This window comes from Ictidomys tridecemlineatus, chromosome 9 (assembly GCF_052094955.1).
Source record: "Ictidomys tridecemlineatus isolate mIctTri1 chromosome 9, mIctTri1.hap1, whole genome shotgun sequence".
NCBI lineage: Eukaryota > Metazoa > Chordata > Mammalia > Rodentia > Sciuridae > Ictidomys > Ictidomys tridecemlineatus.
Window position 1 is genome coordinate 123871596 of NC_135485.1, and position 288358 is coordinate 124159953.

A 288358-nucleotide genomic window follows, 5' to 3' on the forward strand; every position below is an offset into this window, starting at 1 on the left:
CCTTAGAAGGGTATGATACACAGGACTACAAAAACCCAAGGGTAAGGGTTTGAGTCCTGCCATGGTGAGCCACAAAGACTCACAGAGGTAGAAGCTGAAGGCAAGAGGTTAATCTGAGATGCTCTCTGGAGACACAGGCAGAGGTGGATTTGTTTGGTGAAGGAATACTCCTGCCCACAGTTCATCAGATTAACTATCTCTGTCAGAGACGTGCCACTCACTCTCTTTACAAAGTCTTGCAGGGTCATTACCCAGGTTTGTAGGTTGCAGTCTCTCCTTTGCTGTGCATATGACCATACAAAATTTCCCACTAGGTTTTCTAACTGCTGACTTTCTAACAATCAGCCTATTGGGGACAATTTATTAACTCTTTATGAAGCCATTTCTGGTTTTATTTCCATTACTCACATGAGCACTGTTCAGTGGAAATACAGAGCAGAAGCTGGGTGTAGTGGTGCACTCCTGCAATCCCAGCAATTCTGGAGGCTAAGTCAGGAGAATCAAAGGTTCAAGGCCAGCCTCAGCAACTTAGTGAGATCTTGTCTGAAAATAAAAAATAAAAAAGGGCTGGGGATGCAGCTAAGTGGTAGAGCACTCCTGGGTTCAGTTGCCAGTACTGCAATAAATAAAATAAAAGGTCTGGGGATAAAACTCAGTGGTAGAGCACTTGCCTAGCATAGGCAAGGCCTGGATTCAACACCCGCTATCCCTCACCATCCTCTCCCCAAAGAAATATAGTGCAAGCCACATGAGATTTTGTAATACTTTCTGATTTTTCTCATTGGCAATGAAATTTTACAAACAGCCACATTTCAAATTCTCACCACAGCACATGCCCAGAGCTCTGGAACCTTTCAAATAGGCTTTGCTAATCCACGTAGTAACCTTTCCAGGTTGCTAACAACAAGTCAATTTGTATATAGGGGAGCTAGCTGAGGTATGCTGGTTCCAGAACTCATTCTTGATTACAGCCTGATCATGTCTTTACTTGTAGGTTATTGTTATGAATGAATTCGGATTTCGCATTGGTTCTTTTAAAAAGGGCTCTCTTGAAAATAAATCTTGACTTCAGATTTAAGTAAACTGAACTTATTTTAAGACAGGATCCTTGATGGGCAAGGGCAGGAAATAACAGCATGTGAAATTCCTTATACAAAGGTGTCGCGGGCCGGGTTGTAACTCAGTAATATGGCATTGTGTGCTGAGTGTGCATAGGCACTGGATATGATTGCCGGAATGGGGGGGGGGGAATATTGATTTATAAGAAAACCTCACTGCCTAGGTACAAATGTCTGCTTTAGCTTACAATCAGCCTCAACAAATGACGGTGAGGTGGTGATTCAAGGGTCAATGTGCACTGAAAGTGGAATTCTGTTCTCTATTCTAGAGCTTCCTGTTGGACTAACAGAGTCTCTCCAGGTCTGCATGACAGCTCTCTTGACTGTCTCCCTCCATGTTTTCTCAGGTGCCCTTCTCTGATAAGCTTGTTCTACTCCTAACTCTATTTCACCGATCAATTCCTGGAGAATCCCAGAGCAGCACAGGCCTGACAGCCCCAGAACCTCAGTGACAAAATGCAGAGCATTTCTTACCCTATATGGGTTCACAGGCCGCTGGCATCTGTTGGAATCTTAGCTGGGTACTCAGGTGTCTGTGGTCCGCCATTCTGCATATCTTGTCTGGGTTGTCTCACAGGTTTGGGACCTGGCTGGCCCACAGGCTGGTTGAGATGGGTCACCTGGGACAAATGGCTTTCCTTCACATAATGTCCTTTCTAGTAGGCTTACTTCAGCTTCCTTGAATGGTGGTGACAGGTTTCCTAGTTCACAAGCTGAAGCAAGCAAGGCCTCTCGAGGTCTAGACGTGGAAATCATACTGTCATATTCCAATGGACAAAACAAATCCAAAGGCGAGCCAGCTTCATGGGAGTAGGAAACCACTTCCTTCCTTCCTTCCTTTTTGTTTGTTTCCAGTGCTAGGGTTGGAAACCAGGGTCTCATGAACACTAGGCAAAGGCTCTGTGGTCACAGAGCTGCATATCAGTCCGTACTATCATTTTTATTTTTAAAATTTTATTTATTTATTTTTATGGTGCTGGGGATTGAACCCAGAACCTCACACATTACCTTTCAAATAAAAACGTTAAAATACTCATAAAATTTGGAGACCAATACAATAACTACTTATGAACCCACCAAACTATTTTAATAAATCTTAATATTCCATTATATGAAGAACTAAACCTGGGCTGGGGCTGGGGCTCAGAGGTAGCACACTTGCCTGGCATGTGTGAGGCGCTGAGTTCGATTCTCAGCACCACATATAAATAAATAAAATAAAGGTCTATAAACAACTAAAAATTTATTTAAAAAAAAAAGAAGAAGAAGAAGAAAAAGAAGGAAGAACTAAACCTACGGTGGTGCAAGCCTATGATCCGGGTTTGGGAGGCTGAGGTAGGAAGATGAAGAGTTTAAAGTCAACTTCAGTAAAAGTGAGGTTCTAAGCAACTCAGTGAGACCTTGTCTCTAAATAAAATACAAAAATAAGGCTGGAGATGTGGCTCAGTAGTCAAGTGCCCCTGAGTTCAATCCCCTTGTGAGGATGGCCTTTGGCCTGAGCCTAAGCAACTCCATTTTAAAAACTCCAGTTTAAAACCTGTAGTCTCACCTGGTTACTCCCCTCTCCCTGATAAACAGAGTGAAGCCCCTGGGAGGCTGTCCTCGCCTGATAAGAGGGAAAGGTGAGAAGATCAGGGTGGAGACCACCAGACCAGATGTTTCTGATCCCAGGGTAAAGGATGCACTGAGAAATCCAGTGGTAGCTGATAAGGATTGGAAGAGGAGTCAAAAGCCCCCTTATTTAGGATAAATAATAGAGCAAATGACCAGGGATTCAGCCAGCCGAAACTGGAGAGCCTGATGAGGACCTGGCATCCCATCACTTGTCATTGTTCCTGATCCTCTGCATGATCCTCACTGCTCTCAAACTCTACAGCCTCATCTGGACCCTGGTGAGAGCCACAGCTTCCTCCCTTCAACCCTCTCCTCAACTGGTCATCCACTCCAGGAAAAGCCTGCCTTGGTTCCGGACCTGGTCACCGTGGTCTGAGTGAGTGTGCATCTGTGGACTTGAAACCTAAGGCTTCAGACTTTTGATCAGACTTTTGAACTTAACATGCAGAGGGAATGTCTGTCATTAGCCTGTCCTGATTCAGTGTGTTTTGCAGTGCTTAGAATTCATCTAGAATTGTTTGCTGTGAATTGATTATGTCTATTGCAGTGCCCAGCATTAAGGATAGTCATTTTCTTGATTAAGAACCTGTAGAGTGAAATTGTATTGGGTAATTTGAGTGAATAAAGCATTGAAGGGGGCAGAAGCCCGTGGACATTATTTCTCCCCTTGACTGCATACGTTGCAATTTTGCCCCCTTGTGACACCCGGGTATCAACACACACACACACACACACACACACACACACACACACACACACACTGTCTCTCTCTCTCTCTCTCTCTCTCACACACACACACACACACTTATACTCCTTAGCTATCCAGAAGGTAGAGGCAGAAGGATTGAAATTTCAAGGTCTGGGCAACTTAGGAGACCCTGTCCCAAAATGAAAAATAAAAAGTGATGGGGATGTAGCTCAGTGTATGGAAGGACCTAGAATCAAACCTCCCCTCACCCAAATCACCAAAATGTGGAACGTACTGTACTTTTAAATCCACTGTACGTCTCTGTCCATCCTTATTTTATCTTCTTTGAGGTCTTTAGCTATACTTTTAAAAATTTTTTTTTCTTTTATTTGGATTATTAGCGGCACAGAAAAGTATTTTGAGGCAGAATCCTGACAGTCGTATCTTGCAGGTTAAGCCCTAAAAGAGCACATGGTTTTATAAACGTCTACCAATTAGCTGTAACATTTTAATTCCAGACAGTCACTTTTTATTTAGGTTAAAGGACTTAATATTCATGCCTTCTGGTGATTCAGCAGGAAAAAGTAAAGAAATTATATTTTTTGAGTCATTAAACAAATATTTATTGTGCTTCTTCTTGCCAAACACCGTATCATGTACATGTTTATGTAGCATATTCTCTTTTATGTAAATTGTTATACACCATTTTGCTTCAGGTTCTGTCAATATATCTAAAGTGAGAAGCCAAGAATATAATATTTTCATTTATAATAAGGGCTTTTTTTCAATATCTCATATATATATATATATATATATATATTTTCTTTTTTAAAATTATTTTGTAGTTGTTGATGGACCTTTGTTGTATTCATTTTTTTGTACGTGGTGCTGAAAATTGGACCCAGGGCCTCACATATGCAAAGAAGCACTCTACCACTGAGCCACAACACAACCCCAGCCTTCCAAGTTTCTTATCATTTCCCTTCTATGGGTTGGCTCTTGTGTCACTTGGGAGGGTAAGGATGTTTTGGCATGTCTGTTTAGTTGCTGGCTGGCCACACCTTTGGTTTTCTTTTCTATGACTGATTGTTATTGCTTGTAACTGCCACCTGGTTTTCTACTTCTCTATGAAAACTTCAGAATGCAATCCTTTCCCGGGTTTATTCTTTTGTGTTTTCTAGTAAGCTGATTATTATGCTTTTTGTTTTAATAGCTTTATTGAAATACAATTCACGTACCATGAAATTCATTCTCTAGTGTATTTAGCTTAAAATAAAATTTATCCCTTAGTATACAAAGTTGTGCAACCATCATCACTTCCGATTTTAGAATATTTTCGTCACCTTGGAAAGAAGCCCTGTACCCACAGCCATCATCCCACCCCCCCATTTCTGGCAACCATTAATTACTTTCTGTCTCTATGAACTAGCCTAATCTGGACACTGGACAGAAATAGAATCATACATCATAGGAATCCTTTGTCTCTGGTCTCTTTCACTTAGCACAGTGTTTTCAGGGTTCACCTATGTTGTGCATGTATCAGTAGTTCATTTTTATGGCTGACTAATACTCCATTTTATGAATAGGCCACGTTTTGTTTATCCATCCACCAATTGATGAATATTTGGTTGCATCTACTTTTTGGCTATTATAAAAATGCCAAAAACATTCATGTACAAGGTTTTTTTTTGTATTTTCATTTCTCTTGGATATATAACTAGATTAGAATTGCTGCATAACACAGTAACTATAACTTTTACTTTTTGAGGAACTGCTGAATTGTTCCAAACTGACTGTACCATTTAAATTCCCCAGTCACAGTCATAAATGAGAGTTCCAATTTCTCCGCATCTTCATCATCACTTGTTATGGTCTTTTTCTTCTAGCCATTCTAGTAAGTGTGAAGTTGTAGCTCATATGATTTTGATTTACATTTCCCTAATGATTAATGAAGTTGAACATCTTTTTATGTTCTCATTGACCATTTGACTAATTGAGTTTTTAAAAAAAATGTTGCTAGATGAGTACAGTGGCACACACCTTTAATCTCAGATCCTCAGGAGGTTGAAGCAGGAGGATTGCAAGTTCAAGGCCAGCCTGGGCACTTGGCAACACACCTCTCCAAATAAAAGCTTCTAAAAAGGGCTGGGAATGTATTTCAGTGGTAAAGTACTCCTGGTTTTAATCCCCTGGGCTGACAAAAAAAAAAAAAAAAAAAAGAAAGAAAGAAAAAGAAAAAGATAGGGGCCATCAAATTATTCCTTTATTTCCCAGATTTTATTTTATTTATTTATTTTTTGGTACTGAAGATCCAACTCAGGGGTGCTTGATCACCTGAACTTTATCCCCAATTATTATTATTTTATTTATTTTATGTGGTGCTGAGGATGGAACCCAGGGCCTCATACATGCTAGGTGAGCATTCTACCGCTGAGCTAGAACCCCAGTCCCCCCAATTCTTTTTATTTTTATTTTGAGACCGGGTCTAACTAAGTTGCTGAAGCTGGCCTTGAACTCTCAGCCTCCCATATTGCTGGGATTACAGGTGTGTGTCACAGTGCCCAGCATTATTACTCATCCTTGAAGGTCAAGTGACAGATCATGTTTTCACTTAAAGTGAATCCCAAACACTTAAAACAACACTAACATCCATAATCTCCCCCCCCCCCCGTTTAATTTCCAATTGTCCAGGTGTCTATTTATTTAACTGTTTATGCAGTGTGATAAAATTTTAACTTGTGGGACTGGGGTTGTGGCTCAGTGGTAGAGTGCTTGCCTCACACATGTGAGGCACACTGGGTTCTATCCTTAGCACCACATAAAGATAAATAAACAAAATAAAGACATTGTGTCCATCTGTAACTAAAAAAGTAAAAAAAAAAAAAAAGTTTAAAAAAATAAATAAAAATTAAAAAAAAATTTCATCTTGTGGATTTGACCTCAATTCTTCAAAATCAATTGTGGTTCTCAGTTGCTTAAAAATGGAAAGATTTGCTCAGGCTGCAGCAACCACTATTGAGAAGGCAAAGAACAGCACTTGGATATGGCAGGCAATTCTGTTTCCAGTGACCCTCTTTCCCTTTTCTTTTTGTCTCTTACATGCTGAACATTGGGAGTTCTCACAGTCTTTCAAAAATAGAGCAGGAGGCTGAAGAGAAAGGCCCATTCATCCCACGTAGGAGTTTCCTAAGGTTTCATGTCCAGGCAATGCTTCTTCCTGCTGCTTAGGTATCTTTTTGTGAAGATTCCAGAATCTATTCCTCTATGTCAAGTATACATATGCATGCCCAGAGAACCTTAGATGTGGATTATTTAAGCACACACATTAATTTTTGTTACACAGTTCTTTCCAGCTTTAAAAACAAGGAGGGAGAGGGCCAAAGCCAAGTTCTTCAAATGAGAGCTTCTGACTCCTGACACTTGGCCAGGTCATCTCTCTACATATTTGGTTGGAGGCCTTAAACACATTTCTTCCTGCCCTTCCAGGGACTGTAGCCTTTTCCTAATCCTCAATTAACTGGAAAACCTTGAGATATTATTATTATTATTCTTAGTTGTAGATGGACATGATACCTTTATTTATTTATTTTTATGTGGTGCTGAGGATCGAACCCAAAGCCTCACATGTGCTAGGCAAGTGCTGTACCGCTGAGCCCCAGCCCCAGTCCCTATTATTATTATTTTAAATTATTAACTTATGGGGGGGCTGGGGTTGCAGCTCAGTGGTAGAGCTCTTTCCTAGCATGTAGCACTGGGTTCGATCCTCAGCATTACATAAAAATAAATTTTAAAAAAAGTATTGTGTCTATCTGCAATTTAAAAATAAATAAATAAACCCACAAAGCTTTATTTTTTTGGTGTGTGTGTATGTGTACTGGGGACTGAATCTAGGGGCGCTCTACTGAGCTACATCTCCACGCCCCCCTTTTCTTTTCCTTCCTTCCTTCTTTTTCTTTATTTTTTTAAATTTTTTTTTCTTTCTGATTTTTTGACTACTGGGTCTCACTGAATTGCCTAGTCTAGGTCTGGAATTTGCAATCCTCCTGCCTCAGCCTCTGGAGTCGCTGGAATTCCAGGCGCTTGCCACTGTGTTTAATCTTAGAGATTTGGTGCAAAACTGAGCTGGAGGTGTGAGCTCCCTTGCCCCCACACCCATGGCCTCCCCGTCATCCACAGAATACTTTTGTTACAACTGATGAGCCTGCACCAACTGAATCTGTCCGGCAAAGTAGTTCATTCTGTACATTCTCTGGGTTTGGGCAAAAGGACAACGACGTGTACTTTCACTGCCTTAAAAGTCCTCTGAACCTCAGCAAGACAGAGTTTGAAGTGTGAGAGGAGGAAAAGTGTCTATCGCCGACGCTGGGCTCAGCTCCTAGCCAAGTTGGTCCCGAAGTGCAGCAGCAGCTCCCAGCTGTCCTATCTCCCCGGCTCCGGGACAGTTCCTCCTCCTTTTGTCTCAGTGTCAAGCAAATGGGTTTCCTGTTGACAGCGGAATGTTGTGGAAGGGCAGGAAGAGGCCAGGCCTCCTCCTCTTCCCAACTCCCGAGCCCGTTTCAGTATTCCGCTCGGGTCTGTTTGGGTCGAGGGGGCGTTTGCCGCGTGCGGCGGGAGGGCGGCCCTAGAGGCCAGTAACCCCTCCCCAAGGGGGCGAGGCTCGGCGCGCGCCCGCCCGATCCCGGCTGGAACTCCGCGGGGCGGGGAAGGGAAGAGGAAGGGGGAAGAGAGTGGGAGAGGGAGGGAGGAGGCCGCCGGTGTGCGGCGAGGAGGCGGGGAACTCGGCTCGGCCCGCGCCGGGCAGCTCCCCCTCCGGCTGCAGGTGGAGTTCGCGGAGGTGGCGGTTCCCTCAGCCGCCGCCCCCACCTCCTCTCCGGGGGCCGCTTTCCTGCCCAGAGGGCGCCGGCCAGGGGCACCCGGTGCCAGCGGACCGGGCGCCGGGGCCGCTGCTCGCCCGCCGTCCCCGGCTGCGCCTCCGCGTCTCGCCCATGGCTGAGGGCCGGCGGCGGGAGGACGAGGAGGAAGAGCTGCGCGAGCGCCGCGAGGTTGGGGGCCCGCGCCGGGCCCGGGGCCGTGCGCTCTCGGGCCACCCGGCCGCAGGTGAGAGACGCGGGGACGCGGGGCGCGGGGCTGGACGGCGGGGACCGGCGCTCGAGGGCCACTCGGGTCCTGTCCCGGACGGCTGCGCTGCCCTCACCCGCCTGGGTGGGAGCGGCACCTTTTAACTCTCGGACGCGAGAGGGAGGGCGAGTGGCCTATCCATCCACATCCTCCTCCTGGGGCTGAGCCGGGGCACATTTAAACCGGTCTCTACCTGCTACTGCTCTTGGAGCCCAAGCTCCAAAATTTCCGTGCCAACGAAGTCCACGAGCTGCTGGCTCGTTTTGTGGCCTGAGTGATTACTTATCTCTGGGTGAGTCAGAGGCCAGAGGAGGACTCACTGGGTCTGGCCCTCTCGGTGGACCACGACCTCTCCCGGGGGCTTCGCCAGCGCCACCTCTACGAGGTCAGACCACGTGCTCGTTCTGAGTCAGGTCTTGTTGCGGTGCCCCTTGAACTTCGGACCTCGGGCCCCCACCCTCCCCCACCGCGAGCTCTCCAGTTTTCTGCAGGACCTGCTTTGGAGTTATCTGCTTTGGAGTTACCCACCCCGCAGTAAAGAGAAATCCGAGTGTGGCACTCCTAAAGGCAATTCATTTGGACAGAGGATCCCCTCTGGGCTTAGAATTTCTTTCATGGACTTGTGTTTTGGGGTGTACAAAAGCGGCACGGGTCAAGTAGTTTGGCGCTTAAGTGGAAGAGAGAATAAGTATGGATCCACACCCCTTCCCTCTTCCTGGGGCGGCTTTTCAATCAAACATAATGAAGAGGAAATTCTTTGGTCTTTGGTTCCAACTGGGTAACCAGAGTTATCTGAGAAGTAGAGGGAAGAGCAAACTTGGGGGAATGACTACAAAGGAGGGAGGGAAAGGGAGGAAAAGAGGGAAAGAGGAGGGAAAGAGTCAGACAAGGATTCCTTGGGAGCCTCTTTGGAAAGTGGAGTCTGAAGTGTACTCCCAGCAGAGAAGCGCCTCAAGGTGGCTTCCTTAACCAGCCAGAGAAACTGGTCAACTGAAGAAGCCAATGGGCCTGTGGGAGAAAATGGAGGGTAGGAAATGGGATGAAAGGAAAGAACTTGAGCAGAACATGAAGAAGTGGTCCATTGGATGCCCTGGGGAGAATCTTGGAAACTTAACAATAATTCCTTATGTCCCTTACTTGGACCTTTCATCAAAATAAGGCATTTGATGGTCTACAGGAACACCAATTGTTTTGAAAATGATCGATAGTTTTGTTCAGTGTAAACCCAAATCTGGTGAAATAAATGAGTAATTACTGGATATAACTAAATATTTCTTTAAGGGTACAACGAAAACACGACAAAAATGCACCTCCATTGAATTACTTATTTCATCAGTGTAGGCTTATCTTGGATTTCTATTACCTTTAGCAAAACCTTCATTCTTTTCAGGAACTGTAAGGTGGAGGAGAGCTGTATTGGAATTCAAACTAGAAACATCCAGATATGTGTTTATCATTTAGTTGCAATGTGTGTATTTATTCCAAGGCTGGTGGAAATGCCTTTTTGTAACTTTTTGTCAGTTCCATAATTTCCCCAAGGCTGGCTTCTTTGATAATGTTTTGCTAAGACAGGAGGTTGTATACTTTTTGCTCTCTTATATTGGTGTTTGCAGTTTTCTTACCACTTCTATGCCCTTTATTCACAGGAGGGCTGAGAGGACAGCATTATTCTGGAGTAGGGGGTGGATAAAACTTGTAGTTTTGGATTTATTTCTTTAGAGATAAATTATTTAATAGTTTACATTTCTTTACAAACTGTACTTCTCTCTCCCTTCATTAGTTAACATGCTTTTCTCAACACTATTGCATTCCTTACCAAGCTTGGGCATATGTGAACTATGCCTGTGCTAGATGTTTCTTTCCTCCAAGTAAGAATTTGAACTGATCCAGAGGCTTAATGTTTGCTCTGCTTCTTTCACTTTTCCTGCTCTCAAAGCTTCTTCCACCTCCCATAATGCTTTATTTTATTTTTTTGTGGTATGGAAAATAAAACCCAGGGGCACTCAACTGCTGAGCCACATACTCAGCCCTTTTTACTTGTTTTATTTTTGAGATGGACTTGCTGAGTTGCTGAGGCTGTCCTTGAACTTGTGATCCTTCTGCCTCAGTTTCTGGAATCACTGGGTTTACAGGTCTGTAATACTGCACCTGGCCTCCCATTGCTTTCTTTTATTCTTTTGGTACCAGAGATTGAACCCAAGAGCACTTAACCACTGATATATATATTGTTTTTAGTTCTGGTTGGACACAATACCTTTATTTAATTATTTATTTTTATTCGGTGCTGAGGATTGAACCCAGCACCTGCACATGCTAGGTGAGTGCTGTACTGCTGAGCCACAACCCCAGTCCCCCCCATCCCTTTTTAAAAAAAAAAAAATATTTTTTTAGTTGTAGTTGGACACAATACCTCTATTTTGTTTATTTATTTTTATGTGGTGCTGAGGATCGAACCCAGGGCCCCACATGTGCTAGGCGCTCTAGCCACAATCCCAGCCTCCGCCATCCCTCACTGAATTGCTTAGGGCCTCACTAAGTTGATTATAGGCATGTGCCAAAGCTCTCCCATTGCTTTATAAGCTAAAAATTTCCTTTGATCTCACATAACTTGATACCATAGACCTGGGGTATGTGAACTTGAGGGAGCCTATGAACTCATCCTCAGCCTGCTAAATTATGTGTGGTTGTAGAAATGCATGTGTTTATTTTTGCAAAACACATACGGAAGAGCATATAAAGCTGGTAAATTATAAAGTAAAAACACTTGTAACCTTTGCTGTGGTAAGATTTAGAATATTATCAGTTCCTTGGAAGCAGACTCCCATCATTCCCAGACAGTCTCTTTCCTCCCCTACAGAGTAATCACTGTTTTCTGTTTTTTTCCCTCTTGTTGGGCTGGGCATGGAATGCCGGCCTGTATGGATGCTAGGCAAGCACTCCAGGACCAGGTTACATTCCCAGCCTTATATTTTATTTTATTTTTTAATCATTGTGACTGGTATCTCCTTTATATGGTTTTGCTTCAGACATATGCACCCTAATTAATATAGTTTTACTTATTTTACAATTTCACAAAGTTGAATCATCCTGTATGGATTCTTTAGTACCATGTTTTTTTTTTGGTGTTGTTGTTTTGAGTTGACCATCATTTTTATTAACCCAGCAGAGCATAAATGTCTGTTTCCACAGCTAAGAGCTCCAGGTTGGGTCTGATCACATACAGTCATTGTAGGGATCCTTGGGAGATAAAGTGTTTTTTAAATGCTGTTAAGAAAATTGGATTTGGGTAGTCATTATTTTTTAAATCTAAGGTGATAATATGATGTATTTGTTTCATTTTCCTGGCTTTATTTATTTATCATTTATTTATTTTTTTGGATGCAGGGGATACTCCGTCCCAGGGCCTCGTACATGCTGAGCCTGCACCCTACATAAGCCATATCCCCAGCCCTATTTTCCCAGCATTTAAAGTAATAAAATATCCCAATTGAAATTTTGCAGAATTGCAAGCACTGCCAGATGTTGAGGGTCAGTCAGTTCAGTGAAGGCTAATTCTGTACTAATTCATGATTCATGAAATTAATGCATGAGCAGATAGATATAGGAAAGGTAAGTGGGGAGCAGAGAGTACAGCATTGCTGGAGTTTCATGTACTATTATTGCTAAGCTGTCCTGAATCTGGTACCATGTGAAATATTTACTGTTGATGGAGGGGTGTACTGAATTCTTGGTATTGTCTTTTAATCCATTGAGCGTCAACCACAAATAAGGTAGAGAGGATGTGGGTATACTAATGAACAGATTGCTGACCCCCATCCCTAGAGTCTCTGACTCAGTTGGTTTGGGGTGGGGCCCAAGAATTTTTATTTTTAACATGTTCTCTGGTGGTATTGATGCTGCTGGTTCAGAAGGGCAATGCTCTTAGTAAACCCTTTGTAAATTAAGAGAAATCACACTCCAGCATTGAATCTTAAATCCTAAAAAAATAGTTCCTCCAGATAATTTGTCCTTTTGAACAGATCAGTTGAAAAACAATGAGATAAGCACAGAGATCACCACCAATGAGCTCATAGGGCTTAGTTCCCATTGTGGGTTTTCCCAGCTTAAAGGATTGTATGATTGATTTATGTGGGTTGGCCTTTATAATCAACTTGTTCTTGATTTTCTTCTTTGTGTTATTGATTGAATGTTCTTTATCTCTATCTTAAGTTTGGTGTTAGCACTGTATTAGTGCTGGTTTATATTAGCCAAGGGAAGAAGTGGAGGGTCGGGGGAAGTGGAAGTTAGGCAATCAACTTTTTCCACTTTTCTGGGGATTGTCCTAGGTTTTCAAATTGAAGTCTCTGGCCAGGCATGGTAATGTACACCTGTAACCCCAGCTGCTTGGGAGGCTGAGGAAGAGGTTCACAACTTCCAGGCCAGCCGAGGGAGCTTAGCCAGATCCTGTTTCAAAAATAAAAAAATTTCAAAAGGACTGGGGAGGTTGCTCAGTGGTGAGCACTTGCCTAGCCCTGGGTTCCATCCTCAGTGCCACTCACAGAAGAACACGGAAGAAGATGATGCCTCTGGAACCTGGAATAGTTTCTCTCCAAGGATCTCAGAAGATTCAAGAGATTCTCAGAGAACTTCAGAGAAGCTAGAATCCCCAGAAGACCACAGCCCTCCCAACATCTGACTGCAGCCTAGGGAGTTGCATTTTGGAATTCTGACTTCCAGAATTCTACAGTAATTGACGTGGGTGCTGATCAGTGGCAAAGCAGCTGCTTAGCATTCAGGAGGCCCCAGCATTGAAAAAACAAAAGACAGAACAACCCTATCCCAGGAAATTCCTCCGTCTCAGACAGATCAGGGTTTATAGTCACCCTACCCACACAGCTTGCGGGGAAGAAGGAAGAGAAGGGAGGATAAAGTCTACTGATGAGGTTGTTTATACTTACATCACTGGTTCAGACTGAGTGTCTTTTTTTTTTTCTCATTAACATTGTCTGATTTATTTTGCTGTGTGTAGCTGAAGTTTTTCTGTTGTGTTTTGTTTTTGTTTTTAGTTGCAGATGGATACAGTACTATTTTCTTATTTTTATATTGGTGCCAAGGATTGAACTCAGTACCTCACATGTGCTAGGCAAGTACTCTATCATTGAGCTACAACCTAGCCCTGGTTTTTTTTTTTTAATTGTATAACTATACCATGCTTTGTGTAATTTTATTCTGGGGTACTAGGGATTGAACCCAGGGGCACTTTACCACTGAGCTATATCCCCAGCCCTTTTTAGTTTTTTGAGACAGAGCCTTGCTAAATTTCTGAGGCTGGTCTTGAACTTTTGATCCTCTTGTCTCAGCTTCCTGTCTCTGGGATTATAGGCATACACCACCATGCCTGGCTATTAATTTTTATTGATTTGTTAGAATTCTTTATTTAATGAGGAGTCTCAACTTTTGTTGATTATGTATATCACAGATATCTTGCACACTTTGTCTTATTTTTTCATTTTCTTTTTTAAAAATATTTTTTAGTTGTCAATGGATCTTATTTATTTATTTATTTATATGTGGTGCCGAGGATTGAACCCAGGGCCTCTCACATGCCAGTCAAGCACCCTGCCACTGAGCCACAACTCTAGCCCCACATTTCTTTATGGTTTCTTTTGACATGACATTTCCTCTTTTCAATATAGATGAAGTTATGAGTCTTTTTCCTTACAATTTGTGTCCTTCCCACCTCCCCTTTCCAGTTAAGAGTGGTATTCCTACTACTATAAGGTCATGAAAATATTTTCCTCTACCTCTTTTATTGTTGCCCCCAAATTTGTAACTTTCCATGGGGACATATAGCCATAGCTTTCCTCAGATTCTCAAGCAGGTTTGAGAACCTCTTTCTTACTTACAACATCTTATACTGTTTCTTTAGTGGGCAGGTACACAAAATTATGGGCCTTTCCTCAAACAACTGGAAGAATGGTGGGTGTATAAGAGGGCCTAATGCATCCTAAACAAATTTTCTGTGTGTGGGGGGGGGTGTGGTCGAGGATTGAACCCAGTGGAAATAGACCGCTGAGCCACATCCCTAGCCCTATTTTGAATTTTATTTAGAGATAGAGTCTCACTGGGTTGCTCAGTGCCTCACCCTTGCTGAGGCTGGCTTTGAACCCACCATACTCCTGCCTTGGCCTCCTGAGCCGCTGGGATTACAGGTGTGCACCGCTGCGCCCAGCTAGGGTTTTTTGTTTGTTTGTTTGGCAGAGCTAGGGATCTTGGCCTCCTGAGTGCCAGGTAGTACCCCTACTACTGAGCTAACATCCCCAACTTTCCTTTTTAAATTTTGATTTGTTTCTAATAAACCCTGGAAGGAATGATTTCCAGATGGTCCCTGACTTAATAATATTTTACTTTTATAATGGTATGAAAGTGATAGGCCTTCAGTAGAGATCATATTGGAAATTTTGAATTTGGACCTTTCCTGGGCTGGTCATGTGTGGTAGGAGCCTCTTTGCAGCCTAGCATGGGGCAGCCCAGCTCCCAGCCAGCCTCAGAACACGATGGAAACAACCCACGTTCCAAGGTTTGCTGTGTGGCTGAGCTGGGAAGTTTGGTAAATGAGGTATGTTAAGTGCATTTTCGACTTAAGATATTTTGAAAGGTTTATCTGGACATAACCCCTTGTAAATCAAGGATCATCTAGAACTGTCATCATCGGGTGTACTGTAAGTAAAATACCTTGAATATCATCAGAATGAGGTCACAGAATCCTTGTGTTCACTGTGAGCCAGGTATTGTTTATCTGTTCTCCTCTGTGAGGTGGATGTTATTTTTCTTATTATATTGAAAAACTGAGGCTCAAAAATATTTAAGCAGTTTGCCCCAAGCTCTCTCAACTAGTCAGTGGTAGAATGGGTGTTTGAATCCAGATCAATTTAAAGTAAAAGTCAGTGTTTTTCTGAGTTATCACACTGACTGATAATAAAAGTCATTTACTATTATGTGCCACATGTTCATGCCAGCAGGCTGCTTGCTATATTTTAGAAATTCTTTACATTTATCAAGTGCTTTTCTGTTTAGAAAGGGCTTTCATAACTTCATTTAATTTGATTCTTTCAACAACTTGAGAGGGAAGAGGGTAAGTTTTATCCTTCTCTTTTATTTTTTTTGGTAATGGTGGGGGTTGAACTATAATGCCCATTTGAAAGATGAGTAAACTGAGACTTAGAAATGTTAGAAGACTTCTTCTAAAGTTACACAACTAGGTAGAGCTAAAACTCAGTTACCTATATTGTACATCACAAATCACAAGGCAGTGTCTTTTCATTGATTCATATAGCATGCCAGGCTGTATTTTCCCCAGAGCTGGTGGCTCCGTTTTAAACCACTGTTCTTCTGTGCCACTAGCACAGAAAATTTTTTAAATTTATTATTTTTTAATTTCTAGAATTCCATAGTTGTCTAACTTATTTTGAGAAAGTTATTTCAAGTCCCAGAGAATATTTACACACTGTTTAAAAATCTGCACTGCACAGCTACTTGAGGAGGCTTGAGGCAAGAGTGTCACTTGAGTCTAGGAGTTCAAAGCCAGCCCGAGCAACACTGTCTCAAAAACAAACAAAAAACCCCACCTGCACTTACCAAATTCTTTAAGAAGACCTATTTATCTCCATCAATACAATTCATGCAGAAATTTCTGGGAATTAAAAAAAAAAGATACATATGATCAGTCTGTTGCTTTTAAAGAACGGAACACTGTAGAGTTAGGGACAGTTAGACTAGTACAATTTAAAGAGTGTAAGTAAGAATAAGTGGTCCAAGGTTACTTTCCAATGGAGTTAGCCTAAGATAGTTAGACTTTCTTGGCTCATTTCTTGGCTTCTTGCTAACTATGTGACCTTAAATTATCTAACTCTCTGCTGTACTGAGGATTGAAGCCAGGCGCGTTCTACCTCTGAGCTGTATCTCCAGCCCTTTTTATTTATTATTTGGAGACTTAAGTTACCAGGGCTGGCCTTGAACTTACATCCTTCCTGCCTTAGCCAGCCTCCTGAGTTGCTGGGATTACAGATATGTGTCACCTGGCCTAGCAGAATACTTTTCTTCCTTCCTTCCTGCTTCCCTCCCTCCCTTCCTTTTTCTTCTTTCTCTCTCTTTCTCTCTCTTTATCTTCCTTCTTCCTTCTTACCTTTCTTCCCCCTCCTACAATGTATTAGCCAGCCTTCCATTAATGTGACACAATACCTGGGATAATTCATATATAAAGAGGAAAGATTTATTTTGGTTCCTGGTTTCAGAGGTTTCCATCCATGGTTGCTTGACCCTGTGGCAAGATAGTACCTCCCGGCTGGGACTCAGTGGCCAAGGAAGCTGCCCTCCACAGGTTGGCCAGAAGCCAAGAAAGAAGGAAGGCGCTGTGGTCTCCATCCTCTTTGAACACGCCCCTAGGGACCTATGTTCCTTCCACTCGACCCTGCCTCCTAAAGGGTCCACCACCTCCACACACTTCTGGTGGTGCCACAGGCTGTTCAACACATGGACATTCTGGAAACCCTGAAAATGCAAACCGTAGCACCCCAGGGAGAAGGATGGATGTGTAGTTCACTAGCCGCCCTGGGCCATAGAGTTACCTTGAGGATGGAAACCAAGTGCAGAGGGGGCGGAGCAGAACAGAGTGAACTCTCCACTGCCTGGGCCTTCCTGTATTGGAGGGAAAAGACCCTCTTGTTAAAGTCGCTGTTAGCTTAAGCCTCTCTAATTGCCATCCCATGGCAGTTCCTGAGAGATTCCAACTGGATCTTACTGTCTCCCTTCCCTTCTACTAAGCTGAAATGTACTGTTTGAAAATGAGGTTCACTAAATAATAATTTGACCTTGGACAAGACACTTTGGTTTTACGAGCCGTTCTCCTGTATTTTTTGTTGCATCTTTGAATGGAGATTATTGGTTCTCTGGTTCCTCTAGAGGTTCATTATGGGGAACATGTTTGTAAACTTACGGTTTATGTGTGTGATGTGTAGTTTTGGAAGGAGGTCATGGTTATCCTTGGACACTGAAGGGTACCAAAACGGAACACTGTGGAATCTGAAAGCGTTTTTCTGCTTTTGTTATTTTGCCTAGTGCCAGCTTAGTCGAGAACACCTAGAAGCTGTGAAGGGAGGTGATTTTTGTCCCTTCTCTGAGGCAGTGAAGCAGGAGCTTGTAAATAGAAGCCAGGCCTGGTGCTCCGAGTCCAGAGTTCATCTGTTCTCAGTACGGCCGCCTTGATTTTATTGGAACTTTGTTTCCAGGAGATACTTTAATCCAAGTATCACTGCACTGGAAGATAGTGAAATGCTTTTCTCTGAGTCCTGATTAAGAACAATGGGCACAGAAAATGTTTGCACAAGAAGTAAAAAAATAGTTTTTCTGGCAATAAATATCACCATTTCCAAACAGTCCTGGAAGCTAGTACAGAGGTGTTCCCGGGGCACTGGAAGACCCCCAGTGTGGGCCGCTGGTGGCAGTACTCCCTTTTTATCTTGCCACCACACTGCTTGTTTCTTCATTTCTTCCCAAGGACTTGTTGAGACCCCTTAGCTCACACCAGCTCAGAGGACATTACTGAAGCTGACTGGAGAGTAAAGTTAAATCTGCTTTCCTCAGTCCAGGTGTAACTATTGCCATGGACTGGGGTGTGGTCTGTAGGTGGGGCCTGCAAATTTTCAAAATGTGCAGACATGTTTTTGAATGTTACTTTTAACTAGATGCTTAATAATGTAAAATGTCTCAATGTCACAGATATCTCCCACCCTGTTCTGTTTCTTCTTCATAGAAAATTTCTTGAGGTATTCCATTTTAGAACATGGTTGTATTTCTCATGTTTCTGTAGCAATGGGAAATCTGAGCAGTGCTTTTAAACTTTATAATGCCAAGTTACCTGAGGTCTTGCTAAAATGAAGATCCTGGTTTAGCAGATTTTAGGTAGACCCTGAGACCCTGCATTTCTTTTTATTTATTTAATTTTTTTTAAAAATTATTTTTTTACAGGGATTGAACCCAGGGGTGCTTTGCCACTGAACCACACATATCCTCAGCTTTTTTTATATTTTATTTGGAGACAGGGTCTTACTGAGTTGCTTAGGGCCTTGCTAAGTTGCTGAGTCTGGCCTTGAACTTGTGATACTCCTGCCTCAGTCTCTGAGTTGGGTTAACAGGCATGCATCACTGTGCTCATCATTTTTTCTTTATTTTTGAGATGGGGTGGGCAGTGTTTCTCTGTGTTGCTCAGGCTAATCTTGAATTCCTGTGCTCAAGCCATCTTCCTGCCTCAGCCTTCCAAGTAGCTAGAAGTACAGGTTCTATAGGTTCTTTTTGCATTAAGCAGAGAGATTTTGCATTTCTAACAAGCTCTAGGTGATGCTGCTGCTCGTGGACCCTGAAACACACTTTGAGTAATAAGCCCATGGGGCCAGGATTCTCAATTCTGACAGGACATGAGAATCAACTGGGAAGCTTCAAAAAGACATAAGTTCATGATCCTACACTCAGATTGCCTGATTAATTACTTCCAGAATACTTGGTAAGAACTGGATTTTTTGAAGTCTGTGGGAGGTGAGAACTGTTGAGTCTAGTTGAAGAACATGATGGTGAGTGTTTTCAATGTAATTTTTTATCTTTTGGATGGTTACATTTTCCCATCATAAGTAATTCATGTTGTGATGCCTTTAGTCAAACAGAATAAACAGAATCAACCATGCATTTTTTCCTTTATTAGCCTTAGTGAAGTATGATTGATAAATAAAAGTTGTATGTATTCAAGGTGTACAATGTTTTCACATACTTAGACATTGTGAAATTACTATTACAATCAAGCTAATTAATATATCTACATCTCACTTAGTTACTTTTTTTTTTTTTGTGATGCTGGAATCAAACCCAATACCAAGAGCATGTAAGCGTTTTCTTTTTTTCCATATCTTTGTTAACATTTATCTTTTGACTTTTGATCCTAACAGGTGTGAGAGATGATATCTCACTGAGGTTTTGATTTGCAAAACCTAATGACTAGTGAATGATGTTGAAAATCTTTCCATAGACCTGTTGGCCATTTATGTGTATTCTTTGGAAAAATGTCTGTTCAGCTCCCTTGCCTATTTTAAGATCTAGTTTTTTTTTTTTTTTTTTGCTGTTATGAATTCTTTTTTTGGATATTAATCTCTTATCAAATATTAATCTCTTATATGGTTTGCAAATATTTTCTCCAGTTTCATGGGCTTCCTTTTCATTTGATTATTTCCTTTTCATTTCATTATTGATTATTTTGCTGTGCAGAAACTTGAGTCCTATTATGAATTTTATACATGGATTTTATTCCATCCTTGCTATTGTATAGTCTCCAGGTTTCACATGATGAATGGTGTAGTGAACTGTCACTGAAGTAACTAAAATTCACACAGCATGTATTAGTTATAAACTTTTAGCTTGCAAGAAATAGAGGCTTGTTCTGCTGGCCTCAGCTGATGGAGACTTATTGTAAGGAAACACAGGGAGTAGAAAGACACAGGATGTAGTTTCAGAAGTTATTTGGACATAAGAGTAAGTCTAGGAAACTGACAGCATGTAGCTACACCAGGAACATTCTTTTGTCAGTAGGATTGACTCTCTTGTGCCTAATATTAGTGACACCACCATTTTTATGGAGTCAGATTATGTCTATTTTCATGTCTTATTAAGGTCCTGAATAATGGGCTGTCTTTGTTGCAGTTTCTCTCCCCAAGAATAAAAGTTCTAAGAAGGTTGGCCAGGGCCGGGTGTGGTTCCACATGACTGTAACCCTAGCAACTTGGGAGGTTGAGACAGGAGGATACTGAGTTCAAAGTCAGCCTCACCAAGTGCTCAGCAACTCAGTGAGATCCTATCTCTAAATAAAATACAAAATAGGGCTGGGGATGTGGCTCAGTGGTCCAGTGCCCCTCAGTTCAATCCCTGTTGTGTAGTTCCCCCCCCCCCCCGCCCCCGCCAAAAATAAGGTTGGCCAGCCATGGTCCTGCACAGGATGCCCCTTTGGGCAGGGTTCTCATGCTCATTGACTTCAGAGGTCTGGCAGACTTATAGATAGCTGTCTGTTCAGATCTATCCCCTGTCCCTTTGCTGGGGTGGCAGATCTTGTACCTACATGGCCACCTGCTTGAGAGAAGTACCTACAGTTCTGTCAGATGGGGTGTTGGGCCTGGAATACACTGGGGGTTCCTAGGATGGAGAGAGGGTCAAGTTGACAGGCTACAGGCAGGACCTGTACATTTTCAGCCATGTGAATTCCATGGGGTAGAGACTCAGTTTGTTCATTGTTAATCCCCACAGCTCAGAACAACTCTTGGCATGTACTTTCAATACTTAGCCTGCAAATAGAATAGGCTTGACTTTTAAAAAAAATACTGTAATGTAGCCTTTATTTTTGCTTTGATTACATTCTATTCTAACCTGGATGCTATGTATAAAAGGTTGAAAAGTAAATTCCTACTCTGCCCATGGCTCACCCTGTTGAGAAGAAAGAATATGCTCTCTCAGGATAGCACTTAACATTTTACTTTTATGTGAGTTCCAAAGGTTTTAGATGTTTGCCACTTGGTGCCATCAATACAGACGTGCTGGGTTTGGGGCTGCCTGGTACTAGGTGAATGTCAAGTCCAGCGCTTGGAGCCTTTGCAACAGCTTCCCTTGGAGATGTTCTTGCCTGTGACTGCAAAGCATTTCCATGGGGCCTCAACTCCTGAGCTCAGGCTCTTTCCCAGCCACCGCATGCCAGGGTGGCAGGCGCTGCTGGGAAGGATGGGGTGGACGCAGCCCACTGCATGGGTTCCCCAACTCCCCTTCCAGCAGCCCCAGCAGTACAGGCACAGAGGCTCTTCCCCCTTGAGTCTCCGTGGAATTGCATTTTATTTTATTTTTTTTATATTTATTTTTCAGTTTTTGGTGGACACAACATCTTTATCTTATTTTTATGTGGTGATGAGGATTGAACTCAGTGCACCGCGCATGCCAGGCGAGCACGTCACCACTTGAGCCACATCCCCAGCCCAGAATTGCATCTTAAAGTTGAAATGTGGGGCTGAGGTTGTGGCTCAGCGGTAGAGTCCTCGCCTGGCACCTGAGAGGCCCTGGGTTCGATCCTCAGCACCATATAAAAATAAATAAATAAATAAATAAATAAAGATAAAGTTGAAATGTGTATTTGGATATTTAGCCAAAAAAAAAAAAAGCAGTCAATTTTTACATAAGGAGGGAGACACTGGGAAGAGTGGTCATTAAGATTGATTGCAGCAGCCTCCATTTTCCAAATGCCCTGAATTGTGCAGGAGCGTGAATGTGTTTCTGAGGTGGCGCACACCTGTAGTTGCAGCTGCTTGGGAGCCTGAGGCGGGGGCATCTCTTGAACCTAGGAATCACAGACCAATCTGGGCAAGAAAGAAAAGAATTTTCTGAGGACCAGTTCCCCAGGTTAGTGACGCGTGGGATGTAGGGCATAAATGTGAGTTATAAGTACAGTGTTGCTAACATCGCATGTGACAGCGTCTCCAGGAAAGGGGCAGCGATACTGAACATTTAGTGTCAAACCTGAATTATATTGTCATTACTGTTGAATAGAATGATGAGCACTTATAATGTTTAGAACAAATCTTTCAGTTGCTCCTTGAATGCAGGGATTTTTGTAAACCTTATTAATGTAATTTGGTACTGATCACCTCATAGGATTCCAGTGAATGTTTAATGAAGATAATGAAGAATTGGATTTGGAAATATTTTCTTCTAGTTTATCTTCAGCTTATCTTTTTATTCTATTTAACAGTGTCTTTAGTGCTTTGAACATTTTTAAAATAGCCGGTTTAAAGTATTTATCTAGCAAGTCCAGTGTCTGGGCTTCCAGAAGGACAATTTATATAGATTACTTCTTTCTTGTGGGGGCACTGCCTCTTGTTTCTTTGCATACCTCATGAATTTTTGTTGAAAATCAGACATTTTGAATATTAACATGTGGCTAATCAGACAAAATCAGATGGTTCTCCCTTCCTAGGGTTTGTTATCGCTGTTTGTTATAGTGATAGTCATTTACTACGTGTTAACTTTTCTAAACTAGTTTTGTAAAGTCTGTATTCTCTGTCATGTGTGATACTGAAGTTTGTTTCATTTGTTTAGTGGGTAGCCAGTGATGAGACAAATGTTTTCCTTCAATGTCTAGAACTAAAAGGAACCTCCCATCTTTGCAGATGAGCTCTGCTGTAGGTGGCCTTGCTGTAGGTGGCCTTGCTGTAGGTGGCCTTGCTGTAGGTGGCCTGGTGGTCAGCGAGGTGAGAGCTGAGGGCCTTCTCAGGTCTTCTCTGAGTCAGGGCCTATTCTGGGAAGGCAGTTGGCCTTCCGGATTCACAGGAATATATGGGGACTTTCAAAACTCTTATTCCCCAAAGCATTTTGCTCACTAGCCTTCCTACCAGCTTTTTGGATTAGTCTTTTACTTACCAACTGTTATTCTCATGTAACAGCAATTAATGTATTTATTTGTTGGTTGGTAAATATTTTCAGCAAATACCCTCCAGCTCTCCACTTTAGCCCTGAGAGAGTACAGTCTTTTTGCTGGACTTCTTGGGAGCCAACCGACAGGTCAGAACAAATGATTACAATTCTTTGTGAATGAAGTTTGTTGTGCTTTCTCTAGTTTACACCAGCACTGGGAATGCCATTTTGTATGTCTGTGTGTGGGATGCTGGGGATCAAACGGGGCTTCAGCGCTTGCTAGGGAAGCTCTCTACCCAAGAGCTGCAGCCCCAGCTCCAGGATGAAGTTTGTTTTTTTTTAGTTGTTGGTAGACCTTTATTTTATTTAATTATTTAAACCCAGTGCCTCACACATGAGGCAAGCACTCTACCACTCTACCACTGACCCACCAGGCTGATATTTTTAAGGTTACTGCTGATCAGGGGAAGGGGAAAGGAATCAAGGAAATTTCAAATGACACAAAGCTCACTATTTTCATTAAAATCCAGCTAGTTTTTCTTGATTATTTTATTATTGCTGTAGACTTTTGGTTTATTTCTAGAGTTCTAAAAACAGTCAATTTCTGCCAGTTTATTTATTTATTTTTTAATTTTTGGTACCAGCAATTGAACCAGGGGATTGGGGGTGCTTAACCACTGAGCCACATCCCAGGCCCCCCCCCCGCTTTTTTTTTTTTTTTGCTATTGAAGTTTATTTAACAAAAAGTTTAATATGAAAATGTACATGACCCAATTTTCAAGTCATAGTTAAACAGGGCTTCTGGAAGGAGGACACAGATTTCTCTGCTGAACAGCCATTATTTATACTCGTTCTAAGGCTTCTAACATGATGATATTGTTTCCTCATATTACCACCATTCCAATATCGTTCTGTTGTCCACTAGTTGCCATCTTCACACATTCATCTATTACAAGATTCATGAAGGGATCAAATCCCCGCAGTATTCCTTGAACATGTCTGCCACCGTTTAATTTCAATGATAACTTCTTGTCCATAAATCTTTTCAGCTCGGGAGGGTGAGCTTTGCTCATATAGTCTACTCTGCAGGCTCAGAGATGCTTTTCCCAGCCCTTTTTTATATTTTATCTAGAGACAGGGTCTTGCTAAGTAGCTGAGGCTGGCTTTGAACTTGCGATCCTGAATTTGATCCCCAGCAAGAAACAAAACAAAAAACCCACTAACAGAACAACACCATGAGAAGTCATCATCTCCTGCGGGACTAGTATAGTATTTGTGGCTCATTATGGTATTTTTAAAAACCTATTTTCCCCTAAGATGAGTTACTGTAATGATTATTGCAAATACTGTCCTATTGATAAAAGAAATGATTGATAAGCTGTTCAAGGAAATGATGGTAGGAATGGAGTATATAATTGTGTTTCCTCTGAAGATCATTTTTCAAAATACTGCTAATTTATCATTTGCTGATATGTTTGGTTTTATGATATTTACTTGTTTTCCTGAAAGCTATATAATCATTCAAGAAGCAAATTCTCATTTAAAACCAAATTGTTTAACATAATGAGAGCCTACCCTTAGCATTCTCTGCTTTATTTTTCCTTTGTGTTTCATTTTCATCTGTGACACAACAGAACCTGATCTAGAGGATTGGATTCAAAAGACATACATTTTTTTTTTTTTTTTAAATTTGGAGATAGGGTCTCACTGAGTTGCTTAGAGCCTCGCTTTTGCCGAGGCTGGCTTTGAACTCGGGATCCTCCTGTCACGGCCTCCTGAGCTGCTGGGATTACAGGCACGGGCCACCATGCCCAGCTAAGACATTAATTCTAAATGCTTAGCCTCCCATTATATGGCCAGCTAAATGGCCTTGATTTCATCTCTCATATTCTCCACTGACAGTGTGAAGGACTTAGACTCAGGTCACATCCCATGCTGTTTATAAATAAAGCTTTATTGAAACACAGCCATACTCATTCATTAACATCATGTCTATAATTACTTTTGTTCTGCCTCAGCAGAGTAGTTGCAACAGTCTATTTGGCAGTAGGTCTAAAATACTTCCTCTCAGTCCTTTTCCAGGAAAAGTTTGCTGACTCTTTGCAATGAGGTTTCGGGTTCAAAATTCTTCATTCTAGGTTTGGGGATTGAGAGTCGACTATTATTTTTTTCTGTTGGGTTGCTTCTTAGTAAATCATCAGAAAACTTCAACTTGAAGAAGGGAAACAGCACTAAATTACATATTCTTATTTGTTAGACAGCTGTCATATTTTGACATCAGTGCTGTGGTTACAACTTCTAGAGCTCAGTGTCTTATTCAACTGGTGAGCTATTTCTTGGCTGCAGGATCAGTCCCTAACTGAGAAGAGGAGCAGTGGACAAAAAAGCCATGTGCCAGTATTTAAAACTTATGCTCAGAAGTCTCGTAGGTCAGTTCTACCCATGTTTCTTTGGCTTACCTGATGTCAATGGCTCAGGGGGGTAGTATTCTTCAGGTACCCTGAAAGTTACTTGGTACCTTGAGTGGATGGTTAGCCCTTTTACATGGCCATGTTGAGAATTGAGCTTTAGAGGAAGCAGACAATGAAAAAGTGAGTATTATCTCTGTTATGGTTTGGATGTGAGGTGTTCCCCAAAACTTCACATGTGAAACAATGCACGAAGATTTTGGAGAGAAATAATTGGTTATATATAGCCTTAGCCTGATCAGTGAATTAATCCCTGGTAGGATTAACTGGGTGGTAAGGAGGCTGGTGGGGTGTGGCTAGAGGAAGTGGTTCACTGGGGGTGTGGCTTTGGGGTTTAGATTTTGTATCTGGAGAGTGGAGACTCTCTGTTTCCTGATTGCTGTGATGTTCAGCCTCACCATGAGCCCCAAGGAATGGAGCCTGCTGTCTATGGATGGAGACCTGGGAGGCTGGGGAATAAACTTTTCTCCTTTACAATTGTTCTGGGTGAGTCCTTTAGTCACAGCAGCGAAATCACTGACTAAACAATCTCCCACAGCCACCTTTTAAAGATGTGCTAGTTTGAGAAGTTTGAAACTCTTGGCAAAACCTTGGTTTTGGAATTCCTTGTGTGTTGTTCTTTATGACTCCCCTACAGCCAATAAATTGGCCAGTGAGCTTTTGGGATATATTCTAATTTTTTCAACTTGTTTACTTAATGCTCAATGTAAGAATACAGTATGTTTTGGGATTTCTTTTTTGCAGAGTCTTGATGTCTGTAACTTTAATTTCCCACTCTAAACTGGTTCTCTGTCTCACTGAATGATACCAAGCCAGAGACCTGGTGAAGGCACAGCTTTCTCCTACACTGTGACCAGATTCTGTTGAACCTGCCTTCTGCAGAGCTCAACCCTGTCCTGTTCTCTCCATTTTTGTTGCCACCATCGCGGTCCAGGCATCTTTTGTCATTTTCTGACTCCTAACTTACTTCTCTAATCCATTCCTGGACCACCACTCAACTGAATTTTCTAAAATGCAAACTAATCATGCCATGTGTACCTGCTGCTTTTTCATTGTCTGCTTCCTCTAAAGCTCAAATTCTCAACATGGCCATGTTTATTCCCTTTATATTTTTCTGAGTGTTTCCAGTTTTGTCCTGTTGAGCTTATTTTCATGTCTGTAAAAATATAATCCAGAAATGTCTTTCTAGAGCATTATTTTATGGCTCAATATTTGGTAGGTATTTATTTCTTGCTTGTAAAGACTCAAAAGACTTAGTAGCAGGTAGTTGAGCAAAGCTGATTGTGATAGTCTGATTGTGATAGTCCAGTCTATTGAGCTTCCATCCTGATGCTCAATAGATTGGTCCTTCTTGGGAGGGTTTGGCTAAGCCTGATGGTAGCTGCTGGGCTCTAAAGAAAGCTAGGTTGGGGCTGGGGATGTGGCTCAAGCGGTAGCGCGCTCGCCTTGCATGCGTGCGGCCCGGGTTCGATCCTCAGCACCACATACCAACAAAGATGTTGTGTCCGCCGAGAACTAAAAAAAATAAATATTAAAAATTCTCTCTCACTCTCTCTTTAAAAAAAAAAAAAAAAAAAAGAAAGCTAGGTTGTTGGGCATAGTGGTCTATAATCCTGTAATCCTAGAGACTCTGGAGTCTGAGGCAGGAGGCCAGCCTTGGCAACTTATAGGGAGACCCTCAGCAATTAGTGAGACCTTGACTCAAATAAATAAATAAGGATGGAAGGAGGAAGGGAGGAAGGAAGGGATTGGGAATGTAGCTCAGTGCTAAAGTAACCCTGGGTTTAATCCCCAGTACCCTCTCTCTCCCACTGAAAAAGCAAGACAAATACAAAGCTACGTTAACATGGTTTTAGTTTTACTTTCTCAGCTGGGGATATAGCTCAGTTGGTAGAGTGCTTGCCTGGCATGCAGAAGGCCAGGGGTTCAATCCTTAGCACCACCAAAAGAAAAGTTTTACTTTCTCTGTAACATGTTTTTAGAAGTTTAAACTATGTCCATTTCAGAACTAGTTGTTCATTGGTCTGGGTTAGACTCTGGACAAAAAATGTGAACCACAGTGCATTTTCCTCTTGCTTGTGGTCCTGTCTCTCAGAGGCCTTTTATGTTAGCCCTCTGTTTCAGATTTAAAAATCACTCCATGGATCTCCTAGGGGGACAAGAGATTTCTCTAAAATCCAAATACTTGCCTTTGAAGATGCTCCAGTAATTTTAATTTTTAAGGCCAAATGTTTTCATTATTTAAAATTCATTGACACAAAATTTCTTTGATCAACCAACTACTATCCTCCTCTTTTTTTTTTTTTTTAAATCTAGCCTAGTATTATGGAGTATAAAATAAAATTAATCCTGAATTCTGAAGCTTTGCAATTGTTGCAGTCAATTATATGATAGCTTTCTGTTATCATTAACTTTAAAAAGCAAGTTTAATTTAAAAAATAATAGGCAATGTTTAAATATTAAACCTTTAGAAAGAATCAGGGGTATATTGACCAAATCTTTCAGCATGAAGTGAGACATTGAGGAATACACAATCATATGATGGATTTAAACTTTCTATGATTAAGGGTTTCTGTGACATTTTGATTTTCTTTTAATAAGCATAATTTAGGAAAAGGTTTGTTTTTTAACTTTTTTCCCCTCCCCCAAGTGAAAAGTTATCTGATTTCCTGCTTCTTAAGGAAGTAGCATAGAACAGGCTGCTTTGTCATTACTTATATTGGTCTGGGGGTTCTGTGAATATGGTGGTTCTTGAATATCTTGGAAATTCAAGGAAAAGTCTTGTGAAAGTGCATGAGTGCTTTTGTGGAGTGGGTTGTTCAGGTGGGTGTGGAGAGGAAGGCCCGTAATTCAAACAGGTTCTCATTTCTCTCCCTCTGTTCTCTCTTCTGAATGTGACTGCCCAGCCAACATATCTACTTTGATAGGCCTCTGAAATCTAATGTCCATATTAGTTTCCTATTGCTGTTAAAACAACTTAACTACAAATTTAGTGGCTTAAAACAACATGGATTTATTATCCTACAGTTCTGGAGGTCAGTGTCTCTGGGCTTTCTGGGTGGGTGGGCAGGGTTCCGTTCCATCTTACAGACCTGAGAGTGAATCCATGTTTTAGCTTCTAGAAGCCAGCGGTATTCCTTGGCTCATGGTCCCTTGCTTCATCTTCAAAGCAAACGTCTGCACTCCTCTCTTCTTCCTTCTGCATCCGTGTATCTTCTGCATAGTCTCATGAGTGTCTCTGACTCCAGTCCTCCTGCTTAGCTCTAGGAAGAAGCCTTTGTGGTTACATTGGGCCCCATAATCCAGGATCGTCTCCCCTCATAAGATACTCACTTGATCATACTTAACTAAAACCCTTTTACTGTGTACAGTAACACCCACAAATTCTGGGGATTAGGACAGGAAATCTTTAAGGGGGCCATTTTCCAGCCTGGCAAATCTCTTCCTCCTGAGTCTTTCCTCATTTCGTTTAATGGCACTGCTGTGATTAAGTGAGTTACGTGGGAGTCATTCTTGAAATAATTTCTCTTTATTTTTCCCGTCCTCTTATCTCATCATACCCACTCCCACCAACACACCTCCTCCATGGAGTCGTATCCCAATCTGATCAAAATGTTCTCTTGCTGCTGCTCCCCAACAGTATCTAGATGTATTCTTACCAATTTCCACCAGAAGCACCCTGCGCCCACCCTCTTCCTTTCCCTCTTGGGTGTTCAGAGTTAATTATAGTACAGGGCCCTGTGGCACCCAAGGGGCTACGGGATCAGATGGCAAGTTACTTCATTTCCACCACGGGGAGATGGGAAGCAAAGGCTTGTATGGTCGTAGACACTGTGGAGAGAATTTGGGTTGGCTGAGCATAATTATCCAGAAAGGCAATTAGGATTTCCATTAAAGATTTCAATCCCTTTTGTTCTTCTGATAGAAAATGTTTCTTCTCAATTATTGATAAGAGAATAAAATTAATTGAATCTGGTTATTTTGAGTGACTTCTCGCCTCCTTTTCCTGGAGAAGGAACACATTTTAAAAAGCTCTTACGTGGCTGATTTCTGGTACGCAGATTCACTATGCTTAGTCCGATTTGGTGAGGAGACGGAGGCAGCCTTCGAATAAAACAAAGCACATGAAAAGATGAAGTACCCACTGTTGAGATAATGTCGAAATAGAGCTTCCACCGTCTATTATCCCGATTCCTTTTTCTGTAATGTCCCACATTTTTGAGTGACTTCACAGCTTAGAGAAATAAAGGAGGGGAAAAGGGCCATTCCTTGAAATAGTCTATTTGTTATAAAGAGAAGATCTGGAAATAACTAAATGTACAAGTTTTTCCTACTTTTAGGGAAAAAAATCGCTTATTGGATTTTTAGCAGCTTTTAATTGTTAAAATTCCTCTTTAATTAAAAGTTTTCAAGACATGAGGCAGTGGAAAGCATGTGAAGATGATATATTTCAAGAAGTAAAGAATTCTGCAAATTGAAATTGATTTTTTTTTTTAAACAGAGAGAGTGAGTGAGAGAGAGAGAGTGAGAGAATTTTAATATTTATTATTTAGTTTTTGGCAGACACAACATCTTTGTTTGTATGTGGTGCTGAGGATCGAACCCGGGCCGCACGCATGCCAGGCGAGTGCGCTACCGCTTGAGCCACATCCCCAGCCCGAAATTGATTTTTTTTAAAGACAGTAATTCTACATTGAGCACCAGTCTCCCCGCCCCAAGTAGTATAAAGATGTCCCCATTTACTTCTTCATCATTTGGTCAGTTTTGGTGTCATTGACTAAATTAATTAGTACAAAAATAGTAAGCACTGACATTTTAGTTTTATGAATTCAAATGTTCATTGATTATTTTTCCTTCAGTAAAGTATTAACATTTGCTATATCTTGTATTTTAGGCCAGATTTCCATTTGTGTTTTAGCAATTGGAACAGAAAATATATAACTAGTATGACCCTTATTTTGAAATACAATCACAATGGGCCTGGGTGGTGGCTCAGCCGCAGAGCACTTGCCTAGCATGGTGAGGCACTGGGTTCAATCCCCAGCCCCACATAAAAATAAACAAATAAAATAAAGATATTGTGTCCATCTACAACCAAAAAAGTATATATTTAAAAAAATACAATCACAAGTATTATTAAGGATATCTTCAGAGAGCCCTGAATGCGTGACACACAAGTTATTTAATTTTAGCAGGAGATAAACTTCCCTGTTTATTTTTATAAAAAATAGTTTTAATGAGGCATATTTCATATGCCATATTATTTATGTGATAAGTGGCTGCTGCTCCCCACAGTATCTAGATGTATTCTTACCAGTCTGGGGATTGAATCCAGGGCCTCACACATGCCAGGCAAGTGGTCTACCACCCAGCTCCATCCCAGCTCTAATTAAAGAAAACATTTCCTATGGTGCTTTTAATGTTTTTCAGATACTTACTGCTTCCTTTCCTAAGCAGTGGACAGAAATAAGTGTGTTGTGGTGTATTCTGTTGTAGAGGATGAGGCCTGGAGGTGGAATATTGAGAATATTGCTCTGGATAAGAAGGAGGAAACCAAGAAGGCAGGTGTCTTAGTGAAGAAATAGAGGGTAAAGACCTTGGGCGTGGGCTTTTCTCTTATCACTTTGGTAAGTGGGGCCTTTATGCACAGGTGGGACAGAGAAGGAATGTGGAGACAAAAACCAGTGCTTGGCCTCACGGAGACTTCCCGATGTTCAGGATACAGCAGTGTCTGAGTGTTTTGCTCAGCTCCACCTCAGTGCCTGGTGTGTGATTGTCTCTGCTGCTTTGCAGACTCTGCTCCCACCTAACTGCACTCTCCACCATGGCAGCCCCCTCCTGGCCTCTCTGCACCACATGAGCCGGGTGCAGGATTCTTTGCTCTTCTGTCTTACATTCTTCCCCTGCTCTCAGTGGCTTCTCATCTCACTGAGAATAAAATTCAGAGGTCTTCCTGAGGCTTAGGCTCTGCAGGACCTGGCCCCTGCCCCTTTTCATTGTTAAAACATAGTTGTAGTGAGATATGATTCACCTGGTCTGAGTTCCAACCTCTTGCACTTGCTCCCAGCATTCTAGCCGCCTGGACCTCCCTGTTCCCCGCCACACATGCTAGCATGCTCCCCCACCCTATCAGAGGTGGAGTCCTGCTCCCTGTTCCTGTGGCCTGCCTTTTCAGTTTCACTCTTCTCTATCAGGCTTTCTTGTACATAACCTGAGAGCATGTGCTTCTTTTTATTTTTTCCTCTCTCACTCCACATTTTCCCATTGGTGTATTATAATTATATATAATAGTCATACCTGCACACCACATAACAATATAATTTGGCCAACATCATTCCCCAAAACTTGAAAATCTGTTTCTTTTACATTTTGTGCCGCCTCCCTCTCCCCTGGAATCTGTGTCCCTGGAGGGCGGGCTGGGTGTGTTCTAGGTACTCCTGTATCTTGGTGCCTTGACTGGTGCCTGTTCCTAGTGGGCACCTGACCCTGGTGCATGCGCAGTACATTCTGTAGGACTCACATTCTGACCTCCCTGGGGTTGGGGTGTTGTGTGTCAAGTACTGAATGCATCTCTTGGGTGAGACCCTGGGCTAACTGCTCCAGTGCCTGGGGCAGCTGTTAGGGCAGGTTTCCATCCCTGGTCCAGCCAACCAGTAGTGGCCAGAACACTGTAAGGTTCTATTTCTCTTGATATCCCTTTCTTTCCACTTGGAGGCTGGTCCCTCCAAAGTATGAAGTTTCCATTCTTGGTTCATGAGAAAAATTTGGGTGGATATTATGCTGTAGAATGGTTGCTTCCCATTTTGAGCTAAGAACCTAGAGGAGTGATAGGAAGGGGTATTTGGTTTTCTTGACCTTCTTTATGCCCTCTTTGCTGCGTGGCCGTGGCTCATATCCTTTTGTGCGTTCTCTGCCTAGTTGTGCTTCTTTGGTTCTCAAAAAAAAAAAAAAAAAAAAGATACTGGGTGTTGAACCCAGTATCAGTGCTTTACCACTGAACTATATTCCTAGCCCTTTACAATTTTTTAAAAGATTTTATTTTTAAATTTTGAGATAGTTTTCCTAAGTTGCTGAGGGTCTCACTACATTGCCTAGGCTGGATTTGAACTTGTGATCCTTCTGCCTCAGCCTCCTGAGTTGCTGGGATTACAGGTGTGCGCCGCGATGCCCAGCTGTTCTCTTGTTCTTGCTCGGTCTATCTTTCCCTTCAGCTTTCCTTTCTTGCTCCTCATTTCTTGTGTTCCCTGGGCTCCCTGTCTCATTCCAGTGCTTGCTTAGCTTTTGTTCTGACCTATGAGAAGCCTCTCCGTTTGCCTGCTTTGAGTGATCTTTCTCTCCTATTTTCCTTATGGCTGGAGAGGAGTGAGGAAGAGAACTATGCTGGAACATCCTTTCCTCCTTTCATCCTTCTATTTAATTAATATTTGAAAACCTCTGTGGGGCTGGGGGTGTAGCTCAGTGGTAGAGAGCTTGCCTAGCCCATTTGAGGCACTGGGTTCGATCCTCAGCACCACATATAAATAAATAAATAAATAAATAAATAAAGTATTGTGCCCATCAACAACTAAAAAAATGATACAAATAAATTTTTATAAAAAAAAAAACTATTTTGTGTAAGACTTACGTCAGGTCTGGGTTATCTCAGTAAGCAAAGTACCCAGGTTCACATAGTGTGTTTTGGGGATACAAGCAAGTTAATTGGATATTTATTATTCATTCATTCATTCAGTGAGTGTTTACTGAGACTGGGATACAATGGTGGATAAAAACAAAAATTCTTCCTCTTGCACACCTTACATTTTGGTAAGACAGACATGCGTTCAGTAGAGAACCACACACACCAATGTGAGATCACAGGTGTGTTGAGCACATTAGGGGCTGGCTCTGATCAGGAGAGCCAGGGATAGCTTTGAGAAAATAATGGGTGAATTAAGAATCTGAAGGCACAGGAAGAATAATTAGGCAAGGGCTACAGGGGAGAGGGAAGAGAAGATGTCAGAGTCTGAGGCTGAGAGGGTACTTAGAGCATTTGAGGACAAGTAAGCAGAGAACAGGAGAGCCATGCCCCACGGGGCAGGAGAACAGGCTGGGGTCAGACCTCGCAGGGCTTTGTAGACTGTGAGGATTTCATCCTTATTCTGTGAGCAACAGGATACCTTTGAAGGGCTATAAGCAGGGAGAAAAGGGGAGAAAGAGACAAAAAGTATTTTTATTTTTAAAACCCTGGTCTGAATGCTGTGGGGAATAAATGGAGTTGGGTGGAGCTTTAGGCATGAGAAGGACACAGGGTGCCAGTCAGAGGCCCTGGTGGCCGTCTAGATGCAAGGTGAGCTTCAGGATTGGCAAGGATTTTAAGTTTCCCTGTCGCCCTCGATTCCTATTAACTGTATTTATTTGTAAAAAAAAATGCTTTTGAAAATTGACTTCCTACAAAAAACATGGATGTAATAAGTCAAACGAGAAATACAGGATGAGTTGATGACTTGAAGGTATATGAATGGAATAATAGCAGAAAATCAAAGATAAAAATAATGAGCAGTCAAGTACAAAACTTAGCCCTGCATTCTTGGTGGCCTAAACACACAAGGGGATAGGGCAGGCCATGTGATTGTTTATAAAATGCCGATCATGCATCATAATCTTTTCTTCATTCTAAGCGTTTAAAGTACTTTATTATAGGAGTGATATTAACAACCTGGATGGGTCCAGGTTGTTGACATCCAATACCACCAGAGATTTATCTAATTTTAATAGAAGTTCACATTGGTATTCACTTATTTATTTATTTGGTACTGGGGATTGAACCCAGGGGCACTTAACCACCAAGCCAATCTCCAGCACACACCCCTGCTTTTTTTTTTTTTTAAATTTAGAGGCAGGGTTTCCCTGAGTTGCTTAGAGCCTCGATAAATTGCTGAGGCTGGCTCTGAACTCATGATCTTCCTTCCTCAGCCTCCTGAGCTCCTGGGATTACAGGCGTGTGCCACCACGACTGGCCACATTGATTTTTTTTTTAAATATTATTTTAGTTGTCAGTGGACACTCATTTTGCTTATTTATATTCCATGCTGAGACTCGAACCCAGTGCCTCACACGTGCTAGGCAAGCGCTCTACCATTGAGCCGTAGCCCCAGCCCCACAGTGGTATTTTAAAAAGCAAAAAATTCAGAAGCATTCAGAGCTGGGCTACATATATGTGTTTACGTTAGGCCCCTTGTTAAAGGTTGAGGGGAAGACGGGGGTCAGAAAGAGAAGCATAGGGGGCTGAGGTTGTGGATCAGTGGTAGAGCGCTCGCCTCACATGTGTAAGGCCCTGGGTTCGATCCTGTACATCACATACAAATAAATGAAAATAAGTGTATTTGTCCAACTACAACTAAAAAATAAATATTAAAAAAAAAAAAGAAAGAGGAGCATAGGAAGGTGGCGGAGGGGAGAAACGAGCCCAGGTGAGAAGCAGGTGTGGGCAGGAAACAGGTCCTTGTTATAAGTCCTTGAAACTTTGCCTTTGCCATCCCAAATACTCTTGCGATCCCTGCCTTTCTAATAGCTTTTTAATTTGTATGCACAATTGTTTTTTCCCATGGAGTGCATCCTTCCTGTCACATAAGACACGTAAGTCAGGGACAAAGAAACCGTGCCCAGGAGTGGTAGCCTTGTTTGTTAGCCATTCACATTCCAGCCACGAATACACACTTACAGAACCAAGAACCTTAAAAACAGTCCTTCAAAGTGATTCCCAGCAACTCTCTTATGGGTTGTCTGCCCTGTCCACCCCACCTGTCCGCCCCAGCCCACCCCACCCCAGCAGCTTCAGCTCTTCTCTTTATCCTTCTGGCATAGCATTAGGCCCAAAGGCCCAGGAGGGGCCCAGAAGGGCCAGGCAGACGAGTCCAGCAGGGAAGAAGTTCGATAAGTCCAAATGGTTGGCACCCAGCATTTCAGCTCTTGAGACAGAGTCACTAATCCACGTTCGGTGGTAGCTGACATTGGTGTAGACCCCAGGAAGAAGTTTGCCACATTGCATTCCCCAGCTCACCACTCCTATCTGGATCCACACACCATCGATGTTGCAGGACAGAGGCCCTCCGGAGTCGCCCTAGGAGAGAGAGAGGTCATGAGTACCGTGCAGGGCGTGCAGAGGAGAGCAGTCACAGGGATGGAGAGTTCTGTGGAACTGGGCCTTGAGGCCGATGGAACTCTCTGGAAGCTGGACTTCCACTGCTTTGGAGAAGGATCACGGGAATTCTAGAATCACTAAATTGGCCGGGAACTAAGCAAAATATGTTGATAATTTCAAAATATTTGTCTGGCAGATGAATCCAAGTAAGATTCATGTGATGTGTTTTTGGCGCATCAGGCTTTGAACTCACAATGCTACATGTATCCAGGGGAATGAACCACCCTGATCTTTCTGTTCTTAGGTTCTTACTGCTCTTTCTTTGTGTTAAAATAATTCTTTCTTACATGAAGTAATAGTGGCTGTTAGTATGTCTCTATCTTTTTTTTTCTTTTTTTGTAACAGTTTTGAGATAGGAGTCATATAACCACACATTCATGCGTGGAAAGTGCGATATCAAGAGCCGGATGCAGTGGCACGCTCCTGTAATTCTAGGAACTCGAGAGGCTGAGATAGGATTATTACAAGTTGGAGACCAGACTCAGCAACTTGGTGAGACCCTGTCTCAAAAATTAAAATGGGCTTGGGAGGTAGCTCAGTGGTAGAGCACCCCTGGGTTAAATTCCCAGTACCAAAAATAAAAAATAAAAGTGTACCTTTGGGTGGTTTTTTAACATACTTAGGATGTTGTACAACCATTGCCACCACCCACATTGGAACATTCTCCTCATCCCCAAAGGAGACCCTGTACCTATTAGTTCTCAGCTCATTTCTTCCCAGCCCTCTCAGTCCAAGGCCAACTGGTAATCTATTTTTTGCCCCCATTCCTTTTTATCGCTGAATAATGTTCCATTATATTAACATATCATAGTTTGTTCATTCATCAGCTGATGGACACCTGGGGGTTTCCACCCCTTGGCTATTATAAATAATACTGCTGTGAAATTAATGCACAGATAATTATTATAGGGACATGTTTTCATTTCTCCTGGGTGTTTGCATAGGAGTGGAACCTTGAGTCATATGGTAATTAATCTTTGGAGGAATTGCTGGTTTTCCAAAGAAGCTGCCTCATTTTACATCCTGAGCAAAGTCTATGAAGCTTCCACTTTTTCTTTCTTTCTTTTTTTTTTTTTTGTAGTTGGACACAATACCTTTATTTTATTTTATTTATGTTTATGTGGTGCTGAGGATCAAACCCAGGGCCTCACATGTGCTGGGCGAGCGCTCTACCACTGAGCCACAACTCCAGCCCCAGATTCCGCTTTTCTACATCCTTGTCAGCTTTTGTTATTATCTGTCTTTATTTTAGCCATCCTTGGGGGTGTGAATCAGTATCTCATTATGGTTAGGATTTGCTTTTCCCTGATGGTCACTGATATTAAGCCTTCTTCATGTGCTTACTGACTATTTGTATATCTTATGAGAAATATCTATTCTATTTTAAAAATTATATTGTCTTTATTATCATGATGTGCTTTCAATGTATTCTAGATGCAGATTTCTTATCAAACATATGATTTTGAAATTTCCTCCCACTTCAAGGGTTACCTTTCTACTTCCTTGATAGTGTCCCTTGAAGCACAGAAGTTCTGAATTTTTTAAAATTTATTTTTTAGTTGTTTATTTTATTTATTTATTTATTTTTATTTTTATGTGGTGCTGAGGATTGAACCCAGGGCCTTGCATGTGCCAGGCTAGTGCTCTACCAGTGAGCCACAACCCCAGCCCCAGAAGTTCCGAATTTTGGAGAACTCTATTTTTCTTTTGTTGCTTAATGCATATTTAAGAAAATGTTGCCTAATCAAGCTCATAAAGATTTACCCATATTATTTTTTCTGAAAGTGTTATTGTTTTAAATCCAGCCAGGAACAGTGGTGCAAACCTGTAATCCCGGTGATTTGGAGGCTGAGGCAAAGAATCGCAAGTTCCAGACCAACCTGGGCAATTTAGGGAGATCCTGTCACAAAATAAAAGCTAGAAAAGGGATGGGGATGTGGCTCAGTGGTAGAACACCTCTGGGTTCAATCCCCAGTACTGCAAAAAAAAAAAAAAGTGTTATGTTTTAATTTTTATAGGTCATAGATTCATTTTGGATTAATTTTTGTATATATGAGGCAGGGGTCCAACTTTATTCTTGTCCCAGCACCATTTGTTGAAATTACTGTTCTTTGCTCATGAATTGTTCTTTGACTAAAATTAATTGATCATACATAGAAGGGTTTATTTCTGAACTCTCAGTTCTGCCCTGTTCATCTGTATGTCTAGCCTTATGCCAGTCCTGTTCTTGTCTACTGTTGCTTTGTGGTAAATCTTGCAATCAGAAAGTGTGCATCTTCCAGCTTTGTTATTCTTTTGTCAAGATTACTTGGCCCTCTTGAATCTCCATGTGAATTTTAGGATCTGCTTATGAAATTCTGCAAAGAAACCAGCTGAGTGTTTTTTGTTGTTGTTGTTTTGAGAGACAAAGAGAGAGAATTTTTTAGTATTTATTTTTTAGTTTTCAGTGGTCACAACATCTTTATTTTTTTTATTTTTATGTGGTGCTGAGGATCATACCCAGCCCCCCACCCCCCCAGCACATGCCAGGTGATTGCGCTACCACTTGAGCCACATCCCCACATATGATTTTGAAATTTCCTTTTCAAAAGGGTTTTGATAGTGATTGTGTTGAATTTAAGTCTTTTGTTCACTGAACACAGAATGTCTTTTCATTGATGTCTTTGATTTTTCCTTCCTCCCTTTCCTTTTTTTTTTTTTTTAATAATATGACGGGTTGAAGCCACGTTCCCATGTATTCTAGGCAAGCACTTATTTATTTATTTATTTGGTATCGGGGATTAAACTCAGGGGCACTTAACCACTGAGCCACATCCCCAGCCCTTCTTTGTACTTTATATTTAGAGACAGGGTCTCTCTGAGTTGCTTAGGACCTCGCTAAGTTGCTGAGACTGGCTTTGAAGTTGAAATCCTCCTTTCTCAGCCTCCCAAGCCTCTGGGAATTTATGATTATCCTGTGCCACCATGCCGGGTTTGGGTCTTTAATATTTTTCCAATAATACTTTTGTAGTTTAGAGTATAAGTTTTCTACTTCTGTTACATGTTTTTCCTTAGTGTTTGATTTGTTTAATTCTTTTGGTGCTGGGGTTTGAACCTCAGGCCTGTGCATGCTAAGCACAAGCTTGACAACTGAGCTTTACCCACAGCTATAGTATAAAACGAGTTAGAAAATATTCCTTCCTCTAACTCTTCCTTTAAAGAGTTTCTTCTTGGGGCTGGGGATGTGGCTCAAGCCGTACGTAGCGCGCTTGCCTGGCGTGCGTGCGGCCCGGGTTCGATCCTCAGCACCACATACCAACAAAGATGTTGTGTCCGCCAAGAACTAAGAAAAAATAAATAAATATTAAAAATTCTCTCTCTCTCTCTGTCCCCCTCTCTCTGTCACTCTCTCTTAAAAAAAAAAAAAAAAGAGTTTCTTCTTTAAATATTGAGTAGAATTTACCAGTGAAACCATCTGAGCCTGAGCTTTTTTTGTTTATTTGTTTTAAATGACTAATGCTGTCTCCTTACTTATCCTCAGTCTATTTAGATCATTTATTTCTTCTTGAATTAGTTATGGTAGTTTGCATGTTTCTATAAATTTGGCCATATCATCCTAGTGTTCAAGTTTATTGTCATACCATTATTCATATTATTATCTTACAATTCTTTTTATTTTTGGTAATAATGTTCCCCATTACTTACCTATTTATTTTGGTACGAGGGATTGAACCCAAGGGCACTTTACCACTGAGCCACATCCCCAGCCCTTCTTATTTTTTATTTTGAGACAGTGTCTTTCTTACTAAGTTGCTGAAGCTGGTCTTGAACTTGCAATCCTCCTGCTTCAGCCTCCCTGGTCTCTGGGATTATAGAAGTGTACCACATGCCAGCTCCCCCTGTTTATTCCAAACTTTAATATTTGTGTAAAAAATATTTCCTGGGCTGGGGATGTGGCTCAAGCGGTAGCGCGCTCGCCTGGCATGCGTGCGGCCCGGGTTCGATCCTCAGCACCACATATAAACAAAGATGTTGTGTCCGCCGAAAACTAAAAAATAAATATTAAAAAAAATTCTCTCTCTCTGTATCTCTCTTTCTCTTTAAAAAAATATTTAAAAAATATTTCCTAATTTCCTTTGTGATTCATTTTTTTGACCCATTGATTATTTAGGAGGGTGTTAATTTCCTCCTATTTAGAATTTTCTGTATTTCTCTGTTAAACAGAAACCTACAGTCTTAGGGAATCAGAGGGCAAAGTTCAAAGCTGTCACAGCAGTTGGAAAGTGAAGGAAGAAATACCAGGAAGGAGAGAGCCACAGAGGGAGTCCCAAATGCAAACTGTGCTCCAATCTGTGGCTGACTCCTGGACTATGTATACACACAGGTGGGATTGCGAGCAGCTCAGCTAAAGAACTGCTTCTGCCCGTCAGAGGAGAGACAGGCTAGCTATTGGGGTTAGCCAAGTTAACTGCCTGTTAAAACAGGAAATCTGCTTTCTTAGGAGGCGCATCCAAATTCACATTCTCCACAGCGTATCACCGACAATGTCCAGAATACAATCCAAAATGACTAGATAGTACAACAAGAAAACAGCAACAAAAAGACAAAGGAAAATATTTCCCATGATAAACTGGAAACTGTTATTCAAGAGAAAAAGCAATCACTGGAAAATGACCATGAGATAACTCCGATTTTGGAATAGGCAAAGATTTAAAATAGCTACTTTAATCTCAGCAGCTGGAGAGGCTGAGGCAGGAGGCTCGAGGCTTGAGAGTTCAAAACTAGCCTCAGCAACAGTGAGGCACTAAGCAACTCAGTGAGACCTTATTTCTAAATAAAATACAAAGTAGGGCTGAGGATGTGGCTTAGTGGTCGAGTGTCCTGAGTTCAATCCCCAGCACACCCCCAGAATGACATATTTAAGGTATATGATGAAATGTTATTAAAAAATGATTGCATGTCCATCTTAATATATTAAAATTGATAGGTCTGTAGAAGTCTAACCACTGGTGTATATCAGTAAGTCTTATCGTTAAAGAGATTAAATGTATGGATGTAAGTAAGTGTTCATACAAGTAGCACAAGAATCACTGTCAGAACCCTCATCTGGCTCTAATTTACCGTTTACAGGCAGGAAAACTTGGATCCTAAGATTTCTTTAAAAAAAATTTTTTTTAGTTGTAGAAGGATATAATACAAGGGTATTTATTTATCTTTTTTAATCTATTTATCTGTTATTTATTTATTTATCTTATTTGTTTATTTTTATGTGACACTGAAGATCGAACCCAGTGCCTCACACGTGTGAGGCAAGGACTCTACCACCCAGCTACAACCCCAGCCCCCAAATTAAGATCTCTTTTAGTCAGCATTTTTGTTGCTTCGATCAAAAGACCTATCAAGAATAACATAAAAAAGGAAAAGTTTATTTCGGCTCATGGTTTCCGAGGTCTCAGTCCATAGATGGCTGCCTCCACAGTTGTGGGCCTAAGGTGAGGCAGAGCGTCATGGCAGAGAGGCATGGTGGAGGAAGTCAGCTCAGAGATGGTGACAGAGAGCAGAGAAAGAGGGCTCTGCTCAAGAGGGACAAAATATAAACCTCAAGGATTGGCCCCCAGGGACCCACCTCCTCTAGCATGTCCTGCCTGCCTACAGGTGCCACTCAGTACCTGTCAGCAAATTAACGCACTGATTTGGTTAAGACTTTCATACCCAGTCATTTCACCTCTGAACTTTCTTGCATCGTCTCTTGTGAGATTTTTGGCAACACCACATATGTAAACCACAATACTAACCACGCAGCTATCCTTATTTTTTTTCACATCACCAGCACATATCTTGTCTTCCTCAAGGAATGGCTCCGATCCTGGGATGAAAATGCCAACGGGGTTAAAGAGTCGTTCACAAGCCTGGTAGTTAAAAATGGGTATTTCAACTTCCTGGAGAGTAGAAGGGTAAGAATCTGCAGAGGAAAATAAGAATGAAAGATTAAGGTCACCTGGATCAGTTCAGGGGCCACACTCTGTCATGAGTGCAGAAGTCTCTCAGGGTCCAACCATATTTGCTTATGGAAGGATCCTTTGGTACAGTTAAATCACCACACCTGGCTACCACTTTAAAGAATACCAGATTCTCTCCAAACTTCAAGTCAGGGTTACTGACTTCTGACGGAGAGAGGTCATTATGTGTTTCCGTTGTTAGTATCTGCTCTTCCAGCTATAGCTGGACTCTAGGCAGGATACAAGAGTAAATACAACGAAAGCGTAAATGTCAAAAGGTATTTTATTTGAAGACTTGTAGATAATATCATTGGCTTGATCTGATTTAATTTTAAAAATTTATTATGGTGAGGTTATGTTTAGAATGCGAATGTTCTGGAATACGTACATAGGGTAAATATAAAACCACCCCTTGCTCTACCCATTCTCACCTGATTCTTCCTCAGTTTTTCCCCATCCAGTCACCCAGCAAGAGGCTGGAAGTGTCAGTGGCCTTGTGATATTGGGCAGGCAGATGGGCAGGATGAGAGGAGTGAAGGTGACCCTGGAGGACAGCTTCAGCAAGGCAATGTCTGCAGTGGTGGTGTTGTGTTTGGGATGGATGACGATTCGGGACACATAGTACTCCTTGCCCCCCTGGGAGTTCTGTACCTTGTTGGATCCCAGCCACACGCTGTAAAAGGAAACCCAGGACCTAAGGCGGGAAGGAAGAGGAGATTTAAGTGAGCATGCTTATGGCCTCCCTGGGGCAGAACAAGCTGCCCACATCCAGCACGACTTCTTCATGTAAGAAAGAGGGGTAGCTTGTGGCACACGCCTGTGACCCCAGCAACTCAGGAGGCCAAGGCAGGAAGATCGCCAGTTCATAGCAACTTAGCAAGATCCTGTCTCAGAATAAAAAAATAAAAAGGGCTGGGGATGTGGCTCAGTGATCAGGCCCTTGGGTTCAATCCCTGGTACAAAACAAGAAAAAAAAAAAATCAAGAAAAAGAGAGACAGAGGCGGGTGGCTGAGTGGGAATTCCCCAGGGCACCTCCATCCCGGACTGGGGGTGGCCTGTGGCCTCCTCTCTCCTTCCTCCCCTCCCTGTGCTCTGGCCACAGCTTCGTCCTGCATGTTCTCCCCTGTCTCCCACTTCCCCTTCCACTTCTCAAGGTTTCGGCCATCACCTAGGTACTTAGTAGTCGTTGCTCCTTAGGGCCAGTTTTGATTGCTGCTCTGACCACTGTACATCCATCTCTACAGAAAATTTTAAGGCAAAATGTAACCCAACTTATAATGATTAAAAATGTCGGGCAGTTTAACAAAATGAACAAAATAAATAAATTTTAAAAGTTTCCTGCTCCACCACTATCAGATTACATTATTTATTTGGAGGTGGTCACTTTCAGCTTTTTAAGCCCTTTTTAATTTCCCTCATATTTTCAAGAAAAATGGCGCTATGCTCTTTCTCAAAAATTCCCTTCTAGTTCTGGATACCGAGTTCCTGATGTGGCAAGTGAGGATGGAGCTTGTTTTTTTTTTTTTTTTGGTACCAGGGATTGAACTGAGGGACACTTAAACATCGGGCCACACTCCAGCCCTTTTTAAATGTTTTATTTAGATACAGGATGTCACTGAGTTGCTTAGGGCCTCAGTCGTGCTGAGGTTGTCTTTAAACTCAAAATCCTCCTGCCTCAGCCTCCCGAGCTGCTGAGATGGTAGGCGTGCGCCACTGTGCCGGGCAGTTGGAGCTTTCTTAACACCATTGTCCATGTGCTGTCTTCATCTTTGTTTCCCTGTGTCTTCTTAACTAATGTCATCCTGAGTTTTTGTTAGGTCAGTATATAATGTGTATGTTCCCACAACTGTGTCGGCATTATTATTGTTATTATTATCATTATTATTATCGGTACTAGGAATTGAACCCAGGGGCCTTAACCACTGAGTCACATCCCCAGCCATTTTTATACAATATTTAGAGACAGGGTCTCACCTAGTTGCTTAGGGCTTCGCTAAGTTGGCTGAGGCTGGCTTTGAACTTGTGATCCTCCTGCCTCAGCCTCCCTTGTGGCTGGGATTACACCCCCGGCTTACATCAGCATTATTCTCTGTGGGTCACACTGGGTCCTGTGATTGTATTTCTTGTAAAATCTTTTGCTTCTCCTGGAGTTAATGTTTCTCACTGTGTTTTCTCAGTTCTTTTATATACCCATCACTAATTCCTCATTCTTTCCCCAAACTGTCTCCCAAAAGTTTAAGTCTCCACCCAATTTTTTCGGACCTATCAGGCCTTTTAGGGACTGTCTTTTGGAGCCCTCTGCCCTGCTGTTCCCATCTAGGCCACTGTACAGCTGTCATCTTGGCTCTTTCCTTTATTCTTTGTGATTTTCTTGGAGAGTCTCTTCTGTGCTCTTTCTCCTTTGTCTGGGTCCCATGTTTTCTTGTTCTTCTTTCTCCATTTATTTTGGTGAAACGCAGTCTACTGTAACTTCCTGGTGAACTGTGTGTGGGAGGTAACATTTTTGCTGCTTTGCGTATTCGAAACGTCTTAGTTCACAGTTTGTATAGGGGTAGAATTTTAGGTTGGAAATCATTTTCCCTCAGCATTTTGAAGTCATTCCTCCATTTTCTTTGAGCTTTCACTGATATTGAAAAGTTCTATTATTTTGACTTCTGTGCCTGTTAGTCATCTTTGTCCCAAAGCTTTGTGGCTTCAAACAACAAACATTTTACCTGACAGATTCTGTGGGTTGGAAGTCAGGTGTGACTCAGTGGGCTGCCTCTGACTCTGGGACTATCGTGGGGCTGTGGTTGGGGGGGTCTGCAGTCATCTCAGTGCTGGATGGGGGAGCACCCCGTTTCCAGGGTCACTGATGTTGGCTTTGGGCCTTGGCTGGCTGTCGGCTAGGGATACCGCTTCCACGTGGGCCACTTGCTTCCCTCACATGGTGGCTCCAAGACAGAACTCAGATTGTGTTTGTGATCCAAGAAAATTCAAGACCCAATCTCCTGATTGATATTTAGGAAGTGATTTGATGAAAACTTAGAAAAGTGTCTAATACAGTGCTGTCTCCGTCACTTCTTTTTCTACCTCCATGCCCCGTCCCCACAGGCTCCTAGTTCTGGAGTCCAGAGTGACCTCTGGTTTCTTTCTGCCCTGCTCTTCTCACCACTTTCATTGGTCTATTGGTTCATCATGAAATCATTCAGATACTGATGGACGCCCTGCCGGGGCTGGCTACCAAGAGGAACTCACGATTTTATACAGTGTGCTGCTGTCAGGACCCAGCTCTCACTGATGAGGGACCCTCCACAGACGTGGTTGCCGGAAAAGCGCAGGCTGGCCTGCCATGGCCAATGCCCCCCAGCAGCATCCTGGCCACCCACGATGCGGCTTTCATGAGAAGGTCGACCACACACTACAGAGAGAAGAGAAAGGGCACTGTGGATATCTTGGAGTCCTTTCCTGTGGTCCCCATCTTACCATCTGCAAACTCCCATGTCCCTGAATGTCCCTAGACTTAATGCTCAATCCTATTCCAGTTTCAAACCCCACAGTCTTTTGCGGGGTGGAGGAGTACCAGGGATTGAACTCAGGGGCCCTCGACCACTCAGTCACATCCCCAGCCCTGTTTTGTGTTTTATTTAGAGACAGGGTCTCACTGAGTTGCTTAGTGCCTTGCTTTTGCTGAGGGTGGCTTTGAACTTTGATCTTCCTGCCTCAGCCTCCCAAACCTCTGGGATTACAGGCCTGCAACACCATGCCCAGCACCAAATCCCACAGTCTTGAGTAGAAACCACTCACCTGATTGCAGACCTTTCTTTTTGTGAAAAGAGCCTGGGCAAGACCCTAAGGAAGATATGCTGTATCATTAATATTATAATAATACTTCTTATGTCTAGATCCACTGAACAGAGCAGCGTCCCTTCCATTTAAACTTTCCAGATTGATGTTCAAGGCTAAAATTAATAAATATCTACCCATTATTTGGAATTTTGATAATTCCATACTTACCTGCCTTTTTATTTATTCTTTTTTTATATTTATTTTTTAGTTGGACACAATACCTTTATTTCACTTATTTATTTTTATGTGGTGCTGAGGATAGAACCCAGGGTCTTGCAAATGCCAGGCGAGCGCTCTACCACTGAGCCACAACCTCAGCTCATTATTTATTCTTTAGTTGTCAGTGGACTTACTTATTTTTATGTGGTGCTGAGAATTGAACCCAGTGCCTCATACATGCTAGGTGAGCGCTCTACCACTGAACCACAACCCCAGCCCCTGTCTTTTCCTTTTTACCAGCTGTGATTTATTAATTTATTTATTTTTATGATTTAAGGTCATCATCAGGGATATCAGTATTTTAGATTGTAAATACAATGGTGCCCTCAGATGCTTTTGAGATTTATAAGCTGTTTCCCTTTGAGCTGGTTCTTTGTCTGAATTGACTTTGCTGTTACCTCTCAGCTTCTCTCAGCATGTCTTTTTAAATCAATGTGAGGCTGGCACGGTGGGGCAGGCTTCGAATCTCAGTGATTGGGGAGGCTGAGGGCAGGAGGATCACGAGTTCTAGCTTCCACCACTTAGTGAGCCCCTGCCTCAAAAAATAGCGTCAGGGTACAGCACCCCTGGGTTCAATCCCCAGTATCACAAAAAGAAAGAAAAAAAAGTCACTGTGGGCCAGAAAAATAAATGAACCACATACGTCAGAAGCCCTTTTTGTTTCCTCTGTTTGAAGTGCAGTTTACCTGGACCCTCTTTGCTTAGCTCTGTTCTTTGGTCTGTCTGTCTCTCTCTGTCTTTCTCATAGTGAGGGGATTGAATCTAGGCCCTGGGACATGCTCAGCAAGCACTCTGGCACTGAGCTACCTGCCAGCCTCCTTCAGGTGTTTGCTCAGATACCCCTGGTGAGGCTGAGGCTGCTCCGACTGCCCTGTTTAGTATTACAACACACCTCCTGCCCCTGAACTTTAGATGCCCTTTCCTGCCATAGTACTTATTAACTTCTAATATGTCTTATAATTTACATGTGTAATGAGTGCGTTGATTATAAGTCTCATGAAGACAGGGATCTTTGTTTTGTCATTGCTGTATCCAGCCAGGAGCATTAGCACAGTGCAGGGCATAGGAACCTCCGGGGACTTTCTCGGGTCACGCTGTTCATGAGTAGCTTCCCCTCGGTGGAGTCATATTATTCTATATGATACCTTCCTCTCCCTCTCCACGGCACCCCACGAGCTCACCCAGCAGAAGGAGCAGCAGGACTGTGGGGCCAGCAGGGTGCATGGCTCTGCTTAGGAGCTGCACTTTCTGCTTCCTGGACTCAGGCTCCTAGCAGAGGCCAGCTGCAGGGGCAGCCAGGGGCAGGACTGGCTTCTCTTAGGTGGGTTCCTGTGCTCCACCACCTTCTCTCCTCTGGTCTCTACCCCCAGCCTGATTCTGAAGGGACCAGAGACTTCAGATGAGCAGCTGCAGACCCAGGGAAGGAGCTGAGGCCTGTGGCGCCCCCTGCTGTTCTGGGGGAGTGGGGTGACTAGTTTCTGCCTATTGATGGGGATGGAAGGTGGGAGGGGATGTGTGTAGCCGCAGGTTGAGAACCCTGTCTCTGGCAATGAGATGGAAGGTCGACAAGATTCTCCAACAGCAAGAAATGGAAAAGAGGAAATTCACCCCGAATCTGGTTCACTTTTTTCTCTTTTGTGTTTATGTCCATTAAAGTTTCATATATAGAATAGACTACAAGTTTCTTGGAAAAGAAGACTCTGAGGCAGATCTGTGTGCAGGATATTTATTGGCGAGCGGTCTCAGGATCAGTAGCCCTGCAGGGACAGGGAGGAGGGAGCACAGGATGGGGTAGAGCGAGAGTTGAACAGTGATGCGTTTGGCACAGAGGCCTCGGCCCATCTGCATTGCCCTTCAGAGATGTCCTGGGCAGAATTAAGGATGAGCTCTTGGACCTCTGCCTCACTGGATGCAGATAGCCTCCCAGAAAGGGGTCATTACTTGGGGTGAGGTGACTCTCTTGGTGGCTCTTGCTGTAAGACTTAGCTGTGAACTCTCTGCAGCTGGCAGAATAAGTGCTTGGGTTCTGCAGGGGGCCCTGGATGACACCCCACAGCATCTGCAGAATTCTTCCTGTGCCTTTTATGTTTTCTGGACCAATCATGGAGGCAGAAGTCAAGGAACCATTAAAGTGTTATTGCTCTTTTGTAGCTTAAAATGTTGGGAGGCCTGAAAGAATAATAGCACATCACAAAATCTGGCTATTTTGGTAAGGATAATTCGGTTCCAGGCAACAGAGACCCACTGAAGCTAGCTTAAATCAAGAGGAGATATTTTTTAAAGACAGTGTTTTGGGCTAAATTATGTCTCCCCCGAAATTCATGTTGACATCCTGCCCCCCAGTACTCAGAATGTGACTATATTTGGAGATAAAGGCCTTTAAAGAGGTGATGAGGTTAGATTGAAGTCAGTGGGTGGCCCTAATCCATCATGGGCGGTGTGCTGACAGGAGCGGGAAATCAGGATACCTGCATGTCCAGAGGGAGAAGATGACACTCACAAGTCAAGGAGCCCAGAACAAATTAGTCTCTCCTGGCCCCAAGAAGGAACCAGCCCTGCTGGCACCTTGAACTTGGAGTTCACGCTTCTAGAACTGTGGGAAAATGAATTTCTGTTGGGTCCAGCACTCGCTGTGTGGTGCTTTGTTACAGCAGCCCTAGCTACCTAAGGCAGACATCTGTGGAACAGTAAGAAGAGTGTAACAAGGGCATCAGGCAATCCCAGGATGGACCTGGAGACCGAAGTGGAAAGGGAGCTCTGGATTCATGAAAACATGAGAGCTCATAGCAGGAGTTCAGGATCTTCCTTCCAATTCTCTGCCATTAATATGGCTCAACCACTTCTCTCATGATTTCTTGCTATTCCTCATAAACTGCCCAAGTTTTTCCTTATTTTTCAACTCGAATTCCCAAGAAGCCTTATTTGGTATGGATTATCTTTTTTTTGGGTGGGGGAGGTACTGGGGATTGAACCCAATGGCATTCTACCACTGAACTACATCTCCAGACCCCTTTTATTAATTTTTATTTTGAGGTAGGGTCTTGCTAAGTTGCTGAGGTCATCACTAAGTTGCAGAGGCTGGCCTTGAACTTGGAATCCTCCTGCCTCAGCCTCCTGAGCCACTGGGACTTCAGGAATGTGCCCCTGGGCTCAGTTTAGATTATCTGCTCTTATTCATTGCTATGGGTTGGCTTTGGGATGAGAGTCCTTATGTGGGAAGAGGGAGGGATGGGAATACAGAAGCATGCCCAGCTAAGTAACAGGAGCTATTGTGGCAGGGCAGACACCAGGCTTACTGTATTTCAGTATAGTAGCATAAAGATGTTTACTTCTTCTTTTTTTTCTTTTAAAAGAGAGAGAGAGAATTTTTAATATTTATTTTTTAGTTTTCGGTGGACACATCATCTTTGTATGTGGTGCTGAGGATGGAACCCGGGCCACATGAATGCCAGGCAAGTGCGCTACCCTTGAGCCACATACCCAGCCCAAGATGTTTACCTCTTTATTTAAATAAATTCACTTTCAGAAGTGAACACTTGAAGAAAGTCAGTTCTCCATTTACTTGTTTAATGACTGCCAAATTGAGTATTTTTTAGACAAGTTTATATTTTTTAGATCCATTTGTCTTCACTTGTGTGCTTGATAGGAATGAAACTACTACTACTGTTGCATTTGATAGTTTCTATGTTTTTAATGGTTTTTGTTTGACACACCCTAATTTTATTTTATTCACTCTGGTTTTAGGTCATTCGCTGTTGATTTGTCATTTTAGGATAACTCTCAGTGCTTTTCACTTTAATTTCTTTTTCTGATAGTAATGTTACTATTTGCAATTTTCTCTTGTTCATTTCATGGAAGAAAAACCTTTTCTTGTCCATATCACAGCCACCTGTGTGGATGTTCCAATTAATTCATGATACTCGCAGGCAGTTTTAACTGCTGATTCACTTAAGTATAGCTTTAAAACCAGTAAGACCTCTATTTCAGATTTGCCTCCAGAAAAGGTAGCTTGTTATTTTCCAGAGAGTCTAAAACTCTGGACAGATTTTTTTAAGTTTTAATTTTTTGGTACTGGCCAGGGGCACTTTGCCACCGAGCTACATCCCTAGACCCTTACCTTAACCCTTTTTATTTTTATATGGGGTCTTGCTTAATTGCTGAGGCTGTCCTCAAACTTGCATCAGCCTCCTCAGTCACTGGGATTACAGGTGTGCATCATCAAGATTGGCTTTTTTTTTTTTTTTAAATTCCTTCACTTGTCACAGGAACAAAAATTTGACTAGACACTCTACAGTCTTGTGGTTGTCCCAGGTCTTTGGACTTTCATATCATTGGACAAATCTCAAGTACCAACTTTGAATTTTTGTGGGATCGCTTACAGAATAATCTCTCTTTTTGCGGTACTAGGGGTTGAACCCAGGGCCTCGTGCTTGCTAGGCAGGCACTGTACCACTGAGCTACATCCCCAGTTCCAAATGTCTTCTTTTTTCTCTTTAGTTTAAATGTTTTTTAAAAATATAATTTGGTACTGGTGTCTGTTCAGTTTTATTGAAAATAAGCGTAGCTGATGAGAGAAGAGTTCCAGCTCCTAAATGTGGCTGGACTGGTAGGATCAGAAAAGGTTCCCTTGCAGCCGCTCTTGAAGTGATCAGTGCAGAGAGTGATGATCAATAGTTGAAGACCCAAGATACAGGGCGGTGGAGGGCTGGGGCTGTTCCCATCTGAACCCTCAATCTTGGTGTCACTCCAGGTGGGAGCTGACCTGTCCCACCTGGGGCCGCCCAGAACAGAGCACACAGAACCCCCCATGAAGCATTCTTATTCTGGCCAAAAGAAAGTGAAACCCGACTCTCTAGCTACTTTCACTTATGGAAAATTCAGGGGATAAAAGAACAAGTTAAAATTACAACACAAGGAAGTAAATGGTCAAATCCAGGATGTGGGTTTTGTAAAGCACCTGACCTAGTTTCTGTAATAAGTAACCCTGTGAAGAGGCAAAGGGAGAGAGGCTGCTCCAGGTTACAAGAAACTTCAGAGGTATAAGTGTGTGCGGCCCTTGTTTGGATCCAAATTCAACAGACCAACTCTAAAAAGACCTTTGGGTACAAGCAAGGACATTTGATAATGAACTGAGTGTTAAATGGAATGAGGTTAATCTTGGTAGGTGTAATAATGGCCTTGGATTATGAAAGGATTTTTTTCTTCTTTTTTTTTTTTTGGTTCCAGGGATTGATCCCAGGGGTGCTTAACCCCTGAGCCACACCCCCAGCCCTTTTAAAATTTTTGAGACAGAGTTTTGCTAAGTCGCTTAGGGCCTTGCTAGGTTGCTGAGGCTGGCTTTGAACTCGTGATCCTCCTGCCTCAGCCCTCCAAGCTGCTGGGATTACAGGTGTGCACCACTGCGCCCTGCTGAATGTTTTCTTAATTTGACGCAGCAATCAAGAAAAACACAGCCTGGCATTTTACTTCTCCCTTGTTTCTTCTAAAATTAGCCTGGGAGTTGGAAGCAGGAGAGTGGGTGCCTCTGTCATCACGCTGGCTCCAGGTCTAGAGTCTCTGTCTCCAGCCCATTACCCTGTGTTATCATTAGTGGTCTCTTTGGGCTGGTGAGTGGTGCACACCTGTAATCCCAGGTACCCAGGAGGCTGAGGCAGGAGGATTGCAAGTTTGAGTCTAGCCTCGGCAATTTGGCGAGGTCCTCAGCAACTTAGTGAGACCCTGTTTCAAAATAAAAAGTAGATAGGGCTGAGGATGTGGCTCAGTGGTTAAAGGCCTCTGGATTTAATTCCCAGTACCAAAAACCCAAAGAAACAAAAAAAGGATTGTTATAAAAGTTAAATGAGATATAGAGCTAGTATGTAGCATGGGTTTGGCCTATTTAAGCATGCAGTCATAAATGGTAGCTGCTGTTTTAATTTTTGTTATTGAACTGGCATCACAGCTTGACTTCTTAATTGGATTCTGGGTAAACTTCCCTTGGTGAGGGCTTAGGTTGATGTCGATGGTGCCTACGGAGCAGGGTTTCTCAACCTTGGCATTGCTGGCATTTGGGGCCAGGTGATTCCTTGCTGTGAGGTGTCTGTCCTGCTCACTGTAGGATGATAAGCAGCAAAATAAATCACAAAATCACCAGGGAGTCAAGAACAGCTGATTTAGAACAAGGTGCCACTTTAGGAATTCCCTCTTCTCTTGAGCACCCTAAGGATAAAACAGGGCAGCAGTAGATCTTGCAAGTTTTGTAGCTCTTTATCTGCATTTCCAGGAAGGGCAAATGGATTCTTTGCTACTTTTCTAATTCAGCTGATCAGATGGCAGGGGGGGGAGGGGTGTTGCTGTGCTGGGGATTGAACCCAGGGATGCTCTACCACAGAGTTGTAGATGGACAGCATGCCTTTATTTTATTTGTGGGTTTTTATGCTTTTGTTTTTGAACTTAGGTGCACTCAACTACTGAGCCACACCCCCAATCCTATTTTGTATTTTATTTAGAGACAGGGTCTCACTGAGGTGCTTAGTACCAGTGCTGAAGCTGGCTTTGAACTCAGTATCCTCCTGTCTCAGGCTCTCAAGCCGCTGGGATTACAGGTGTGCGCCATCCTGCCTGGTTCATTTGTGTGATGCTGAGGATTGAGCCCAGTGTTTCACATGTTCGAGGCAAGCGTGCTGCCACTGAGCTACAGTCCAGCCTATCCCCAGCCCTTTTGAATTTTGAAACAGTGACTTGTTAAGTTGCTGAGACTGTCTGGCTTTGAACTTGTGATTCTCCTACTTCTGCCTCCTAAGTTCTGGAGTTACAGGCATGTGCCACCACGCTCCTGTCAAATCAATCTATTATATTGGAATATTATGTTATATTGAAATATAAGTCCCCTTATAAAACCATCTGTGAAGAATGATTTCTTTAGTACATATGTGTCATACTCTGACTTTGCCTTTTTTTGGTTCCTTGTAGCAAAGGTACATATGTTGTCTACTAAAAAGGTTCAGTCTGATCTTGGACAAGAAATTTTTAGTCAGGCTTTAGGTTCATCAACCAGTAAGTCATAGAACTAGTCCATAGATGTAGCCTCTGTTAACCCCAGGACCAAGCCTTGACCAGCCCTCCCCTCTCCCTGGCTCTTTGCCTTATCAGCCAGTCTGTAGGTTTCCCCGGACTGGGAATGATCCTCCTGCATTCCCGGCTGCACACCATCAGTACCCATTCCCTTTTAGCAGCGATTGGTCTTGTTCTTTGGGTCTCTAAAGGAAAAAATATTTCCCTTTCCTTGTTTTTTCCCCCTGCTTCTTATACTAGCAGATCTTCCAGATGGTTTTGACGGTTGACTTTGAATCGTCTAAAGCTCTTGTTTTGTTCATACAGAAGACCTGATTGGATGCTTTCTGTTTGCAAGGTTCTGTAGTAGATACTGTTAGAAGGTCAGGAAGACAATAGGACCCTTCTTTCATTTTTCAAGGCTATTCTTACCTACTTAAAAGAAGCAAAGCTTTGTGCACCCAAATAACTACCTACAGAAGTGAGGCATCCCATAAGAGGTAGAATAACTAGAACCAAAGGGCAGATATTATTTTGTAAGAAGGAACCTTGAATAGAGCTTTCCAGCAGTGAATGAAAGTCATTTGCTATAATGGGCAGTGTCATTGTATCATTTTTGGAGTCATAGTTCTGGATCAATCTGTTAAATCAAATAGCTGTATGATTTTAAGAGAGTTGCTTAACCTCCCTGAATTTCAGTTGTATTCATTTGTAAATGTGGGATAAGTAACAACCTTCTTGAGTTGTTAAAACTGAAGGAGACAATATTTAAAGTGAACAGACTAGTGCCTGATACAGAGGAGTCACAAGTAAGTTCCTGCTGTAGTTAAGAGATGAGAGGAAGATGTCCTGTCTCCCAGAGAATCCACTTGGGCAGGTCTTACAAAGCCTGCCTCAGCTCATTTCAGTCTTGCCATTGGGCCCTTATCTTTTTAGCTTCTGGAATTCAGGGCTTATCAAAGCACCCAATTACATCAGGCTCAAGAGACTGACCCACTACATCTTAAGAGACGTGCATTTAAACCTCAGTGTTTATTTGCCCTGAGAGCTGTTCGTTTCCATTATTTAGAGTCTTCATTTTTCTCAGCCAGCACAACCACCTTAATGATGAGTAGGGAAGCCAAATTATTAAGTAGGTGTTGTTTTAAAGAGGTTTAAAATTAGAACCAATGGAAAGGGTAATCTCCAGGAACATTTTATTTACTAGAATGAAATATTGTTAGTTCTATTTTTATTTGGTACTGGGCTTGAACCCAGGGCACTTTACCATTGAGCTACTAAAAAATTTCTACTTTTGGGGCAGGGTCTCTCTAAATGGCTCCGGGCCTCACAAAGTTGCTGAGGTTGGCTTTGAACTTGTGTTCCTCCTGCTTCAGCTCTCCAAGTTATTGGTGGGGTTCTTTTTTTTTTTTTTGTCTTTTTGGAACTGAACCCAGGGCTTGGTGAATGCAAGGCAGACGCTTTGCCACTGAGCTACATCCCAACCCTCTCCAAATTATTGGGATTATAGGTATGCACTACCGTGGCAGGCTCTGTTAGTTCTTGTTAAAACAAAACAAACAAACAAACAAGCAAAATGGATAAAAGAGCATTTTTCTATAACAGAGCATGTTTTTATAAGACAAACTTGTGTTTACATCACAGCTTAGGGTCTGGTGAACCCATATGGTTCTCTGACTTCCCTTCTTAGATTTCATGCTGACAGTCCCCCTCTTCTCCTCTTCCTCCCTTCTTTTGTTTTTGGTACTGGGGATCAAACTCAGGGGTGCTCTATCATTGACCAATATTAGCCCCTCTCCTTTTAAAAGTGTTTTACCATTTTGAAACAGAGCTTCACCGAGTTGCTGAGGCTGACCTTGAACTTGTGAACCTCCTGTGGCAGCCTTCCAGGTGGCTGGGTTTACAGACGTACACCACTGCACCTGGCTCCATTCCTCTTCTTAATAACCATTTCACTTCAGTGTGCCACACTGTTGATTAGACTCTAGCTGTCTCAGGTATGATCTCATTCCTAGGATGCATCTTAGATTATTCCCAGAGCTCAAGTTCAGCTCATTCCTATAATACATCAGGTGTGTATTTATGGAAATCTTTTTTTTTCCCCTAAAGGTAACTATTTCATTCCATCTCACCCATTCATATGTTCATTTTACTGAAGTTTCAGTTTTACAGGCTCCTGCTGGGCAAGAGGTGGGACGGTGCTGAGCAGCGACGCTGGTTCCCATTCTCCCATTCCCAGCCGTGAGCAGCCAGCTTTCCACTGCTGCTGTATTAACAAGGACAAGGATCATCTACTGGGACTGTTAAAAAGCAATCTTGGGCTGTGGTTGTGGCTCAGTGGTAGAGCTCTTGCTTAGTGCATGTGAGGCACGGGGTTTGATCCTCAGTACCACATTAAAACAAAACAAAAACAAAACCTATATAAAATAAAGTTATTAAAAAAAAAAAAGTAAACTTACTCCTGGATCTGGGAGCAGTATCAGCTCATCTGTGCCTTCCAGCTCTTTATCTTGTGATTCCATGGCCTCCGTATGTCTCCTTGTACTGTTTTAGCTCTCCTGTCTAGATCTATGAGCTTTGTCCACACCTTTTTCCCTTTTCCATTTATTTAGCATCCACGTGTCTAGTGAGTTTCTCTTTTCTTTGGCTGAAGCATCTTCTACAATGTCAAGTGTGCCTGTCTTGCAATTCTGTAGTGTTGTCATCGAAGAGAAGTTCTGATGAGATTTTACTTACACAGTGTCCTTTTGAGGATAAAATGTTATCATTCTTTTTGATTTGTGTGTAACTTGTACATTCAGAGTTTATTTTATTTTATTTTTTAATTCTTACCATTTTCTTTATGTGTTGGAAAGCTTTCCCATGGCCCAGATTTATTTTACTTATGGAGTTACCTTAAATTTGTGGTTATCAATGAAAATGGATTTCTAATTTTTTTTTTTTTTGTACCAGGGATTGAACCCAGAGGTACTTAACCACTGAGCCACATCCCCAGCCCTTTTTTATGTTTTATTTAGAGACAGAGTCTTGCTGAGTTGCTTAGGGCCTTACTGAGTTGCTGAGGCTGGCTTTGAACTCAAGATCCTCCTGCCCTAGGCTCCCAAGCTACTGAGATTATAGGCGTGTGCCACGGCGCCCAGCTTGAAAGTGGTTTTGTTGGTATTTAGTCAGTGCTGAGGAAGGGATGCCCACTTCGCTGTCGATCTTTCTTGCCAGAACTCCTTCCAATTATTTTTTACTATTTGTGAGTAATACAGAGCACCCTGTTACGATTTAGCCAGGATTTTATAAAATCTGTAAATGAACTCAGCCTTAGCCAGTGTCATATCCAATGTTCTTAGCCATGCTTTGTGTACCAGAGGCTTAGGAAAAGAGTAATAAGGGGGAACACGAAACCTGTTCTTAAGCTGCCCTTGTGATATGGCAAATTGGCCGTCCCTCTCATGAACACCGTCCCTCACCCCACACCCAGGCAGCACTTTCAGTGGTGGGGTTGATGGGAGACTCTGAAGGAATTCTCCCTTACCTGCCTCCATTTAAACTACTCCATGCCCCGTGGAGCCCGTGACCACTGAACAGTCACCTTCACCTCCCAGCTTCTCAGGCCAGAGCCTTCCCTCACTGTTCCTGTGGAAGGCACCCTTTATGGGAGTCCCCAGTGACTTTAACCTCCTGATATTCAGACCTCATTGATCCACCTTGAAAGAAAGAGAGTAGAACAGAATAGAATAGAATAGAATAGAATAGAATAGAATAGAATAGAATAGAAAAGAAAATAATAGGAGGTAATGAGGCATCAGGTTTGAGATTCAGTTATTAAAAGCCTGGCTTCCATCTGGGTCTCTCCCTGTCTTGGATTGCTCCCTCCAGGGAAGCCTGTTGCTCCTGGGCAGTTCTAGGGGCAGTTCTGCAGAGAGGCTTCTGGGAATGGATGCTCTGCGTGTGGGTGTGACTGACAGCATCTGCCCTATGACAGACCCTGAGCCAGAAGCTCAGTCCCCAAGGTGTGTAAGTTTTGGAGCCATTGTTATGCAGCAGTAGATTGCTGATCCATTCATGGCTTGGGGGCCAGGAGCCTGGCCTGTTTGACTTAAAACCTTCTGATCTTCCAAGTCCCCCTTTTTCTTTGGAACCCAGTCTAGTCCCAGGTTCGATGGTTTTCTTGTTTCTTTTTTTCTTTTTTTTTAAAATTTTTTAATATTTATTTTTCAGTTTTCAGTGGACACAACATCTTTGTTTGTATGTGGTGCTGAGGATCGAACCCTGGCCGCACGCATGCCAGGCGAGTGCGCTACTGCTTGAGCCACATCCCCAGCCCTGGATGGTTTTCATCTTGGGTTCAGCTAAGGGTTAACTAACCTGAGACCACAGCATCTTTGTCTACTGAACTTGGAGAATGATTGTACCAAGTAACTTCCGGATTCCTTGTAGGACTAGAATTCTGTGTTTCTATATTTCTTTCTAGACTGTGTCTTCAGTTTCTTAAAAAGAATGAATATGAGGCCGGGCACGGTGGCATACACCTGTAATCCCAGCAGCTTGGGAGGCTGAGGCAGGAGGATCGCGAGTTCAAAGCCAGCCTCAGCAAAAGTGAAGTGCTAAGCAACTCAGTGAGACTCTGTCTCTAAATAAAATACAAAATAGGGCTGGGGGAGTGGCTCAGTGGTTGAGTGCCCCGAGTTCAGTCCTTGTTAACTCCCCTCCCCGAGAAAAAGAATGACTGTGAGAACTAAAATCATTAGACTTAACCAACTTGTTTTGTTTTTAATTGACAGTAATAATTATACATCTTTATGGGGTACAGTGTGATGTTTCAGGACATCTATATAGTACAAAACAATCCACTTGGGATTTTTCTGTCATTCATCATCTCAAGCATTCACTCTGGGATCTGCCTTTCCCAGCTGACCTTGGGGGGAGAGGGCAGCAAGCAGATTAGGCTTATGGGGTCACAGATTAGCATCCAGCTTCAAGATCCTCAGCTTCTAAACTTCCCTTTTCTCCCTCCTGTCCATACTGGCCTCACCAAGTAAGGTGACCCCAGGAGATTCAAAGGTGGAAGCATAACAGGAAGGAGCCCAGAGAGACCCAGACTGGGGGTAGCCAAAAGCTCAGTGAGCGAGATGACTGATTTCTCAATCCAAGATTTATAGAAACTGATGTTTGTGTAGACTCCGGGCTCTTTGGTTTTGGATGCAGTTGGATCCCGAGCTCACCACTCCCACTCGAACCCAGAAATCTTCCCAGAAATCTTTGACTTCACACATCAGAGGGTCTCCTCGACTACCCTTAGAGAGAAAAAAATTGGCTAGGCTGCTCAGGCGATGGTGGGAAGGAAACTAGGGAGGCTGAGGCACGAGGATCACAAATTTGAGGCCAGCCTGAGTAACTTAGCAAGGCCCTGCCTCAAAATAAAAAATAAAAAGGGCTGGGACTGTATCAGTGGTTTATCAGGGACTGTGGAGTTTAGGCTTGTCCAGGCACTGCTGGGCTCCCCCAGGGGCTCTGGAGATGCTGGCATGGAACAAGCATCCTGGGGAAGGCAGGTCTGTGGCAGGTGTCTAGGGGCTGGATTCTTACTACACATTGATCCATCTGCTCCGCTGGGAGCTTGGAGCAGATCATGGCTTCACTGTTAAGGGGCTTCACTTCCCGCATTAAGCTTTCATTTTGATAGTAGGCATTGCAGGTCTGGAGATCAATGAGGGGCACTCTCAGCTCCTTCAGTGTGTATAAGATGGTTTGATATCTGCAGGGCCCCAAAAAGTCAAAGCCGTCTTAAAGAATTAGAAAGCAGCTCTCGGCTCTGGATACAGATTTCATGCCTGTGATTTTCTGATAGCTCTGATCTCAAATATTCTGCCCCTGTGTTAGACAGCATCCTGACTTTTGGGTTTGGGAAACAGCCTGCAAAGCTGAGCTGCCTGGCTCTGAACGAGGCTGTGGTCAGTTGACTCCTGTTCAGATGGCCCAAATTAGTGATCTTATGATTCAGAAAAACACAAAACAACGAATGTTGCAGAATTAAGTTGTCTTTCTTTGCAGCTGGGCCTGTAATCCCAGTGGCTTGGGAGGCTGAAGCAAAAGATTGTGAGTTCAAAGCCAGCCTCAGCAACTTAGTGAGGCCTTAAGCAACTCATTGAGACCCTGTCTCTAAATAAAATATAAAAAGGGCTGGGGATGTGGCTCAGTGGCTAAGTGATCCTGGATTCAACCCCTCTGTACCTGCCCCCCCCCAAAAAAAGTGTCTTTAGAATATAGTTTTATTCTTACATAGAAATAAAGGGTAGCCATGATATACTACACAGACTCTAGACTATCTGCAAAGAATCTAGCCTGTGGACACGTAGACGAAGCTGTGCTTTACCCCGAGCATTCCGGAACTGGTCTCTGTCTCCTCCCTACCCCTCTGGAGATCCACCCAGGTGCTGCAGGAGAACTCTGTCACTTCTCTCAGACTGAGCAGACTGTCTTCATTCTCTCTCCATTGCCCTGTTCTTTTTGCTTTGCACACAGCGTGACCGCTCAACAAGAATAAAAGCAGGAATCGATCAGCAAAGAAATCATAGCAGAAGCGACATGAAGGAGGCTTAGGATCCGGAGAAACCTAGAGCCGGCATTAGGTGTGGCTGGGTAGGATGGAGACCTGGGCGGGCGGGAGTGGGAGGCCCAAGGGCATCTCCTCAGCCTTACACTGGTACTAGCTCCCGAGTAGCCCCACCCTGTCACCCCAGCCGGAGTCCACGTTCAGCGGAGGGCAGTCAGATGAGAAGATGACAGGGCCCAAGGCAACTGGGCAGGCACGATGGTACTGGACACGTCCCCCTGGAAGTCAGGGTGGGGGATGATCCGGGACACAGGTATTATCCTCTCTTTGGGGTCTGGGTGACCAGAGATCTGGAGCGAGCCCATCAAGACATTATATTCTCTGGTGTCCTTTGACCTGGGAGGAAGAGGAACAGAAGAGCATCGTGGGTTTCGTAGGGTGTCACAGCCAAGCCCACTGTTCTCTGGTCCTATGTAAGCATTCATTCCTTCCACAAGTGACATGCCCTCACGGGGCTTTGGTCCTAAGGAGTGTGCACAGTTGAAGGGGAGAAGAGAAAAGAGAGACATAACAAATAAGTGAACAAGTACCATTCAGAATTTGAGGTTGTGATCAGTGCTACAAAGACAACAAACAGGATTTCAAAACAGAGTGTAGGAGGTGGGAAGAGTCCTTGGATCTGGTGGTCAGGGAAGGTTATTTTGAAGAAACCACTTTTTAACTGAGGCTCAAAATGTTGGCGTCAGCATGAGAAGAGCTACAAGATAAAGCATTGCAGATGCAGGGAATAGAGTATGCAAAGGCTGAGAGCATGAGGAAGAGCTCGGCAGTTTCTAGAAACTGAAAAGCTGGAATACAGGGGATGCGATTGGAAAAGTGGGCAGGCAGACACTGGGTGGTTTGTGGCTTGGAGGCCACAAGGAGGGGGTGACATGGTCTCACTTCCAACATTAAAAATATCACTCTTTGTGTCCATGAGAGTAGCAGAGCTTACACTGTTGCCGCGGTCCAGGGACAGCTATGTCAGGCTCACAGTACATTTTGGAAGTGAAACTGGAAGGACTGATTGGACACATTGGATGGGGAGAGTGAGGGAAAATAAGTGTTTCTTTTTTCTGATTTTCTTTTTGCATTTCCGGGGATGGAGTCCAGGGCCGTACTAATTGAACCACACTACCAGCCCTAAAATATCAGTATTTCTTTTTTTATATAGAACTTTATTTATTTATTTGATGTGGTGTTGAGGATGGACCCAGTGCCTCACACGTGCTAGGCCAGCACTCTACCACTCAGCCACAACCCCCAGCCCAGAGATATCAATATTTCTCATTTGAGCAACTGGTCATGTTGTTAATTGGGAGAGACAGAAAAAATAGATTTGGGGATAATGGCAGTGGTAAAATGGCAGTTTCGTTTTGACCGTGTTAACCTTTGAGACATCCCAAAGCAAATGTGTCAGGACTAGGGTGTGGGGCTAGAAATTTGGGTGTAAACAGAACTTATGTGACATTTAGTCACAGGAACTGGTAAGTTCACCCAGGGAGCTTGAAGAGGGCTGCGGAGGTGTGCATGGAGATCTGGGTGTGCTGTAAGGCCCGGGACCTCCTGGGGAATGCCTCCTGGGGGGAGGTTTAGATCTCTCAGACCCTCATCGCTGTCAAGAGTGAAATCACCCACAGTCTGCGAGTAGTTGCTCTGAGTTGAGCGCTAGGGGGAAACACGTGGACCACTGACAAGGCACCCCATGCTGCACTGCAGTGTAAGGTGAACCCCTCCTCTGCCTCGCCCAGGAGCTCAGCCACCTGGCTTTCCTGCCAGGTCCCTGGGAAGGCCAGCACTCACCGGAAGCAGCTCGCCATGGTCAGCACCCATTTCTGCGAGATGAGGGAGGCCGAGCAGATGTCAAGAAAGCCCTGGCGGACGCTGACCTGCCAGGGCCACTGCCCTATGTTGGCCTCCAGGCCTGAGAAGATGCCCGATGGGACAGCAGGCCGCCCATGTATTGCCAACAAAGGGAGAAAGGCCTGCGGTGTTCATTGTGCAGCCCTGACCCTGCCTGCTCATTGCCCAGCCAGTGTCCTTGGCACGGGTTCCTCCCCCTCAGTCCACGCAGGCAGGATGCCCCTGACTGGCGCCTTACTTGACTGCAGGAACTCCCATTCCTGCTTATCTGCACTGGGGGGAGAGAAGGGGGAACTGGGCTATGGAGGGCTCCCAGCGCAGGTCCTGTGCACTCTTCCTGGGGCATAAGCCCATGTCCCTGCTTGGGACTTAGCTCAGGCCCAGCAGAAGGAGCAGCAGGACTGCAGGGCCAGCAGGACACATGTCTCCCTCAGGAGCAGCACTTCCTGTTTCCTGGGCTCAGGCTGCCAGGCAGAGGCCAGCTGGGGGGCAGCCAGGGCAGGACCGGCTTCTCCTAGATGGGCTCTGGTGCCCTGCCCCTCTGGTCTTCACCCCCAGCCTGATTCTAGGGACTTGTGAAGAGCAGACCGAGGGGAGGAGCTGGGGCCTGAGGTGCCCCCTGCTGTCCTGGGAGAGCCAGGAGGCTGGGCTTGCTGCCAGTGTGGGGGATGGGAAGGGGGCAGGTGGGGGGTCTTGCACTGGCAGGAGGAGGCCTTGTTCAGTGCAGAGTGTCCCTCAGCTCTGGCCACCCTCTTGCTTCTCGGGGACCTGCTCTCGTTGCTTTGGTTCACTTCTACCCTGACCAGGGGTGAACCCACTCTGCACCAGCCCCTGAGCTTGGGTCACAAAGGGCTGTGCAGACCCACTGCCCCAGGTTCTGGGCCTGCGCGTGCATACAGCACTCCAGAGTGAATAGGAAATAAGCCAGTTGGCTAGCTGACCAGTGTTTCTGCTGCCTGTCTTTCCCTTTTGGCCCTCTGTCTACCTGGTGTAACCTGTTCTTTGCTTTCCTCAGTCAGCAGATACTTATTAGGTCTTTACTGTGTGTAAGATACTGTGCCAGATGAGGAACAGCGTGTATGTAGAATCATGCATGGTGGGGGCTTCCTGTCCCCAGGGAGTTGACAGTCTAGTGGGAGAGGTGGATTATGGGAATAACTCGGGAGGTTCTTATTTATAATTTACATCCTATTTATTAAAGGGAGACAGGGGACTAAGGTATTTAGTGTTAGTGCCAACCTAGTGCCAAGCAAAGGTTGGTTGTTATTTTTTTTGTACCAGGGATTGAACTTTGGGGTACTCGACCACTGAGCCACATCCCCAGCCCATTTTGTATATTATTTAGAGATAGTTGCTTAGAGCCTCAATAAGTTTCTGAGGTTGTCTTTGAACTCACAATCCTTCTACCTCAGCCTCCTGAGCCACTGGGATTACAGGCGTGTTCCACTATGCCCAGCTTGGTTGCTATTTTTAATAACATCCTCATGACGATGACGAAGAAAGAGTTATAGAGAGTCTTGACTCTTCCAGGCGCAGTGCTTGGCACAGGAGAAAATCATGAGAAAAATAAAGATGAACGGGGTTAGAAGGCCTGTAGAAATAAAGGGGAAGATTATAGTTCCAACAATCCAGAGTGGGAGTGTAATATTATAATCATTGGAAGCCTTCTTGAGGCTGAGGTCAAAAAAAAGAAGGATTGCTACATCTGATCTGATAATAACAAGCATTCTTTTTAGTCAGGAGATAGGTTTTCCCCTCTTCGGCAATAAATTCAATGAGTGTGTCACAACATTATAAAAAGCACATTGGTTAACATAATGAACAGTTTTGGAGACTAGAAGAAGCTGTTTTTATATTGCCTCTCAGCAAACGCTGACACCACCATCTTGAATCCTGACCAAGGCGTTCCTGTGAGGAGATAGACTGAGTTAATTGAAGTGTTTATATTTCTTGTTTCGTAACTTGAAACAGAAGTGGAATCTGAGAAGATGCCTTCGCCCTACTTCAGACACCGCCGTTTCCAGCTCTGCTCTGGTGAGGGGCAGGCCCTTTGGCCTTCTTGACATTTCGTGTAAACCAAGGCACCTCACTCTGCGTCCAGGGGAGCCCATCTCCGCGCGTGGAGGCCACAGAGTATCAAAATCAGAAATCAGAGGGCTCAACAAGTCTCATCAAGGGAGTGGAAAAGGCCTCAGAATAGAAAGCAGAAATAATCTTGGCCGTCGTTCCCAGGAATTAGAGTTTTTAGTGTATGATTTTTGTAGAGTCTATTACAAACATTAGAGGGAAAGACGGTTTAAAATCTCTTTACAAGCTGTCCTTTTGGTTTACAAAATGAGTGACTCTCTATTCTTAATTCTGTTGCCTAATTTAAAAATGATTCTTGGGCTGTGGCTGTGGCTCAGTGGTAGAGTGCTCGCCTAGCATGCACGAGGTGTTGGGTTCGATCCTCAGCACCACATAAATGTAAAGATATTGCGTCCACCTAAAACTTAAAAATAAATATATTTTTAAAAAAGATTCTAAATAGTTTAACATGTAGTCACAGAAACCTGATGGTATTTTATATTTGCATACTGTTTCCATCTATACAGCCACAATGGCTCTGTTGAGGAAAGCATGTTTTCGTTTCCATTTTATGGATAAGGAAACGGAGGTCCTTGGAGGTTAAGTGACTTAACTAATTATATAATACCATGCAGTAGCAGAGCTGAATGTCACTTCTATTTCCAGTCTTGTAATCGGATTCAAACCCAGATCCTCTGACTTATCAGCCAGTAATTTTTCCTGTCCTGCTACAGCAGCCTTCAAGAGTAGAGCTCATTCAGTCATGTGGCTTTTTTTTGTTTTTGTTTTTGCCTGTGCCAGGGACTGTTCTAGAATAGATATGTGATAGCATAGGGGACAAAAAAAAAAAAACAAAAAAAAAACCCAGTCTGGATCTTTGGTTCTGTCCCTCTTTTCAGGGGTGGGTCATTTTGAGAGTTTAGCTTGCTCAGAAGCTGTTGTAGCTGACATTTGGCAAGATCAACAGTGGGGCCTGATGCGGTGGTGCATGCCTGTAATCCCAGGAGCTCAGCAAGTTGAGGGAGGAAGATTGCAAGTTCAAAGCCAGCCTCAGCAACTTAGCAAGGCCATAAGCAAAATAAAATTTAAAAAGGACTGGGGATGTAGTTCAGTGGTAAAGCGCCCCTGGATTCAATCCCCAGTGCCCCACTCCCTCATAAAAGATGAGTCATTAAAATAGAACAATTCTTCTTGAATTAGAACTTGAATCACTGCAAAGTGAATCTAGGTTGCTGTCGATTTCTTTTTAGGTGGCAAGGCTCACTGTAGAATTTATTCTATGTACAGAATTTTTAAAATTATATAAGTAACAAATCTGGCATGGTTTGGGGAGGCTAGATGGTTTACAGGAAATGTATTTGTACTGTGACTATGCTCTTAATGGTTAAAAAAAAAGAAGATTATCAACCATTCCCTTTTAATGGTGGATATAGAAAAAAATTTCAGGTAGATAAAATGTGTATAGTAAAAATTTTCTATGTAAAAAAATTTGGTACAACTTTCTGTATAGTATTGCTTCTCAGCTGGCGTAGTCTAATCAAGTTATAGGTCAATAAAGTTGTTAAATTTTATTAAAAAGAAAAAGGCCCCATCCTTATGGAGCTTACACTCTAGTTGTCAGATCATGACCAGTGCTTTGGAGAGAAAGAAAACAGGTGAGGATCCAGGCGCAGTTGCACCTGTAATCCCCGCGGCTCAGGAGGCTGAGGTGGGAGGATTGGATGTTCAAATCCAGCCTCAGCAGCTTAGTGAGGCACTAAGCAACTCAGTGAGATGTTGTCTCTAAATAAAAAAATACTTCCCCAAAAAAATAATAATCAAAAAGACTGGGGGTGTGGCTCAGTGATTGAGTGCCCCTGGGTTTAATCCCCACTAACCAACGAAAAGAAGGAAGGAAGGAAGGAAGGAAGGAAGGAAGGAAACAAGGAAGGAAACGAAGGAAACGAAGAAAGAAAGAAATAGAACAGCAGGGGAGGAATACAGGAGTGAGGGCATATGTGTTCATAGCGTGGTCAGGGATGGCATTGTTGGTGATTTCTGAGCAGGGACCCCAGGTAAGAGAAGAAAGGAGCCAGGTGGATAATAGATGGAAGAGGAGTTGAAGCACAGAGAACAGCAGTGCAGAGCCCGGAAGCCCGTGTGTCTGGGAACACTGTCGCTAGAGCAGAGAAAGTGAGGGCCTCCTGCCTCAGGGAGTGGGTTCCGGCTGTGTAGACTCTCATAGGCTGTTGGGAGGGTTGGTTCTTATTCTTAGTGGAGAGGGGAGATTTTACCTGACTTTAATGTTTTAAATGCATCACTCTGGCTGCTGGGATAATAATGTTCAGGGGAGAATCAGGGAAACCAGCAGAAAACGATTGCAATAATCCAGACAGGAGGTGATGGTGCGTTTGGATCAGGGCTATAGGAAAGTGGTAAGAAGGGGCAGGTTCTGGTTGCGTTTCTGAAGTTGGGGCCCACAGATCCTGGATCAGCTGTGGGTATGAGAGGAAGAAGAGTCAAGGATGATTCCAGGGCTTTTGGCCCAAGCCCTAGGGAGAGTGGAAATGCCATTTCTGAGATGGGGCACAGTGTAGGAGGGGCAGGTTTCTGGAGGTAGATGAGTTCACTGATAGGCATGTCAAGGTAGGAGTCCAGCTGTACATGTCCGCTAGGCAGTTGAATATATGAATCTGGAATTCAAGAGGTTAGTCTAAACCAGGGCTGGTAGGGGCCTTCAGTGTGTCAGAGTACTTAATGCTCTGAGACAAGGAAAAGTGAGCGAAGGAGGGAGTATAGTTAGAGTCCCCTGGTGCTGGACACCCTGCTGCACCCTGGTAATCCCAGCCACTCAGGAGACTGAGGCAGGAGGATTGCAAGTTGCAGGCCAGCCTGGGCAACTTAGCAAGACCCTGTCTCAAAGTAAGAAATAGAAAGGGCCATGATTGTTGCTTAGTGATAGAGCACCCCAGGGTTTAATCTTCAGTTTAAATAAATAGCTCACTGTGAGTGCTGAGAATCGACCCGATTGCATTTTAGATGAGATACACATGAATCAATAGGAGAATGAGAAGGTGGCTTTGAAGTGGGCTAAGAACAGACACAAGTGTTCTGGAAGCCAGGGAGAGAAGGTGTTTCCAGGAGGAGGGAGGGGTCAGCTGGCAGATGCTGCAGAAGACTGAGAACGGGCTGTTGGATGAGCACCGTGGAGTTAGGGGGGAGGTGATAATTGGAGAGGAATCAGAGAGGAAAAGGAGTTTTATTGAAGAGGGAACTAGAGAAACAGCGGGCTGAAGTATGGATGGCACAGTTTTTTGTTCTCCTTCTTCATGTTTGTGTGGTGCTAATGGATTATCTGGCAGAGGTGGAAATGAATGAGGAAGAACAAAAGCAGGACTGGTCCTGAAGTGGCCTCCTTGAGCCAGGGGACTGAGCCTGTGTCACCACTGGGGGGTGAGAGTACTAAGACCTGAGCACAGATCCTTCGTACTGGGGAGCACAGACACTGGCCCGTAGGTGACGTGGGTGGAAGTCCCCTACTCCTTGTTTCCTCAGTGACATGTGGAAGGATTCCTTTGAGAGGGAGGGTGGGAATGGAGGTGTAGAGGAAGGAGATGGTGTGAGCTGGTCATGTGGAGATGAATGGACTAGGGACGTAACAGTTGACCCCTGGGCAGCAGAAAGGGTCCCCTTGAACTTGAAGTGATACTGGCATTGCAGTGTTCAGCAGCGCGGGTGGCGCATGGAGAGGGCGGAGGGTTGGCTCCAGGCGGGGTGAGGTGCTCTGCAGTAGATATGATGGAGGGGGACAGGGAGGGAGCAATTGTAGTAAGTCCTGAACTTAAACTGGAAAGGTGCTTGCTTAAAATTCAGATCATGGAGAGGGTACAGTTACTGGTGATAACAAGCCCAGAAAGACCATGGAAATAGCATCTGAGACTTGGTGAAAGATTGTTTAATCCCAGGCAGAGAAAAAAACAAAAAACAGATTTTGGTGAACCAGCTTTGAGGGTCAGGGGAGGGAGGGGAATGGGGCATCTCAGGAGCCCGCAGCCTGTGTCACCTGCACCCTCCCACGGGCACTTCAGACTGCAGCAGATCCATCAGTCAGGAGGTTTTGTTGACTGATCTTCAACTGGCAATTTCCCCAGCCAAACGGTCCTGTTTTTTCAGCCACAGTTTCCCATTAGTTTCCCAGAGACACACCGGGAGGCTGTGTCAGGCCTTCGCACATCCCACCAGAGCCCCTCGTCCTCTGCAGGAGAGAGGGGGAGAAACCTAAGAGTTAATCGTTATTATTAAAATATTAACAGGCCTGACTCCTGCTGCTGCTGCTGCCTGCTGGGTGTAATATTCAGTTGGATTTTTTTTTCCTTTACAAAATTACTGAGGAAATTTAAACAGTAAAGAAATGGATGAAGTAACATAGAAAGCACCCCCGCCCAGCCCTGCAGGGGTTGATGGTGAACATCATTCCATACTGCTCTCTTCCTTTTTTCCTTTTTGTTTGTTCATTTTTGTAGGGTCCAAATACACCTATCTGGAGATAGATACACATATATTTTTTACATCATAGAAAAAGAAGTGAAAATATTCTTTGTTGCATTCTGTATTCAACTTAATTTTCCCATCAAAGTCCTGTGCTGGTCAATGCAGACCTGATGACTTGACTTCAGAAGCAGCTGCGTAACCTCCCATGCACAGAAGTAGCAGAACTTTGTATGTCCATGTTGATGGATTCTTAAGTTTTCTTTATTTGTTGCTATTAAAATTATGTAAATATATATGTGCATAATTTTTAATACATTAATTTTGGGATATATTTGCACACACATCAACATAATTTTAATATGTGACTATGTATATGCACATATATATTGCTAAAAAATATATTCTTTAACCCTCATGTATGGATGCAATTGTTTTAACATGGATTGCTTGGTCATGGAATTAGTAAAGAAAAGACTGCACTTTGTGTCTGATTTCTGTTTCCAAATAATCCTAAAGAGATGGCATCAATTTACTGTGATACCCGGGCACCACCGTGGCACATGCCTATAATTCCAGTGGCTTGGGAAGCTAAGACAGAAGGATCATGAGTTCAAAGTCAGCCTCAGCAACTCGGCAAGCTGCTGTCTCTTAATAAAATATTTAAAAGGGGTTGGGGATGTGGCTCGGTGGTTAAGTGCCTCTGGGTTCAATTCCTGGTACCAAAACCCAAAATTTACAGTGACAGAGAATATCCTTTTTCTCCCCTTCTCATTCACACTGATCTCTGCCCCTTCCCCCTCCGTCCTGGCCAATCTGAGAGGATGTATAGGAAGAAAATATTATACCCAAAGCATGCAGCACTAGCTTGGGGGAAATAACCAGAACTGGAGGATAAAAAAAATAGGAAGATATTTCATTCTTATTTCTTATAAAGAGAATGGAATGCTAATGCTTCTCCAGATGTTAAGACTTGGATTAAACAGAGATAGACTTATCTAATTCCTTCCTTAAAGAAGGTAATGAGGGCAGGGACAAAGAGTAATGAAGTCATCAAAATAATAAAAGAGGGCAAGTCTGATTTGTTCTTGAAAATGTCGTTTTCAAATCTAGATTTTTTGTTTTTGTTTTTGTTTTTTTCCCCAGCAAATTTGCAGAGATTGCAAGTTCTGTGATAAGCCTTTTTGAAGTATTGACATCATTTTTTTTTAAATTTATTTTTCGGTACTGGGGTTTGAACCGAGGGGCGCTTAACCATTGAGTCACACCCCCAGCCCTTTTTTTTAAATATATATATATATTTTAGTTGTCATTGGACACAATACCTTTATTTTATTTACTTTCATGTTGTACTGAGGATCGAATCCAAGGTCTCCTGTGTGCTAGGCGAGAGCTCTCCTGCTGAGCCACAACCCCAGCCCCTCCCCAGCCCTTTTTTTTAATATTGTATTTAGAGACAGGTTCTTGCTAAGTTGCTCAGGGCCTCGCTAATTGCTGAGGCTGCTTTGAACTCGGTGTCCTCCTACCTCAGCCTCCCAAATTGCTGGGACTTCAGGCTTGCACCTCCACGCTGGACTCTTTCTTTTATTTAACTGAGAACATATTTTAAAATATTGTGACTTGTATAGAGATACTGAATGTTTGCCGAGATAAGGACAGTCTCTGAATATATGTGTGAGTATGTATGTTTTGGATACCTTTGTTGTGAATTTGTACTTGTCAGCCCAGTAATTGCATACCCTCGAGTGCGTTGTAGTTGAGCATTCATGTAAGTACACATCTGTTTGAATCTCACAACAGTCTTGCAGTATGCACTTAAATGTTTCTGAGACTCACTTTATGTCTTTGAGTAGAAGATGATGGAAAGTTAACAGATGGCCAACCAGGATATTGAGTTGACAAGGGAAAAACTTAATTTAGTTACTTTAGTTCCTGAACAACAACAACAAATTGGAATCTGAATAAATTCACTTTAGGAAAATATTGGGAGTATGTGTCCTCTGAAGTGTTTTGTTTTTGCAGGGGGCTACCAGGCAGGGAGGAGGCTAACAGAAGAATTATAGGCATTTAACCTAGTAGTTGGTGGACCTCAGAGTTAAACCCCCGTCTTTGGTTTCAAAATCCATGGTCTTTTCACTTCTCCAAGACTCTGTTTTTGGTTGACCTTTGTCATTGGAAGAATTTTTTAATGCTCAAAGCAGTTTTTCCTAATAATCTTAGCTCTGAAAATGCTACTGACTGGATTATGCATGTCTGAACATGTAAAAATATTTTCTTGTTAAATTAAGTTTGATCTTATACTTGATGTTCCTTGCTGTTTGGGGAGAACTTTAAAGCAAAGATCAGAAATCAATGACATGAATTCTTCCTAATTAGAGAACTCTCCATTCCGTGCTAACTAAAAATGTATTGGTAGGTTTTCTGATCAGCTGTGCTTCATTCTAAGCTGTAAATTCCTGCACATAATGGGTAAAAACACCGTCCATCTTAGAAATGACTTTTTTCAGACTCTTATTAGCTGATGATTAGTTAAAATAAAAATGAGGAAATTAAGTAAACATTTTAAAATACGGTCTAAATGGTTAACGGGAAGTAAAGAAAAATGGCAATTTCTGATGTTTGGAAACAGGGTGATTATTATTTGCTTTTTTTTTTTTGCTTGCAAATAGAGCTATTAGGAATATGTGTTTGTGGAAGTCTCAGTACTGAATACAAGGACATGAGAGCAGTCATAGTGTTTGCTTTTTCCATAAGTACCAGGTAGCTTTAATGAGCTGTTAGAAAATTACCCCACTTGTGCAGAACTCCACATTAATTTCTTAACAGTAAACATTCTTACGTAATATAGTGACATTAAAAGCAGCACTTCCAAGATTTGCTTCTACTATGTTATTTAATTCATATGAAATAAACATATCTGTTTATGCATTAAGGCTATAGTTATTAAAACAAAATGGAAGGGCTAATGAAGGGAGGGATTATCTGCAGATGGGCCCAAGGGATCTTTTTAGGGTGATGGGAATATTCTAAAATGATTGTAGTGATGATTGCAAAACTGAAAAATTATTGAAAACCATTACATTATATGCTCCACACAGGCGAATCTTATATCGAGGAGCTTATGCAGCAGAGAAGCTTAAAAAATCAAAGAAATGAATTGAAAAGCAGGTTCCCACAGCCGACCCCAGAACTCACAGAAAATCTGAGTTATTGATGAAATAGGGAAGTGGTCAAAGAGCTTACCCTCTTTTACTTTTCCTTCAGGGTTTACAAGGAAATTCTACCAAAACCTTTAGGAAATAGATCATTCCAATGCTATTTTAAACTGTTCCAGAACACAGAAGATGAAGGAAAGTTTCTACGTTCCTTTTAACTAAGGGGAAATAATATTGATGTTGAAACAAGGAAAAGATATTTCTCCTAAAGAAAACCATGTCCACTTTTGCTTGTGAATATTGAAACAAAAATCTTAGAAAAATTATAAAATAGAATCAAGTATCACATTTGAAAAGTAACGTCTAAAGCAGCAACAATAGCTCAATGCTAAAGAGTCCGGGCTCTGGATCTGGGCTGCTGGTTTGGAATCCCAGCACCATTACTTCCAAGCTCTTTAACCTTGGGCAAGTTATTGAACTTTCTCAACAGTAAGATGAAGCAGCGAATAAGAGAATTGACTTTGTCGGGTTCCTGTGAAGGCTGAGGGAGTAAAGCACTCAATAAATGTTAAACATCGTAATAATTGCATAGTTCATAAAAAATGATGGATGTGTCACATTTACTTTGTCATTCTGATTGTTGACCATTTGGATTTGCCATTGTAAAGAACAGTACAATAAATATCTGCATAGAAATTTTCCTCATCCTCCTATTTCCTAAAGGCAGCTTTTAAAAGCTGAATTTTGGAGAAAAAGCTATAGACTTTTTAAAGGCCCAAATTAATCTCCAGAAAGAGCTGTACTCATTCCCATTACAGATAATAATGTCTCCGTCACCATATTGAACATGTTGAAGAAAATGTTAAAGGGATTCACAGAGAGCTGGATGGGGTCAGGGTGGTATTCCATCCCAAGATGAGGGAACAATCCCTGTTCACTATAAGAAGCCAGAACATGGGTGGGGGTTGTGACTCAGTGGCAGAGTGCTTGCCGAGCATGTGTGAGGCACTGGGTTCGATCCTCAGCATCACATAAAAATAAATAAATAAAATAAAGATCTATTAACAACTAAAAAAAAAAAAAAAAGCCATAATGTAAAACTTCTATCTGGGAGGTACTTTTCAAAAAAGTCTGGGCCTTTAACCCAGTTTCAGACAATATATCCAGGATCCTAACAGTCAAAACCCATCCTTACCCTTGCTTCTACATACATATTTGCCCAAAGCTTTCAATCAGCAGCTGATACCCACTGATACTCCAAAGAACAGGCAGCTGGAAACGAGATCAAGATCTCTGCCCACTGAAAGGTCTGGAACTGGGTCCAAGGGGTTGCTGAGGTTCCATCACTTTTTTAAAGTAAAACTGAAAAAAATGAGAGCATATCACATATAGAACTATCACCAGCTGGCCGGACTAGCTATATGAGCTAGGTTCAAAGGAGCTGGCTGTATCAGTAACGAAGAAAACAAAGAAACCACTCAGCATGAGAACGTAAGTTACTAAGGCAGGATGGCTTGGTGACCTAAGGGTCCCCTCCAGCACTGGAAGGAGCAAGAGAGCAAGCCCCCGATTCTTTTTATTTTTATAGGGGGGACACACAAAGGAGGTTTGATGGAATGTTCCATCAAAATTACGCAGGGGAATCAGATTTCATCCCCATTAGGCAACGCTCAGGTAGGCCTTGAAGCAGGCTTGGTTCCGAGCGAGGATAAAGGCCACTGGCCTTACACAGCTTTCGCGTGGGTCCCAGACCAATATCCCCACCACTCAAGGGGCATGGGCCAAGCTCAGCCCAGGGCAACGGGTGGCTCCGCATATACAACATTTTGAGAAATAAAATATTTATTTTTATTATCTAAGAAAATGCAATTTGATAAACCAAAAATAGAATTTAGTAATTTTATATTAAATAATTCATCTGTATAAAAGATAGATATACAACCTTGATTTAGAATGGTACCCGAAATGCATGAAAGCCAGAGGAATAGAGATGTTCTCAGTGACCCCTCTCGATATAGACTGGAATTGGGTTTTCCTTCTCTTATCAAATATTAAATGATGTTAAACGTATTTATCTTATAGCTTTAACTATTTGATCGAGTATTTCCCCAAAAAACATAACCTAAAAAATAATCTACCAAATCAAATGCCACCATTGAAACTTTATTTTTCAAATTCTTGTTTCCCCAGATGATAATATAAATTCATATGTCTTTCCAGTCCTTCTCTTTATTCTCCAGTTAACTTCATCTTAGTCTTTAAGCTCTGGGAAGTGAGAATGACCCAATTCTCAGAGAAAGATTCATAAGCCTGCACTGACCAGTACAAATCCATCCAAGTGAATTTGAATTTTTTAAAATGTATTGGGTTTTTTTTTCAATATTTTTTAGATGTTGACAGACCTTTATTTTATTCATTTATTTATATGCGGTGCTGAGAATCGAACCCAGTGCCTCCTCACGCATGCTAGGCAAGCGCTCTACCACTGAGCCACAACCACAGCCCGTGTATTGGTTCTTTTTAGTTATACATGACCTCAGAGTCCATTTGGATATAATTATACAAGGATGGAATGTTTCTTACTCAGTGTTTCATTCATTCTTACACTGAGTAAGATACAATCATCATCTTCATGATGATTGATTCGCCGTGTTGTTTTCACATATGTACATGGGGAAACCATCAGATGCATTCTACTATCTGTGAATTTGAATTGAGATGTGTCACATTTACTTTGATCTTTTACAGAGAACAGGTATGGCTCTCCTCAGAATATCTAGAAACCCTGGGCATAGTCACCATTAGAAGTCTGGAAGGTAGAAAGGATTCTCTGAGTTTGTTCTCTGCAAGGTATTGACACTGCGAGGGAGGAGCCTCTTTACCTTTAGCAGAATTGATTTGTCAATCTTGTCAAACAACACTTTCTCCCTTAAAAAAAAAATTAATGAGGAACTGAGTCTCATTACCATTCAATCAAGACCTGAACAAATTAATATGAATGTGCTAGTGGTTTTTAAAGGCTATAAGTCAGAAAGATCAGCAGTGATCAAGCTCCTTAGCAATGTAATTTTTTTTTTTTTTTTTTGTATCTCTTTGGACTTTGTGCATCAGAGATTACTCCTGTTTACATGTCAAGTTTGTTGTGGCTGTTTCAGAGAGAGCCCCACCCAGTGACACCAGATTAATGTTTCAGTACAGTACTGGAAACCTGTTTTCTGTGTAGGTAATTATTTTAAATTGATAGTGCAACCGAGAGACTGCTGTAGTTCTTTTTTTTTTTAGAAGAAAAGGAAAAGGTTTTTTTTTTATTATTATTAATTGTTCAAAACATTACAAAGCTCTTGACATTATATTTCATACATTTGATTCAAGCAGATTATGAACTCCCATTTTTACCCCCATACATATTGCTGTAGTTCTGACGTGCGTTAGCTTCGTAGGTTCTTCCAGAACATTCCTGTCACATGACATGTACACTTAAGTATAGTCAGGCCCTGTACACTCCACTCTCAGTTTTAATCATCTTTGTTTTATTCACACAGTAATTCTGAGAAGAAGTCACCCCCATGATCCTCAGATACTGAACAAAACAACCTAGAATCAAGTGCGAGCTTCTTCCTTTCCTGACCTGGTTGCAGGTTGTCTTTTCCTGAGGTTCAACGGGAATGCTGAGCTTTCCTCTTACACCCTAGCAAGGTTCTGTAGTCTTCTGAAGTCGAAGGTATCATTCCCCAAGCTCATGTCTCATCTACCAGGTTTTCTAAACAAAGAAAACCTCTCAAGTAGTGTTCCGTTGTGTATTTCTGAGATTGAAAAGATTCTGCAGTGTCACAGTAAGATGGCTGGCCTGCTTACTGTAGGTCCTTAAAGCTGAAATTAGCTTTTCTTTCCTGGTGATTAAATTCGTGAGTTAACAGTCATTTTACTAAGCCACAAAAATCATTCAGCCTCCCTTCCAACAGTCATTGGTTTCCTTGGACAAATATATACATAAAGCTTTGGAAATTGAGTTCCATGAGTCTTTAAGGTCCACCGAGTTTTTCACTCCTGGAGATGGAGGTGATGTTTGAAGATGAGCCTCCTGTTTGAAAATGAGCCTTCCTGCCCCAGCTAGGGTTTGAAGGTCCTGTTCATGGTGTGTCTACTTGCTAGCTGTAGTTCTCACACCACACTACTCAATCTTCCCTGAGCTTGAAGAATGGCCGTGTTCCTCAAGACCTGGGAAAATTAAATAAATGCAGTTTTTTGAGCATCCAGCTTCCCGCCCCACCAGTCGTTGGCATGCTTTGACTTAGGCTGTAGCCTTGCAAATACATAGTACAGTTCTAAGTGTTCCCAAAGTAATAGCATCTATAATTATCTGTGTTATAAGGGATCTTCATATTCATTATCTGGGTTAACTCCTTGTCCATTTATGACTTAATTTCTACTGGTAGGCAACGATATAATAGCAGTATATAAAACAGTTAAGAACTTCACGTTGGGGCCAGGCATGTAGCTCAGTGGTAGAGTGCTTGTCCAGCATGCACAACTCCCTGGGTTCCATCCTCAGCTCCACCAGAAAAAAGAAGAAAGAAAAGAAAGAACAAACTTCATGTTACCAGTGACGTCTTTTGCTTGTCAGAGACAAGAATCACTTATGTTTACCTCCATGTTTGGGTTGATGGTCTGTGACATCAGCTTATACAATTACAATTTGACTCCCACAGTTTAACCCATTTTGACCCATCGTTCCAGATATGAAACACCTATAGCAACTTAAATATAGCATATAATATAGAATATAATTATAGAATATAATCATGTAACTATGGTTGTAATAATTATAACATTACTTAATATAATAACATATAAGCTCTAAATTATGATTTCCAACCTATCTTAAAGCACCTGCCTCAACTTTGTTGAAATATTTGTAGAATTGAAAACCTGGGACTTAATGAGTTAACGATATTTACAGAGGGAAACAGCAAGAGATTTTTTTTTCATTTTTACAGTGTAAAAATTTTTCAGTTGTTATCTATATTGTACTTTGAATTTGATCATAACAGTACCCTCACTTTGGATATTAAATGAGTGTTCTTATAAATATCTGAACATAGATTATTCAGAAAGTATACATGTTATTGATTGCAGCTTTATTCGCTCTAAGTTAATTAGTATCGTAAAGATTGAATGGGGGGCTGGGGATGTGGCTCAAGCGGTAGCGCGCTCGCCTGGCATGTGTGCGGCCCGGGTTCGATCCTCAGCACCACATACAAAGATGTTGTGTCTGCCAAATACTAAAAAATAAATATTAAAAAAAAATTCTCTCTCCCACTCTCTCTTTAAAAAAAAAAAAAAAAAGATTGAAGGGAGGAACCAGTGAGGAATCTTTTCTTTTTTTTTTTTAAATATGTATTTATTTTTTAGTTTTTTGGTAGAGACAACATCTTTGTTGGTATGTGGTGCTGAGGATCGAACCCGGGCCGCACGCATGCCAGGCGAGCGCGCTACCGCTTGAGCCACATCCCCAGCCCGAGGAATCTTTTCTTATTGTGCTGTTTTCTGGGAAATAGAAGAAAAGTTGGGGGATTGTCTAAATCTTTTTATAGTTTATGTAATTAAATTACCTACCCCGTGTAATTATCAGTGTACTCTGTCATCCCAAGTTATTGGGAAGTTTCCTCTGCTTATTCTATTTGCCCTCTTGATCCATCTTGTTCAGTTGGCCTATCAGTGCCAAATCTATGTTCAGCTCTCCACCTGTACCAGGGAGATTTTCTTACATAGCATTTTATTGCAAGATCATTTATCTTTTCTATTTCCCATGTATCATATTTAGAGATATAAACTCTTACAACTCTACTTAAATATAACTCCTTTATTGTAGAAGCTCTCATACCAGAGGCTTTAGGTGTTAAAATATTATTATTAATTTGCCAATCAATTGTCACTCATGGGCATAAAGAATCATGTTAAGTCTTATAAAAGCTGTTCTAAACACATCGTCTCCTTTGTATTCCATTGCGGTTTTTCCTTTTTATAAGCAAAACTTCTTATGAACAGAAATGTGATCCCTTTACTTTCTTTCACTAGTTTTATAGATACACCGGGCACGTGCTATTGAGAGAGAGAGAGAGAGAGAGAGAGAGAGAGAGAGAGAGAGGATTTTCTAAAAAATATTTATTTATGTTTTTAAGTTTTCGGCGGGCACAACATCTTTGTTTATGGTGCTGAGGATCGAACCCAGGCCGCATGCATGCCAGACGCACGCGCTACCGCTTGAGCCACATCCCCAGCCCTGGGAACGTACTGTTCTAAAAAGCCATTTGGAGTCTAGGGTTGGAGCCACACTGAGCTGGATTCCAGTCCCAGATGTTCGCTTCACTGCTTTTGACCTTGGACAAGTTACTTACGCTCTTTCCATTTAAAACTGGGCATAATTGGGACTGGGGTTGTGGCTCAGCAGGAAAGTGCTCGCCTAGCACATGCAAGGCCCTGGGTTCCATCCTCAGCACCACATATAAATAATAAAATAAAGGTATTGTGTCCAACTACAAAGAAAAATATTTAAAAAATAGGCATAATTGCAGGGCTGTGGCAGCTGGAGTTAATGTACATGGCAGCAGAGTGAACTCAGTGAACGACTCTGATTATTACTCTTACTTTCAGTTTGGCTAGATCTGCTTGGTCAGACCAAGATATAAATTCATAAATAATTTTCTTAAAAAAAACCAGAAGCCCACTTTTTAAAATGTTGTACCTTGGAAATCTGGACTTCTGACATTTTTATATCATACCAAATTGTATCATTCAAAAGCATATTTATTTGAGCTCTGATTCTCATGCTCTTAATACTTCTACTATAAATATCAAGATGAATACTTCAGCCATTCACTCATGTAATCAGGATTATTAGTTTTAGCAACTTATTTTTGGTAAATGGCTTTATTAGAAACCATTCATACACAATAGAACGCGCCCATTTATTTTATTTGTGTATATATTTTAATTTTACATGTATACATGATTTTATTTTGGAGATGCTGATATTAAATCCAGGGCCTTCCAAATGCTAACTAAGCATACCCCCGGAACTTACCCATTTAAAATGTATAATTTAGTAGTTTTTAGCCTATTCACTATAGTGCATCTATCACCGTACTCAATTTTAGAATATATTCATCACCCCATAAAGCTTGAGTTCTTTATCCCTTAATCCTAACCTGTCATGCCCCTGCCCTAGACATCCTTTCGTTTGTTTTCTGTCTCTATAGATTTGTCTACTGCAGACATTTCATATCAGTGGAATCATAAAATAAATGGTTTCTTGTGACTGACTTATTTAACATAAGATTTTCAAGGTTCGTCCATGGGTAGCATGTATCAATACTTCATTTCTTTTTATTGCTGAATAATATTCCAATGTATAGTTATGCTACATTTTATCTGTCACCAGTTGATGAATTTGGGGTTGGTTTCCACTTTTCTGAATATTTTGAGTAGGACTGCCATGAACATTTGTGATCAGGATTTTGTGAGGACATTTTCACTTTTACATTTCATTTTGTGTGGACATTTTCATATGACCCAGAATAGAATTTCTGGGTCTCATGGTAACTGTAACATTCAACCTTTTGAGAATTGCAAGGACTATTCTCCAAAGCAGCTGCACCATTTTACCTTCTTGCTAGCTGCCGATGGGAGTTGCAATTTCTTCACATCCTTGGCAGCACTTATTATTATCTGCCTTTTTTACGTGATAGCCATCCTCGGGGGTATAATGTGGTATTTCATTATCTCAGCAGCTCTTAGAGTTGAATATAGAATTATATTGCTATGCTTTGGTGATACCAGGTCACGTAGGATGATTGAGAAGTTAAGCCTCACATTCTACCTATTAAGTACCTAGAGAACAGGACTTGCCTAGACTTTTTCTTCTGTTCCCATGATCTCTATTTCATTTTCTCCTGATCTGCAGTTTTTGGTTTCCATCAGTTCTCTTGAACTTATCAGCTCTTCCCCAGCAATTCCTGTCCTCAGATATTAGGACAGAGTACACAAATCAGTAATAGCTTTTCATCTTTTTTTCTTTGTCCATCTGTCTCCTTGAGAAAGATTTCCCTAACAAAAAATTAGAGCATGTACCTAAAATAGATTTTCTTTTGGACACTTACCTACTAAAGTCTCAGGGTGGATTATTTCCTGTTTCCTCTGCCATCTCTTCAAGTCTATATCTCTATTCTATTATGTCTAATACTGTGCCAAGTTAGAATTTCAGGAGATGAAACAAATGAATGAATGTTGTGGACCTTCCAAATCTATTCCCCATAGACCTTAATATTTATATTTTCTATCCCTTTGTGTTTTTGACTTGTGTTTTTTATAAAATTCTGTCAACTTATTTTTTAGATGAATTTTTATCTATGTCTACTCTGTTATTCAGTATGTCTGCTTCATCTTTTTTTGGGGGGGGCGGATCCTGGGGATTGAACTCAGGGGCACTCAACCACTAAGCCACATCTCCAGCTCTATTTTGTATTTTATTTAGAGACAGGGTCTCACTGAGTTAGTTGCTGAGTGTCTTGCTGAATTGCTGAGACTGGCTTAGAACTTGCAATGCTCCTGCTTCAGCCTCCCTGGTTGCTGGCATTACAGGCATGCACCACCTCACCTGACTGCTTGATCTTTTTTCTGCAACTTATCTTAAAGGGGAAGCCTTGACTGGCTGCTAGGTGTAATTGGTGGTGTGGGATGCTGAATAGTTAGATGAGGTTTTCAGAATACAGCCCTTTAATTGTCATCCTTGTTTTATTCTTTGACTCAGAGGGAGCCCTCCTCTCTCAGGATGAGAATTTATGCTTAATCTCTGATGTCTTACACTCTGGTTTCAACTTTCTTGGGATGTCTTGTTCATTGATGGCTCCCACTTGTATTTTTTAGTGTTCTTATGGCCCCACTCATATTTTAATTTTATTTTTTGTCATTTCACATTTTACAGGGAGGGATATTGGATGTGACTACTTATTCAGCCATCTTGAATGAGTTAAGTAAACATTTCCAAGTATTAAAAACTTTAGACAAATTTATCAGAGTTTGTATGAGCAAGGAAAGGATTCATGAATTGGGCATCACTCCAAACTGGTGAGATCCTCCCACCAGTGTGGGTGGGCAGGCAGAATTATTTATAAACAGAAAAAAGGAAATGACATACCAAAATAGCCCAATCGGCTACCAGTTTGCCTTATTTGGACATGTTTTGGCAGTTTTCAGCCTGTGATTGGCTGAAAGCTCAGCTCTTTATTTTACACATACCATCTGCTTTTTCATTCACAGGGATACTAGTTAGAATATTTTAAATATTTTCTCTCTTGTTCCCTAAATTCAGCCTGTGATTGGCTGAAAGCTCAGCTACTCCAACGTGTAGTTTGCCTGCTTTATTGAATTGAGTTATAGATCTCTACTTATAGAAGCAGCTTCAGGCTGAAGTTAATCTAAGTTAACATGTGTTTTTTTTTTTTTTTTTTTTTTTACTTAGACACCTCAAACTTAAATATACAAATATTTTGTTCCCCCACCCCACCCCCACATTGCTTCTGCCTCTTGCTTCGTTCCTCACCTCAGTTAATGGCAGTGTGTTCTGTGCACCATATCCTTCCTCACTTTCTCCCTCAACATTATACTGCCCTTTCCTGACCCTGTTCTGTGTCTCTCCAGTCAGCCCTCCCACTCTCATTACCTCTTACTCTTGCCCCAGTCAGGCTTTTAAGCTGGATATACTGTTGTAGGTGGTCTTTCTGCTTCCATTTTCACCCCTACTCCCCCGTCCATCCTACCAGGTTCTTTTTTTTCCATGGACTACAGGAAAATACAAATGCTATGGAATAGGTGGCATTCACGAATGGCACCAGTATGATCCTGAATTAATTCTGTATCATCTCCCAGTGTGTTTTCTTCACACTCTAAGCTCTAACTCCATTATTATCCGACACTTCCCTTGATTTGTACTTTCATACTTTTGTATGTGTGGTTCTTCTAATTGCATACATGCTTCACCCTGTCTTTACTTCTCATGTTTTATCAGCCTAAACTTATGCTCAGGTCAAACTCTTGTCTCCTCTGGGAAATCTTTGAAGGTTTCTTAGTCACAATTAAACTGTCCTTAGGATATCGTATTTCATAACTCCTGGATATTCATTTATTTAATGGTCACCATCTGATGATTTACTAGTTATCCTGTAACTTCCAAGTAATTAGGACATCAACCCATAGAGATGTTTGTTTTTTAGTACACTTTTTAAAATTAAAATTAAAATGCATTTTACTTGTACAAGTCAGTGGGTTGTAGTATGTCGTTTCCATACTTGTATGTACCGTAGTTTGATTATATCCACTCTCCTGTTTTTATTCCTGTTGCAAGACAGGTGTCTCAGTACAAGGAATTGGTGAAACTTGAGTGAAAGTTAAAAATGCAGCTATAAAGATATGCCCAGGATTGGGGTGAAATTGTTATTTAAGAGAGGTTCGAAAATTTGTCCAGGCATTTCAGTTATTTAACACTGACAATTCTTACTGTACTTACAACATCAGCTCCCAGTGTTAGAGTTCTTCTGCATTTTTGTACTGGCAGTATGCATTAGAAATGGTTTGCTTTGGTGTCTCAACACAGACTGTGCATTTGTTGAAAGTATATTGTGTTGTATTCTAACTGTGTATAACACCTTACTCTGATTTCTGACAATGTAGAATAGGTCCATGTTTCATCTCTGTATTGGTGATGCAATGATCACTGTTTCTTATACTTTTTTTTTTCTTTTCTTTTTGGTACTGGGGATTGAACCCAGGAGTGCTTTACCACTGAGCTACATCCCCAACCTTTTTTATTTTGAAACTGAGTCTCACTAAGTTGCAGAGGCTCCAGGTTGGTGATACTCCTGCCTTAGCCTCCAGAGTTGCTGGGATTGCAGATGTGTGCTACTGTGCCTGGCTCTCAGACCTATTTTTTAATTGCTTATGGTACTTGGGTTAATCTGTGACCTATGCAAACAAACTATTTTAACATATGTCAGTAAGTCTGGGTGTGAAACTCTTCTTAGGTGGCCATGACTAGCAAACTTGAGACATCTAGAAGTATGATTTGCATAAATGACACAAAGCTGTCCCAGAGCCATTCTTGCATATGACTTGGGTATCTTATAGTTCTTCTTCCTGATTTCCTAATGTCTGTGTGTTTTAACTATCTTTATTAAGAGTGGAATTTGTAATAAGAGGATGATTAACTGTGTATAAAAATTTTTCAGATTGGTATCTCATAAAGATATAATATTTTCTTAGGTCTCTTGATTCTTTTTTTTTTTTTTAAAGTTTATTGTAAGGGAATGTAGTCTTTAGTGAGGCTTTGGAGCCTCTAAGACCACTTCCTACTCCAGCTACATAAAACATTTTTCATGGGAGATGATTGGTGGGTTTCAGATGATTGAAGAAAAGGTTAGGAACTACTACTGCTTTTTGTTATTGTTGTTGTTGTTGTTGTTTTTGGTACCAGGGATTGAACTCAGGGACACTAAGGCACATCCCCATCCTAGTTTATACTTTATTTAGAGACAGGGTCTCACTGAGTTGCTAAATCGCTGAAGCTGGCTTTGAACTAGAGATCCTCCTGTCTCAGCTTCCCCAGCTGCTAGGATTACAGGTGTGTGCCACCATGCCTAGATTAGAGCAAGTATTTTTCTAATGTGGTTTCTACTCTGTTTTCAATACTGAGTTGAGGGGGTGGTTGTATGGTAGTTGGGGGCAAGTGAGGCCATCTGCTTAAATTCTTCTGCAAAAAATAATATATATATATATATATATATATATATATATATATATTCTAAGGGTATAGGGATTATTTTCAACACAATTTAATTTTTTATTACATGTCTTAATTTTATATGGATTATGACTAAAATGCTACCTTCCTATCATCAGGTACTTTTATCTATACTGAGCTCATAAATTTAATGTTCGTAAAGTAAGATTATTGATAACACTAGGTGGTGAATTGGAGCTCTCCTTCCAGCTTAGACATCTTCTCGTTAGAAGCCCAAGTCAAACACTTCTGTGTTCTTAGGAATTTATGAGGAGGTGTTTGTGGAAATGAAGAAAATCTCAGACACAGTGGGAAGAAGTTGAGACCCTGGATTCAGTCCCTAAACCGCACACTGTCTGATATGAAATAAAAGCGTGGCTTATGGCGAGAAGTATTTCTATACATTTACCCTGGAGCTCATTGAATGAGTGGGAAGTCCAGTCTTCTGAAGTAATGGAAGTCCGTGACTTTGGAGTTCTTCAGATGCATGTTTGAAAATTCATATTCCTGACCGGTGCAATGGTGCACACCTGTAAACTCGGCTACTGAGGATGCTGAGGCAGGAGGGTCGCAGGTTCTGGGCCAATCTGGGTAACTTAGCAAGACCCTGTTTCGACATTAAAAGGGTAAGGGATGTAGCATAGTAGGAGAGCACCCCTTGGGCTCAATTCTCATTATGGGGTGGGGCTCATTCCTTTTTATTTAACTAGCTTCTCTGACACTTGGCTTTCTCATCAATAAAATGGAAAGGAGTTACATCATGGGACTCCTGAGAAGGTTGAGCAAGACTGTTAGGAATGGCTCTGACATGCTAAACCTTCAAGGAAGAGTAGCTGTCATTGCAACGCTGATAACTTGGTTTTCATTTCATCCCAATGGTTTTTTGTGACCTGGGAGCCATAGAAGTAAACCCTTCTGTAGTTTCCTATGCTTCTTTAAAAAAAAAAAAAAAGTTGCAGATGGACACAATGCCTTTGTTTTATTTATTTATTTTTATATGGTGCTGAGGATCTGACCCAGTGCCTCACACGTGCTAAGCAAGTGCTCCACCATTGAGCCTCAGCCCCAGCCCTCCTTGCTTCTTTATGATGAATGCAATGCTCCTCTCTCTTTAAACAGTCTGTTTTTCATGAGATGAAGGTTATGTTGTTTTGATGCTGCAGTCATTTGTTTTGAGAGGAGAGGAGTATCACTGTGATGCCCAGGCTGGTCTCAAACCCCTGAGCTCAAGCGATCCTCCAGTCTCTGCCTCCTGAATGCTGGGATGACAGGTTCATGCCACCACACACCTGGCTCCTAATTGTGCAATACCGAAGCAGCACTTCAAAATGCTTTCTGGAGCCTTTGTGTAGTGGTGCACAGTCTTTTCGGTGAATTAATTACACCCTACAACACAAACAGGAAAGAAACCAAAACAACCCAAAGGCTTTTTAGTTCAGCTGGTTTCCAGTTTGCAGAGGTGTGGAGAAGACTCAGGACTAGTATATTCAACACCAGATACTTGTGTTTTACCTACTCCTTTTAAGGTGCCAGGTGGTACAAGTCATATTAAGATCCTAAAGCCTTATAAAGGTCCTTATGATAGTGGGTGCGACAGAATGTAAAGAGAATTATAATGTGACTGGTGCCAATAGTTGCTAAGCATTGAATGTATGGGGACAGGTATTATTTCTGCCTGTGGGAGATCTGATAAGGCTTCTAAACAAAGGTGGTAGATACCTTTTCTGCACTCTACAATTCTATGAGTGAAAAAGAATCAGGGTTGGCTATGGTGGCACATGCCTGTAATCCCTGCAACTTGGAGCCTGAGGCAAGGGGATGGTGAATTTGAGGTCAGCCTCAGCAACTTAGCAAGGCCCTAAGCAATTCAGTGAGACCCTGTCTCAAAGTAAAAAATAAAAAGGGCTTGGACATAGCTCAGAGGTAGAAGGCCCGTGGGGTCAACCCCACCCAGTACCACAAAAGAAAATCATAAATCGGAACTGAGCATTTACTTGGGACCTTTTACACAGTGAAGAATACAGAGACAGCTGGGCATTCTGCCTGTTGTCTCTGTATTCTTTTGAAGGTGGCTGTGTGGCAGAGAGCTAATGAAGTGGAGAGGAAGGAGATGGGCAGGGTTGAGCGTCCAAGAAGCCATGTGTTGTACAGAGACTGCACACCCTGTCCCTAGGTGATGGTTTGGCAAGGTCCAGATGTCGCTCTACCTTCCCGTGATTAAAAGAAAAGTATGTTTTCATCAGTCTGTATTAGAGATCAAGACTGCCCCACTGTGGATGAAAATCTCAGTTGGAAGATCCAGATCAGAAAAACCATTGGATTTTTGGCAGGTTCGCAGAGCTGATTGTCCTTAGCCAGAGCCAGGTGCCCGGTGCTGGAAAGCCCCGTGTTTCTGGCTTCTCTGCAGGTGAAGGAGTCTCAGCCATGATGGTTTCTGGTTCTTGTCCATTTTTGCAGAGTTAGCTATGCAAAGGCAGAACTATGTTATGAGATCCGTGTCATAATCAGAACTGAGGAAGAGGGGACAGTAAAAACAGGCCTCTGGCCTTCTCTCCCTCTCTCTTTGTGGTACTGGGGATTGGATCTAGTCTCTCAGATATGGTAGGCAAGCCCCCTATCACTGAGCTGTATCCCAGCCTGTCTTTTGCCCTTTAAATAGAGAGGGGAGAAAAAAAATTCTATTTTCACCCTAATGGCTGCAAAAGCAACCTGTGGTTAGAGATGTTGTCCATGCTTTGGCACCTGAAATAGCAATGTTAAATTTTTTTTCTGGATTCTTGTGAGGGGAATTCAGACTCTACTGAAATATGGTTTTAGTGATTTCATAATTAGTTAAAATATTTGTGTGTGATCTATTTAGTTCCTTTATACCGCTCACTTATCCTATTCAGGAAATTCATGTGGGGGTTCTGGAGCCTTAAAAACAACTGAGGGCTTATTACCTACAGGATGAACTAGTGATGGGAAAGGTCTTAGGGCTTCAGAGAATGGGAGGGATAGAGATCTCAGGTTGGCAGCTTTTCCTCCTAAAGAACTGGGTCTATCTGTCTTAGTTTTATTTATTTATTTATTTTATCATTCTGCTTGCTTTTGGGGCTTATTTAACACTTCTGCCAGTTGTAAAATGAAAAGCAGATTTATTGATTTTTCATAGTAGCCAGTGGTGCAAAAGGACTGGAAAGGAAAGGAAAGAAGGAGAAAGAGGCTAGAACCATTTAGTATGGGAGGATTTACTCATAAATAGAGTACATTCCTATCCTATCCTCTTGAACACTAAGAAAGCAGGGAAAAAAATCCTCAGATTTAAAAAGTCCACAATGGACAAAGAATAATTGACTTTTAGCTAGTTCTACCTCCAATATTCATGACTATTCTGTATCCTGACCTTCTCATAATAGTGAACATTTATTGAGCACCTATTATTGTTGGCAAATGTACTGTGCTTTATATGCATTTGTTCATTGAGTCCTCAGTTTGATGAAATGGGTACTGCTTTTGTCCCTCCTTTACAGATGTGGATATCGAGGCCTACAGAAGCTAAATATTTTTCAATGAGGTCATTCAGGTAATAAATAAGTTGTGAATTATGCACTCCAGCTTGTCTGACCTAGAATTTCTGCTTTTAAAGTCTACCTAGGGGCTGGGGGTGTAGCTGAGTGATAGAGTGCTTGTCCTGCATGTTTGAGACACAGGATTCGAGCCTGTGTCTCTCCATAAATACAAAACAAAATATATGCCCACAGTCCAGAGCCAAGAATGGTGGTGCTCACCTGTAATCCTAGCTGCTTGGGAGGCTAATGGAGGAGGATCATTGGAGACTGTGTGTTTGTGGCCAGCCTGGGAAACGTGGCGCGACCTTGTCTCAAAAACAAAATTTTTAAAAAGCTACCTAGATGGTCATATTGAATATGTCTTATCTTCCCACGTGGACATGACCCAGTGAAAGATAGCTGGAAGCACTAATGCCTTTGTGGAATCTGTCATTGTAAGAGACACCCATTTACCTAAACAATGTTAAATCAAAGATAAGGGATGCGATTAGAGAAAGGACACATTCAGTAAGATCTTACCAGATCAGGGTTTACATCTGATACGATCTGATCATCCATCATTACTTCCCACTCCTGGCCCTGTGCCAGATGATGTCCGCTTCCCTTGAGAAGTGCCAGCTCTGTCTGGCATGGTGCCACACATGGAGATGACCAAGACCCAGCCTTGTGTACGTGACCTAGGTTTCCTTGGAGGGTGGATGGTGATTAGATAATATTGTTGATGCGTAGGTGCCAGATGTGAAGTCGGATAAGAGATATTTCACCCTCAAATTTGTTTGGGAAATGCTGTGTCATTAAGGTCAGATATGTTTTTTAAATCGTAAGATTTCTCAGCACTGTTAAGCTATTAGTGTGTGTTGTGATGCTTAAGAGATTATTACAATTTCAGAAACACTGAAAACAATTTCTGTTATTGGGTCACTTTCTCAGACTTCCTTTCTTGTATCATGTCTTATTCCGGGTAGATTTTATGATTCCTTAAGAAAAACCATTAGGGAGGGCCTAAGAGTTTTAATGTGGACCTAATATTCTTAATTTGGCAATGAGGGGAATCGATATTGTTTTTAGCCCCAAATTCTTTTTGTTCATCCTTAAATCACAAGTTTTGCCTGCTAAGAAGGAGATTTTTGTAACAAAAAGGGATATGGAAGTAATTATTGAGGTAAAAGAATCATTAAAGAGCTTGAAGTAGAAAGAGCTGGAAGGATTGATGACACCCTGTCACTAAGGCAGCTTTCATTTCTGCTCTTGTCCCTGCCTTGCTTCCTGGGACCAAGTGGCACTGATAAAAGGTCCGTCTTCTTAAAGTCTCTGCCAAATTCAGCTTGGGGTGAGCAGGGTGCAGTGTGGACAGCAGCTCTGATGTTTCATCTCTGAAACTGCTAACGTTTTAAAGCTCCAGCCATAAAAAGCCTGATTCAGTAGACAGTTGAATTTAACAATCGAAATGATTCAGTTGAACCATTGCAAAGAAGAATTATTAAAAAGGAATAACAGCCCATCACCAAGTAGCTGGTTATCTTCCTATTCATGTGTGCTATAATTTTTTTTTCCAATGTGTGGTTTGGTTTCGCAATGGCTATTTCGAAACAGGAGAATAAACTAAATGTGGATTGTTTTAGGACAAAGGTGACTCTTAAATCACTATTATGCTTATAAAAAGCAAAAAAAAAGAGAGAAATCTTCGGAAGACATACTTTTCAGCAATATCAGCTCTATCAGTGAACCAACTTCAGCATAAAGGATGCCAGGCAGAAAATGAAGTGGGAGGGCATTGGATATGACTGTCATCAACAGACATCTCCAGGCTGACTTCAGTGAAGCGGCATCTGTGTGGGCCCTTGCCTTTGTCAGACACGCTGCTTAGAGTCAGGGAGCAGGCACAAGTCTGAGACCTCAAGCAGCCATGCATGCTGCCGTGGGCTGGGTGTCCAGTGAGTGGCGTAGACCCATTCAGACCTCTGGCCTCTACAACTGTAAGATAACAACTTTTTGTTGTTTTAAGCCACAAAGAAACCGATACAAGGATGCTGAAAAAAGTGACAGGAGAATTGGGGGTCAGCTCCATGGAGGAAGTGGGTCTTGGGCCAGGTATTAAGTACAATGAAGTCAGCGGGGCACAGTGGCACATACCTGTGGTCCCAGCTCTTGAGGAGGTTGAGGGAAGAAGAAGGCTTGAGATGAGGAGTTCAAGGCCAGCCTGGGTACCATAGCAAGACCCCGTCTCAGAACATCAACAACCATAACAAGAGCAGCAGTAACAATTCGAATTCATGTTCTAGGTACTGAGCTAAGCTTTTTAGTGCCCTTTTAATTCATCTATCCTCCTGGAAACTGAGAAGATAATGTTCTTCCCCCATGACTCCATGATGTAGGCGGAACGGATCTGAGGCTTAGGTTAAATACGTCGAGTGGCGTTAGTCCCTCCAGCTGGTTGCCACCTGGCCTTCTCACAGTTGTTATGGAGCGCTTGTAGGACTCAGGTCACATGCTGACGGTGTCACTGCCATTGCCTCGGTTACCCCCGTAGGATTTGTAGCAGGTCGTGACTCCTAGTCCTTCTGAGGCCTGGATTGATCTGGCCAGCAGCGTGGCTGGGTCAGTACAGAAGACTGGAACCAGAAAATTCAGTCAAGACACGACAGTCCAGACGAGCTAAGAACCCAAGAGGATGGAAACAAAGGGCAAGGGAAGGAGGGAACATTCCAGAGACAAGCCGCTGCTTTGTTGGAACCTAAATCTTGCACTGAGAAAACTCTCCTGCCTCTCATCCCCCTCCCTGTGGTGAGGATGCTGCATTTCATTGAGGTCAGGCACCTTTTGATCAGAACGAATGGAAGATGCTGAAAGGTGTCACATTGACCAGCAGTGGTCCAAGCCTTTCCACCTGCCCACAGAAACCAGGAAGCAGCCACATAGACACTTCTGTAATGGCTTCCTTTTTCTCTTGCAGTGGCCACTCTCAGAGAGCCTCTTTAAATTCTTGGCTTTTTCATTCAAGACAGCAACTGTGTGGTCAACAAGAATAGTACATACTTATTGAAAAGCTACCATTTAAAAGGGCAACAGTCCCAGGCACGGTGGCACACACCTATAATCCCAGTTGCTCGGGAGGCTGAGGCAGGAGGATAGCAAGTTCAAGGCCAGCCTCAGCAACTTAGTGAGACTGTGTCCAAAGGAAAAGAGGGGACTGGGGATGAAGCTCAGTGTTAAAGCTCCCCTGAGCTCAGTCCTCAGTACCATGGACCCCCCCAAAATAGTCACTGTGGGAATCTCAAGTAAATAAAAGTCAGTTCTGAAACACCCAAACAAAGGTGTCCAAATGGAATTAGAAAGGGGAGGTGAATAGGTAGTATCAGGAATTTTTGTATAGTGAGCATTATTAGCTTATCAACATGTAACATTCCACCTGTAGAGAATCAACATTCCTATCTTTTAAGTAGCCATCAAAGTAAGACTCATGTGCCCTGAATATCTTGTGTCATTTAATGGATGGGTTCATTTATTTAATCTGTTTATCACAGGACAACAGGTAAATGACATTATTGTAAATACAGACATGTGTTGCCCAATGATGGGAATATGTCATGAGTAGAAGGAATATACTCTAAAATAATAAAAAGTATAGTAAACACATAAACCAGTAGTAATGTGGTCATTTATTATTATTATTTTTTTAAAGAGAGAGTGAGAGAGAGAGAGAGAGAGAGAGAGAGAGAGAGAGAGAGAGAAAGAATTTTTAATATTTATTTTTTAATTCTCTGTGGACACAACATCTTTGTTGGTATGTGGTGCTGAGGTTCGAACCCGGGACGCACGCATGCCAGGCGAGCGCGCTACCACTTGAGCCACATCCCCAGCCCTGTGGTCATTTATTATTAAGTTATTATGTTGTATGTGATTGTACGGGTTGGACTTTTACATGCGTGACAGCACAGTAGGTTTGTTTACACCAACTTCACCACAAACACATGGATAACTTATTACACTGTGATGATACTGTGACGGGTACGATGCCATCAGACAGTAGGAATCCATTAAAATCTTATGGGACCTCCATCATATATGTGGTCCACCATTGACCAAAATGTCCTTATGTGGCACCTGACTAATTCCTTTTCGGACTTAATGGAATCTTTAGTTAAGTGATACAAAATAAGTAGGACTGGTCCATGTTTTATTTGATTTATTTATGTTTTAAATTTATTTTTGTGGTAAGGATTAAACTTAGAGTCGCATGCATGCTAGACAAGCATTCTACCACTGAGCTACATTCCCAGCTCTATTTATTTTGTTTTGAGACATGGTCTTGCTGAGTTGCCCAGGCTGGCCTTAAATTTGTGATCCTTCTGTCTCAGCCTCCTGAGTGGCTAGTGCATACACTGTGCCCGGCTGATCTATCTTTTAAAAATAATATGATAAGCCAGGCATGGTAGCACACATCTGTAGTCCCAGCTACTCAGGAGGCTGAGTCAGGAGATCCTCTGAAAGCAGCCAAGTCAATATAGCGGGAGCCTAAAAAGTCATCTGTATACTCCCAAACTGGAACTAGACAGTAATGCTTGGGAGAATGCTACGGAATCTCTTCATAGATCGTATTCTTCCTAAATTAGATAGGCCTTGCCACTCTGACATGAAGTAAAGGACAGATTCCCTTTACCTTACCTCCTCCTTCTGGTGAGTGCACCTTTGTTCATTAATGGAGACTGAGTCTTCCCCGGTTCAAAGAATGAGACCTCTCATGGCTGACTTCAGTTAGTAAGGTCAGTCTCTACCCAATGAGGTTTGATTTTTCTCTTCAGTTAAGTGATCAAAGCCAAGTCATCAAAGCCTGAATACTTACAACAGATTCTAATAAATTCTGAGTTAGCTAGTCTTATTAGTTTTAATCAGAGTAAAAAGATTTTTGTCATCTCTGTCTGAAAGTAGGTGTCATATTCTTAGATTCAGAGCCCTCATCCTTAGGATCTTTCCAGCCTTTGCCGAAAAGTTGTCCCTACCAGAGCAGGAACTGTGTCTGTGTAAGAGATGGGACGCCTCAGTACACAAATGTTGTACTCTACATATCTAGATTACTCAGAACCAGAAGTTATCATGAAAGTGTGGATCGTCTGGGGTTCTTGGAGTCTGACAAGCAGCAGCTTCCTGTCACTTCCCTGGAGGCTCTTCAGTCACCTGGATGCACTGTGGGATCCCGCCCCCCTGCAGCCCTCCGTGTTCATGCACTTGCACACACAGGGCCATCAACAGACCTGTGTCAGCTTGGCTTGGTTTTGTCTGTGTTCTGCTTGTAGGGTATTCTTCCACTTCCTCAATTAGCTTTACTAACCCAGAGGCATGGGTGAGTGCAGCAGAAAACGGGGGTGTTTGTCTTGCATGTGTGCGTGCATGTGTGACATCCCAAACCAGCAGGCTTCCCATGGTTACCCAGCCGCCTGCCCTCACATTGTAAGAATCACTGCTGGTCTGGAGTGACCTAATCCATCAGGCTCTACCTGGTGGGTCCCCAGAGTTAGTACAGTGTGTACAGTATTTAGCATGTAAACTTGAGAGTTAAGGCATTTTATTTTGTTTTTATTTTTATTATTTTTATTTAGAGACAGGGTCTCACTGAGTTGCTCAGGGCCTCACTAAGTTGCTGAGGCTGACTTTGAACTCGTGATCCTATTGCCTCCGCCTCCCAAGCTGCTGGGATTATAGGCTGTGCACTGTTTCCCAGATGAGGCATTTTATTTAATAAGTTTTTCATAGAAATGGTGAGCCTTTAAGCTAGTAAGTTATTCACATCTGAATATGCAAAAATTCATAAAGCCCACAAGTGTATTCTCTCATAATTATTTAAAAATTAGAAACTAAAAAAAGGGAGGTGGGATATTTCTAAAGAGTATTTCATTTGAAATAAACAAAATTCTTACGCTTTGAGCCCAGTGTAAAGTCCAAATGAAATTTCCATATTTGCTATTGATCTGTTCTCATTTTCTGAAGGGGATTTTATCCAAATGTTTTGTTATTCTTGGCAGAAAAGCAAAGCCTGGATCTGCCCTCTGTGATTTGTTTTGCTCAGTCTTGACTTTTTGGACCAAAATACTAACCACTCATTTTTTGCCAGAAATTTTGCCTTCCACTGATGTTTTTTCTTGACAGTTGCACAATGTTCTTGGCTATTGTAAAAAAATTACTTGGCTTCATATGTAAGTATATAAAATATAAGTATTTTTAAAGTGCAAGTATATAGAGCACACAGAAACAACATATAGACTAATGTATATTCAAGCAAAAAGACTGTGCAATCCAGTTAGTTTTATATTTTGAGGGGGGAAAAAATCCAGCCAAGAACATTTGTTCCAATTTGTTTCCCATTGTCAGGAGATAGGGAATGGAAACTATCTAAATAGTGGATAATTTCCCCTTACCCTCAAATGATCAACTCTTTGAGCTCCTGGGAGTAATATTTTTTAAACATTGCATGTGCTTATTTACATAGGAATCTAATACAACACTGAGCCTGGATTTAGAGGGCCATGTTTAAAATGTCCTCTAACAGTTCATCAAGTTCTTTTCTTGGATTTTATTCACTAGCTCAAGAGAGAAGTACTGTGGGAAGGCATTTGTATTTTCTTAGAGCAGAAAGTACGAAAATGACGGCAGAATTTCCTGTTTCAACCGAGAATGGAGGAGGGCTGGGAGCTATTTGCTTCCCGCGTGGCTACATTCCAGCTGTGCAGACTGGTCATAGCACATCTGCCAATCAGAATGGGCCCTGGAGGGAAGCCTTTGGATGCTGGGGCTTGCTGACACGCATTGCAGCGTGACTCTGTTTCTCCTTGGCTCTCCTCTGTCACACCACTGTGGAGACGAGTGGGGGAACTTGCTATTGACTAAACTACAAACCCCGGGTCATAGCCACAGCGAATGACTTTCCAAGCACTTTTAGCTCATCTTGAGCCACAGGTAAGAGTTGTCGCTTTGTTATTTGCAGATAATTGCTCTCTCTCCAGTTTCTAGCTTTACTTTTGTTAGCAGAACTTACTAAAGAGGAGTGATTTTTAGAGAAGATTGAAGTACACCCAGTATGACCATGACTTTAATACTCAACAAGTGAAAACCGCAATGTTTGAATTTAAGGACATGACGAAACCAAATTAAATTAAAAGTCTTAAATGGCATGGGTAAATCAGTGTGGAGAAATTAGAACCGGAAACGTGAAAATTGTGAGATTGGAGAGCATCGTATCTAAACAGATGTGTTCTATTGAAAGTCTTCCTGTTTAGTGGTTCCTAAAACAGTGTTTTAATGTGTACTCACTCTTTGGCTTAACATTTTCTTTTAACCCATTCATAAAGAATTGATATATAGATTTAATTGTGAAAACCCTATTCCTTTTCTTCCCTCTTTCTAGTTTTAGGGAACATTTACATTGTCCTCTTTCGCTGCTCCACCAGCAATAAAAATAGGGAGGAAAAGTTACTTCTAATCTTTCCTTTGCTATTAATTAATTAATTAGCATTAATTCTGAAGGTATTATAGGAAACTGTGTTTAGATAATATTCTGTAAGATATATTTAAAAAATAAATTGATGGGCTGGGGATGTGGCTCAAGCGGTAGTGCGCTCGCCTGGCATGCGTACGGCCAGGGTTCGATCCTCAGCACCACATACAAACAAAGATGCTGTGTCCACGGAAAAAAACTAAAAAATAAAAATATCAAAATTCTCTCTCTCTCTGTCTCTCTCTAAAAAAATAAAATAAATTGAACAGAAAGAACTCTGTCGTCATTTGTATATTATCTTCTGTTGTTAATTGTTCCACACCACTGAGGCCTTTTGCTTCATTTGTTTTTTATTTTTCAGCATGTACAGGGGAAGAAGTAGTTGCAATAGTTACTCAGACTCAAAAATAGACAGCTTGCAGATGTTGTTGTTGTTTCTCTTGTATGTGATTATCTTCAGGTTGATTGATGGCACTTTTTAGCAGTCCAGAGAAACACTTTTGAAAACTTCAAGCAGCTTTGCTCTTACTTATTTTTTTTTTTAAAGAGAGAGTGAGAGAGAGAGAGAGAGAATTTGTTTTTTAAATATTTATTTTCTAGTTCTTGGCGGACATAACATCTCTGTTTGTATGTGGTGCTGAGGATCGAACCCGGGCCGCACGCATGCCAGGCAAGCGCGCTACCGCTTGAGCCACATCCCCAGCCCCTTTGCTTTTACTTATTATCCTGAAGTGGTATTTCTCTCATTTGGGGTAACATCATTATTTGGGGGGATTGTCCTATGCATCGTAGGACACAGTAACATTGTCTCTGGTCTTTACCCATTAGAGTGTCTTTCTCCCCAGTGTGATAGCAATCCCCCCCCAAAAAATAAAAATGTTTATAGATAGCTTGTTATACCTATCTACTGGTGAAACATGGAAATCAACTTCTGAGATACCCTGGATGGGACGGAGTTAAGGATGAGGCTGTGTTGGTCTCAGTGTATTTGCAGATGTTGTAACTGACGGCTCATTTTTCCCTCTTCCCATTCTGTTAGAAGCTTCTGCCAACTATGATTCATGGGATGATTTTTTGGAGCTGAGTAATCTGTAGCTTTTCAGTTTCCTTACTTTCCTTCCTTGGCTAAATCTGTTTGGGTTTTAGCAAAGTGTTTAACACAGCAAAGATCTTTTAAAATGAAATAATACATGTCATGACATTTTTTCAAGCACATGATTTTAACAAACCATAGACGTTTTTCTGCCTGTCCTTCCTGGATCCTGTCCTCCTTCTCTTCCCTGGTGAGTCCTCCACCCTGATGAGGAGCACCATGTGGGGAGGGCGTGGCCACCTGAGCAGTCCTTTGTGAAATCTGATGTCAGGGCAGCCAATGTTTAAAAACATCTTCCAGTGGCTCCTAAAGAGCATTTGACTTACAATTGTCTTCTTTCCTTACAGATCGCAACGAACGAAATAAACCAGAGCACCGTTCTGCCAGGTATGAATCTATGGTCTTTAACTCTTCTGTGTATTTGAAAAACATTGTTTAGAAGCAACACAATTGTCCCTTTTAGGGTTACTGTATATTGGAATCTTCTGGACATTCAGAAAAGCTTTACAAGGGAAATGTTGTTCACTCTCTGAATAAATATTCTTTATAAAATTACCTCCTGAAAGACGTGTGTTACTTTGAGAATTCCTATCAGTGACAGATTATTTTATTCTCATTTCCTTCCTTTTCTGACTTGTTTTCCTGTCCTCTCTTTAATTACAATGTATATTACTGTTTTTCTGACTATAAAACTATGATGTTATCAATTATAGAAATGTATAAAACATTTTTTAAAAAACATGCAAAAACATCTAGCCTGCCTTCTATCAACTAGAGATGGCCATCTACTGCTAATATTTTATTGTATTTCTTTGTAGACTTAGGGGTGTGTGTGTGTGTGTGTGTGTGTGTGTGTGTGTGTACACCTGTATGTATATATTCAAATGAATTCTCTTAAATTCTTGTTAGATAATTTCAAATGGCCAGGGGATTACATCACATAAGACTCTGACCTATACTGAGTGTCGTTCCCATCCCCCACCCCTGCTGAGACCAGCACTGGTCACCAGCACTGAAGAATATTCCTAAAAATATTTTTCAACTTTTAAAAGCAGAAAGCTGTCTTGATATTCTCTCCTAAGTAAGACCGACAGAACTTTTTAACCTAGTTTTATGAAAGATTATAATTTTCTAATATTAATTCCTCCTTATTCTATCACTTTCTCTTTGCAGTTTATGTGATGGGGACTGATGAAAGGGTAATAATAGATTCATTAGGTTGCCTGGTATAACACAAACCCTGATGCTCTTTCAAGAGATCAAACCCTAGAATGCTTAGACTTCAGGGAATAAAATATAAAATCTCTGAAAATTCCATTACTTAGCATGGAAATGCATTTTGCAGAAATTTCAATCATTATAAGTCAGTGAGACCTAATTGGGAGAAGAATATACCTGCATATTTAGCATCTGGACTAATTTTTTTCCAGATATAATTTATATATGTTAAATTTTACTCTTTATATTGGTCCTGTGAGTTTTGATAGACATATCAAATCATGTGTCTACTACCACAATCATAAAAGAGTTTGCAAGATTGATTTTAAAAAACAATTTTTAAAAAATAATTTTAAAAAGGCAGCCTAAGAAGACATTGAAGACGTTAAGAGCATGTGTAACTATGAATGACATAAAGTTGGAAGGGTTAAAAAGTTCAGATGATAAAACCATGATTCGTTAGTGTTTAATAGAAACACTTTGAAACACCAATGGAACATAAATAGATGGAGGAAATGTAACTTAAGCAACATGTTGAAAAAAAATCTTGATTTTTGTCAATCAATTCATCAGGAATCAAGATTTTTATGATTCCTCCAAACCCTCCCAAGTGGTTTATACTGATTTGATTACATTGGAAGAAGTATAATACCTGGTATAAAACAGTGGTAACTCTAGGCCACACTTACTGTTGATATTCTATCCAATCCTGGGGCCACAAGACCTTGCAAAATCACAGTGTGCAAGAGCAGCTACATAGATGTCCATGAGGAACTTAAACAAAACAGCATCCCACAGCTAGTCCCAGAGAGTCTATTCAATTCATTAAGTCTGGAGTGCATTCTCGAATTGTGCAGGTCCCCCAGTGATTCTGATGCAGAGCCGGGTTGCAGACCTCTCTGGACAAGAGAGTAGCAGCCAATGTTAGGGCAGGGAAAATGATGGAAAAGAGACATGGAAAAGTCAAAGCTAAATCATAGGGAGTCTGGGTTGAAGAACTGAGGAAATTTAGCCTAGATTTGGAAGTTCTGGGAGATATTTGATACAAAAGTGGTGATTGGCTTCAGATACCTGGGGGCTGGTACCTGGAGGAGACTAAAGAATTGTTCCTCATCTGGCACTTTGAATAATAGCTGATTTCAGGTCTGGGGCAGGGAAAGTACACAATGAGGCTGGACTCCTAGCTGAGATAGGAAGTTAGGTGCTCAGCTAATGGGCTCTTACCAAAAAAGACATAGGCCATAGCTTCCAGAGACTTCCATTAGGCTGGGAATGTGGCTCAGTGATAGAATGCTTGCCTATCATGCATGAGACCCTGGGTTGGATTCCAGTGCACCCAATAAATAAATAAAAAGGGGTTGGGGAGAAAGAGACTTCCACCAGTCAAATTTGGGACAATTTCAGGTTCAAAAACAAAATGATAATGGTTAAAATATGTTTTTAAAAATCCATGTAGAATGAATGATAGATTTTTAGAATATCATCATTCTGCAATTCTCAGTGTCATTGTTGGTAGGTGAGGGTCATCAATGGCAGCCAACCCTACTATAAAGATTTGTTGGGGAGGGACTGGCTACGTAGCTTAGGCAAAGGCCTGGCCTAGTATGTGCAGGACCCTGGGTTCCATCTCCAACTCAAAACAAATTAAAAACAACAACAACAACAAAGAGTTGTTGGAGGCAGGCTTTAGAAGTTTACCCCATAGTTTAGTTTTTAATCACAAAATCAGGACATTTACTTTTTTAATGGATACAGGTAGTGTCACCACCTTAATCCAGTGATCAACTGGTTAATCCTCACTTGGGAGACGGCATGGCCCTGTGAGCCTGTAGAAGATGCAGTCAGCGGTGCACACAGATGCACATGTGTAGTAGTCCTAGCCAGCAGAAAAAGGATTCCTTGAAAAACACAGAAAGGCTGGGGGAATATTAGAGATTGAGACAGATCAAAGAGCCAGGTGTGTTGGTGCATGCCTGTAGTCCTGGGTACTAGGAAGCCTGAGACAGGAGCATGGCAAGTTTGAGACCAGCCTGGTCAATTTAGAGAAATCCTGGCTTGGAATAAAAAACAATAGGGGCACCTTGGGTGATTGAAGATCCTTGGGTTTAATTCCCAGTATGGAAATGGGGCATGGCGGGGCAGAGAAACACTGATAACCAAATTCAATATGCATGTTTTTAAAAAATCTGGAAATTTGGAAAATTCCAAATTTAAAAGAATTGTAGGGAGAGCAATTAGGAAATTTTAAATATGAAATCTGTTTTAGATCCTATTTATTAGCATCATTCCGAGGTATAGAATAGGCATATCCTTCTTAGAAGATAGATGCAGAGGAAGGGGAGAAACAGATAAAGATACAACTGTGGGGAAATATTAGTAGCTGGTTAATAGAAGACTAAATTGTGTAGGTGTTTATTGTAGTGTTTCTTCAACTTTTCTGTAGACTTGAAAATTTCAGAATCCAAAGTAGCAATGAAGGGGCTGGGGTTGTGGCTCAGTGGTAGAGCGCTCGCCTCGAATGTGTGAGACCCTGGGTTCGATCCTCAGCACCACATAAAAATAAATAAACAAAATAAAGATATTGTGCCCATTTATAACTAAACAAATATATTTTTTTAAAAAAACTATATTAAAAAAGGTAGCAATGAAGAGAATTGTTCAGTGATGTTCCTGCCAGTCCCAGAGGGCCAAATGCGTGTCTGTGGGTGGCACGTGGAAGAGGGTGGACTTCAGCACACTGTGAGGAAGAATTTCCGGTTAGAAGTGATCAGAGAAGCAATGGTGATTTTGTGAGCTAATCCTGTCGAGGAAAGCCAAACATGCTGGCACTGAGGAAAATAGATTCCTGCATGGCTAAGTCATTGTTCTGGGTGGCCCGATCCCCTTGCTCACTTAGTAGCCAATAAATATTTGAGGAGGATGGGGCTGTTCTGGCTTCAGATAGAATAGAAAATGGGGAAGCATTCCCAGCTTCTTGAGCAACCATTATTTTGGATTTACACTCCTAATCTCTTGAGAGTCTATTTACACGGAAGTTAAGATCCAGGTCTTTACATTTCTATTTCAGGCTATGCTGTGGTACTCTTGAGGGTGTTTGGAAAGTATTCTGATTATTCTTTGCTCTCTCATTTATACAGTCAAGTTCTCTGGTTTTGGTCACCCTAGCACTTGGTCCACAAGAGAAACTTAACGAATAACTGTTTGTTGAATTACTGAATGCCAACCAGAGGAAGGAAAATGTCAGTATTTTTCCCTCGCAAATTGGAAAGAACCCAACCCTGAGAAGCCCGCCCACGACTGTTCTTGAATTTGTTTGTGACAGCAAGGAGTAATGCCGCGTAAGAAAGGAGAAATGTCTTTTCAAAAGAGGGCTGTTTTCCATCTAGGGTACCTGCTGAGTCTGGCAGGGGCCTGGTCTTCTGGCACCCTGAGCCAGGCAGACAGCCCCTCCAGGCTAGCAGCTCCTCCAGCAGATGAATACCCACTCCATCCTCAAAGCAGAAAGGAGAAAATTTAAACACAGAGTCACTTAATTTTGGATTGTTTTTTGGCTCTCCTCAGACCACTCAGCAACAAGAATGATGGGCTCAAAGCCCAGCAAGGATGAGAGAAAAGCATTTCTCTTGTGTGTGTTTTTACAAGGCCAAACACTCCTATAGCTCTCCCAGCGAGAGGTGAATAAATTGGAGATGTCTGCCTCTTCTTTGATTTCAGTGCTGAAATAAGAAGGAAACATAACTCTTGTCATGTTAAAGGAAGGGTTTTGATTATGTTTAGACCAACACTGAAGACCCCCGAGCTAAACAGTACTGTGGAAGCAGTTCTAAGAGTCTTGACGGGTATCTTTTGATGGCTTCGTTTTGATACTGATTTTTTTTTTTAATCCTTGTTGTTGATTGATCAATGTGGAAGTCAGAAGTATCTGAATTCTTCTTGTCTAACCTTACAGTTTAAATAAAACATGCCACAAGTCTGAAGTAATGAGTTAAAGAAAATAAGACACATTTCTTTACTGTGATACCACTCAGAACCTTTGATACTCTATGAAGTATTTTATAAAGCTCCAAGTGAGAGCGATACTGTACATCAATTTAAAAATTTATCTGAGTTTGTAGCTTCCCTTCTCAGATATAGCTATTAGTAACATCTAGAAGAAAGTGCCACGGAGCAGCAGTTTGGGAACCTAATTAGAGAGGAATGAGAGCTAAAGATAATAACAAATGTTAAGTCCTGTGGTGATCAGTGCCATGAATAGAAAATTAGGAACTCTTCTTATCACCCCGTGAGCAATAAATAATAGATCTCAATAAGTTATAGGGTCTGAATAATGAGCTACTTCATCTCAAATGTTTTATCGGCTACAGGAAAATAATTTACAGCGGCAAAAAGGGAAGGTAGCGAAGCAAAGAACCTTAAATCTGTTTCTCAAAAAATGATCATTTGAATCTTGGTGTCCCTAAAGCCTTTTTAAAACCACCTGTCATCATCCTTGATACCCATTCATAAAATTTAATAGAATTTCATTACAGATCACAAAAATGTAAAAAGGAAAAAAAAAAGAGAGACTCAAGAAAGTGATTCTAAAATTAGAGCAAACATAGCCAAGGCCATTTTGAAGACTAAGAAGGGCTGGAAGGTAGACTCTAGTAAGTAATTAAGACAATGTTTTGTAGCAAACAGAAAAATAGGTCACCAGAATAGAAAAAAATGAGCCCACAAACGGTAGAATATATCTAATTCTGTATTATCTGATATAATAGAGGTGGCCTTATAGATCAGTGAGGGAAATGACTATTATAGCAACAAATGGTGCTGGAACAATTGATTGTCCATGTTTTCAAAAATCCACACGGAGCCAGGAGTAATGGCGCACATCTGTAATCCCAGCTACTTGGGAGGCTGAGGCAGGAGGATCGCAAGTTCAGGGCCAGCCTCTGCAATTTAGTGAGACCTTGTCTCAAAATATAAAAAGAATTGGGGATGAAGCTTAGTGGTAGAGTGCCCCCTGGGTTTAGTCCCCAGTAGTAACAGAAGAAAAAAAAAAATCTACATGGAGTTTGTTTTGTTATGATGTAAGAGTCAAAAAACACGAAAAGAAAGAGGTTAAATGAAAACATTTAGAAGGAATGTATTGAATATCTTTAGGACTTTAGAGTAGGGAATGAGCTCTTAAAGCTCAACAAGTACAAACCATAAAGTAAAAGATTAATGCATTTTGATAGAGAATTTAAAATTTAGATACATGAATAGATCCAAAACATGTAAAAAGGAAATGGTAACCATGTCATGCATATAAGCAACAAAGGTTAGTGTTTAAAATGGAAAAAAAAATACATTTCAGGAAGAAAAAAAAAGTCAAACAGCTCAGTAAAACGTGGGCAGGGTGTACACAAAAGTAGCCATTAGTAGTAAGGCACATACTGGGCTGGGGATGTAGCCTAGGGGTAGGGTATGTGAGTAGCGTGGGGGATGCCCTGGGTTCACGTCCCAGCAAAGAACAGATATGTGCCAGCATGATAATGAGACTCCACCTGACTTCCATTGGGATGGCATGGAAATCTCAATGATTGATGATACCAGGTATTTAGTTGAGTGTAATTTGTTACAACACTAAGGAAGACTTTTCAGGATAATAGAGTGTGTACAGGGACCACTGCAATGGAATTGTGCCCTGGCGGAGGGAGAGTGGGCTCAGCTCTGAATACAGCATGGACCAGTGGGAATTTACAAAGAGCAGGGGGTGGAAAACTACCAAGAGGAAACTTCCAGGGTGAAGGGAATTCTGTCCAAACCAATCTAACAGGCTTCTTGCTGAAGACGGGCCAGGGTGACCAGACATAGCAGGTAGGACAGAGGTGGCAGTTCTGAAGAACATGCTCCAATATGGAGGGTGCTTGCTAAAATGACTTCATGTTGTTTTCTAAAACTGGATTTTACTAGGAGGTGCACAGATGGGCCTAGGAAAAGGTTCAGGAACCTGACTCAGGTTTGGCCAAGAGGAGAATCTTGGGTCAGTTTAGAATAGCACCGTTTGGATTAAGGAATCTACCACTATGTATGATAACAGATGAATCTCAGGAATATAATTTTGGATGATAAAATGCAAGCTGTAGAAGGATAAGAACAGCATAATGCCATTTGTCTGAAGCAGAGGTCAGCAAATGGGCCCTATCTGGCCTGCCACATTTCTAAGCAGAATTTTGTAGGAACTCAGCCACGCCCGGTTGTTTGCATATTATCTGTGGCTGCTTTCACAACATAGTCGCAGAGTTGCTACAAACAGGGACCATATGGCAAAACACAATATGTTGCTGACTGTGTATTTTTTATGAGATTACCTGTATGTAATAAAAGTATAAGAAGATGCATGGAAATGACAAATGCAAACTTAGGATATTGATCATCAAAGAAATGGATCAGGAAAGAGTACACAGGGAGCTTCAGGTATATCTGTTCTGCTTTATTTCTTAAGCTAAGAGTTATGGTTTTGGATATGAAATGTCCCCCAAGAGCTCACATGTGAGACAATGTAAGAAAGTTGAGAGGACAAATGATTGGGAGAGTCTTAAATCAATCAGTGAATTAATCCCTGATGTGATTAATTGAATGGTAACTAGAGGCAGGTGCGGTGTGGCTGGAGGAATTGGTTAATTGGGGGAGTTGATATAGGGTATGTATTTTATATCTGGAGTTGGAGTCTCTCTCTCTCTGCTTCTTGACCACCATGATGTGAGCTGCTTCCCTCTGCCACACTCTTCTGCCATGATGTTCATCCCCACCTTCAGCCCCGAGGAATGGAGCCAGCCTTCTCTGTACTAAGACCTCCAAAACCCTGAGCCCTTACATAAACTTTTCCTCCTCTACAGTTGTGCTGGTCAGATCCTTTACTCACAGCAGCAAAAATCTGACTGGAACACTAAGCAGTGGGCTTTGTAATATTATCTATTTTTTCTTAATTCTGAAAATGTTCTTTTTTTTTTTTTTTCTTAAGAGGACCTCAGGAAGACCTTTGTGAATCCTTTGGCACCAATAAAGATGTTTTACAGAACATGACAATGAAACTGAGTAAAGTCTATTTCTGAAAAAGGGAAATAAAAAGGAAGAAATAGCCAAGAATGTTCAGAAACACACAATTAAACACTTGTGTTAGTCAGTTTTCCATTACTATGGCAAAATACCTGACATAAAACAACTTAAAGGAGGGAAGGTTTATTTTGGTTCATGGTTTCAGAGGGTTCAGTCCATCGTTGGCTGACTCCATTGCATTTAGGCAAGAGCAGAGCTGCTCACTTCATGGCAGCCAGGAAGCAGAGAGAGAGGTTAGGGACAAAATATACCCTTCAAATTCATGTCCCCAATGACCCACCTCTTCCAACTAGGCCTCACATTCAAAAGCTCCCCCCACCCCCCATAGTGCCACAGAGACTTTAGGAGACATTCAGACCCAAACTATAACATCACTGTTCCCACTTTGCCCCTACTCAAACATCTTTTTTCCTGTTTTATCCTTTGTTACTGCAAGAACCCTCTTGCTCTGTGCATTTTGATCTCTCTTTCCCACTTCAGAGTTATACAAGTAACACATGACAACATTTTCAACAGTACAAAAATGTGTGCTATCCATCTTTATCCCATAGGTAACTGTTAGAGTCTGGTGGTTCTGTCTGTTCTAGTGAGTTCTCTATGCATATGCGTACTATATATTTAGAATGAACAGGGATGTACGTATGTGGACTGTGTTTGCATAATAACACATTTTCACCAACTTATCTTTTTCACTTTATGTATTTGGGGTTTACCATGTCAATTTCCACTTCATTATTTTTCTGACAACTACATGAATTTTTTCAGCGTAGCTATATTGTAATTCATTTATCCAGTCCCTAATTGATGGCACTTAGGTTGTTTCCAATTCATTACAGTTAGAAATGTTGCTGCAATAAACATCTTTATGTTCATATTTTTGTGTATAAGTGTGTATGAAAACCTTCAGAGTTTCTTCCAAGGGAGATTTTTTTGGGAAGTTTCTCTTCTCATTCATCATTACTTTTAAGTTTTAAAATTTTATATCTGTTTTCTTCCCAGATTTCAGCTTCATGATAGCATTTCAGGTTTAGTAGGGCCCATGACAAACCCCCTCCCCACAATGTAGCCAGAATGATCATCCCACTCAGGGATCAAACTCAACATGAAGCATGTCTATAGCACATAGTTGAGTGCACTCAGAATGAAGAGTTGGTGATGTTCAACTCGTAGCACTCACCTTTTCATTAAGAATGTAAAAGGATCTTGGTTCTCTGCATTGGTAACCTGCTGTTGATATTATAAAGATGCGGAGCATTTTAATTTGGCACTTTTCCATCATCACATTATGGCTTTAAATAGAATAGCTAAAAGCAAAAGATTTAACTTGTTTTGCCTCTCCTCCTTTGTAAATATGTCTATTAAAATGTTGTGCTCAGTTGGGCTTTGTTTAACTACTGCAATTCTGCAGCATTTCCCTGCCCATATGTTTTGATTCCTATACCTCCATAAACCATAGCTTGAGTGTAATTACTTTCTGACATTGTGTTTTGTAAGCTATAAGAGAAACATTACTTTTGCCGTAGCAGCTGTAATGCTATAAACAAGGTGAAAAATTAAAATGTATACAGGTTTTGTGAGGGAAAAATTGTTTTGCATTGGGAGATGTGAAAGGATTATTAGCATTTTATGTAATCCTACAGAGAATATATATATTACATATAATCATGTTTCCATCATGGTTTTGAGAATGTGACTTTAGCTTTTCCCCCTGGTGTGATGGGAGTGAAAATGAAGCTTTTGTATGGGTAATTGAAAAGTTTTATCAGCTGGCCTAACGCTGCCCTTGGTCTTAGTGTGGGGGTTTCTCTAAGGTTGCTGGAAATTAAACTATCAGCAGGCAATTGGCTCTGGATCAGCAACTGGCCCTGTATTTATTACTTTTGCTCAAGATGGGCGTGGCCGTCTTGAGACATGTGGCATCTTGAGATGGGAGTGGCCACCCATTTCTCAGCAGTCCAGGGAGCACGTCAAACTTTGGCGCTTAGATTTTTTTCCTCTTATTTCTTTCCTCTCTTTTCCTGGGGTTATAGTTTATATTTGATCTTTACCTTTCTGCAGTATAATTAGAAACTGTTATTACAGTTCTATAAAATTTATATTAAAAAGAGAACTTTGTGTATATCTTTATGATTCTCAGTCTCAGTCTTAGGTAATGGTTTTACTCCAATTAATAAATATTCTTGTATAACTGCACTTCAAGTTTTTATTTAAGTGTTTCTCCTAACTGGCATAGCATATACCACATTCTTCAAATATTTTGGTTAGAACTATAGACCACAAAAGCATACTAATTTCTGGAAGAGTCTTAGTCTGGACAGAATTGTGTGAAAACCCATTCAGGAGTCCACTTCCCTATTAGCCTATTAACTATAAACTGCAGTTGATAGGAAATTGGTTGTTCTTGTAGGCGAAAACCTTCTCAAAACCAGAAATCAGGCCTGCCCTGAGAATCCAATTTCAGGACTGGGAGCTTCCTTGTTGATTAGCAACTCCTCTATATAACAGATCAGAGCATTTGTGTCTGCCCTAGTGACAAAGTTTTGTCATTTCTGATCTCGGTTCAGTGATGGGCCAGCTCTCCAGAGATGTCAAAGGCATCCCCTGTACAGCAAAAGCTAGAGCAGCCTCTCAAGGGGGAGTCTGTTATGTGAGTCGTCTGGGATTGGAGATTGAGAGTTGGTACCCTTTGATAATCAAGAAGATAGAATAGAAGCAAAGTGTGGACTGTCTTGAAGGCTTCAGGGTAACAGTGTGTCCAAGGGACAAACATCCCCTCCATTGCAAACCTGTTTTCCCAAGGTACTGCCGTCCTTGGCAGCCGCCTATTCGGGGAATGACAGGCAGGATGTAAAGTGTATCACCACCTACTGTCAGCAGTTTCTCTAATAGATTCTGCAGAGAAACTCCAGGTGAAAAACGTCCTGAGAAAGTGTACTCTACTCTTCAATTTTTTTTTTTTTTTTTTTTTTGGTACTGGTGATTGAACTCAGGGGTACTCGACCACTGAGCCACATCCCCAGCCATATTTTGTATTTTAAGATGCTCGTGTGCAGATGATCCCCAACTTACAAAGATTCAACTTACAATTCTTGACTTTACAGAGGTGTTAAAGTATAGTCATACAACCATTCTGTCTTTCACTCTCTGTCTAGTAGTCAGTATATTACATGAGCTATTCAACAGTGTATTATAAAGCAGGCTTTGTGTTAGATGATTTTGCCCCGCTGTGGGCTAAGGTACGTGTTCTGAGCGTGTTGAGGGTTGGCTAGGTCAGGGATCTTTGGTAGGTTAGATGTCTTCATGTGCATTTTGACTTGCCATGAGCTTATTGGGATGTAATTCTATCATAGGTCAAGGCAGTACTACCAAACTGCCTTAGTAAAAGGTTTCATTCTTGCCATATAGCATTCTTTGAAGATCTTTCTTTTTCCCTGTATTACTTACACATGTACCAAAAGAAAATAACCAATAAGAACAGTGGTGCCATTGTAATCCCAGTGGCTTGGGAGGCTGAAGCAGGAGGATCAAAGTTAAAAGCCAGCCTCAGCAACCTCAAGGCACTTAGCAACTCATTGAGACCCTGTCTCTAAACAAAATACAAAATAGGGATAGGGATATGGCTCAGAGGGTGAGTGTCCCTGAGTTCAATCCCCAGTACCAAAAAAAAAAAAAAAAAGAGAGAGAGAGAGAGGGGGGCGTGCCAGAGTGCTTGCCTATCACATGCAAGACCTAGGTTCAGCCCCAGCACCAAAACCAAAAAAAGCATATCACCAAAACCAAAAAATTAACATGTCTTTCAGTTTATTCATCTTTATGTTGGAATGTGTTAACTGTGACCCATTTTTTAAATTTTTATTTCAGGCCCACAAACAATACCTTCCATCTGGGTCTTGTACTAATCCACAACCTCGGGAGCCATTCTGAGGGCATTCAGTAATTAGGTCACCTGGATCAGAGGCACAGACACCACTGCATAACCCTTTAGCCTGTATTTAATATCAAAACTGTCTGTGCTTTAATTGGAGAACTTTTAGGTTGACCCAAAATGTTAAAAAAAAAAAAAAAAAAAATCTCTCAGGTCATGCCCAAGTTTGGAGACCTTTTTAGGGCATTTTGAAATGGATTTTTTAAAAAGTAACATTTATTGCTGTTTAGGCTCTGCCCTTATTGGTAGAATCACTTCAAGAGGCTGTGGACTAGAGTGTGATGTGTCCAGGTTCAGGTACTCAGCTGTTTAAATATGAATATCAGCTTCGCCAGTTAGGAATTGTGTTCCCTTGAGCACATTTCTTCATCTTTCTTTACCTCAGTTTCCTCATCTAGAAATGGGGCTAATTATAGTACCTGTCTCTTAGGGTTATTACGATAATTATTTAGTTGCCCTGTCAGTCAAAGAAACAGAACCAGTAGTAGGTGTGTGAGTTACGGCAGGGAATAATGATTATAGGGGCTGACCAGGCAGGTTGGAGATCCATAGGGCAGGCCACCAGGAAGGGAGGATGTTGCTCTCATGCACACACTGAAGCTGCATCGGGGAAGTGTCACCTCTGTTCTTAAGCCTTTTCAACTGATTAAATCTTGCCCATCCAGATTTTTCTGGGATAATCTCTGGAACTTAAATCAACCGATGATGGCCTCTTAACTACCTCTGTAGTGGTATGTTAATTAGCCATTACCTAATGGGGAATATAGCCTAGCCAGAAAATTGATCAGCTTCATTTCTTTGGACCTCAGGTAAGTCTGCTAAACTCACTTTGAAGTGAATTTCAGTGTCCTCTCTGCTTTTCAAGGTCAGGGATCTTTAAGTCTTCGTAATCCAGAAGTTCTTTGTGACAGATGTTTGATATATCTTAGTTTTGTCATAGGTAACTGTACAGTTGTTATTTGTGGTCCTAAATGGTTATCTCTACTTGAGCTAAGGTGTCTGGTCGGGATGGGATTCTATGCCGGAATCAGCCACTGCATGAACATGCTGACCGAGTATCTGTTCTCACGTATTGGTGTTACTCCTCTGAACTTGGATAGTACTGTGTTTGCTTGGAGAAGACCTGTTAAGTCTAGGATAGTCAGAAACTGTTGAGTGGTCTCACAGGCTTCTGACATAGTGATAAGATATTATCTTTGGCTACTTGAAAAAAAAAATACAGATTTGGTCTTCTGTTATTGCAAGCACTGATTTTTCCACATACCAGATAAACTTCCTTTGGGGAAATTAATTGCATTCTTTTTTTTTTTGTGGTGCTGGGAATCGAACCCAGGGCCTTGTGCATGCAAGGCAAGCACTCTACCAACTAAGCCATATCTCTACCCCTAATTGCATTCTTTTGAGGATAAACCCTAATCTCCTCTCAGTCTGAGTACAGGGTGTCTTTGGGCTTCTCAGAAGTAAAATATTTAATGGAAAAAGCCTGGTAGGCATCCTTGGGATGCTTCCTGGTAGTCTTGGGATCGACTTTCAAGAATCACTCTGGAAGCAAGCCTGGAAGTGATCCTCTTGCAGATTCTGTACCTGCCTTTCGGTGTATGGTTATTTCCCAGCTTTGAGTGATGGGTGATGATGTGGTACTACAAAGTCTTACCCCATGCTGATCGGTATATGCCCCTGGTGCTTGCTTTTCTCTCTGAGAACTGCCTTCCATGTTGCTATTCCCAGTGATGCCCACTGGCTAGGTGTCCTGAGGTCCTCCCCATTTGGCCTCCCTTGGTGGACCTCTGAACCATAAACTGCTCTAATCACCTACTTCCTCTTGAAAGTTTCCACTAAAAGACACAAACAAAGCTGAGAGCCATGGTTTCTGGAGCTTGGAAACTATTTAGATTTGGACTTGATGGGACTTGTGTGCTGATGAACAAGCAAAGAGAGTGGAAGTGTAGCAGGAGATGAAAAGCCAGATGATGGGGTCCCAGAGAGAAAGTGAGGGAGGAGAGCTGGCACGAGAACTTCCCTCTTCCCACCAGGGCTGCGCCGTGTTCAGCTGCACTTCCTGTTGGTGTGGATTCCAGAGATGCACCTGGGATGCTCATAGTAACAGCCCCCTCCCCTTATTTCTTTAGAGTGTCTTTAGCTTCACAAGATAGTATAATTCCACTGGAAGAAATAATGGTAGGACTATTGTAATTCAGAATTGAAAGTTACATTCCTAACATACTTTCATTGGCTTTAGAACTATTCCTAACTATAGCTTTGATTCTGAAATTTATTTTCATGTAGATTAGGGTGGCTTGAATATACTAGGAAAACAGAGCAGAGTAGTACTTTGAAGTATTTGTGGATAAACAAAATCCATGTCATACAGTGTAGCATATGAAGAGGAAGATGAATTCTAATGCCCGTGGCACCAGGTCCATGCCTTGGAGAGTAATAGAAGCCTTTGTTGTTTTGTCTTCTTTCGCCAACAAAGGACACCCCCAAACAAAAACAAGAAGAACCTTTTAAATGTGGAGTTTTCTAAAACAAAAGAAAATATAGTAAGGCCCATGAATGTACAAATATTTAATTGCATATACTCCTAGGCATGTTATATTTTATGAATAAATCTCAAAAGTTATGGAAGTCTTAAATCATTTTCTAATACCCTTTAAGGTCACCTTCCCCATTCCTCCACATTGCCTCTGATTTAATTCTTCCAGCCCTGGGATATTCAGTGAAAGAAGATGAGTTTTCAAGTGGAAATTAATCCATACGTATATTGTGTTTGTGTGTGCGCATATAGCCGTCGGTGAATTATTGGGAGGCAGTGAAGCACAGTAGTGAAGAACTCAGACTCTGTAGGTTTGTGTCCAGGTTCAAACCCTGGTTTCATCGTTCACCAGATGTGAGACTTTCGATAGCCAATGATTCCTTAATCTCACCCTATTAATTCCCAGATCTTCACATGATCCAGAGACTTTCAGCTTCCATAGCAGAGTCTACATTATTTCACACTTTAAAAAATCATTCACACTTTTAATTTTATGAGGAGTAATTAACTCTGAGCCTGTCAGGGTAACCACCCAAATGTGGTGGGCTACTAAGATGGAGTGCTTCAACAAGAATGCTTTTACTGGGCTGGGGTTGTGGCTCAGCAATAGACCGCTCGCCTAGTACATACAAAGCCCTGGGTTCAATCCTCAGCACCACATAAAAATAAATAAAATAAAGGTATTATGTCCAAGTACAACTAAAAAATATTTTTAAAAATGTCTTAAAAAAATATAATTTAAAAATTTTTGAAAAATAATTTTTAAAAATGCTTTTACCCCAAGTAAGGCTTGGTGTGCACTCCTGTAATCCCAGCTACTTGGGAGGCTGAGGCAGGAGGATCACATGTTCCCAGTCAGACTTAGCAACTTAATGAGACCCCGTCTCAAAATAAAAGTTTTTTAAAGGGTTGGGGAAGTAGTTCAGAGCTGCAGCAGCCTGGATTCAAGCTGTAATGTGGGGTTGGGGTGGGGATGATCTTATCTGTAAGATTGGGATACTAACAGTGACTTCATCTAAGAATGGCTGTTTGGATTGAGTTCAAAGGCCTGAAGTCAAATTAGATTAGCTATTGCTTTATTATTATTTTAATGGATTATACATCAAGCCCAACTTTCTTTACTCTAGTTGGATTAAGTAATTGAGTCTTATGAACTGAATTTAAGTTGGAATCTTTGAGTTTTAAATTACATACTTAAATTTTTTTTGACCTAGTAGGTAGAACAGAGATCATCAAATCCAATAATGTCCTGTTATAGATAAGGAAACTGACATTAAGTGACATGATTTTGCTCATAGAGCAAGTAGTAGCCGGGCCAAAATTGGGCCTTAGACTTCCAAACTTCACACAGTTGACTCTCCTTGTCTAATGACAATCAAGGGTCCTGACCCCTGCATGCCCCCTGTCCCCAAGGATTCACTTATACCCTAATGCAAACCGATGTTTTATGTACACAGGTGGGTCATCTCTTCCCACTTCTCCTGGGCCTTCTGTTTCCTTCTATTTTCACAAAGGAGAGACTTTATCTCAGAATTGATCTAAAGTGTTATTCTTTTTATTGTTGCTGAAGATTGAACCCAGGACCTCCTGACACTCAGCACTTACTCTGCCGTTAAACTATACCCCCAACCCCCATACTTTCTACTATTTTTCATTTTTGAAAATATAGCCTTTCAGGCTCCCATAGAGTTTTTCCACTTAAACCTGAGGCAGAATCACAACTTCCCTTTATGTGGGCCTGATGTTGGAAGAGTCGAAGTTTAAAAAATAACATGTTGAGGGCTGGGGCTGTAGCTCAGTGGCAGAGTGCTTGCCTAGCATGTGTGAGACACTGGGTTTTCTATCCGTAGCACCACATTAAAAATTAAACCAAAAAAAGCATGCTGCTCATCTACAACTACAAAAAAAAAAAGAAAAAAATGGTGAGCTGGGGATTAGTGGTAGAGCTCTTGCCTAGCTTGAGCATGGTGCTGGTTTGATCCCCAGTACAGCAAACAAAACAAAACAAAATCCATGAAACATGGATGAAGGCAGATTTGATATCAAACAGATGTATTGGAGTTTCTGTACATTGAATATGTTTGAAAGTAGTATTCCTGTGGATATAATTTTTTTTCTTTTGTGTGTAATAACCATTTTGCTGAGCATTGAGGTAATTTATACTAAATGTAGAGACTTGGGACCCTAAGGAAATAAATGTACATAAATTTTTGCTCTAGCTGGTTTGCCTTAATCCCTACTAAGGATTAACAGTTTTCATACCTCGTGAATTTTTTTTCCTTTTATTGATAGTTCTTTGTAAAATACATCCCAGTTATAGCCTTTCTTTACATAGAGCTCGTCAAAGCGGTGAGTCCTGAGGACAAGCCTGCTGGATCCACTCCTCAGTTTGGACATGACTTCATCTTGACAAGGTGTTTGGGTCTTGACAATGCTTTTGATGCTCTGAGGGATGGTATTGTCACTCAGCACTTACAGGTCACTTCTACGCTAATTCATTTGGGGGATCTTTTCTAGTGCCTTATAAGGTAGCTGCTGGTGATTGTCCCATCATGGCAATTATGCCCACTCTTCTTCAGGCCTTTGGGGTCAGGCTGGTGTCCTATGGGATTAAGAGTAAAGCTTGAGCCAGACATGGTGGCATCCGCCTGTAAACCCAGCAGCTCGGCAGGCTGAGGCAGGAAGATCCCAAGTCCGACGCCAGCCTCAGCAATTTAGCAAGGCCCCTAAACAACTTAGCAAGACCCTGTCTCAAAATAAAAAAATACAAAAGGCTGGAATGTGGCTCAGTGGTTAAATGTCCCTGGGTTCAATCCCTGGTAACCCCCCCCCTCCAAAAAAAGAGTAAAGCTTTAAAATGAGTCTCCCATTCTAACCCCACCACCAGCTGTGCCATTTCTCTCTGCTTCTTTTGCTTCTGTCTCCCTCTCTTCCTCCCCTTCTTGAGATTTTGGACAATATCCCAAATGTACTGCGACATGGTTCAACTCAGACTGAGACAGACATCTCCTGGGAAAATTGTGAACCTGCTTTTAACAAAAGGAGTATTTATCTGGAAGCAAAAGATGGCGTATTCTCACACCAGCTCTGGGTGTTTTGAAAGGCCGTCATTGCTTTGTCACTCCAGCAATAAAACATGAATAATAATTGCTACCCAAATAGATGGATCCATGAGTAGTGGGCATTATAGAATAATGCATCTTATGGCGAAGTAGCCATTGGTCCCAGGTGTGAGCAGGATGGTCTTGCATGCAACTAAAGTTCCAATTAGTACTGGACCGTCCTGCCAAGCCAGTTCTAAAATTACCAGTCCTGGACTATCTGGGAGCTTGGGGAGTGACTCTAGCTTTGGTTACTGCAAAGAAGCAATGTTCCTATTCACTTTATTATTTTTTGAAGTCTGATTATGCTTTACCCTCTGCTTCAGTTATATTTAATTTGAATTGACATTTGTGATTAGTCCTGTATTTGTGATAAGTATTTTGTAATGATTCCAAATATCTTTGGGTGATTCCATGTCTCCATCAAAATGTATTAAAAAGGCCTGTTTAAGGGGGAAAAAAAATGCCCATTTACCCCTCTCTCCTCTATAATCAACGGTAAGCTTTCTGGATGCAGGAATTCATCCTTTTGTCACTGGGACCTAGGAAACCCCCTGGAATATATAAGGCACTTAGGAAATAATAATTCCATTATGCTTTTCAAATTCTGTTTATGTTGACTGATTATGTACCCTTTGTATTTTTATTTTATGCTAGAGTAATAGGGGTTTGGGAAATACAGAGGGTTTTTACTATTGGTATTTTGGTTTGGTTTGTTTTTTGGTAAGCTGTTTTGAAGTTGCATACATGCTGTAAACCCTTTTTGTTATTCATGTTAGGATCAGGAGGTTTCCACCCCTGTAATGGCAAATACATTGACCTTTGCCTGTTTTCCACCAAGTGATTAATTGACTGCTGGTTTGGATGTGATCTTAATTATTCAGAGGTCATTAAGTTGATATGGACCACTTGATTTATTTTGTTTTCTGCCATGTTTGTATTTTAAAAAATAACTTATAAAAGTAATTTTCATTATATAAAACTTGAAAAATACAGACATAGGTAGATGACAGATCATTCATAATTCTGTACCTCTTAAAGAAAACAATTATTAACATTTTGGACATATGTGGTGGTATGCTTATCAGTCAGCTCTTTGAACATAATTCCAATATGAAGTTATTTGACAGTTTTGTTTAATGACTTTTTTTTATATTGATGTCCATTTCCATTCATTTGTCATGGCAGGAGCCATCTTGCTGATTCAGATAATGGTTCTCAAATGTAGCAAGGAAGTTTCATTAACTTTTGTCCTTTTCATAGTGCTCCTTTGGGGTATGTGTTCATTCAGGCTGCTTTTCACAAAAATACCATAAGCAAAGTGACTTATGAACAATAGACATTCTTTTCCTCATAGTTATGGAGGGTGTGAAGTTGAGGATCAGAGCACCCGCTCCTATCGGGTGATGCTTCATGGGCGGGGCCTTCTTCCTGGGTCCTTACAGGGCAGCAGTGGCAAGGGGTCACACTGGGGACTCTTGTGTAAGGACCTTCATCTCATTCGTGATGGCTCTGTCCTCGTGACCTGATCATGTAGAGACCACACCTCCTAGTGCCACTATCTTGGGTATGAGGATTTCAACACAGACGTTCAGACCATAGCAAAACAAACGTGGAGGTTTTTATTTATTTATTTATTTATTTATTTTAATGTTTATTCACAATACCTTTATTTCATTCATTTATTTTTTACGTGGTGCTGAGGATCGAACCCAGGGTCCCGCGCGTTCAAGAGGAGCACGTGCTCTACCGCTGAGCCACAACCCCAGCCCCAACATGGAGGTTTTTAAAGCAAGATTTTTAAAATAAAGCTGTGTGCAAGGCACACGCCTGTGATCCCAGCGACACAGCCAGAAGAATTGCAAATTTAAGACCAGCCCGGGCAGTTTAGTGAGACCCTGCTTCAAAATAAATTTTAAAAAGGCTATGGATGTAGCTCAGAGGTAGAGTATCCCTGGTTTCAAACCCCAGTACTAAAGGAGGATGGGGAAAAAAGAGTTTAAAATAAGATCAGGATCATAGTGAATATTCAGTAGTTCATCCTCCTTATAGAAGTAGACTCATTGGTTGAGCGAGCCCCACTGCTTTGGCATAGACAGTACTTTGGGCCATTTTGCTGTGGGGTAAGATGAGAACGGTGGTATCAAATGCTTCCAGGATGGGAAGAAAGCAGAGAGGATGAACAGGGACACGGGCAACACACGCCCTGGAGCCTCCTCTGTACCAGCCACAGTATGGATTTCCTCTAGAATGTTCTGAAACCATGCTCTGCTCATTCACGGTATTGTGCCCCTCTTCAGCTGCACCCCACACCTACCGTTCTCTCATATTCTCTTCTGCAACTTCTTGTTTTCCTCCTTTCATTTTGATGCTGTTATAGATGGCAGATTTGCTTTCTGTGAATCTTTTTCAAATATCCTGACAAGATAGAGCGGCTTGTTTGGGGACTGTTGTATGTAGTATCTCCGTCTTAATGAGCAGACATCATTGCCCTTAAATGAAGCTGTCCTCAAGTACATAATATGGCATCCTGAAACCCGTGTATCTGTCAACTCTCAAATCTAGAAACTGACTCTGCTTTGAGGGAATTTTCATATGGCTGTTGGTAGTCATGATATTAAATAATTTTAATGTTCTTTAGCTAGTAAGTATACTGCTGGTATCCAGTGGGAAAGTTTTCCAGTGGTTTTGTAGAAATTAGGGGCTACCTCTGTTTGTGTAATGGAGAAATTTTTGAATATTTATGTAAAGGTTTTGTTCCTACCCACTGTTGGAGTTTCTGTCACAATTCCCAGAGGAGAACAAATCCTTGTGTTGCTAGAAGGAACTCTGCTTTTTCCATGTTGTATTTGCATAGTTCTTGGCACAGAGACTCTTTTAAGAACTGATGATTTTTGAAGGCCTTGGTTCCATGAGTTTTTTAAAAAATGTTTTTACTAGTAAAATAAAAGCCTTTTTAATATGTGAAATTACATTGCTAAGATGCTGGATTTTGTATTTATTTGTTGTTTCATCATTATTATTTTATTTGCAGATGGACGCAATATCTTTTTTATTTCATTTTTTTAATGCGGCTCTGAGGATTGATCCCAGTGCCTCACACATGCTAGGCAAGTACTCTACGCTGAGCCACAACCCCAGCCCCTGTTTCATCATGATTTTTCTCAACCATTGATGGGGCCTATTTTATTCTGGTTTAGACATTATTGAATATTTGTTGAAAAGATAGAAAGTAATGCTATAGGAATCTCTGAAAGGTAAAAGGAAGGGCTTAGCTGATTTAAACCTTTGATCAAGTAATACAAAGCTAAGAACTATCTGGCAAGGTCATTCACATTTAAAAGATATTTTTTAAGCTGGTGATACTCACCTATAGTCCCAGCTACTCAGGAGACTTGAGATGGGAGGAGTGCAGGAACCTAGTTCAAGACCAGGGTGGCAACATAGCGAGACCCTGTTCCAAAATAGATGAATGAGTGTTACTTTTAAAAGTTATGTGGAAAAATCTTCTTGTGCCTTATGATAATTTGTGCATTTTTATTGAAAACATTTAAGTTACCTTTTTAAAGTATCTGCCTGTTTCATATAAAGTCTGGGCTTCAAACTGACCTAATTTCTTCCTAAGTTTTTGGAAGTATGAATTAATATTTTGATCAGTTTCACATGCTTAAAATATGTATTTGTTTTTGCACTAAAAAAAAATTGGCAGACTCTCAACCCTCGTGGCAGTTTTATTTTAATCTCATAAAGAGAGAGACATGAAATTGCATTTCTCACCTTTTTCTTTCTCTGCTGCTTTCTACTCAATCTTTTTGAATGCTTTTTATTCGTAGTAAGGTTTTTAAAATCTTTTTTTTAGTTGTAGATGGACACAATACCTTTATGTATTTATTTTTATGTGGTGCTGAGGATTGAACCCAGTGCCTCACACGTGCTAGGTAAGCACTTTACCACTGAGCCACAACCCCAGCCCCAGGTTTTGTTTTTATAGAAGAAAATTGCACTGGTTTATTTGGATGAATTTGGTCTCATTTTTTAAATATCACATGTTGAAGTTAAGGCATCTTCCCAGCTATTCATGTGCATGTACTCACCTCTCAACCTATTTTGTTGCTAGCCCAGTTCCAAATATCAGCTGCTTCTAACGTGTTGGTTTTTTCCTACATTGTCAGTAGACAGCAGACACCTGTGCTGTGCAGCTCTCTCACCTAGATTTCAATAGTGAATGATTCAAACTGAGTTAGAAACAATGTCAAGCTGAGTGAAGTGTGAAACACACTCCTGTAATTCCAGTGGTTTGGAAGGCTGAGGCAGGAGGATCTCAAGTTCAAGGCCAGCCTGGGCAATTTAGCAAGATCTTGTCTCAAAATAAATAAGGAAGTAGCTTAGTGCTTGAAGAAGTAGCTTAGTGCTTAGTGCTTGAGTAGCTTAGTGCTGAGGAAGTAGCTTAGTGCTTGAGTGCCCCTGAGATAAATCCTTGGTACTGGGGAAAAAGAAACCTCAATAATATCAAAACGAAGACCAAGTATATTGGTCTACACTAATTGCACCTTCATTAAAGAATCAAACCTTCTGCTTTTCCTCTAAACAGTAGTTATGTATGAAGTCTGCTCTTTGTTTCTTTCCTCCATCCTTTCTACCTCTCCTATATATACTTTCTATGTCCTAAAATTCAAATAATCATCTGTTAACTGATACAGATTGACTTACACCTTCCTTTGATTTTCAGTGTTTCTCCAGAGATATGAAATTAATCTGGGCTTATTTTTAAATGAGAGGTTTGCTCATGCACCAAAGAAGTAAAGAGATAACTAAAAGCTAGAGCTAGAAATATCAGCATCAACACTGTGTTCCATGAGTCTGGCATAAAAAAGCATCGCCAGGTACACTCTGAGTGTGTGGTGGCCAGGGTAGGCAGTAGTATTAGCCATCTCCTGCCCTTGGCCATCTTCTGTCCTTTTGCATTACAGACAAATATTTGAGAGAAACAGATTCTGTGTTCTGATGAGAACCAGCATACTGTATTCTTTGGTTTGTTTGTGTCTGTTGTAAAGCAGAACCTTTCTAGGTAGACGGTGAGCTAGTATATTATGAGAAGCTTCAGGGTTTTTGTTGTTGTTATTGTTGTTGTACTAGGGATTGAAACCAGGGACACTTAACCACTGAGCCACATCCCCGGCCCTTTTTATTTTTTTATTTTTGAGACAAGGTCTTGCTAAGTTGCTGAGGCTGGCTTTGAACTTGTGATCCTTCTGCCTCAGCCTCCTGAGCTGCTGGGATTATAGGCGTGTGCCACTCACTGCACCTAGCTAGAAATTTGACTATTTTTTATCCATGGACAGAGGGCTTCAACTTGCTGTTTCTTATACATAGGTGTTGAGACTATAAATCTGGACTGTAATATAGGAAACATCTGCCTTTTATTTACCCCCCTTTAGTGTGACCAAGTGACTGTTCTTTGAAATTACACCAAGCCTCCGGTGGCCTAATTTTTCTTGCCAGGATGTCCCTTGCCAGTCTCAGTCCCTGTCTGTTGCTGAGTTTTACCAGGTTTTCCCTGACGTCCACAAGAACGAACGTGTTCAGAGATGTGTCACCACATTGTATATAGTTTTTGAAATCAGGATGACCAGTCTTAGGGAAACTGTGTTCCTGAGTTTTCTGTTCTTTTTTCCCCTGGCTTTGGTAAAGAACTTCTCTTGACATCTCTTAAAAGTCATTGTTAAGCAGGGTGTAACTGCATGAGTCAGTTGTTTTGAGAAGTTTGTTCTTTACATAGGACCTGAAGTATTTGATGACACAAGATGTGAGCGTGTCAAGAAGACTTTAAAAGTTGCCCTAATTTTTAAAAATTTGCTATAATATTTTTTAACTTATGATTTGCATGCAGCATCCTTCCAACATGTGTGGCCTGAGAAGGGGTTCATGAGTTAGTAGGAGAAAATGATGTGCAAAAATACCTCTGATCCAAGGCTAAAAAATATACATGAAAATTCTAATTTTAAGAAAAATAGAAATATTGTAAGGTCTTTTCTTACCTGTAGGCTTCTTGCTAGGCTCTGAGCCACCTATGGTCAGGGCCCATGTCCTAGATGGTCCTGTTTCTTTCCTACCTGGCATAATGCCTGGAGTAGCATGGGTAGAAATTTCTTGGTGGAAAATTGAAGTACAAATTTGCCTTTTAGTTGCCCCAAACTACCCTGCCATATGTTTTCTAATTTTATCCCTCTTGTTTTCTAGCTTATAATATACATCTTTTTAAAATTATGCTGTCCTTGACCCAGGCATGGTGGTGCAGCCCACCTGTAATCCCAGCAGCCGGGGAGGCTAAGGCAGGAGGATCAGGAGTAGCAGTTCAAGGCCAGCCTCAGCAATTTAGCAAGACCCTGTCTCTAAATAAAAAATAAAAAGGGCTGGGGATGTGACTCAGTGGTTAAGCACCCCTAGGTTCAATCCCTGATGCACCCCGACCCCAAACAAATATGCTCTCCTTTTAATGCATTTTGCCAATAACTAACTCCTAATATTAAAATTTAATTATCTTTTTTCTATTTTTTTTTTCACTTTTCTTTCTTTTTTTCCTAATACTAGGGATTTGAACTCAAGGACCACATGCATGGTCACCAAGCGCTCTACTGCAGAGTTATATCCTCAGCTCTTTAAAATTTAATCTCTTGTATTACTATATGGCTAGGAAGGAGAGGATTTGATGGTAGCCCTTGTTTCTTTTTAGGTTTCTTCTATTTCTTGTTTGTTTGTTCTGTTCTGTTCTGTGGTTGGTGTTGAGGATCAAACGCAGGGCCTCAGATATGCTGAGCTCTACTACTGAGCTATCCCCGGCCCTCTGTTTATTTTTTCTCCCTCTCTTTTTTCTTTGATATTGAGGATTGAACCCAAAGACATTTTACCACTGAATGAACCACATCCCCCACCTTTTTTAGTTTTCATTTTAAGAAGGAGTGTCACTAATTTACCGAGGGCCATGCTAAGTTTCTGAGACTGCTCTTGAACATGTGATCCTTGTGCCTTAGATCCCTCCCCTGGACCAGCTGTTGTGATTACAGGTGGGCACCACTGTACCTGGATCTTTGGGGGGGGGGGTTCTATGTAAAGTCTCTGCATAGATCAAATTAGATTGATTGTGGAGGAAAGGTGCAACCCCAGAAAAGAATCTTTCTGGTTATTTAATTCCTTGGTTTATTGAATAGATGTTTATTGAACACATTTTACATCAGACCCATAGTTCTCAGGCTTTCTCGTGTTCACATGTAAAGAGGTTTGATATGCACACATGTTGCAGTATAAGTGCCACTTCTTAGGTGCTGAGTTGATGTACGTCACATACCTCTCTCAAACCAAGTTGTACCTGCTCTATATCATATAACATAACCACTGGGACATGCTCTATCAGATTAACGTCACTGTCACTTATTGTATGTTACACATAGTTTGAGATCAGTAGCACATCAGTGAACAGTTTGTGCTGCTTATTATTTGGGAACTATCAAAGTTTTAACTTAGGAAGAACGTCCTCCAAACAGTCATATACAATGAAAAAACTAAGTAGGCAGAATTATCCTTGAAACTATTAACTGACACTTAAAGATGCTGTGTCTGTTACTCAAGTGGGTGCCATGATGGAGTCTAAATACCATCCCTTAATAAAGCCAGTCTTGCCAGTTTTCCATCCATGAGTAGAGGGTCCTCTTCCAGTGAGCACCAGGTGCTCATCAAGGTGACACTTTATATGAAAAACACCTATTTTAAACCACAGATCCAGACACTTTTGGCAAGATGTGCATTTGAGGAGTAACTGGGAATTGAGACCAAAGGGACAAAAACCAGCAGCCAAATTATTCCCAAAGACTTGCTTATTAGGTGGATTATAGATGGAATCTCTGCTACTATTTAAATAATTTGTTTCTTTCTCCATGAATAGGGTTGAGTCCACACTAGTTCAGAGAACACATGATTCAAGTTACAGAGTTGCACTTTTAAAATGAGGAGAAGGCATTATTTCTCCCTGAGAAGCTTGTGGTTTAATTAGGGAGTCAGGACACACACATCTGGGAAAGAATCTTAAAGAGTTGGAAAGGACAGGGCAGTGTATTCCAATTTTAAATGAGCTGTAGTTATAAATAACATAGTTGAAAGCCTCTTCCACAATCTTTGAACCTTTTTACGGAATCTGTTTTTTAATAGACTTAAAGAAATATGAAATTCAGAGTGCTACAGATTCAGGGAGCCACTGATCATGGTGCCTGTTCTTTGAGAAGCATCCTGGGAAGGGTGACCTGAAAGAACAGAGATCTGCGTTTCCAGTGTGTGGGGCGGGGGATTCAGGGGAGGTGGAGTTTCAGGGGTGGGGGGTGGGGCACTGGGGGGCTTGGGGGACATGGGGGACATATCAAAAACTTGTAGGTTTGCTTTGATCTCTTAGCTTTGTCTTTGCTTTGCTTCATGAGATTAGGTATAGGAGAAGCTTGCATTGTGAAACTCCTAGGTGGTAAATAATAATTAGGGCTGAAATGCAGAATATTTAAATGTGTAAGGTAGGGTTGTGATAACTCTAGGTCAACTCAACTGGTATTGGCAGGATAATTCCAAAAATTTCAACCTCATATGTTATGAGCTATAGAAATTGGTATATAGGAAATCAGGGTAAGAAATATCACTGACATTTTTTGAGACTAGTGTGCATTCAACACTATGAATATATTTGCTTTTTCATTGAGTCTTAGCAACCAGCCAGAATATAGGCATAATATTCTCATATCACAAATAAAGGGACAATTCCAACAAGTGATTGGACTGATCAGGTCACACAGGAGGAAAATAGGGCTCTAGCTGTTTGCAGATTCTGTACCCCTCCCACTGTGGTCATGGACTCCAGTGGGCACTTCACACCTCCCTCTGGTTTCTTCTCTCCCCACCCTCCTGTTTACAGATATAACTATTGGTAGAATTCATTTTGTGGATTTTTAAGTGTATATTGTGTTAATGTAACTTATTTCAATATTTATCAGCTTTATTTGTCCCGTAATGAAATATGTAAACATTAGTTGCTTTTATAATTTTCTTGTCCTTGAAAAAGATGAATTAGAAAAGTTCCTGATGAGCTGGGTGATGCACATCTATGATCTCATCTATAATACTTGGAAAGCTGAGACAGGAGGATCCCAATTTGGAGGCCAGCCTCATTAATTTAGGAAGACCCTGTCTCAAAATAAAGAAAAACAAAAAGGTCTGAAGATGTAGCTCAGTGGTAATGCACCCTTGGGTTTAATTTCAATTACTACAAAAATAGATAAATAGATTAATAGCACCAGATGAAACTTGATATTGTATTATTGATCTTTTTAAAATTTTTTTTTTTGTAGTTGTAGGTGGACACAATACCTTTATTTTATTTGTTTATTTTTATGTGGTGCCGAGGATCGAACCCAATGCCTCACATGTGCTAGGCAAGCACTCTTCCACTGAGCTACTGACCAGCCCTGTATTATTGATCTTGTTTTTAATCTTTATTTTATTTATTTTATGTGGTGCTGAGGATCCAACCCAGGGCCTTGCACGTGCCAGGTGAGCATTCTACCACTGAGCCACAATCCCAGTCCCTGTATTATTGATCTTAATGAACATAATTGGACCTTCAATGTTAAAGGAAAGGTGAATGAACTTAGAACTAATATAGTATTCCCCTGAGGTTTTCAGAAAATTAATGAAAAATTCTATGTAGTTTTGTTATAGTTTTTAACTTTAGCACAAGAGATTCCTTGGGGCTGGGGGTGTAGCTCAGTGGGAGAGCGTGAGCTTAGAGTGTGTGAGTCCCTGGATTCAAGCCCTGGCAACTCCGTGCCAATTGGATCTAAATTATTTTCTTTACACATCTTTATTCTCTCTTAAACCATGGAGCGGAATTTTACAACTATGAGGTATTTTGTTTTCTCTCATTTCAATTAACTACACTTTACATCTTTCCATTCTTCACAGCTTATCACATCTGGTCCTATATATTATGGTAATATTAATTTAGACACTATTAAAATGGCAAATCCCTCCATATGTGGCAAACATAAATTACTAAGACTTTTTCTTTCCATTATATAATCCATTGCTTTAATCTAGCATTTGTAATGGGGTGAAACAACTGAAGTAATATGTAAATGCACGGGTAGAGAGGGAACCTCTGAGCCTTCTCTGAGGCGTGGGATAGAGAGGACACAGGGGACTCTGAACATTCAGGGAGCCCTGGGGAAGATAGAGCATCAGGGTCAGACCTGAGGCAGTTCTGCCTTGATCCCAAGTTTTGGTCCCCTAGGATCTGAAAGCCCTTTCCCCTGAGCCTTCACTTTTCTCTTGGATGGATCTTTGACGGTCACATTTCAGGAGTGGTTTTATCTGCCCCACCAAGAACAAGGGGGCCTGATGTTAGAGCAGCTAAGTTTAAAGAGCAGAAGGCAGAAGATCCGGAGTCACTGCAAGAACCAGGACAGAAGCTGCTGCTCAGTTCAGAATGAGTAAAGGTTTTAAATCATTGCAGGGGAGTAAAGTAAATCGCCTCCCTCAAAATTTTTTCTTTTCAGAACATAAACCAAATTGTTAGGTTTGCTGTCTGAAAGATAGTAGACCCCAAAGTGGGAGCCTGTCAAAGATTGTGTGTGTGTTGTCAAATGTCTTAGATTCCCCTAAAGATTTTGAACAAACATGAGTAATGATAATAGCAATTCAGATTTATTGAATACGCTTTGTTCCAGGCCCTTTGTAAAATGCTTTAACAGATTCTCCTGACTCTTTACAATAGACCCATGAGGGAGTGCTACATTTCCCTTGCTTTTATGCATAAGGAAGTGGGAGACCTTAGAGAAGCAGAGTGATTTGCACAGGGCCACCAGCTAGCAAGGGGAGGCACTGGGAATGAGTCTGGGATAGTAGATTCTTGAAGGCGCCGAGCTGACCCTGATGTGCTGAAGGATTTCTGCAGACTTAGGGTGGAGCATTCACCTGTGGCCTTTGCTCCTCAGCATGACAGAGGTAAAGGACTGTCTTCAGAGGCTGGGTCTTTGCATCAGTAACTGCACTTGCCTTTGGGAAAGTATGTGCACCACAGTGCTGGAGGCTCCCTTGTCTTCCAGAACTGCCTCCCACAGAGAAGTATTGACCACAGGTCACCATTTTATTTTCCCACCACAAAACCCTGTTAACTTCTAAAGGAGAGCTTTAGAGCTTGGAAAATTCTGTTCTAGACAAGATATTGATTGATTTGTTTACACTTCAGCCCAAACGTGATGGTGTAAATCTTGAGATTTGAAGAACCTCAGCTGATCTCGGCTAAAATCCTGGTTTGGGCCAAGCTTTCCCACCCGTCCTCCCCCGCCACTTTTTATTGAAATATGACATACTAAAAAAATCCACAGCATGCAACTCAGCACTACTACATCTACTCAGCACTCCAGAAAGCCCCCTGTATAGGTGGAGTGACCCTTTTCTGAAACACGGGACCAGAAGTTTTTGGGATTTTGGAATATCTGCCTAGACTTTACCTCCAGGTCATCCTTCTTCTGAAAATCTAAAATACTCCAAAGTCTTTCAGAGGGTCATGTCAGTGCTCAGAAGTTTTGGGTATTGGATTTTGATTTTGGGGTGCTTGACTGTTCCTTTAGGTTTTAAGGGCTTTAGTAACAAAGTACCCCAGACAGATGACTTAACAGAAATGTATTGTCTCACTGTCTTGGAGGCTGGAGGTCTCGAGTAATGGCATTGGCAGAGCCACGCTCCCTCTGAAGTCATAGGCAAGTCCTTCCTTGCCTCTTCTTGGCCTCTGTGGTTTGATGGTGGTGTTTGATGTGGGCTGGATCACAGTGACATCGCTGCAGTCTCTGCCTTGGTCATCTCTGGGTCCTGTGTATTCTTGCCTTTGCAAGGCTATCTTCTAAAGAACCAGGCAGGTTGGATGTGGCCCATCCTGCCCCAATATGACTTTATCTCAACAAATTATATCCATAACAACCCTCTTTCCAAATAATTCACATCCTGAGGCACTGCGGGTGAAGACTTCACCTGATAATTTTGGAGGAAAACACTTCATCTCCTAATACCTGCAAGGTTCCACCCCAATCGATAAACCTTCCTCTGCCACAGAAGTAACAAGGGCTCTTTGTTTGTTTAACATTCCCCCATGACAGTGTTAGTGCGCAAGATTAAGATGTACTCAGTGGCAGCTCCTGTACCCTGCCTGGGCGTGTACATTTGAAGTGCTGGCTTTTCAAGGTTTGGCTTCTGTGCACCAGAGCTGAGCCAGGGGACTCAAGGTCAATGTATAGATTCTCTCCACTGTTGCACCAGGAAATCTGTGCTGCCAGCCTCTTTCAACCTGCTTGCTTTATAGGCCTGTTACTTCTTCTACATTACCTTATTTTAGTTCTTTTTTTTAAAAAGTGGTTTTATAGAAAGCCTCTTTTTAAAAAAAAATCAGTATTGCTGGAAGCAGTTGCATCTTTATATTATAGTCTAGCTTCATGGTATTAGAGGCCTCCTGGAGCCTTTTTTTTTTTTTCCTCCTTTTTTTGCAGAATAGTTTTTAATCCGTTTTGTGCTGCTGTAACAGAATATCAAAGACTAAGTAATTTTATAATGAAGAGAAGGCTAACGGCTTGTTGTTCAGGAGACCGGGAAGTCCAAAATTGAGCAAAGGCTGGCATCTGGTGAGGGCTTGTTTATTGTCAGAAACCAAGAGAAAAAGAGAGTGTGTGAGCACCCACCCAGCCCACCTCCTGTGTGGTGCACTGTCTCCTGTGATAACAGCCTCCATGCCCCCTGGAGGGCGGTCCCCTCATGGTCTACCCTCCTCTCATTAGGCCCCTCCTCCCAGTACTATTTCTGGGGATTAAGAGTCCAAAATATGCTTTTGGGGAGAGACGTTCAAATCATAGCTAGTACATTCTTCAAAGTGTTCCTCCTTTAAAATGAACCAATATGTTGTGTTGTTTTCCTAAAGTTTTATCTATGTAAGAAACAGATTACCACAAGCATAAATTTTAAAAGGGCATGAATTTTTAAATAAGTATTCGTTTTTAAAAAACATTCTGAAAAGAGTGAAGAATTTTATAAACAAGAAACCCCCAGCCCCTTACACCATGCACACCATTAAACTTTCAGAGTCGTATATTTTTTCTAAATGGTTCTAAAAGCAGTTAGTCCATCTGGTTTGAATAAAGACAACAGTAACAAAAATAAAAAACAAAAACAAAAAAATCCAGTGTCTGACCCAGAAGAGCTGAGAGCAGGAAAGCTCTTTGTAGCATCCTGTAATGTCCAAATTGTCACTGGCTGGTGCAGTAGTGCATAGGTGCTTATGAAAGCAATTTTAAAGCAAAATCTGTTTTCCCAGAAGATGTCCTTCATGAGGCCCCTCACTTTCTACACAACAGCTTAAATATAAAAGGCAATTTAAAATTTATCTTTTGTTTCTGTTTTGAGAAGATGATAGGCCAGTGACTATTGTATCTAACTTGCTGCTTGGCACCATGTGAGTCCCAGAATGATTCAGCATTCTGAAAAACTCTTCAAAAGAATGGCAGCTGTGTAACACGTTTTCTTTCTTTCTTTTTCTAGCCAAGGACCCTTGTCATCCATTAGAGCCGTAATCAAGAGATGTAAGTTTGCTTTTTCCTACTCTGTATTTCCCTCTGTTATAATTTTAAATGATGATTTAGATTTCCTGCAAGTGATTGTATTTGATGAATCTACAAAGAACCCAAAAAGAGTAGTTTCTCTTAAGAAATTAATTAAACAGGGGGCTGGGGCTCAGTGGTAGAGCACTTGCCTGGCACGCGTGAGGCCCTGGGTTCAATCCTCAGCACCACATAAAAATAAAAGGTTTTGTGTCCATCTACAACTAATATATATATATATATATATATATTAAAAAAGAAATTAATAAAACAGTTGAAACAGGTAGGTTTTCAGCTTTACTGATAAGCCAGTTCCCCAAAACAATACCTTTCTCTTATAGAATGAAGTTGTTTAAATATGGCTATGTAGTTGTCAATGTCTATGATCTGATATCATTTTATATAACCATTTCCTATAGTTAAGACATCTGATGGGCTGAAAAACATCCAGGCACGGTGGCACTTGCCTGTAAACCCAGCAGCTCAGAAGGCTGAGGCAGGAGGATCTCGATTTCAAAGCCAGCCTCAGCAAAAGCGAGGCACTAAGCAACTCAGTGAGACCCTGTCTCTAAATAAAATACAAAATAGGGCTGGGGATGTGGCTCAGTGGTCGAGGGCCCCTGAGGTCAATCCCTGGGTACCCCCCCAAACAACAAACAAACAACAACAAAAACTATTAAGCCCCGTCCTTTATGGTTCATTTGCTTTTACACTGTGTAAATGTGAAAGTGGGCACACACTTTTATGTATAAGAATTACTGTGAGTAGAATTCCCTCCAGAATGACACATTGATATGATTTTTACCTCTTGGTTAAAGCTTTAAAATCTGCCCTTGGTACAGGATTTTAAGACTCTTATTTTAAATAAAGTGCTCTGGAAAACCCCTTTTTCAAATAGAACATGGATTACCTGTTATAGAAAAGAATGAAGATGGGATTTTAGATGTGTTCATTATTCAAGCTAAAATTTCCATGCTGAGGAGAATAGAAACTGTCTTTGGAAATACAGTTTTTTTAATTTTTTATAGTAACTGGAGATTGAACCCAGGGATGTTCTATTCCCATTTCCCCCACCCTGTTTTTTTTTGGTGCTAGAGATTGAACCCAGGAGTGCTCTACCATTGAAGTACATCCATACCCCTTTTACTTTTTGATTTTGAGACAGGGTCTTGCTAAGTTGCTGAGGCTGACCTGAAATTTGCAATCCTCCTGCCTCTGCCTCTTGAGTTGCTGGGATCACAAGCGTGCACTGCTGTGCCTGGAAACAGAATTTTTGATCTTCACTTTGATGTTAAGATATCCACAAGGTCATGAAGAACATGCATTTGAACCATTCCAGTGAAAATTTTGTAAGGTGGCAATACAGAAATGTATCCCATGTCCTCCACCCCATTCATTTCTTTGTTGGCGAACGATAAAGATGAGGGGATGCCACCATGTATGATGAAAGGGATTGGGACATTAAAATGACATATTCATAATAGATTTAAATGTCTTGGCACTCTTAAGGTAGAATGGAGGGGGGCAGGAAGAGAATTTAAATAGGAAATTAAGGCCACGAATTTGGCAAGAGTTTCTTGGCTGGAGATACAATTTGGGGTAGTGAGATGACAGGCAAATTCCTGGAGGTGGCAAAGCATTAAAGGAAAAGCTCATAGGATAGAGATGACAAGGAGGGGAATCTTTGTGATTCTAGAATCTTGTGATTCTGAGGTCACACTGTGTCTTCCAGAGACCATGAGGCAAAAGACACGATGTGACCCAGTAAACCAAGGCCTTCTGTTGAAGAGGTCCTCAGTCCCCTCTGCGGCTCCTGATGTCCTTCCCGACTTCTTACCTAACCTCTCCTTGCACTCCAGGACTCTGTCAGGGGTGGACATCTGTCCTTGACTTCCCATAGATCCTCCAGAATGGATCTTGCTTACCTTGCAGCAGCAGAGCTGTTGAGGGGGAGGAAACTTGCCGACATTCCAGGCAGCCGCGAGCAGGGAGCCAGGAGCAAGAGAGAAGAGGGAATTGGTAAAGCAGCAGGGGAGGAAGGAGGGGGGCCAAGGGAAGACCCTGGCTTTCCCTAGCTGGTGGGTTTTGTTTTCTAACTAACCCAGTTGCCTTAAAAAAAAAAAAAAATGTTCTTTTCTTTAAAAAATATTTTTTTTAGTTGTTGATGGGCCTTTATTTTATTTATCTGTATGTGGTGCTAAGAATCGAACCGAGAGCTTCATGTATGCCAGGCAAGCGCTCTACCACTGAGCCACAACCCCAGCCTCTTAATTTGTTCTTTTTATATATATATGACAATAGCGTGTATTTTGACATATCCTACATACATGGAGTATAACTTCCATTCTTGTGGTTGTACATGAGGTGGAGTTCCACTGGTCGTGTATTCATATATGAACATAGGAAAGTGATGTCCAGTTCATTCTACTGTCTTTCCTATTCCCATCTTCCCTCCCTTCCCTTCATTCTCCTTTGTCTAATCCAATGAACTTCTTTTCAACGTGCCCCTCCCTCCACACACACACACACACACACACACACACACACACACCTTATTGTGAGTCAGCATCCACATATTGGAGAGAACATTTGGCCTTTGGTTTTTTTTTTGGTTGGCCTATGTCACTTGATAGTCACCATTTTTATCCATTTACCAGCAGATGCCATAATTTTATTCTTCTTTTTGACTGAGTGATATTCCATTGTGTGTATGTACCACATGTTCTTTAACCATTCATCTGTTGAAGGGCACCTGGTGGGCCCGCAGATTAGCTGTTGTGAACTGAGATGCTATAATCATTGATGTGGCCATGTCACTGTAGTATACTGATTTTAAATACTTTGGGTATACTTTGAGGAGTGGGATTGCCATAATCCCACTTTGATTCTTGCACCTCAGTCACTTTGTAAACACTGAAGAAATTCCTGTTTGTGTTTATTCCCGATGTTGGGCAGGAAGGCCAAACAGATCCTCTTAAACAGAGAGCAAGGGATAATTGTGCTACCTCATTTTTTCTTCCCTTTTTAACTATCATGTAAGAAAAAGTTGTAAGTAATTTTTATCTTAGCCAACCCATTTAAATGTGTCATCTAAGGAGACAGACTATTATGTTTTAAAATAAATATTCCTTACATTATTTCAAATTCTTCTATGATGATTCTGGTTACCATTAAGCTATGTGGTCCTTCTCTTTGTGTTCATTCTTTCGAGCCCTAAATATGTTTGCTAGCTTTTAGTTCTAATAGGAGATGTTGAGAATTTCATATTCTGTCATTGGCTCTTTAAGAGGAAGGTTCAGGGTTAGTTCAGGATTATTCCTTGAAATTCAGATTGAACTAATATTGATTACATACCACAAGTGAAGACCTGTCTCACATGCATTGTAAGATAGTGGTGGCACGTGTGAGCCCCATTTTACAGATGGAGGAAACTGAGTCCTGAGAGGTAAACAAGCTTCATAAAGTGGAGCTGGGATGTGACTGCAGACCTCTGGACTTCAGGGCCATCGAGCTTTCCCCTCCGTGGATATTCTCTGCCACCCAGCTCCACACAAATGCAGCCAGTGAGCTCTGGTGACTTTCACTGATAGTGCAGATTTTTTTTTTTCCCATTTAGTAAACATTTATTCATCACCTATTGTTCAGTAGATTCTGAATCAGGAGAAAATAAAAACACCTGCTATTGTAATGACTGTTAAATAAGGAGAGGATCACATCATTATCATCATTATCTACACCTTTAATGCTATTGTAATTAACTGTTTAATAAGAAAATCACTTTGTTATTATTTACACCTCTAGTGAGGACATTTATAATACAACAAACTTTCTGTGTATTTATTTCTTCTGATCACTTGATGTTGAATTTGGAAGAAGCCAGTTGGTCCTCGGCTTGTCCCTGAGGGGCGTTCACTCAGTCTCTACCTCTATGGTGTGAGGAGGATGATCCCTGAGGGTCTTCCAAGACTTAGGATCCCCCTAGAACTTGAGAAGATTCTTTATTGGTGCTAATATCAGAAATACACGTCTCAGCCCTTTCATAGATGGCCTAATGTGTTTTGCATGTAGAATTTAACCATTTGAACTAGGAAAGTTTCTGAGTCAGTCTGCAGAGCCATTGAATCACTTTAACTGAAAACACTGCCTTTATTCTGTGGCATTAGCCCCAAATGCAGGAGAGACCAGGAGCCTGTGGCAGAGAAGTTAAATGGGACATGTTGATCTGTGTAAGCGTTGATGGCAAACGCAATTCTCCTGGTGACAATTACATCAAATCTGTCTGATCTGGGGAAATGAGAATGACACATGTAAGTGGATAGTTGAGGAATTAGCAGGAAGAGCAGGAGACACAACATGAAAATCTTCCTGAAAACCTCAAGTGTTTCAAGCTACAAAACTTGTTCAACTCTGACAGTGACAGTTGTTTTATAGACATCAAGAGAGAAAAGAGAGATTTTGTTCACGATGAGTGGGGGGGGTGGGTATCAGAAAAGGGGGAGGGAAGCAGCGGTTGTCAAGGGCTGTGGAGAAGGATATCTTCAGATGACTGTGAAGCCCCCTCCTCCGTCTGGGCATATCTGGGCACGAGAGGAACAATGCCACTCTGCTGCCAGGGGCTGGGGGACCGTTACCAGCGACCTCTGATGTGAAGGGGCGGAATTCAACTAAAAGCCACTGATGTAAAAGAATGTAATTCGACTACTAAATTACCTTTTAAGTTTTATTCATACTTTAAAATCAATCTCTATTGAAGGAGCAAATTGATTTTGCAAAATGGTTTTTAGATGTGGGTTTTCTTTTTTTTTTTCTATCCATGTTGAAAACTACAGGCACATTTTTTTACTGGCTCTGTGTGGGGGTGGTCTGAACAGACACATCTTTGCAGGGCCATATTTCTTCACCCTCTGAAACTCTGGTTCTGAGCTTTTCTCTTCTCCTTGTGCAGAGCGGGGGAAGCCTTTGTGGAAGAAGCCCGTAAGCGCATGGGCAGGGGCTCACTCTTTTTTTCCTCCCTTTCCTCTCCTGTAACCCCTCTTTTTTTCTCTTAGTACTCATGAGCAGTACATGGCACAATGCCCCGTGGAAGAGGTACGTTTGTGACATGCAGTCTTTTACATTTTATATCTGTTGATTGCGGCTTGAGTGGTGGTGGCAGCCATGTGACCATGGCTCTCTCTGGTGGTCCTTGGCTTAATGAAAGCTTCTCCCCAATCAGACGCACTGTGCCGGCTCCTCCCTGTCTGTCCCCTTTTATTCCAGTACACACAGTGATCCTCCGCTTGGTTTAGCTCTTGATAGCAATGTCACAGTCAAGCCTCGTCATGACAAGAACTTCCAAGTGAAGATCCAAGGGCTTGGGTCTCCGGTGTTAGGGGTTGTCTTGACAATCCCAGCATCAGTTCAGCTGTCCCGGCGCCAACCCCAGCCGAGATTTCCTTTTCTACCACCACAGTCTGCACAGCCTCCTCTTTCAGAGAGGAGTGAATTCATAGGAGAAAGGAAGGAAAGATCTGTGCTTTTAATCTTTTCAAATCAGAAGCATTGAGAAAGTAGTCATGGAAAGAGACTGAAAGCAACCAGTCCAAATAGTTTATGTCTGACATAAATTCCCCTTGTGTACAAATCCTTACAGTATAGTACTTGATTTTATTCTATTTTATTTATTTGGTTTTTTTGCCAAAAGGATCTCAGGAATGTGTTCCTTGAAAATAGAGATAAGAGCTGGGTGCAGTGGCACACACTTGTAATCCCAGCGGCTTGGGAGGCTGAGGCAGGAAGATCGCCAGTTCAAAGCCAGTCTCAGCAACTTAGTGAGGCCCTAAGCAACTTGGAAAAACTCTGTCTCTAAATAAAAAGTAAAAAGGGCTGGGGATGTGGGTCAGTGGTTGAGTGCCTCTGGGTTCAACCCCTGGTACACTCCGTCCCCCCAAAAAAAGAAAATAGAGATAATAGTCTCCGTTACATAAAAATTCACCCCACATGGGACCTTTTTTTAGGTTGTTTAATTAATACTCAATTTGCTTTTGTAAAATAAAATTTGGGGAAAAATTTAACCATTGAACCTTTTGAGTTTGAGACTTGAGGAGGAAGTCAATGTTTCATGTAAACAATATGTATCATAAACATGTTTATAATGATTTGAACACCTTTTCCACTTATTATTATCTCTTAAATAATTAATAAAGAGTAATTACTTAGAGATTATAAAATTCTGGGTAGGAAAATAGATGAGAATCTGACCACTTCCACATTCTTCAAAATAGTTATAAACAATTATAACAAAATTATAGTCATATAAATTAGATATTTTTTTTAAGTTTTCTTCCATTGTTATTTCATACCATCATCTCAATTCTCTGACATGCAGTTTGTATTTAATAGCTATCTTCTTTTCTCTGTGCTTTCTTTAAATTATTTTCAGAACCACAAAATGTGCTTTGGAGAGTTTTTGAAATCTCTACTTTCTTATATAATTCAAATACATAATTTTAATCAATGTTTTGCTGTATAAAAAGATTTACTCTTGATTTACTCTTCTACTTAGAGATATTAAAATTCATACAGTCTATATGTTGTCCAGGATAAGCCAATTTTTTCTAACTGTGCACTCTATAAAAATTGAATCTTTATTGAATATGCTGATTTTTTACTATACCAGTTTATTCTTTCTTCTATAGCTTCTCGGACTTCTATTCAGAGTGAACTTCATCGAGATAGGAGGTACGATTCTATTTATAATAGAGGGCATATATTCTGATAATAATGGAAATAAAAGTGGGTCATCAGTTGGCAAATTAAATAATTTCTTTCATAAGTAAAGCAATACTATGCTCTGCCTCATCGGTACATTTCCTGAATTAATCTATAAGTTTGAGTGATGCTTTTACTTGAGAGAAGAAGTGATACAGGCCTGAAAATGTTCCTTTTGACAGTAGTTATTTCCTGAACTTGATTTTAAAGTGTTTATTAAACAACTTTAAACAAGTGCTTCAAAGAAATGCTTTGCATCTGATAGGTACTTACTTAATGTTGCCTAGATAAATTAATGGATGATAAGATAGAAAACTGATAGAAAGATAAAGAAAAGGAAAGAGGCCATGTGGGGTGGTTCATGCCTGTAATCCCAGCGACTAGGGAGGATGAGGTGGGGGGTCATAAGTTTGAGGCCAGCCTCAGGTACTTAGCAAGACCCTATCTCAAAATTTAAAAAGTGCTGGGGTTGTGACTCAGTGGTAGAGCGCTCCCCTGGCACACGTGAGGCACTGGGTTCAATCCTCAGCACCACATAAAAATAAATAAATAAAATAAAGTCATTGTACACATCTACAACTAAAAAAAAAATATTAAAAAAAAAAGGAAAGAGGCAGATGAGCTAAATAGACAACTGGATGGATAAACGGTGGGTGAGTGAGTGATTGGAAAAAGGAAAGGAAAATTGGCAGAGAGTAGTTAGATAAGTGAAATAATAGATAGAAGGATAGAAGGGTGGACAGGAGAATAAATGGATAAAAAGGGTTTTGTAAGTCATGATTCCTGCTTTCAAAATTCTTACAGTACACTGTAGAGTAATGAAAAACAAGGACTTTAGAACCAGGCAGAACCAAGTTCAGATCCTACCATGGACATCGACCAGCTGCTTCACCTCCTTAGCATCTCTATCCCCATCTTTAAAATGGTGCTGATCACACCTACATCTCAGGTTGTTCTAAGGATTCATGTACACATAGTGCTTAAGATGGATTGCTAGTAACTCTTGCTATATAGTTAGATAAAAACTATAAGCAGATGTTCTCAGGGATGCAGTTGAAGTTTATTCAGTGATAAGATTCTACTACTTCCCTGGCTAGCATGAGAATGTTCGTCTGGGCCTAGTTTTGATAACAACTGTGCTCTTTTATTTTTATTTTCCAAAGAGTGCCACAGAAAGGCAGAGCAGGTATTATCATCCCTGAGAAAACTCTGAGGCTCAGAAAGATGGATTGATTTTCCCAAGATCACACAATTAGTTTTGCTAGGAAGTTAGATTGAAGATAAAATTCCAACATTAAAAAAGTAGCATCAGATTAAGAAAAGGAGAAGCTAAGCTGGGTGCTGTGGTGCATGCCTGTAATTCCAGTGGTTTGGGAGGCTGAGGCAGGAGGATGGTGAGTTCAAAGCCAACCTCAGCAAAAAAAGCAAGGTACTAAAGCAACTCAGTGAGCCCCTGTCTCTAAATAAAATACAAAACAGAGCTGGGGATGTGGCTCAGTGGTCAAGTGCTCCTGAGTTTAATCCCCGGTACCAAAAAAAAGGGAGGGAGAAGCTAGGCCTAAATCACTATGCCTCCCCAGTATTACAGATTAGTCATCAAATCATAATAGAGTGCTGACACTTCTCAGGGTCCAGTGAACTGAAGCCACTTACGGAGAGCTGTGAACTGGTATACAGATGGAGTGAGGAGGATGAGGGTGTTCTCTGTAGATGGTGATTTTCATTTCAGAGCACTCAGTTTAAATTGGCAGAAACCAAGCAATACCAGTGGCCAGGGTGTTTTCTTCCATGTTCCATATGCTTGTGCTGCAGTCTGCACAGCAGCAGAACCTGGGAGGGAAGAGATGGAATGGGCCTTATGGTTGGTCCTGGTCCTTATCAGCCAAGGTAACGCTACAGGTTCATCTCTAATTTTTTGAGGCCAGAGTGAGAGGATGACTACCATTTGCTCCCCTAAAGCCCGTCTGGGTGTGCTGTTAGAGACGGTCCAGGCCAGTTCTTAAACCACTTTTGGGGGGTCTTGGTTGTTTTTACTAACCTTTGAACATTTACAAATAAACAATAATAGCTTATTACCAGCCTGCAGAACCTCACTGAGACTTCTTTCCTCCAGGCGCCCAGAGATCACCATTGTGGCAGCTGAGCCTCTGAGGCCAGCCTCGTGGTTTCCAGGAGCCCCACCTCCAGGACTGGGATTTCCTCCAACTCCTGCCCCCGGCCCGTGGAGGCCGAATGAGCTGGTTTCTGCTGAGGTAAATAAACATCCCACTACCTCTTTACATTTTATTTTTAAAATGAAATTCAAAGATTAAAAACTATGCCACTGTCACAACACCTTGGCTATCACCCAGAGATATCTAAAATTTTCCTTCTTTGTTTTGTAGCTCCCGCCTTCTTATGAACAAGTCATAAAAGAAATCAACCAAGTCCAAGTTAACACTACAAATAATAATAATGCTGCTGCCACTCCAAGGCACACTATCACTTCTGCAACTCAGACTGACTTTTCAGAAGACATAGACAACAATCTGCCTCAAAGTAATGCAAGTAATTTGTCTTCTCTAATTCTGACCTAGTTCCAGGGGGAGTAATCAGTAGGCTTCCAGCCTTTAAAATAATCTACAATTTGTGCATAATTTATTGAGCTCTGCTTCTCAGTGATTGTGATCACTGGGTGCTTTCTCTATTGGGGTATGCAGTGATTATTATAATAGATCATTCTTAAGAGCTGTAGCCCTAATTTCTTGGGCTCACACAAGTTCATGTCACGAAAACATCATCTGGGTGACTCACGTGTACATGAGTACTGGGTGTACATTACCGTGGATGTCCTCTACTTATTCCTTTGAGAAGGATTTTATATTTAGCAACTTAAACTTGATAGGATGCTAAGGGTAATTTTTCTGTCAGGTTTTTACAAAGTATTTTATTAGGGTGACAGAGTAAGTTGCTTTGGAAAAGAAAAGCATTAAAGATGCTGGAATTTTGACAACCAGAGAGAAATGGTTCGTAGATATGTCTAAAAAGAATCAGGAATTTGCCAGTCAAAGTGGTGGGATCCCAGTGGATCCCAGGAGGATCTTAAGTTCAAAGCCAGCCTTGGCAACTTAGTGAGGCCCTGAGCAACTCAGCAAGACCATGTCTCTGAATAAAATACAAAAAAAGGGCAGGGGATGTGACTCAGTGGTTAAGTGTCTCTGGGTTCAATCCCTGGCACCAAAAAAAAAAAAAAAGAATCAAGAATTTCATGGTGTTTTAAAATATGATATAATGAGCATTTTTATATGAACAAATATAAGTTGAAGAACCCTCCTGCAGGAAGCTAAATATAAACATCCATCTATCTCCCCATTGATTTTGCAGTCACTTTTTGCTCATGAAGGAAACCAAACTCTCTTGATAGTCCATAAGTATATTTTCAAAATCTGTGTGTCCCCTGTCATTTTGTTCTTTTAAATTATAACACTTGCCACTTTGTTTTGGTCTTGTCAGCACTGCCGGAGCCTCTCAAGCCTCTTCAGCCTTCCCCAGCAGCCTCACCCGGCGGTGTCCCCACCAGTGTGGCTCCTTTAATAGTCTTTGATGTTTCTGAAGAAGCAAGTTGTCCAGAAAACCCCAGTGCTCCAAGATGTCCAGTGCCAAAACCAAGATCGAAAAGCAACCTCAGACCAGTAGCTAAAACTACCCAGAAAATCAGCCCAGCGGTCCCAGAAGAGGAGCCATCCCCAGGCTGGCCCCAGTGTCTGTTGGACAATACCAGCGACTTAGAGAGTCCGCCAAGGATGGACACGATGAACGCAGAGCAAAGCCAAAATAGCATTGTTTCAAGGATCAAAGCATTTGAGGGTCAGACAAACGCAGAAACCCCGGGACTGCCCAAGAAACCAGAGATCACCCCCCGCACACTGCCCCCAAAGCCTGCCGTTTCTTCAGGGAAACCTTCTGTGGCTCCCAAACCAGCGGCTAACAGAGCTTCTGGAGAATGGGACGCCTGGGCTGAAAACAGGCTCAAGGTGACCTCCAGGGAAGGGCTCGCCCCATTCTCTTCACCAGCAGAACCAGGCAGTGTACCAGTAACCAAACCCGAATTGCCAAAGAAACCAACTCCTGGCCTTACCCGAAGTGCTAACCACGAGATTCCGGGAGGAGGGCCCGTGGCCGACAGCCCTGATGCTGGGAAGAAAGTCCCCACTCCTGCCCCTCGGCCCTTGCCCCCGAAGAAATCGGTTTCCTCAGAAAACCCCAGCTGCCCTCCGGCTCCACCGAAACCAGCCCCTGTTCCTCCCCGGCTCTCAGTGGCATCACAAGCCAAAGCATTCAGGTCACTGGGAGAAGGGCCCGCGACCAACCCCCCCATTCCAGCTCTGCAAAGCAAGTCCCTGGGGGACATTGACCTCATCAGCTTTGATGATGATGTTTTGCCCACCTCCCCTGGGAGCCCGGCTGAAGAATCCCTCAGTTCAGAGCTGCTTCTAGGTGAGTAAAACTCAAAAGTCTGGGGGGAACCTAGACTCATGGTGGGGGGCACCTTCAGTATCACTTGCTTCAATATCACATTGTTTTGTAGCAATATGGAAGTTAGTGCTTGAGGTGTGCAAATGATTGTGTAGAGATGGGAATGAACAGAGAAATTAAGAAACCTGGGGCTAGGGCCGTATCTTAGTGGCAGAGCGCTTGCCTAGCATGTGAGAGACACTGGGTTCCATCCTTAGCACCCCATAAAAATAAATATCATAAAAGCAACTGTTCATCTACAACTACAAAAAATAAAAAATTAAAAGAAACTTGGAGGAGGTGGGGGTTGGAGACAGAGAAGGAAGGGAAGAGGGAGACTCGGCATCAATTATCACTCTGGACCAGAAGGAAGCACCCAGGGGCTAAGCATCAACCAGGCTGTGGGGCTGTCTTCCCTTGCTCTGGCAGGTGGAGAATTCAGGCTTCACATTGAAAGGGTCCAGGATGTTGGAAAGTTGGAGGACATTGCACTAGGTGGGTGCAGTGGGAGCTTCTTATAGACAGGAGATCATGCAGTGCCCCAGAGGGCCCAGCTGGGAGAGCCAGGAGAGGAGCCAACCAGGTGGGGGTGGCAGGAGCAAGGAGGACCCGGCACACGTTGCAAAGATCTTTTTTTTCTGCAGTCTGCTCAGAACGTCCTCCTTTGGGAATGCAAATTTGTGTCAATAAAATACAACAGTTCCAAGTTTGCTGCCAAGATCAGGACAATTAGATTTCCCACGAGGCAGAGAGTGTTTTCTTCGTGCACACTGTTCAGGGGGTGGGTGCAATGGTAAAGCTTATTTGTCAAACTAAGCTGATTCTACTTGTCATTGATTCAAACTTGGTCTTTTTACACTAAGTCTTGTTTATTTTTTAGGATATTGTGTTTATTGTCCAACATCTTCATGATTCCTTAAGCCAGGCCACATTTTTAAAATTTTTTGCCAGGCACAGTGGTGCACACCTGTAATTCCAGCGGCTCAGGAGGCTGAGGCAGGAGGATTTTGAGTTCAAAGCCAGCCTCAGCGACTTAGCAAGGCCCTAAGCAACCCAGTGAGAACCTCTCTGTAAATAAAAATGTTAAAAAGATCTGGGGATGTGACTAGGTGGTTAAATGCCCCTGGGTTCAATCCCTGTTACAAAAAAAAAAATAAAATAAAATCTCTTGAAGTCTTTGTTAATATCATTTTCTTCCTTAAATCTTTCTGGTGTTCACAAGCCTCAGAGACAGGTGGCAATGGATAAAACCCAACAGCAGGAAGTTACTAAGGCACGGAAACAGTACAAAAGAAAGAACACACTTTTTAGAGTCTATTAGATGCTATGGAATGGCAGCTTGGTTACTAACTGCTGAGAATTTATCCTATATCATCAAGCAAATAATTATAGTCATATTTGAAAAGGAAGATCAATGGTATATTCAACATGAATACAGCCTCATACCCAGCCTTTTGTTTCTTGATTTCTGCTGCTTCGTTACACAGCGTTTAATTATTAGAGCAGTCTTTTAGCAAAATGTGTAATTTACTTGTCCCACCTTTAATCACGGCTGTCGACTCTGAAGTTAGACTAAACTGGACACTCATCTTCTATCTGACCTCCTCCTCCTGTGTTGGGCACCTCACTTTGGGACCCACACACATCCAGCCTTCCCCTGAGAAACCTTGAGATGCTCTTGGAGGCTTTTCACTGTGTCACACGCTGGCTCGGTTTGGATTTGGCGTCTACCAGGCTCGGCCATGATTGCCACGTGACCTTTGGCAGTTGCTTAACCCCTCGCAGTACCTCAGTTTCCTCATTTAGAAGACTGGATACTGATGCTCCTCGTGGAGTGTCTTGCAAGAATCAAGTGTGGTTTTGCAGGAGAGCCCCATCACAGGGTCTGAAACATGGCAAGTGGGCATCAGGTGGTGTTTATTGCTGTTACTTCTCTGCCTTCCTGTCTGTCCAATCTGTTACCCTCACCTGCTGGTTTTGCCTTCTGAATGGCTCCCGAGTCTGCCTCTCAGTTTCTCTCTCTCCTCATTCTGCCTGCGTGCACAGGGTGGCAAGTGCTCTGAGCATGAGCTACATCCCAGGTCTTTCTCTTTTTAATTTTTCTAAAATTTTGAGGTAGGGTTTCTCCAAGTTGCCCAGGCTGCAGCGGCCTCCTGAATGGAGTTAACTCAACCTGTTACCCTCTGTACTCTGGCCACCGAGGGATTTTTCAAGAGAGCTCACTGGCTCTTGTGCTTTCCTGCCTGCTGTCCTCCAAGGGCTTTTCCAATCACCAGGCTGGGATTGATAGGGGGCTTTGTGGCTTGTTGATGGTATTTCAGTAGCATCCTCATTTCAAACAAAGGTTGATGATCTCTTTGTGAAACCTGGCCTTATCATCCAGGCATCTGCCAGGCCCAGGAGAAGAACACAGGTGCAAGGAGACTCACAAATACATCTTTCTTTCTCTTTGTCTTCCCTCAAAAATAAAGAAAATCTAATAAAATAGTGTTCCTAAAAATGAAGCTGCCATATTAATCTCAGGAAATAGAGATCAGAAAATACTGAAGCTATGAAAACGTTGTAAAGATTAGAAAAATTATTAAAGGAAAACTCATAAAACAGGCAATTTAATATTGGATTCATTTCTTGGATAGAATGCCTTCCAGGTTAACGTCATGGAGCTCAGAAGCATTAGCAATTCCACTTCACACCTTTACAAATCACACCCAGTTGCTTTAAAAAAAAAAAAAATGCTTCTGCTGTCAGCCCCATTGCGCAGACCAGAATAATAGTTTAGCAGCCAATTTCTGCTATTAACAGAACTCGAGGGAAAGAAATGACAGAAAATCCAGCCACGGTGAAACTAATTACGACGTCGGCAAGCACATTATTAGAGACAGGTAATGGGTGGAAAACTACTTTATCATCAGTGTTTTTCTCAACCTGGTAATGAAGAACATGCAGAGAGAGATAGGTGTAAAGGGGCCTGCTTGTTTGGTAGCAGATGCAGAATAATTGATGTTGGTGTGAGGGACTGAAAGGGGGACAGAAAACATGGCAAATAAAGGTAGAGAAACTGTCACTTGGCCTCCTTAGATTTGGTAGGAGAGTCTTTTAATGCTCTGTCATTTCTGTAGAAGCAAGAGTGTTCTAATGTAAAATTTTGGCAGCAAGCATCTTTACCCCTATTGAGGTCACAGATCTTTAAGAATCTGATGTAGCCTATAAATCTTTTATTTTTCCATTATTTCACATGTGGACAATTTGAGGTACAACTTCCAGTGTTTCGAGGGCCATCTTGGGCTCCAGATTAAGTGTTTCAACCACACAATATTGGAAATAAGCTTTAGTGGACTGCTTTAATAAATTATGGTATATATCCATATGATATTGTGTGATAATTAAAAAGCAGGCAGACCTACTATCTCCTAATGTGGGCCAAACTCCAAGTTGTCATTAGGTGAAAAATACAAGGAACAAAATAGTGTCCTGGTATTTTAGCTACAATTTACATGATTCCATGTAAATTGCAGTCCATGGGCACATATTAATCTTTAAAAAATAGTTTATCATCTTTTTAAAGGTCATGTGGAAGCATGGCACTGTGGTGCATACCTAGAATCTCAGCAGGTTGGAAGGCTGAGGCAGGAGGGTTAGAAGGGTTACTATCTCAAAATTTAAAAAAAAATTTTTTTTAAAGAAAGGCTGGGGATTTGACTCAGTGGTAGAGCACTTGCCTGGCATGTGCAAGGCCCTGGGTTCAATCCCCAGTATTGAGAAGAAAAAGCAAAGTCATATACAGTGTGTTTGGAAGGGTGTATTAGAAGCTGATATGACAGAGGTCTTTTAGGGGGAATTAGGTAAGCAGGAGAGGATGGGGGCCTGGTTTTCCCTGAAAACCTTTGATTCCATGTAAATTGCAGCCCATGCACACATGTTAATCTTTAAAAAATAGTTTATCATCTTTTTTTAAACGGCTGAACATAAATATAATTAGGCAGAGAGAAACTATGAAAGTTACTTCTTATCTTCTTTGCTACAGAAAAAGAACTGCTTCCCCGGCTGATCTTTAATATGATTAGAAATTACAAAAATAATAAAATTGTGGAGTTGTGGGTAGCTCGGTGGTAGACAGGCTTGCCTAGCATGGGTGAGGTCCTGGGTTCCATCCCCAGCTCTGTACTACCCTTCCCCAAAAAAAGTGAATTTTCTGAAAAATCAAGGTTACAAATAGAAACTAGTTATTATGAACTAAATATGTCTAAATTAGATAAATTGGAAACACTTATCTGGTATTATCTCCTTTTAAATAGAATGCAGAAAAAGGAGGGTGTGTGTGTGTGTGTGTGTGTGTGTACTGGGTATTAAACCCAGAGTATTTTACATGCACTCTACCACTGAAATATGCCCCCAGACCCCGCAAAAGTTCTTATTTTCCTAATTACTTCATGGAAAAAATGATGGCCATTATTGCCTTGAAAAGGCAACTAAGAGAATAGGAAATTTTTTTCTCTTTAAGTAATTTTTGTTGATGTTGTTGGTTTGGCATAGGTGTTATTTGAGCTTAATCTTATAACTTTTTTCCTTGTGATTGGAAAAGAATTCGGAAAAAAAGTTCAGTTATAAAAGCAAAATGTATTTGTTGTAACAAACAGTCCAGAGATTTTTGTTACAAAAATTTTTTTTTCTCTCTCCAGTCCAGTGTGAGCAAAGCATACAGCCTTCTGTCTTTGGAGACACCACACCAACAAACATTTCACGTTCATAGACTTTTTTCCTACTTTTTACTAAAAATTTCATCATAGCACACCTATTACTTAGCAAGCCACTCACTGCTTGCAGCAGTGGCTGAAAGTCTATCATAATTCAGTGTTTTCTCTGTTGGCAAATGTTCAAGTTGTTTCCCCTTTTTTTTTTTGGTGGTGGGTGGGCAGGTACTGGGATTGAACCCAGGGGTGCTTAACCACTGAGCCACATCCTCAGCCCTTTTTAAATATATTTTATTTAGAGACAGGGTCTCCCTAAGTTGCTTAGGGCCTCACTAAGTTGCTGAGGCTGGCATTGAACTCATGATCTTCCTGCCTCAGCTTCCTGAGCTGCTGGGTTTATAGGTGTGCACCACCATGCCCGGCTCCTCCTTCTTTTTTTTTTTTTTAATATTTATTTTTTAGTCTTACGTGGACACAATATCTTTATTTTATTTTTATGTGGTGCTAAGAATCAAACCCAGTGCCTCACGTATGCTAGGCGAGTGCACTACCACTTGAGCCACATCCCCAGCCCTCCTTCATTTTTAATTTTGGGTTTTTCTTGGTTTTTGTTTTTGGCACTGCCAAAAAAAAAAAAAAAAAAAAAAAAAAGACATGCTGTAATAAGTACATTTTTACTCCTACTAGTGCTTTTTATTTCCAAAGAGTGAATTTCCAAAATAAGCACATTTTAAATTGTGAACAGCAAGAATCTTTTGCTGAGTGTCCAAACAGGTTGATCATAACCCAAACATAGAGGTTGAAATTCTGTCAGGCTTGTGGCCTGGTAAAACTGCTTTCCAATTCTCCTGTGGAAGTTTCATTGGACTTATTTACCACGCCAACATGTTGCCCGATGTGTACGACAAATTAGGTCCCATCTTAAGTTCCACTTCTAAGACCATAGCAACGGGCGCCTGAGTTTTGTTGAATGCAATAGTTGTTTCTATGACCATTGGAGTCTTTGAAGCGCAGCTGCATTTTAGGACAATACTTTTCCAAATACAAAAGTCGCTTGCTGTTAAAGGGTTAGGAACTTTAATCAGTTTAACAAATACCTGTGGTCTAGGTTCCTACCTGGCTCTGCCTGAAGTTCCCAGACACAAAGTGCTGTCTGTGCTTTGAATGTGGCCCACTTATCATTTCTATGAGAAAAAAAAAAAAAACACCTCTCTCATGTAAAGATTCAGAAAGGGAGCTTCAGGGGCTGGCGATGTAGCTCAGTGGTCCAGGACCTGGGTTCAGCCCCCAGCGCTGTACACAAGAATTATCGCCAGACTGCAGAGAGCTGCCCACCACCATCAAGATGGGAAACTCCTGCTCCTTGCTAAAGTGAGGCTGTTTGTCCTCCCCTCTGATCTTAACTCCATGGACAGATCCAGTGGATCACAGCCAGGACAACATGCAGACAGAGAGGCGACAGGAACCCAGAGCTCTCTGAGCACAGCTGGAGCACATCGTTCAGCAGCCCACTCAGGCCAGACACCCTGCAGAGGTGGAGACCAAGGCTTCCTGGCCCCGCTGGGTGGAGAAGGGAATATTTTTTATCAGAGACATGTATCGTAGAGCGCACATGATCTGAGGGCCACTTATGGAAAAGCAGCTGACGGTGTTAAAAATGAAAGACCCAAAGAGAGAGGGTAGGCAGCGAGGACACTTTGAATATTTTGTATATAAAGCTATTTCAATTTAAAACAGAAAATGACTGGAGCCCTTCACAGGACAGCTGAGTTCCGCCCCCACGGTGTGCAGGGTTCAGGGCAGGGTTCCCCCAGGCCAGCCCTACATCAGGAAGCACCTTTTGGGTGCCCCTTTGCCCAGCTCCTCAGAAGCGTCCATTGGCCTTTTCTCTCCTCTCTCTGCCCCCCTCGTCCGTGCCCTCACTCCTGGAATCCAAGACTGTGTAGGTGGCACTGGCCTGGAATTTAATTTGAATTATGAAAAAATTTAAGTCATTCCATGCTCAAGATTTTCTTCCCTCTCCACGCCCACCCAGGAAACATTAACCAAAAACCATACTAAGGACCAACATCCCAAGCAACTGTTCAAGCACAAATGCCACTTAAAAGGTACAACTGCACGAACAGACATCAGCCTTAATCCTCTTCTTGAACTTTTGATTCCCGCCCCCGCCCCCACAGAAAACAGAGCCCGGAGAGAACTGAAAGAATGGGATGTAATGACCAAGTGCTTCGGTGGGAGTGGGGAGAGCTTGAGGGCAGGGGCAAGGGCAAGTCCCTTCCGGGGTCGGAGGTAGCTGGTGGCTCCATGAAGACAGTGGGTTCCAATAGGCCAAAGAAGCAGAGGAGGGACATGGCACTGAGATGAACAGAAAGGAAGGATGCAGAAGGAAAGATGTTATGTTTCTCTCTTTGAATAAAATGTATGCCAGGATTGAATGGATTCTTCACACTCTTTCATTTTAGCTAATTGTACTTACAATAGATGACCCATTCCGAGCATTCAGGTTTGGTAATATATGCCACAATGGGCTGTAATATAAATGAACCAGCTCCTTTTTATCCATTGGCACTGCTGTGTCCTAAGGGCCAAGGGTATATTCTTCAAGTTGGAGGAACTGTTAGAGTAGCTTGAACTTTTGGGAAAAAGGGATAAACAATATCATTAATGGAGCCCTTCCCTCCTGTTAGTTAGCTTTCTGTAACTGTGACAGAAAACCTGAGAAAATCAACTTACAAGATTTATTTTGGCTCATGGTTTCAGCCGTTCCAGTGTGTGGTCAGCTGGCTCCATTGTTTCTGGGCCTGTGGTGAGGCAGAGCATCATGGCAGGAGTACATGGTAGAGCAGAGCTGCTCACCTCATGGCCGCCAGGAAGGAGAGAGGGAGGGAGGAAGGGAGGGAGAGACACTGGGAGCAGTATATACCCTTCAGGGGCACACCCACAGTGACCCACCTCTTCCACGTAGGCCCCAGATCCCAAAGATTCCACCACTCCCATAGTGCCAGACTGAAGGCCAAGCCTCTAGCGTAAGGCTTTTGGAGGCTATGTGAAATCCAAACCTTAACTTGTTTCTCTTTTGTCCACACCTGAGGTCCTTCCACTTGCTCTACGTTTTCCTTTTTCAATAGTGCTTCTCACCTTCCTGGTGCCCCACAAATTGTTAACCTATTATATTTACTGTTAGTTGTCTCTATCTCCACCTCCCTGCTCCAACAAAAGCTCCATGATGACATAGTCTTTCCTTTGTTCTCCAGTACATCCCCAGCTCTTGAATAGTGTTCAGTATGTTGCAGGCACCCAGTCACATTGCATGAACAATCATGCAAAAGCAAACTGCAAAGAAATTGATATAAAATGGTCCTACATTTGTTTTTCAAAATATCTGCATAATAATAGAGATAATATAGAAAAATCTCTGGACAGACATACCAAATTTTAGACATGACTATTACTACAGAGATGAGGTTGCGGCGAGTGATTTTTCTATGATACATATTATTGCTTTATATTTCCCATTTTTTTACAACATTACTTTGAAGTAAAAAAATAATATGATCACAAAATAAAAAATTAAGTCAAGGAATTTGGCTAAACCTCAAAGCAAGAGCTTTGTTTCTTGGGGGACATAGGTTTCAGTGGGAAAAAAATTGTACTATAATATAATCTTTTATTTTTAGTTTGATGATGTTCTTTTGCTATCTTAAATTGTCTGCCTGCCTACCTCTGCCTGCCTTTGTTTCATTTAGTGGTGCTGGGAGTCGAACCTAGGGGCTCACAAATGCTAGGCAGGTGCTTTGCCGCTGAATTATACCCCCAGCCCTTAAACTGGTTTTCTGAACTTAGAATTCACCTCATTTGTGAGCTGATGGGTTTTCATTAAGGGGTCAGCTAATATTTTTTTCATAGTAGCCTAATAATAATCATCTTAGCTAACATATAATCTGGAAACCTAACCTAAGTGGAAGATTAAACATAAAATGGGCCTGTACTTTATCATCCTAACTCCCTACCTACCACTGATACTAAGACCAAATAAGCAAACATGTTAGTGCTGGGTGCTGTGTAATCCCAGCATCCAGGGAGGCTTAGGCAGGAGGATCTCAAGTTCAAGGCCAGCCTCAGCAACTTTGGGAAGTCTTAAACAAGTTAGCAAGACCCTGTCTCAAAATGAAAAATAATAATTATGGGGATGTGGCTCAGTGGTTAAAAGCCCTTAGGTTCAGCGCACAGTACCCGCCACCCCCCAAAAAAGTCAAGCAAGTGGCCAGCAAACTATGCTATTTGTAGGGTGCATAATGGTGTGATTGCTTGAGAGCCAGGTGGAAGGGAAAGGGAAGTGTCATATTGCTGAAAGGGCTTATTCTTAGATCAGCTCTTTGTGTGTCCTGCAGCAAAAGGCTTATGAGCTGTGGGGCATCACAGGCAGAACCTGAGTGCTGCTCGCCACAGAAGCGTGGAGTGCTGGTAGAGGAACCACCTCCTGTAGACCAGATCCACAGAGCAGTGCCAAGTTACAGCACGCACAGTTCTGTCTCTGGTGTAATAAGGGCCGTCAGCCTCCTAAGACCTGACATCTGTAAGAGCATTCACTATAGAGCATTGTATTAGTCAGGGTTCTCTAGAGGAAAAGAATCAACACGAAGTGTAATTATTTTTTAAAAAAGGGACTTATTAGGTTGGCTCATGCAACCAGAAGCTGGATGGTCCACAATGGCCATCTGCAGTCTGGAGAGCCAGAAGAACCAGTAGTCACACAGTCCAAGAGGCTGAAGCCCCAGAACAAGAGGGATCAACAGCACTACGGTGGTCTGAAGCTGAAGATTTCTGGCAGAGTCCACTTTGAAAGAGTGAAGAAGCAAGAGTCCGATATCCTCAAGGATCACAGCAGCAGTCAAGAACCCCTTCAAGAAGAATCAAGCTTGCATCTTGTATCTTGCATCTGCTTCCTTGATCTTCCAACTTTTATTCCATCCAAGCCATCATCCTGTTGATTGGTGCTGCCCATGCTTAGGGAGAGTCTTCACTTGACTATCCCACATGCCAGTCATTCCAAGACACACCCAAATTACTCATTGATACACCCAAATTACTTTTTTTTTTTTTTTTTTTAGTTGTAGATGGGCACATATCTTTATGTGTTTATTTTTATGTGGTGTGGAGGAGGATCAAATCCAGGGCTTTACACATGTGAGGCAGGTGCTCTACCATTGAGCTACAGCCCCAGCCCCTCCCATAATACTCTTAATCTTTGGCATCCCCTAATCCAATCAAGTTGACAATTCAAATCAACAGTTATAAGCATCTTATTTTACTTTTGCTCATCTATTTGTTTTTACGTTTCCAATCTTTAAAAAAAAAAAGAATTTACAGTCATTTCCCCAAACCACTGAAAAGAATATTTACATTAAGGAAAAAGTCCAGGGCTGGGCTTGTAGCTCAGTGGCAGAGAACTTACCTAGCACATGTGAGGCACTGGGTTCAATCCTATATATAAAAAAACAAATAAGTAAAAAATAAAGGTTAAATTCTTAAAAGAGAAAAGAAAATCAAAGAGTTCATTTCCTTCTGTTAAAAAAAAAAAGTTTTATAGTTATGTTTTTGTTTTAAATACATTCCCTAGGCACATACTATCCATTTAAAATAAATCAGTAAAGAAGGAGAAATGCCTCAAAATTAAATATTTGAAAGGAGATGTCTTATTTTATTTCTGGAAGAAAACATTTTTTGTGTTCCTGTCACTGGAGTGTAGAACTTGCTGAACAGTAGTTCAAGTCCAAGGTTGCCCCTTTCCCACGCTGGGCAGGGTGCTGGAGGAGGAAGGCCTTGGTGGTACTTTGGGTAACTATGTCAGTGTATGCACAGCGAGGTAGGAGAGAAGAACTCTTCCTTCCTGGGGGATCCGGAGGGTTTATGGTTTGGAAAGATGGTCTCATTTCAGTTGCCCCTCATTTTCAGGCAGACACTTATGAAATGAAATGATTACACTCCCCTGAAAGCTCGCTTTACATAATTCAGGATTGTCCTGGACCTCTCATCACAGAGGAAGAAAAGCCCTATGAATTATTTACAGAGCACTAAATTATTTCCTTTTATGAGCTCCAACTTTGTTTTTGTCTCTGTAAACCGAGATTTTGTTTATCCATGAATAGTTTTCCCTGGGGCATGAAAAATATGACTCGTAAATTATGAATGAGGTTTTTTGTTTGAGTTCGTGTTAACTAAAACATGCAAAATAAACTATGTTTTCCATTAGATCCCTTTCAGCTCCCCACAAAAACTGAACCAACAAAAGAAAGAGCAATTCAACCAGCAGCCGCCAGGAAGCCCACTGTAATTCGAATTCCAGCCAAACCAGGAAAATGTAAGCACTTCTCCGCCTTCATATTTATTTGCATTTCCAAGAGCCTGAGAGAATATATATGCTAATTTATCCATGTCTGCTTTTGAAATTATTGGTAACTTGCTATTTATTATTCATAGTCATGGACATTCAAAAGCAAGGTGTTTTCTCTCAATTCTTTGCAGAATTAGCACAGTAAATTTGAATTTCATTTTTACGTAAGGTTGTGTTTACACAGAGAGAATGCATGGAGAATTTAAGTCTCAGAACAATTGTAGTATCCCATGTTGGTGCCTCTGATAAAGGTTGAGGGGAAAGTAATTGAAACTAATAGCAAATGAAGTTGTATGATTTCATCAGGGGTGTATTTTTCCAATCAGCATCATCTAAATATGGCTATGTGTGAATTGTGTGAAAAGCTGTATACAAAAGCTTTAAAAGCATATAACAATGGATGAAAATTCCTCCTTTCTTCTTATGATGGCTCCATTGCAAGGAATAGTACTTTTAAATTACTCCATGCATTTTTAGATGATTTTTCATTTGATTTTTAAGTAGTGCAATAGATGAAATTCTGTATGAGCTTTAACAAGTACTTTAAAAAGAAATAGGAGGAGGGGAGGGGAGGGGGCATGGGGGCAGGAAAGATGGTGGGATGAGATGAACATCATTACCTTAGGTACATGGATGACTGCACATGTGTTACGACTACATTGTGTATAACCAGATGAATGAAAAGTTGTGCTCCATTTGTGTACAATGAATTTAAATGCATTCTTCTGTCATGTATAACTAATTAGAACAAATTTTTTAAATTTTTTAAAAAGAGGGCTGGGGATGTGACTCAAGCAGTAGCACGCTCGCCTGGCATGCGCGCGGCACTGGGTTCGATCCTCAGCACTACATAAAAATAAAATAAAGATGTTGTGTCTACCGAAAACTAAAAATAAATATTTTTTTAAAAAATTTAAAAAGAAAAAGAAAAAAAGGAAAGAAAAAGTGGCGCACGCCTGTAATCCCGGCAGCTCAGGAGGCTGAGGCAGGCAGATCCCAGTCCAAAGCCAGGCTCAGCAACTTAGTGAGACCTTGTCTCTAAGTAAAATATAAAAAAGGGCTATGGATGTGGCTCAGTGGTTAAGCATCCCTGGGTTCAATACTCGGTTAAAAACAAACAAACAAACTGATATTTAGGGCTGGGGATGTAGCTCAGTAGTAGTGTGCTTGCCTACTAGGCACAAGCCCCTGGGTTTGATCCCCAGCACTGCAAAAATTAAAAAAAATAAAAATAAAGAGAGAGCGAAATTTGACATTTATTGTAATGGAAAAGCTAAAAGGCCAAAACTGTTCATTTTAGGCCCCAGAGATTATTTTTTAAGTATGGGTAGAATTGTGTGTGTATGCGCACGTGCAAGCGCCCAGGTCTTCAGCCTGTTCCAGTCCAGTACTGTCTTGCTGGCATGCCCTTTATTTTAGGGATTGGTTTCTCCTATGAAGCACTACCCAGAAGAATTATTGGTTTTGTCTCTTGATGGCTTTGCCATTAACTGATGGCTCTCAGCCCAGTAGCTAGAAGATTAAACTGAGTTGCTGTGAACAATAAGAAGGAGAAAAAGTCAAGGATCTCAAATTCTGGTGGTTTCTCACTTCTTATATTGTAGTGTGAGTTAAAGAACAGGTGGTATATTTCTTTTGACAATGTCATAGAGCTCAGAAATCAGTAAATGATAGCTCATCAGGTTGTTTGCCTGTTTGCTGTTACCTTATTAAATGCACTCTGGATTTTAACAGGCACAGTGAAATATAATGATAGTAAATATTGCCAGAAGCCCACGTGGGTCTTAAGCAATACAACTTTTATCCTTAAATTTATTCTCCTATTGTGTTGTGTCCTTTAAGATGCCAGGTTTGACAATTTGATAGGAAGACTCACAGGACATAACATAGTCATGTTATGTCTAGGGCTATGATTTATTACAGCAAAAGTGTATGAGGCAGAATCAGGGCTCGGGGATGTAGCTCAGTGGTGAGCGCTTGCCCAGATTGTGCAAAGCTCTGGGTTCTGTCCCTGATACAGGGGAGGAGAAGGGGAAAGTATGAGGCAAAATCAGCAAAGGGAAAGGTAAATGGTGTGAGATCTGGAGGAACCCTGGCACAAACATCCGAGTCTTGTTAGTGACGTCACACAGGATAAGTTAACCCTCCCAACAAGGAGTTGTGACAACACAGAGATGTTCATCAGAAGGTCATGAGTGGAGAATGGTTCCATAGGCACCCCTAGAAATCTTGACATGTACTGAAATTTCAATTCCCAGAAGGAAAGCAGGTATTCCACATGAAACATATTCTTGTATTTTCTCAGTTCTGGGAATCATGGGAACTGTCCCAAAGTCCAAGTTCCCATACACCAGCTAAGGGCTGTAGTGACCTTTTCTGCACACCTCTAAACTGACTATACCAGGGCAGAAACTTTAATCTCCCCATGGAACTCCAGGAACTGTGAGAAAGTTGAACGCCGTGTGCTAAATGTGAGGAACTGACATGCCAAGATGGTGGATATTTTTTTGTAGGAAGTACCAAGGATTGAACTCAGCCAGAGGCACTTGACCACTAAGCCACATTCTCCAGTCCTATTTTGTGTTTTATCCAAACACAGGGTCTCACTGAGTTGCTGAGCACTTCGCTTTTGCTGAGGCTGACTTTGAACTCACTCATGATCCTCCTGCCTCAGCCTCCCAAGCCACCGGGATTATAGACACATGCCACTGCGCCCTGCTCCAAGATGGTTTCTAAGGAGTTGCTCCTGGCAGGTGTGGTGGTAATCCTAGCTGCCGAGGAGGCTAAGGCAAGTTTGAGGCCATCCTTGGCAACTTAGCAAGGCCCTGTCTTAAAATTTAAAAACAAAACAAAACAAAAAAAGACTGCAGATGTAGCTCAGTGATAGATCACCCTGGGTTCAATCTTTAGTACTGAAAAATGAACAAATGAATGATACATACATCTAACAGAAACCAGGCAATGTATATAAGCTGCAGAGGAAAAAAGAACAAGACTTTGGGTGTCTGAAGAACTTGGAGTGACTAGGGAAGAAAGGACACTGTGGTTGAGAAGTCCTTGATAGGCTCTGAACCCATCAGCTCTTCTCCCTTGGGACCTGTTATTCTAACCAGGACATTCTTTTCCCAGATATCTGCATGGCTCCCTCCCTCCCCATTCTTTCGGCTCAGCGGCCACTCTTTTCTTAGTAACCCCTTTGCCGGCTGCATGCAATGTAAAAGCAGAATTCTCCTTTCACAGCCCAGGTACACCCTGGGGTGGCCCTTCCTGCCCAGAAACTCCCTCTTTACTGCTTCCCTATTTCGACTTTGTACTTTTAAATATTTCTAACAGCAGTGTCATATGCTAAATGTGATTCATTGTCCTTTTGAATAGGGAAAGTACAGCTAGGGGAATGTCTTCAAAATGGTGACTGCCTTCAGGGCTGGGGACCGCCTAGTGGCAGAATGCTGCCTAGCCTATGCAGTGCCCTCCAGCCTTGGGGGGAAATAGCTGGTGACTAAGTTGGATGTGTCTGCATGGGTCTTAATTCCCAGGGCAGCTCTGCCTCTCACCAAACACTTGCCTGTCTCTAAATCATTGTTTTCCTAGCAGCTGGCCTGGGTATTTTCTTCCCTTGGAGAATGTTTTCCTGTCTGTGGATGAAACAGGAACCTGACAAATCATCCTCTTGTTATAGGTTTTTCGTGTGAAATGCCAGTAGAAAGTGTTCATTTGAAAAAAGAAAAAAAGAAAAAGAAGAAAATTCCCATCTCCTTTCAGGGTCCAAACCCAATACTGTAAAAAGTGGCCTTTGCCTCCTTCAGTGTGTTACTGTCATCCCCTCCTCAGGCAGTTTTGCACGAAGATTTTAATTAGCTGTCACTCATTATATCTGGTTGTCTTTGCTTTCTTTTAAAATAAGTTGGGAGCACACTGTTACCTGAGATAAGGATGTGGTTTGGAATGTAAAGGTATTGTTTTTAATTGAGGCTAACTATGCTCATTAATCTAGAGCTAAAAAGTTAGAAAACATTTATTTACTTTTGGATAGGAGTGGATTAGGTACATCTCCTTTAAAGAGCATGTCTTATTAGAACGAGTCAGGCTTTAGGGTTCAAGAGCCAAAACCAAAACAAAATGCTAACATTAAGGGGGGGGGAATGTGGCTCAAGCGGTAAGCACCACATACCAACAAAGATGTTGTGTCCGCCGAGAACTAAAAAATAAATATTAAAAAATTCTCTCTCTCCTCTCTCACTCTCTCTTTAAAAAAAAAAAAAAAAGACCTCGGGGGGCTGGGGATGTGGCTCAAGCGGTAGCGCGCTCGCCTGGCATGTGTGCGGCCCAGGTTCGATCCTTGGCACCACATACCAACAAAGATGTTGTGTCCGCCGAGAACTAAAAAATAAATATTAAAAATTCTCTCTCTCTCTCTCTCTCTCTCTCTCTCTCTCTCCCCCCCCCTCACTCTCTCTTTAAAAAAAAAAAAAAAGACCTCGGATAGCTCATGTATTTTCTTTCTTCATCAGTAAATTAGATAGTCTATTCACCTAGCACCACACTGTCTAGTAGATCTTTCTGCAGAGATGGAAGTGTTTTGTATCTGTACGGTAGCCCTTCACCACCGGTGACTGTTGAGTCCTTGAACAGAGTGGGCCAGGGCCAGGGTTGCTGCCTTTGGAGGCTGAGGCAGGAGGATTGCAAGTTTGAAGCCAACCTGGGAAACTTAGCAAGACCCTATCTGAAAATAGAAATCGGGCTGGGGATGTGGCTCAGTGATAGAGTGCTTGCCTTGCATGTACACACCCTAAGTTTCATGCCTAGGACCATAAAAAAGGGAAGGGAGGGAGGGAGGGAGGAAAGCCACCATCTTTTTTGACTAGTACAACTGAGGAATGAAATTTTCATTTTATTTCATTTACATTAAATGCCTACATGGGGCAACTAGCGAGTAGACTAGATAAATCCAGCACATAGAAGTTGGCTGAATAAATATATTCAAATAAAGTTGCCTTGAGTTATTGCCAGGAACATAGACGTTTCTCCACAAATGCTAGCTGCTGTTGTAATTATTTAGTATTATTTTCACTCTCTCTAAATATATATAATAAAAGTACCTGGTGTTGACCAACACATCGATTTCTGTCCGTCCTGTGTGTGGCTCTTTTGTGTTAGCCATTTTTCTAAGGAATCAAGCTGCAATCATTTCATTCTTTGGATGCCAGAGTAGGCATTACTGATGAATTACTGTTTTTTCCAGGTTTACATGAGGATCCGCAAAGCCCACCTCCACTCCCAGCTGAAAAACCTATTGGAAACACGTACAGCACAGTACCTGGAAAACCCAGTAATACTGACAGATCTAAAAACTTGGTGAGTGGCTATCGATTGTGTTGTGTAGAGTATGTTATGTTGAAGACAGAGCTGTGCACCAGTGTTAAATATTCACCTAATGTCTAGATGATTTTACTACTGATCATATTGAAAAAATACTTTTATGAGAAACCGGTTGCCAAATCCTGTGCGATGTTCAATATTTTAGAAGTCCCTACAGAGGGATTAAGCTAATTCATTATACTTCACTATAAAATAACCTATATTGTACCAATGTAATGACATTGCCTTTTAAATGATGCTAATAATGAGGAAGTTATTTAAAATCTGGGAAAACCTTTAATATTTGTGGAAGTGGATTTAGCCAGATTGTCAGCTTTTATTTAAAATACCCAACTGCGGCATAATTTTAAGATAATTACCTAAAGACTTTTTAAATGTGAAATTAAAGAGAGAAATGTTTTTTAAATTAGTGCTTTACTGTACATATATTAAGATGATGTATGTATATGTTTATTATAACCTCAATATGATTCCTCATATATTTTTTAAAATTTTCATGTGATAGATGATCTTTAAGACTTTTTCAAAAGAAATCAATTCTTAAACTCTTTGAACTACATTTGCAGTTCAAATTTTATAATAGGTTTACACTATGCTTATCATGCAGGCAAACCCATCTAATCATCTAGAAAGAGACATTTCTTTGAAGGAGAGATTAAATTAGTCAATACCAAGTTAAAGGAGATTTTCTGTAGAATGAATTAAAATTCAGTGGCCATTTGTACTTTCAGAATGTTGGTAATCATTTTTTATTAAAACTGGGCCAAGGGCTTGGGATGTGGCTCAAGTGGTAGCACACTCACCTGGCATGCGTGAGGGACTGGGTTCGATCCTCAGCATCACATAGTAATAAAATAAAGATATTGAAAAAACCGGGCCAAGCCAGGAGTGGTGGTACACACCTATAATCCCAGTGGTTTAGGAGGCTGAGATAGGTGGATAGCAAGTTCAATGGCAGCCTCAGCAACTTAGCAAGGCCCTAAGCAATTTGTCAAGACCCTGTGTCAAAATTAAAAAATAAAAAGGGCTAGGCATCGAATTGGTGTGAATATTACTGTGTCTACAACCAGAGATATGAAAAATTGTGCTTTATAAGTGTAATAAGAATTTTAATGCATTCTGCTGTCATATATAAATAAAAATATACAAAAAATACATAATGCAAATATACAATGTATAAAATATATTTTTAAAATCACAGAAAAATAAGAATAAATAAATCTTTTTTAAAAAAAAAAGGCTAGGGATATGTCTCAGTAGTTAAGTACCCCTGGGTTAAATCCCTGGTACCAAAAAAAAAAAAAAAAATTGGGCCAAGGAAACCTCAAAGAGGGTAGTAGGCCCCTACCATACTGTTGTTGAATGAGAAAGTCTCCCACTTCCATGGAGGGACAGCTGCTTGAGAGAGTTATGGGTTTCTACTCTCAAAGTGTTAAGAAGGGAGCGAGAGGGTGATGAGTAGTGTATGTATCATTCAGGAAGTGATGCCATGGGTTTTGTGAGTGACAAAGCTCTATTGAAATAATTATTATATTGGGTGTTAAGCAGTCTCCAAGCAACTCCCATGTTTTAGAGAAACAAGAAAAGGAAGCTGGAATAAACGAAACCGCCTGGGGAGACACTAGAGGCATAGTTGTGTTTGTTCCTCACAATCATAACATGAGGAAAGTCCTGTCCTCCACTGTTTATAGGGTCGGAGCAGGTCTGTATTTTCCTAAATACACACATAATAAATAAACTGAGTATGAAAGAAAAACAGAACAGACACAAGTTCAACTGTTACCCCCGTCCAGCGCGGGCTGTGGAACCAGGGTCACTTGGATGAATCTGGGCGAACAGATTACCCAGACACAGAAATTACCTTTGTCTTGGGTGGTTTCAGGATAGCTTCTCCGCCTCAGATGTAAGGTCCCCCAAGGGGACAAGAGAAGAACACGGGAGGCAGGCAGGGTGGGGGAGCACAATATGAAGCCCTATTTATTGAAGGGAGCTGTTGATAGAACACTCCATCCAAAAAAAAGGTAAAGGGTGGTATTACAACAAACAGGGGGTGTAACTCAGCCCCACTGGGGACACCCAATCCCTGAGCTGCACCTGCTGCAATCAGAGGTGAGTCCACATGAATGCCAGCTCAGTACCTCCTTACTCCACACTTAAAGACGTGTGCTTAGCTCCTGTTCAGGGCGGCCTCCGACATTCAGTGATTTGCCTGAAGTCTCATGTACAGACTGAGAGTCACATAGATGCTTAAGAAATTCCTTTTGAGAATTATGAATACTGAATGAATTTTAGACCAGAGGCCCTAAAGATTAAAATGTGGATACGAGGGTCTCTAGAAAGAATATTTTATCAGTGTAGTGACCCAGGAGAAGAGGCCTGGTCTTTGCCAACTGCATCTTTTAATGGCGTATGACAAAAACCCTCTGCTATTTCTCCTGCCATGAATACTGGGGAACTTTCCATCTCAGGTAAGATGGCTGCAGTTGACAGTCCTCGCCTTCTTCACTTAAATGGTGAAGGACTCCAGGGTGAGGAGCTGCGGGGTCACTGGAGCCCTTCTTCCAGTAAAAGCAGATGCCTCTATGTGCCCTGCTGCCCCTGGGCACACAGGCTCTCAAAGCATCCCCAGGGAAGCTACCCACAGGTACAGGAGGAGAGTCAGCCGAGAGTGCAGAGTATGTATGTGTCAGTCATGTAGCTCAGAAGGGTCTGTGGGAGGAAACAGGCTGATTTTGAATTCAGAACAGAAGCAGCCTAAGTTCTTAGAAGAAATACATCTATAGAGACTGCTTAGTAATTCCCACACACAAGGGCACACAGGAGTGTGGTCTCAGGAGAAATCTTTGTCTTTTTAAAATACCACAAAAATACTGGGGAATTATTTTGAAGTTAAAGTGTGATTCTAATGCCGATGAACAAAAAGATTTCTACAGACACAATACAAGCAGAAAAAACAAATTTGCCAGGAACTGAAATGCTTATCCAGACACATCAACTGCCAAAGTCCAGGGATCTCAGACTAGAGAAAAATTTCCACAGAGCAGGTACAGAGAGGCTTTGAAGTATGCATGGAATGCTAAAGAGAAGGAAGTCCCTAATCGATAATCTTCCAAAGACTGTCAGCAGAACCTGGGCACAAGCCCATGCTTGAGCAAACACGAAGACATTGGCTCTGGGGGGAACTGTCCCTGTGTTCTTGGCATTTGGAGTGTATCAGACAGCAGTGCCTTTCAAGATGTGCCTGATGTCCCTGAGGAGTTTGGATGTACTGCCTTTTTTTATTCTGATTTAAAATTTTTTCACTGTAGAAAATTGAGAAATTAAAAAATACTTAAGATTTCCTACAAAATTATCACCGTGGGTCTGGAAATCAGTGGTAGAACATTTGCTTGCTCAAAGACCTGGGTTCAATCCCTGGAATCACAAAAGAGCAAAAGAAAACAAAACAGAACCACCACCCAGGGAAAACTGCAGGTAATATTTGACACCAATTTAGGACCATATGCTGTGTATTTATTACAATACATCATCCTTACCTTGCCCTGTCAAGTTCATACATTGATATTCTTTTGAGATTTCTCCTTAATTGTTAAGGTATACAACTATAATGTTAAAAAAAAAGTAATAAAACTTTCTCCCTGTTTGAGGTTTTTTGCTTTAATTTATATATATATATACATGCATATATATGTAATTATATGTATATATAGTTAGATATAAATATAAATATATTTAGTTAGATTTATTAATTTTTATGTGGTGCTGAGGATCGAACCCAGTGCCTCATGCATGCTAGGCAAGCACTCTACCACTGAGCCACAGTTCCAGTCCCTAATCATGTGATTTTTAAGGGAAAGTTATATTCCATGTGAATTTAAAATCATGAAAGTGAGTTTTAACTCATTTATAGGATATGAAGGAAGAAAAGAGTCTGAATTAGCCCAGAGATTCCCAAGCTATAATTAAACCCCTTTACCAAAAAAAAAAAAAAAAAAGAAAGTATAATTTTAAAGGACTAACAGTTTTTCCCTATGATGTCTTAGAATATTTCCTGTGTATTGTGTTGGGGTCTTAGAAAGTGGGAGAGGAAAAGTAGGTTTTAGCTGGAAATTTTCCAGTTCTGATTTTAAAAAGGAGACAATTAATTAGAAGAATTTAGTGAGAGGGTTTTTTTGGTTTGGTTTTGTTTTTTGAGTTTGGCTTTGAGATCTTTTAGCTTGTCACTCAACAGGAGATCTGAAGATATTTCTGTGAGTTGTGCTCATTCCCCAATGCTTGGGCTATGCCCTGTTCAGAAGACCTGTTTAAGCAGCAGCTTGAGTCCCTTCCCCTGGGAAAGGCTTCCTGTTAATCTCTCTGCGCTTCCAGTTTCTCTCATCTACGGTCAGGTTACATCCATCTTTGATTTTTCACATTGTTCCCCTTTACTCTTCCCTATAAAACTCTTAGCCCCTCCATCTACAGTGGTCTGGTGGTGCAAGTGCCCTTTGGGCCATCTCTCGGGCTGCTTTTAATTCTCGCCTCTTCAGTTTTGCAAAATGTCGAAACCATCCAGTGATGAGATAGGTTCTGCCTATAAAACAACTAATAACCACTTCAATTAGTAGGTGTTTAGACTCAGGAGCAGTGTTTCCTCTGTGTAATTGGATTAACAGGGTCATGTGTTTGTTTACTTCCTATGGGGCCTGCTTACTTTGTTACTGTGTGACCCACCATGATGTAAATGTCATCCCCTAATATCTCATGAATCACCCGGTGCGTGGCCCTGCAGTGCTGTTGTCTGGTTCTGGTCCACAACAGGAGATGCCTTGGTTTCCTCTGCTGGGTGTTTTCACTTGTATTAGGACATGAATAGTGTGGAGTAAAGAGTGAGTTAATATTATTTAAGATCAAAAATTCTTTTCTGCTATTTTCAATAACTGAGCTACATTTACACTTTCAGACCCAGCTAAATTCTCTAAAGTTCCTCTTGACAAGTTCTTGTTTTAGGTTAATGTTGGCTAAAAATTCTCCTCTGATCCTTGTAGGAATCCAACCAAGCTGGTGAGACCGGAGGTTTTGTTCGAGGACCCCCAAGGTTGCCACCAAGGTAAGGTAGTGTGGGAAAAGTTAGAGAAAAATGAATGAGCCGGGCACTGTGGTGTGCACCTGTAATCCCAGCAGCTCAGGAGGCTGAGGCAGGAGGATTGCAAGTTCAAAGTCAGCCTCAGCAACTTAGTGAGATCCTGTCTCAAGATAAAACATTTTTTAAAAAGGGGGACTGGAGATGTGGTGGGTACCAAAAAATAAAGTAAAATAAAATGAATGACTCAGAGACTTGACGATCTTTTTGCATCATCCAGACCAAGTATTGTTGGTCTCAGATCTTTGTTTAGAGATAAAATAAACCCACAAATTCACCCTGGCTACCAGCCTACAGTCTGCTTCTGACAGCAAGTTAGAGGAATCTCCGCTCCTTTTTCTTTTAACATAGTCCAAAATTTTGCAGAGCACAAATGTGGATTTCTTTTACTTTTCCTCAAACAAATGAACAAGGCTCCTTCCCAAACCTACAACAACCCCACTTCTGGAACACACACACACACACACACGCTCACACACACACACCCTCCCAGTTAAGAGAGACAGGCCTGGTTCAGGGCATCTGTAAAGGGACACAGGCTTTGTGAATTCAGAGGTGACCTGCTTTCTGAGCTCTAGAGCTGTCTGAACAAAAGGTATAATGCTACCAGAAGACACTGCCATGTTGAAATTTATTTATATCATAGTTTTTAAGAAAAAGCTTTCAACATAAGAGTTGTCCTCTCCCATTTTCAAAATGAGTTTTCTTTATGTTAATCTAAGTTAGTCTTAATAGTAACTCCTACCATATGAACATCAGGGGTTTTGATGTTCCTCTTCTAATCACATGCAAGCCCCCAGCACACATACCTGATATCTTATTATAAGCTTTTCATCTCAGACTTCGGTGGAAAAGTGCTTAGCTTCCTGAAATAGTCAGGGTGTGTTTAAGAGCAGTCAGGGCCTCAGAGAGCTCGTGATAGTAAATGCTTGTTTGTCTTGAACTAATGAATCTCTGGTGCAAGATAACAGGAAGCTGGAACATCATGGCATTTCCTCTAATAATATAATGTTTAATGCAGCAGTCATTTGCTCAAAAATAGCATACCCTGCAGGTTTCAGTAAATTGCACTCCACTTGCTGAAAGCTGTGTGTGTATGTGTGTGTGTGTGTGTGTACGTACACCTGTAGGAAAGGACAGAGTGGAACCTAATACTGATCACGACTTCCCATTGACTTTCAGACCCGTTAATGGAAAACCTACTCCAGCTAGACGGCCTCCTCCCAAAGGAGCCCCCGAGAGGCCACCTCCCCCAAAACTTCCTGCAACCCGAGCATCAAATAAAAAACTGCCTTTTAGTCGGTCCTCTTCTGACATGGATCTTCAGAAAAAACAAAGTCCCTTGGCATCTGGGCTCTCAAAAGCCAAGAGTCATATCTTTAAAAGTCAAGATCCGGTGCTACCCCCTCGTCCCAAACCAGGACATCCTCTGTACAGAAAATACATGGTAAGTTGGGCTTTTAAAAATGTTTGTGGTCAAGAGGTTTGTTCTACAATATATTTTAAAATCCATTATTCCCTAGAAGAAGATGGTGAAACAAATAGGAAATTGTCCCTTGACCCTAAGAGTGCTTTAGATAAGTTGACCAGAATACCACCTAGGCTTTGAAACAGGGTTTCATTAGAAGGAGAAACACAGGGGAAGAGGAAGCGGGCCACACAGGGGTTGTAAGGTGTTAACCAAGTGAAACTAAAAACCTGACCCTGTAGGTTATGCTAATAGGAGTGACTGACAGAGAGTTATATCTTGATAGAGTTTACATCTTAAGCAACTTTGCCCACTGAGTAAATTTGGGGGGTGGGGGGTGGGGGGTACTGGAGATTGAACTCAGGGGAACTTGACCACTGAGCCACATCCCCAGCCCTGTCTTGTATTTTATTTAGAGACAAGGCCTCACTAAGTTGCCTTGCTTTTGCTGAGGCTGGCTTTTGAGATTCTCCTGCCTCGGCCTCCTGAGCCACTGGGATTACAGGTGTACACCACTGTGTCCAGCCCCCTGAGTACATTTTAAAATGAAGTTGAAGTGAAGTTTTTATTAAGGTGGGTGGATTTCCCACTTTTTTTTTTTTTCATTTTTTAAAGCCTAATTATACTGGAACCTTTAATAGCTACTTGTTAGCAGTTTTTATCAATAGATAAGATACTAACATTTTTCTCAAGTGACTTCTGCTTCCATTTCTCACAGATGGAAAATAGCGTTGATGTGGTCTCTCCTTTGGTCCGATTAACCTGATAAAATCTGTAAAATATTAAAATGATGAGGAAATCAGGACTGTTTGTTCTTTTTAAATAATTAATGATAGAGTAGCTCTTAACAGGAACAGTAGTTAATTATTTTGTCTTGTTCCATGTTTCCATCATTGAGTCAGGAATTTTCTTTTACTTTAAGTCATTCGGGGTTTTGTTAAATTTTTTTTTTTTTTAAGAGAGAGAGAATCTTTTTTTTTTTTTTTCGTAGATGGACACAACACAATGCCTTTATTTTTATGTGGTGAGAATTGAACCCTGGTCACGCCCTTGCTAGGCAAGTGCTCTACTGTTTAGCCACAATCCCAGCCCTAATTTGTTTTTTAATCCTCCTTTGAAAAAGGAATAGACAGATGAGGAGATAGTCTATTCATATATATTCATATTCATTTAAATCAATGAAACTTTAATTGCCAAAACTCACAGGTGGTACCAGAGATGTAGGGAACCTGCCTAGCATGTGTGAGGCCCTGGGTTTGATCCCTGAGACCACCAAAAAGAAACCCAAAAACAAAACCCCATGGACTGGGATTGTGGCTCAGCAGTAGAGTGTGTGCCTAGTGTGTGCAAGGCCTCACCACCACGTAAAATAAATAAATAAAATAAAATATTGGGCCCAACTACAACTAAAAAATAAATATTTAAAAAAAAAGACCCAAAGGTATTTGGGGGGATAGGTTGTTGATAATAAAAACATTAGCCGAACCAGGGGCACACATCTGTAATCCTCGCAACTCAGCTCAGGAGGTTGAGGCAGGAGGATTGCAAATACAAGGCCAGCCTCAGCAGCTTAGTGAAACCCTGTCTCAAACTATAAAACAAAAGAGCAAGGAGGTGGCTCAGTGGCAAATCACCCCTGGTGTTATATCCAAAGTGTCAACAACTACAACAACAAAAAAAAAAAAAAAAAAACAACCAGTAGCTGATGTGTATTGAGGACTGATTATGAGCCAGGCACTGTTCGAAGGTTTTATATAGGTAAAGTGCTCATTTATTCTTCACATCAACCTTGTGAGTTGATAAAATTATTATTGTACAAATGAGGACAATAAGATGAGAAAGAAGCCAGCCAGTGATGGAACCAAGATTTGAACGTAGATAACTAGCTCTGACCCCCTGCTCCTAACCATTAGGCCATATTATGAACACAGTGTTACCAATTGTAAAGACTCTACTTGCTTTTTGCTTTGGACATTCTGTGTTAGGATTCCTTACTCAGTATAACTGCATACCAATAAAGTATTTAAAGAGCTCAAAAGAATTTAATACATTTAACATGATGGTATGATGAGAATGGTGTGTCTCCTAAGGAAATAATTCCTTAAATTTTCCCTCAGTTTTTTCCATGGCTACCCTACCATTAAATTGCTAGCAGGGAATCCTGGGACACAAGGAGATGTCTGGAGATGTCATGCTGCTCCACCCAGCCTTTCGGGGCCACACCCTCACACTTCCCTATCTTTGCTCTCAGTGACCCAAGGGCCCAGGCAGCCATTTTGAGAACTCCGAATTAAAGATGGGCAAGGTCAGGTGCCGAAGTCTCATCCTTCAGCCCCCAGGGGACTTGGAGGACCTTCCCTGTAGAAAGGGACTTCTTAGTTGTTAGTTATTAAGGGAACTTTAGGCCACATGCAGCCCTGGTGGTCCCTGGGCTCCACCTCACCTCCCATGAACTTGGAAGTCCAGGAGAAGCGCCGGCCCCCCTCCATCCAGGTGTGAGTTAGCCTGATCAGCAGAGCTGAGGCACACACCCCGAGTCCCTCAACCATCAGCAGCTGCTCGTGAGGAGGCTCCTTGATTGTGAATGATTCTTGTGTTGGTTTTCATTTAAGCTGTCTGTGCCTCATGGAATTGCCAATGAAGACATTGTCCCACAAAACCCTGGAGAACTCTCTCGGAAGGTAAAGTGGAGCTCTTTCTTTACTGACGGGTGTGGAAAATCGCCGGCCTCTGTTACTGCCATTACACATTATTAAATGCTTTAGGCTCCAAAGATTAAAATGTGGAAAAGTAATAATGTTTTATTAAATAATAATTGCTTCAGAGAGTGGTATTGTACCTTCCAGCATGGGGACGTACTTGTGATGCTGAAGCAGGCAGAAAATAATTACCTGGAATGCCAGAAGGGAGGCCAAAATGACAGGCAGAGTTCACGTGTCCCAGATGAAGATTATCACTCCTCTTGATGAGCAGACCCAACGGAAGGAATTAATGTTGTACAGCCTTCATATCACACATGGCGGCACATTTCATAGAACTATTAATTATATCGCGGCCCCAAGTTTTTTATTAGCAAAGTTATCTTAACCAGAGTGAAAATTACAGTAGCATTCTGTTCCATTTTTAGAATGAATGACTTGAGGCTGGCCTCTGCCATCCTAATCACTCTGATGCACATGCTGACTGGGATATTTTGCCACCTTCCACGGTGCAGGATCACTTGTGACCTTACTTGTGAAAGCCGGAGCACTCACTTATGAACTCCCAACTGTGGGAGCCGTTTATGTTTTTTAAATAATATAAACATGTTTGCCAAAGTGCCAGAGATCCATTTTCCAGTAGAATGGGTAATGATTTTAAAGGGGGTCCTATAAATGTTAAGTGTGACATTAAAAAAATAAACATACACACACACAAACACACACACACACACACACGCACACACACTTCCTTTAAGATGTAAGCTTAGTGCAATCGTCATTTTGTATCCCAACAACCTTGAGTCACATTTTAGGCCTAACAAATCTGTGGAGCCTGGGCTGGGGCTGTAGCTCAGTGATAGCACTTGCCTAGCATGGGTGAGGTACTGGGTTTGATCCTCAGCACCATCTATAAATAAATAAACAAAGGTCCACCAACAACTAAATATATAATGTATATATATTTGGAGCCTGGGAAGATACAAAGATTGTTAAAGGTCATTTGTTTAGCAAGAAACATGCTATCAAACAATTCATAGAGGGGTATTTTTTTTTAAGTTTTAGGTGGATACAATATCTTTATTTTACATTTATGTAGTGCTAAGAATCAAACCCAATGCCTCACACATGCTAGGCAAGCACACTACCACTTGAGCCACATCCCCAGCCCTAGAAGGATATTTTTTAAAGAGCGTCCAGTTTTCACTGTTAGTTAATGTCAAATATATGAAAAATAAATCCCACTAGTCATTCAACCCAAGTATTTTGTTTTACCTTTTATTTTCATTTTTATAATCTCATTCAATTGTTCTTAGAAGGCAGTTTATCTAAGATTTGCTTAAGAAACTAAGAATTTGTATTTTGTGGAGCAGAGAAAAATACAAGGTCAGCCAGTTGCAGCTGGTTGTGAAAGTTCTAAGTTCAGTTCACATAAGAAAAGTTGTGTTACTTACTCTGTCTGTATTGGTACAGCGTTACCCAACTGTCCTCGCGTCCTTCCTCTTTCAGAACACAGTGATGGTAACCGTGAGGTACATGCCCCAAAGCTATCCTTAAAAAAACGAAAGCTAAAAAATGAGGTGTTATTCTTTTATAATGTCCAAAGTGTTTCCACTTTAAACATCACCTTCTCATCTTGTGCTACAGGCTTGCAGAGGTGGCCTCGGGTGGCCATTTCAGTATCACTGTAGGTGATGGTGTCAGTGGTAAAATCAGTGCAGTTACCAATAATGAAATGAGTCCTCCATTAGGCTTTTGGGTTCATGGTTATCATTAAGTTTCTGAGAAAAGCAAAACTTACCTGGGGAGGTGGCTCAGGGATGGAGCGTCTGCCTGGCATTTATGAAGCCCTTGGTTCGATCCCTGGCACCACAAATAAATATACAACAGTGCTTCCTGCTTTGTGTGGGTACCTGTGAATAAATAAACAAAAACAACAACAACAAAAGAAAACTTACTGTTTGGAAACCTGGTTTTGAGGTAAATATCTCTAAGAAGTGTTTTACTTTTTCCTAATTTGGTAAAAAGAGAATATTGGCCATTATCAGTTATAGTGAATCTGATGGATCCTGAGAAATCTGGGAGGTCATTGCCAGGTTCATGGTTGAACTCACACCCAGTTACAGGAAGCGAGGCTTCAGTTCCCTGCTCCCTACAACACAGGTGTTCATCTAAACGTCTACATTTTGTTTTTTAATGTGTGAAATAAATATGACAACACCTCATGGAGTTGATTTTAGAACTGACATATTATATGATTCCATATAAGGTAAAAGTAAATCCATGGAGATAGAAAGGTAGGTTCGTGGTTACCTTGGACTGAGGTAGGGGTTGTGCAATTCTGTGAATAAACTAAAACCGCACACATGCTACACGGGGTGGTCTATTGTATATGAGTTATGTCTCAAAGGTGTTTATCAAATTAAATGAGCTAATGTCTAGAGGTGTTACACACAATAAGTAGCACACAGCAAACGAACAATAAATATTAGCTTTCTTATTGTTATCATACCATTTGTATCAGCACTGCTATAGAAAGCCCTTTGAAATATTAGATTTATCTACCACATACCCACCCTGACACGGGTCTGTGTTGTACCGACCTCTTGTGGATAACCCTCTCCTGCCTGTTCCATTTGCCCTTCACCCGACAGGCCAAGTCGATGGGCATCATTGCCAGGGATCTCCCTACACTGAAGGCAGAGAAGGGGAACCGTAATCAGGAGGCACAAGTGATCTTCCCCGCCCTCCCAGGCTTGGTTACCTTTAGATCACTGGTCCATTTGGAGGCTTAGGTTTGTGTTAGGTGTGAGGTTGATCTCTGACTTTATTTTTTCCTAATGGATACCCATCTTCCCTGATATCATTTATTGAGTAGCCATTCTTTCTCCATAGATATAAATCAGTACAAAACAAAAATCACATATGCATGGGTAATAAATTACCAGCACTTAAGAGCTTTGAGTTACAGCACTCCAAATAGCATCCCTCTGTCAGGTTTGATGGTGAAGGTGATGATGTGGATAAGCCTTGTCTCTTAAAGAACGTGAGAATAACAACGGTTTGTCATTAAGAAGGTCCCTCTTCAACCTTACCCTCTCCTCCAGCCAATCGAGACCATTGGCTAGATGGGTGGGGAATATCACATTCATTCTCTTTGCTAATTTATTTAGAATTACTGTTGAATAAACGATTCAGATTAAATAGAAAATCCAGGCCAGGCATGGGAGGTAGAATTGCTTTCAAATTAGAGAAGACATTCAATTAAGTGGTAATAAATGAAATGGATTTTACCTTTTGTGAATTATACTTCTGTGGGAAGTCATTAGCTGCCTTCATTACAAAAGGCAAGAACATAAATTGCAGAACTTTCTTCTTTTCCCATCCTAATAAAGACACAACTTCTAAGGCTCTGTTCTTAAGGATTAGTCTTGATCACAGTTTAAGGGGAAAACTACCTACCCTTCAAAGGGGAAGAGGTCACAAACCACTGCTTTGGGGGAGAATAAATTCTATTGCTTTTTTTTTTTTTAAATCAGTACTCTTCCTTTTTTTTATTTTCTTGGTTCAAAAAAAGAAGAAAAAATATGCAGGGAGTATTATAATTGAGAGTTATTTCTGTCCCCCCTTGGCAAGGATACATTCTTTTTCAGCTTGATAATGGTTCCCTTGTTTAGTTCACCTGTGTGGTTTTCATCTTGTACTCATAATGTAATTGTGACAAGAGGGCTCTAATGAGGAAAAAAATGGGCTTCAGAGTGAATAATAAATCTAGCATCTAGCTGGGTGCAGTGGCGCACACCTGTAATCCCATCAATTTGGGAGACTGAGGCAGGAGGATTGCAAGTTCGTGGCCAGCCCTCAAAATTTAGTGAGGCCCTAGGCAACTTAGCAAAACTCTGCCTCGCATTTTTTTTAAAAGGAGGGCTGAGCCTGTAGCTCAGTGGCAAAGTGCTTGCCTAGCATGTGTGAGGCACTGAGTTTGATCCTCGGCACCACATAAAAATTAACAAATAAAATAAAGGCATTCTGTCTATCTACAACTACAAAAAAAAAATTCTTTTTTAATTCAATAAAAAAGGACAGGAAATGTAGCTCAGTGGTAAAGTGCCCCAGGGTTCAATCCTCAGTACCAAAAAAAGAAAATCTAGCATCCATCCTGCACACTTCATTCACAGCCCTGTTTCTCCCCCCTAGGATCCAAGTCCTGCTCAGAAACCTGTGGACAGTAGTGCTCCCCACGCTGTCGTTCTTCATGATTTTGCAGCAGGTAAGGATATAAATAATAGATTGTTAGAACAGGATCCAGGAGTGAGTCGTCATCCCTGGGTTAACGAACCTCCCAAGACATCCTTCTTTATTTTCTGCCTGTAGAATCCTTGACTAGAGATATCATCTAACCCATCACCTGAGGAAGGGCCAACTGTACCCAGCCATTCCAGAAAGCCTCGTCGTAATCTTGGTGTGGTGGTGCACACCTATAATCCCAGGGGCTTGGGAGGCTGAGGGAGGAGGATCATGAGTTCAAAGCCAGCCTCAGCATTTTAGCGAGGCGCTAAGCAAATTAGTAAGGCCCTGTCTCTACATAAAAAATAAAAAGGGCTGGGGATGTGGCTCAGTGGTGAAGCCCCCCTGGGTTCAGTGCCTGGTATCAAAAAAAGAAAAAAAAAGAAAAAAGAAAGAAAGCTTAGTTGCATACCTTGCCTTTGATACTCTCTGAGAGGGAGTTTCTCATGTAAACAAACAAAGCAAAGTATCTGGCAGTTACAAACTTGTAGTGGATACTAATTAACAATTGTAATGTAGTTAATTATAATTTAATAAATGAAGTTCTTTAGTCCTAAGAGTTGTCTCACCTACTACTGAACTGTGAGGTCAAACTATTAAATTTGGGGCCAGATATGGTGTCATCCCAGCAACTCAGCAGGCCGAGGCAGGAAGATCACAAGTTTGAGGCCAGCCTCAACAACTTACCAAGAACCCGTCTCAAAATTTTAGAAAAGTGGAGGTGGGACTGAGGATGTAGCTCTGTGCTTGAGCCCCCAGTGTTCAATCTCTAGTACCATACCCATGCACACAAAAGTTAATTTTTTGTAATTTTTAAAATACCCTTCATATCCAAGGCTAAAAAGATAATAAATACTTGATTTATTGACGCCATCTTTTTAATCCATTTGGTAGACTGATTTTTATGTCAGTGAGGGAAAATTTACTTAGAGCTATAGGACTCCCTTCGTTAATATTTGAGGCTAAAGTGATTTTTAAGCATGATTGAGAATAATGATAATATTATACCATGTCTATAAAACCCTTCCATTGTTCAGTGTGCATTCAGCAAGAGGTTTTTATTGGCACAGTAGGAATCACTGGCCAGCACAATGGCTGTTTGGTTTTTTATCCACCATTTCCCATCAATCATGGCATAGTAGATATGTCTAATTTGATGTTAGGAGGAGCTTATATCATGAAAATTTTCAAAGTATATATTTTCAGTAAATTTGGTTAGTGTGTTCTGTCATCAGAACGTAGGGCCTCCATGGGCAGAGCTAAATGCCTCTTTGTTCTTGACTTTAATGAAATATGCAGTCAGGATAATTTATCATACGTAACTGTGATCTGCTGTTACAGAGCAAGATGACGATTTGAATCTCACATCTGGAGAAATTGTTTATCTTCTTGAAAAAATAGACACAGATTGGTACAGAGGGAAATGCAGAAGCCAGACTGGCGTGTTTCCTGCCAACTATGTCAAAGTAATCGTAAGTGGCATGTGCTCATTTTAATTGGTCCTATATTCAGTGGGTTCCGTGTGACTTGCAGATTGCTGAAAAGCGATCAGAAGCCTAGATTCTTGAGTTCTAGTTCTCCTTTCCATTGATTAATTTGTCATTTGGGAAGTTCAAAAGTCAAGAGTTGTTTCAGTAATGAGTGATCCTTATTCTTTGATGATGAATGCCATCTGAATCCAAAAGTGAATGCCACACAGGCCACTTGGTGAACCACCTATTCCTGGGTTGTTAAACACTTCAGGATATGTTAATTCTTTGAGACTTTTAGTGAACATGAATTAAATGGTACCAGACTGTCCTGAAAGAAATGTCTGCAAGGTTATGGTACCACTTCTCATTTTCTTTGGAGTACATTTTATTTTTGGCTTCTTTCTTTTCTTTTCCTATTTATCTCCATCTTTCAAAAAAAATTGGGGTAATACTAATCTAGTTATTGGACCTAATGACTCATTAATGGTTTTTCACATAATAATTTCAAATTTGATTAGGAAAAATTATATTAAAGCATCAGTATTGCATAAGCCTTCCCAGCCTAACTTGGAGTGCCTACCTGTGTGTTGGAGCTTCAGGTGCTAAGACCAGATGACTGTGCAACATGAGGATAAAACAAGATTGCCCATTGAGGGCTGGGGATATAGCTCAGGTGGTAGAGTGCTTGTCTTGCCTTCATAAGGCCATGGGTTTAATCCCCAGCACCACAAAAAAAAAAAAAAAGACTGCCCATTGAGCATTTGTATCCATAGGAAGATTATGACTCAGCCCCATGTGACTTATTGATAAATACTATGAAATATCAATAACTCTAGCTTAAATAATTCAGCTTCAGCCAGGTGCAGCAGCGCATGCCTGTCATCTCAGCAGTTCAGGAGGCAGAGGCAGGAGGATCACGAGTTCAAAACCAGCCTGAGCAACAGTGAGGCTCTAAACAACTCAGTGAGACCCTACAAAAAGGCGGGTACTAGGGATGTAGCTTAGTGGTCTAGTGCCCCTGAGTTCAATCCCTGGTATCCTTCACCCCCCCCCCAAAAAATAGTTTCGCTTCCACAGCTTATTGGGGGGGAGAGAGCAATTTTCCATTACATCTGAAACAAGTATAACAGAAAATGTGTATTTTTCAAGTAGAAATAAGTGTGTCTCTTGGATTACAAAATGCCATTCTTAAAATTGTCCAGTGTATATATGGCCTGATTCTTTGGAGAAATTCAAGCCACATTCTCTAAATTAATATTAAGAATAATGTTGGTTTTAGCACTCTTCCTCATTTTTCTTCTGCCCAATGGAGCAGTACTTTAAAAAGCACAATTACCACACTGAAATCAATCACAGCAAACCTGCCACATTATTGGTATAAATGTTATTTCTAAGCCCACAAGTTTAAAAAATTGTTTTAAAACTTCGAACTTGGTAGAATTCATCAAGAAGGGCACTGATTTATTTAATATAAACCTCATAGCCTTAAGTAGTTTCAGACTGCGTACATATGGCCAACAATTTTATTACAGCCCAGCTCCTTTGAGCCTTGTAGATTATATATAAAGTGCCTGCCAGTTAGTACATGCTCACTTAGGTGAATACCTTTCTTCTTTCCCTATTCACATTGAAGGGGAAAAAAGATGTTGCACAGTTATGGATATGAAGAGGATCCACAAGTTTGGTCAAATTGTTTTGTTTGGGGGTGTGAAGAGTAATGCAGAATCCTGCTATCGATGTGAACAGGTGTGGTAGTGCCCATGTGCGACAGCATTTATGCCTTAATGGCTGATTCCTTTCTTAAATCCTTCTCAGCTGAAGTTTTCATCTTGGAGAACCAGAAAACTTAGAGAAAACTCAGTCAGAAGTAGAATATGAATGTGCTTATCCCAGCAAATAAGAGAAGGGTTGATCGCCTACTCAAGGAGGGCTACTTCACGAGCTGTACATTTTTCCCAAAATCCACATGCTGGATTTTTTACTGTTTAGCACCTGTGGTATAACAAGTTTAACACCTAGTTAAACTAGTTGATTTCAGTCATGCATTTTCTAACTTCTTGGCCTGAAATTTATCCTACTAAAGTCCAGCCTGGTGTGAATGGCGCATGCCTATAACCCCAGCCTCTGGAGGCTGAGGCAGGAAGATGGCAAGTTCAAGGATAGCCTGTCTCAAGATTTAAAAAAAAAAAAAAAAAAAAAAAGACTGGGGATGTAGCACAGAGGTAGAGCACTCCTGAGTTCAATCCTCAATATAAGTGAAAATAAACAAAATATACATAGATATATATCTTATTGAAGTTTGGAAAAAATACAATTATTACCATGATTTTGTCTTTACTAGGTTGATATTCCAGAAGGAGAAAATGGGAAAAGAGAATCAGTTTCATCTCATTGTGTTAAGTAAGTTCTATGTTCCTTTGCATGAAATATAGAGGAAGTAAGAATTTGAATCATGAAGAATTACCAAGCTTAAACACTTCCAGTGTGTAATATTCAGATTCTCATGTTTTCTTTTGTTTTTAATTATGAGGAAAGCTTGGCTTTTTAAAAAAGCCAAAGTGGGTTCAGGTTTTGCTGAAAATGCTGTGTGTTGATAGTAGCTGTCCATCCAGTGCTTGCAGAGAGCTACTGGGGGAGCCAAGCCTGCTGCCTCTAAGGTCTGGCTTTGGCCTGGGCAGAGATGGTTTGTTGGCCTTCTAGTGTAAGATTCAACTGCTTTGACAGGGAAAACGTTTGAATCTTACAGAAATGTGGGTCATACAAAAACCACTAGATGGGGCTGAGGGTGTAGCCTCAGTGGTAGAGCATTTGCCTCGTGTGTACAAACCAGGCTCTGGGTTTTGTGGCTAGGACCACAAAACAACAACAGCAACAAATCCGTGCTAGAAATGTTGTATTATTTTGCTTTCAAAAAGGACTAGAAGAAAGTAAAGGAAGAGTTAAGTTGAAGGGATCTTTCTGTATATCTAAAGACCTTTGCTTGAATTTATAAACCCTTTTATGCATCATTGTAACTCCTTGGTGATTTAAAACCCTGCCAAAATGCAACTTTATATTCTAGTAAAATGAGCAAATTAATAGAATTCACTACCTGCCGGTGACTGTAAACCTGTCGATGAATAGGTCAGACATAAGGAGATGCTCCCAGGGGACTTGAGAAAATAAATGCAAAGGTTATCACAAATAAGAAAACTTCCGTTGCCACAGCAGTGAATTCAGTTTCGGGTTCCACTTTTCTCCTGTTTTTGAGCAGCACGGACCATATCAACAGTTTGAATTTAAAGTAGGCTTGAACAGCCGTGGATCCACTGACCTGACTTCAACCAGAACTTGAGTGGATCCAGGACCCGCCTGTTCTCTTCAAACACCTTGCTATAGATAACTTCCTTCCTGAAGTTTCAAATCAAAGGTTTGATATTAAATCAGACCTTCTAGAGACACAAGTCGGCTCTCCTTTTATGTTCTTAAGGATTGTTCCAAGTCTCATAAACAAAGCCTTTTTTTAAAGGAGATATAACCATCATTTCATAAAGGAACAGAGTTAGTAGATTACATGTTTTGAAGTACCAGATTTCTGTTTCTTTCCAATTTGTGAGGCCATTCAGCTATACATTCAGCTCATCGACTGATTGGCCCCTCTGATGCTACTGCTGCTGCCCTGATTCTTGCTCAGGCAGTTTGGTGTCTTTGCCCTGAGATTCTTGGAATAGGGCCCCTAAACTCCATGCACGTGATTGAAAGGCTGCAGATGGGATCATGGATTGGTGTGGCCCACAAACATATGGAGTCTAGAATGCTTCTGTAAAGAAGTAAAAATGATCAAAAGACAGACATGGCAGCATGAACCAACCATTCAGCTGCTTCTCTGTTCCTCTGCATGTATTCTGTGACCTTGAGCTTTCTGAGTGAATCAGCTCACATCCAAACAGTAAGCGCTGTCCTTTAGATGTGTCACTTACTCTTTTTCATGGAAAATGTTAAAATTATCCAAAATACACCTTGTTCCATATTAAACACAGAATAAATGTCTATTGAGAGACTGAGTGAAGGTTTTGAAGCATTTTAGAAGTTAGTACTGTTTTATGGAGTGAAGTGTTGCCCCAATTCTAGAATTGAAAATAAACCTAGTTAAAATCTTTTATATGTTTATATTAACGGCAGTCCCAGGGGTTTGGGATGCTCCTGAGTTCCATTCCCAGCCTCAGCAACTAAGCAAGGCCCTTGCCACTTAGTGAGACCCTGTCTTAAAATAAAAAACAAAAAGGGCTGGGTATGTAGCTCAGTGGCAAAGCACCTCTGGATTCAATCCCCAGCGCCCCTCCTCAAAAAAAAATCAGTAGTCTCTAGTTTAACCCACAGATGTGTTCTTTGTTCAGAAATACAAGATGTGTTGCTCGGTTTGAATATATTGGAGACCAGAAGGATGAGTTAAGTTTCTCAGAGGGAGAAATGATTATTCTTAAAGAGTACATGAATGAGGAATGGGCAAGAGGAGAGCTTCAAGACAGAACTGGGATCTTCCCCCTTAACTTCGTGGAACTTGTTGAGGATTATTCCACCTCTGGTGCAAATGTTTTAAGTGAGTATAGAAAATATGGGTTTTTAAAAAATTACGTCATATTCTAATTTAAATAAGCTAATAATATGATAATACTTAGTGATATTTAAGTTGTATAATCCACATGGCCATATTTTTAAGGTAGAAGGGGAAATATTTTAAGCGGTAATTTATATGGGATAGCTATTACTGTGATCATCTCTGAGCTGATTTTGTTGTTTTAGGTTAATTAACAATGGTGTCATTTACAAAGTGGCCAGGATTTCTTAAACACATGAGCTATAGAGTTTAATTAATGTATATCCTTCTTCACTTTAGAGTAATAAAACAATCCCAGAGAGGGGATTAGAGATCAAGGGACATAGCTAATAAATGAAGACACTGGTCTGGAATTTCAGACTTACGCCTCCCACCCCCACCTAAACATTTTTCTCTAATACCAGCAGTCTTCTCATCTGACATTTTGACCTTTTGTTTTTAATGTAGGAACAAAGATACCACCAAAGACCAAAAAAGAAGATTCTGGCTCACATGCTCAGGTAGGCTGCTGGAGTGGGGGACTGTTGGGACCGCTAGCTTGAAACCCTGGGAGGAATATTAAAATTACAATTACCAAGAGAAAACAGTATGAAATCATTTTTCAATTCATTTAGCAAATGTTTGTAATAAATTAAATAGTAAGACGATTAATTCAATGTAATATTATACATAGAGCTTATTCAAAGACATATAGATCCTGACAGAAAATGAGGAAAGAAGCCATCCACTGGTGGTATTCCCTATCGTCCCAGGAACTAAGTGGTGGAGGCAGGAGGATTGTTTGAGCCCCAAGTTGAAGGCCGTAGTGTGTTATGCCTGTCGGGGGTCCATACTAAGCTGAGCACTGATACGGTGGCCTCATGGGACCTACCAGCTTCAAGCACTGGAGTTGCACTGTAAATAGCCAGACACTCCACCTGGGCAATGAAGCACACGTTGTCTCTTGAAGAAAACAGAAATGGCAGACACACCTGTAATCCCAGTGGCTCAGGAGCTGAGGCAGGAGGATCCCAGATTCTAAGTCAGCCTCAGTAATACTTAGTAAGGCCCTATCTCAAAATTAAAATAAAAAAAAAAAAGGTTGGTGATGTGGCTTAGTAGGTAAGTGGCCCTGCATTCAATCTCTGGTACCAAAAAAAGGAAGAAGAGGAAAAAGACACACTTGGAAAATTCATAAAAAAGTTGTAAGTGGCTGATACCTTACTAGTAATCAAGAAAATATAATAAAGCAGCAATAAAATAGTATTTTATTTAAAATTATATATATTTTTTTAATTTTGGAGGGGTACCAGGAATTTTGAACTCAGGGACACTCAACCACTGAGCCATATCCCCAGCCTATTTTGTATTTTATTTAGAGACAGGGTCTCACTGAGTTGTTAAGCACCTCGTCCTTGCTGAGGCTGGATTTGAACTCAAGGTCATCCCATCTCAGCCTCTCAAGCTGCTAGGATTACAGGCATGTGCCATTGCGCCTAGCTTAAAATTATATATTTTTTAAAATGATTACTTGTTTTATGTGAATTTCATGCCAGTGTGCTTTTGTTTTTGTGTTTAGTTGTAAATGAACACAACGCCTTTATTTATTTATTTATTTTTATGTGGCACTGAGGATCGAACCCAGTGCCTCTCTGAGCCACAATCCCAACCCTTAAAATTATATTTAAGAAAAAAAGTTATCAGAAACTTTTATTTCTGAAGCTTAATAGGAACATAAAATATTGGGTAATTTAAGAAGACTTCAGGCTTTGAAATAAAGACCCTTAGTTTTTATTATTCCCCCCACCCCCGCCACTTTTTTCTCTTTTTTTGTACCAAGGATTGACCCTAGGGGTGCTTTATCTCTGAGCTACACCCCAAACCCTTTTTTATTTTGAGACAGGTTCTTGCTAAATTGCTGACGCTGGCCTTGAACTTGAAATCCTCCAGCCTCAACCCCCTGAGTAGCTGGAATGCCAGGTGCCCAGCCTCACCATTTTTTAAGCTTTGTAGAACTCGATTTGAAATATAAACACACATTTCTTACCAGCCTTTTGCTTCATAACAGGACAACAGACTTTCTGGAGAATGGTGCAGAGCTCTCCACAGTTTTACAGCAGAAACCAGTGAAGACTTATCCTTCAAGAGGGGAGACCGGATCCTGATCCTCGAGCGTCTGGACTCCGACTGGTATCGGGGCAGACTGCACGACAGAGAGGGGATCTTCCCAGCAGTTTTTGTGCAGCCCTGTCCAGGTATGACAGCTACAAGACATGGCCCTTACTCTTCAAGGGGAACCAGAGGCCTCATATATATTCCTTTTCCCCAGCCATGTTCAGTTTAAGTTATTTGAAAGAGTTGACCCATAAAGTTATGCAAACTTCATTCATAGTCTACTTTGTTAGAGTTAAGAAAAATTATAAAACTGCCTTCACTGAATAATGGCTGATTATGTCTGTTAAATATATTTTACATAATTGTTTTCTGCTAAGAGAACATCTTTCCTTTTTTTGCAAGTTAATTCAAAATAAATTGAAGATGTTCTATTCTGAGAATGACGGGGGGTTCTTGAAATGCTCCATTAGTGTTTTAGTCCACTGTGTTTCCATATATTGGAATTCTTCATGTCTTTACAGCTGAGGCAAAAAGTATGTCTGCCATATCACTGAAGGGGAGAAAGGCCAAAGCCTTGTATGATTTCCAGGGGGAGAATGAAGACGAGCTCTCCTTCAAGGTCAGAATGTGTATCTTTGTGTACCTGGAGTAAGCACTGTACCTTTTGAAGTGTCTTCCATTGGAGAGTAGAACATTTGGGTGGGATAGTAATCCTTACCTAAGACTGAAGGAATCTCACACTTTCATTCTAAGGGAAGGAGTAGAGAAAGTACATTAGGCAAATAGAAGTAATAATTTACATTATCAACCAGACATGAAGGTTCTTTGAGAAAACTTTGACTTAATAATCTCACAGCCCTCAAAGTAATTCCTTGTTCTTGTTGTTATAACCTCGGTTCTTAGTAATCTGGTAGTTTCCATTAGTTGCTCTAATAAAGGGCAATCCTCTACGTGGCCCTCACAGCCTGCTACCAACACACCTTTGAAATCAATGAAGAGGGGCTGGGGTTGTGGCTCAGAGGTACAGCGCTCGCCTAGTATGCGTGAGACACTGGGCTCGATCCTCAGCACCACATAAAGATATTGTGTGTCCACTTATAACTAAAAAATAAATATTAAGAAAAAGAAATCAGTAAAGAAACAGGTGACCAGTGCTACAGTTTGCCATTGTGGCACTGTAGCTCAGAAGACACTGTGTCTTGTCCACAGAGACATTCAACAGAGCTTTTCGGTTTTAGTTCCAAAATGCTAACCTACTTTCAAAGATGTTTGTTTGTTTGTTTGTTTTGGTACTAGGGATAGAAGTCAGGGGCACTTGACCACTGAGCTGCACCCTCAGCCCTATTTTGTATTTTATTTAGAGACAGGGTCTCACTGAGTTGCTTAGTGCCTCGCTATTGCTGAGGCTGGCTTTGAACTCGAGAGTCTCCTGCCTCAGGCTCTCCCAAGTTGCTGGGATTACAGGTGTGCACCAACATGCCCAGCTAGTTTTCTTTTTCTTTCTTTCTTTCTTTTTTTTTTTTTTAATATTTATTTTTTAGTTCTCTGCGGACACAACATCTTTGTTGGTATGTGGTGCCGAGGATCGAACCCAGGCCGCACGCATGCCAGGCGAGTGCGCTACCGCTTGAGCCACATCCCCAGCCCTTTTTCTTTCTTTTTTTTAAAGCCTAAACTATCCCTAATCTTACTTTACCAAAGAAGTACCTATCAGTGCCTCTCAGTGTCTCACCTATCAGTGTCTCTCAGTACGTTTTCACAAGTTCACCCAGAGCTTAAAACCTCTCCTGATTTTTGTATAAGGGAAGTTGAGTTCAATTTTATTTTTCCTACTGTAATATTCTTCAATAAAGTTCTCTTTCCTGTTTAAAAAAAGAAATACCTCTTGGGCTGAGGATGGAACCCAGTGCTAGGCAAGCGTTCTACCTTCAGCACCACATGAAAGTAAAATAAAGATATTGTGTCCACTTATAACTAAAATATAAAAGAAAAAAAGAAGTACCTCTTATTTTTTCTTAAAGTGAAAATGGATTATTTTCATGATTCTATTTCCCTTGGGCCATGGTCAGGGAAAAATCACCCAGGACAGTGCCCTGGGGACTGTGTGCTAGAGGAGGGGGAGGGAGATTTCTGTAGTCATTACTGTCAGCTTAGCCTGTGGGAGACAAAGGTCAAGTCTCCATGTGGAGGGTATTCAGCCTGAAGGACTGATTAGAGGAGATGAGACTTGAGACCTTGGGTGCCCAAATAAGGTTTTTACTTGTCTGTAACAGAATGAGGAAAATAAGGCACTATTAGGTATTAGACATTGGGGGAGTGAGGGAGGTGGGCGGAGGTGTGTCAGAATAAGGTTGCTACCTTTCCTACTTCAGGATAGACTTATCCTTTGAGAATGCTCTTCTGACATTTTCATATTGAAATGCCATTTCTATTATAAATCGTTTTAGTAAGTGATAGATAATTTCCTATATCCTTACTATGCAAAATTCAGTTGTTAACTCTATATTAGTATTTTTTTTCTTTTTAATATCTTGATCCTTAAAATCTAAGTTTAGAAACATTGCCCAAGTCCTCTTCAGTCTTGTGAATCAGTGACTCAGAATTTATTCCTTATTTTTTCATAAAATATTACTGCAAGTGAAGAATCTGAATTTCAATTTTTTGAGTATTACTTCCTTTAAGTTATGTTGATTGAAATAACAGAATTTATAGTACTTTCAATGAACAGGTTGTCTTCATTTCACAAATAAATGACTCAAAGTCAGAACAGTGCTAGATTTTTTTAGAGGGATTCTTTACTGCTTTCAGTGGTGTTGGTCATTAATATTTTATTAAATATCCAGAGAATGTTAGTAGATAGAACTTCTTTTAAGGGGTTGGGATTGTGGCTCAGCGGTAGAGCACTTGCCTGGCGTGTGTGAGACCCTGGGTTCAATCCTCAATACCACATACAAATAAACAAATAAAGTAAAAAGTCTATTTAAAAAAAAGAATTTCTTTTAAAAAATAACCCTCTCAGTAAATTGACATGGTGTGTAGGTATGAACCAGAGCTAAGAAAAATAGCTTCAGTCCAACATTATACTATAATTGAGGAATCAGAAGGAACTTATTTGTAACAGAACTGAATAGCCAGAATTTACTTTTTTGAGGGGGTGATGGAGTTACCAGAAATTGAACCAGTGGCACTTAACCACTGAGCCACATCCCCAGCCCTTTTTTTGTATTTTACTTAGAGACAGGTCTCACTAAATTGCTGAGGGCCTCACTAAGTTGCTGAGGCTTTGAACTCTTGATCCTCCTCTGGGATTTCAGGTGTGTGCCACCACACTTGGCGAATAGCCAGAATTTTACAGAGTTTAGCAGGAATAGATTAATGACGTCTGACAATCAAAATGTTTCCTTTCCATTTTCCATAATTAAAGGCTTTAAATCTGCCGGGGTGTGGTGCCAAGTGCCTATAGTCTTAGGGACTCCCGAGGCTGAGACAGTAGGATTACAAGTTCAAGGCCAGCCTCAGTAATTTGGTGAGGCCTTCAGCAATTTAGGGAGATCCTCTTGTAAAAAATAAAAAAGAGGGCTGAGATTGTAGCTCAGTGGCAGAGCCCTTGCCTCGAAAGTATGAGGCCCTGGGTTTGATCCCCAGCACCATATCAAAATAAATGAATTAATTAAATAAAGGCATTGTGTCCATCCACAACTAAAAATATATTTAAAAAAAAATAAAAAGAAGGATCTGGGGTTGTGGCTCAGAGGTAGAGCCCTTGCCTAGCAAGTGGGAGGCACTAGGTTCGATCCTCAGCACCACATAAAAATAAAATAAAGATATTTTGTCTATCCACAACCAAAAACAAAATAAATGTTTAAAAAAATAATAATAAATAAAATAAAAAGGAATGGGGACTTAGTTCATAGTAAAGAGTCCCTGGATTAAATCTCCAGTAATAGTGTAGGGGAGCTTTAAATCAAACCATTGTTTTTAGAGGGCAATGACTAGGGCTACAAATAAACCCCTGTAACCTGATAAAGTTATTTTAAAGAGTATCCAGGGTCACTTTGGACCATTGTAGAATCTTGAACCCAGATTATCCCAAAATGGTTAGTTACCATAAAGAGCAAAATAGTCAATGTCTTCATCTATTAGAAGAATTCTGTTTTGCACATGAATAAGACTCTGCCCCTTTGACTAACCTGGTGAAGATCAGTGAGTGTTCTGAATCAGGGTGAAGCTCTTAAGATAAGGGGGAAATGTAAGTTTGATATTGAGCCATGGAGGAATGCAAAAAACCAAATGGTGAAGGTTGAATACCATTATGTACACGACAAATGCTCAGGATGTTTAAAAAGCAATTACAGTAAGAACCTAAGTAAAAAGATCCAGTGTAAAATGTGGTTACCACCTAGAATCTCAGCCTTAGAATCACACTGGAATTGAATTCTGGCTCTGCTACTACTCACACATGTGATACAGGCAAGTTACGTAGTCTCTCTGAGCACTACTAGTTTTTTGTTTGGTTGGTTTTTGTTTGGTTTTGTTTTTTTGGTACCAGAGATTGAACCCAGGGATGCTTAACTACTGATCCACATCCCCAGCCCTTTTTTTATCCTTTTTTATAGTTTATTTAGAGACAGAGTCTTGCTGAGTTGTTTTAGGACCTTGCTAAACTGCAGATGCTTAACTTTTTTTAAAAAAATATTTTTTAGTGGTAGTTTGACACAATACCTTTATTTTTTAAATATTTATTTATTTATTTTTATATGGTGCTGAGGATCGAACCCAAGGCCTTGCACATGCTAGACCAGCACTCTACCACTGAGACACAACCCCAGGCACCCCTCATGCTTGCTTTGAACTTGCAATTCTCCTACCTCAGTCTCTACAGCCATTGGGCTTTTAGGCGTGCACCACCACGCCCAGCGACTAGTTTTGTTTTCTTTAAAATAAAGAAATATATAAAAATGTAGCTCTAAAATGAGGACAATAATAATGATGGCCATCTCTGGGACTATGGTATTGTTTAAATTGAGTTAGTTCCTGTGTAAAGTGCATAGATTAGGACCAGGCAGCCAGTAAGCACATGGCTCACTCTCATTCCAAGGCTTTGTATAGTGTTGTTCTTCCATGGGACCCTCTCTGATTACCCCAATGAGGCAACAACTCCATATTGTCTGCTTTGCTCTGCTTATGTCTTCCCACTTGAGAATGACGCCTATTTACTATTTCCATAGTGCCCAGAACAATGAGTGGCACATACTAAGAGCTCAGTAAATAATGTTAGATGAAAATATATGTGTATGTGTATATATGGCTGATATTGTCATTTATTCAAGAAGGATTCTCAATTGGCGGTGGTAACTTTAGGAATCATAAAATTATAAGCAGAGCTATGCATCATGGCGCACACCTATATTCCCAGCTGCTTAGGAGGCTGAGGCAGGAGGGTCATGAGTTCAAAGCCAGCTTTAGCAAAAGTGAGGTGCTAAGCAACTCAGTGAGATCCTGTCTCTAAATAAATATAAAATAAGGGTCTGGCTCAGTAGTTGAGTTCCCCTAAGTTCTATCCCTGGTACTGCCCCCACCACCACCAATTTATTAGCATGAAAATCAAAGTGCAGCAAAATTGATAATGGCAAGGGAATAGGATTTGAGGAAGACAAATAGGGAAGCAAATGGTATCATCATTAGGTGTAGATCATTTCTGTGGCATGTCATTGAATTCTCCCTGCAAATCAAGATATTTGAGTTCTATAAAGAGGAGAGACTATTCATGCCTTTCCAGGTAGGCTACTTACCATGCTTAGATCCAATAGAAACCAATACTTATTTCCAATTCCTGTCTTATTACAGGCTGGGGATATAATAACAGAGCTGGAATCTGTAGATGACGACTGGATGAGTGGAGAACTAATGGGAAAATCTGGAATATTTCCCAAAAACTACGTTCACATTCTACAAGTCAGCTAAAGGTGACGCTCCACTGTTCCTTGGCATGAAAACTCGCTTGAACTATCATTTTGACTATCGGATGTTTTTGCACTATTTTTTTAAGCAGAAAGAGAAATACCTGAGGTGTACACGATACACTAGAATTTTCTGAAAGCAGAAAACTTCTAGGTTTTGTAGCTAGCTTTCCTTCACAGTGGGAGTGTGCACATGGGCTAGGAAGACACCTGGAGGGATTAGCAAGGCAGAAACACATGTCCCCCCCTCCCCCAGGGAGAGTGTCTGGTGACGCAGCTGCATGGAGTGGCTGCAAACCCAAGTTGCACTTGGAGGTGTGTTTTAATCAGCACAAATGAATTAACCATGCTTCTTCATTTTTACTTTAGTTTAAAAAGAGGACGTTTGACATTCTACATGCTGTAACTATCAGGACATGGTTGGTAATCTCAATTTCATTTTTGATATTCAAATTATTTCTAACAGCCTGAGCACATTAGCCTTAGTACCAGGGCAGAGAGAGAGAGTTTATTAACTAGTTGGAACATTTCTAAGCACATGGCAAAATCAGCTCACACTCAGCAAATGCTCCTATGTAACTGCTTCCTCTTGGTCCAAGGAGCTGAAGGGGGTCAAAATTTGATGTATCTTAGTCAAAAAAGCCCAAACCATCCTCGAGATGCCTTGCTAATGCAGCTGACTCTTCCACACACATGCCATGGTTTTTCTTTGCTCAGTCTATGCTTTATGTTAACAGGGTTATTATAAAGCACATTCTCTGAATCTGCAATCATTCCTTTGACAATTACTGGTACCCAAAGGAAAATTCATTTTCTTTGCATTACCCCAGTAATATATAAAGCTGTGTCTTGTTATGGTAGGACATTATGAATCACATAGAGCATCTTTGAATGCAGAGCAACTGTTAAGATGAAAAACAGTGCCAAGCCCCCACCACTCATTTATTTGAAATATAATCAGAATGAAAAATAATTTAAGAGGACTGAAGGCTGGTACTCTCCACCAGCCACGCCCCCCGCCAGCTCTTCTCAGCACAATTATTAGAGTAAATAAGAAAACCACTTTCCTTTCATCCATTGTTATACATTGCAAAGCTTAAGATAAAAGTGGTTCTTCACATGACGGAATCAGTTACAGCTGATGGGCTAAAGCCAAATAGGTTGAAGACAATCTTCCAAACACATCAGTAGAATAGAATTTCTTGAAAATGTAAAACACTTTCCCAACAATGTTCATGACTTTCTTCTGTTTTTGAGAAGAATTTTATATGCTGGATCACTTTTGAGCCTCTGTCGTTTTCTCCCATTGCCCAAAAGCTGGGCAGCCAGTGATTGCACTTGACCTGAATGCCACGTGGAGTCTGGAAGGAAGTAATATTTACTTTGTCTTTGAGTGAAGTTCACCTCCAAGGTTTATGGTTACATTTGATTTTGGAGTATGGGAGCTGTGTTTTCTATGTTTGGGGTGAGGAAGAGAGTATAAAGAGAATTCTTGTCCAATTTCACTCAAAGGTCATTTAATGAGAAAGGGATGACTTTTAAACCATTATCCAAACTAAAATTCTCATTGGCAGCAAACTGTACAACAGCAGGAAGGGGGCAGGGCTAGGGAACGGGACATGAGGTTTCTATCTTTGCCTGTGTAATTTTAATATATTGAAGATTCTGAAAACTTATCTCTTTTGGAGAAAAATATCCCCCTTAATGTTGGCCTTCTGTAAGCAGAACGATAAGTGCAATAGTTGTAAATCTACTTGACACTATAATAAACCGAACTGAACTTTTCCAAGCCCCTTTCTTAGACTAGACTGAATTTTTGAGATTGGAAATGGCATCTTCTTATCTTCATATCTCAAATCCCTTGGACCATATAGGTTGGTTGCTTGGTTGGTTGGATAGATGGATGGGTGGGTGGGTGAATTTCACCTATAGCAATACTATCTTAGATCTACACACTATCTTTTCTCTTTAATTCATTGGCAAAAATCTGTATTGAAACAAAATCCAGTTATGTATGATTTACCTCTGTTATGTTCTGGTTTTTGCTTGCCATTTATTTCCCACTGAGCAGATAGAAAGCAAAAATGTTACCAGTGGGTTTTCATAGATAATTTCTTATTCTCAATATTGATTGAATTCAAGGTGAGACTCAACCATGTTTAAGTAGAAACATATTTATGCCCAGTTAGTTTTATAGGGAAGAAATAGGAATGCATTTTGTTTCCTTTCAAGAATGTTAAGTGGAAACTTGATATTGTTCATCTAAGCCTGCTCAAATCCTGAGTCTCTGAATCCTTTCTCATTGTTGGGTTAAAACTGAAGAAGCCACATTATGTATTAGCCTTTGAACACTAAAAGACAACATATTTCTTTAAAAGGCACCTTTGTTTTCATGGCTGGAAATCCCAGGCCTGGAAATTAATCTGTAACATTCAGAATGAAAGAAGTCAGTTTTTTTATAAAACTTGATTATTACAACTAGTATTTGAAAAGATTTTTTCTATAGGGTTATAAATCAATGCTCTTAACAATCACCATTTAAATTTTATTCATTTTCTTAAGATTAGATAAATATACCTAGAGAAAATACTGATGGGTATATGGGCTAATAATAAGGGAATATGTTCACTTTGATATGATCATTAATGGTTATAGTTAATGTCAAATACACACAGGCCACACGACTCATGATGCAATGCCATTTTGAATGCCACTGAGTGAATTTTTAAGCAGTGAAGTTTTATAGAACTAATGAGAAATCATTTTCTAGCCTATGTCTTTTTACTTCACTGTAAATATGAAAGGAAAAAAATCCAGAGCCTCACTCAGAACAATACCACCATCTAGGGGCCACTCCCTTAATTGCAAATTCTTCCTGTTAAACTGCCAAGGGGTTTTTGGAGAGCTGAGCTCAGCCTGCAGAGGCTGAATGATTTTGCCTAAGGTTACTGTTATAAATGCTTCAAAGAAATGCTTTGCATCTCATAGATGCTTAATAAATGTTGCCTAGATACCTGAATGGATGACAGAATATAAAATAGATAGGAGGTTAAAGAAAGGAAAAGAGGCCATGTGTAGTGGCACTCACCTATAATTCCCATGACTCAGAAGGCTGAGGCAGGAGGATCACAAGTTTGAGGTCAGCCTCAGAAACTTAGCAAGGCCCTAAGCAACTCAGCGAGACTGTTTCAAAAATAAAAAGGGCTGGGAATGTGGCTCAGAGGTTAAGCCCTCCTGGTTTCAATCTGCCCCACCACCCCGCAAAAAAAAGTGACAAAAATGATCTGTATAGACAGCATCCTAAGGGCAGGTGAATGTGAGGGAGCAAAGGCCTGCATCTGTGCCGGTCACAGGACTTCGCTGGGCTGTGGTGAGACTCAGCACTGCAGCGAAGGGGTCAGGGGTGGATTGGAATCAACACATAGAGCACTACAACCCTGTGCAATGCGAAGCCTCCTACCCAGTGGGATAGTGGGCCCTGTGCAGGTTGCTGCTGGAAGGAGGTGGAGTGCCTCTCTATCATAGTCCAGTTGATGGACACAGAAACAGACTAGTTTTTGAGGAAAATCAGGATGGTGATGAGACCAGACAGGAAGCCGAGTACCTCAGGGAAGATGAAAATCAGCATCGCATTCTCAAATATAGCTGCAGAGCAGAACCCTGCACCCAGTGGCCCCCAAAAACTTGCCATCCCAATAAAGAAGGCGAGATTTTTCCTCTTTGGATTTGGCAGTGAAGTTCACTACCATCAGGTCATCGATGTACTGACACCATGACCACCGGAAGGTTGGACATCATCATCACCACTGGTCACACAACTCCTGGAGGAGAAGCCCTGGCCACTGTGCTGAGTGACACGTGCAATCCAGATCCTGAACACCACGGAAGCCAAGAAGCCCATGACAAGGGGGAGTAAAGTCTATTTAGGTTTGGTTCCGGACTGAGTGGGTGAGAAGGGACTAGTGTGGTGTGCCGACGGCATACCCCAAAGTGAGACAGACAGACCCCGAAATGCAGCAAGTTCACACCTACCTAGCTAGATCCTTTTTTTTTTTTACATAAAATGAGTAGATAATAAGTAATTCTGTAAGTTTTGAGAATTATATTCCGACGGTCACCACCAACCAACATGTAGAACTTTGCCATTGCCTTACCTCGCACCCTTTTCCAGTCCATCCCCATCTCCCTCCCTGCCCCCTGCAGAGGCCATCACTGTCTGATTTCCATCACCACAGATTGGTTTTGCCTGTTCTCCAATTTCATAAAAATGCAATCTTACAGAGTCTATTCCTCTGGCTTCTTTTGCGCAGCATAATACTTTTGAAATTTACCTATGTGGCATCGATTCATTCCCATTCTTTTCAATGTATGAATACCACATTTTGTTTGTCCATTTTCCTATTGTTTTTAGCTGTTATGAATAAAGTTGGTGTGAACATTGTGTGTGTGTGTGTGTATGTACCAGGAATTGAACCCAGGGGCACATAACCACTGAGCCAGTGGTTTTTGTTTTTTTTTTTTTTTTTTTGGTGCTGGGGATTGAACCCAGGACCTTTTGCATTTGAGGCAAGCACTCTACCAACTGAGCTATATCCCCAGCCCCCTGTTTTGTATTTTATTAGAGACAGGGTCTCCCTGAGTTGCTTAGGCCCTTGCTAACTTGCTGAAACTGGCTTTGAACTCACAATCCTCCTACGTCAGCCTCCTAAACTGCTGGGATTACAGATGTGTGCCACCCACCCAGCTGATACAAACATTTTCTTTTTTTTTTTTTTTGTGGGCACAGCTTTTCATTTCTGTTGGAAAAATACCTAGGAAAAAATATTAGGTCATGGCCAGGCCTGGTGGCCATGATACAGTCCCAGGTACTCTGGAAACTAAAGCAGGGGATCACTTGAGCTCATAGTTTGGGGCCACCAAGGGCAATATAGTGAGATCCCATCTTCCCCCCACCATGAGCACTGGGGATTGGAGCCAGGGAGACATGTAGGCCTGCCAGGCCAGCACCCTGCCACTGAGCCACATCCCCAGCCTGTGAAATTCCATCTTTTAAGAATAATGATTATGGGGCAGGGATGTAGCTCTGGTAGAACACTTGCCTGGCACGCATGAGGCCCTGAGTTCCATCCCTAGAACTGCAAAATATAACAACAATAATTAGGTCACAGAACAGATATATTTTAATTTTATAAGAAACTGCCTATTTTTTCCAAGGTGGTTGTGTCATTTTACATTCCATTAGCAATGTTTGGAGAATTGTAGTTGCTCCAAATCCTTAACAGTTGGGTTTTCTGTTTTGATTTTTTTGTTGTTGTTTTTGGTATTGGGGATTAAACCCAGGTTTACTAAACTACTGAGGTATATCTCTAGACCTTTTCTAAACTTTAAAAAATATATATTTTTTTAGTGGGGCTAGGGTTGTGGCTAAGCGGTAGAGCACTCAGCTAGCACATGTGAGGCCCTGAGTTCAATCCTCAGCACCACATAAAAGTAAATAAATAAAATGAAGGTTTTATTGATATATATATGATATAGTCATCGATGGACACAATACCTTCATTTTATTTATTTATTTTTATATGGTGCTAAGAATTGAACCCAGTGCCTCACATGTGCAAGGCAAGTGTTCTACAACTGAGCTATAGCCCCGGCCCTTTTTGAAAATTTTTTTGAGACAGGGCCTCACTAAATTGCCTGGACAGGCCTTGAACTTGTGATCCTCCTACCTCAGCCTCCCAAGTCCCTGGGATTATAGGCATGTGCCCACAGGACCAGCTCAGCAGTTGGTTTTATTAGTCTATTGATATCAGTTTCCGCTATCGTAGTAAGTTACATTTTCTTTTGACAGAATACAGTTAGAGGCTGGACCTGGTGACACATGCCTATAATCCCAACCACTTGAGAGGCTGTGGCAGGGGAATCAAAAGTTCAAGGCCAACCTTAATAACTTAGCAAGACCCTGTCTCAACACAAAATCAAAAAAGAGCGCCCCTGGGTTCAGGGCTCCTGTACCACAAAATTAAAACTTACAGCATCACAGAAGTTTAGGAGCTGACAGCCGCCGTACCTTAACTCTAGGATAGCTTTCGCAAATTCAAGCCCTTGCTCTTCACAGATGTCACACTCGCATAGCCTTATCATGGCCTGTGTCTATGTCAGTTAACTGCCTGCTACTAAGAACACCTGAGGGCTGCATGGGGCTGTGGCGCAGCAGTAGAGCGCCTGCCTGGCACGAGTGAGGCCCTGGGTTCGATTCTCAGCACCACATTAAAAAATAAATAAATAAAGGTATTGTGTCCAACTACAACTAAAAAATAAATATTAAAAAAAAAACACTTGAGGCAAACAGCTTATAAGGAGGGAAGGTTTAATTTGGCTTATGATTTCAAAGGTTTCAGTCCACGTTGGTTGGCCCTGGCACTTTGGGGCCTGTGGCAACACGGTACCTCATGGCAGAAGCACATGGTGAAGAAAATCGCTCACCTCATGGCAGCTGGGACACAGAGAAGGGGCCAGGGTCTCAATATCTTCCCCCACTGACCCAATTTCATCCAACTAGGAATCATCTTTGAAAGGTTCCACCACCTCCTAATAATGCCCCAGACTGAGGATTTCAGATCCAAACTGTAGTAACTTCCAACAGAGAATCGCCCATTACTCAGGTGACAAATGACAGGGAACTGTCAAATTTGGAAGCATGTTAGAGGTTTGTGGTTATGGTGTCCTGGAGATTGATCCCAGAGTATCTGGGGTTCCAGGTGTGCACTCCCATGCCGGGCTGCTGTGTTTCTAAGGACTCATTTTAGAGGTTGCTGTAGTTGGGTCTGAACTGTCCCACAAAGGACCCTGTGTTAAAGGCTCAATGTCCCCAGTTTGTGGTGCTACTGGGAGGTGGTGGCGCCTTTAAAGCAGAAGGGCTAAGTAGAAGGGACTTAAGTCATTGGGGGCCGACCTTGAAGAGGGTATGGAGACGCGGACTCCCTCCCATCTCCCCTTTGCTTCTTAGCTGCTATAAGGTGGAACAGCCCTCTTACACCATGCATTCCTGCCATGATATACCATGATACCACAGACCCAAAGGCAAGGGAACCAAGCAACCACCTGTGAAACTGAATTAAAATATACTTTTCTTCTCTATAAGTTGATTTTCCCAGGTATTTTGTTACAGTGATGGAAAGCTAATTGATACATGTTAAAATATTTATGTTTGATATGTCAGATTCGCTTCAGAATAATAGGGAAGGAGAAAAGTATCAGGAACTGAGCAGTGCTTGATGTTTTACCCAACTTGTAAGCTAAAAAGTTAGCCTGGCAGTCTCATGGGTGCTGGCAGAAGACATGAGACTAACTGGGTCAGAAACAAAGGACTTTATTACAGCAAAAGTCATAGCTGTGTTTCATGTTCATTTGTGTCAGTTCCTGAAGCTCCTAAATCCCAGTGAGGTGATGCAAAGGCCCATTGTGCAGTAGGTTATGTTACAGGAAAGGAACACTAAGATTTACCACTTTTATAGCAAGTGGAAGCAAGCCTGCTTTTTTTCCTGGGGGAAACATTACCTCATCCCTCAACGTTGCTCACAAGGACATAAAGGCAACCCTGAGAAATGGCCCAGGCAAAGAGCAGTCAAGGGATTGTATTCTTGGCATACTCTGCAAGAATGTGCAGGTATGCTCACAGTCTATGGCAGATTGCCTCTCACAATTCACTCCACAGCCTGACACACTGTTGGCCAAACTTGAATTTTTACATGAGTAAACTACTCTGATGGCCATTCTGATTAATCCAGCCAACAGAGGCTAGAACCAAATGCACTAAATTTGTCTCATATACCATTTAATTACGGTTATTATCAGTAAGACTCAAAGCAGCAGATGAAGGCAGCCTGTAGCATTGATCTCAGCCATCTTCTCCAGGGTCCCAGATAGTGAACTGTAAGTGTCTGGGGAGCCAGGAGGTATTTTAAGGTCAGCCTCTATTATTCGTTATGACCTATTCAAGAGAGTTTAAACTGATTTGCTAGTCTTTGGTATCATTGTCAGTAATTAGTGGGACAGTAAATGAGCCCAAAAGCAAACCCAGTTTTCAATAGACATCTCGTGGCCCATTTTTCCCCTTACATACGGACATATAACCCCAAAGTCATTTTAGTTCAGGACTTGGTGAATCTGATTTATATTGTCTCCATAGTAGTTTAGTCACAGGGGCCGTGTCACCCAATAGTTGCACCTTCCTTTCCTATATATAATGTTATCCAAGGCCACTCAGATATCAAAAGCATATCAGTGGTCAGGTTGAATCAAAGCTGTGTTGGTTTTTGTGTCTGCACATTCAGATTAGGGAGTTTCTGTGATGGCAGCAGGCACAGCAGATCAGTTAAAGCACATCCACATGAGTTTTATTTCCATAGTACGTGGACAGAAATGGCAAACTCAGCAGGTCACACCCATAGTTGCAACTGCCACTTGAATCAGGTAGTGGAATGGGGTCAAGGTCAGTGGTTCCAACTGAGGACAATTCTGCCCACCACCACCACCCCATGGGATATTTGGCAATGTCTGAAGACATTTCTGTTACAACTGGGGAGAAGGGGCTACTGGTATCTAGCTCATATGTAAAGATTTAGAGATAACTGCTAATATCCTACCATGTATGGCAAAGTCCCTTGTTATCTAGCCTAAATATCCATAGTGCCAAGGTTGAGAAACCACCATCTAGGGAACAAATTGTACATGAATTATTTCCCTTCCCTCACTCCTGGGGCCTCAGGTATTTTTTTCCCCCAAGTGCCAGAGTTGTTGCTTTTCTCCACTGCCAGAAAATTGATACCTAAACCAACTTTTCTCTAATCATTCTTTCACTCAGATCCTTTTTTTTCCTGGCAGGCAGCAGAGAGAATCCCTTTCTGGGAACTCCCCATATTCTGTGATCTAACTACCTTGCTCAGGTATGTGGACCAGGAGGTGAGGGTGATGTAGTTGGAAACCTCTTTAATGCTCAACAATGTCAGATATCTGTGGATGGTGGGGAGCATGAAATAATCTGTTTAGCTTACTGCTAGGTGGCCTTTGTGACAGAAGGCACCCAGTGGTCAGACTGCAGATGGTCTAGAAGACATAGAACATGACACATTAGTTTCAAGAGCTACAATTGTATGGCCAAAGTCAGTTGGTCAGACTGGAACAGCGATATCATAGTCTAAAAATCTGTCCACAGTGGTACAGCACCATTAGTTATTCTTGGAGGAGGCCAAAGGTCCAAAGTAGTTAATCAGGAACAAATGGGACAAATGCCCTGTGTATTATTGCCTCATTTGCTTCAAGACAAATGGAGTAACTTTTGGCAGGAGTCACAAAGACTGCCATGCATGGCAAGAGTTTTTTCCTGTGTGCTTAGTCCATGATGGTGGCCACATTGCCATTGTGGGGACAATCTGAGTAGTGCTGGTTTGATTAACACCTTAAATCCAGTATGCCTCACCTCACCAGAGAACTGGCATTTACCCGAGTCATCTACAAGAGTGCCCTAGATGGTCCAGTGAGCAAGCACAATCTATTTCCACAGTGTACAATCCTAAAAAAGGGTGCCTTTGATCTGCCTGTTTTTGAAGTGGCAGACCAGATGGCTAGGCCACTGTCAAGAGTCCAGAGGTCAACAAAAATATGGCTAAGTTCATTTGAAGGAATTTGTCTAGATCTAGAATAGCTTGAATTCTGCCCTGACCAGTAACCATGTTCATCACAGCTGGTACTGAGGTTGTACAACCACAACAGCTTTTATCTGAGCCATGAATTAGATCCAATTATTTAGGGGCTCTTTTAAGTAAGACCCCCATTGAGCCAGCAAGTTCAATGGCACCTGCTGTAGAGTGGGATTTAAGCTGTGTTGAGTTGCTGTTGCCACTTGTTATATATACCTCAAAGGCCCGAGTGTTGAAGATTTTTGGTCCTCAGCCCAAAATGTTAATGGAAGGTGATAGAACCTTTAATAGGAGGGACCTAGTGGGAGGTTTTAGGAGCTCAAGGATTGTGGATCCCTAGTCTCTCCTCTTACACACAGCCATGAAGTGAGTTCTTTTGAATTTTGCCTGAAGTGGTGGTTGGACAGTTCTCCATTACTATAATGAATAACCCACCAGGGATGCCTGTAATCCCAACTACTTGGTAGGCTGAGGCAGAACTGCATCCTACTATAGGTGATACAATGATATGATGTGCCAACGACAGGCACAAAGCACCAGAGCCAGTCAGTCATGGACTGAAATACAAAACTGAGAGCCAAATAAACCATTCCCCTTTTTTATTTTTCTCAGGTGTTTGCAGTTTTTGTAGTATTGGGGATTGAACCAGGGGTGTTCTACCTCAAACTACATCCTTGGCCCCTTGTTTTGACAGGGTCTCAGTAAATTGCTGAGAGTAGCCTTAATTTGCATTTTCCTGCCTCAGCCTATAAGGTAGTTGGGATGACAGGCATGCATCATCATGCCTGGTGGGTTATTCATTATATTAATGGCAGAGCTGACTGGCGCACCACCTCATGCAAAAATCAAATGAGGCGAAGGCTGCTGCATCCCAGAACACCCCATTTTTTACTTGAACAGCAAGGAATGTTGAATGAGGCACATATTGTGTCCAAAATACAAACCCTGTAATAAGGGGTTGGGTTTCCTTTAGGTGTCAATAGGTTAGTCAGCAGGTTTTCCTTGATTGTCATTGGAAATAAGCATTGTGAACCCACAACAGGATCACAAATAACTTTGGTAAACAGACCCTGAATTTACTGACGTTATCAACACTCCCGTTAGTGGTTTAATGAAACCAGTCAAAGCATATAAAACTGAGGAGAGTCTGCCTTTTCATCTCTCATTTAGTGAAAAATTTAGATGTCAGATAGTAGGGGCACTTGCAACTGACCTCTAGCACTGGTGGCAGAGGACAGCTCAACTTGTTCTAGTAGCAAACCATAGCAGTGCTCTTAATGGAAGAAACCTCCTGAAACATTCAGTGCTCAGTTGCTTTGGGCCTTGCTAAATTGCTGAGGTTAGCCTTGAACTTTCTTGCCTCCACCTCTGGAGTAGCTGGGATTACAGCTCAGTGCCACTGTAAACCTCAAATTCCTGAGCCACTGGGGCAGGTATGTACTAGCATGCCCAGCCCCCAAAATTATTTTCTTGGAATGGTATAGGGGTAAATATATAATTGTAGCAGATTCAAGAGAAGTAAAAAGTGAGCAGGGGGAGGTGTGTGGCTCTAATGGTAAAGTGCTTATGAAGCAAGAAAATCTGGGTTCAATCCCCAGTACAAAAAAATACCAAAAAAAAATATATATATATATTTGAGCTTTGCTATAGGGGAGGGTTAAGCAGGGTCCCCTGGAAGGGTACAGAAATGAAGGATTTCAACCAAAGTGACCATGCCTCTAACCCCTGCTACTTAGGAGGCTAAGGCAAGATCAAGTTTGGGAACAGCCTCAGCAACTTATGTTTAGACTATCTCAAATAAAAGAGGCTAGGAAAGTTGCTTGGTGGTAGAGTATCCCTGGGTCCAACTCCACTACCACACACACACACAAAAAAAGAATGGAGTTACTTTGCCTATGGGCTGATGAAAGGAATAGGTAAAAGAAATAAACTGCTGGAACCAAGAGCTTAATGAAGCATGACAATATGGTATCTAATGCTTGAATGAAAGGTTGTTTTAGCACAGTCCATCCAGTGATGAGAAGGCAGAAAACAAACACATGCACACACTGATGACAGAGCAGAAGCAATGGAAATTTGTGACTCCTCATCTATTTAACCTTCTTGGTGATTATAGGAAACAAGGTCATCAGCTGGGAAAAAAAGGAAACTGAAGGTCTGAGAAATAAGCACAAAACAGGGAGTGATTAGAGGAAATACAGGGCAATGTAAATATCCATTTGTTAACAGACCTGTAACAAGCATTCTCTAGCGGAATTCAGCTTTGGAGTGCAGATGACTAACTCTAAATCCAAATTTTGCCATTGTTTTTATAGTTGAGAGGCTAAAGACAGGATTTGGTTTTTTTTTTTTAAATTCAGTTTTAATTTTTATTTCACGTGACCCTCCCATGCAGCTGGAACAGGCACAGGTGTGCTACCCTGCCCAGCAGAGCTTTCATTATTTAGTCTAGCACCAAGTGTATCTGCACCACCAGCATTACCTGAGAACTTATTACAAATGCCAAATTTCAGGCTTCATTCTAAAACTACTCAATCTGAAACCTGAGGGAAGGACCCAACAACGAACTGTTAACAAGCCTTCCAGATGGTTAAACATTTAAAGACAAACCAACCAGTCTGCTTGACATGTGATATCTTCTGCCATGCAAGAAGGCCCTCACCAGATGGTAAACAAATGCCTGTGCCCCAAAACGAGCTTCATCAGCATCTACTTGTTTTTAAACAAAAAGGAAAAAAAAAAAAAAAAAGGAAAGAAAAACCACCTTTAGGGCATGTGATAAGTGAAATACCATTTCCATACTATTTCTGCTACTTCATGGATAAAAATCCATTAAAAATTTCACCAGGTCACTACCAACTCAGAGAATCTGATTCACCACGCTGTCAGATTACTTTAAAAGAAAATTCAGGAGCAAACCATCACAAATAGGACTTTTTATTGGTCACTATTAAAAATCTGGATTTTAAACAGATTCTTGAACTGGTGGTTCATATCCATCAGCTCGTTCAACTTTAGCACCCGTCTCATCTCCTGTAGCTTTTCCAGAACTACTACCTTCACCATGAAGCTCCATGAGTTTTCCCACTAAAAAGAAAAAACATTGTTAGTTATAGCTTATCATATCTTGAAACAATGATTTGTTCAATATACTATAAAAGAAAAAAGGTGTTATTTGGCCCTAAGAAAAAAAATTATCTAGTCCCACCATTTTTCTTTCACAAATATTGCGATTTCTCACTTACATTCAAACTTGGGCTTCTTCAGCATTTTTACTTTTCTAACAAAGACATCATGAAGAGGATAAATTGATTGGCAAGCCTTCTCTATGTCTTTCCCAATGCTGTCTGGAATCCTGCAAATCACAAGTGATGGTGAAATTAAATACAAAAACCAAAGTTCTGGTTCTCACACATGGGATATCCCATTTCCTTTACATGGAAAGAAACCCTAGAGTTAAGTCTACACATAAAAACGCCTCACTTAACCGAAGGATATCCTTATTAAGACTATTATCACCTCTTTACAAGAATAGACTATCTGAAAAAATTAATATCTTAAGCCTTCTGAGTCCAAGCCTTAACGGTTAACTATTACACCCTCTTAAACATCTGTATGCTGCTTGGGAACATCAGAAAAATGTTTAATTATCACTAGACATCATCTGGGACCGAAACTTTTTTTCATCACCTGTTCCCAAGCATTACTAATTGTGGAAGATTGTGTATTTTCTAATTAAGGCAAAACATCTTTCTGCTGCTAGCTTCATCCACAAAAAGATTAAAAACAAACAAAAAACCAATTTACTTAAACATTTTAACACTCTTTCATTTAAGGGATATAGCCAGGATTCACAGAGAAGATTTAAATATGGGTCTGGTTCCTCCTTGGAGCCAGGGTTATCATATGCTTTCCCTCATCTAAGGCAGGATTCTGTTGTAAGAGGAACAAAATAAACACTTACAGTTTATTGACAACTTCTTTCAAGTCATTTGTCTGCACTTCCCGGGTCATAATTTCCATCATCTTCTTCCGGATTTGGCGGACCTGCTGGTGCTGAGCGTAGGAAGTCTTCCGTATCTGATTGTTGCGTTTTTTAGTAAAACCAACACAGAATAGACGCAGCAAATAACCATCGGTAGTCTTGACATCAACATGAGCCTCGATCATCGTCTAGAGAGAAAAAGACACTGTCAGATATAACACATTTTAATGTCATTAATTCAACCCTCAATTTCATTATTAAAAACAACCAGGTGGGATGCAGTGGAATACTCCTGTAATCCCAGCAACGTGGGTGGTAGGGGCAGGAGGATCACAAGTTAGAAAAAAAATCAAAAATCAAAGAAATGGGGGCTGGGGATATAGCTCAGTTTGGTAGAGTGTTTGCCTTGCATGCACAAGGCCCTGGGTTCAATCCCCAGCACTGCAAAACAATAAACAATCAAATGGGGCTGGAGTAGTAGCTCAGTGGTAGACCATCAGCATCAGGTTCGATCCTCAGCACCACATATAAATAAGCAAAATAAAGGCCCATTGACAAAAAAAAAAAAAAAAATTAAAAGTAATAATGTATATGATTTCACCTTCCAAAAAAAAATTGTCCTGAACAAATACTGTAAAAGCACATTTCTTAAAAAAATATTTTATGTTCCAAACTAAAGCTATGGAGAACTAAATATTTAATTTCACAGCTAATATATAATCAAAGTTCATAATGAGTGATCATATTATTGTCTAAATTTAAAATACAAAAGGCCACCTTAGGTGGTCACGAAAAAATTGATTTGCCTGCTTTCCACTTATTAAACATACTTTTATTTTTAAAATGAACATTTCCAATCCCCAGCACCACAAAAAGAAAAAGAACACATCAACACAACCACAGTCATACATTTCCAGAAATGCAACCATAAAACCTTAAGGGAATGTCAGAAATAAATGTAACGGTATAATCAAGATGTATCATTTGGGACCGAAACATTTTGTCATCATTCATTCCCATATACAAAATATTCCAAAACTAGACAGTTAGCCAGCCACTTGTGAACCAATATATTTTCTGGTACCACCAGCTGAATATTTTGTGTTAAGCACTGTGCTACATGGATTGCTTATTTCACCCCCACAATTCATTGAAAGAATATACTTCTCTCCACAAGAAACAAAGCTTAGCAAACAAAAATTTACTTCTCAAGAATATAATGGGACATGGAGTCATGATTTAAACACCACATCAGAGAATTTTCCACTGTTACACCTCCCAGCCAGAGGCAATCAAAAGGTTAACCTGAGCCCCCCTTTCACTCTAAATTCACTAGATTTTGAGATCCCAAAATATTTTAGAAACAGGCAAAACTGCAAGCCTCCCCTGGTGGTTCCAAACACACCGATGAAAACTCAGTATTAAACCCTGGACTCAATTTAAACATGTCAAGTAAAATAGGATGATCATAGTTGGCTGTGGTAGCACTCTCTTATAATCCCCAATTGGGGAGAGGCTGAGGGAAAAGGATCACTAACAACTGGGCAAGGTATGTTTCAAAATAAGAAAATTTTTAAAGGGCTGGGAACATAGCTCATGTGTGACCCTAGTTCAATCCCCAGTACCACCAAAAAAAATAAATAAATAAAATAAAGGATGGCCAAGGCATCATAAACTCAGCAGTAGCAACCAGAGTTAGCACATAATAAAAATCAAGAACACAATCAAGGGCTGGGGTCATAAAGAAGTGGTAAAGTACTCGCCTAGCATGTGTAAGGCACTGGGTTCAATTCTTAGCACCACATAAAGATTCACTGACAAAAAAATATATATTTAAAAGGACGAAATCAAAAATTTCAAATGAAACCTAAATCGTCATTACATTTGTTCCCTTCCTGTCATCACACCATGACATCCTTGGTCATGTACCCTATGAACTCCAAGAAAACTTTGGGTCTCACCTGCCATTTTTTGACCATGGAACACATTTTGTCACGGGTAAGATCCATGCCATGGAAGTTGGTTAGGCAGTTTTTTCCCTGAACATCCTCAGTAATTAGTTTGAACTTCCTAAATGCAACTTCATCATTCTGCAGATCAGCAAGACTCACTTCAAACACCCGACCCTTGAGGCCATCAGAAGCAATTTCTACAAAATAAGAATTGAATATCTGATTAACATTAGGAATTACATAAATACAAGTCTACTAAGTCATGCATATAAGCTGAGATTAAAAATTAAGTTAATGGTAAATAAAGACCTTAATCTTTGTTATCAAATTCATCAAAACTTCAATGACTTATTGACAGTGCCCCTTAGAAGTTCCAAACCACTTGTCCACTGTTAGTGAACTCTAAAAGCACGACTCTTGCTTAAGAGTACCACAAAAACAACCACCACAGGTGCCAAACCTAAAACCAAGAACCGAGGTGTCCTTAAAGTCTCCTGTCACGGGACGAACAGAAGCCCAATATGCCTACTACAATACATATACCTCAATTAAAGAAAATGCAAACCAAGTATAAGATACTCACTGGTTCCCTGGGTCCTGGTGACTAATGTTTTTCCAATATTTCTTATATTGAACATTGCTGGTGCTTTCACATCATACCAATCTTTCTTAGAAAATGGATCAACCCTAGGGGGGGAAAAAAAAAGTTTACGTTTCATTGCAAGTCTTGTATTTATTACTGAAATTTCTTACACCTTTCCTTATTTAACAATAATGTTAACTTCACTTCCCAGCAAGATTTTAAGAAATCTTAACTACTTAACTACTACCTAACACTAAAGTCAATCAATTCCCTCACAGTGAAATGAGGCACGCACACGTGAAGCTTGATGTTCTGAGCCTCGCTGTACAGCCTACAGACTCTAAGGTTATGGCCACTCTCCTCCATGATCCGCCCATCACACGGACAAATGTTCCTCCGGTAACCTGCACGTCTCGCGAACTCCACAGGTTCGTGAAGGCACAAAGTGGTAACAAAGACCCTTTAGGGTTAGCTTCTCAGAACCTCCCACGGGGCCCAAGCAGTAGAGAGGTGCGGGTCCCTGAGGGAGAAACTTCCTGGACAACAGTTAATGGAGTGGCACCAAAAATCCACGGACATAGGCTACCCTGAGCGCACAGAACAGAACACGCCGAGTCGCGGCGAACACTCGGCTCACACGTGGCGCGCACAAGACCCAGGAAGTCTGGGGAAAAGCAGGCAGCCCTGCGCAACGCAGCACCCAGATCCGCCAGGCCGCGGTGCACTCTGAACCAAAGTCAGGGCCAGCGCAATCCAACCGGCATCCTCGCCATCCAGCCCACACCGCGATCTAGAGCCCGCCCGCCGATTCCAGCAGGACCCCAACAGCGAGGACCGACGATAGTCGCCACTTACACTTTCTTCTTGGCTCCCTTCTTGCCGCCTTTTGTAAGGCGCTTGTTCTTGCCTACCGCCATGGTGCTGCTCAGAGAGCCAAAAGGACGGAAGCGCCACTCGCGCGAGAACTTAGGCGTACGGGAACGGGACGCGCCGTCTACGTGACCTCTGATCTTTCGCCCTTCCGGCGTCAAGAATATCGCGACAGCAAACGGAGCTACTCCTTCGACTGTAGTTGCGAGAGCGCCCTCGTGTGTGAGGAGGCCGCCTAGCACGCCTTGGGCTCGCTGGGAGACCGTGCTCTGGAGACTCAGGTGCCAGCCGCCTGAGGTGCAGACCTAGTGACCTGTGGTTTCTGTGGCTTTGAAGTGAGGAAGTAAGTTTCCGAATAAAGAGAGGGCCACTCAGCATCCTTCAAACCTGAACTCACCGTCTAACACTTCAGCCACGTTTCTTCTCAAGAGCATGCACTTTGCAGTCACTGAGGCAGGAGAATGGCGAGTTGGAGGCCAGCCTCAGCGACTTAGCAAGGCCCTGTCTCAAAAAATGAAAAAGATTGGCGATGTGGCTCAGTGATGGAGTGTGTGCCTACCATGCGCCAGGCCCTGGGTTTAACCCCCAGTTGGGGGCGGGGGGAGTGCGGGGGGAGGAAAGAGGAAAAGAAACCCAAAAAAGTGTGTTTGTTATACAGTAACAATACATTTTTTTAAAGTAGAGTAAAATCTCTAATTTCTTAAGATTTTTGTAGCAATTCATATATATATATATATATATATATATATATATATATATATATTGCTTATATATACTTAGTGCCTCAGTGAGTTTTATATATATATACACACACACACACACACTTTTTTTTTTTAACTGTCGCAGTTTAACATTTCCTGGCAAGATGTGGCCCCTGGAAAGCTTCTAGCCCATACAGCATACAGGTTGGGTACTCAGCCGGGTGTGTTGAATTCCTTTGGCAAACTTCCCCTCTGGGGAAAAAAAAAGATGACCAAGCTAGAAATCATCCCCTGCTCACAAATCCACCAGCAAACTTGTAAACATTTTTTTTTTAATCACAAAATTTAATTATGGTTCAGAAAACATTGAGCAAATAACATTCTTTAAAGAAATAGATTAACTCCAGTTATTGGGTGGGAAGCTACTAATAAGTTTATGCTATTTTTCTTTCTTCTCCTTTTTTTTTCCCTTGGGGTGGGCAGTGGTGTCTCACTTTGTTGCACAGGCTGGCCTTGAACTTGGAATCCTCCTGCCTCAGCCTTCTAAGTAGCAGGGATTACAGTTGTGCGTGTGCCATAACACACAGGTAAGTTGCCCTATTTTCTATGTTGAAAATGACAAAAAAAAAAATGGGCTGGGATGGTGGCTCAGTGGTAGAGTGCTCACCTAGCATGCATGAGGCACTGGGTTCGATCCTCAGCACCACATACAAACAAACTAATATATCCACCTAAAATTAAAGATACATATATAATAAATATTTTTTTAAAAAGAAAAGAAAATGACAAAAAATCTCATTTCCAGTCTGACTGCAAAGATATATGTGCCAAATGTCTGAAAATAAATACAATATGAAAGGCAAAAGTTCTAAAGCTAAGGGCATGCGATAGACTCAGAAATTTTCAGAAACACCCAAAGTGGCAACAAGGAATTTTTGGCTAACATGTGAGGGTCCTTTTTAGTTATGATTGTCTTTTGTTCTGTTTAAGGATCCACATGAACTCAATGTAATTGAAATTCCCCTTTTTGTGAATAGGTGTTTCTCTCACAGCTCATCCACTTCCTCATCGTGAAGTTCAAGAGACATGCTGTACTGACCACAGCGTAGTCAGCAACTCTCTCAGGTGGTCCTCCCAAATGGTGCCAGTTGCTCCTTCATCAAAGCAACTGAGACCTGTGGTGCACGCCTGTAATCCCAGCAACTGTGGAGCCTGAGGTAGGAGGACCACAAGTTCAAACCTAGCCTCAGCAACTCACTGAGGCACTAAGCAACTTAGCAATAAAAAACAAAAAGGGTTGGTGATATGGCTCAGTAGCTGAGGCACCCTGGGTTCAATCCCCAGTGATTTCCCCACCAAAAGAAGCAATCAAAAGCACTCTGATCCTATCTCCGGTATCTGTGCATCTAACTTTTTACCAAATACTGTGAGACATGGTGCAAGTGTAGGGCCCAGCGCCTAAGTTGTCACAGCATCCAGGTACCAATCAATCGGATTTTTCCTCAGTGAGGCTAATATACGATACAGATCTTCCCTGTCAGTAAAACCATCTCTGATCTGAACAGTTATGTTGTAGGTCTCTGAACTCCTGAATCTGTGACTAGTCCAATCTGAAAAAACACACTGCACCCTTGCATTTCTTGGCCACCTAGCCTTCTCCCTTTTGCTCCACAGAGGAATGAGTGGTTCAATGCCTGCACAGCCATGAGGAACCCAGAATCTCAGTGAACCCCTTGTTGCTACCATCCAAATCATATAATCCCTTCCCTCCTTCTATCCTCCAGCCCCTGCCTCCTTTTACCCCAACCCTTTAAGATAGTCTTTCTAAATTTCTAGTCTCAACTTGAAATTATTTATTCCTGTAGGATAAAGCCAACAGTCGGGATATACTTTAACACTACTGAAGCGTACTCTTAAAATGGTAAGATGGTAGGTTTTATGTGTTTCTCACAACAATTTTGTTTAAAAAAAAAAAAAGGGCTGGGGTTGCCTAGCATGTACAAAGCCCTGGGTTCTATTTCTGCCCCCCTCCAAGGGGAAAAAAGTGCTTAGCTGAGGATGACACTTACTCAGCCTCACTTATTCCTTTGTCCTTCCTAGTTCCCGACTACACACGCTTCTCTTGCTTCCATGTTTCCCTTCATCAGCAGGCTCGTACCTGTGCATTTTCAAGGCAGCTCAGCTTCATTTCCTTTTTCCATGAGATTGGATGTCTAGACAAATAGACTTTCCCTCACAGCTGCTCCCAGAAGACTGACTAGTAACTGCTGACTAAACAGGTCCTTTTCACCATGAGCAAAAAAGCACACAGGGCAGCCTGTTTCTTCTTTGTGTCCCATCTCATGTGGCAACCCCTCAGATTATGTGTTGAATGAACAAATAAGAGTCGAATTGACATGGGTCACATTTTGGATTTAGTAGATTAGTCCAGATTTTCAAAATAATTTTTAGAACCAACAGGCCTGGGGCTAGTTGGTAGAGTGCTTGCCTTGCATGTACTAGGCCCTGGGTTCAATCCCTAGCACACCACACACACACACACAAAAAAAAAAAAAAAAAAAAAAAAGACCTGCAATTTTAAAAAATTGCCAAACTGGGCTGAGGATGTGGTTCAAGTGGTGGCGCGCTCGCCTGGCATGCGTGAGGCCGGGGTTTGATCCTCAGCACCACATACAAAGATGTTGTATCTGCCGAAAACTAAAAAAATAAATAAAATGTTAGAATTCTTTCTCTCTCTCTCTCTCTCTCTCTCTCTCTCTCTCTCTCTCTCTCTCTCTTTAAAAAAAATTTGCCAAACTAAAAAACAAGTTTTGTTTACTGTGAACATCATTTCATGTTAAAATTGTGTTTTGGCCAGGTATGGTGGGCATGCCTATGACCCAGCTACACAGGAGACTGAGGCAGGAAGATTGAAAGTCTGAGATCATTCTCAGCAATTTAGTGATAGCCTGTCTCAAAGTAAAATAAAAAAGTTTGGTTCAGTAGTAGAGCACCTGTGGGTTTAATCCCTAGAATAATAACAACAACAACAACAATAATATATTTTGATTCCCCAAATAAAAATGATATATTCTATAAGGTGAATAAATCAAGTTTGTGAACAATGTAGACCTTATTTTTCTTATTACAGATTGCTGGAAATTAGTGACCAGAGGAAATCAATTAGTCGTCCCAAATATAATGTCAAGTCTAATAAACTATATTAATTTTCTTTCAATAACAATGTGTGTGTGTGTGTTTGTGAGAGAGAGAGAGAGAGAGAGAGAGAGAGAGAGAGAGATGCTGGGGATCTAACCTAGGGCCTTGTTCATACTAGCTCTGAGCTATACCTGCAGCCTCAAATAGTGATCTTGACTTAAGTTTATTACCTAGGTGGCAATTCATTAGTTTAAATTTTCTCCAGTGGAATTTGTTATAGATCCTCAGACTGCCTACTCCATATAAAACTCTAACTTACTTTCTTCCTGGTCTAAGACTTCTTTTTGTCCAAGAGTAAAAGTCATAGGGAAATCATTAGTGGAACCAGCTGTATCTAGCTTATTTCAGCTCTAGTACCTAAGGGATTCATCAGAAGTCTATTTCATTCCTAAAAGTTATTTTATAGTTAAAAACTCCTGCATCCCTTCCTATGGTACTGGGGATTGAACACAGGGGTTCTCTGCCACTAAACTAACACCCCCAGCCCTTTTTATTTATTTTTAAAATTTTGAGACAGTGTCTCACTGAGTTGCTGAGGCTGGCCTCAAACTTGTGATCCTCCTGCCTCAGGCTCCCAAGTCTCTGGGATTATAAGCATGTGCCACCACACCTGGCTAATAAAAGCTTTTTTTTCCCCCCTTTTTAAATGTATATGTTTGCTCTGCTTCCTAGCTGTCATGAACAGCCTTCCTCTGACACACCTTTCCATCACGCCTCATCCCTGTCCCAGAGCAGTGGAGTTGGCCAACCATGGACTGAACCTCTGAAACTGGTGCTTTTTAAAATGCCAGGTCATAGTGAAAAAGACAGTGAGGAAATCAAAAGAAAGAAAACAGAAAAGAAGGAAAATAAAACCAGCATTTGTTGAATCTGTACACAAGAAATGTATCTTGCAATTTTGCAGTTTGTAGAGTTGAAAATTCATCTCAGCTCAAGTGCATCTAGTGGTCATCACAAGTACAAAACAACCACTTGTACTGTCCATGAGATTAAAAAAAAAATAGCTACTCAAAAGTATAACTATTCCTAGGACTGAGAAAAAATTTATCTGCAGCCCACATGAAGAAGTCACAGTAATATAGAGTAGAATAAAAAAAGAACTCTAAAAATAAATTCACAAAGTTTTTCATTTTTTTAGTTGTAGGTGGACACAATACCTTTATTTTATTTTGTTGTTGTTGTTGTGCTAAGGATCGAACCCAGTGCCTCACGCATGCTACGTGATCACTCTACCCCTGAGTGACAACCCCAGCCCAAATTCACAAAGTTTTATAGGAAAAAAATTATATTTTCCTGACAATGTTTCATTAAATGATGCAATCGTCAGTTTTAATTTCTTATACTGAATAAAAGGGGATATATGAAGTCAGTATATCGAATTCCTGGTCATCATTTAAAACTTTTAGGACTCTGGCATGGTAGTGTGTTGCATAGAGTCCCAGCTACTCTGGAGGCTGAAGCAGGGATCGCCTGAGCCCAGGAGTTTGAAACCAGCCCAGGCAGCATAGGGAGACCCTGTATAAAATGAAATGGAACAAATGGGTGCTGGGGCTCATACCTATAATCCCGGTGACTTGGGAGGCTACAGCTCTAGCTTTGTTAGTTTGAGGCCAGCCTCAGTAACTTAGCTAGACCTTCAACAATTTAATGAGACCCTGTCTCAAAAGAAAAAAAAGGGGTGGGGGGGAGGCTGGGGATGGTACTCACAGATAAAGATCCTCTGTACCAAATCCCCAGGACCAAAAATAAAAATAAGGGCTAGGGATGCAGTTTATTGGTAGAGTACTTGGCTACCATGTGTGAGCCCCTGGTAGGAGGGGGGCTGCAATAAATAAGTAAATAACTGCTTTTCAGTTACAGAAGTTTCATTTGGTTCTTTTCCTTTATGTTACTTTTTATAGTTTCTTATTTTCTCTCTACATTGTATTAGGTGATACAATGTATATTTATTTTTGTATTGTATTAAGGATCAAACCCAGGGCCTTGTGCCTGCTTGGGAAGTGCTGAATCACATCTCAGCCTTTCAATATAGATTTAAACCCAGTAAATAATTAAGACAGAGGCTGGGGGTGGGGCTTAGTGGTAGAGTACTGCCTAGTGTATGTGAGTCACTGGGTTTGATTCTCAGCACCACATATAAGTAAATACGGTTCACTGACAATAAAAAATATGTATTTCCCATATAAAGACTTTATCAAGGAAATAGCGTGCCAAATCACATTCTGGCTTACATTCCTTCTTGTTGCCCACTGGCATTGTTGTTGTTGTTATTGTTTATTACACTACTATAAACTGATCCAAAGCATCTACTGAATTCCAAGTGTTATAGAATATCTTTTTTTTTAAGAGAGAGAGAGAGAGAAAATTTTTAAATATTTATTTTTTGGTTTTCGGTGGACACATCATCTTTATTTTATTTTATGTGGTGCTGAGGATCAAACCCAGCGCCCTGCGCATTACTGCTTGAGCCACATCCCCAGCCCATATAGAATATCTTATTGGACATGCCAAACACATTAAAGACCTGGCAATTTTTTTTTTTTTTTAACCGATGCTGGAGATCAAATGTGCTAGGTCTCACAAGTGCTAGGCACACTGAGCTATACAGCCAGCCCAGGCCTGGCAAATTTCTTAAAATTCCCCAAATAATCTTCAGAATTATAGAAAGGTGAAGGGAGGTTTTTGTTTGTTTGTTTGGCTGCTGAAGACTGAACCCAGGACCCCTTGTATGATAAGCCCATGCCCTACCACTGAGTTACACCCCCAGCCCTGAGATGATGTGTTTGGAAAAGAGAAGATAAAATTTGTGGGAAGATTAAAACTTTTAAAAAACAGCGTGGTATGGTGGAAAGAATACAGATTTTTACTTCAGTCCTTAATTAAAGTCGCTGCCTCTCTCGCTAGCTGTGTGACTTTCTACTGTCTTTGTTTTCTTACAGTATCTGGGAATAATACCTATCTCCCATGGTTACTATAAGGTTTAAATAATACAATATGCATTAGAACAGAGCTGAGCATATAGTAAGCACTTAGTGACTTTGACTTTCCTTCTCTCTTTCTCCACAAAATAAATATCAGGCTGATCATCTCAGCTGCCCGCTCACACTCATGCCCCTCTCATTCCCTAACTGAGTGCAGTGAGTCTCTGTCCTCACCTATCTCAGCCTGCAGGATTTGTTGTGATTGGCAGACAAGAAGAAGGAACTTATTTCATGAAACAAAACAAGAGAATTGAGAAGGAAACCTGAGATTAAATCTGTACTTGGTGATGTTAGTATCTTATAAAAGTACACAGGTACAATCAAACTGGATTCTGTATTCCCCTTGCTATCACATGCTGGGCAGGGGAACTCACTTTTCTTCACTACTCACACAGTCATTTTTGCTGGTTGACATGGAAATTGAAACCATCTTGCGCACATTCTAGAAATACACATGCTATACTTCCAGAATGTAAATTAATGGCTGGGCTCTAGTACTGCCACACTCAATGTGGGTCTGGGTCCGGTCCTACAATATAGTAGTTTGACCTCAGAAAATTTTTATTTTTCTAGGCTTGTTTTCCTTTTTCCCCTTCAGTTAAAAGTTCAGTTCAAGGCCACCATGCTGTGTACCTCCAGGGTGTTGTTAGTCCAGAAACTATAACAAAACTTTAATGACAGCGGCATAAACAAGGTAAGTGTAGCAGCACACTCCTGTAATCCAAGCATCACAAGTTCAAGGCCAATCTCAGGAATTTAATGAGAACCTGTCCCAAATAAAAAATAAAAAGGGCTGGGAATGTAGGTCGGTAGTAAAAAGCTCCCGGGTTCAATCTCAGTATTGGAGGGGAAAAGAAAAGCAGCAAGTAGAAGCTATTTCTCATTCACGGGGCAGTCCAGTGGGCAGTCTAGGACTGATTCTTTGGCTCCATAATGTTGGGGATTTAAGGTCCGTGGTTTTATCAATCCTGTGCCTCTGCCATTCATGCTGTGTTGCTCTCATCCATGGGGTCCAGGATGCGAAATCAAAGTTAATCCAGCAGAGGAGGAAAAAATGAAGAGGAGGACGTGTTCCTTTCCTTACAGAGTACCATCCATATGTTCCACACATGCATTCCACTCACATCACTTTGCCATCCCTAGCTGCAGGACAGGCTGGAAAATAGGCCTTAGCAGTAGAGCCATGTGCTCACCCAAAATTCTGCATGGAAAAAAGAAATTGCTACAAGAGCAATTAGTTTTCTTTTTTGTAAGGTTTTGTGAAAAGTAAATGCCACAAAGTACATAAGCACACACACGCACACACACACACATGCATACACACAAACACACACACACACAAAAAAAAGTTTGCTTCTTTTCTTCTTTTTTCCCATTCCCCTTACCCTGTTACCAAAAACGGGAAATTATTTCCAATAGCTATTAACTAGCAATATATTTATAACATCAATAAAAACAATATAGAGTTAAATTTTCTTTTTCTTTTTATTTATTTATTTTTGTGGTTGCAGATGGCAGAATGCCTTTATTTTTTTATTTTGTTTATTTTTATGTAGTGCCTCACACATGCTAGGCAAGCCCTCTACCACTGAGTTACAGCCCAGCCCTTAAATTGTTCTCTTAACAATCACAAAGTTCATACATTTATTAAAATGTAGAGCATTATCATGAATTCATAAAAGGTGCTTCAGAAATGAGAAGTTTGTAAAAGAGAACAAACCTACTGTAAGAACTTGAATGTGGTTTTTGGTATCTTTGTTTATTCATTTGTTTTGGTGGCATTCCACCACTGAGCTACATCCCATCCCCTTTTACTTTTCATTTTGAGACTGTCTTTCACTCAGTTGCTCCGGCTAACCTTGAGCTTGTAAGTCTTCTGCCTCAGCTTCCCTCGTAACTGGTATTACAGATGAGCACCTCTGCATCTGATTTGGCTAAACTTTAGATCAGACTAAATACATGTCTTTCACCATCTGCTCCCAAAATATGTATCCCAAATAGCACAGGATCATTTTTCTTTAATTTTTTTTGGCGGCCGGGGGGTGGGAATAACCAGGGATTATTACGTGACCACTGAAGCAACATCCCTATCCTTGTTTTGTATTTTATTTAGAGACAGGCTCTCACTGAGTTGCTTAGCAACTCACTTTTGCTGAGGCTGGCTTTGAACTCACAATCCTCCTGCCTCAGCCTCTTGAGCCACTGGGATTACAAGCGTGCACCACTGTGCCCAGTGCATGGGATATTTCTTTAATGCAGATCCTCTTTTCTTCTTTACCTTTTCAGATGGTATTCATTGCATTTATGCAATTATACTCATTGTAACAAGATTTCTACTTATGGATCAGATATTTATTCATTCAGTAATGTTACCTAGGTGCATAGTGAGTTTTGTTCTTCCAAGAAGTCTTTTATTTTGAGATCTGAACAGTTTAAAGACTATGTAATTTGCAAACAGTTGACCTGGCTTCACTTCCAACTCATTTTATAATCACAGGCAAGTCACTTAATCCCTGAGATTTAGGTCTCTGCAAAATGGAGATAGTGATACCTGTCCTGGCCACCTCAGAGGATTATTAGCATGCATTCAGTAAAAGTGAAAATACATAGCAATGGTATTTTAAAAATTGCTATCATTTCAGGCCTTGAGCAAACTCCAGCATCCAGGGTTGTATTTATTTTATTTTTACGAACTGGAATTTATGATCAAAATCATATTTGATGTCAAGATGAAAGGTGTTTTTCATTTTGTTTTGTTGTGATTCTGGGAATCAAAGTTGGGGCCTTTATTAGGCAATGCTCCACCTCTGACACCCTAGCCCAAACAGGGTGGTACTTAAATTACCAAATAAATTTCTGAGCACCTTGAAAAATAAGCTTAGAATGAATTTCTCTTTTTCACTCCTGAATTACAACACAACCTCATTTTTGTATTCCTATTCCTGTTTCTGGATTTCTCCTTCCCAATAATTGCTAAAATGAGAAGTGGTTTAAGTAATTTAAGCCTCTGGTTGTTACACTTAAAATACAATACTGAGCAAACAGTATTTATTCTGATCTAAAGAAGATTTTATTATATTTTAGCAATGAGAAAGAAAATTAACATTGTGGAAAGTCCTCACCTAGCAGAATTGTTTAAAACATCTTGCTTAATCTTTTTTAGTCCTCACAACAGCTATAGGGTAGGATTATTAAAGAAGGAAATAAGACTCAATGGTTTAGTACCTTGTCCCAAATCACACATCTGAGGGTGTAGAGCTGGAATACAAACCCAACTTGGAGCACAAAGATTACTTAGAGGGACATTTCACATTAATACAAGGGTCAGTCCATCAGAAAAATGTAACCATTATAAACACAAAAGCAGGAGACAACAGATCACCAAAACACATCAAGCCAAACCAACAAAACTGAAAGGAGAAACAGGCAAGAGTGGAACTACAAAACTTCACTTCAAAGAATGGATAGAACAGCTGGGTAGAAGACCAACAAGGACACAGTAAGCTTGAAGACCTGCTACGAACTACCAGATGTGTGAGGAACACTTCAGCCATCAGCAGAATACACAGCTTCTCAAGTGCTCACGGAACACACTCTAGTCTAAGCTGTAACCTAAACCTCAATAAACATAGGAGAATAGAAATAATACAAAGAAGATTCTATAATAAAAAATGGATTGAAATTAGAAATCAACACCAGAAAGAATTTGAGGAAACCCAAATATGTTGGAATTAAGTAACACACTCCTAAATATTCAAAGGGTCAAAGAAGAAATCAAGGAGCTGGGATTGTGGTTCAGCAGTACAGTGCTTGCCTAGCAAAGCGAGGCCCTGGGCTCGATCCTCAGCACCACATAAAAATAAATAAAATAAAGATATATTAAAAAAGAAGAAATCAAAAAGGAAATTAGAAAATGCTTTGATATGAATGAAAATGAAGTACAAGCTAGGCATGGTGGTGCACATCTGGAATCCCAGTGGCTCAGGAGGCTGAGGCAAGAAGATCGCAAGTTCAAAGCCATCCTGAGCAACTTAGGCCCTAAGTAAAGTAGCTGTCTCTAAAATAAATATATTAAAAAGGACTGGGAAGGGGCTGGGGTTGTGGCTCAGTGTTAGAGCACTTGCCTTGCTCATGTGTTCTATCCTTAGCACTACAAAAAATAAATAAATAGTAAAACAAGGATATTATGTCCATGTTCAACTAAAAATAATAATAATAATAATAATAATAATAATAATAGGGCTGTGAATGTGGCTCAGTGGTTAAATTTCCCTGGATACAATCCCTGGTACCAAAAAGAAGAAGAATAAGAAAGAGAATGAGACAGAAAAAAAGAAAATGAAGTACAGAATACCAAAACATAAGGGATATAATAAAGGGATATTTGGCGGGGAAATTATAGTTTAAAATTCCTATATTAATAAAGAATATCCATGGGGCTGGGGTTATGGCTCACCAGTTCAGCATTCACCTAGCTCATGCAAGGCCCTGGGTTTGATCCCCAGCATCACATAAAAATAAATAAATAAAATAAAGGTATTGTGTCCAACTACAATTAAAAAATAAATATTTAAAAAAGAAAAAAAAGAAGAAGAAGATCCAGGCCAGGTATGGTGGCACATGCCTCTCTAATCCTGCAACCAGGAGGCTGAGGCTGGAGGATGGAGAGTTCAAAGCCAACCTCACCATTGGTGAGGTACTAAGCAACTCAGTGAGACCCTGTCTCTAAATAAAATAAGGCTGGGGATGTGGCTCAGTGGTCAAGTGCCCCTGAATTTAATCCTCAGTAACCACTCCCCCCCCCAAAAAAAAATCTATGCATGTATGATTTTGTCAAAACTAACCCAACTATTATGTATAACTATAATGCTTTAATAAAAAATAAGTAGGGAGGAGAAGAAAGACTGGAAATATAGCACAATGGTATAGTGCTTACCTGGCATTTGCAAGGCCCTGGGTTCATCCCAAGCACCTCCAAAAACATAGGGGTGGGGGGAGGAAAGGGAGGGAAAGAAGGAAGGAAGACTAATCTTTAAACAGTAACTTAAACTTCTACCTTAAGACATTGGAAAAGGGGCCAGGTGTAATAGTTCAGCATCTCAGGAGGCTGAGGCAGGAAGACCCCAAGTTTGATAAACAAATAAGATAGATTAGATAGATGATAGATAGATGAGGCTGGGGATGTAGCTCAGTGGTAAAGTACCCCTGGGTTCAATTCCCAGTACCAATTAAAAGAAAAAGTTGGAGAAGAGGGCAAACTAAAGCAAGCAGTGGGAAGGAAACAAGGAATGAACAGGAAATTATTGCAATAGAAAACCGCAAAACAACAGAACAAATGAGCAAAGTAGAATCTCGTCCTCTGAAAAGATCAACAATATTGACAAATCTTTAGCTAGATGGATCACTTGAAAAGGAGAAAAGTTGTATTGCTAGAAATAGAATGAAACAAGGAACGTTACTGCTGACCTTACAGAAATAAAAAGGATTGTAAAGGAATACTATGAACAACTATTGCCAAAAAATTAGACAATTTTAGATAAAATGAACAAGTTTCTATAAAGACATAAACAACCAAAACTGACGTAAGAAGAAAACAATCTGAATATATGTAACAAAGAGCTTGAATTAGAATTTAAAAAAAAAAAATCCTAACCACAAGAAAAAGGAAAAAATAAAAAGCCCATTTGGCATCACTGGTGGGAAGACCATAAATAATTCATGAATTCTAAAAAAAAAAAAAAAAATAGAAGAGGCAACACCCAATTCCTTTTGTCCCCAACCTCTACTTAAAGCTGAGGACTGAAATCAGGGCCTTATGCGTGCTAGGCAAACACTCTGCTACTGAGCTAAACCCCCAATCATGTTTTCTGTCTTTAAGGGTTTGTTAACTCTGGATATTTCTTTCTTTCTTTTTCAATGTTTTTAGTTTTAGATGGACACAAGACCTTTATTTATTTATTTTTTATTATTATTTTTTAATGTTGTATTGAGGATTGAACCCAGTGCCTCACACATGAGGCTCTACTACTGAGCCCCAGCCCCAGCCTCAACTCTGAATATTTCAATGACTGGAATCATGGGTTACGGGTATAGCTCAGTGGTAGAGTACATCCCTAGCATTAGCAAGGCCCCAGGTTTGATTCCCAGGACTGCTCAATAAATGAATTAATGAAATCACACATTATGTGGCTTTTTGCATCTCAATTTTTTCATTTAGCAACAATTTTTAAAATATTTTTGTTTTCATTATAGTTGGACACAATACCTTTATTTTATTTATTTATTTTTATGTGATGCTGAGGATCAAACCCAGGGCCTTGCATGTGCTAGGCAGGCACTCTACCGCTGAGCTGTTTTTAAGTTCAATCTTTTTTCTTCTTTCTTTCTTTCTTTCTTTCTTTCTTTCTTTCTTTCTTTCTTTCTTTCTTTCTTTCTTTCTTTCTTTCTTTCTTTCTTCCTTCCTTCCTTCCTTCCTTTCTTCCTTTCTTCCTTTATTCCTTCCTTCCTTTCTTCTTTTCTTCCTTTCTTCCTTCCTTTCTTCCTTTCTTCCTTTGATTGAACTCAGGGGCACTCAACCACTGAACCACATCCCCAGCCCTATTTTGTGTTTTATTTAGAGACAGGGTCTCACTGAGTTAATTAGTGCTTCACCATTGCTGAGGCTGGCTGTGAACTCATGGTCCTCCTGCCTCAACCTTCTGAACCTCTGGGATTATAGGCATGCACCATTACACTGGACTTAATCTCTTTCCAAATGCAAAGAACAATATATTGACTTCAACAATAGAAATGAGTTGTTAAATTTTCTTTTCAATAGAGCAAGTTAGAGCATTTTACTTTATATGATGTACAACATGCCAAACTATACACTTTGGGGTTCCTCTGGGTGGGCTCTCAGGAGCCAGAGTAGTTTATTGAGCAGCAAAGTAATACAATAGGAATTTTGCTTTAGGAAAAAAAAATCTGTTTTCTTTTTGAGGCAGGGGTCTCCCTGGTTTCAAACTCCTGGGATCAAGTAATCCTCTAACCTCAGTCTCCTAAAGCTAGGGCTACAGGTGCTCTGCAGGAGAACCATCTGTCTTCAGGAGAACCATCTGGAATCACAGCTTGATTGGCAGGAACTGGACTGAGCCCCTTAAAGCCTTAAATTAGAGTGGTCATGGTAGAAATGGAAAGAAACTTGTAGAAGCCTGTGGTTGGCCCTTTTGTCTTCATTTATTTACACTACACCTATAATTCTATTTCTGTTGCAGCTGGAGTTAGGGGACCAGAAGATATTTAGCAGTGTCCTCCCCCAAGAAAGATATCAGACCAGGAAATATTGGGTAGCCTAAAATGTTTGTTTTTTTTCCTTTGTTGTTACAGGCATTTACAAAGTTTGCTTTCTTTGATGTAAGATAAGCAGCAGCTGTCACTTATTGATCATTTGTTCTTAAGGATAAGGGAATTGAACTTAAATTTACTCTAAAGACAGGGCTTCTTATTCTTATTTTTCTTATTATTATTACATTGTTATTATATGTAGTAGGGGATTCATTTTATATACTGGTACATGCACACAATATAACAATTTTGTTCCCCAGTACAAAGCCTGTGTGCTCTTAATAAAGAAAAAGTTTAGGGCTGGGGCTGTAGCTCAATGGTAGAGCGCCTACCCTGCATGTGCAAGGTACTGGGTTTGATCCTCAGCCCCACGTATAAATACATAAAGATATTTAAAAAAAAAAAGTTTAATTGAGAAACATGGTATTTTGCCACCCTAATTATACCACTAATCCATTTAAGCTTATAATTGTCATTCAGAATGTCCAGTGTAAACTCACCAGCTTCCTGGAGGTTTGAACATATTTAATCAGTTCTTTGGAAATGCACCAAAAAGCTTCTATATCTTGTCTAAGAATGTTAAGCTTTGTTCAATCATCAGCCTGAGAAGGGTAAAACCACACAGCAAGGTCATGCTTCTGAGGTTGGGTGTGAGAGCCTCCAAAAAAGAGTTGGACTTTTATTTTGATAAGTATCAGAAAAGAGGTGGGAACTTAACTGGAAAGCAAAGACTGGGAGGCCAGGCGTGGGGACTGCAGGCATTTATCTGGGAGTCACTCTCTTCTCTTGAGAACTCATTTCCAGGGCCCATCAGGATGGAAAAGAAAACATGACCTCTGCAGGACAGAGCTAGACACCAGAGGAGATGAATGAGCCTTGTCTTAACAACAGAGTATCTAGGTTCACGTTTCTCTTTTTGTTGATTTCTCTCTTCTTACCCCTGAGTCTTCGGTAAAAGCTTATTTAAATGTTTCAACCTGACTTAACTATACCGCAGGAAAGTACAGTAAGAGTTCTCTCCATCTTGGACCAAAGGCTAAAAGGAATGAGTGGGTTTCCTTGAGGCCAGCTTGATGTTGGCAGAATTGTGAGCAACTTCTACAGGGAAGGACACCAAAGCTGGGTTAAGAAGCCCAATCACCTCTAGTCATTGTCCACCATCCCCTTCCCTCCATTCCTGCTGATGGAGTTTGTAAAGGATTTGTATTAAGAGAGCCAGGCATTCCTTATCCATTTACCTTAAAACAATGTTTTTCAACTGTAAGTTCGACACATTAGTGGTTCATGAAATCTATTTAGTGAGTGACAATCAGCACTTTTAAAAACTGTTTTGTTTGTTTTTGTAGTATGGGGGTTGAACTAAGGGGTGCTTATCACTGAGCTATATTGCCAGCCCTTTTTATTTTATTTTGAGACAGGATCTCACCAAGTTGTTAGGCTGGTCTCAAACTTGCAATCCTCCTGCCTCCAGAGTAGCTGGGATTACAGACCCATGACACCACATCCAGCTGGGACTCAACTTCTTTAACCTCATCACTTCTTTCAGGCTGAACGTTTTCCTCAATTCACACAATTTTTCCTCAATTTTCACAATTCACACAGCATGCTGGCATCCGGAGACACTGACTGTTCACCTGAAAGATGCCAACTGTAACCCTTCAGACAGTGAACAGCCCTCATCAGCCCTTAATTTCTTGGTCCTGTTATAAACTAAAGTGGGGCTGGGCTGTAGCTCAGTGCTAGAGTGCTTGCCTAGCATGTGTAAGGCACTGGTGACTGATCCTCAGCACCACATAAAAATAAATACATAAAATAAAGGTTTAAAAAAGGTGGCAATTTTGTTTTAAGAAATCATAAAGTGTCATTATGACCTGTCAATCCCAGAAAGACAATGCCCCCTCTTAACTTGCCCTTGCTCCGTTGAGTTCAAATAATAAGTATTTAAAGTACTAGTTTTGAACCTTAACCACACCAAATACACATGACTAAACTGTTCCATATATTTATGCCCTAATTCAAGTTAATTCACTTATATTCCAGACATTTTTCATTAGTTTATGAGTTTGGTTTATAAGCCAAGTACTCATATGTTCGTTTCCTCCTGGATTATCACCTCAGTCCAGAACTTAGGGGAAAAAATAGAGGTTTTTTGTTTTTTACCAAAATATGAGAGAGAGAGAAAAAAAACCTAACTGAGGGGCTGGAGTTGTAGTTCAGTGATAGAGCACTTGCCTCGCACATGTGAGGTACTGGGTTCGGTTATCAGCACTACATATAAATAAGTAAATAAAATAAAGTCCATCGACAACTAACAAGAACCCTAGCTGATGTCTCTTTATTGATATCAATTAGTAATTAATAAATTCTAGATTATTGAAGGAAAAAAGTAAAGAAATCCCAACAAAAAATTAAAGCAGATTATACAGAATATACAATGGTTGATATGCTGACATTCATTCCATCCCAGTGCTCCATCTATCTCCTGATCAGTAATTGGTTCCAGAGTCGGTATGTGACCATTTGTGCCAGTTCTTAGAAATATTTTCTAACTCCTACTAGTGGTCTTCTTTCTCTGGATGTTGGTATATCTGGATTATAATGCCAGGGATTTCTGAGTTCATTTCACCACTGCTTGAGGATGAAACTGTTATTGAGGATGACAGAGTAGAGGGAGCGTACTTTCTTGACATTGTTATGCAACTCCGTGAATCAACACTGTCCTACCTGTGAACTTCCTTGTTCTATGACATAATAAATTCCTTATTGTTTGAGTATTATTCAGAGTGTGAACAGGTGTTACTAATTATTTACAACCAACTCATTCTCACTATTGCACAGTAATGCTGCTTGCTAACACTGATTTTCCCCAGATGCTGGGGCACAGTGGCACACACTTGTAATCCCAGTGGCTCCAGAGGCTAAGGCAAGAGGATTCCCAGGTTCAAAGCCAGCCTCAGCAACTTAGTGAGGCCCTAAGCAATTTAGCAAGACCCTGTCTCAAAATAAAATATAAAAAGAGCTGGGGCTGGGGGCTGGGGCCTGGGGTTGTGGCTCAGTGGTAGAGGTCTTGCCTTGCATGTGGGAGGCACTGGGTTTGATCCTCAGCACCACATATAAATAAATAACGGCATGTGTCCATCTACAACTAAGAAAAAAAAAAAGAACTGGGATGTGACTCAGCATAAGTGCCCCTGGGTTCAATACTGGGACCAGGAAGGGGGAAAAGAAAAGCTTTCTTTACCTCATCCAATGCTTTCCATTAACCCAATAATGTGGAAAGAGAATCCTCTGAAAAACACAGGTTTCTCCCAGTTTATATTCTGATGTTATGTTTCTTTGGTTTGGTTTTTGTTTTTGGTGGTGTTGGGAATCCAATTCAGATCCTTGCACTCCACATTTTTAACAACTCTACCGGGCACCCAGTCTTCAACATCTTGTCAAGATTAGTTTAATTCAAAAGTTGCTATTCTCTTCTTTTCAGCCAGGTTATCTGTTGGAGACTCAGGCCAGGTTTGAGAATTTGATTCTTTCCTTAAGCATATGAAAACTCTAGGTAGGCTGTCGGTGTAGCTCAGGGCAGACTGTTTGCCTAACACGCATGAGGTGCCATGTGATCTCTCCAGCCCTGAAAAAAAGCGAAAACTGCGTCAATGCCCTGCTAGCCACTTGTGTCTTCTGCTACTTAGCTCTGCTTAAGTTCTGAGTTCTTTTGTCTAGACTGCTTAAGTAGGTTTCTGACTCCACATTGCCCTTCATCTGGTCAGTGCTAATGACCCAAGTTTCAGAGACCACTTACAAACTTGCCAGAGCTGCCCTGTTGTTTCCCATTCACCTACTCATTACAATTTCTGACGCATTCCTTCTCTTTCAGTGTCTTCTTGTAGAATGTATTTACAGGAGGGAAATAAATAGCCCAAAAATTGCTGGAGAAGAATTTTAGCAGGAATGACCACAAGAGTGCTGTACAGTTTCTATGCCCATTTTCTTCCTTGAGGTAAGGAGAATTTATAAGCTGTTAACTTTGTATGCTCTGAATGAACATCTATAAAAGTTGCAGATGCATATTGAATTTAGTTTTAACCAAAGATTTTCAAAGAGAGAAGAGAAATTAATTGGAAAGGTTTATTTCAAGAGCAACTTTTGTTAATTAAAGTATCACTGGAGGGCTGGGGATGTGGCTCAAGTGGTAGCGCGCTTGCCTAGCATGTGTAAGGCACTGGTGACTGATCCTCAGCACCACATACCAACAAAGATGTTGTGTCTGCCGAGAACTAAAAAATAAATATTAAAAATTCTCTATCTCTGTCTCTCCTCTCTCACTCTCTCTTTAAAAAAAAAAGTATCACTGGAAATCATTTAACATTCGAAGTTAATAACTTCTTTAATATAGTCATTTGTCATTTATAGACACCAACCCATTAACCCAAATAAGCAACTCTGGTTTCCTTTCAGTTCCACTTAGTCATGTTTAAATATGTGCAGATTTTTTTTTCTGGCTTGTGTTTTGTATAAAAACCCCTTGCAATAAGATATGAAAAGAAGTCAAAACATTTTAGAAGTTCTTGTTCGAAAGTGTTAACTCTATGGAATTTAATTTCCTACCCATGAAAATACTTTTCCTTTTAATTAACTATCAATTAGTTTCTCTTATTCTTCTTGTAATAGCCTCCTGAATTACTTTCCTACTTGCTATAAAATTCTATGAGACTATTCAGTATGTGTTAGGGAAACATTATCTTGTACCCAGATTTCCAAGAGTTTTCTAAAAGAAGCAATTTATCACCAATATTAAAAAAAAAAATCTTAGTTAAAAAAAAATGAAAAACCAACCCTTTGTCAAGAAAGTGAAAAGACAGCCAGGTGTGGTGGTGCACACTAGTTAAGGAGGCTGAGGCAGGAGGATCACAAGTTCTAAATTGCCAGATTCAGCAATTTAGTGAGATCGTGTCTCAAAAATTAAAAAAAAAAAAAATATATATATATATATATATAAAGGGCTAAGAATGTAACTCAATGGTAGAGTGCCCCTGGGTTCAATCTCCAATACCAAAATCGGGGTAGGGTGGTGGGGTGGGAGGGGGTGGTAATAACTATCCTGTCTCTTTAGAACTCCCCCCCCCCCTTGGTACTAGAGATTGAACTAGGGGCTTTTTTACCATTGAGCCACATATTTTTATTTATTTATTTATTTATATTTAGAGACAGGGTCTCACTAAGTTTTCCAGGCTGACCTTGAAGTATCAATCCTCCTGCCTCACCTTCCCAAGTTGCTGGAATTACAGGTGTGTGACACCAAGCCTAACTTCTTTAGAAAAATTTTAAACATTTTAATTGACACATAAAATTCTAAGTATTTATGGGGTACTCTGATTTTTTTAAAGATATGTATATAAAAAATTATCAACTTTGTCTTTATTTGTATGTTCTTTATACACTAAACCCCTTTAATGTTGGGTGTGGTGGTACACAACTATAATCTCCGTAGCTAAGGAGGCTGAGGCAAGAGGATCACAACTTCTACATCAGCCTCAGTGACTTAGTGAGACCCTCTTTCAAAATTTAAAAAAAAAAAATTAAAGGGGATGAGGATGTAGCTCAGTGGTAAAGCTCTCCTGGGTTCCATCACCAGTACTGAAGAAATTAACCCTTTAATTGGAAAACACATCAATAACCAGACATGGTGATAGGAACCTGCTGTCCCAGAACTCAGGAGGCCGAGGTGGATCCCTTGAGTCTAGGAGATGAGACCACCATTAGCACCACAGAAGACCCCTTGACAAAAAAACAAAACAAAAAAGCAAATCAAGTAAGTAGAGAGTACATCTCCAAGTAGAGTACATGTCTAATTTACTTCAACTGGATTAGAAAAAGATTATTTTGTATCACAAATAAACTGTGACCTTAAGTAATTCAAAGAAATGTAATTAACTACTATTCAGTTCCTGTAAGATGTGGTACTCAGAAAGGGTCCTGAAGAGACCAACATAGACACAAAAGTGTATAGCCATCATCTATTATTTAATAAAGAATGTCTATCAAGTTTTATAAGAGATCTTGAAGAGTTTTTCCATGTTTTGTATTGCTATATTATAGTTGTAGATGACAATGGGATGGAAGACTTAATAGGTATTTCACAGTTACTCATTATACCACTCTAAACCCCTCAACCCTCAGGGAGTATCACAGGAGTTACCAACAGTAAGATGGTCAACAACTGAAACAATGTGTTTTAGTAAACTCCCTATTTCTCAGTAGGGGTTTATATTATAAGATATGTGAAATAATTTTTAAAAGAGACAAATGAAATAAATTGTATTAAGAGATACATTGGGTGCAGTGGTGCCAGTCTGTAATCCTAGCAACTCAGGAGGCCCAGGTAGGAGGATCACTACATCAAGACCAGCCTCAGCAACTTAGCAAGACCCTGTCTCAAAGTAAAAAATAAAAAGGACTGGGAAAGTAACTCAGTGGTAGAGTGCCCTGGTTCAATCCCCAGTACCAAAAAAATTTTGTAAAAAATAAAAATGTTTTAGAGATAATGCCCTGCATTTAACTTCAAATAATTAACTGCAAAATCAAGTACTCTTAAACAAAAAACAAAACAAGCCAAAACTTTTTTTTTTATTTTTATTAACTAGAGGCTCAATGTGAATCATTGGCACAAAATCATCATGCAATCTTTAGGCTGCATTTATAGAAAGATGTTGTTCAGGGGCTGGGGTTGTGGCTCAGCAGTAGAGCACTCACCTAGCAGGTGTGCAGCCCTGGGTTCAATCCTCAGCACCACATATAAATAAATTAAAAAATATATTGTGTCTAACATATATATATAAGAAAGATGTTGTTCAGGACTGAAGCAAGAAGCCTCTAGTGCCTATGTGTAACCCTGTGGACTGGACCCAGTTTTCTAACTCTTCTAATAAATAGAGAATGGCAGAAACATATTCCTTCTAAGGTTATATTAAAAGAAACTTTGACTTCTGTGTTCTTTCCCTCCCTCCCTCTCTTTATTTGATCTAAAGTTAGAAAGTTGCCATGATACATAATGACAGCAGTCCTATGTAGACATCTACACTGGGTAGTCATTGAGGCCGGCAGTTTATTTATTTTTGTTTCTAAGGCCCTCATTTTCATAGTCAGTGAGAAAGTCAGATCTTCCAGCAGTCATGAGAGTGACTGTCAGGGATCTTCCTGCCTACTGGAGTCCTGAGATGCCTGTAGCCCTGGTCCATGAATTAATGGCAACCTTCAGAGAACCCTGAGCCATAGGTATTCAGATAAGCTCCTCCTGAGACCCTGACCCACAGAATTAAGAGGGAATAAATATGTGTTGTTATTTTAAGCTATAAATTTTGAGGTGATTGGTTGCTCAGGAATTGATAACTAATAAAGGATGGTAGAGTACCACGAACATGGAAGGTAGGCGCCATCTGGAACATTGATCTTTGTCAGTTCTGACCACTCTTCAAGCACATCCAGAGGTGGGCAGGAATGATTGTGAAGGAGCTAATCACAGAGGGAACTGTTGATATTAGGGTGGGGAAAACGTATATTTAGAGGGAACATGAAGACTACTTTCAGATGTCTTAAGGTTCCACTGAAGAGCTATTAGAAACCAGGCATTTAAGAGTTGTAAGAGGGATTAAATGGTCCAACCCTTTCAGAATTTTCCACAACAGAAAATGAGCCTCAGAGAGGATATGATTCTGACCTAATGTTACACAGTTAGTTACTGACTGACCAGGGAATATAACCCTGGATATTTGAATCTAAGGCAGTTTGTGCTTTTTGTAGCCCTAGGGATATGTGAATAGAAGCTTTAGGAAAGCCAAGTTTAATGAGCTGTGAGAAAGAACTTTCAGGCAATTAGATCTCTTCAAAAATGAAATGAATCTTGGGAAGGGTAAGAAGGGGCAGGGGACATAAAGGAGGCTGAATTTGATTAGTGCATGCGGTATGCATGTGGAAATGTTACACCAAACCCCATCAATATGTATAATTAATGGATGTTAATCATAAATAAAACAAAACATATATTAAAAATAAAAAAAGAAATGAATGGACTGCAACCTAATGCAGTGGGCTCCCTGATAATGGAAATGATTTTTAAAATGAACCGGGTATAAGCTGCTGAATTAGACATGAAGCTGAATCAAATTACTTCCAAGCTTCTCATAAATTTAACATATGATTTCATATTGATTTTAAGGTTAAAAAGAATGTAAAAGAGGGGCTGGAGTTGTAGCTTAGTGGTAGCGCACTTGCCTGGCATATGTGAGGCCTTGGGTTCCAGCCTCAGCACCACACATGAATGAATGAATGAATGAATGAATAAATAAATAAATATCCATTAAAAAAGAATGTAAAAGAGCTGGGTGTGGTGGCACATGCCTCTAATCTCACCTACTTGAGAAACCAAGGCAGGAGGATTGCAAGTTAGAGACCAGCCTGGCAATTTGGAGAGACCCTGTCACAAAATAAAATAAAAAGGGTTGGGAATGTAGCTCAGTGTTAGAGCACTTGCCTGTCGTGTGAGTCCCTGAATTTGATTCCCAGTCCCACCATCTCACCCCACCTTCCCACCCCCCCCACAAAAGTAAAACAGGCCAATATTTTCCAAGGAAGTAAAAACAGTGTTCTAAAATCTTAAAAACAAAAGGAAATTTATAGAAACAAACAATGCACTTCTATTAAAGAATACTAGAATAAAATGCAGGCCCAATAACCATTTTCAAAATAAGAAGAGTAAAGCTCCAAAAGCCAAGTTTGATTTTTCAAGAAAAGAAAAGGGAAGAGAAGAGCATATATATTTATAATCTAGATTATTTGTAGAAATAGAAAGGGACATGAAGTGTAATATACCCTAAGAAGCAGGGTGGAGAGCACATTCTTGTCCTATTTACGTCATAATGAACAGGTTTAGGACAGTGGGTAATCGCTGTGGAAATTCTATGTATAATTCTCTCTGAAGATAATTAAAAATCAGAAGATAGATAGGCCAAGAGATAATTCCTACAATTAAAGTGCTATACAGACAGCACCAGCATGGATCACCAGTACTTTAACACCCACGATATGCCAGCAAAGACTTAAGCAGCTCAACTGGAGGGAAGTTTGCAAATTACACTTAACAATTCCATTAGAAGGGTTTCAAAAGAACAACCGTGAATATTTTTTCATTTATTACCTTATCATGAATAAAAAAAAATGATTCCTTGGTTTAAGTTGCTTTACAAGTAGAAATAATTAGCTCTTACTGTGAAATACAGTTGGCCCCCCTATATCGACAGGTTCTGCATCCCCAGAATCAACCAATCAAGGATTGAAAATATTAGAAAAAATTACCTCTGTGCTGAACATGTACAGACGTTTTCCCTATCAATATTTCCTGAATGATACAGCAGAGCAACTATTTACGTAGGATTCACATTATACTATATGCTAGTAATCTAGTCGTAAGTAAACTAGACCTGATTTAAAGTATATGGGAGGGGATGGATAGGTTGTACACATATACTACATCATTTTATATAAGGGATTTGAAGTCTGAAGAGGAGGTCTTAGAACCAATCTTCTGTGGATACTGAGAGATAGTTATGTTTCAATAAAAAAGAAATGAAACATTATGGGGCTGGGATTGTGGCTCAGCAGTAGAGCGCTTGCCTAGCACATGCGAGGCCCTGGGTTCAAACCTTAGTACCACATAAAAATAAATAAGTAAAATAAAGATATTGGGTCCAACTACAACTAAAAAATAAATATTAAAAAAGAAACATTATTTAGAAATAATTACAATATTTAACCAGGCATGATGGCATATATACTTGGAAGGCTGAAGCAGGGAAATCCTAAGTTAGAGGACAGCCTCAGCAACGTGAAGGCCCTGTTTCAAAGTGTGGGGGAGGTGGAGATGGCTAGAGATGTAACTCAATGGTATAGAACCCCAGGTTCAATCCCTAGTATAATAATAATAATAATAATAATAACAACAACAACAACAATATTTTTAAACCCTGACTTATATTCATGGCAGGATGTGGCCTTCCCCATCTCAGTAATGGTAACCGAATTCTTGCTGCTGCTTAGAACTTAGCTTTAGAATTGTACTCAACTCTTCTCTTTCTTTCGTATCCCATACCTAAAGCCTATCTTCAATATATGCATATTCAGAATCTAACCCCTTTTCACTACTTCCACTCCTACTACCTGGTGAAAGCCATCATCATCTCTTGACTGGATTCTTTTTTTTTTTTTAATATTTGTTGAGCTGTGGATGAACACACAGTATCTTTATTTATTTATATTTTAATGTGGTGCTGAGGATGGAACCCAGTGTCCCACACATGCGAGGCAAGCGCTCTACCACTGAGCCCCAGCCCCAGCCCCAGCCCCTTGCCTTGATTCTTTTAACTGGGCATTTTACTCTGACTCTTGCCTTCCTTTCAATCTATTTTAAACCCAGAATCCAGAAAGACTCCTAGCATACTCTGTCCTTTGCTCAAGACCCTCCAATGGCTTCCCGTCACACTCCTCTGGATGGCTCACGAGGCCATCCGTGATCTAGACTGCTGCTTCTCCCATCTCGTCTATGACAAACTGGCCCTGCTCTACTCTGGAAGCATTGGCCTCCTTGCTGTTCCACAGGCACCAGCCTTAGTTGCATCTCAGGGCCTGAGGCTTTCCAATTAGCTTCTCTATCTAGAGAGCCACAGTATTGTCCTGATCACCTTAACTCTTTGCTCAGACACCACCTTCTTAGTGAGATGTTTCTTACCATCCTATTTAAAGTTGCAACTTTCATGACATACATATTCCTTGCCTACTCTATTTTCCTCCAAATTTCTTCATACTTTCTAATATGCTATCTAATGTACCTGTATTTTTGTATTATCTGTCTTGTCAGTAGAATATGAGTTCTAAGGGCTGGAGTCTAGCTCACTGGTAGAGTACTTGCTGAGCATGTGTGAGCCCTGGGTTCAATCCCCAGCACCACATAGAGAAACACCTTGGAGCCCTATGTAGCCTGGGAGATAGCACGGTCGTGAAAATAGTTAGACTATTCTGTTTGAATTTATTAGTTTTTAGATAGGGTCTTGCTCTGTTGCCAAGGCTAGTCTCAAACTCCTAGACACAGGGATTTTTCCACCTCTGCCTCCTGAGTGCTGAAATTACAGGTGCAAACCAGCATACGTGGTTTACTAAGACTATCAATAACTAAAGAAAATAACTTTAAGTTTTAGAATGACACTTGACTTAGCAATTGTAGCACATGTTATAAAGTCACTATAAATTGGATCAGAGAGACTTGAGAGGCTGAGGCAGGAGGATCAAAAGTCTGAGGCCAGCCTTATCAATTTAGCAAGACACTGTCTCCAAATAAAAAATAAAGACTGGGGATGTAGCTCAATGGTAAAGTGCCCTTGGGTTCAATCCCTGGTACTACAACAACAACAACAAAAGTAGCTATAATTAACATTTTCAAGGTACAGGATACATCTCAGGATTTGAACTGGTGATGAATCAGACAACCCCAGGGCATAGGGAAAAGTACAAATTTGTCTGAGGTCATGTGTGCAGAGAAAATTGAAAATTTTCTTAAGTATAGCTTATACTAAGTCAAACTATGAAAATAGTTGAGTGCTTTATGAACCGTGTTTGGTTTGGTTTGGTTTTGGGAACTGAACCCAGGAATGCTCTACCTCTGAGCTACATGCCCTTTTTTATTTTGAGACAGGTCTCACTACATTTTCCAGGCTGGCCTAGAATTTGTGATCCTCCTGCTTCAGACTCCTATGTAGCTGAGATTACAGGTGTGTACCATGAGCAGCTTTATGAACCTTATAAAAATTCCTTTACCCAACCTCAGCAATGATTTCAGAATTTAATAAAACCCCAAACTAGCCAAAATCCAAAACAGGGACATTGAAATGTCTGTTTCGGCTGGGGTTGTGGCTTAGTGGTGGAACGCTTGCCTAGCACATGTGAGGTACTGGGTTCAATCGCGGCACCACATAAAAATGTACAAATAAAATAAAGGTATTGTGTCCATCTACAACTAAAAAAAATATTTTAAAAAAATCACTGTTTCAGGGCTGGGATTGTGGCTCAGCGGTAGTGTGTGAGGCCCTGGGTTCAATCCTCAGCAATAAATAAAATAAATAAAATAAAGGTATTGTGTTCAACTACAACTAAAAAATAAATATTTAAAAAAAATCACTGTTTCGTTGAAATATCACTGTTTCATTAACTAGGCTAAAAAAATAAAGGTTAGCAGAGTGAATATAGTTTGCCACATTGATTGATTGATTTTTTTTTAAGAGAGTGAGAGAGAGAGAGAGAGAGAGAGAGAATTTTTAATATTTATTTTTCAGTTCTCTGCGGACACAACATCTTTGTTGGTATGTGGTGCTGAGGATCGAACCCGGGTCGCACGCATGCCAGGCTAGCGCGCTACCGCTTGAGCCACATCCCCAGCCCCTGCCACATTGATTTAATAAGTAATCTGAATATATATATTTTTGTGGTATTTTTCTTTTTCTTTTGATATTACAGACTGAACTCAGGACCTCATGTTGTTAAGCACCTACTCTACCACTGAGTGATACCTCAGTCCTATTTTTTATTTAATTTTTTTGTACTGGAGATTGAACCCAGAGGTGCTTTACCACTGAGCTATGGTGGTAACCTCAATCTTTTTTTTTTTTTTTTCTTTTTTGAGACAGGCTCTCACTAAGTTGTTGAGCATCTCACTAAGTTGCTGAGCCTGGCTTTGACCTTGTGATCCTCCTGCCTCAGGCTCTGTAGTTACTGGGATTACAGGAGAATGCCTGGCTCCTCAGTCCTATTTTTGTGCTTTAAGAAGGGAAAATAACACTTAAGATTTGTAGATTAGTGATAACATTAGTTTTCTGAGTTTTAAATGTATTTAAAATAAATTCCCTATATTGTTCATATATTTTGTATTTACTTAAACAGCGTACTTAGTCAAGGAAAAATCCTGCTGCCACTTAAGGAAAATGAAACTGTGCAAAAGGTTTTCACATTATGCTTATTTGGAAGGAAATTGTTTTCTAAAGAGCAGCAATATTGTGTCATTTGGTTCCCTTTTTGAACAGAATGTTCCATGAATGTAGGAGAGATGAGATTTTGTAAGCACTTTGAAATTTCTTTAAGATCTAAAATCAAAGTTGATATTGACACAGAAGCTGTTCTCTGATGGCACAGATGATGGCATAATGGTGCATACCTATAATCCCATTGAATACAGAGGCTGAGGCGAGGAGGATTGCAAGTTTGAGGTCAGTTCAATCCCCAGTACTGAGGGTTTGGGGGGACTGGGGAAGCATCTTTTAACAAAAAGCAGTTCAATAACTTTAATGAAATGCCCATTTAATGTTTTCTTTTTTTCGGGGAGAGGTTACTAGAGATTGAACTCAGGGGCACTTGACCACTGAGCCACTTCCCCAACCCTACTTTGTATTTTATTTAGAGACAGAGTCTCACTCAGTTGCTTAGTGCCTTGCCATTGCTGAGGCTGGCGTTGAACTCTCGATCCTCCTGCCTCAGCCTCTGGAGCTGCTGGGATTAAAGGCATGCGTCACCATGCCCAGCTTAATATTTTAAATAAGATGTTTTATTGTGAAATGCATCATTTTTTATGTAAAAAGTATGTCTTAAATAATCATGATAAATCTGTGTGCCCATCACCTGGGTGAGGAAATGGCATTTCCAGTCCCAATGCTCTGTGTGTCCTTCCCCTCACACATCCCTCTTTCTCCCGGTTACCACTACTGTCTTGCTTTTGTGCTTACCATTCACTTGCCCTTCCCCAAAGCCCCAGCATCTATGAATACATCCCTAAAATATATATATTATTTTGTTTTGAAAACTGTAGTAACAATCACAAATCTGATTGAATAAGGAAAGGGCAATATTGTCATCATTTGTTGAAGGCTATCAGTAGAAAATATACTGAGAAGAATCTCTGAGTCACAGTCTGGCTTTAGCTCCTCTGAGTTACAAGAAATTTCCTCTGTCTGCGGTAACTCCTGGGGAACAGCTTATTAAAATCCACCCAGCTGACGGAGATGTAGTGTGGAGCAGCTAAGGTTTGCTCAGACAGAGAGGGCTGCTCTGTCAACGAAGAGGGGAACAGAAAGTACACCAACACATGGTCAAGACTAGCCAAGCTCAGATAAGAACCTGGGCAGGCTCACTGAGGTCCTCTGTCTTCAGGCTAAAAGAGAGTATAATGGCAGAGAGGATCTTGACCATGGCAGTGCTGACACGTCTGTTCCACCTGGACTGGTTTTCCCCATGTGAAGGGCATGGTTGCCATCTGAGGAGTTCCTCTCTCTTGCGCTGGGTCTCTTACTCCCTGTATTACATGTCTTCCTCTTTCTTGGTTTATTCTCCCATATTGGCTAAGCATGCCCTTCCATTACTTCTTAAAGAAAAGATACATGGAGCCAGACATTGTGGTGCGTGCTTGTAATCCCAGTGACTTGGGAGGCTGAGGCAGGAGGATCTTAAGTTTGAGCCTAGCCTCAGCAATTTAGCAAGATCCTGTCTCAAACCAACAATAACAAAAAAGACTAAGGCTATAGCTCAGTGGATAAACAATCCTGAGTTAAATCCACAGTACCAAAAAAAGGTGATGGAGAGAAACATGGAAAAATATATATTTTTTGTCTTTTTGGGGAGCGGGGGGTATACAGGGCCTTATGCATGCTAGGCAAGTATTCTACCACTGAGCTATACCCTCAATTCAAAATTTTTTGTTGTTATTCTGGAGATTGAACCCAGAGGTGCTTCACCACCGAGCCACATCCCCAGCCCTTTTTATTTTTTATTTTGACACAGGATCTTGTTAAGTTGCTGAGGTTGGCTTTGAATTTGCTACCCTCCTGCATTAGTCTCTAAAGCTGCTGAGATTATAGGTGAGTGCCACTATGCTCACCCAATACTTTTTAAAAAATTTTTAATTTGTTCTAATTAGTTATACATGACAGCAGAATGCATTTCATTTCATTGTATACAAATAGAGCACAGCTTTTCTCTGGCTGTACATGATGTAGAGTCACACCATATGTGCAGTCATACCTAGGGTAATGATATCTGTCCCATTCCACCATCTTTCCCACCCCCATGTCCTCTCTCCTCTTCCCCAGACCTTTGCCCAATCAAATTTTCTCCATTATTCCCATGTCTCCCCCCATTATGGATCAGCATTGAGTTATCAGGGAGGACATTTGGCCTTTAGTTTTAGGGAGTGGCCTACTTCGCTTAACATGATATTCTCCAACTCCATCCACTTACTGCAAATGCCATGATTTTATTCTTTTTTAAAGCTGAGCAATATTCCATTGTGTATATATACCACAGTTTCTTTATCCATTCATCTATTGAAGGACATTTAAGTTGGTTCCACAGTTTAGCTATTGTGAATTGAGCTGCTATAAACATTGATGTGGCTGTATCACTGTAGTATGCTGTTTTTAAGTCCTTTGGGTATAGACCAAGGAGTGGGAAAGCTGGGTCAAATGGTAGTTCCATTCCAAGTTTTCTAAGGAATCTTCATACTGCTTTCCAGAGTGGTTGCACCAATTTGCAGTGCCACCAACAATGTAAGAATATACCTTTTGCCACACATCCTCACCAACACTTTAAAAAAAATTGTTTATTTATTTTTAGTTGTAGTTGGACATAATACCCTTATTTTATTTATTTATTTTTATGTGGTGCTAAGGATCAAACCCAGAGCCTCGAACATGCTAGGCGTGTGCTCTATCGCTGAGCCACAATCCCAGCCCCTCACCAACACTTATTGTTGTTTGTATTCTTGATTCTTGCCATTCTGACTGGAATGAGATGGAATCTTAGAGTAGTTTTGATTTGCATTTCTCTAATTCCAGTCCTTTCTTTATTTTGAGGCAGGGTCCTACTGAGTTACCCAGGCTGACCTCCATTTTTAATACTCCTGCCTCAGCCTCCTGAGTCACAGGGATTATAGAAGTGCAGCACCCAGCTCCAGTTCATATTCTTGGCTGATAATTTCTGAGGACAGAATTCCAGGTTGGAGACCATTTAATTTGGATATTTTTGGTGGGGGCGTGAATACCAGGGATTGAACTCAGAGGCACTCGATCACTGAGCCACATCCCAGCCCTATTTTATACTTTATTTAGAGACAGGGTCTCACTGAGTGCTTATTGCCTTGTTTTTGCCGAGGCTGGCTTTGAACTTGGAATCCTCCTGCCTCAGTCTCCTGAACCACTGGGATTTCAGGTGCTTGCCACCATACTTGGCTAGTTTGGAAATTTGAAAGCATTTTTCTTGGTTCTTGAAAGCCTGGCTTCTTGCTTCCAGTGTTGCTATTAAGAAGTCCAAAGCTGTGACGTTTCCTTATGCTTTATATGTAACCAACCTGTTTTTCGTTTTTCCCCCTTCTAAAAACTAATAGAACAATTTTTTTTTGTCCAGGTTGTCTGAAATTTCACAATGGGTGCTGTGTTATGAGTGTATCTTCATTGGTTTTCCTCTGCACTTGGTGGGTCCTTTTAATTGGAAACTGGAGTCCTTAAACTCTGCTGATTTTTCTCTAATTATTGTTATTTTCAGTGGCTTCAGTTTTCTTTTCTTACTTTCCTTTATTTAGTTATTTGGGGAGTACTGGGGTACTCCCAGGAATAATCTACCACTGAATAACACTCTCAGCCTGTTTATTTTGGGACAGATTCTTAGCAAGTTGCCCAGTCTCCATTTGAACTTATGTCCTCCTACCTCCCCCTTCTTAGTAGCTGAGATCATGAGTGAACACTATCATGCTCAACCTGTTCCTTCAATTTATCTTTTTTTTCTCCTATTTCCCATATCTTTTTTTAAAAAATATATTTTTTAGATGCTGATGGACTTTTATTTTATTCATTTATTTATATGCAGTGCTGAGGATGGAACCCAGTGCCTCACACATGCTAGGCAAGTGCTCTACCACTGAGTCACAACCCCAGTCCTGTGTTTTGTTTTGTTCTACTTTCAGAAATACTTCATCTTTCCCTCTATTAAAGGTTGTTTGTTGTTTGTATCATGCTTCTAAGTTTTAAGGACTTTTTTTTTTTTTTGCTCTGAGAATTCTTGTTTTATAACATCCTGTTGATGTTTCATAGATGCTGTATAATTTTTATAACTCTAAAGATTTATTTACTTATTTATTTTTCTGTGTTGCTGGGGATCTAACCCAGGGCACCATTCATGTTCAGCAAGTGCTCTACCACTGCACTAGTTCTGAAGATATTAATGACTGTGAGTCAGCTTTTCATTACTGTGACAAAATACCTAAGTCAAACAACCTAAAAGAGGAAGGGTTCATTTTGGCTGGACCTGCAATGGCATAGTGTATCATGTGGGTGTGCATGGCAGATGGGGTCTATTCACCTCATGGTTGGGAAGTAAAGAGAGAGAGGAAGGGCTAAGGTCCCACTATCCCTTTCAAGGGCTCACCTTTCACTAGGCCCCACCTCTTGAATACCTAGAAGTGAGGGCTGGGATTGTGGCTCAGTGGTAGAGTGCTTACCTAGCATGTGCGAGGCCCTGGGTTTGATCCTCAGCACCACATAAAAACAAATAAAATAAAGGTATTGTGTCCATCTACACCTAATATATATATATATATGTGCCACAGGCTAGCCACATTTCTTTAGCATATAGGCATTTGGGGATTTTTTTTTTTTTTTTTTTTTTTTTTTTTTAGTTCTGGGCATGATTGGATCCATAGCCTTGTGAACGCAAGGCATGTTCTTTACCACTGAGCTATATCCTCAGCCCCTGTAGGACCATTAATATCCAAGCCATAAAAGTGACATTTAAATTTTCCTTTTAAAGTTTTCTTTTCCCTGTATATTCTTTGATTTCTCCAGATTGCTTTTTCATTTTCGAATCTGTATCTTTCCCATTAGTATATTTCTTCAAGGACTAATAATCCCTCTATGATTAGGCATGGGGGACTAAAAACTCAGTGAATGTGTAGAATATAGGGCATATTGCCCTTCATGATAGAGTGACTTGGGTAAGCAAGTCTTGCTTTCAGGTTAGATTTACCAGAAAAGAGATTTCTTATGTATTGCTAGATGAGTAAGTGCCAAGTTGCGGGCATTCTTGGCAATAAGTGATGGAGGAGAAACAAAGGGACATTCTGCAATAAACATTCAGTCCACATAAGGTCAATTAGTCCCCTGTTGGGGGCTCAATACCTATGTATCAACTGTGCCAATCACATTCAGTGTAGGGATCATAAGTAAGTTTTGCTTTCTAGAAAATAAATATCTGGGCTTGGGGTTGTGACTCAGTAGTAGAGCATTTGCCTAGCATGCATGAGGCACTGGGTTAGATCCCCAGCACCACATTGAGGGAAAAAAAAAACCTAAATAAACAAAATAAAGGTTTTTATGTCCATGTACAACTAAAAAAATATTTTTATTGGTTGTTCAAAACATTACAAAGCTCTTGACATATCATATTTCATACATTTGATTCAAGTGGGTTATGAACTCCCATTTTTACCCCGTATACAATTGCAGAATCACTTTAAAAAATATTTTTAAAAGAAAAATAAATGTCTGGACTTGAAAGTAGAAGACAGACTTTCATGATGAAGGATAGGTGGCAGTGGGGTTGGGGAAGAAAGGGAAGAACAAGAGGGGGTCATAGGGAGGGTGGATGTGATCAAAGTATGATATATGTATGTGTGGAAATGACACTTCAAAATCCAATAATTTGCACAATTAACATTTATTAATAATTATAATTAAAAATAAATTTCTGATGTATCATCACTTAGCAAGATGTATATACAAATTTGATAGACAATGCTTGCTACGTTTCTTTACCTTTTTTCCAACTCAAAGTCACTTACTTGTGAGAGTAGAACTAGCTGCGGGGGATGGTGAAGCATTCATTCCTGCTATGCTGGGTCCCTACTTTTTACTTTTTATAATCGTAGTGCTGGGAGTCAAACCCAGGGCTTTGTGTGTGCTGGGCTCCCACTGAGCTCCACCCACAGCCCTAGGTCCCCACTTGGGTATATAAAGAAACTGTTCATAAAGAAAGGCTTTTTCAGACCCTTTTGTCTGTAAAAACCTTTTCTTTATGAACAGTTACCTGTTATAGGAACCATTTCTTCAGGGCAGTAACTTATAGGTGACAGAGTTAGTAATGAATTCATAGATAAAATTAATAAGAGTGACAACACAGTTAAAGTGTTTGCATACTAAAATTTTACTGTTGGCAATTAAGGTGTGATAGAAGTCAGGGAAATAATTTTGCTCCCAATATATCACCCTGCTTATACATAGGCTTAGGATGCATTAAAATTCAACAAAATGCTCCTATTTTATTGTCACAGCATCCTGAAATTTATTTTTTCTGTACTGGGGATTGAACCCAGGGGCACTCTAACACTGAGCTCCATCCCTAGTACTTTTTGTTTTTTGAGACAGTCTCCCTAAATTGTCCAACGTGGCCTCAAACTTACCATCCTCCTGCCTCAGTCTGTCAACTAGCTGGGATTACAAAGGTGCACCACCATAACCAGTGCAGTATCTCCAAATTTCACAAGGAAGAACTGAAACTATTTTTCCTTTATTATATTTTATCTATGTATTTTATATAAACAATCCAAAAAGCATTAGTAAATTTCTTTTATTGTATAACATATAAATACTACCAAGTGCTTCCTGTCACCCCTAACACATGAAAAATCATTCTTTTTTAAAAAGTGATGAAAGTGGTTACTGTTACAAAGCTGGCTTTCCTGATATGTAAGAACCAGTAACTGAAATGATTGTTGAAACTCAACCCCTTCAGGCAAAGGGCTTCCAAATATACATAGGACACATAGTTATTAGTGACTATTTGATCAAGCTCAGCTCAAGTGAGGCTAATGAGGGAAAAGGGCAAGAAGCTATTGAGTAGAAATTTGTTCATTTCACTTTTGGATTTCATGTGTCTATTTCTGGATGCTTCAGGAAGGGAAGCATTTTGAGATAGGATGCTTTTTATACTTACATTCTAGACATTGAAAAAAGATGTGCCCTCATTTCTCGACCTGGTACTACCATCAAATTTCATTTCTTCCAAAACCAAATCTTAAACCTAAATTTAATTGATTAATTAACTTGACTAGTTAGTTCTAAGTTTAGTATTGTTAAATTTTTTTCATTAAGCATTCTACTTACTTTTACCTCATTTTTTTCATTCTATTGAGATAAAATGCTACTCTGGAAAAAAATGTAAAAATTAAGAATTATTATTTTTACTTTACTTGAACTTAAGGGAGAATGTGATTATGCAGAAGTATACTTTCCTGTGTGTGCTGCTTGTATACTTAATGATGATCAATAGACAAAGTAAAATATAGATTTATTTTCCCATAATTCATAACTAAAAATTTCCTGGGATAGTCATGGAGACTGCTGTTCAAATTACTTGAGAGATTATAAAGTGGAAGCTAAAATAGTTGTTAAAATTGACCTTATTTATACTTTTGTATATTATTTTACTGTATAAAGATCTTTGTAAAAAACTTCAATAAAATGTGTCAGCTATCAAATAAACACAAATTCCTATAAACTTAGTCAATTATCAATATTTGTACTTTTCTTTAATATTTATTTTTTAGTTGTAATTGAACACAATACCTTTATTTTATTTATTTTTATGTGGTGCTGAGGATCGAACCTGGGGCCTCATAAATGCAAGGTGAACGCTCCACCACTAAGCCCCAATCCCAGCCCAGTATTTTTACTTTTTATGAGCCAGTCTTTATTGGGAATTCAGGGAGATCCAGATGGAAGCCAGGACTTCCAGGATATTCCCTTTTACAAAGGGAAACTAGGATTCTTAGGGTTCTTCCTTTTAATAACCAGGAAACCATTTGTTGAGCACCTACTAATTGTCAAGAACAGTATGAGCAATGAGGGTGTCAAGATTAAAGACCTAGGGCTGGGGTTGTGGCTTAGTGGTAGAGTGCTTGCCTCACATATGTGAGGCACTGGGTTCGATCCTCAGCACCACATAGAAATAAGTAAATAAGGTTATTAAAAAAAAGAGTAAAGACCTAGTCTTTGCCTTCAGTAGCTCACTTTCAAAAAGGTTGGATCAGAAACAATACAGTAGTCTAAAATGGTCATGATCAAGACTATTACAAATTTCCAGAGCTTCTGATTCTGCCTTACTTTGTAATTTCATCAAATTCTTCACCTATAAAATAGGAATAATATAACTTAGTCTGTAGCTTTATTGTGAATATTAAATAACATCATGTAGCAATGTGGAACCTAGGCAGTCAGACTCCTGAGAAGTTCAGTGATTCCATCGAAGAAGTAGCAATCCTATTTCATGCCTCAACGAACTGACAAATTACTACATGTCCTAGAGTTTCAGGGCCACTTGTGATATTTAAAACCTCCTATGTTAAATTGTGGGATGCTGCATCCACATGGTAAGTATTGTGTCTGGGGTAAAAGCAGGTTGTCATGAGAGTACATAAAAGGACACCTGGGGCTGGGGGTGTAGCTCAGAGGTGGAGCCCAGCAAGCTTGAGGCCCTGGCTCCATCCTAGCACCCTAAGAAAAACAAAAAGGTCTGAAGGAGTAAGTCAGAGGATAGAGAAAAGAACCTATGCTTAACAGAAAAGATGAGTTAAAGGGGAGCCTGCTTTGGAGGAGCTGCTGGCTATGGGTATTTTAGAACTACAGTCTGTTTTGTTTTGTTTTGTTTCTTTTTGCAGTGTTGGGAATCAATGCAACCCAGGGCCTCACCCATGCTAGGCAAGCACTCCACCACTGAGCCTGAGAAGGGATTTTGAGCCTTGTTGGTGCTACAGTCTACTTTGTCCACCTGCTAAAACCTATGAACCCTCCTCAGAATAACATTTTTAATGTGTAAAGTAAGACATTTCAGTGCAGTTATCAGAATGTAAGAAATAAGTATAAAGTAATTTATTCATTTATCAGTACATTAATGATAAGGTCTAGCAGTGGATATAATAACTACTATAATTTCAGAGAAGCAATGAGGGTAGTGATTTAAGATCTCTGTAATAACTTACAATGTGTGGTAAAACTGATGCCTGTTTGCTATAGAATGACAGATACTATGTGTGTGGTTTTTTGTTTATATGTTTTTGTTTTTGTGGTGCTGAAGATTGAACTTAGAGCCTTATGTAGTCTAGGCAAGTACTCTGCCACTGAGTTACACTCTCAGCCCAGATCTGGTTAATCCTTGGGTTTATTGCTTATCTTAATAATTAGAGGAAATCCTAAATTTCAATTAGAGACTAGTAAAAAAATAAAGATGCATTATTTTCTTCATCCCAGTTTAACCTACCATAGACCCGAGGTTACAAACTCCTGGTTTTAGGATATAGCTTCTAAACAAGATTCTGCCTTCAATCAAACCCTGTCTCAAATTCAGGATCTAGGTTAAGAATGCACAAATATGAATGCACAAATATTCCCTTCCTTAAACCTCTTCACTAGTTTTCTGGCCTTTAGGATTAAGTCTAAATTCTTTGTTGTGATTTCAAATCCCTACAGGATGGATTTCTCTTTATTCCCTTAATTCTGTTCTCTTTCTCAGTCAAACAGAACTTGTCAAATACAGTCCTTTCTTCTTTGGCACTTACTGCTTTTATCCCATTGCTTTGTTCCTATTTCCTATAGAAATTTGACTTAACATCTCCATGGTTCCTGACCTCATGCTGCTTTCATTATTCTGGGGGAGAAGACAATTAAACATGTAATTATATTAAAGTGTGAGAACTTTGTTCACTGGTTTACCACCAGGGTTCCCTAGAATCTGAAACATGCTTAATGCTTAAGCATTACACAACAAGCATGCCATTGGAAATATATTCTATGTTAGAACCCACCCCCACCCAGCCAGTAACTGTGACCATCAGCCCTGGTCTGACAGCATTTCATTGATGAGTAAACAAATGAATGGCCTCAACTGGTTAAGAAGTGTCCTTTGGAGACTGAATTTAAGGCAGAAATCATTCTGGGATTATGTATACTTGGTTTTTAAAATAAATCTTTTTGTGTATGTGTGTATTCATTTATAATCTAAAAGTGATGAGTATTTAAAGAGCTTTTTCTGATTAGAAAAGTATTACAAATGGAACATTGGAGACTTCTGTTGGGAAGCTGCCCCAACAGAAGTACTCCAAAGTGGTTTAGCAGAAGCACTCCAAGTTTATGTGTGCCTGTAATCCCAGTAACTCAAGAGGCTGAGGCAGGAGGATCACTAGTTCAAGGCCAGCCTGAGTACCTGATTGAGGCATTTGGCAATTTGGCAAGACCCTGTCCCAAAATAAAAAAAATTTAAAAGGACACGGTTTGTAGCTCAGTGGTAAAGTGGCCCTGAGCTCAATCCCTAGTACTTCTGAGAGAACTAGTTATTGGTTTGGAGTTGGCAAACCTTGGCCCATGAGCCATATCCGGTCTGTCACCTGTTTTTGTATGGTTCACAATCTAAAATGATTTTTAAATTTTTAAATCATTAAAGAAAAAAATCCAAAAGAATAATGTATTGTGGCATGTGAAAATTATATGAAACTGAAATTTCAGTGTTCATAAATAAAGTTCTATTGGAATACAGCCCCCCTCATCATTGTTACCTCATCACAATGGCAGAGTTAAGTAATTGCAACAGATCATATTGTCTGCAAAGTCTAAAATATTTATTGTCTTTTACCAAAAATGTTTGCTGCATTCTTTCTTTCTCCATGCTGGTGACTGAACCAAGGGTGTCATAAATCTAGGAATTCTACCACTGAGATACACCCCTAGTCCCTGAAAATATCTGCTGATATCCTCTGTTAGCTCTTAAATCTGTTGATGGCACAATTTTGCAAATAGAGGGCATTCAATACACACTTGTTGGATTAAATCAAAACTTTACAGTCTCATGGTTTATTTACTTATATTTATTTCTTTTTGTAGTGCTGATGATAGAATCCAAAGTAGGCAAGTGCCTTACCACTGAACTGAAATAGCTGCATCTTTCTTGGTTTAATTTTGTGCCTTGAATTGCTTACCTGGATCTACACAATCATAACAACAACCTCCTTCTCCTCCTCCTCCTCCTGCTCTCCTTTCTTCTTTTAAGGTTCTGGGAATGGAACCCAGGGGTGCTCAACCACTGAGCCATATCCCCAATCCTTTTTTATGTTTTATTTACAGACAGAGTCTTACTAAATTGCTTAGGGCTTCACTGAATTGCTGAGGACGGCTTTGAACTTGAGATCCTTGTGCCTCTGCCTTCTGAGCTGCTATGATTACAGGCGTGAGCCACTGAGCCTGGCTGGATCTATACTACTCTACTTATTGAATGGAGAGTGTCTTAATATTGGAAGTTTAAGTATTTATTAAAATTTACATATCTCTTATAGACTAATAAGGCAAATCATACATTTAACCTACCTCAAATATTGGGCCAAATGTGTTAAGTGCCATAATAATTATAGCCTACACATTTGTATCTTCAGGACAAAACAAAATTCCTGGCGTAATAGCACACATACCTATAGTTCTGGCTAGTGGCTGACACAGGAGGAGCTAAAGTTTGGGGCCAGCCTGTGCAATTTAGCCAGACTCTGTCTCAAAAATAAAAAGGGCTGGGAACGTAGCTCAGTGGTAGAGTGCCCCTGGGTTTAATCCCCAACATTACAAAACAAACAAACAAACAAACAAACCCAGAATTCCTTAAGCTGGAGCAATTAGGAAAGACTTCAGTTTACCAATAGTTGATACTGGGCTCTCAGGTCATATGGAAAGACCAAGAACAAAACTGGAGATGGGTATCATTGGATAACTGTGTGTGTAAAGAGGAAGCTGTTATACAGTTGGCTTCGTCTGAGCATGGGACTGTGAAGGGTGCTAATGTGTCATGCTCAACTGGATTTGAACCCCAAAAGAAATACATATCCCAGAATTAGTTTCTATACACTATGCCAGCCATTTGTCAACACCTGCTCACATTCAAATCTTCAAGAATCTAACTTTCCTTATCCCATATCTGAGAGAGTTCTCTTGAAGGTCACCTGTAACCACCAGAAAACCCAATGAGTTTTGATTAGCCCTCATCCTTCCTTAGCTGTCTGCAGCATTTCAACAACTTAATCTTCATTCTTTTCTTTTTTTGTGATACTGGGGATTGAATCCAGGGAACTATCACCCCCAGACCTGACTTTTTTTGGTACAAGGGATTGAACCCAGGAGCACTTAACCACTAAGCCACACCCCCAGTTCTTTTCATTTTTTATTTTGGATTAGGATCTTGCTAAATTGCTAAGGGCCTCACTAAAATTACTGGCGCTGGCCTTGAACTTGCAATCTTCCTACCTCAGCCTCCTGAGCCTCTGGGATTACAGGTGTGCTCCACCATTCCTGCTACCCTAGCTTTTGAATTTTTTTTTTTTTTTTTTTTTAGTTTTAGGTGGACATAATATCTTTATTTTATTTTTATGTGGTGCTGAGAATCGAACTCAGTGCCTCACACATGCTAGGTGAGCGCGCTACCACTTGAGCCACATCCCAGCCCCTGAAATTTTTATTTTTATTTTGAGACAGGGTTGATTAAAGTTTCCCCGGGCTTGTTTTGAACTCTTGTCTCAGCTTCCCAAATTACTGAGACTGCAGGTTGGCACCACTATAAATGGCTTCCTTATTTTCTTAAAACCCTTCTCCTCTCTAACTCACCTAATGGTACCTACATTCCTCTGATCTCTTTTCTATTGAGAAAGAACAAAAATGGATTTCAGGCAGTACATGGCTGTCATTTGGAAACAGCAAGGCCTCACAACAGATTTTTTTTTTTTTTTAGATGGGGTGTCACAGAATTGCCCAAGCTAGCCTCAAACTCAAGAGCTTCCCACCTCAACCTCTAGATAGCTGGGATTATAGGCGTGCACCACCACACTGGGGCCCCACAAGAGTTTTATATTCAGCTTTTGCTAATCTTAACACAAACTTCTATGGAAAGTACACTACATCCAAATCATTGTGTCAGAGATTGTACAGGGGGAATTAGAAGACATATGGACAGTCTTGTGGAGGGCAGAGATTAATAAACAAATAATTTAAACTCAAAGCAGAATAAAGAAAAGATTGATGGAAAGCATTAATAGCATTCTGTGAATGTGAAGAGTGAGGGGCAAAGTGACCTTGAGGATAAGAATTGTTCATGTCTTTCCAAGTATGAAGGAATTTGCTACCAATGCCCCATGGATTGAGGCGGGGGGGGGGGGGGAGGCATTAAATTACAAAGTTTGTGTGACTCTTTAAAAAGTTGTTCTCCTTCTGCATTATTGGCTCATTATATTATAAATGTTAAAACTGCCTTTTTAAAAAAAAAAATTTGGTACTGGGAGTCGAAAAGCTAGGATGCTCTACCACTAAGCTACATCCCCAGTCCTCTTTACTTTTTATTTTGAGACAGAGTCTCAGTAATTGCTCAGGCTGTACTCAGATTTGTTAACCTCCTGCTTCAGCATCCCAAATAGCTGGGATTACAGGCTTGTAGCACTGCACCTGGCTTAAAACTGCCTTTTTAAAAATGACTTATGTATAGTGTAGTGATAATCTTTATCTCACTTGATCCTCAAAGCAATCCTCTTTAGAAGGTATTATTAGCCCTATTTTGCAGATGTTAATAGTGAGAATCAGAGGAATGAAGTAATATAGGAAACTTGCTTCACGTAGAATTAAACTCTCTTTTTCTCATTATTTAAAATGAATTCACTTGGGAACTAAGGATTGAAAATTTATCTAAGTATATTTCTTCTTTTTATTTCTAATAAATAGGGAACTTAAATGCTAGCACTTAAACTGAATGGACTTATAGCCCCCTGGACTCAATACCTTTTATAGAACCCAAGAAACTCTTATTTTCTTTATTGTCAAAGTGACCCAGCAATTGATTATTTGCCTGGGGGATATAGCAGCTCTTTCATTCCAAGAGGGGACAATAGAGTCTGCAGTGTTGGAAAGAACAGCAGAGTTCTCTAAAGCTATGTCTAGATGGCAATCCTGAAATGGTTGAAAAAGTGAAAAGTATAATACTAGTTGTGCACAGTCCCTAATTGAATTTCAGTCTTGGGAAATCCAAACGGATTTTTTTCTAAGTTATTTTTCTTTTTTTGGCTAAAACTAGGGTAAGCAGTCATCTTCAGGCAGTAAAACCAGTTTGATGGGTGCCCCTCCCACTTCCCCCATCAGAAACTGGCTTCAGACCTAACTGCTCATTGGCTGATACTTACAGTTGAATCGACAGGTGCAACAGTGAGAAAAAAAAATTCACAGAGAGATTTTGTAAATAGAAATGAAGGCTGTGTAAATAAAGTACCTGCACTTTTTCTAGTTTCCATGGCACACTAAGCCCAGTAGAAAGAGATCACAGTGGACAGTAGACAGGTAAAGAAGGTGTCTGGTTACTGCTGTTGTTTGTGTCTAAAAGATTTGCTGCAAAATTTGTACATGGGAGGTGATGAAGGGGTGGGGAGGTTACTGGGGATTGAACCCAGGGGAGTTCTACCATTGAGCTACATCCCCAGCCCCTCCTTTTTTTAAAAATTTTGAGACGGGGTCTTGCTAAGTTGCCAAGGCTATGCTGGAACTTGCTATCCTCCTGCCTCAGCCTCCCTAGTTGCTGGCATTACAGGCATGCACTGACAGGCCCGCTTGAACAAAACTTCTATTCCAAAAGCTCTCAAGTAGGAGGAGCCCTGCAGAGTTTTCAGTGACAAATAATTCACCAAGACATAAGTGAAAGTTCAGTTTACTATAGAGCAAGTCAGAGGGATAATTATTGACACAGGAGCAAAAGGACCTATTGAGACTGGAAATCAAGTGCATTTTGTAGTCTGTGAGCAGCTTGGGGAGGCATCGAGGGTGATGAGCCTGTTGCATTGGGCAGGATGAAATTCCGTAATCCTATTCTTCTGGATGTGGTATGAACTTTGCCTAGCTTTCTATCCTTTCACCACCTACAAAAATATGGAGAGAGGAAGTAGGCAACAGTGGGAGCCCAGCAGGCTGAGCAGGAGTTTGTACCAGTTTGTTGTGTTTAGTGCTAGATTCTTTTTTTTTTTTAATATTTATTTTTTAGTTGTAGTTGGACACAATACTTTTATTTATTTATTTATCTTTATGTGGTGCTCAGGATCGAACCCAGGGCCTCATATGTGTTAGGCAAGTGTTCTACAGCTGAGCCCCACCCCCAGCCCCTAGAGTTTTTTTTTTTATGTTATTTGACAGATTAATACTTTTTAGGTGAATTGAAAGAATTGCATCAAAGAATTACATAATGCTGAAAAATAAGTTATTTTATTTCATGGAATCCTAATGAACAAAGAAAAATCCATTATCAAGTGTTACCGCTTTAAAAAACAAAAAGATTATCACAAAATGTTACCTCTTCAAAGAACAAAAACAAAAGCAAGCAAGCAAGCAAACCACCCCCCAAAAAACAAAAATAACAAGAAGGAGAAAAAGGAAAGAAAATACAACAGTCACTTACCTCTTTCAGTCCAAGAAAATAATGAAATTTGTGATTGAATCAAAGGTCGGATGGATGTCCCAGGTACTAATCAGATGGGTTGGTAAAGGGAATACTAAACAGATAATTAGAACAAAAAAGCTTTTATAATTTTTTTCGAAAAATTTAAACTATAGTCATGTTTTATTTATTGTTTATTTATTGCTTACAGTTATTATATACTAATTATTTTTGTAGTACCATGGTATGAGTCTTTCCTGTCATCCTCACAATGGATATACTTGGTGTAGTCATTTTATAGACAAAGAAACTGAAACCTCAAAAATTTGTTCAATATCATGGGCCCCTTAATCTTTCGGTGACCACTTAGTTGCTCTCCTGCCTGCTTGAAAAAAAAAAAAAAGAAGAAGAAAGAAAATTATGTTTTGGCCACTGATTTAGCCATATGAACTCATCTCATCACCCTTTTCTGGGTCTGAAGCTGCTGTATCTAAAAGTGCCATCTCATTGTCCTTTGTATCAGTCGGTGCTGGAGAATCTTGAATAGCTTATGTATACAACTTTTTAAATTTTATATTATTTTGAAACTGCATTTTTGGGGTTGGAGTGCCTGGCCACCCTGTCTGGATATGAGAGTCCTGCAGTCTGAGCTGGCAGTGTGCTGATCTTTCAAAGTTTCTTTCCTAGCCCAATCCCCACTTTTTTAGGTGAGGTTTCCTGAGGTCTGTCTGTTAGGTGTACACCCTGCAGCTTATTGGCTTAAAATGTATTCTCCTTTGTTGTGGTCTCTTTGGGGCCAGTTGGGAGAAAGAGAAACAATAGTGCAACTGTTTTGATACTGAATATTGACAAGTGTCTTTTTGAAATAAAGAACCAGTCCCTCCAAAAAAAAAAAAAGGTCAATAATTTCTCAAAAGCACACAGTAAGTTGTGGAAGCAGCACTTAAACTGTGTTAGTGCTAAAGCCTATGCTCTTAACTAGTATACTATGATGTTTATAAATGGCAGAATGTTAGGGAAATTTTGAATTTAAATAGATGACAATTTAAATTATGGTCTAGTCATATAATATGTAATTACTAAGATCATGTTTAAAGAGTAGTTAAATGGAAAATGTTATTGATAAACTCTGAGTAAAAAAAAAAAAGCAGGTTCCAAGTATGTTTAGCATAATCTCAATTTTGTAATACACATCCATTCAGTGGGAGTACACACATATACCAAAAGTTAGAGATGTTATCTCTTGGTGTTGCAATTATGGGTGGTTTTTTTATTTCATTTTTGAGCTTTTCTAAATTTTCCAAACTTTCTATAATTAACATGCATTACTTTTGTAACTACGTTAAAGTAGAAGAGAGAAATACAGTAATAATAATAATAAATATACCATCACAGGTTTCCAGAAAGATAACTGAAATTTTGTGAGAAAGGAAGGGTGGGGGGAACTGTGCATGTGAAAGCTGTAAGTAGGTCTTTCACAGGTGCAGTCAGCAGTGCAGATATGTCTCGTAATTTTTCCATTAGTTAGTATCATATTAACCAGGATCATGAATAAGCACAATCACATCCTGATCAATTTCCTCCTTCTTGAGTTGCCCCCTTCTATGACTCCACCCTTCAATTTCCCATCTACATTGTGGGCTTTTTCCTTTCTCAGTCTCCCAGTTCCTTTTTCTCTCCTCATCCCCCTTTACATTTCAAAGATCCTCCAGTTTGGCCTTGGGTCTCCTTTTCACCCTTTACCTTGGGGTAGGGGGAATTAAAATGCCTTCAAAAGCTACCAGTGGAGCAAGTCCTTGTTTTCACTGCCAGCCCTTTGCTAGCCCAACCTAATCATCTCCACTTCAGTCCATGACATATCCACCAGTGGTTCCCATAAAAAACCTAGAGGACATCTTTTGTTCTATCTCTTCTTCATCTTCACCGCCTCACATATAATACACTAGCAAATCCTATTGGTTCTACTGTATTTTTAAAATATACCTTTTTTGGGCCTGGGGTTGTAGCTCAGCAATAGAGCGCTTGCCTCGCATGCGTGAGGGCGTGTGGCCCTGGGTTCAGTCCCCAGCACTACATAAAAATAAACAAATAAATAAAGATATTGTGTCTATCTACAACTAAAAGAATATTTTTTAAAAAATATACCTTTTTATACCCCTTTTTAAATGGGTCTTATTATGTTGCTCAGGGCAGACTTCTAACTCTCCATGCTCCTGCCTCAGCCTCCCAAGTAACAGGGATCAAAATATATCTCCAATTTTTCTTTCCCTTTAGACTTCCACCTTGCTTAGACTATTTAAGTGTTATCCTAAATGGTTTTATTTACTTATTTATTTTTAGAGACAGGGTCTCATTACATTGCACTGGTTGGTCTCCAATTCCTGTGCTCCCGAGTAGTTGGGACTGTAAGTTCATGCCTCTGCCCTGGCTTTTTTTTTTTTTTTTAATTTCCTCTCTCTCTCTCTCTCTCTCTCTCTCTCTCTCTCTCTCAACACACACACACACACACATATACATATATGTATATATATATGTACTTGCAGATGGACACAATATCTTTATTTTACTTATTTTTACATGGTGCTGAGGATTGAACCCAGTGCCTCACATGTACTAGGCAAGCGCTCCATCACTGAGCTACAGCCCCAGCCCTTGCCTCTGGCTTTTGCTTTTATTCTTGTATATCCTTCATATCCACTAGGCAGTTGCATTCATCTCTGAATTTGGAATTAAAAGCTAAGAAATAGGACTCTGGTCTCCCATCATCACTCCTGTTGGGAAGATGAGATTTACCTTTCTTGCCTGAGTTATCTCAATTCTGAATTAATTTTATAGTACTAAAAAAAGTGAATTCACTTTGGTTTCCTACCTGTCAAGTACTGGAGGGGAACTTAAAAAAATCAACTTATGCTTAGTTATTCCACTCACCTCATTAACCTTGGATAATAATGGCTGAGGGAGACTTGGAATAGAAAGAAAATTATATCCTTTTGTAAATTCTTATCCATCTGTAAAGCACAAAACAGAAAGGCAGAATGAAATAAATGTGTATTATAGTCTGGAGGTGGCTTACTAAACTTGTTTCCATTTAAGTTAGTCTTACCTCATTTTTCCAGGACCTTAATTCATTTCAATAATCTTTTTTTTCTCTCCTTTAAAGTTCTATGATTTTGACTCATGGAACTAGAAATAGGTCAGTACTGCTATGTGTTACTTTCCGTATTAGTTATTTCTCAACTAGTTAAAATGACATAAGCAAAATACATTTTTGAAAATCTTAAACATAAAGCTAAACTGACAAACTTCCCATTAAAGGAAATTTAATTTAGCAGAGAAATAAAGACCTAATTTTACTTTATAGCATAAAATAATTCTCCCCAGTTTCCCCACTCCTTCCCTTGGTGCTGTGGATTGAACCCAGGGGCCCTCTACCACTGAGCTAGATCCTCAGCCCTTTTTACTGTTTTTAGTAAAATCAAAATAGGGATGGTGGGACGTGTTTTTCAATATGTATTGTCAGATCTTTTAGTATTGTCAGTCTATAACTCTATCCAGAAGAAAAATCTTATTATTTGTTACAACATCACAATTGGACTGAATCATTTGCTTAGGTTAAAATGTCCAACTATTCTGAGAATATTTCATATCTTGGAATAACTTTTCCTGAATTTTTCATATGGCTTATTCCTATTTAATTTTTAAAGTTTTTTTTTTTTTAAAAATCTTTTTTGCTGTACTGGGATTGACCCAGGGGTGTTCTGCAACAAAGGTACATCTCCAACCCTTTTTATTTGTTATTTTGAGGTAAGGTCTCTCTAAGTTGCTTAGGCTGGTCTCGAACTTGGGATCCTCCTGCGTTAGCCTCCTGAATTGCTAGGATTTTAGATGTGCACCACTGCACTTGGCTCTTATTTCTTTGAGATTGATATGGGATCCCCTTCTCCTGGGAGTCTCTTTTTAGGTTTTGATAGGCTTAACATACTGCATTGTAATGTTGGCTGCAGTTACTAGACTGGGAGTCCTTACGGCAGGGACCAGAGCTTTCATTTCTAACCTAAATGCCTTATGCAGTGCCTCCTACATAGGAATGTTAAAAAAGAAAAGGTTTTAAAATGATTTGAATTAATAAATGAATTTCCTCTTGTTTGAAATATTTTTTGGTCCTATTTGGTATGACACATGATTCAAAAAGGTAGAGTCCTTAGATTTAATATATCATGACAAATTTCTGTTAACTATTTTCAAAGCCTATTTCATGGAAGAACTATAATTTAAAAACCAACCCCTTTCTGTGTGTGTGTGCATGTTGTGCATGGGCATTTTGATAGTTTCTAAGTTTTTGAAATTATAAATAATACTAAAGTGAACATGATTTCAACTCTACCTCTGAGCTACCTGGTTATTCCTGGGATAGATTCTTAGTAGTGTAAATGCAGTATATTGCTAACATGCCATTAAGCGATGAACATTTGCAGTAAATTAGAGTGGACCTTTCTCCTTTACCAACATTAGGTACTATAAATATTTGCAGTAAGAGAGGTAAAGATGTTATCTCAATACTATCTTTATCTACATACACTGCAGTTGAACTTTTACATGTTTCTCAGCAGAAAAAAATCATGTGGAGTATCTCTAAGGAAATGAATGTTTCCTTTAATAAAATTAAACACAGGTTTTCTCATTTAGCAACAAAGAAAAAGCCTTGGAAAATTCCTTGTGGCCCTTATAACCCCAAATGTGATCCAGAAAAATTTCCCTTTTCCTTGAAGGTCTCTGACTAAACACAGGGTTACCACCTTCTTTAATATACAGGCCCAATTATGGACATGGAATTATAACACAGCTGTGATCAGGCTGGGACATTTTAAAAGTTTTTTTTAGATGCTTTTAAAAAAATATTTATTTTTTAGTTGTAGTTGGACACAATACCTTTATTTTATTTATTTTTATGTGGTGCTGAGGATCGAACCCAGGGCCTCACACGTGCTAGGCGAACTCTCTACTGCTGAGCTCCAGCCCCAGCCCCTTTAAAAGTTTTTGCTCTGGACAAACAGAAATAATATGGTCTGAGAGAGTCACCCAAGGCTAGATAACACACTTTAACACTTTATGTGTTCTGACTTTTTAATCTGATATATATATATATATATCTATATATATCTCCACAACCCAAAACTCAGTTGCTTAAATCAACATATATTTATCATCTCTTATAATTTCTGTGTGGTTCAAATGGATCCACATGCAATTCAATACCCCTAGTACTGGGAATCCTCAAGGCAAGGACTAGAGTTTTCATTTCTAACTTAAATGCCTAATGCAATGCCTCTACATAGGAATGCTCAATAAATTAGGAGTTGGCTGGGGCTGCAGTTCTTCTGAAGATTTAACTAAGCTGGAATATTCCAGATGGACTCACTCACATGTAGGCAGCCAGTGCTGGTTGTTGACTGGGAACTCAGCTAGGGATGTTGACTGAATGGACTTGATTCTTCTCTACATGGCTTCTTCAAGTAACTAGTTTCTAGGAGGAAATGTACCAAGCATACTACCACATTACAGAAGTCATTGTTTTCCCTCTACTTGGAGTTCAAAGTTCAAAGTTCAAGCCATAGAGTGAGGGCTAGAACAATAATTTCCTCTCTTATCTGCTCAGGATCCACCTCCTGGTGTCTCATTTCCTACCTCTATGCTGATGACAGAATAGTAAACTACCACTTTCAGGGGATGCATTGGTCTGCCCAATACCTCAACTGGACCACCAAACCTAGCTGCCCAATGCTAATAATTATTCTAGAGACATGCACCTATATAAATTGCAGTGGTGCCTGGGGGTGTACCTCAGTGGTAAGGCATTTACTCATCATGCCCAAGGTCCTGGGTTCCGTCCTTAGTAGCAGTGGCAGAAGGAGCAGCACCATCATCACCACCAACACAACAAAAAGCAATGGCAGGTGGGGGTAGTATTACATTTTATCACAATCTAGTGGTACTATCTATCATAAGGGAACACTACACGTGCACTACCTATTTACATATTACTTTAGAACAAAACAGGGGTGGGAAAATAGAGAACAAATCAACCAATCTAGTGTGTGTCTCTATCAACCCCATTAAATACTGCACAAATATTTTATGTCTTAAAAACATGCTATGGCTGGATGCAGTGGTGCATGCCTGTAATCCTAACATCTTGGGATGCTGAGGCAGGAGAATTCCAAGTTTGAAGTTAGCTTCAGCAATTTAGCAAGGTCCTAAATAAGTTAGTGAGCACCTATCTCAAAATAAAAAATAAAAAGGGTTGGTTATGTAGCTCAGTGATTAAGGACCCCTGAGTTCAATCCCTGGCACATGAAAAAAAGAGAAAGAAAAAGATATGTTTTGTTTAGCATACTTGCCAAATTTGGAGTTGCCCTTCTTAATACCTCTACCTTTTTGTGGATATATATATGTATACACACACACACACACACACACACACACACACACACACACAGGAAATGATTTTAAAAAGTCCAAAATGTAGCAAGGTGATTTGGATCATTTTGAACTTAAACAATCAAACAAATTTTTAATGTTAAACTTTTGAGTTTCTAGCAATGAATAGGCAATTTCTTCTCCTTTATAGTAATTGTTCCTAGAGTCTCATGCTCAGTAAACATGTCATTAATGCTGCATGCTGTGGAGCATGCCTTAATCCCAGCTACTCAGGAGACTGAGGCAGGAGGATTACAAAGTCTAGTCCTATCTAAAAAAATTAGCAAGATCCTATCTCTATCTCTATTGAAGAAAAAGAAGGCAGGGAGGAGGAAACTGAGGATGTGGATGTAGCTCAGAGGTACCAAAGAGTTCTCCTGGGTTCAATTCCCAGTACCATTAAAAAAAAATCATTAATAAGGGTTACTAACATTTGACGTTTTACTTAACATTAGTAATATTTAATGAATAGTACAAGCAATATTTGACTTTCTCAAAAGAGGGAATTAGCTAGGGATGTTAATTTTCAGCCTAAAATATCATAAACTGTGCTGAAGAATAACTGAAGAAATATAAATCCATGGATACGCACATAGATTCACTGCAGATCATTTAGGTGGTAATTTACCCTAAATTATCGTTTAATCTGTACCCTAGCAAAATGCCAAGAATTTACAATTGCGTGGATTGAGTGTTTTCCTGATGGAAAGAACATTCCATCCATCTCTGTTCTCAAAAAATTTTCTTTATATATGGGTACGAGTTTGTAGATTGATAATCTTGATTTCAGCATGAAATTACATTCTCTTTGCTTGAGTTCCTCTGAATTATGCAGATAGCTTCCTGTTCTGAATCCACTGTTTTTTGTTTTTTTTAAACATATTTAATGTCACTTAATTTTTTTTCTTTTGTCAGTGATGGGATTAAACTCAGAGCCTCAGAATATAGTAGGCAAATACTCTACCACTGAGATACATACACCTCTGGCCCTTTTTCGTTTTCTGCTGATTTTGGTGTATTCTGAAGACAAGGAAAATTACAAAAATCTTTGATTCTTAATTCTGCCAAGATGTTGATGTCAGAGAGAGAAACAAATTAGATGGCAATAGGAAACTTCAGTCTGGACTTCCAGGAGGCAATATTTATTCCCTTTCTTACTTTTCCTATTTTCTTTTCTCTCTTTTGGTGTGTGTATGTGTGTGTGTGTGTGTGTGTGTGTGTGTGTGTGTGTGTGTGTGTGTGTGTGAGAGAGAGAGAGAGAGAGAGATACAGGAATACAGGTAAGGCAGTCATATAAATTCATGGGTTGATAATTCACATGAAGTCTTTTGAGTAGAAAACATCCATTAATAGTTCCAAAAATACAAAAAAAAGGTACACTGCTTTTCTTATTAAGATATCTGTTTTTAATTCTTTTTACTTAGAAAGTTTATTACTGGAAGATTAAGATATTATGTTATGTTGTAATTTTATTCTCTAATAAACTTGAGGCTGCCAAAGATTAACAATTCAAAGAGTCCTATCACTGTGGTAAAGTGGTAGGTTCTATTTTGAATCCCAGATATATTTGGACTATGGAGTAAAAACTAATTTTATATGAATATGCCTAAAATACCCATTTATACCAGAATTTTTCTCATTCTAACTAGTAATAGTTGTAGACACAGGCAAGGGCTTTAAGATCAGAAAAATGAAAGAAAGTGACTTCAGAGTTTAACTTAGTCCAAATAGTATGTATAGAATCCAAGTGTGGGCAGGACTTGGTGGCTCACACCTGTAATTCCAGTGGCTTAGGAGGCTGGGGCAGGAGGATCACAAACTCAGAGCCACCCTCAGCAATTTAGCAAGGCCCTGAACAACTCAGTGAGACTATGTCTCTGAATAAAATGTAAAAAAGGGCTGGGGATGTGGCTCAGTGGTTAAACTCCCCTGGGTTCAATCTCCGTTTAAAAAAAAAAAAAAATCCAGGCTGTAGTGCAATTAAGGGTGGGAATAGGCTGAGGTAGGAGGATCACATATTGAGCCCAGACGGGGCAGCTTAGACCCTGTCTCTAAATAAAAATAAAAATAGCTGGGGATGTAGCTTAGTGATAAAATGCCTCTGGGTTGAATCCCCAGGACCACAAACAAAAAACCCAAGTAGTATGTCGTGGAGTACTTACATGTATTATGCCATGAAGGAGTTTAAGATTTGATTGAATTTTTCCACAGTTCTCATATAATAATCCACAGCTATAGAATTTTAATTGTGTCTAGAAGTGAAGTTTACCCATCTGCTTTCCTTATGTTTTTTTCCTGCAGTCAGCCTGAAATTTTGCCAATTATTTAACTGCAAGCATAGGCAAATAAATGATGTGGGAGGCTGAAACAAAACAAAACAAAACAAAACAAAACAACTTTGTGTGTATATGGTACTGAGGACTGAGCCCAGGGCATCATACATGCTGGGCAAGCACTGTACCACTAAGCTATATTTCCAACTAAAAAGTTTAAGAGACAGGTTCTCACTTGTGTAGGCTGGCTTCAAACATAGGATCCTTCTGCCACAGGCTCCCAAGTATCCCGGATTAGGGGATAGACCACCTTGCCCACTTTACAATTTGTTTTGAAATAATTGCATAATTGTCTTATATCAACCATTAGGACAGTATTACCTGTGAGTCTGAGAATGCATGAGACATAAACCTTAACCCTTGATCATTGGGTCTGAGTAACTCTGAGGATATTTTCACTATTATCATCTCTTTTTTTTTTTTTTTTCTTTTTGGTACTGGGATTGAACTCAGGGGCACTTGACCACTGAACCACATCCTCAACCTTATTTTATTTAGAGACAGGGTCTCATGAGTAGCTTAGTGCCTAGCTTTTGCAAAGGCTGGCTTTGAACTTGTGATCCTTCTGCCTCAGGCTCCCTGAGCCTCTTGGATTATAGGAGTGTGCCACCATGCTGGTGGTTCATCTCCTTCTTTTTAATGGAAGGCATTTATTTAACAATTTTTTTTTTTTTAGTGCTTATAAGCCAGATGTATGAAGCTATTTGCTCAAATCGGAGTAAGCAAAATCCTAACAGATTTTAATGGTTTAATGCCTTCCACCTTCAAAATACAGACCTATGAAAGTTCAAATGTAAATTTTTCTCCTGCAGGTACGTCCCCACCCCACACTCCCTTTTATTCCAGACTTAGTCATTTAACCTCTGAAATGTAAATCTGAGGTGTTTCATTTTTCAGGGATTTTAGGTGATGAACCACTGATGTTGCCTTTTACCTTGAAAGTGCAGGAGTCAGCAATTCAGATCATCAGGAAAAAGTCTGCCTCATCTTTGAAATATCTAAACCCACTTATGATACAACTGAATTTCTTTTTCTTTTAGTATTTTAAAAAGATTTGATACTTAAGACACTCTCTAGCTTGAGTCTTTTTTATTTTTAAATTTTCATATATTGGCCAATTTTTAAAAAATTTTTATTATTAGTTGTTCAAAACATTACATAGTTCTTGACATATCATATTTCATACATTTGATTCAAGTGGGTTATGAACTCCCATTTTTACCCGGTATACAGATTGCAGAATCACATCGGTTACACATCCACTTTTTTACATACTGCCATACAAACCTAGGGGACTTAACCACTGAGACACCCCCAGTCCTTTGTATTTTTTTTTTTTATTTTTATATAGTCTCACCAAGTTGCTTAGGGCCTGACAAAGTTGCTGAGGCTGTCTTTGAACTTGTGATCCTCCTGCCTCAGCCTCCAGAGTCGCTGGGATTACAGGCCTATGTACTAGGCAAGTTTGAGTCTTTTCTCCTGTTGCGTCTCTCCTACCAAATTTCCCTGTGAGAGTTGTCTATTTTTCAAGGCCCTCTCAAATATTTCATCTCTCAAACCAATATGAGTTTTCTTCTCACTCCTCCAGAGTACTTCCTTTTGCTTTTTGCTTCACTTTCACTTTAGGAGTTTAGGAGTACTTTAAACATATTTTTTAGAGGTCTTATGGCCTCAGGGGTATGACACCTTAAGGGCCAAACTTTACCTCCCTCTGTTCATTATTCACTGATGCTTTATCATTAGCAGTGAGGGTGGAGGGGAAGGACACTCTTAGAGTATGACGATCTATCCTGGCTTCAACCTAATATAATGCACCTTTTAAATTATTCCGAGAATGAGGAAAACCCAACTCTGACATTGGAAAATCACGAGAGGGCCCCCACCCCCATCTAGGGGCAGTCAACCCCCCTTCACGCTGTCGGGAGCAGCTGTCTCAGGAATCCTCCTGTCCTTAGAATGTGGGAGAGATTTGGTGGGGCGGCAGCTGCGGGGCAAGGAATCCTTCCCATTCCTGGTGGACGCGGTCTCCTCCTCTCCCCTTTGGAACCCGGCAGCTGCGGGGCATCCCAGTGGAAATCTCTTTCCAAGTCTCCGCTCAGCGCCGCGGGCGGGCAGCAGCCGAGAGCAGCGGGGGACGGGGACTCTGGGCTCCCCTTAGGCAGAGACAGCAGCCTCGCCGGCTCCAGCGCTGCCACCTCTCTGATTTGCAGAGGTCCCTCAGGTGTCCTTCTCCAAGTCCAAGACGACACCTTGGCAACAAGGGGCGGTTCCCTCCGCGCCAGGAGACCCTGCGGTAACTTAACAACCGCAGGAGCGTCGGAATCACAGCCTCGGCACTTGCCCACGCGCTTTCCCAGGTCGGGGGGTGGGCAGGGAGGAAAAGCTGGCCCCGGGCAGGAAAGGACTGTCCTCGCAGGGCGGGGGGCACACCGGGTGCTACCTGAGCGGCAGGTCTGCCGGGCGGCACACTCACGCGCGTTCCTCCTAGGAAGCGGGTGCCCAGCGCCCCCGCCCTCTCGCGGCCCCCCAGCTCGCCCGCGCGTCCCCCGCCAGCCGTGCGCCTGCCTCCGCCTTCGCGCCCGCCCGCCCCACCGCCCCGCGCGCTCGCGCACGCGCACGCCGCGCCCGGCAGCCCTCGGCGCTGTCATGGCGGCCGGGAGCAGCTTCAGTAGGCGCAGGGACGGCGGTGCGAGCCGTGGCGGGGCGAGTTGTGGCAGTAGCATCCTCATCACCATCAGCAGCCTTAGTCGTGGCGTCGGTGGCGCCAGCAGTGGCTGTTTTTGCAAAGGCTGAGCGCAGGGGTGGGGCGGGCCAGGAAACCGTGGAGTTCTGTGCAGCCGCGGGCTCCCGGGGAGCGGACTAGGGAAACTTGGAGGCTGCGACCAGGTGCACTGACCTCTCTCCTTCCTCCTCTCCTCGCCCTGGGGCCTCCCCGGCTGCCTCCCTTCCCTTTCTGCCACAGCACACACCTCCCCTCCTCTCGCCGCCGAACCTCAGGTGCCCGAGAGAGGTGCTCCACTCCTCCCCCTGGGCCGAGCGTTGAGATAATCACCGCCCCCTTCCCCCGCCTTTTCCTGCCCTGGTTCTCCGCCGCCACCTCCGTCTCGCTGCTCCCTGGCAGGAGGCGAGGACAAGTCCGGAGTGTTGGGTGAGGGGGAACTTTCTGCCTCGGTGGTGGCGTGGGGGGTCCCCTCCCTTCCCCGGCCCCTCCTGTCCCCGCGACAGTTTCTCTTCCGTGCACCTGTGAGGAGAGGTTGCCCTGCGCCCTGAACCTGCGGGAGTGTGGGGGAGGAGTGAACCTGCTCCGGGCCTCTCGGACCCGCCTTCGCCAGAACCGGCTCCGGGAGCCCGGGAGAGGCGGGCGGCTGGTGGCGGGGTGCCTTCAGTAACTTACTTGACGGACAATAACTGTTCCCCCCAAACAGTCCCCTCGAACCAAACCTAGTCTATTTAACATATATTTAATCTTCCAATAGGGTTTGGCGTTGTTGTCAGCCTCGGGGAGAGAGATTGGACAAATATTCTCCAAGAGGAAGAGGGCGACGCCAAGGACTTTCCACATCAACTGCTTTTGGGGTTTCTCCTCAAGTTGGAAGAGAGACCCTTTTCGTTTTGCTTTGCGCGTCCTGTGCTTATTACCAGTGCAGCTACTGCTGCCTCGGGGTGACTCCGAGTTGTCCTTCCTCGTGAACTAGCAATGGCTAGTGAAGACAATCGTGGCCCTTCCCCGCCACCAACAGGTGATGACGGGGGAGGTGGAGGGAAAGAAGAAACCCCTGCGGAAGGGGGTGCATTGTCTCTGAAGCCAGGGCTCCCCATCAGGGGCATCAGAATGAAATTTGCCGTGCTGACGGGATTGGTTGAAGTTGGAGAAGTATCCAATAGGGATATCGTAGAAACTGTCTTTAACCTGGTAAGTAGATGAATATTTTATAAGCATATACTTTTCTTGGTGAGTTGGAGAACAAGACGTTAAAGCTGGAGTCATGTGCTTTACTCTGATGATGGCTTTTTCCATGGTTAGAAATACAAAGTTCTACTTGACCTAAATGAAGCCGTTTCTTATAGTTTTCAATTTAAAGAGAATTATACAAATTTGGATGCTTGAGTTTTGTGAAAGTGAACACATCACTACTGAGGAAATCTTTATTGCGGTGTGGAAGTGTTTTTTTTTTTTATGGGTGGGTGTTTTCTAGTGGATGAGTTTTCTGTAATATATATATTTTTCCCCCCCCTGGTACGGGTATGTTTAAGCCTGCATTTCTCTTTAACGTTTTAGTTAAGTTATTGTAACCTTTTTTTTTTTTTGACTTGGAAATAAGGTGTCTTTGAGTTTGCTTAAGTTATGTTTTGCCATAATAAGTTTTAAACACACAATTTTTCTTCATAATGCTAATGAAAGATTAATTTGCTGCCAGTTAGTATTTTTAAATTTTGATGTTTTATTTTTAGAAGTAACCAAAGTTAAATTTTTGATTGAATTTAGGATTACGTGTAAAGTGATCTTGTGAAAATTGGCAATTTGAAAAAGGATTGAGGCAGATATGGTATAATCTTTCTCTTTTGTAAATTTGTGTCTCACAGTGACGTAAAGTTGATTATTGGACATTACTGATTATACTACTATGAACTATGAATGTTATTTTTAAAAAGTGGATGAGTTACTTTCCTTTTTTTCCTCTAGTCCATTCTTAGAAATAGTTATCTTTAATAGCCTTTTTAGGTTTATTCCAGTCCCTGTTAGTCATCAATTTAAGAATCAAAAGGAAATTTGGCCTCAAAATACTTACCCTTTTCAGAGGTGGGTTTGTAGCTCAGTAGTAGAACACTTGCCAAGCATGTGTGAGGCACTGGGTTCGATTTTCAGCACCACAAATAAATAAATGAATAAAATAAAGGTCCTTCAACAACTAAAAAAAAAAAAAAAAATTACCCTTTTCCACCCAGCCTGTTAGAAGATAACAGATGGCACCAAATAAAAATGTGCAATAGTTGTAATAACTGTTTAGCACTTTTTCCCTTTGCCTCTGTGTTTTCAAGGTTAGGCTTGTATTATTCCAGGGTGGTTAATTATTTCCTACACTAGACCTTAAGTGCTAGTCTGCTCATTTGCAATACAACTTCTCTTCTCAAAAGTAGCTGGATGAAATTTATTTTTGGAGTATGAAAACTTTGAACAATATGGCATTTCTCTACCAGATTATTGAGAGTTTATGTATAAATACTCACACTTTTTTTTTTGAGAGGATGTACTGGGGATTGAACCTAGTGGTGCTCTATCACTGAGCTATGTCTTCAGCCCTTATTATTTATTTTTTTGAGACAGGATTTCACGAAGTTATTGAGATTGGCTTGGAACTTGCCATCCTCCTGCCTCAGATTAGCTGGAATAACAGGCATGCGCCACCACACCCTGCACATTTTAAAAACTATATTCTATGGAAATGTCCATATATATAATAGTATAGTAAACTCTGGTATCAGTAATCCAGTGGTTATCAGCATTTTGGGAATCTTCTATGCATGTGAAGCTTATATGCATAAGAGTCTCAAGGAGATAAAATGCAAATTGATCTAATTCTTTACATCAAAATAGAAAAAGTTGAAAACAAGTTTTTGATTTTTTTTTCTTTTTCTAGACTTCATGTATCTTGGATGATAAACAGAAATCTGTGATAGTGATATAGTGCATAATTAGTTTTTTTTTGTGTGTGTGTGTGTGTGAAGACACAACATTCTTTGACAGAAGGAGGATTCAGATTCCTCTGTTCTTTAGAATGTGTCCTGTGGGGGTGGTTGAACAAACATGAGTCACTTGCATTTTTATCATTAAAGAAAATCTAAATTCCATAGTAATAGTTTGCTTATATGCTGCTTAGAAATGTAGACCTAGAGAGATTTTAAGGTCATTGGTTAAATTCTCCATAGTTGCATGTTGGCAGGGTAGCAGGTGATTGGGTAGAAGGAGAAGGAAAATTTGTTCAATTACACTTCTTTTTCACCATCATTCTTTTGGCAGGTAGGTCAGGAAAAATTGCTGAGAGGATTAGATAGCAGTTCCTCTTTTCCCATTTCCTCTTACAATACTTCCAATGATCAATACACGGAGTGTTGGCCAGTTTTTAAAAAATTTTGGAAAATGAAATGTTGGGATTTTGGTAAATTAGTCCATCTCAGTTTCATCAGTAATGCTGCACCTAATTAGATATTTTCTAATAGATAATTGTCAGCCTCAGTTTTTTAAAAAAAAATTGGTACTGGGACTTAAACTTAGCGATGCTCTACCACTGAGCTGTATTCCCAACTCTTTTTATTTTGTATTTTGAGACTGGGTCTATTCTCAGTTTCTGAGGCTGGCCTTGAACTTGCAATCAATCCTGCTGTCTCAGCCTCTTGAGTTGCTAGGATTACAGGTGTGAGCCACCATACCTGGCTCATGTCCTACTGATTCTTTTTTATTCATTAAATGGTAGCTACTTAAGCTTTGATGTAACACAGTGGTAGAGTACTTGTCTACCATGTGTGAGGCATTGGGTTCGATCCTCAATACCATATAAAAAAATAAATAAGTAAAATAAGGGTATTGTGTCCATGTACAACAACAACAACTAAAATTCAAAAAAGTAGTAGCTACTTTAAACAATGAGTGTGTACTGTCAAAATTAAATGACATTCCCTCCTCTGTCCAGATAGCATGTGGTAGAGCCACAGAGCTGCTCCAAAGGTCTGTCTGTATGAAGTACTGCCTCCCAACTTTGCTATTGTATCTTGACTTTACTGGTATAAATTCACTATCCCCTTATAATTCCTTTTTTTTTTTTTTTTTTGGAGAGAGAGAGAGAGAGAGAGAGAGAGAGAGAGAGAATGAATTTATTTATTTATTTTTAAAAATATTTAGTTTTTGGTTCTCGGCAGACACAACATCTTTGTTTGTATGTGGTGTTGAGGATGGAACCCGGGCCACATGCATGCCAGGGGAGCGCGCTACCACTCGAGCCACATCCCCAGCCCCTATAATTCCTTTTATATATCTGTTTTAAAGATAAATTTGATTAATAGTACATTAGTGTATTGAAGTATTTTAAACTTCTGGTCAACCTTGCATTTTTCTCATTGGAATTTAAGACCATTTCTTCATCTGTATGTTAGAGTAATTTGGTTTTCAAACTTTTGGACTCAGAATAATTAATATATTGCATGTTTCAGAAACTTGCTGCTGAGTTTAGGTTTCCCTCAAGCATATAAAGGCATTCAGAACTATTTAATTCAAGAATAGTGTTTCTTATCATATTTTCATGATTTTTTTTCTAAAAAGTAATTTAATTAAATTTGATTTTGAATTAAAATCTTAAAACTTAAAAAGATGGAATATAATTTTCCTTACCCATTATTTGGTGTTTGATATATGTCTTGCTAAATATTATAGTATAAATCTTTAATACTTAGAAGAGCTGAGCAGATCACATAAATATTAGGTTTGTATTGACAGTGTATAGCATGTGGCTGTATAGCATGTGGCTCTACCACATGCTATCTGGACAGAGGAGGGAGTGTCAGTGTAAAGAAGCAGCTGCTCTTATGTTTCAGATGATTGTCGTGACACAGTGACGTGGATACAGTGGTGTCACACCTTTTGATTTTTCAGGAAATCTAGAATTAAAAATTAATACTTTAAAATGTCAAATTAAAATATTTACGTATATGTGGGTCGCATAAAATCAGTTTTCAGGCTTATACATGAACTTTATTAGAAAGGTAATCATTCAACATGTCTTTATTCTAATGTGTGTATCTAGAATTATTTCCTCCTTTATATCTGCCATCATGTATTTAAGGTTAAAAGGTTATAGCTCAGTGGTAGAGCACTTGCCTAGCATGTGTGAGGCACTGGGTTTGGTTTTCAGCACCACATAAAAAAATGAAAGTAAATAAAATAAAAGTGTCCATCTATAACTGAAAGTATTTAAAAAAGTAATCGATTTTAAAAAACATACTTGTTTTTTTTACAATTTGTAATTCACGTTATAAGTAATAGAGAATTTGAACTGCTTTGAGCACAATAAAAATTCATAGGTTCATTTATCTGAAAGTCCAAAGGTAGGGTAAGAAGAACAGTAACTCAATCATATTAAAGACTCAATTTCTTTCTGTTTCTGTTTTGTTTTGTATGATATTAGCTTTAGTCTGTTGCTGTTCCACTCATAGTTGTAGTATGACTGCCAGTGGTTTTGGGGACCACATGTATTGTTCACATCCCTTGGAGGAGAGAGCCTCTCTTGTCCTAATGTTCTAAAGTAATTGGACTGCTCTCCAATGATTATTATACTGAAAAGTGCTGACTGGCCTAAAGTCGTGTGTTTTTTATATATATTTTCAATAACTTTTAGTAAATTTATGGGGTTTTATAGCCATCATCCCAATCTTATTTTTCTTTTTACAACCTAATTTTGTAATATTTACATTCTGTGTTGCAGACACTTTACAAATTTATCCCTTTCCTTTAGGCCTATGATCCATTTTAAGTTCATTTTGTATGGTGTGAGTAAGAGAAGAGTCTAAATTCATCTTTTTGTATATGGTTATATGATTGTCCCAGGCCATTTGTTGAAAGCTTATTCTTTCCTCATTGAATTGCCTGGTACCTTTGTTAAAAATTAATTGACTATAAATGTAAAGATTTATCTGGACTCTTTGTTTTTACAGACTTGAGGATCAATCCCAGGGCCTTGCATATGCTAATCAAATGCTTTACCACTGAGCTTCATCCTTAGCCATGGACTCAATTTTTTTCCATTCATCTATGTGTCTGTATCCCTACTCTCCCTGCACCTCCATACTGGCCATAGAACCCTGCACATGCTAGGCAAATGCTCTACCATTGAGCAGCACCCTCAGTTGTTTTTATACCAGTACAAACTGTTGATTACTGTAGTAAGTTTTGAAATAGGGAGTGTATATTCCCTTCCTTGATTCTTCTTTTTCCAGATTGTTCTTTTTAATTCTAGGTGCTTTGCATGTCTGCTTGAATTTGATAGTGAGTGTTGAATTTGTAGATCACTTTGGGGAATATTGACTCTTCCAGTCTATAAGCATAGGATGTTTCTCCTTCTTTGTAGATTTTTCGTTCATTCTTTCAGAAATTTTTAAGTAAACTTCTTTTTTGTTATTAAAATGCTTTTGTAGGTATATTTGTGCATTGAAATTTCCAAAAGAGGAAAAAATGGTTCAGTGTGGACATTTGTATAGATCTTGAATAGGTATTCTATTCTTAGATTATTCATTAATGTTGATAAATAAGAGAAATTTGGATGATTTAGTGAAATTTTAAAAACTTTATAGTTTTCTAGAACTGATAATTGTTAAAATTGATAATTTAGGCTTCTGAAGTTTTATAGCCTTGTTCCATTAGAATTGCTTTTTTTTTTTAAATTGAGAAATCATTTGGAAATTCAAAAAATGGAAACTAAGTAAGCTTTTTTTGTTCTTATACTGACTCCGCTGAACATCTCTCTCTCTCTCTGTCTCTCTCTGTCTCTGTCTCTCTCTCTCTCTCTCTCTCTCTCTCTCTCTCACACACACACACACACACACACACACACACACACACACTTTTTTTTTTTTGTGGTACTGGGGATTGAACCCATGGCCTTGTACATGCTATGTAAGTGCTCTACCAGTAGGCTACATCCCCAGTCCTTTTTTATTTTTATATTTTCAGTTGTAAATGGATATTATATCTTAATTTTATTTATTTATTTTTATGTGGTGCTGAGGATTGAAGTGTTTCACGCATGTGAGGCAAGTGCTCAACCCCTAAGCTACAATTCTCTATCCCCAGTCCTTTTAAAAATTTTTAAAAAATATTTTGAGTTGATGTGGAGGCACACACTTGTAATCCCAGCCATTTGAGAGACTGAGGCAGGGGGATTGCAAGATTGAGGTCAGCATCAGCAACTTAGTGAGGCACTGAGCAACTTACTGAGACCCTGTCTCAAAATGGAAAAAAAAAAAAAAAGGAGGGGGGCTGGGGATGTGGTGGGTATGTGGCTCAGCACTAAGCACCCTTGGGTTCAATCCCCAGTACAAGAAAAAAAAAGTGTGTGTGTAGAGAGAGAGAGAGACAGAGACAGACACACAAGGTCTTACTAAGTTGCCCTGGCTGTCCTGGAACTTGTGATATGTGATTATAGGTGTGTGCCATAGTACCTGGCTTCACATATATCTTCTTAAACATATTTTGGAGTAGATTTTGTATGTTTGAACTAAAAATGTCTACAGGACATTTTTGTTTTATGATACATAAATTATTCATAAGGTTTTTATTTATGTTTGTGCTTCAGAACTCAGAACTTTTCACAGTGCTTGGTACTCGATTTGCTAAAAATCAGATGTGGTAGAGTGTACCTGTAGTTCCAGCTACTCAGGCGGGAAGCTGAGGCAGGAGGATCCCTTGAGCCCAGGAGTTTAGGGTCAGCTTGGGCAACATAAGAGAATCCTGTATCTTAAAAAATAAATAAATAGGGTCTGGCTCAGTGGTATCACACTCAGTGGTTCGATTCTCAGCACCAGTCATATAAATAAATAAAATAAAGATCTATCAACAATTAAGAAAAAAAAATTAAAAAAATTAATAGGGCTGTGCGTGAGGCACTGGGTTCAATCCTCAGCACCACATAAAAATAAAATAAAGGTATTGTGCCCACTTACAATTAAAAAAAATACATATTTAAAAAAAAAATAAATGAGGGTCTGGGGTTGTGGCTCAAGCGGTAGCATGCTCACCTGGCACGTGCGTGGTGCTGGGTTCGATCCTCAGCACCACATACAAATAAAGATGTTGTGTCTGCCGAAAACTAAAAAATAAATATTAAAAAGAAATGAATAGCCAGGCATGGTGGCATACAACTATAATCCCAGCAATTTGGGAGGCTGAGGTAGAAGAATTACAAGGTCAAGGCCAGCCTCACCAATTTAGCAAGGCCCTAAGAAATTTAGTGAGATATGGTTTCAATAAAAAGGGACTGGGGATGTGGCTCAGTGGTTAAGCGCACTTAGGTTCAATCCCCAGTACTCTCCTCCCCTCCCCCAAATATGTGTTTGTTAAGTGGAAATGTCTTACTCTTTTTCATTAAGTAAATCACAACTGCCAGGAATTCTAGTTCCTGTTATTCTTTTCTGCAAAAAGGTATGTTGTTAAAAGTCTTAAGGTCTATTTTTTAAATTATTTTCTGTTTCTATGAAGATATTTGTTAGGCAGCTTGCATTTTTCATTGTATCATTTTGAATTACCTCAGTATTTGTTTTACCCCTTAGAGCAATTTCATGAATTAATTTTCAAATAGTCTGCTATAACCTGATCTTAGTTTTTTCCTTTTGCTTTAGTATTCTTTAATTCACTCTCATGTAATGGGTGCATACTCAGAAACCTGAGTGTTGATTTCTAGTGACACTGGCTTAAAAAAATGTTGGGGAGGGTGTGGTTGTAACTCAGTGGTAAAGCGCTTGCCAAGCGCATGTGAGGCACTGGGTTCGATTCTCAGCACCACATAAAAATAAATAAAGATTTGTGTCCATCTACAACTAGAAAAAAATTTAAAAAATGTTGCGTCAAAAATAAAAGGTATAAAACAAGGATGAGAGGCATGGAGGGAGATTGGGTAACAAATAACAAAATATAGTTAGATAGGAGGAATAAGTTTGAGAGTTGTGTAGCAAAGCGGGGTGACAATATATAGCTTAAAATGATTTACTGTGTATTTTATAAAGAACTAGAAACTAGGCATGATTGCACATACCTGTAATCCCAGTTAGTTGTGAGGCTGAGGCAAGAAGATCACTAGCTTGGGCAATTTAGCCAGGCCCTGTTTTAGAATAAAATAAAAATAAAATTAGCAGGGGATGTAGTTAATTGGTAGAGTACTTGCCTAGTATGTGCAAGGTTTAATCTTCAGTCCTGTGAGGAGTTGGGGGAAGGCTAGAAAAGAATTTGAAAGGACTGATAAAATGTTAAGGAGAAGGAAATGCTTATTATCCTGATTTGATCTTTATACTTGTTATACATGTATATATGTACAATTATGTGTCAATTAAAAAAAGTTATATGCAAAAATGCTAAAAAATAATTTAAAAAGCTGTTGAGTATAAAAATTATTTCTAATTGACTTGACCAACTAAATAAAACATTCTCAGTTTAGATTTTAAAAAATTGATTCCTCAAAGATTTAATTGGATTTATCCAGAAATAATTTATGTGATCAAAATGTGCTTTGTGAAGTAGAGAATTTCTTGTTCCTGAATGTTTCAGAACATGGCATTATGGGGATTTTGGCTGGGCACAGTGGCACATGCCTGCAATCCCAGTCACTCTGGATGCTGAGATAGCACTATAAATTCCAGGCTAGCCTCAGCAACTTTGTGAGATCCTTAATGTAGTGAGACCTTGTCTTAAATTAAAAATTAAGTAAAAAAGGACTGGGGATGTGATTCAGTGGCAAAGCGTCCCTGGGTTCAATCCCCAGTACCAAAAAACAATATAAAAACAAAACAAACAAATGAAGCAAGAGGTGATTTTGTGGTGCATATTATTACTTTGGACAGAAAGTTGAATTCCTAATGACTTCTAAGGTTATGTGACTTTATCATGTTCTTGCTCAAAGTTTTGTTGTTTCTATTAAACCTTAGTCTTTGCATTTATTTTTCAGACCTTTCTTTATCAGCCTTATCCCATCAATCTTTTAGTAATTTACGTCTATAAATATTGTAATTTTAGAGAGTGGTGAGGGATTGGATTTTCTGTATACTTACAGAATGATTAAAAACTCAATTAACTATGTTTTGTTAGAGATACATCTATTGCTTGAGAACTGAAAAAGATTTTCGCTTTGTCTAATGATTTCTTTAAACAAATTTTTTAGCTGTAGATGGACACAATACCTTTATTTTGTTTATTTATTTTTATGTGGTGCTGAGGATCCAACCTAGTGCCTCACATGTGTCAGGCAAGTGCTCTACCACTGAGCCACACCATCATCCAACAAAGATATCATTAGGCAGGCTGGGGTTGTAAGCAAATACAAATCCAAAGACTTGCAGGATAATTTTCCTTATGGTTGGTGACTTTCCTGTTAGTGGGTATGTGAGGCTGTGTATCTATGGCTAGGTTTATAAAGAGATTATTTTATAAGTTGACTAAAGCAATTTGATAGAAGTATATAAGTATATTGATAATTGATGTGCTTTTGAATTGAAGTTAATTCATTATTTTGTGTTATAATAGATAATAGCAACAGTTAAAATTTATTGAGTGCTTACTACTTGCCAAGTTCTGTTTTACATGTGTATTAACCCAGTTTACTTCTTAAGATTCTCACAAGCAGGGCTGGGGTTGTGGCTCAGTGGTAGCGTGCTTGCCTTATATGCATGGGGCACTGGGTTTAATTTTTAGCACCACATAATAAAATAAAATAAAGATATTGTGTCCTACAACTAAAAAAAATTAAAAAAAATTCTCACAATGAGTTATATATAGGTGTTTCTGCCATAATGTCTTGCATTCTATAAAATTGAACTAAAAATAACAGGGCTTATAAGGAAATATTAGGGTTGTGGTAGACCATGCAGAACCTATGAAACTTTGTGATCAGAATACTAATAGAACCAAGAATCATTCTAACAAGAATACTAATAAGATTAAATCTTTACTGGTATTTTTGCCTTAGAATCAGTCACTTTTGTATTATGAACCCTGGAGCTTTTACTTCCTTCTTTGAGATATAGATTTGGCAGGACATTCATCTTTAACTTCTGAGAGAAAACATTTTTATCAGTACCAAAAGTCTCATCCAAGGTGTACCTTACTTCATTAATTAATTGTTTTAATACAGGAGGAAATGTCTTTGCAGTTTTTTTTTTCATCTGTTGCTGCTTGTCAAATACTTAACATAATGGAGAAAGCATAGTGCTTCTTGAAGTCATTAAACTGCCACTGTTTGCATGAAAGGAAAATAATAAGTCTGTAAGTTTTCCTTAAAAATATTCATATATGGCTACAAATTCCTTTTAATTTTGTTGGAAGAAGTCTATATGAACTAGCGTCACTTCCACATTATTCCCATATAGTTCAAGTCTTTAATAATAGTTCTTTTGGAGATAATCGAGCTATAACCCTAGCCCCATTTCCAGCCTTTTTAATTTTTATTTTTTGAGACAAAGTCTGGCCAGGTTACTTAGAGCTGGCCTTGAATGTGTGATCTTTCTGTGTTAGCCTCCCAAGTAGCTGGGATTATAGACATGCACTTTTTCTGATCAGTCCAGTCACTTAACCACTAAGCCATATATGGTATATAATTGCAAAGAACCTTAAATGTGAAAATAGTGGCTTAAGGCATCTTTCAATCATGTAATTGAATAGTCAGTCTGAAAGGTTAGCTAGATCTTTTAAGACTTGCCTAGCATAATCAGGATTCACCTTGTAAGGTTTTTTTATTTGCTTTTGTTTTGCTTTAAATTACTTAAAATTTGTGTTAGTAAAAGGGAAATTTTAGTGAATATCATATTCAAATTGGATGAAATTAATGACATAGTCCATTATTAAATACTCTCATGGTTAAAATATAGTTGGCTTAGCTTTCAAGATTGAAATGACCTTGTGTGTTGATCCTAAAAGAAACTGAAGTTTTAATAATCTTTTGTGTGACTTTTACATACTGACCACATTGAGCACATTAATAAAAAAGGGGCCAGGTGTGGTCTTGCAGGCCTGTAATACTAGCAGTTTACTTGGGAGGCTGAAGCAGGTGAATTGAAGGTTGGAAGCCAGCCTCAGCAATTTAGAAAGACCCTGTCTCAAAATAAAAAAGGCTGGGGATGTAGCTCAGTGGTATACCCCTGGTTCATTCCCCAGTACCAAAAGGATGATGCTTTTACTAATGAATTGTAGAAGACAATGCCACGTGTCATCTTCAGTATTTGTCAAGCTTTATTAATGGGCTTCATTATTCAAGTGACCTTAAAGCTCAGTGGTGGAGTCCTTGCTTAGCATGTGGAAGGTACTGGATTCACTGATCCTTAGTACCACATAAAAATAAAGAAATAAAAGTATTGTGTCCATCTACAACTAAAAATATTTTTTTATAAAAGGCTGAGTTCAATTCCCAGAACTACCCTGCCCCAAAAAAGTTTGGGTTATAGATTTCTTGAATTAGAATCTCAACAATATTAGTTTTTCAGTGTCTTGTACAAGTTCCTTATCCCCTTTGTGTCTCAGATTTATTATTTATTAAGTGGATACTATAACACAGCTTATTTCAGAACACATCAACACATCATGGGTTATCAAAACAATCGATATACATTCTATCCTAGCATACAGTGCCTTTCTTCATCTGCTGCATAAGATAATCAGCAAGGAAGAATCCTATAAGAGTAAGGTTTATGCCTAAATCTACTCTTTGTCAGAATTGTCCTCTATTCTGGCATTCTGAGCAGAATCCTGTCTATGATAGAGGCAATAACTGTAGCCACGTTTGAAGGGTTCATTTCTCAATCCTTTCTGAACTGTCTTAACCTCAGTGTCGATTGCTGTTTTCTTTCAAGCTGAGAAAATTTGTTAAGAGGTATCTCAGTGTTGCCATCCTTTCTTTCCTCAGAGATAACATTGTCCTTAACACCTTTCCTCCTATAGAGCAAGCCACCTCTGATGTCCTTTGAGAACTTTGCTCTTTTGTCCTACTGTTGGGGTCAACCTTCTGGTAGAGGGGAAGGAAATTTAGGACCAGGCTTGAGAGTTAAGCTTCTAAGTTTCTCTAACATTTCTGAGCAGATGGTGTGAGACTGATAAATATTCTTGCTGGTTTTTTTTCAGAGGGCATCAGAGAAGACTCCGAGGTCACAGTTGGGTTAAACTTTTGCAATGGGTTTCTTAGAGGTCTGGGTATTTATTTAGTCTTGGAGCTCTAAGCTCCTCCTTGATCTTTGGGTCCCAGTGGAAGGTGACTCTTCTTATTGCCATAAGGTAATCTTGAAAGAACTTTTTAGTCTAGAAAGAGCCAGAACAACCCAAAGTCCAACAAATGGTGGTGATCAAGGAAACCTTGTTAGGATGGATGTTTACTTTCTCTAGATAGTCAAATTAAATTGTCTTCTAAGTGTTCTGCCAGGGTTGTGGGCTGACGTTCTCCTCCACCGGGGGTCAATGCAGGGTCTTCCTAAATAATCCCATTGGTAGTAGCAACAGGCTGTTATGTTCAAAGAGTGGGGACTCAATCAACACAAGCTTATGACCCACACTTCCTGGGAGTTCTTCCTTCATGGGGAGTAAATAATTGCAATCCCCAATTCCCATTACAAATGAGGCTCAACAGGTTACTTGGTATTTTGGGCACTGGGTGTTACTGCAGCCTGCTGGCATAGGTAGGTACATGCTGAACCCATCAGTGTAGAGCGTGTGCAACCTTGGACAGCTAAGGGCATCACAGATCTGCTGTTGTTTAGTTTTGGGTAGATGAATGCTGTTTGTCCCTCTAAGAAGTTGGGAGATGCTGACTGACTGGAAGGGACAAAACTGGTTAGCAAGCCAAGGTCACATTAACCAGACAGATAGCTCCACCAACCGATGGACAGGTAACACCAAATTTTTTAAAAAAAATTTTAACTTTCTTTTATTTTTTGTTGTGCTGGGGATCAAATTTAGGGCCTCATGCATACTTAAGCAGGTGCTGTACCACTAAGCTATACCCCTAGCCCTAATTTTTTTTTTTGGTACTAGGGGTTGAACCCAGGGATGCTTAACCACTGAGTCACATCCTCAGTCCTCTTTTGTATTTTATTTAAGAGACAGGATCTTGCTAAGTTGCTTAGGGCCTTGTCAGGTTGCTGAGGCTGGCTTTGAACTTGCAATTCTCCTGCCTCAACCTCCTGAGCCACTGGGATTATATGTATGCACCACCACACAGCCTAGCCATAATTTTAACTTTAAAAATAATTGTTAACTCTGCTATCACTAAGACATTGTGAAGACTTTTTCTTTTTTCTTTTTGGTACTGGGTATTGAACTTAGGTTGCCCAGCCCCAGCCCAGCCCTTTTTTACATTTTATTTAGAGACATGTAAGTTAATTAGTTGATAGGAAAACAGAAGGCAGAGATGATACTTCTCAGCACAGAGTATCAAACAAACCTGTATTGCTTCATCTCACTGATATCACTTTCTCTTTGTAGAAACTGCAGTTAACCTTGAGTGTCTTTTTTCATCAGTTCAACAACCAGTCTGTCACTCAGAATAGCCAAAGCAATCCTTAGCAAGAAGAGTGATACTGATGACATTAGTATTCCAGATCTTAAACTATACTACAGAGCACTATTAAAAAAAAACAACATGGTATTGGCAACAAAATAGGCCTGTAGACCAAAGGTACAGAATAGAGGACACAGAGATAAACCTACATAATTACAGTTATCTCACATTAGACAAAAGTGCCAAAACATACATTGGAGAAAAGATAGCCTCTTCGACAAATGGTGCTGGGAAAACTGGAAATCCACATGTAACAAAATGAAATGAAACCTTTATTCTCACCATGCACAAAACTCAACTCAAAGTGGATGAAGGACCTAGGAATTAAACCAGAGACCTTGCACCTAATGGAGGAAAAAGTAGGCCCAAATCTCCATCACGTGGGATTAGGCCCCAACCTCCTTAATACGTCTCCTGTAGTGCAATAATTAAAGCCAAGAATCAATAAATGAGATGCATTCAAACTAAAAGCTTCTTCTCAGCAAAAGAAACAATCAGTGAGGTGAATAGAGAGCCTACAGAATGGGAGCAAGTCTTTACCACAAGCATATCAGATAGAGCACTAATCTCTAGGATATATAAAGCACTCAAAAACACCAAAAAACCAAATAACCCAGTCAACAAATGGGCCAAGGAACTGAACAGACACTTTTCAGAAGAGGATATACAATCAACAAATATATGAAAAAAATGTTCAACGTCTCCAGCAATTAGAGAAATGCAAATCAAAACTACTGTAAGATTTCATCTCACTCCAATCGGAATGGCAGTTATCAACAATACAAACAATAATAAGTGTTGGTGAGGATGTCGGGAAAATGTAATTAAATAATCTAATTTGGTCTTATTTAAGATTCTGGGTGCCTCTTGCTGTGATCATTATAACATGCTTCAAAACTAATTTCTGGACTGGGGCCATGACTCAGTGGTAGAGCACTTGCCTAGTATGTGTGAGGAACTGGGTTATAAGCACCTCATATAAACAAACAAACAAATAAATAAATAAATAAATGTCCATTGACAACTATCAGCACCACATACAAACAAAATGTTGTGTCCGCCGAAAACTAAAAATAAATATTAAAAAACCCTCTTCATTCACAGTTGACATGATTATCTTTAAAAAAACCCAAAAAATCCTCAAACTGATTTCTTTCTCTGCCAGTCAGTCATTCCATGGCTCCAAAGGTTTCCCAACTGATATTTATACCTATTTGTCTAAAACATAAGTCTCATCATGCATGGGACTCTAATTCATCTGGGACCCTAACTCATTCTACACATTCTTTGTTTTCTCAAGTGGCATCTGTCTATCAATCTTTATAGTGGGGATTGAACCCAGGGGCACTTTACCACTGAGCTACATTCCCTGCCCTTTTGATTTCTTATTTTTAAGACAGGGTCTTATTGATTAAGGGCCTCACTGAGTTGCTGAGGATGGCCTCAAACTTGCAATCCTTCAGCCTCAGCCTCCTGACTCACTGGGGTTATAGGCTTGAGCCCTTGTGCCAGGTGCCTATGAGGTGTTTTAACGTAGAAGAACTCTGTGACATAGGATCACCCCTATTTTTTTCTTTTGGTCGGGGGCTGCTAGGGATTGAGCCCACGGCCTCACGCATACTAGACATGCACTGTACAACTGAGTTACATCCCCAGCCACCCCTGTTTTACATAAAAGAAAACTGAGACTCAGAGGGTTAAATTTTCCTGCTCAAAATCATGTAGGACCCAAACAGAAATTCACAACCAAAGGAGAAAGGAAGAAAAACAGGGAGAAAGTGAAAAAAGATGTCAGGAACTAGAATGGTAAAGGAAAATAACCACTTGAATGAATGTAGTATATAAAAGCCAAAATTAGAGAACTACAATTTCTACAAAAATCTACAAGAAAAACAATTTTTATAGAAGTATTCAAAGACAAATATTCAAGGGAGAAAAGAAAAAACACAATTGTATTTAAAAATCTATAATTACTCTATCTTTTTATGTATATACATATTTTTAGTTGTAGATGGACACAATACCTTTATTTTATTTATTTATTTTTATGTGATGCTGAGGATCGAACCCAGTGTCTTGCATGTGCTAGGTGAGCACTGTACTGCTGAGCCACAACCCTTGCCCCTGTGTCTTTAAAGGTTGTGCATTTTACTGTAGTTGCAAGTCCTGTACCTATGAAACATATTCTCTAATTAATCCTTTTACTATCTACATTGCAAGGGTAGGTATCTTGGAGACTGTAATCTACAAGAAGTTTCATTTCAGTCATATTCCTGACCTGTACTAGCTTGTGCATACATGTGATCACACATGCTCATAAGCATGTATTCTTTCTCTCTCTTCTACACACACACAAGTCAAAACTTCCTTAATTTGCCAGTGTGGTGTTACATATCCAGCACAGTGTTACATATCCCAGCAACTTGGGAGCCTGAGGCAAGAAGAGGATTGCAAATTCGAGGCCAGCCTCAGCAACTTATTGACTCAAGATCCTGTCTCAAATGAAAAATAAAAAGGACTGTAGGTATAGCTCAGTGGTAGAGTGCTCCTGGCTGGGTTCAATCCCCAATACTGGGGGATGTGAGAGGGGGAAGCTGAGGATATAACAGAGGCAAAGTGCTTCCTAGCATGTGCAAGGAACTGGGTTCAATCCTTAGAACCACACACAGAAAATGAGAAGGGGTAAGCAAGAAATATGAACATTTTGTCTCAAATGAAAAGAGGAATTATAAAATTTGATTCATTAAATTGAAAACCATTCAAGTCTAGGTTTAGCAAAGTGGTGCACACCTGTAATCCCAACAGTTTAGGAGCCTGAGTACAGAAGGATTGCAGATTCAAGGTCACCTTCAGCAACTTAGACCCTATTACAAAATTAAAAAAAAAAAAGTAAAAAGGGCAGGTAGTGTAGTTCAGCATAAAACACCCCTAGGTTCAATCTGCAATACAAAACAAATAGTGCACCTGATCGACACTAATGCTAATTACTTTGTCTCCCCCCAAAGTTTCTAAACAGCTAATAAAAAACTAATTTCTTTGGATACTGTCAGACATACACAGAAGCATGAGAGAACACCTATATACTCATCAACTAGCTTCTGTCGCTGTCCATTTTGGCATCTTTATATTTGTTTTCTTTGGTTTCTGTTATGTTCCTTGGAATCATAATACTTTAATTAATGTTAATAAACATTAGGTCTGTAAATTTTGGGAATAGTTTTTTAGGAAAACTCTTAGGAAAACTGCTGCCATAGTTAACATGAAACTAATGTGGCAGTATCCATGGCATGGTTACTGTAGTAGTACTGTGCTCTGTAGCAGGGTACAGTGTGTGCTGTCTGGTCTTAAGAGTGGTGACCTTTCCTCCTTTGTTTCCTCAAATGATTTTTTTTCTTTTTTTTTTTAGAGAGAGAGTGAGAGAGAGAATTTTTAAATATTTATATCTTAGTTTTTGGTGGACACAACATTTTTGTTTGTATGTAGTGCCGAGGATTGAACCCGGGCCCCACGCATGCCAGGCGAGTGCACTCCCACTTGAGCCACATCCCCAGCCCTATAACTCTGGTTTTGACAAAGGCTTTGTTATATTTTCATTTTAGCTCCTGTCATTACTAGAATGGGGGACAAAATATTCTTACTTGCAAATCGTAATCTATCACAGCAACCAGAACTGCTAATCATGGGACTATTGCATAATTTAAGTTCTTATTTCTGTCTCGAAATGCCAATTACTTAGTTATGGATGAAGAAAAACCTTCCTGTGTAAATCTGAAGATGTGAAAACTTGCTATGGAGGGAAATTTGAAGAATAATTTTGCCTGAGGCAAGTCAGATTTTGACTCTAATGAGCGTGTTTTCAGTTGGCTTCTGTGTTCTCTGGCCCCACAGGGTATATTGTTAGCTATTGGTACATCCTATTATTTTTTTTCTATCCATTAGAGTAAGCTGGAAATTTCCACAAAGATTTCCTTTTTTTCCTTCCACCTGTGGCAAGAACTTGTTCTCTTTCTCCCCTTGGGCTACTTCTTTTCCTTGGAATCTATATTCTATTCTTTTAGAATGGAAAGTTTCCTTGGTATCCTAGCTCAAGTAAAAAGGCCTGTAAATTCTCTTTTCTGTCACCATAAGGCGGGTGAATCTCTATTTTCTTTTCCTCATATGTGTGTGCCCTGAGTGGAATGAAAAATTAGCACAATGACTTGAGTGACTTTCACTGATTGGCTTGGAAATAGTTACTGTACCAGTCCATCTCCTCCCCATATTTTAAATGTCTTACTACTTTCACAAGATCTGTCTATATTTTATTTCAGACCGCGTTTAGCATTCTCTGCTGGTTAAGAAGGAGACCTAAAGTTGATTAAGTTTATAGTATCTCAGTTCTGTATTCATATTAGGGTTGACTTAGTCATGAATCATGTTACAGATTATAAAAATAAAGGAAAAATTCCTATATTATGTGTGAAATGTAGCATATTACTAAAAATACTGCTTTTCAAATTTTTTTTCTCTACTCAGTTTAATTTAGACCTAGGAAATTGATGTTAAAATGTTGACTATTATGTTAAAAGAGCTTCAGTTAAGGAGTGAGAACCACTAATTTTTTATCAAAGTGTTGTGCTGGTATAAAAATTAAGGATACAGAACCAACTCTTCTTTGCTTTTGGTCTATATTAGGCAATGATAATAAAATATAATCAACCAAAGGAAAGTGAAGTTGATCTGATTTTTGTGGAGTTTATGAGTATACAAAACAGTTTTTAAGTTTTAGAGTTTGAATCAACTTTGCAAATCTAAATGAGGGGTGTTTTGTTTATCTAAGTGTGAAATGTTATTCAATGTTTGTACCTTAGTCACGATATATGTGATTTTTCAATTTTGTTTAGAGTTTCATTTTATTTTCTAGTTGGTGAAAAAATTTACAGATTTGTGTTTCTCCTCATTGCACATGTAATTACTTCTGAAGTAAATCTGAAGTAGTAGAATATTTTCTTTTATGTCTTTTATATTGAGTTTAACCTGGCTTCATTCCTTTTTTAAATAGTTTTTTTTTTCTAACATGTATTTCTTAGTTTTCAGCGGACACAACATCTTTTTTTGTACGTGGTGCTGAGGATCAAACCCAGGGCTGGGCGCATGCCAGGCGAGCTTGCTACCGCTTGAGCCACCTCCCCAGCCCAAGGCTTCATTCCTTTTAAAATATAATTGTTTAGATTCTGATTACCTGAAAGCATGGTTAACAGACTGTGCTCATTTCCATATTGTAAATAATTTAGGTAAATTTGCTTGTAACTGTAAAAAATTTATTTTTATATATTAAAAAGTATATAATTATAACATTTATTTATTCAGTATAGGAAAAAAATTTGATATTGGTTGGAAATTGGAGTAGTAATGAATTATTTGGGTTATTGACTGTCATTCTTGGGTTTCTCATTTTCCTCCCCTTTCAGAAGGATGTAAAATATAAGTCCATTAAAACAAGTTGAACTTTAGATTTCCACATGTATTAATTAATTTTTTATCTTGGCTAGAATGCTAAATAAAAAACTTTAATGTTCAATTTACATATACCAAACTAACACGATGTAGATTCTTTGATTTTACTAGTTCCCTGGTGGAACTTATTTCCTAGGATTTATTTTGGAAGTTAAGCTTGAGTTTTATCTGTTATGTTTTGTCTGTTATTTTAATTAATTAATTAATTAATTTTGGTTCAGGGATTGAATGTAGGGGCACTTAGCCTCTGAACCACATCCTGAGCCCCATTTTGTATTTTATTTAGAGTCAAGGTCTTACTGAGTTGCTTAGCGCTTTGAAGTTGCTGAGGCTGGCTTTGAACTCCATCCTCCTGTCTCAGCCTCCTGAGCTGCTGGGATTACATGTGTGTGCCACTGTGTCCTGCCTGTTATTTTAAAACAAACTTTTTTTTAGTAGTACAGGGGATTGAATCCAGGGGTGCTGTACCATTGAGGTCCATCCCTAGCCCCTTTCATTTTTTATTTTGTGAAGGTCTGAACAAATTGCTCAGACTGGCCTTGAACTTGCAGTCCTCCTGCGTCAGCCTCCTGAGTAACTGGGATTACAGGCAGGCACCACTGTGCCAGATACAAATAAGCTTTTTTAGATTTACTAAAAAAGCTTAAAATTTTCTGAAGAGTAAGATAGCTAGGTGCACAATTTTGAGTGCTGTAGAGCTTCATGCTGGTACAAGAATAATTTTATTACTGAATGCGCTCTTAACACCAAAACACAAAACTTGAACTTTTTTGGTAAATTAAGGCACAATAAAGAAAATTTACATGTTGAAGAAAGGTTATGAAGAAAGGTTATTTAGCATGAGTGGAAACTTCCTAGAAACATTTCTGGTAGAGAGAAGGGTATTACTGTAGGACTTTTCATTTACAAGTGTATACAGTATCTTGAGAGTTCATATGATAACTAATCTCTTATTATTACTCATCAGCCATTTGTAGCTTTTTGAGAACCCCAGCAACAAATTGAGAATAAGAGCCATCATTTGTGTGATGGGCCTGGGGATAGAAAGCAGCTTAGTGGTTGTGAGAGCTTAGGAAAGAGAAAGAATGAAGAATAACTGCTAATGGATATGGGATTCATTTTTAGGGAGGTGAAAATGTTTTAAAATTAGATAATGGTCATGGTTGCACAATTCTGAATTACTAAAACCCATTGAATTGCACACTTTAAAAGGGAGAATTGTCTGGCACATGGATTATATTTCATGAAAGCTCTTACAAAAAAAAAAAAAGAATGAGGGTGTAGTTTAGAGGACTGAATTGAACTAACAACTTATTGTTATAGAGTACTCCTGCCATCAGAAATTGTACAGACTTAGGTCTATATTCTCTCACTTGAAGATAGAGATAGCTTATTCACCTTGGCATCCCTAGAAACTAGCATGTAAATATTTATATACTAAAAGAATGAATATGAATTTGCCTGTGGGCTAGAGGTGGGTATTGGCTTGGTGATTGTTTTGAGCAGCACTATTAATAATTACTCAGAGGTGGATTGTCTTTAAATGCAAGTGTATATTCTATCACAACAATCATCAAACATAAACAATTAATACAAAAAGTGTTGGGTGTGCGGGAGCATTCCAAATAGCATTCAGTGCATGCTAATTAAACACTATAAGCAAATTACACAATCCTAGGGCAACCACGAGCCCCAAAATATCTCTGATGCCATGTGACTTCAGTGAATGGGGTCAGTCCAGGGACAGACAGCAAGGTGGCCAGTCTCACCAGTGTCCTTGGAGCAAAACTCTTCAATGTGGCAGGACCAGAAATTTAAATACAGTTCCAAGTTGGTGATGTACATTGGTGATTGGTTAAACCTAGTGAAAGTCAATGTCCATTAGTCGTGTCCAGTGAGGTGATGTAATTGCAACTGGGCATGTTTTTTGCACATGTCTATGGAGCTGTGCTCCCTATCAATGTAACCAGTCATTGCTAAGCATGCCTATGGCTAGTGCCCCTTATAGCTCTTTATCAGTTGCAAGCAGACCTGACTAAGTAGTTCAATGGCTGCTGTTCCTTAGTTCCAGCCTGTCTATGGCAGATGCTCCTTACATTGATAGAATGTGCTTAGCACATGCTAAGCACATGTGCTGGATTCATCCCCAGTACCAAAAACAAAGAATTTGCCTAGCTATGGAATTAGGTGAACGAACTTTGCTGAGTTTCATTGTCTTGATTGTAAAATGCTGGTAATTTGCACGTCATAGGGTGAAAATGAGGATTATGTGACCTATGTCAGTGTGTAGTTTAATGTCTTATGCAATTGTTGGCTAGTCTGTTATAGTTTGATCAGGCTGCTGTAACAAATAACTACAGAGAGGGTGGTTTATGCAACAAACATTTATTTTTCAAAGTTCTGGAGGCTAGGAAGTCTAAAATCAAGGCGCCAGCAGATTCAGAGTCTGGTGAAGGTCTTTTTCCTATTTGTGGATGACTACCCTTTTGTTGTGATTAGTAATCCCTCATGTGCTGAGAGAGATCTTGTGTCTCATCCTCTTTTAGAGGTATTAATTCCAGATGAAGCTTTATCTTCATGACTAATGTAATCCCACTTTCTTCCCCAAAGGCTCCATCTCCAGATAGCAATACTTGGGGGATTATGGCATATTCATTTTAGGGGTAGGGGAGGGCAGACATAAATATTTAGTCCATACCAGCTACCTCTTTGTTAAAAGCCTTCAAGTTATGGTTGTTTAGGGTGTGCCTGGCCAAAGAATTGCTAGTGGTGGCTGAAGTTTAGCCCTCAGTCTTGGTAGGAGACATTCAAAGAATGCCTTTTTGTAATTAGTCCTCCTCATAGGGATGCACTTTGGCAATTTATCAACCCTGAGGAGGTAACTTTTTCTACTGGAATGTATTATATATACTTGCCTTTCGTACTGAAACCTGGAAATTCTTGATTTGGCACAGACTTACTTATTTTGTTTAGCTCCATTTAGACTTTATGGTTTTGTATTTTGAAAAGTCTTTGAACTTGGATAAGTCCCACTTAGTTAATGCAAATAAAAAGTTTTCCATATGTTATGAACATAATTGTTTTTAATTTTCATGAAGTTGTCATAATAAACCTGTATTAGAGCTAAATATACTAAGATAGTATTTATTTTAGGTGCATTGAGGAACTAAAACTTTACTTTTCTAACCTTTTATGGTAGAACTATCTTGTTTTATAATGTTTTTCTGTAGACTATGTCTTTGATAGAATCTGATAGTTAATGCAGGTTTTTTGTTTTTATTTCTAGGTATATAGTTGGTACATCATTTTAAATGAAATTCATTTTTTCTTTTTTTTTTAAGGGAACAAATTTATTACCTTAGTATTCTCATTAGTGAAATGTTTCAGACTTTATTACTAGAGGACAGAATTAGGTGTAACCCCCAAATAAAACTAATTTGAAAAAAAAATTCCTTGAATTTTTCTAACTTCAAATCTTTACTACCGATATGTTTTCCCCCTTCTCATTTTATGTTACAAAGAGTGATTTTAAGATTTTCTTCCTTTTTCTGCCTTAGGTAGGAACTATGAAGATCTGGATATTAAGCATCCTGTTTCAGTGAATAACTTGGAAATTCATTTCTTATATGTGATATTTTCCATTTATAAAAACCAATAATTGTTACCATTTATTGAACAGGCATAATTTTATGCACTTTAATTTTCACAATTTCATGAATGGTTTTCTTAACTAAGCTTATTATATGTCTCAAAGCATAGCTAAAGTGCAGAGCCAGAATTCAAACTGCACTATGGTTCTGGATTGTGAGCGTATTATTTTCTATAAACTTATTTAAGCTGGCAGTATGTATTATAACCCTTCTTTTCTGTGGGTTCCCACTCCCCTCCCAGAATTATTTTTATTCTGTCGTGGGTATCAAATTAGTTTATCAAATTAGATAATGTGATTACCAGTGGTAGCATTGCTCACTGTCATTTATATTAAGTATGTACAACTTAATATGTGGAAAATTGATTGCTTTTTTGCTGTCTGATATCAGTGTACTAATTTGGTACAGAATTATATACACACATATATTATAAAATATAAACTAATATTCATTTGGTTCATTTGGTTTTCAAGAAAACCAGTGGAATTGGAATAATGTATTATTTTAGTTCTTTATCATCTAACAGGTAGGTCCTATCAAATGTGGTGTATCTTTAAAAGAAGTAGCTGTGTCTCCTTAATTATTAGTTATTTCTTCAGCCAAACATTGGAGGATGGGATTGCATTAGGCCAGGGCTTCACTCCTTGGTATTCTTTGTTGCTCCCCCTTGCCTTCCTCACCTATGCTGGCGTGGTTCCAAGCCTCCCTGCTAGCTTGAACTCAGTGCAGTGTTCACAACCTGGCAGCATAAACCCTGCTCCTCTGCTTCTCTGCTTTCTCTTAATGCCCAACAGGTACCTAATCCTGTTTCATTAAGTTCCAGATTATAAGTTAAAAACTATTTAGCCAAATTTGAAATAACTCATGTATTAATTAGTTTGACTATTGACTGTTTCTTATGTTATTTTAATAATGAATGCAACGATGCTCTTGAGAGCTATTGTATTAGGTAGTATAATTAGTCCTTTTGTCAAATGACTGTAGATTGGTAGGTTTTGAGTTTTTTTTTTTTTTTTTTTTTTTTTTTTGTACTGGGGATTGAACTCAGGGGTGCTTAACTACTGAGCCACATCCCTGGCCCTTTTAATTTTTTATTTTGAGACATGGTCTTGCTAAGTTGCTTAGGGCTTTACTAAGTTTCAGAAGCTGGCTTCTAATTTGCAGTCCTTGTGCCTCAGCCTCCAAGTTACTAGTATTACAGTCACATGCCACCATGCCTGGCTTGAGTTCTTAAGTCTGATTTCTGTAGGACTTCTTTTCCCCCTTGATATTGGGTTGTAAACTGTCATTCTCCCTCCCCCATTTAAAAAATTGTGTGTGTGTGTGTGTATGTGTGTGTGTGTGTATACATATGTATATGTATATAAAACTTATCCTCTTACCCATTGTCGAGTGTATAGTTCAGTGACACTAAGTGTGTGGATTATGATTGTGTAGCCATTACCACCATCTGTCTCCAGAATGCTTTCCATTTTTTTTTCCTGCAAGGGTGAGGCCTTAAGCCAGTCCTGAACCCTGTCTCTCCTCTCAGCTTCAAGAGTAAGAACTCTTTCCTTCTTATAAATTGAAAACTATGTATCTATTAAACAACTCCAATTTCTCCCTTTCTCACAGTCCCTGACAACCACCATTCTACTTTCTGTCTCTGTGTATCTTTTTTTAATAAAAAAATTATTTTTATACTGCTAAAAATATAAAATTTGAAAAGAATATTCTTCCAATGTAGATTTCAATTTTTAACATCTTTGAAAAGAAGAAATTTAGAGGAGATAATATAAGAATACTGGAACAATTTATAGTAAATTATTTGTGACTGAGTTGGAGGTAACCTGTGTAACAATGTCATTTCAGTTTTGCTTCTTCATTTGACACAACAGATAGATACATTTAAAAAAAAAAGGATGTTCACTGAATTTACATTTAGTATCTATAGTTGGAAAGGAAATTTTTAAATGGTATGAAAAATGGTTAGACTAAGTAATTCTTTAGAAATTATTTAGTATACATTCTTCTCCACTTTCCAGTTCTGCACTTGTCATTTGTGTAAATGCACAGGTCACAATGTGGGTATTCAAGTTGTTTTCCCAGCTCAATGACTTGCCTTTGTTCTGTTACCTTCAGTCTTCTGCTTTACTTGGTTTTACAGATAAGCATTGCTTGCCCTATGTTCTGTGGCTTCTTTATTCACTTTCTGTCCTCTATAGATCAGCGATCTTTCTTTAGTTCTTTCCAAAAGTAGAAATGTGGTGGTAAAATGTGGTGGTAAAAATTAGGCAGATTACAAAAGAAACTTATATTTCTTTATCCTGTGGATTTCTCTTTTTAGCAAATACAAATGAAATAAAAATGTCTGGTAATCCTAGCATTTATTATATTTTAAGGGGTATTTCTTTGACAGATTATGTTCTTATTATATTTGAATCCCAGACTTACTGTAATCTTACATTTCTTACCCTTGATTTTTTTTGTGGTTTTGTTTTAGTTTATCCTTTATCAGTATTTAATTTGGGTGTTGATCTATTAGCCAGTTAATTAGCCAATCAAACCAATTAGTTTTCAGTTTTCTCTAAACCTGATTTTCAAAGAGTGCTTTATTTTTATATTTGTAGCTCATTTAAAACATATTACATATTTTAATAGCTATACATTAATTTCCTCAAAATACATGTAGCTACTTTTACAATTGTAATTAAGCACCCATATTATAGAATGAGTCTTAGGAACCGTTACAAACTGAAGGTCCTATTGCTTGAAAACCAGATTGATAATACTAAATTTCTCTGCCTCCAAATAGCCTTAATCTAGGGTGCATGATGGGGTTTCTGTCTTTTTTTCTAAGAGCTTATTAGTTAGATGAAGAAAACTTTTTTTGGTGCCTGACCACATATTTTTTCATTGAGTATATAAAATGCTGTTAATTATAATATGTATAATTTTATATATAACCAAGAGATGAAAACATTATTAAACTATGAAATTGCTTTCTTTTTTCTTTTTTTCAGTTTTGGGGGTTGAACCCATGGCCTTACACATGCTAGGCAAACATCCTTTCACTGAGCTATATTCCCACCCTTTTTTATTGTATTTTGAGACAGGTTCTTGCTAAATTGCTCAGGTTTGCTTGGAACTTGCAATCCTCCTCCTTCAGCTTCCTGAGTAGTTAGGAATACAGGAGGTGTGTAGGACTGTGTCCAGCCAGTAAATTAAGTTTGATACAATATTTCTAATGCATCATGGGTACTCCATTATTATTATTATTTTTGTCAGTTGGTTCAATAACATCTTTTATAGTAAAATTTCCCTCCCCTCTCATCATGATCCAGTCTACAATGGTTAGGTATATACTTGATCAGGTAAGGTATTCAATTGATTTGTTGTTATGTCTCTTTAATCTCTTTTTATCTGAAATATTTCCTTGGCCTCTTTTAAAAAATATTTTTATTAGTACATTATAGTTATATATAATAGTGGGGTTCATTTTGACATAGTCATATATACATGGGGTATAATCTGTTCCATGTTAGTACTTTTTCCCCTTCCCCCTCCTCTGTTTTCCTCCCTCAACTCTACTGGTCTTACTTCTTCTATTTTATTTATTCAATTGGTGACTTATAGAGATAGGAAAGGTGAAATTTTCTGTCCGTAGCCTATTTTTGTCTTTTATGATGCGGACAAATGGATGAAAAAAAATATATATAAATTATATAAATATAATTTATTTGTGTTGTTAATACAACATTTCTGACAGATTGTTTTTTCCTTTTGCTTTGTGTTTGGGGATTTTTTTTGGTTTGGATTGTGTCTATCTGTTTGTTTATTTTTGGTGGTGCTGGGGTTTGAACTCAGGTCCTTGCATATGCTAAGCTAGCACTCTACCACTGAACTCTATCCCTGGCCAGATATTTGTAAATATCTACATTCATAGAGACATTATTCACAATAGCCAAAATGTAGAAGTAAGTGTCTACAAAGAGAATAAGCAAAATGTAGTATTATACATAAAATAAAATATTATCTATCAGCTTTAAGAATATCATGGCATATAAAAACACATACACACAAAAATAAAAAAACAAACAAAAAAATGTCATACAACTATAAAATATAATGAAGAGAATTTGTAAGGATTGATATGGAAGATAATTCTCACAAATGCTAAAAGATGTCCGAACCTAACAAGATGGTAAATGAAAAATACTGTATGATTCCACTTAACATGAGGTACTTAGAATAGTCAAAGTTATAGAGACATAAAGTAGAATATTGTTTCCCAGGGGCTAGGGGCAGGAATCGTTAGGAGTTAATTTTTTAAAATATTTTTTTTAAGTTGTAGATGGACACAATATATTTATTTATTTTTATGTGGTGCTGAGGATTGAACCCAGTGCCTCTCACATGTGAGGCAGGTGCTCTACTTCTGAGCCACAACCCCATCCCCAGGAGTTAATGTTTAAATGGGTATAGAGTTTCAGTTTTGCAAGATTAAAAAAAAAAAAGTTCTGGAGATGGATGGTGGTTTTAGTTGTATGAAAGTATGGATGTACTGATTCCCACTCTACTGTACACTTAAAGATAGTAAAGTTAGGCTAGACACAATGCTGCACACCAGTAATCCCATCAATTTATGAGGCTGAGGCAGGAGGATGACAAGTTCAAGGCCAGCCTCGGCAATTCAGAACCTCAGCAATCCCAAACCCCCAAAATCCCCATATACAAAACAAAAGGAAAAACAACCTGTCAGATGTGTCTTTGAGACCCTGTTTTTCATCCCTTTGGATATATTCCCAGAGTTAGAATTGCTGAATCATATAGTAATTCTGTTTTTAATTTTTAAGGAATCACCTCAATATTTTCTATAGTGGCTGCACCATTTTAAATTCCCACCAAGGGTTCTAGTTTCCTACATTCTCACCAACACTTTTTGTTTCTTGTTTAACAGGAGCAATTTTCATGGATGTGAGATGTTATGTCATTGTAGTTTTGTATTTCCCTAATGACTAGTGGTGCCCAGTATCTTGTCACATGCTTATTGAGTATTTGTGTATCTTATTTGGGAAAATGTATTGAAATTGAAAAATCATTTGCCCATTTTTGAACTTATGCCATGGCTTGATTATGGTGTTTTTTTTTTTTTTTTTTTTTTTTTGGTACCCAGGAGTACTTTACCACTGAGCTAAATCTCCAGTCCTTTTTATTTATTAAGACAGAGTCTTACAAAGTTGCTGAGAGTCTTGCTAAGTTGTGGAGGCAGGCTTTGAACTTGGGATCCTCTTGCCTTAGCCTCCTGAGTCTCTGGGATTCTAGGCCTGTGCCACATACCTGGCTTGACAGTGATTTATTTTTTTTTTTTGTGGTGCCGTGGTAGATTTAAACTCAAACGCATTCAAGGCGAATACTCTACCAACTGAGCTATATTCCTAGCCCTTGATAGTGATTTAAAGCTCAAAAATTTTAAACTTTTCATGAGACCAAGTTTGTCTGTTTTGTTGTTGTTGTCGTTGCCTATGACTTTGGTGTCATGTCCAAGAAGTCATTAACAAGTCCAATGTTACAAAACTTTTGCCCTATTTTTTTGTAAGAATTTTTTAGTTTTAGGTCTTGCATTTAGACAATAGATTCATTTGAGTTAATTTTAGTATATGCTAGATAAGGGTTCATCTTTATTCTTTTGTTTGTAGTTTTCCCAGCCCTATTTATTTAAAAGACTGTCCTTTCCCTATTGAGTGGTTTTGGTACCCAGCATTGCTGTTTTGAACTTTCTCATTTTCCCTTCTCATAGAAATCACTTCATATTAGTCTTTGGAGAACTTCCTTTACTTCTGTATGGTTTGTTGTTGTTTTTTGAGGTGTGTATATGCCATAATTTATTCAACTGGTCTTATATTCTTGGTCAATTACATAGTCTCCAAGTAATGCCAAAATAATCCTGTCATAAACAACCTTGTTCAAATGTATTTTTATTGTTGGATGTGTATCTTTTGGATATATTTCTACAAGTGGATTATCTAGTAGCAGTGTAAAAGCATTTATAGGTCTGTTGGATATCACCATATTTACCTTCATGTGAGTTGTACATTTTACGTTCCCACTAGTAATTATTAAAAGTGCTTGTTTATTGACAAGTGTTTATTGTCAAGCTTTTGATGTTTTGCCATTCTGATGGCTGGGATGTGGTATTTCAATGTATTTCTAATTTCAATTTCTGTTATTATGAGTGCATTTTGAGTATCTTTTCACATATTTAAGGGCTTTTTCATCTTTTTGTAAATTACATGTTTGTCTTTTGCTCATTTTTCAATGGGGTTTTTGTGTTTATTCACCCTTCAATCGAAATTATTTTTCTTGCAGTTAGGTTATATTAATCTTCTACCAATGATTTATGTTGCAAATATGTTATACCAGTTGATGTTTGTTTTTTAGCTTTGCTTATGATTTTTTAACATCAGAGGTTTTTAGTAACCTTTTCCTTTGTTTGCATCTTAATTTTTAATCAAAATTAGAAAGACCTTTCCTATATTCAGCTTATATAAATTCACCCAAACTTTTATTCTTTGCATAGTTTCATTTTTACATTTAGATTTCTGATCAGTTTGGAATTTTTTTCTTCTTCTTCGTTGTCTTCTTTTTTTGGGGTGGTGGTGGTGGTGGTACTGGGGATTGAACTCGGGGGCCCTGCACCACTGAGCCACATTCCCAGCTCTGTTTTGTATTTTATTTAGAGACAGGATCTCACTGAGTTGCTTGGTGCCTGGCTTTTTGCTCAGGCTGGCTTTGAATTTTCGATGGTCCAGTCTCACCCTCTCAAGCAGCTGGGATTTCAGGCGTGTGCCATCATACCCGGAATGGAATTTTTTCTTCTGTATGGTATGAGGAATTAATCCAGTTTTTTTCTTTTTCAAATGACTGCTTACTTGTCCTAATAGTATTTGTTAGAAAGATCAACTTTGCCCCAATGATTTGGAATACCATTTTTTTCATATGTTGGAAGTTTTATGTAGTTGGTCTATTTTGAACTTTCTGTTTTATATTTCTGTCTATTCCCGGGCCATTAATACTTTTTTTTTTTTTTTTAAGAGAGAAAGAGAGAGAGAGAGAGAGAGAGAGAGAGAGAGAGAGAGAGAGAGAGAGAGAGAGAATGAATTTTAATATTTATTTTCTAGTTTTCGTTGAACACAACATCTTTGTTTGTATGTGGTGCTGAGGATGGAACCCGGGCTGCATGCATGCCAGGCGAGTGCGCTACCGCTTGAGCCACATCCCCAGCCCTAATACTGTTTTAATTTTAATTTCTGGTGGAGTTAATCTCTTTCATAGCTTTTACTTTTTAGTGCTTTTCTGGATAATTCTTTTGTATTATTTTCTATATTAACTTTAGTTTCTGTATTAACTTTAGTATTAATATCTCCATTTATATTTTTATTGTGACCACATTAAATTTATTAAATATTTTTTAGGTAGAACTGGTGATCATAATTTTATTGGGATATCCTAACCTAGAACATGTGTATTTCCATTCATTCAAGTCTAAGTTTTTCTTTTTAAGAGTATTTATTATTATTATTGAAAGACATGGTCTTGCTAAATTCAGCTTGGCTCTGGACTCCTGGATTCATGTGATCATCTTGCTTCAGTGTCTTGAGTAGTGGGGACTTAAAGGCATGCATCACAATGCCTGGCTTTATTATTTTCTTCATATAGTTTTCTTAATAGGTTTATTCTTAATTATTTTCCCCTTTCATGTAGCTATCATAAATGGTGTTTTTCCCTCCATTATATCTTGTTTATTATTTATCAAATTTTTTATTCTATACTTATTGAAAACACTCTTTTCACACTTAGACATAAATTTTTACTGTGTCTATTCTGTGTGTACATATAAAGGAAGTTATAAGCAAAATGGATTATTCATGTTCTTTGTAAAACTGCTTGATATGTAAAGTTGAAATGTTAAGAATCACTTTTTTTTTTTTTTTTTTTTCTTTGATATGGGTGTCTCTACTGTGTTGCCCAGGCTGGCCTCAGTCTCCTGGGCTCAAGCAATCCTTCTGCCTCAGCCTTTCTCAGTACCTGGAACTATAGACATGTATAATATACCCCACTTTGAATCACTGTTTGATCTTAGTGTCTGTGACATCCTGTTGGCCATCAAAAACATTGGTACTATAGCATTTTATTTATTTTTTTGATACCGGGAATTGAACTCAGGGACACTCAACCACTGAGCCACATCCCCAGCCTCATTTTGTATTTTTTTTTTTTTAAATTTAGATTCAGGCTCTCACTAAGTTTGTTAGCATCTCACTTTTGCTGAGACTGGCTTTGAACTTGTGATCCTTCTACCTCAGCCTCCCGAGTCGCTGGGATTACAGGCATCCACCATTGGGCCCAGCTTGGTGCTATAGCTTTTTAAAGAATGTTTCATACCAGGCACAGTGGTACATGCCTGCAATCCCAGAGACTCAGGAGGACCAGGAAGGAGGATTCAAATTTGAGGCTAGCTTTTGCAGCTTAGTGAGTTACTAAGTAACTTAGTGAGACCCTGTCTCAAAATAAAAAATAAAAAGGGCTGGGAATATAGTTCAGTGATAAAGCATCCTTAGGTTCAATCCCCAGTTTTTTTTTTTTTTAAAGTCTTATTATCATTATCATCTCTGGATTTTCTTTTAAGATACTGGTCATCCATTTTTCAAATTGTGATGCAGTTGCTTTCTTGATTTTATCAGGTGTTAATAGAAGGTTCTCAAGACCAACAAATTAGATTCATATTCCTTTCTCAAATGATACTCAAGTTGTTTTTAGACAATAATGGTTACATTGTCTAGTCATACCACAAGAACAAATAAGCTTGTATAGGAGTCCTGCCTGGCTAACAGAGGTATTACCAAGTCTAATATGTAATATACACTCTGTATCAGAAATGTGAAAATATGAAAATTAGATGTTTCAGAAGTAATAGACCATGGTACTTAATCTTTTGTTTCCTTGTCTAGTTTTGTTTTAGTTAAGAGCTGTGACTTTAAAATCATTGTTTATTTCACTAAACTTTGTTTTTTTAAGAAGTTAAGTTTATGATTTATGGAGTAATTTCCAAAGTAGGGAGAGGAGGGAAACAAGAGAGTTTGTATCTAGATTAAAAAAAAATCTCAGCCTTTCAGTTTTAGAGTGCATATGTTTAAATGTCTGTGCTTCATGGGTAAATTAGTACATATTGTAATAGTGCACTGTATCACTGATAGGGAGGTCGGACTTTTGAGCATCCTTAGCATTTGAAAAATACTTCTGAGGCAGATAGGATTTTTTCAAGATGGCTGTGACAGTATATCCTGTTGCACATGTTCTTACAGTGTGAGTAGAGGTGAGATTTATGTCCTCTTGACAAGAGACTGGGAAGGCATTTGTGACTTTCATCCTATTAAATGTGGCAGAAGTCACCTAAAGTGACTTTTGATGTAGTTGGAACACTTGTGCTTGGAGCCTTAAGCTGCATTGTAATTAGTTTAACTGTTTGTGATTGATCCTTCACTACTTGTGAGGAAGAATGCAACTAGATCATGCAGGGAGACTACAGAGGGGCTCGGAAACTCTACCAAGTGTGGTGTCTGGCCACCATATTTAATAGCCTGCTCCAGCCTGGAAGGTTCCAGATCTAGCCATTGTACGACTGCTAACTGCATGAAATACCTGAAACTGGAACTGCTTATCCCATTTCTTTCTGAATGTTGTTTCAGAGAAACTGTGAGGATAATAAAATGGTTGTTACTTTTCAATCACAGTTTTGGTGTTTGTTCAATATGGATAGAAATTGCAAAAAGACAAAGTGCAGCTCCCTGATGTTAGCAACTTTGAGTGCCAGTGGCTCTCGGCTCTTAATATTAGCAAAGCTTGGTGATGGGAGCTAGCAGCTTCCATCAGCTCTCTGCAGCCAGAGTAATAGCTCCCAGTAGTTCTCAGCAGCTTTCTTGTTGGGCCTAGCAGCTGTCCACAGCTGTAGCTAATAGTGCCCAGTAACTCTCCTGCTGCTCTCCCAGCAGCTCTTTGCAGTTGGAGCTAGTAGCTCTCAAAACCTCTTATGCACCTCTTCCAGCAGCTCTTGGTCATTCTTTTTTTTTTTTTAAGAGAGAGAGAGAGGAGAGAGAGAGAGGGAATTTTTTAATATTTATTTTTCAGTTTTCGGTGGACACAACATCTTTATTTTATTTTATGTGATGCTGAGGATTGAACCCAGCGCCCCACGCATGCCAGGTGAGCGCGTTACCTCTTGAGCCACATCCCCAGCCCCTCTTGGTCATTCTTAGGAGCTCTTCAGCAACTGTGTGGCTACTAGTTGTTCTCAGGGCTAGCTGTTCCTGGTGTTACAAGCTCTTAATTCAGTCAGCCCAGCCTGATCCACTTAAGATAGAAATCACAGGGCTGGGGATGTGGCTCAGCGGCAGCGCGCTCGCCTGGCATGCGTGCGGCCCGGGTTCGATCCTCAGCACCACATACAAACAAAGATGTTGTGTCCGCCGATAACTAAAAAATAAAATATTAAAGTTCTCTCTCTCTCTCTCTCTCTCTCTCTCTCTCTCTCTCTCTCTCTCTCTTAAAAAAAATTAAAAAAAAAGATAGAAATCACAGATAGGCAAAATAAAACCATCTGAATGTGGCTTTATTGGGATTTATGTTGTAGCACAAAGCAGGCAGTACAGGGACAGAAGTCTTAGACTAGACCAATGGTGGTGAGATGAATGCTACTTATATAGACAAAGGGGAAGACTTTTTTTTTTTTTGGTAATTTTTTTTGTTATAGATGGGCATAATACCTTTAATTTTATTTATTTATTTTTTATGTGGTGCTGAGAATGGAACCCAGTGCCTCACACATGCTAGGTAAGCACTCTACCACTGAGTCACAACCCCAGCCTAAGGGGCAGCCTTTCTAAAATTTTTTTTTTAGTTGTAGATGGACACAAATACCTTTATTTATTTATTTTTATGAAGTGCCAAGGATAGAATCCAGTGCCTCACAGGTGCTGGGCAAGTACAAACCGGCCCCAGGACAGCCACAGCAAACTTTCTACATTGCCATGCCAGTCTGCACAAGCTTTTGGCCTGCCTGCCTTGGGTGTAATGGGGTGGAGAAGGTGCTCCTCTCTGACCAGAGTAGGGACATCTGAGGTAACCACAGGGTGGTCAAAGTCATCTGGAATAGCCATGACTGAAGGGGAGTCTTCTAGAGCAGCCCAGGCCTGGTTGATGTTTTCCCAGGCAGTCATGGGTGTCTGGTGCAGCCCTGGCTAACGTGTCAGTTTCTGGGTAACTGTAATACCATTGGTGGCAGCTGCAGAAGTGGTTGTGGCCTCCTGAATAGCTGCAGCTGTTATGATGACAACCTGGCCAAACTGGCAGAATAGCATTGGTGGAATTAATGGCTGTGCTTAAATTGGACTTTATTTGGCCTGGCAGCGACAAATGTTGCCGGGAGATGCTGATGCCCCTACCCTTTGCCACCTTCCCTGAACCT

The 288358-nt window shown here is 40.3% G+C and overlaps 4 protein-coding genes, 1 long non-coding RNA gene, 3 other non-coding genes and 1 pseudogene across 20 annotated transcripts in view; 4 read left to right on the top strand and 5 right to left on the bottom strand.

Annotated features, from left to right (window-relative positions):
* The first annotated feature begins 241 nt into the window (after positions 1 to 241).
* Positions 242 to 361, top strand: LOC120892660 (small nucleolar RNA SNORA32). The gene has a single exon (XR_005737443.2). It is a non-coding gene; the product is annotated as a small nucleolar RNA SNORA32 (small nucleolar RNA).
* Positions 362 to 8146: 7785 nt separating this feature from the next.
* On the top strand, positions 8147 to 183557 carry Sh3d19 (SH3 domain containing 19). 9 transcript variants are annotated; one of them, XM_078022037.1, is made up of 21 exons: positions 8148 to 8517; positions 95162 to 95201; positions 126295 to 126335; positions 133031 to 133073; positions 135217 to 135355; positions 135488 to 135650; positions 136596 to 137579; positions 148545 to 148652; positions 153928 to 154040; positions 159092 to 159153; positions 160369 to 160633; positions 163267 to 163335; positions 167551 to 167623; positions 168982 to 169112; positions 171454 to 171512; positions 173489 to 173691; positions 174157 to 174209; positions 175757 to 175943; positions 176325 to 176422; positions 181651 to 181769; positions 182133 to 183557. In XM_078022037.1, exons 1-20 carry the CDS (start codon positions 8406 to 8408, stop codon positions 181765 to 181767), a joined length of 3060 nt encoding a protein of 1019 aa, XP_077878163.1. In that variant the 5' UTR covers positions 8148 to 8405; the 3' UTR covers positions 181768 to 181769; positions 182133 to 183557. The 9 variants fall into 9 exon arrangements, with proteins under 9 accessions (XP_077878165.1, XP_077878163.1, XP_077878164.1 ...); XM_078022040.1 differs by adding an exon at positions 131402 to 131441 and having other exon boundaries at positions 8500 to 8517; positions 181651 to 183557; XM_040293198.2 differs by lacking the exon at positions 8148 to 8517 and adding exons at positions 93076 to 93183; positions 131402 to 131441 and having other exon boundaries at positions 181651 to 183557.
* On the bottom strand, positions 23736 to 24086 carry LOC144366540 (small nuclear ribonucleoprotein G pseudogene; annotated as a pseudogene).
* On the bottom strand, positions 35278 to 61116 carry Prss48 (serine protease 48). Its single transcript, XM_078022191.1, has 9 exons — positions 61100 to 61116; positions 59504 to 59653; positions 58291 to 58459; positions 54864 to 54976; positions 51618 to 51769; positions 44869 to 45031; positions 42062 to 42324; positions 41427 to 41593; positions 35278 to 35571 (listed from the first exon to the last, which is right to left on the bottom strand). The coding sequence occupies exons 1-9, from the start codon at positions 61114 to 61116 to the stop codon at positions 35299 to 35301; spliced, it is 1467 nt and encodes a 488-aa protein (XP_077878317.1). The 3' UTR covers positions 35278 to 35298.
* A 10820-nt stretch (positions 183558 to 194377) lies between the features above and the next one.
* On the bottom strand, positions 194378 to 198994 carry Rps3a (ribosomal protein S3A). The gene is made up of 6 exons (XM_005337597.4): positions 198837 to 198994; positions 197982 to 198085; positions 197408 to 197595; positions 195426 to 195634; positions 194707 to 194816; positions 194378 to 194548 (listed from the first exon to the last, which is right to left on the bottom strand). The coding sequence occupies exons 1-6, from the start codon at positions 198896 to 198898 to the stop codon at positions 194427 to 194429; spliced, it is 795 nt and encodes a 264-aa protein (XP_005337654.1). The 5' UTR covers positions 198899 to 198994; the 3' UTR covers positions 194378 to 194426.
* LOC120892654 (small nucleolar RNA SNORD73) lies at positions 195089 to 195156 on the bottom strand. The gene has a single exon (XR_005737437.1). It is a non-coding gene; the product is annotated as a small nucleolar RNA SNORD73 (small nucleolar RNA).
* Positions 196389 to 196461, bottom strand: LOC120892653 (small nucleolar RNA SNORD73). Its single transcript, XR_005737436.1, has one exon. It is a non-coding gene; the product is annotated as a small nucleolar RNA SNORD73 (small nucleolar RNA).
* Positions 198995 to 199017: 23 nt separating the features above from the next.
* LOC120892583 (uncharacterized) lies at positions 199018 to 204419 on the top strand. Its single transcript, XR_013426127.1, has 5 exons — positions 199018 to 199194; positions 200036 to 200139; positions 200590 to 200769; positions 201418 to 201473; positions 202683 to 204419. It is a non-coding gene; the product is annotated as an uncharacterized LOC120892583 (long non-coding RNA).
* Positions 204420 to 253167: 48748 nt separating this feature from the next.
* Positions 253168 to 288358, top strand: part of Lrba (LPS responsive beige-like anchor protein) — a 648575-nt gene continuing 613384 nt past the window's right edge. For 4 of the 5 annotated variants that reach the window (XM_040293202.2, XM_040293204.2, XM_021734740.3 and 1 more), the window contains exons 1-2: positions 253413 to 253566; positions 253895 to 254331. In XM_040293202.2, coding sequence (XP_040149136.2) covers positions 254116 to 254331 — 216 coding nt within the window. In that variant the 5' untranslated portion in view covers positions 253413 to 253566; positions 253895 to 254115. Of the gene's footprint in view, positions 253305 to 253412; positions 253567 to 253894; positions 254332 to 288358 lie in introns of those variants that run through there. The other variant, XM_040293201.2, reaches the window with a different exon arrangement.

Excerpts from the sequence above, each read along its gene's own strand:
- Rps3a (XM_005337597.4), bottom strand. The coding sequence starts at position 198,898 with ATGGCGGTAGGCAAGAACAAGCGCCTTACAAAAGGCGGCAAGAAGGGA. Across the intron at positions 197,596-197,981 it reads CACCAGGACCCAGGGAACCA|AAATTGCTTCTGATGGCCTC; the intron begins GTGAGTATCTTA and ends CTTATTTTGTAG. Across the intron at positions 194,817-195,425 it reads AAAGAAGTTGTCAATAAACT|GATTCCAGACAGCATTGGGA; the intron begins GTAAGTGTTTAT and ends TGTGATTTGCAG.
- Sh3d19 (XM_078022037.1), top strand. The coding sequence starts at position 8,406 with ATGGCTGAGGGCCGGCGGCGGGAGGACGAGGAGGAAGAGCTGCGCGAG. Across the intron at positions 135,356-135,487 it reads ATGAGCTGGTTTCTGCTGAG|CTCCCGCCTTCTTATGAACA; the intron begins GTAAATAAACAT and ends TTTGTTTTGTAG. Across the intron at positions 154,041-159,091 it reads CTGACAGATCTAAAAACTTG|GAATCCAACCAAGCTGGTGA; the intron begins GTGAGTGGCTAT and ends TGATCCTTGTAG.
- Prss48 (XM_078022191.1), bottom strand. Across the intron at positions 54,977-58,290 it reads AGCAGATGGATCAATGTGTA|CAGCAGTGGAAAGCTGGCTG; the intron begins GTAAGAATCCAG and ends TTGTTAATACAG. Across the intron at positions 51,770-54,863 it reads CCTGTAAAACTGAAACTTCA|TGAGCAGGACAGACACCTCA; the intron begins GTAAAATGAACA and ends ATCATCCTACAG.